Here is a 288358-nt window from a genome sequence, read left to right as displayed (position 1 = left end):
AACTTGGAGGCTCCTAAAAAAAGATTCAATTGAAGAGGGATCTGCAGGTGATTCAGATCTGTAGAATAAACTGTTTTAAATTGATCATTGATCTCTTGCTATTAATTTGTGGGATAAAATGTGACATAGCAGACAGATGCAGCTGATGTGCTAAAACTTTGCTTGCCTTGTCACCTTGTTCACACATTTCATGCCATGATCTAATCATTAATTATTCCCTGTTTAGTGGAGAGAAGGTCAAATTCAGTTGTAAAGTCAAATATTGTTTCAGAGTTGGAGAATTAGCATGTTCCTGATCTAGCTGTAAAATAAGGTCAGTTAATTTTGAGTGCCGTCCCAATTGGAAATCTGTTGATTTGTGTGCTGTAGATGATTATTTGTCCACATAAATATGCTTTTAGGCTTTCCTATAATGTGGCTGTTGATATTCCTGGAGTCGAGTTGGTGTCAAGAAAAAGGTCTATTTGGGAAGAAATAAACAGGATGAAGTTAAGCTCTGAGAGCAAGAGGGTGTTGCGAATCTAAGAACGGCAAGGTGCCGTCTGTCTGGGAAAAACAAGGTGCATGATCTGATATAACTATACTATGGTAAGCACAAGAGCAGACAATGGGAAGCAATTTTTTTTATCCAGAAAAAAATTATCAATACAAGAGTACGTTTGATAGACAGGTGAAAAAACTGCTGAGTGGTTGGAAAAAGTGCCATGGATCAGAAACCCCATATGTGTCAAGAAATTTTGAAGGAGGTGCTGGATTTGAGGAAGAGCGGTCCAGGTATGTGTGCATATCAGGTACGGAGGATAGAAAATTAGTGAAAACCTGAGTGTCGTCCCAATTAGAGGCATATGCATTGGTTAAAATTAATGGGGTGTTGAAAAGTGTGTCCTTGACAATATAATGGCCATTTGGGTCTGCAGTCATCTGGGAGGCAATGAACGAAGCCCCGAGTCACATGCAATTTGGAATGAAACACTTGCCCCGCCCACATCTTACATATGCGTCTGAGTTCTTTAGATGTGTTTCCTGGAGGAAAGCAATGCCCACCTTGAGCTGTTTAAGGTGAAACAACACTTTATTATGTTTCACCGGGTGATTAAGTCCCTTGACATGCCATCTTATATAATGAACATGGCACTCATTTATTTAGTGCCAGCAGCAGCTGCCATCAAGTTTTAAGGATTTAAGGGAAATATGGGCCGAGGAACAAAGGACCTCCCTAGTATATTCACCTCAGACCTCTTCCATTTGATCAATACAGAAAAACACAACAAAAGAGAAAGTAAAGAAAGTGAAAGAGAGAAAATAAAGCAATAGAAAAAGTTAACAACCCATCCCACATACCTCCTTCTAAGATGAGGTGGCAGCTACCCAAAGCATCATAGCATGCTTAGCTTTTCAACCAACCACTAAGCCTACTGTACACCTTACAGCACTAAACTAAACTATGAACATGTGAGTAATCTTTATAAAAATAGAGAACTACAATAAATTCACCCATTTTATGATCAACAACCCTCCCCCGACCAAGAAAATTATCAAATATCTCCAATTTTTTTTCACAAAAATGAAATGAATGAAGTTATAAATAAATAATGTTTAGATAACTATTGGCTTATGTTTATATAGCCATATTCACTGTAACACTGCAAAAACATTTCAGCTATTCAGTACATACAAGGAATCACATCATATGTCAGCACCCCATGCTGTTACAATATGAAAAGTAAAATTATGGGGGTGATGTAAGGATACATGCAAAGTGATTTGAGGATGCAAAACCCCCATAGTCCTGTCGTAAATTGTGTTTAGCAGCCGTAAAGTCAGATTTAAAAATGCAGCGTATGTCAAGAATGGTGTTCACCTGGCGTTCTGCACGTGCTATCAAATTTGCACTTTGCCATCATTAATCCATTACAATTACATTGAAATGCATATATTGAAAAGAGCATGGAAATGGGTGGGATCTGGTTACTAACACTGTAATGTGATGTAAGGATTTTGCCTTGCACTTAGGCAATTGCTGACCCTCCACAAACTTTACACCTCTTTTTATAAGGTGCAAAATAATTGCCTGGCTGCAATGCAATTTAAATTTTACATCCGCAATTATTTACACTGTGCCTATACTTACATCACCCCCTACATATACACATACATACATACATACACACACATACATATATATATATATATATATATATATATATATATATATATATATATATATATATATATATATATATATAAATATATACACACATTATCCATTATCATCCTCAAGTAAAAATAAAACACATTAAGTTAAGTTTAAGAATACTATGTTAAGTCTTCTGAGTGATAACTACAGTATAAGCTGCTCAGTAAAGTTACAAAACAAGCCACTTCGCTTGAATAAGCACATCCCTATCTAAAACCCCTGCGTCACAACTCAAGTCCTCACTATGCATCCCTGGAAATGTAATTCAGAAACTGCTATCAGCCATGCAAATCACATGACTCCCATTCGCCAGCACACGCCTGAAAAGCATGGAGAAATCAAATCAATGACATTAATAATAAGTCATGTCCCCACAGATCACATTAGTAACAGCTTAATTCTGCACTCAGAATTTCAGTAAAATTAAAATTAGTAATAATAATAATAAACACAAAAATAAATATGCATGAACAGCATTCATTTTCCAAACAAAAAGGATCTGATAAGTCCACATTTCAATACCCATATTTAGTCCATGCCAGGTAGCTTTGGGCTAATCTCTCTTGAATAAAAGTCTTTTGCTGCTTGTGGTGTGTCAAAGATCTTATCCACTCCATTGAAAGAAACACGGAGACAGGCTGGATGCAAAATGCCATATTTCACCTTTGCTTTACAAAGAAGAGCCTTTATTTCATTATATGCTTCCCTGCGGTTTACCAGACTAAAATTGTGGAAAATAAAGACTCTTGCCAAATGCAGAAGCTGCTCTTTAACCAGAAAATGGTGCACTCTCAAAATGAAAAGCCTGGGGCGCTCACCCTCTCTCGGTTTCAGAGCCGCCAAATGGTGTGCGCTGTCAAGCACAGGTGGGGAGTCCAGGCCATTCTGCCCAAACAATTTGTTAAAGAAGCTGGACATAAACTTGTGGGTCTGCCTTCCTCCATCCCCTCCAGAACACAGATAACATGCAGGTTGTTTCTCCTACTTCTGTTTTCCAGATTATCAATCTTTGCACGGAGCTTGTTATTTTCAGAGGAAAGCAAGCTGCAGGTTGATTCAATCCCGCACTTACTCGATGCATTCGGACAACACGACTAGAAAGGGAGTAATTGCTAGCTGAATTTCAGTCCGAAGAGTAGCAATCTCAACTTTTATCCTGCGAAAATCTTCAAGCACCACAGAGTTGCAGCCAGCCAGCACTCACTCCAGCATCAGCTTTCAGCCTGCCAGCGAGGGTAGCTGGATCAGCAGCCATTGACTTTTGCCTGACCGTTTCGGAGCCGTTGAAAAGTAAATTGAAGTGACAATCACCAACAATTAAATATAAATAGAATAATTTATGTTCACTTTTGTGTATTAGACAAGTATGATAAGGATTGTTTGCGATTATTTTTAATAATCAATTGCAGGAACTCTTGCTTTTCACCTCTACTACATAATCACCCTCCTAGCGGTCTCAATCTTTACCGATTATTTTTAAAAGATTTAAATGTCTTAGCACCTACTTTGTTCAATGATTATCCCTTTCTACTACATTTAGCATATTTAGAATAACAAGATACAGCAACTCGCATTAATACAAATCTCAAGGGACCAGCAACAAAATGTGTCATTGCTGTCTTTCCCCAAGGTGGATGACTTCTGGTGCCGTCTTACCATCAAGGCATACCTACCACCAACCTTACCCAGGGCCCTTCCTGATTCAGAGGTAAATTTGCATCTTGGACAGTAATATACATGTGCTGTAGGAGGACAACTTTAATTGTATAATTATGTCAAAAAAGTTAAAGTTAAAGCAATTATTCCTTTGTGTTTTGGATCAATAAGACTTCCTTTGTAAAAACGAATTTGAACTCATTGGACTGCAAACAAACTGGAAAAGATAATATAACAAACACAGAGGGGTTGTATATTAAATGGGAATAAGATACCCTTACCAACATCCATAATCTATAGAATAAAGCTAGTCATAAACCAGGAAGGCTTAAAGGCTCCAAAATATGAAACAAAATCCCCATGAATAGACTGGAGGTCTTGTAGCGGCTACTTGGACTCTAAAGGATGATCCCACAATGAGAACAAGACCTTTTCTTATTAATATACACTTTGCTGTTTTGTAATAAAAACTGAAAACAAACACAGGCCCTGGACTAGGACTCTGTGGGCAAACTGGTAATAAGTGACTTGTGACAAATTACTATATGCATGTGGCAACTTCACTATATCCAGATTTAGTCAGGTAATTTTGTGAGCAAACAACATTTAGTAATTCTAATTAAGTATGCTGATAAGTACCTGACAACTGTGGATCTTTGAATAGATTTCAAACCACAAAAGAACAAAAGGGATAGTCTTTTAAGACCCTGGGCTTTCTGTAAATGACTGATAAAATAATTTTTGATGAATGGATTTCTGCTCTGCTTGAACAGATATTTAATCGTTGTGTTGTCTATTATGTTATAGTTCATTCAGTTCATCCACTTTCTTTCATTCCCTATTCAGTCATGTAAATTAGGGCTCACATGAACTCCACGCCTGAAGAAAGCATGTTAATTTGTGTTTTTTTCTTTTATTTCATATTGAACAACTCATGTAAGCAAAGCATTAACATGCTTTGTGAGTCAGGTGAATTCATGAGGAAAATTTGCCAGAGGAAGTATTGAGTTGAAGGTGAAAGAACTGTCTAATATTACCCAAGCCAACACAAATAATGACTTCAAAAGATCTCTCCACAATCTACTTATCCGAAACAAGGTCAACCTTCCACAACATACAGCAAATCTGTTCAGTGGAACTGCTGATCTACCTGATTTAGTTCTGTAAAATGAACAAAAAAGCAGCTTGAGTCAGAACACAAAAACACCTTTGAGTTTTTTAAGAAACCACACTTTTTTTTTCAGACCGTACGAAGGTTCTTGTTTATCACCTAATGTTTTGTGGCACACAAATCTATATCTGATTCGCTGCTTGGGGATTTTGAAAGCTTCATAAATGTGAGACAAATGTTCTTATCTCTATGACTATTCTGCCATTATCGCAAGTAAATGTTTATTTCATATTAATTATAGCTTTAGCCAGGATGCATTTACTTATGAGGTCCATAAATAATGTATGAGGGTTATGATATTTTATCAACAGTATCACTAGTCCAGTCTGAAACAGAAGCATCATATAAATCAGAAACCTTATTCTGCTTATCTGATTTATGTACTGAGTAACATTAGACAGGGATACCATTATCTTTCCATTTACCAAGTTTGCTGGATTTGCCGATAAGTGTATGCTGCCAAACAATATCACATGGAATCCAGTATTAGAAAGATAAAAAAAAAAGTGATTTCTATCTCTTCTTGACCTATTTGTATTCACTTTACTATAACCTTTGTGATACCTCTCAATGAAGCAATGCAGGACAAATATAGAGATACTGATTACCAATTTCACTTGAGGAATAATTTATCTTCTGTCATTTTTTATAGCCCCTGAGAAACTTTGAACAAGCTAATATTGCTTTTAAAAAATAAATGCGAGAAATCTGAAAAATAGTGTTAGGCTCCCTTTCTTCAATGCCCCACAAACCATGCTTCATTATAATACATTCAATGGACATGATCAAGGGCTGAGTAGAGGGAGAGACCTCAGGAATTTATAATAGAAGATATGTGCCTGTAACAGAAAAGAATGAGGAGAATCCCCTTGGCTCGCGGAGAGCCACCCTCGCGGAGGTGAGACCGAACCGTTCGGTCTCCATGGCTGGGAAGCAAATGATACTCCACCCAAAGGGGATCTAGAGGAGAGAAATGGGAAGACGACAGTAATAGATAAATTTGGCCTGGGGTCCCCCTTGACTTGCGGAGAACCTTCCTCGTGGAGCACAAAGCCAGTGGCAAGGTCGTGAAGTGAGCTTCACTAACACTCAAGAGGGAGACCGTTGCAGAGGCGGAGCAGCAGTTGTAGAGGAGGTGCAGCTGACTGAACAGGAAGCTAGCAGGGAAGGAGGGGAGGAAGATGGAAACAGAAAATTCAACATGGAGACAAACTCAAAGTTTGGGGTTTCAACAGGGTTATTTAACAGATGTTATTGGTAGGAAGGAAGTAATGGGAGGAGCCCTCACTCATGCCCCCAGAATATCACAGAATTTTCTGACAAAATAATTTCATTTTATGAAGCCTATAAGTAGAATAACCTAAATAAGGTGTTGTGACGGAGAGCGAATGAATCCGAATCAAAAATCTCCCTCTCGACCGGTGAGGGCACTGTACAACAGGAGCTGCGGGCTTCCTACTGAATGGTTGGGCAGTTCATCCTGGGGACAGTCGGGAGCCGGCCATTCAGGAAGAGGGCGGCGTTACGGTACCTGGAGTCATCGCCCTAGTATGGTGAGCAAAGTTTCAGTCATGAATTGGAGGAGACATGATTGAACTAGCTATCGGAGGGGGCGGGGCTTAGGGTACTTTAGGGGGACGTGACGCCGTAATCGGCTCCTTTGTTGTGGTTAATGGGAGGAGACAAGGACGGAATCTTGAATGAAGTGTGGGTTCATTGAGGAGTATTGTGTTTGTTTTGCCAGACGGCTGATACGAAGCTGGAGCTGCAGCGAGAAGCCCGGACTTGAAGGCGCACGAGCACCAGCACTCAGAGCACTGCACCTGCACCAGAGCACCCAGTTTGGAGACGTGTTTTTGTGTTTGTTATTTTGGGACTGCAACCCCTTTGTTTTGTAGCTGGTAATACCCATTGCTGGGTACAACCAGCTTTATTATTTTGGGTCCAGTTTTCACTGGCAATACCCATTGCTGGGTAGAGCCAGCTTTATTATTTGAAACCCGGTTTAAAAAGGGCATTAAAAGAAACCTGACCGGTAGACTTTGTGTTTGTCCTTTGTTGGAGCACCTCAACTCACCTATACACCGGAGCACTATAAACCACTTTGCCACAGGTGTTTAATATCTCCATGTAACATTGCAACTACATACCCTGTACAGTCATTACTGAGATACCTGTCTGAGATTTTTACAAATTAAAAGGCTTGTTAAATGAGTGTCAGGTAATTGAAAGCACACACACAGTGCACTCTGCTGCTGTTTATTACGATGCGAGTCAGATATATAAACAGACATTTTAACATCGCTGTTTTTATCTGGAGTGATAATAGAATACATTTACCCCATTTTCCACATGTTAAATAGTTATGAATACACTATAAAGTAAAGCAGCTCAACTGGACTGAAAGTCTTGATAAAATTTAAGTCCTATAAATAAATTACCTTATAAGAAACTAAGACAAGTAGACAAATGCTTTGGCTAGAGCCTCAGTCTTACATAACATGTGCTATTTCAGAGCTGCAGTGAAGTAAATCCCAGGTTCTGTACACCTCAAGTTCATTACAATGAGTAAAATATATTTAAAAAAGAAAATCAAGTTAGATATGGTTCTTTGGAAATTAAACTTGTTTCAGTACAGTACTTCTGCCATTCTGAATTCCATAATAACCTTCTGTTCGTGAAGGTTTATTTTTTATTTATTTTTATGACTCATGTCTGAGGTCAGCAGGCCTGTTATAATGACCAGCTGTAAATTGTTCTTTATTACTCTTGGATTAGGTTTTGCAAGCTAACTGAGCGCCAGGACTGGGCCCCCACCGAGGTTCGCCTCCAAACTGGGCAAGTCACCCCCATGCTGGGACGGCAGCACCTTAAGTTCAGCTAGGAAGCCTCCCACCTGGCTGTTGGGACTGTGTTCATTGGCCAAGACTGCCTTTGGCTTTCTGTGGACCGGGAACTAGGGGAGGAAAACCGGCTGAGTGAGTTAACCACCGCGTCGGGGCTTGTCGGTCGCGAAAAGGCAGGACCCGGCCTCTCTCAGAAGAAGATGACAGCGCCCGCTCCAGGGCATATGATGCCTCCACTGCCAACCCGCAGAACTGTTTCTGTGGTGAAGGATACCCTAAAGCCCCTGGCTTCAGTAGCAGAAGATGCTATTGAGGCACTGTGACGGCAGAACCAAATGAGGGAGCTGTTGAGGGGGTACAGAGACATTTTTGTAGCCGCACCAACCTTGTGCAGCACCACATTGACACTGGCAGTGCAGCTCCTATCTGGGAGAGGCCGGGTTGCCTCCCCCTTGCTAAACAGGAGATGGAAGAGGCTGTCATACAGGAAATGGCCACTGCAGGAGTTTATCGAGCCATTGGCCAGTCCGTGGGCTGCACCTGCTGTGCCCGGGACTGTATTACGGGCTCTCTTTGGTTCAAATTCCTCGACCTGCGGAGTGGCTACTGGCAGGTCGAGCTAGCTCCTGAGGCATGCCCGAAGACCGCATTCTTCATCGGTTAGGGTCTGTGGCAGGTTGTTTTGGGAGATTTTTTTTTTTAAGTTGCGATAATTGCATTGCTTGATCCTTTCAGAACATCGTACTTTAATCACGGCCGCGTCAACATTGAATTGAAATGTGTCTGAGTGCAGTTATTGTTTAAATAGCAAGTTAGTCACTGAACTGCGTAATGGAGCAAAGCAAAAACGAATGGGAGGTGTATTTTTCTTTTTTTTAAAAACATTCTGATGGCTCAATAGACAAAAAGACGCTTACTTATATACTGTCAAAGTGAGTTCCAGTATCACACACAAGTACATCTAGTCTGCTGCGTGCTGAACACGCCTTCACTTTTCAAAAAACACTAGCAGCTCTTCTGCTAGACAACAATATAACAACAAATTAAACCCATCAGTTTCAACAGAAATTCAGGATCAGTGCAAACCCATGAATCAAGTATCAAGTATTATATGTATTTTTTTTTTTTAACGTGTAGGCCAGGGGCATGCCCAGTTAACACACAGGCCTACCCAGATCTGCACCTATGTGAATGCCAAGTTTAAGTACATTATTTATTTATTTATTTATTTTATTATTATTATTATTATTATTATTATTATTATTATTATTATTATTATTATTTATTTACTTTTTTTTTTTTTGCTCGTAGTTCGTAAAGCCTACCAATTTTCTTGTTAGTTTGCAGTTTTTGGATATGATGACAAGCGTTTTTATTTTAAGTTCTCTTTACAAATTAACAGTTAATTTCCTAGAAGCGCTTACTGTAGCTACATAGCTATAATTTTATTTAAAAAAAAAAAAATTATTTCAGTCCACAATCACATTTAAAAATAGATCTCCTATTTATTGTGTTTTTTGATCTCTGTGTGCTGCTGATCAAGCTTGAACTGCACGGTTTATAGTGTTGGCTGGATTTGTAATTTCGAAATTATTGCCCCAAGTAAATTTTGGTCATGGTCTCAGTGGATAAATGTCCTGGTTAAATAAATACATAAATAAATATATTTTAAACGATTTTATTTACAGTTAAGGATAATAATAATAGCATCAGTAATAAAGCAAATTTAAATTAGATGCATGTAGTAATTGTATCAATTTAATATGCAATTAAAACCGAGATTAACTAAGATTATTTTTTTTTAATTGCAAGAGTCATTGTGATGAATTTTAATTAACTGCTTGCCGGCCCTAATTTTTTTTAGATACTCACAAAAATAATTACAGGTTATGATCTTCAAGGGAGCAGTCCGCCATAGAGAGAAAATAGCATGATCAAATGTGAACAGTCATGTTCAAATTCAGCTGTTCTGCACAGGAACCCTGTATTGATATACTGTTCATCAGCATTACCTAAAAGGCCTATGTGTTTGGTTTGTGTACAATACAGGATACGTACACTTTTTCTTTGGAGCGACACTTGACATTTTTTTTACCACAGTATTTCTTCCCATTTGAAATGCAGAATATTGCCTAACCTCTGCATTGCAACCCACATTTCCTGAACTAATCACTAAGACAGTGAATCCTTTAGGCAAGAATCAGCCTGAGAAGTCTCTGCCTGGATTCGTTGGGTGCCCATGGAAGAATAAACATGAGACTTATCAGAGCTAATATAATTGGCTGTAGAGGGTCATACATCACGGATGCTGTCTATAGTGTACCTGGAAGCTCCTTGTATAATGTTCAACTCAGGCTTCCACTTGCCTGAACCCCAGTGTACTGCACCAATGTTTAACCTGCACATATTAATGTTACCGGGGTGATCATCACCAACCATTCATCCAAATTCTCAGGATAAATAGCTAATTGAAGTTATAAATCTAATCTTTGGCCACTCAATTGCAGTGTCCTCAGTCGTCAACAGAGGTCTCTGTTTCCATTTCAACTGATTAAAACTGAAAAGCTCTGAAGTTCTGCCCCACATGGACCCTGTCCTTACAATGCCAGTATTATGCAACTATGCTGCCCCCCCTCCCCACACACACTTTGTTACTTACCTCAGCTTCACTGTTCACTGATTCCCCCCTCTACCGTACTTACTCCTCCAAACTGGGGAAAACTGGTGCACTTTAATAAATTCTACATGAAATGGTTAAAACGATACTCTTAGCAAGTAGATTGAGATCTAAATATATGCGTCAGGGTGTGTGTGTGTGTGTGTGTGTGTGTGTGTGTGTGTGTGTGTGTGTGTGTGTGTGTGTGTGTGTGTGTTTACTGTCCCAGAGGATTTGAAGGAATGTAAATTGTGTTGGATTGAAGCCCAAATACTTTAGTGCAATTATACCTGGGTCACAGTGAAACATTCACACAATTAAACAGGAACATTCTTACTTTAAATGGGTATTAGAAGCAACTTTTTTTCCGACAAAACAATCTTTAAATTGTTTTGTGGTTGCCCTGTTTGAACAAATCAAAATGTGTAACTTTTTAAATAACACTAAAAAATAATATATGCAAGACATACAGACTACCAAAGCTTTCTGGGCTGTATTTTAAAAGAGAGCACAAGCGAGTGAGAGCTACACCCTTTCCCCCACTAAATCTTTAAAGTTTAACCCCTCTTATGCAAGCTGTTGTGGCCTTGCTACACACTTCTTATTTGGCACATACAGTACTTTGTTTGTGATGTTAGGTAATTTACTTTTGGTCTGGGCATGCTTAGTTATTGGTCTCAGTTACTTTCATTATGTCAGACCGGGCAGGTGACAATCTGGTTCTCTGTTAATTCTACTCTTCATTCTCTGTTATTTGAACAGGCCTGGAATAGAGTTTCCTGAGGTTAAACAAACAAATAAATCATTAAACTGCTTGTCTGCTATGAACCCACATCCAAGTAATTAACTCTGAAATAGAGAAGCACCCTGTGGAGAAGGTAATGAACATACATCCTGTCAGTCACAAGGGGGCAATTGTTAGAAACAGAAAAAACGAAATATCAGTCTGGATTGTTATTTCAACCTATTTTGATAATATTGGTTGATGTTGACCTAGCTTTACTGTCCCTGGTTCTGAAACATGCCTGTCTCTATGCTGCCTCAAAGTACGAGCGGGGATGCCAAAATTCTTGCTGACCCGTATAAGTGAGACCCCGTCCTCTATGCCTTTAATGCAGCAAGCAGTTGCTCAATTCGATAACTCCCCCTCAGTCTTTCTTTTGTATTTTGTAACCATTGCAGCCTATAAATAAAAAATGTGTATGTAGACTACTGAAAAAAAATCTGTTTTCTATGATGGGGCAAAATTCCCACAGTAGGCGTTTTGTCCCTTGTGCTATATTGCGTTTTGCCCCATTTGAGCTATAGAACAAACATTTCCCATAATGCATTAAGTAGTTATAGTATCACTGAACACTACCGCCACGTTAATCACAAATTACTTAATTATTAATAACAGTGGCATCGTCTGCTTAGCCTTTATTCGTTAACAATTACAGGAGAAAAAAAAGGATGTCGCAGAATTTGTAATTATGGGGCGAAAATAAATGAAGCTTTACTAAAAAGTTACAAAAACGCAAAAGATAAAAAAGGCAACTATGCTGACTGCCAATTTTTTACATTGAAGCGTAGCGTTTTGTTGCACTATACGTAACCCTTAAGCATACATTTGTAAAATTGTTTTGCAAATGTGTTGTTGTTGTTGTTGTTGTTATTATTGTTGTTGTTGTTGTTGTAGCGTGCATGAGGGTAGGGGTCAGGGTCAGTCGGCGTCGATAAACCCGATACCAGCTTCTGCAAGCGAGCCGGCTCTTTTGTACGGCTGTATCGGCGCTATGCTTCAGAGCTACATGTCCTGGGTTCACGTCCCGCCTCCAGAACAGAGGTTCATACAGACATTTCCTACTATGAATTCCGATCATGTTGATATTAGTTAAAAATAAGTAACGTGAATTATTTTAGTTCTATTTTTTTTCTTGTTGTTGTTTTGTTTATCTTTTCAACCTACTGTTGCTATAACCACCAAGATGAATTGTTGGATTGTTTTAACTTGATCAAATAAATAAATAACGTTTATATCTACAGATACAATTTTGGTGCAGGTAGCAGATTTTGACAAGGTAGCAAATTATGAAAAAGTAGCAAAAATTGAAGTTACACCGGTACATGAAAGCCAATTTTGTTTATTAATAACATAAATACCCAGATCTATGGACTTTAGCAGCACAGATTACATATTTTTTAAATTATAGTGTGAAAATGTTTTTTTTTTTTTTTAAATATAGGGGCTATAAATTGCTTTTTTTTTTTTTTTTTTTTTTTTACAGAATATACAATATATCCGTTGTGTTTAGATTTGCTCATTATTAAGGTTAGTAGGCAATTAATTTGTATAATTCCAAAACCAGCTTAGTTGTTAGTAAAGAGTTATAAAATTATTTTGGGGAGGTCACTACCATACTGGTGGAGGAAATTGGCTTCAAAGGAAATATTTCACCCGAGAAACAGTCGATTGTAGAAGATAAATTCTTGCAAACATTACATGTACTTGCACTTGAGTTTAACAAACACTGTGTTTGAGGTTTGAAAAAGAATACCATTAAGTATGTCAAAAAATACTTTTTTATATATGTCAAAAAAAATTTTTATTATATATAGGGGGGGGGGGGGGGGGGGGGGGGGGGGGGGGGGGGGGTATAACATGTCGTTCTGTTCCAGCAAGAGGATTTATGTTACTATACATGGTGACATTGTAAAAAAACATCCTACGGTATTTATTAATACGTTAAGAAACTATTGTTTCAAACATGTAATTTTAAATTTATAATGATAGAAAGAAGAAGAAAGAGAGAGAACTTCTTAGAACTGACCTGAAAATAGAAGAAAAGAGGCAGAGTGCCAATCAAGAGAAGAATCATGCAAATTTTATACTGCTAATATTGGTTTGTATACAAGCAGTGCCTGAAAACAAACAAACAAAAAAAGAAATCTACATTTTTCCATTGCTGATACAGAAGGACTCTCCGGTATGGAGCGTCATTTGTGCCAGAACTATTTATCTATCAATTAATTAATTAATTAACATGAATAGATTAATTCATCAATTCATCCATCAATTTATCCATCAATTCAGAAAAGAATTCAGAAATTAATTAATTTCTGCATAAATGTATTGATTAATTTGTCAATTTGTCCATCAATTCAGAAATTAATTTGGCAATTCATCAATGAATTAATCAATTCTTGCAGCAGGTAATCAATTAATTAGTCAACTCATTCATACGAAATGCTTACATCCAATGCTTCCCTATTTATTACCAGGTTTTTACTATGCTGTATTGCATTTTGCTGTGCTTTCACTATAGTAAACTTTACCTCAGAAAAAAAAAAAAAAATTTTATTTAAAAATAAAAATAAATATTTTTTTTATGTTTTTCATAAGTGGGTAGAGAATATGTAAGTGTGCAGTTTATTTCAAATTGCCAAACCTTAACATAACCAAATAGTGTCTAAGATCCTTCACTGTTTTATTTTTTCTCATGTGAGACTTTCACTTTTTCAGTCAGCAAAAATATGTGCTAAAAACAGAGTGTAGCCCTTTTAAAATGGCAAAAAGACAGCTATACTTGGAGTTTTTCTACAACAATAAAGCTAAACCACCAACGCCAGAGACATCAACAGAAATCGAATCTGACTCTTGTGTAGTTCAGAATGCTGTTAACAGGACTTCCCCTTTGAAGCATAACGCCAATAACACTGTACATTCAGAAGAGCCGCCTCCCTTGCAGGAGCTGGTATTGGGCTTATGTCTTCATATTTGATTGCGTCACCTACCAACCCTGACCCCTCCCCCCACATTTGTTGAGGTCTTTGTATCGCTGTGTTATATATGGTTGACCCATGGATACTGAGAGCTATATTGAAGTCTTGGCAATTAACAACTTTGTAGAGTCTTCTTCATAGTTTTTGTATCTGTGATTTAAAGGCCAGAATGGTATGTCAGATCGTAAATACATGACGCACAAAACATATTTGTGAACCCCACAATTTTTCGTAGCACGGTTGTGGTTGCGCTGTTTTTTTTTTTTTTTAATAAACACAAAATAAATAAACAGAAACAAAAACAAACACCTAGCTCCCTCTGAGCCCTAACTAAACAAAAGAACTGCCCTAACTAACACATGGCAGTTAATCTGTTTTCCCGTCAGAAACAAAACACAAATTATCACACACAAGGTTTCACACTACCTTCTTTTACGATTGCACACACAACTGGGCTCTTCACTCTGCAGCCTCCCCGAGCAGACTGACTGCACCCTTTTTAAACCCCCGCACCTGGCACTAATTTTCAATACTTACCAGGGACAGGTGATAATTAAACAACAAACAAACAATATAATTAAATTAAACAAAACATGCATATGCACATGTTTTTCAAGCAGGGAAAATCCGACCCACTTCCTGCGACCTTACAACACATATATATATATATATATATATATATATATATATATATATATATATATATATATATATATTTTCCTTTTCCTATATCAAAGATGCACACATTGGTGCCCTATAATTGCAATTAGTATGCACGTTAATGGTTTCCATATTTACTATTGAAATTTTATGCATTATTGCGTGCGATACTTGGCATATTATAGTGCGCGCTAAATTTAGTGCTTCACACTATGGTAATTAGAATAAAGATGTGATTTTTATTGTAATGTATGCTGGTGTATTTAAATCCAGCTCAGAATAATGAGATGAACTGTATTCACTAAAGGATGTTAATTTTAGTGCACGCATTAAAGTGATAATGTATTAGTGCTATGGGAACCAGACTTTAACCACTGACAGGCTTGCTATTTAAACCTATTATTCTAGCCTGAAAACAATGATTTGCAGTTCGATTATTTTGATTCATTCAGTTTAGCGAATCAATTCAACAGATTTGTTTGTTTGATTTAACTGATTCACTAACACAAAATAAAGATATCTTGCTGAATTACTTGGTTATGAAAAATTAGTTTAAATGGAAAAATCTGGCAGCGAGAGCATTTAAGTTAAGACTGTTCACTTGGTGGGCCGCACCGTAAAAAATAATAATAATTATATATATGTATCAATTCAGCAATCTGATATTCAATTAAATTCATCCTTTTGCAATCTCCTCGCATCTGCTCAGGATTACATGGCCGCTGTCCTCCCTCCAAAAGATAATCTACACGTCTCCATGGGACCTCTCAAAACCTACCTAGCTGGATATTCAATATCACTATTGCCTGTTTTAAATTTCTCCTCCTGTCTGAGGTTGGCAAAGAGTTCCCCTCCTCCTTCTACTTCCCGTCTCCCCATTACTGCTGATATTCTCTGTCACCTTATGTGGTTAACAGGTTGCAGGGGCAGCTGATCAATAAGACAGACAATTAGAATCCAGGTGCAATGTTGTTTAATGTTTGTATTTTGTAATGCAAATGCCTGATGGCTAACAGCAGTAAATAATAACAATGTAAATGAGAAGCAATACAGCAGCGTGTATTGTTTATCTGTAATTCGTGGGTTGGTCCAAAATAATAACAGTCCCATTTTAATTCCCCCACACATAACACATACACAAACACCGGGTCTTCACTCTCCCCCTCCCCCTCCCCACAATTCTATACTCACCACCCCCTTCCTTCTGTGTAGATTCAGCAACCTCAGCAGTAACAGTTAATGTTAATCAGCACTTAATAAAAATTGGGACCTAAGAGAGTAGTCCTAGTATGCCTGTAGTGGGAGTCATCTCTCTGCCGGGACCACCAGAGGCTTCCTCCCACAGTAGTGGAGTGGGGGTCCAGCCTCGTCCTACGTGAGGAAGATTCTACCGCGTTCTCTGCTCACTCTATCCTTTTTCACCCGTTCTCCCTCTCTGGAGAGAAAAGTTTGTTCCCAGCCTTGGAGTCCAGCCACGTGGTCTCGACTCATCAGAGGTGGTTTTCTGAGAGCTGGGGGAAGACCCCTGGTCCTCTTTCGTTTCCCTTTGGGGTAGTAATGGTTGCTTTCCAGTCTTGGAAGCCGATAGGTTTGGTCTCACCTCTGCAAGGAAACACTGTCCTCTTTCTAAAGTCACCAGCAATTATCTCTTTTTTAAAATTCCTAAAAATCTTCTTCCATGCAGCCCTTGCTCCTGTCCCATGAAGTTACAATTAAAGGGACCCAAAATGACTATTGTATAATATAGTAGATACTTGTGAAATTCATGCCAAAACTAAAATAATTAATATAAAAAAAGTTTGTAATGGGTATTATAATAACTTCTTAAAAAGTTTGCTAGCAATATTATATGCTTGCTTCTACGGAGTAAGCCAATGGAAAGTTAAGATAAAAGCTGTTATTGTCTCTCAGTTGTTTTTTTTTTCAGATGCAGTCCCAACCTTTTTCTGGGAAAGTGGTCTGGATTGATTTCCTGGACTCTATTTTTAGCAATTATATTATCTTTTCTTTTCTTTCCAGTATTGGTATAATAAGGAAAACTATTTCCCTTGGATGTTTATCACATCTTAACTATTGCCACCCACTTTATGCTTTGTTTCTGTTATTAAAAATAATAATAAAAAAAACAATTGATCGTAAAAAAACTATTGCCACCCATTAAAAGTCAATGATTAGCTCGGAATTAATAACACAGTATTAGTGTAACGTGTAGAATTTCCAACCTTGTTACACAAACAAAATGTTTCAGCACTAATGGAGTGATTTGTCCCATGATAAAAGAAACCAGGTATTTGGCAGCATCACAGTTTGTCAATGAGACATACAAAGTTGTATAACTACTTAAAGTAAGCTGCCAAGCTCAGAGACAAACACTCAGTGCAGAAAATATTCACGGACCCTCACGTATCGCATTTCCATTAAATACAATTTACTTAATTTGACCTTGCGATTCATTTTCAGGCTGTCAGACAATGCCCTGTTATATATTTTTTTTATTTGTGTAGTACAAAGCACCACTTCAAGCCTTCTTGACTTATTCAGCAAATACTGTTACTTATAATATATCATATATATATATATATTATATATATATATATATATATATATATATATATATATATATATATATATTTAATTTACTTTTTTTTTTTTTTTAAACCCCTAACATATTGCAGAGATTTACTGTGAGGAACACGTCAAATGTAACAAATATACACGTTAAACCAATGCTGGTGACATTAGCTCTAATATCATTATACCACATCTGGAACAAATATTTGCTATTTTGCAAGCATTGTTAAATAATGTACTGTACTATCCTCACAATATACTTTTTTTTTTTTAACAAATGTGCAGCTCCTCTGGTTGGTGATCACTAGACTCTCAAACCATTTTCTACAGTCTTAGAATTCTTTTTTAAACGATGCGGTCTGTTTGAATCTTCAAAACCCAGCCATTAAACTATATTTGGAACACAGTACATTTTCTGTCTCAGTGGTGTTAACTGTGGTGGCCTTGAATGCAAAACACAAAAGTGGCCACACTGGCAGCAGAAATGCTAATAGCGATGCAAGGCCCTCCTACAATGGCAACACTGGCAGCGGGAAGGCTCACAGCTGTGCGAGGCTCTCCTCCAATGGACCCTTGGGAGGTGACGGCAGGATCTGACCCTAGGGAGACAATGGCAGGAGCTGACCCTCGAGAGGCGATGGCAATTCTGGAGCCTGTGACCAAGGAGGTGGTGGCAGGAGTTCCCTGTCTTCCTCTGATGGTGTAGAAGTAGCTGTAGCCCCTCTTCCTCTGGTGGTGGAGGCAGCGCCAACTCCTCATGCGGTGGAGGCGGTAGCAGCAGGTAGTCTCCCTCTGGCGCTGTTGACTGGTGTGGTTTTCCCTCATGAGCTGGAGACAGAGAGGCTTCTCCCAGTGGTGCTGGCAACAATGGGGCTTCTCCCAGTGATGCTGGAGACAGCAGGGCTTCTCCCAGTGGCACTGGAGACAGAGGGGCTTCTCATAGTGGCACTAGATGCAGAGGGGCTTCTCATAGTGGCACTGGAGGCAGAGGGGCTTCTCATAGTGGCACTAGAGACAGGGGGGCTTCTCATAGTGGCACTGGAGGCTCACGTTCCCCCTTCTTGGATGCTGGATGCTTGGGCTTCCCCTCACTTTTTTTTACAATAGGCATTCTTAAAATTAAATTTGTCCTGCAAAGCTATAATTTAATTTCAATGTATGAAAATTAGCAGTGCTTAATTTGTATAGACAGAGGTGCAGGGACGCACACAGTGACAATATTACCATTCTTAAAAAACGCACATTCAAAATGAGTTTATTTGAAAGAGTAGTGTACTACTAGTGCTACAAGTTTACAATCACGTATTCCACATCACGTAGTAGTAGTACGCAAAGAAAAATTTATTAAAATCAACCCCAAGACAAAAAAAAAAAAAAAAAATAATAATGAAATATGCCAGTAATTAGAGACTTCATGTTTATTGTTTAGCCTCTGGATATATTTTCCAGCTACAAACCCATTCACCTTAGCCTGGGCTTGCTCTGTTATCTTTGCTGGTGTTATTTCAGCCCAGTTCACGAGCAGCCACAGAGCAACACTCCACCTCTGTTCCCACGTCAAACAGCTGCCAAGTACCAAAAACTAACGGGAATATCCGTGGCAATGGGCTATCTCTCTTAGTGCAGACTTTTAAGAAAAGATTGTTGCATTATATTATACACAACTGAAAAGGCTCCATTCGTAGACAACATACATTTGAGAGCAAAACATAGTATGACATTTTTTAATTTTCATAAGGTAAGAGGTGCAGGGGCTTTGCCTCTTCAAGTGCAGAGGTACCAGCAAGCCCCAGCACAAATTAAGCACTGAAAAATCACTGCAACATCACCCACGGATCTACACTTACACTTTGCTCACACTTGAGTTGCACTGGCTGGCAAGCTGATACCAGAAATAACCAGAATCTGAACAAGCAATATTATTCAGTGTTCAGTTTTGCATGTCATTTCCACTATATATCTTCATTTAGACAGTACATACTTACACTTTGCTGACACTTCTTTCGCATTATCAGGCAAGCTGATTTACTGCTGGGTTATCACAACTGAAGATGCTGAATAATTAAACAAGGTCATGGGGAGTTTGTGTAAGAGTAGGGGTTTAGCTGAAGCTATATACAAAGCATTCCAGACCGCAGGGTAGGATGGATTTAAATACTGTCTGAATCCGTGCCAGTAAAAGCATAATAGTCATTATCTCACAAGTATTACTCAGCAAGTTTGAAGTAAAGTCATAGGGAAAATTGACAAACACACAAAATAGTATTATTTTCTTTGTAAATGTAAGGCCAAGTTCACAAAGTTTTAAGTTATTTAAAGATGGTGTAGAGTGGCAGAGGGAGGTTTCAGATTTCTCCCTGCCTAAAAACATGTGCAAATGCATGTTTTGTTTAATTTAATTGCTTTTGTTTAATTTGATTGTTAATTGTTTTATTGTTAATTATCCCCTGCACCTGGAGGTAATTGTAAATTAGAACCAGGTGCAGGGTATTTAAAGAGTGCAGCCAGTTTTTTCTGGGTTGCTGCTGTGGAGTATAGAGCCTGACTGGAAGGCATAAAGGTCTCTGTAAAACCTTGATCTGGTTTTATAGAAGTTAGTATTAGTGTTTTGGTGTTATATGTCAGGTAAACAGTTTAGCTGTCCTGCACATTAGTCAGGGACCTGCATATGTTTAGTTAGTGCCCTGAGGGAGCTAGAGGTTTGTTTGTTTGTTTTGTGTTTTTTTGGTTGTGAATAAATGTGTGCATAAGTGCTGGAACTTAAAATATTTCTCTGAGTCATGTTTTTAAAGGGACACGAACCTAAACTATAGCCAAGCCTGTTCACAGTGGACTAAATAAAATGAGAAACTTTTAAGAACTTTCAACCAACAATCAGGAAATCAAAAGGTAAACCTCACAACATACATTTCATAATAAATGTAATAAATAAAACCAAAAAAAAAAAAAGCAAATCTGTAAATATATGTAAGGTTAGTTTATTGTCTTAAGTGGTACTTAGCCTGCATCTTAAAGATTTATTATTTATGGAAATTCACTCCAAACAGCATCCTATCAAGATTGCTCTCTGATGTTAACCCATTATTATTATTCAGTTAAAAACAATTAAAAATGCTTCGAAAAGCTTTAAACAAAGTGTGAAAAGGTTCCAACAAGATATCTTTACAAATAAACAAAGGTATGTACTGTATACAAAAAAAAAAAAAAATCTGCACATGAGAGAAATCCAAAAACCTAAACCTTAAATGTTTGGTTTGCATGTTTATAATAGCCTTGGGTACTCAGTCTCAACTAATGCTCTCTAATCAGTGTTTTATTATTTAACTTGATATTAAACTCTTCTGGACTTTCTAGACCACTGTTGGATTTTAACAAAAGCCTTTAACATCTTATGAATTAAGCTGCATGTCATTGAGTTAAAGCTTTAAAAATCCATGGAATCACAATGCCACAGGCTGTACTGTTAGAGGATGCACTTCTATTAGAGACAATGCTACTGCAGCGGACGAAGTGCTGGTAGATAAATCATACATGAGTGAATGGATCAGAACTATATTACAGTGGCTGAGACTCTTCCCATTGGGGAACTCTAGTTGGTGATTTTGGCCCCGTCTCAGTCAGTTACATTTGTCTCTAGGGGGAAAGATGTAATATGTTGTACTGTGTTGGTTATGTACTTCTGTTACACAGTTTAGACATGTTTTCTTACTAACCTAGCAGAGCATCAGTCATGATGCTTCACATAGATTTTACACAGTACAACAACGATTTCCTTTGGCATATCAGAATATATTTTAACAGACAATTTTAGAATTGGGTTGGTTTAATTATTTAAGGTGATGTGATTCCGCTTAAAAGCTTATTTATTGAAAAGAAAAAAGTGTTTAATACAAGAAATAAGCTGCAAATAATTTGATCCTCAGTTACAGGTACCCAAACCTCCAGCCCTCAAATACAGGTCTGTTTGGAGGGAGAGCCAATAAAAAAACTTCTGTTATTATCCTATTTTATGGGGTCCTCAAATCAGATTTCAGAGTATAAGAATTTGACACTATATATTTGACCATTTATTCATGTTAAGAGTGCCAATATTGCAAAAGTCATGTATGTCATCTGTTTCATAAGAATGTTTAAGGAAAACTACCTTCACTACTCAAATATGTATTTTGACCAATGAATTCCTACTTTAATGTACAAGATACTATGTAACACCCTATTAGGCATTTTGTAGTACTGAATACTTTTTAAATAGTATTTTGAATTTAGCAACATTTTTAGGGGTATGTGGGGGTGTGACCCTTTAATCTAGAAGATTGATTTCCTGCCAAAGAACACAAATAAAACAAATCACAAATCGGCAGGCCTGCAATGAACTGAAGTTTATACGAAAACAACTAACCAAATGTTACAATATATACATTACGGTACAGCGTGCTATTAAGAGGAAACAAGCAGGGCTTGCATAACTTGGCTTTTGCCTTATTAACAGTTTACAGTCCTGGACAGCCAGTTCCTGCAAGTGGATACAATGACAGTATAATCATTGTCCTTCAGTTTAAAAAAAAGACCACAGTTTGTCACAGACAGTAGTAGCAGCTGATGCATCAATTATGCTAGGCAATATGCTAACTGAATATAGCACTATAATCAGTTAATTCAACTATCCTATCTTAATCATTGTTTATTGCAAACTCTAATTACAGTATAGTATTACTCTGAAGGTTAAATCAACACAAAGTCACAAGAAATACGTTTTGGGTCATGGCAGTTCCGACAGAAACTCAAACACAAATCTGAGGCACAATTGTGTCTAAATGCAATACGATAAAAGACTTTGACTTGAGTAATATTACAAGGTGTTTACTGGAGAAGTAATATGCTGTCATCAGGAATAAGATGTATTATTCTGCTGTTCAGATTTAGGGTGTGATTTTGCAAAATGCTACTTTTGTTAAATATATTTTAGCATTACAAGGTGTTGTGTGGTGTGTTTTTCTTCAACAGTCATTGTACAGGTTGGCATTTGGGGCAGGTGTGTGGGGGGAATGTACCCAGAGTACAATATATGCACTTTACCATCATTTTAAAATAATCATGCTTATAGTTCTACATTTAATTATGCTGTACACAGATTATTTTTAGTATGTGATTTCCGTCTTAGTAACAAGTGCATGCACATACATTACAGAGGGTTCTCATAATCGCATGATAATCCCACAGTATCTGAAAAGTTACCACATTTGAGTAACATGGAGATTTTGTTAGGTTGTAGCCAAATGCAATCTGAAAAGCAATTATTGCATGATGGCGTGTACGATAAACGTTCAGTAATCTTCATGTGTAGAGAGTGAGTTATTATGGTCATCATGCAGAGTGTGACAGACGAACGAATTGACAAGATCTGGGCAGAAGGGTCCCTATTTCTCTACTTTAAAACTGAAAGTTGAGTGACTTTGAATTGTGAACACCAACATATTCAAAATTGTATGAACTATTGTCTTTTTTTTTAAATACCTGTGCAACTACTCACTGCAAACTTTGTTTTCTCAGCAAGGTCATTTGGCAAGCAGATCAAATCTGCAATTAAAGGTAACGATTATGCATTCTGGTAAAGAGTGTTTTTGAGTTTGAATCAATACTTTGAAGGACTTTAGTTTCTCTGCCTTCAAACACCAGGCATGCCACTTCCAAACCTAATTTTAAGCCTTCAATCCTCTTCATTCCTTTCTGTATTTGACAAAAGAGACGGCATTAATGTGCAGATATGATCACATTTCACTGATGGTAGCAGGGGTTTAATTATCACTTCCTAAGTGAAGGGAAGGTTAATTCCTTTTTAATTGATCAGTAAAACAGAGGTCATTGCATGATTAAAATGTTTGCCTGGATGATGGAGAATCAGAGTATAGCTGACTTTTGTTTGATGAGGGAGCCAGCTTCACATACAACCTACAAAGCAAGCTACCGCTGTAATTCTAATACTGTGTTTACATTTATAAAGTCTGACCTGAACCAAGTCCTTTATGTGAAAACATAGCAACTCAACAAGATGAGTCCGACAATGGGCTAAACAATTCTAGTGCCATAAACGGGTGCAGGAGCCAAGCCTAGAAGAGTTAACTGCTCCTACTGTGTGTCTACTACCATCAGGAGGATTTCCATACTACCAGAATGTAGTATAGGACATTGGCCCATGGTGTCCTCTAATCACTGTGGGGTAAGGTCTTTTAAAGACTGTATAGTGACTGCATAGTATGTGCACAGTGTGACTAACCAACTGTTTCTCCAATTGAAATGAAAAGGTCAATATCTACGAATTACTAATGGTATGATTAGTTTTCTCCTATTTTGGAGACAACGAAAGTCTAAGACTGGCTGGCCATGCCAGAAGATAAGTAGATAAGCTTTCTGCAGAAAGAGGTAGGTGTTTAGAAACAATTTTAGCTACTGTTGAGTTCTGTGAGTACATTGTAGACTGAATAAATTATTCTTTGATTTTAAAAGCTAGCTGTGACTGTACACAGTTTAAGTACTAAAATCCTGTCAAAATAGGAGGAGCACATGTACAGAACTGAAAAAAATGGAAGATAACTCCCTGCTGCCTTGAATCTCTATCACTCGCTTCTCTCCTACACTCACCTCTGTCAAATGCTCCTACTTCCACTATATCATTCAATCTTCTACTAACAATCCACATAAACTTTTATCTACCTCCACCCTTCTCCCACCTTCCCATCTCAACTGATGACTTTACCTTCTTCTCCTCTAAAATCACTGACATCTGCACTGAACTACCTCACCTCCTTCTCCACTCACCCCCTGTCTTCTGCTCATTCACTCCCCATCACACTCTGCAACCACTACTAATTTACCCTTCTCCACCTTTTAGCCCCTCTCGGACTCTGATCTTTGCTCCATGCTCCAGGGCCACAAACGCACCATGTGTGGTCTGGACCCATTCACCTTTTCCAGGCTGCTGCCTCTGCTCTACTCCCTTTCATTTCCTCTCTTCTCAACACCTCTACTCTCTGGATCCTTCCCCTCTGCTATCGAACAGGTTTGTGTCATCCCCCATCTTAAAAAAAAAACAGTAAAAAACAAAAAAAAACCCTGTTGATCCCTCATCTCTCCAGAACTACCATCCTCTCTCCCTTCTCCCTTTCCTCTCTTCACTAGCTCTGCTCGACCCCCTTCAATCCGTTTTTTGCCCTGCACACTCCACTGAACCTATTCTTCTCTCTGCCTCTGCCGCCTCCCTCTCCACTGTCCTAATTCATGACAATCTCTCTGCTGCTCTTGATATAGTTGACACTCTATTCTCCTTCGCTGACCTGGGACTTTCTGACACTGCTATTACCTGGTTCTCCTCCTACCTCTCTGATCGCATGTACCGGGTGTCCTGATGTTGCTCTCCCTCTGCCTTTTGCTCTCTTTCAACAGGTGTCCCCCAAGGCTCAGTCCTGTTTTCTCTTTACACTCGCTCCCTGGGTCCCCTCTTCTCCTCCAATGGCTTCTCATATCATTTATATGCTGATGATTCCCATATCTTTGTCTCCTTGTCTGCTCAAGCTCATCCAAAACTCTGCTGCTCACCTTTTCTCTTCCTCATTTTCTCCCATGCTGCTCCGCTCTCTTCACTGGCTCCCTATCACCGATCGCATCCAATTCAAAACTCTTGTATTTGCCTATCGTTGTCTCAACCTTTTTGCCCTCTCCTACCTCTAGACTATTATTTCTCCCTACACCCCTCTGCCACTGACAGATTAGCTGTACCCACCTTCCACTCCTCTGCCTCCAGAGCCTGATCCTTTTCCACCCTTGTCCCTCAGTGGTGGAATGGTCTACCCACAGATATCAGGACTGCTCAGTCCATGACCACCTTTCGGCACCTCCTCAAGACACACCTTTTCTGACAGCATCTGTAAACCTCACCCTTTGACTATACTGGACTATATGGCACCCAATTATATCAATATTTGAATCATCTTGTACTTGTACTTAACTGCTCCACACTTTGCTGTATTCTACTATTGTTCTCAATCGTAATTATATTTTCTGTATCTTGAACTTGATTTTACTATATTCACATTTTTTGTAATTGCTGTTATTTGAAATCTTATCCATTTATCATACGTACTACATACTCTCAATGAAATTTACTTTTATAACCAAATATTTAAGTTTAATTACTCTTAGTTGTAATTGCTCTCAAATGTAATTATTTACTGTATTTTTAAAATTTTCTCTTATTTGAATTTGCTCTTATTTACTGCTGATTTTATTGTATTTTATAACTGCTCTTATCTATAATGTGATTTTTTTTTTTGTAATTTGATATTTTGTAACAACTGTAAATCGCCCTGGATTAGCGCATCTGCTAGAAATAAATACATGCATAAATAACAAGAACATTTATAAATAAGAAGTACAAAACATTTATATGCTGAATCTTCATTGTGCACGGACAGTTATCCCACTCATGATCTGGATGTCTGTGATAGTTAAATGAAGTTTCGTAACATAACCTCGCTGTATGAAAATGATGAATACCTTAGAAATGATTTCCATCTCCATTCTCTTGAGATGCCATCATGTTTTTGGGAGCCCTGACACTAACCAAAAAGTCATATTCTGTATTTTAGGAAGCCCCTGGTGCTGATAGAATACATTGCCTCTAGTAGGTTTTCAATCCCCCCCGTTCGACGTTTTCATAGTTTGTTGTGTTACAACCTGAAATCCTTGATACATTTAAATGGGTTATTTTTACTTTGATTAACACAACCTACTCAATATTTTGAAGAATCAAGAGAATTTTTATTGTGAAACAAGTTATCGAAAAAAAAAAAAAGAAATGTCTTGGTTAGGTAACTGTTCACTCCCCTGAGTCAATACTTGGTAGAATCACCTTTGGCAGTAATTACAGCTATGAGTCTTTTGGGGTAAGTCATGCAATAGTCGCCCATTCTTCTTGGCAAAATTGTTCAAGCTCTGGGCCACTCTAGGACATTCACTTTGTTGTTTTTAAGCCACTCCAGTGTCGCTTTGGCTGTGTGTTTGGGGTCATTGTCTTGCTGAAAGGTGAATCTCCATCCCAGTCTTAGGTCTTTTCAAACTGAAGCAGGTTTTCCTCAAGGATTCAGCTCCATCCATTTTGCCCTCTACCTTGACAATCTTTCCAGTCCCTGCTGATAAAAAGCATCCCCATAGCATGCTGCTGCCACCACCATGCTTCACAGTAGGGATGGTGTTACCTGGGTGATGTGCTGTGTTGGGTTTGCACCAGATATAACACTTTGCATTTAGGCCAGATAGTTCAATTTTTGTTTCATTGGACCACAGAATCTTTTGCCATATCTTTTCAGTCTCCCACATGCCTTTTTGCAACTTCCAAGCAGGATTTTACATGGGCTTTTTTTCAGATGGCTTCCTTCTCACCACTCAGCTATTGTTGACCCATGGACAGTTTCTCCCATCTCAGCCATGGAACCTTGTAGGTCTTTTAGAGTTGTCATTGGCTTCTTGGTGGCTTCTCTGACCAGTGCCCTTCTTACCTGGCTGCTCAGTTTGGGAGGACAGCCTGCTCTAAGCAGATTCTGGGTGGTGCTGTATACCTTCCACTTCTTAATGATCGACTTGACTGTGCTCCAAGGGATATTCAATGCCTTTGAAAACTTTTTATACCTCTCCCCTGATCTGTGCCTTTCGACAATTTTATCCCGGAGTTGTTTTGAAAGCTCCTTGGTCTTCATGGTAGTATCTTTGCTTTGAATGCACTACCAAACTGTGGGACCTTACAGAGTGAACCACTTTTACTGCACACAGGTGGACTCCATTTAACCTAATGTGTGAATACTGAAGGCAGTTGATTGCACCTGAGCTTATTTAGGAGTGTCATAACAAAGGGGGTGAAATACTTATCTAATGAAGACTTTTCAGGTTTTATTTTTAGTTGATCCCCCCCCCCTCCCCATTTTTTCACACATTGAAAGTGTTGAGTAGGTTGTGTAAATCAAAGGGAAAAAACAATCCCATTTAAATGCATCAAGATTTCAGGTTGTAACACAACAAACTGAAAACATCCAAGGGGGGTGAATCAGGGGCAGCGCCACGTTTGGGACTGAGGGGCCTGGACCCACCCAGTTATGGAGCGATTGACAATTAAAAACATTTCATGCCAAACTGTATCAGACTGTAATCTACTGCGGCGAGTCTAGCTCATCCTTGTGGTTCAAAATATATATCCGTCCCACCCACCTCAGTACTGTTGTCATGGTTATGAAAAAAAGACTGGTGATTGGATGGCTAAGATATGAGATCTTGCATCTTCGATAGTATAGCATTGAAATTAAACACGTCGGCAGCAACCATACAGGCACTTTCATTGCAAGGCACTCAAGCAACCAGCTTGTGCAGCTGTTTGGTTATTTATACTGTATAAATGGGTAATTGTGTGTAAAAAAAAAATAATGTGATATCTTGTAACAATTGTAAGTTGCCCTGGATAAGGGTGTCTGCTAAGAAATATAATAATACAGAACGTTTAGCTAACATTGCAGTAAACCGGAGCTATATTTGTGTCATACGCATTAGCTATGTCCTGACATGTTTTGTAAAAAGAAAACGAACCAACAATCAACAAATGGGCAGTAATCTAAGTACATACATTTAATTTTATCAATTTTAATTCAGTTGGCTGATGCAGCTGGGATGTGTGTTCTGCTCAACGCATGCCTCTATTCCTGTTTTGTTTTGGTTCCCATATAACTGACACTTTTCTAAAGCTCAAAGGGAAGTATTAACCTTCTTTTAGTCACTGTATGAGAGCTTTTTAAATTTAAGATCACTTTGGGAAGTCAAATCCGCGTTTGAGAGCTTTTGTCAGAGACATCATTTTCTTTATGTGTGGTGGTGACTTGCAGCTCACTAACGTTACGGAAGTTGTGCTGCTATGCCTGTTGGTGGTAAATCGGATGTCCGACTGTCAAAATGTTGACGGTCTGAGAATATGGTACTATTTCTGACAGTATAGAGTGTCCTCAATATGCACATTGGTAATTATGTCATTACGTTTACATCATTAAGTCATAAACGGCCCGTCCATGAAAATTTGAGGCCCAGCCAGGAATTAAATCCTACTACCCCCCCCCCCCCCCCCCCCCCCCCAAGAAAGATATACTATCGTGTTAGCAAGAGCAAACAAAAAAATGTCAACCGTTAATAAATTCTGTTTTTAATTATTTTATTTTATTTTTTTTATTTTTTTTAAGCACTCATGAATATCCACTGTTGCAGATTTTGACTGTGAGATTAAACAACAGCTTTTAGGAACAAACTCTGAAGCATGGCATTCCGCAGCATGCAGCTTACAAAGATATGCGCAGTCAAGTTCAGGGGAATTAATTCCCTGTTGGACAATGAGACAGGTCGCAGGTTTGTTCAGTAAAGGTTGGAGAAGGGTAATAACACATAAGAAGTTTTTTGGAAAGTGGGGGGAGCTGATAAATAACGTTCACAATTTTCAAACATTAGGAATGGATTTTTGTTTCTAAAAGTAACCCTCCAAATAAAACAATCAAACAGGTTAGCAATTTTGTAGTAGGTTATTGGCATTTACTGACAGGGTGCCTACATATACCCCCAGATACTGATACTCGCAAGAATTAGAAGAATGCCTTTTTCAGATTTAATTCTAGCTAGATAAGAGAATATATACATATATGCAAATAGTGTTACATACATGCACTATAATCAGGCTGCATCCAGAACATCCCCAGCGCTGGTGACAGCATATGAGATTATGCTTTAACAATTGGAAAACAGGGACCACTGAAACTGATAATTAACTGCCACATAACCATAAAGATGACATATTGTACAGTACTTAAATGTGATCATTTAACATTTCACTATTAATGTGATGGCTGCTAGTGGAGGAGCAGCCCCTCAGTCTCACATTGCAGAAATAATGAGTGTCTATCTGTCTGTACCTTCACTGCTGTAGGTGAATAGTTGTCAGCATTGTCAAGTGGATATTGGTTTCTAATTTCAGCCTATTCATGTATGTATTGGAAGAGCAACACTGTATAACAACCTACCTCCCATAGAGTACCAGCACAACATGCACACCCCACTCAACCAGAATCTAGCATGCACTCATTGGCATTCTACAGTAATCTACATCACAAGTTAACAATTTCAATATGTTGTAGGTGATGATGGTACAGGGTTTCTTGTTTGTTGCCAGAGGTTATTTAATTTGTTAAAGCATGGGGACTGTTTCTGTACCACAACCAGTTTATTAGTTCTTGCACCTAATGTTTTAAGTATCAATACTATTAAACAATTGACCAAATGCATCTACTGAAAATGGTTGTCTACATTAATTAGAGTGGGGTGGTGGAGGTTCCTATCTTAACTAAGATACTTAATTGACCCCCGGCTGGTATAATCTTATTATACTCCAAGTACTAGATGGAATGAGATGGCAAACCAATCCATTTAAAACAGTATTGATCCAGTTTCCCGAACCCATTTAATGCAACATACTTATTGTTAATGAATCATTTTTGATGGTACCTGTAGTACAATATATTTGTCAGAAAGATGCAGCTGTTTCTTGGTGAGTTGGTGTGGTAAAGTTCTAGAATCTTCAGCCTTATTTTAAACTGGAATCAAATTTACTGAAACCCTTTTAATGTGAACATCAGTATTTTTGATGCTTTAATATTTCTGAGTTTTTAATGTTTTCTGACAGCTTGTATTTGTTCTCTCATTAACTGTTTTTCAATGTCATTCAGTAAATCACTACAGTCAACACAGGATGTTTGTAGCCACATTTCTTAGTACATGTTAGTGACTGAATAAACATGCTTCATTCATTATTATTATTAACACTGGTTTTGGGTACCATATTTTCCATTGAAACTACACAGGAGTAATTAAAGAGCATTGACTACAATTTTGAATGATAGAGAAACGCAGTGCCAAAGAAATACATAACTATCAGTGATAATTGGGCACAGAATTTGCAAAAGCAAGTATGTCTTACAAATGCAGATTTTTTCATGTGTGATAACAGGATAATATGTTCAAGCTATTGAGAAGGGAACAGCAAGATGACTTCCTGTCAGGTTTGCTTTCTACCAGATGATTACAAGAAACGACAAAAAATGGAGATTGAGGCTCGTAAATTTACGGGAACACTTTAATATCTAAACCTTTTATACAGTAGTTGTTCATTAAAGCTGAAAGATCCACACATTAAAAAGCAAGTCAAGTGCTAAATTATTCAAAGGGACTGGCAGATTTGGGGTTATACTGAGATTAACAAAAAAGACTCTGTTTCAATCTAGTATTATTCCTGGTTTATTAGGTAACATTTTTAAATACCCTGATGGAGATTTAACTGGTTCCGTTGATTAATGCAGACCAAAGAATTAAAACAAAAAGCTGAAATGCAATTGGATTAATAGATCTGTCACACCTTGAACATGTTCAAGTTATTTCCAAAGCAAATAATCATCTGTGCTGACACAATATGTGTGACCTCTGAACAAAAGTCTTTCATTTTTAGCAATACGAGAACTATCAAGGAAATCTGGCTTAAGGGTAGGTAATGGTTAAATAGTTTATCATTGTGAAATGTATGATATTGCACTGTTGTCCCACGTACCTTCACAGACACAGGTTCAATGTATTATATAAATATCAATCCTTGATTGTCATTATTGTTTAAAACTGATGTTTTGTAACATTTCAATGAAGTGACTAGCATTTATTGGCATCTGAAGCAACAGTACTATCATATCTGTCTGTCTCTGTCTGTCTGTCTGTAAAACAGTATTATTTCTATCACATTACTAAGAACTAACCACAAAGGGTCTAAGCTACTGCAGACTGTGGCAGTATTGATATTTTTCCCTCTTTATTGCCTCTTTTTTGTCACTCAGTTAAGTAAAATAGTTTTTTAAAGTTGTCTCTCTGTGTCCACATGTTTCAACTTTGGCATGGCAATACCCATTCAGTATGAAGGAGTCTTTGTGTTTAATTTTGTACCTTTTTTAAAACTACTCTCCCACACACAATCTTGGGAGGAGGTGGGGGTGTTAAATACATTTTCTAAATAGCCTTTCTGTCTCTAAATGGTTGTGTTTGGGCAAAGCAGCACCCATATCAAGGAGGCCAGTGTGCATTACAGCAGTCAACATTATTGAAAAGTTTTAATATATATATATATATATATATATATATATATATATATATATATATATATATATCTATGATTTTATATAGATGAAAAGTGATATTGGACGAAAGGGAGTAGAGTGTTGAGATGCTGTGGAGAAAAAAGACCTCCAATACCCAGCTCTATCATTTACATTTAAAGGAATTATTTATATGCGTGTGGATAAACAGCTGCCTCCCTTGAGAAAAAGCCAGCTATTACGGAGGACTGCCGATAAAGTGACAGTATTGCCTGTATACGAAGTACTGCCCTGTGACAAAGTGGTGAGTGAACACACCTCACAGGTTGGGAGGAAGATTCATCACCAGAACTCATATTTCTGTCACAGGCACCCACAAGTCAGTCCACCCTAACTTAATATCCAAGTTGGGTTGGCTTCTTCTTCTAAACATCTGGTAGTGTTTTAGAATCTTTACAAGAGTGAGACAGTTGAAATCCACACATGCTTTATCCTGCAGGGCTGCATAATCTGTGGTGGTGACTCGAGAATGATTCAACAAAGAGTTTCCTGTAACTGTTGGTCAGTCTCTCACATTGGTTTTGAGGAATTTTGGCCCATTCCTCCTTACAGAACTGCTTCAACTCGGTGACAGTTGAGGGCTTCCTTGCATGGCCGGATTGGAGGAAAAACGATTGAACTCGCTAACCAAGGGGGCGTGGCTGAAGGTACAAAAGAGGATGTGGCCGAGCAAACTGCTCCTTTGTTATGGTTATGAGAGAATCGCTGAAGTACTGTGATAGAACCATGAGTGTTTAATGTTTGTTTGTTTGTTTTGTCGTACTAACTGTAAACGTTTGTTCTTGTTAGACAGCTAACAAGTGCCGGGAGCTGTCGTTAAAGGTCAGCACCAACCTGGACGGCACTGCACTACTGTTCACTAATAAATTGTATTTCACCACTTGCACGTTAGGACTCACTCTGGACTTGTGATCATGTTTGTGATTTATACTGTGTTTTTTATTTCGGGACTGAACCACGAGGTTTCCCTGTGCAATACACATTGCTATATATTGCCCTGGTTTATTATGTACTGTTGCCAAACGACCTGGATTATAAAAATAAAGGATAGTTTGGGCCGTGAACGTTGTTGTCTGCACATTTACACCTACACACTGCAAACCACTTTGCCACAAGTACTCATTAAATAATTTGATTAAAGCATATTCTAGTCCAGTCACTCCAGTATATTACATTTCCTTGCCAGGATACAGAGACGAACAAATGAGAGAAAACATCTTTAAATAAATTGGCATCAGAAATCGAATGTGTATTACAAAATATAATGTCCAGCTTCTAACATCAAATGACACAAATTAGTTAAAAAAAACAAAAAAACAAACACCCCCTCCCCCGTTACCTTTCTATGGATGAGTTTCACCAAAATGGCATTGAAAAAGAGAGCTTCTTCCATTCACTCTTCAAGAGTTAGAATTATTCTCATATTCTACTTGAATTGTCTAATGTTTACAAGCAGAATCATTTATCTTGATTAGCCCATACCTTTACTGTTGTGATCTAGTATGTTGTGTCATTAATCACATTCGAATGATAAAAGGAATTTTTACAGAACATCTTGACAATGAATGCCTTGCAAATTTGATTAGGAAAAGAAAGCCAAAGCAATTGAGCTTTGCAAAGCTTCTCCAGAACTGTGAAACAGTAATATGAGCATATGAGATCAATAGTGATGCAAAGTATAACGTTTCAATGTTACATGTATGTTTTAATAAAGAAGTTGTTATCTCTGAGATGTTTTTTGTATTAATGTTGTATTTTGATAGCTATACTTTGTCACTAAGAATAATACAGTGATCTAATTGATTGCTTTACTATTTATTGTTTTATGTATTGATTGCATACTCATAGTCACAGTAGACTGCTTAGCTTATTGGGTTTACACTACTTCAATGCAGTATATTAATGTGCTTGTCTGTATGTTGGGGGAAGCAGGTATGTTTTGAACTTTAAATAAGGTCTACAATCAAGGAATTGAGTTTGATCTTATCTTACAGACAAATCTGAAGCTGCATTAGTTGCTGGTTGTCTTCTGAATACTGTACGCTAATTGCTGACAGAGGATTACTTAAAGGGACCATTGCAACGGTTGATTAATCTGCCAAAATCATCACGTAGTTGGAAGTCAGACAGTATGGCACAATGCGTTTGGAAGATCCACACAGCAGGAAAGTTATTTATGGTAGGACAGTGATTTGAAGGTAAAACTACACCAAAGAAGGCACTAGCTAGAAAGGTTGTGATTGGTTATAATTTAAACCCACAATAAATCAATTTATTGGTATATACTGTACTGTGAATGTAAGTGCAAGCCTTACTGAACACTGATTTTGTGTAAACGTACTGCTCACCTGCACTGTATATTGTGCTATGCATGATTCCTGCAATATCTTTATTAACATTTTCACTGTTGCTTTGATATTTGTTATTCACGCACCCTGGGTCAGCAATCAGTGGTGGAATGAAAGCAAACACAGTGCTCACACAGCAGATCCGCATACAGTTCAAAATGCCAATCTGTCTCATATGCAGTTTTCACCAATGCCATGGTGGATATTGTCTCAAATAAATGATACTCTCTTTGAATGTCGACACTGCCTTTTACAGAGCATCCTGCTTCTTTTCATCTACCGAACCTAAGCAATGACTGTTGCCAAGTTACAGAACCCAGGAGGTAAAACTACCCCCAGCCGATTTTCTTCCCTAACCCATTTGCTTGTCAGTGCAGTTCCACTTAAATAGATTGAAGTCAGGAAGCTCATGATCATATGACTCACCTTACTTTAAATGGGGGCACCACTGGTGGCCCTTGCTTTCATACACTTTTCTTAATACTCAAATGGAAGGTCATTGATTTTTTTTTTCTCATTAACCTCACAAATCTATGCAGCTGCATATCCATATAAAGTCAGCATTAAAAGATAATAATACAGCTCTGCAAGACACGCAGTTGTTGGATTATCACTTCATGACAGATGGAACTAATCTGTGTATTTTAAATGTGGAGTTGTGCCTATGATAATGTACTGCAATGTGGTAAGCAGAGGTTTTGGCCATAATACTGTAAGCTATAAAAATAACTGTGGTGTATTTTGGCTTGTGATGTTCCCTGCTTTATCTTTAAAAAAAAAAAAAAAAAAAATAAACAAACAGTATGGATATCTCAGAGAGCAGTATGTAACAGGATTAAGACTGCAATACTGTATGTAAAAAATATGTCCAAAAAGCATTCTCTAACATTTTTAACCCCTCTTCTGTTTTTGATATTAAGCAGCTGTCCTTGGTAAATAGTCGATTCTGAAGTTTTTGCAGATACAATAGATACAAGTGAATCATGCCCTGGTAACTTGTGTCATGAACCTTACAAAACAGAGTGCACATAAAATGATTAGTATTTTTTTCAAAGCTAAACTAATCTTTTTAGTCATGAACATGAACCTCCTGACTACTAGGTAGCTCAGTTGCATTAGAACATAAGAACATAAGAAAGTTTACAAACGAGAGGAGGCCATTCGGCCCATCTTGCTCGTTTGGTTGTTAGTAGCTTATTGATCCCAGAATCTCATCAAGCAGCTTCTTGAAGGATCCCAGGGTGTCAGCTTCAACAACATTACTGGGGAGTTGATTCCAGACCCTCACAATTGTAAAAAAGTGCCTCCTATTTTCTGTTCTGAATGCCCCTTTGTCTAATCTCCATTTGTGACCCCTGGTCCTTGTTTCTTTTTTCAGGCTGAAAAAGTCCCTTGGGTCAACACTGTCAATACCTTTTAGAATTTTGAATGCTTGAATTAGGTCGCCACGTAGTCTTCTTTGTTCAAGACTGAACGTATTCAATTCTTTTAGCCTGTCTGCATATGACATGCCTTTTAAGCCCGGAATAATTCTGGTCGCTCTTCTTTGCACTCTTTCTAGAGCAGCAATATCTTTTTTATAGCGAGGTGACCAGAACTGCACGCAATATTCAAGATGAGGTCTTACTAGTGCATTGTACAGTTTTAACATTACTTCCCTTGATTTAAATTCAACACTTTTCACAATGTATCCGAGCATCTTGTTAGCCTTTTTTATAGCTTCCCCACATTGTCTAGATGAAGACATTTTTGAGTCAACAAAAACTCCTAGGTCTTTTTCATAGATTCCGTCTCCAATTTCAGTATCTCCCATATGATATTTATAATGTACATTTTTATTTCCTGCATGCAGTACCTTACACTTTTCTCTATTAAATGTCATTTGCCATGTGTCTGCCCAGTTCTGAATCTTGTCTAGATCATTTTGAATGACTGTGATGAGTCAAAGGGATTTCGGTCTGTGATTCAGCCTCCCGACAGTAGATGGCATCAAACCAACTCGGGACTTCCCTTACCAAGATCTCGTGACCATGGCAAAAGTCATCTTTTTGAGGGGCGGCACCTTGGTGAGGGGCGGAAGTACGAGTATGTAAATTCCAGGCTCTGGAGTCAAGTGAAGGATAAGGACACTTGTCAGTTGGGGATTGGTGTTCCACTGACTACAGAGGCGGGACATTACATACTAAAGGGAACGTACTACTGTGTTCGGGGCTGGTCCGAAAGTAAAATAGGAGGAGTAACGGGTGGAGGGAGAGACTAGGTTGGTGCAGCGGGATTTTTAAAACAAAAACAAAAAAACACTAACATTTCTTTTGTCTTTTTTTGTTTATGTATGGTTCGCCACGAAGACGATTAAAGACGAGTCATCACGGTTTGTTTTGGATTTCACCCCTGCACTCCTTCCCTCACACCATTTTATTTTCTTTTGTTATTTAATTATTTTGTTGTGTATAGATAATAAAAAAAAAATATTTTATTTCTGTACACATAAATTACTGTCTGGACATTCCATTTAATACACTCTCGCCTCACAATGACCTTTGCTGCTACAACAGTGTTTGCCACTCCTCCTACTTTTGTGTCGTCTGCAAATTTAACAAGTTTGCTTACTATACCAGAATCTAAATCATGAATGTAGATTAGGAATAGCAGAGGACCTAATACTGATCCCTGTGGTACACCGCTGGTTACCACACTCCAAGTCACTGGAAACAAGAACCTGGCAACGTGGCATTGTTCTGTTGTATTGCACTTCAATCGTTTTACGGCTACATGCATCCAACTAAGTTTGTACTAACGTATTTCAGCCTCATCTCCTTCTCTCAAGAATCCGAAGAAGAAAAAAGCACAGTGTTACAGTGGTTGCACTTGTAAGCTACACACTCAATTTAGCTTTTACAATATTTTGTTTGTGATATTTTTGGACATATTTATTAATGTTTAATCCCACCCCCTCCACCCAACCTGACCACAGTGTCATCAGTTGAAAAGGCATTAAAAACATATGATATGATAAATACATGTGTTTACATGTATCTACATGTACGTTTACAATTTTAACATACACAGGCATGTAAACTTTTTTCATGAACTTTTTTTCAGTTTCTCTTCCCATATCTAGTCAGAATTAACAATTATTTATTTTCCATGAAGGTGATAGCAATTTGATTATTGATGATGTAAAGTGCCACAGTCTCTGTCCTTGAATAGACATGTTGGGCAGGAAGCATAATTTGCTGTTATGGAAACTATTAGCATATAGGGAGGCAGCTCTCCCACCAGCGAGCAGCAGCCAAATAGAAATAAAAAATAATGGGAACATCTATGTTGTGTATAATTTGTAAACTTCAATTAAAATTGTGAATTTTGTCATGCAGAATGTACATTTATTTAGAACACATACTGTATAAAATGCAGATTTTCGATTATCTGATGTGTGGGGATATTTTGCCACATTTTACTATGTACTCTTTTAATGTGCATTTTGCAATCTTTTTTGGTTAAAAAGAATAATATACCTTAAGTCATCTATGTATTTTGTTTCGAATTTATTTTCTTATGACGACATCTATTTTTTTATGTGTTTTAGTATGTACGATTGTAAGATATAAATACATATGTTTCAAGTGCCATTAGTATTTGTAGTTGTTATAGTTATTATATATGTATACCATGTATGTAACAGTTAATTATATATTAAGCTTTTAAAATTACGATAGAATTCCCAAACCCAATACACAATTTGCTCATAATTAATTGTTCGTTGAATTCCTCTAATCCGCCTTTTCTCTATTACTCTCTGCTCGCCTCCGTGATAAATAAACTCAACATGATTAGAAGTAGCCACCGAACAACAGTATTATAAAAACATTTTATAAGCATACAAACATGTGAAGGTGAAAGCGTACATTGTACATAAAGTGTGAGGAGAGTCTGACAGCATAACAAAATACATTTAGGCAAAATCCAAGTCAATGATCTCGATCACATTCCTAGTGCAACGCCGTGTCCTTGACGCGTGTTCTTTGTTCTTGTATGGATAAGACACAGATGTTAAAAGCTAAGGACACATTGCAAATCTGCAATCAGCTAAGGAAACTTTATTGTAATATCTAATATATCATTTTCTATACCAAGATTTCAGTTGTATAATTCAAATAAAATCTACAGTAGATGTCAGCTGTCATATAATGTATGTATGCAGAATTCAAATAGGCTACAGCTGCATTGAAAATTTCTTGGTAGTAACATTACACTGGGTGCAAATAACGGTATGGCATTTTAGCAATACAACAAACATTCTGTAAGGTTACAGATGGTTAAAACAAGTGAATAAATCTCATTCATAACCACAAGTGTAGAAAAGGGTAAAATATTTTCATAAGTACAAATATTGAATTATCGAGGTAGTCTGTAAGAAATTAACCCTGGTCCTGTACACTCTCTCTCTCTCTTGTTGGCGTCACAGACGCAGTCTATTAAATGTCTGTTTCAAGGTGAGTTACACAATCTTTCCTTAATTTAAAACCTTCTTTTTCCAAATGTAAATTAACTCCTGATAAATGATGACAATTAAAATTCCCACACAAACAAAAGAAATAGTTGCAAGAAGCACTGCTCATTAAGATATTAACATTATTTCAGAAATCACATAGGACAATTATTTAATATCCAAACAGGCACATTGGCCGTTTGAAAATGCCAAAATCAATGCTACATACCGGTTTCTTGATTAATTATATAGAATTTAATACCCGATGACAACAACGTTTAAGGGAATTACTCTGAAAATTTGAGAACTTCCACAGAAGTTAAATGGCAGTTAGTTAGTTATTGTTATTTATAAATCTTACACACACAGAAAAAACATATTTAATGTGGTAAAACATCAAATATATTGATGTTTATATACAGGATTTTAAATACCTGAATAATTCATTTTGTAAAATATGTATACACTGACAAACATTTTAACAAACCTAGTAATTTATGGCTTTCAGCAAAGTAATTATCCCTGCGTAGTTGTGTAATTTATATAAAAAACAATATATTCATTGCTTCTTGACCCAGAACAAATTGCCCAGATTATGTTGAGTTTCTCGAGCTGGTAATGAACTCTCTTTCCAGCCAGATGTGTTCTGTCACGGACCATTGGAAGAAAATTCTATTTAAAAACACTTCAGTGTTGTGCTTGGCTAATGAAAGGAGAAACTTTTGATAATTACCCAACTAAAGCAATGCTGATCTGAGGGAGTAATCCGCTTACCAAGATGTTGTGAAATAAGATTTCTCTCTGAGCTTGTTTCTTTCATATAAAGAACATGATAGGCTATTTTACGCATCAGTACTGGTATCCATCCAGTATAGCTTTCTATTGTATCTGGAGTACAATATCTGGAGTCATTGGTTACAATGGATGGACACAATATATGGCTGAATTGGGGAAGGATTAATTTGAACTCTTTTTTTAATGTTCTAAGAGTAGGGATCTATCTAAATCGCGATTTCGCAAATATCGCGGAAATCGGTAAATTGAGGGGTCACTGCGAAATTCACCTCTTTAAGGGTAATGCATACTGGACAAGTACTGAGATAAAAAAAAAAACAACAAAAAAAACATGTTTAAATGAACTACTGCACAACACAAGCAACGCAAACTACGTCTCGTCCTTCTGTAGATAGGCTTTTTTTAAAATTCCTTTTCTGTCTTGTGTGCATTTAGGCAAAAAAAAAGACAAATAACATTTAGAAAAAAATACTCCAAAGCAGTTATCGTTCTTGTTTACTGTTCAGATGACAGCAATATTTTAATCAGCCTATCAGTGCATCTGTACTGGCTTTTCTGCGACTTGTATTGTGCAGTAGGGGGTGGGACAAAGTCAGTGCTGCATTGTTTTGATTTAGGTTGCTAAAAATTTAGTTTTCAGCATTGGAGGTAAAATACCAGAAATGGACGACAAAGCAAAAAAAGCAAAGTATGTTTCGGCAAGATATTTCCCAAAGAAACTGTACATGCAGATAGAGGTAATTGTTTTACATATCTTGTAATTGGAGAAAATAAGATCGATCTCTGTTTAGCTTCAGAATCACACATTAAACAAAAGGCTTCTACAGGAGCTGCTGAACAGAATGTAAAATAAACAGCTTTCAGAAAACAAACTGGAAAGTCAGCGCAGACAAAAAGTATTCCTGTTGGTTGTATCCAAGTTAAATCAGTACTACAGGTACGATCCAGCACAGCCACCTCGCTTCAAACAACCTGCTGCTTACTTTTTAAACACAGTAAAATTTTAGACCCGAATAGGCATGCTTTCTTTGTTTTGACTCGATACTGATAAAATAAATTATTGCATGGGACAAATAACATGACAACAAACTTGCTGCATACATTGCATTTATTAAAGTATGCCAGATACCCTTGGGTAACCATGAGCTTTGGGACTGTTTCTAATCGATTTCCACCTCTGTACAACTTTTTAAAGCTTTGTCTTACACTTCCAACCAATTCAGTGGATGCAGACGTGCAGTCTCAATGCATGGGAAGGTCCACACCAGACAAAGAATGTCGGCAGCAAATGCTGGTGGATGTTGCCTTTAACAAATGACAGCACTCTGTTTTAGCAAAGAAGCAAGTACCATTATTTTTATGCTTCTATAGTGCTCTGAAATATTGTCTACTTCGGTTTAGTTAATGTTTAAACAGGTCAGCGAAAAGTCAGCGAAATCCTAATTTTATTCCATAACCTACTTCAGCAAATTAGTACCAATAAACAATTAGAGGCAATATACATCATTGAACATACATACAGTTTACTTTATATGTGCAGTAATGCTAACCAGGATATAGTATTGTAACAACCCAGGCGATGGCATCCTGTTGGACTCTGTGTTTGTCTTGTTTGTTTGTCATGTCTTGTTTTGTATTGCATGTATTATATGGGAACGGGGCATGGCGTTAGCATTAGATTGGTTTGTGTGTGTGTATGATGTATGTGCGTATGGTGGCCGGAACCATCCCCCGAGGCTATAAGTGTGTGTGTGTGTGTGTGTGGGGGGGAGTCGCAAGCGAGAAAAGGCGTGCAGACTTGAAAGCGAGTGGTTGTGTATGACTGTGAGGTACAGAACACAAGGCTGAAAGTGAGGGCCTGCTCTGTGAAGCAGTAAGAAGAACCCTCGAGAAAGTCTGGGTTGTGAAAGTGAAGAAGGAAGAGTGACAGTGAGTGAAGGGAGCAAGAAGAACAGAGAGAGAGCAAGTGAGGGAGTGTGAGACGACGACAAGGAGAGCGAGGGAGTTAATTGTTTTATTATTTTTGGTGTGAAACCGACCCAACAGGGATTCGCTGTGTTTATTTAGTTCAGTAATAAAAACTGCAAGTTTGGAATCCCATGTGGTCTCCCCGAGTCCTGTTTCACTCGTAGATGCAAAGAGAGCGTTACAGTATACAGTACCTAAACAAGTCTGTAAGCATTTTATTTTCCTGCTGCCAATTCTCATTGAAACTAATGCAGAATGTTATTTTAATCAGAGCTTGTATGTGCTGTGGGTCTCTGTGAAAATGCTGCATTCTGCTTTTCCTGTGGAGGTATCTGACACTATAAGGATGTTCATTTTGACATTTTGATTTTCCATTTCCAACAGATTTCTGGGCACTATTTATATAAATAATGCAATGTGATCAACTGGTATTATTATACCATTGCACATTTTATTTCTGCTATCCATTCCCCATCCCCCCCCTAGTTTGAACAAATACTTTTACCAAGGTGTGTTTTCAAAGAGGAAGAGGATTTGCCTTATGAGGATCATAGTGTATCTAGTGTAGAACATGCACCCTCTTGCAACAGGAGAATAATTTGACTTGGCGCGACAATAGAATTGAGCAAGCTGAGAATGGAGGATTGATATGTAGCATACTTGAATTGGAAAGCAAAGAAAGAAACGTTGGGCCCAGACAGGTTACTCGAAGGTACATTTATTAATTAAGTTTATTTGAACCGAAAGATACCTTTTTTTTTTTTACTCACTGCAGCCTTTTGAACGCTGTCCCCGACCTCACTTGCTAGCTCTGGTGGTGAAGGTAAAACAGACTCCAGCTAATTAGATAGTCTTTCACAAAATGGCTCATGATATATAAAATGTAAAGTAAACTCCAGAAACGTCCCCCCAAAAATCTGGATCTCCTATAGTCTTGGATCTTTTTCCAAAGTTCCAATTTATTGCAAATTCCTGATGTAAAATGATATGTAACTATTACCCACTGAAGAGATTCCATTGATTTTAAAAGGCTTTGTCTGAATCTGTTCCAAATGTTTGAATCATTTATGTACTGTGTTATAACACCATTTTTTTTACCAGAATGCTCTGGAATTTATTATATCTCCCACTACTGATTATATTTACCAGCAGGAGTGCATGCAGAGAGAGGCTGTTACTCTTAAACAAAGCTTTACACCGCATGCAGGCATCACTAATGAGGACAATCTGCTCTGTAATTGATCCCCAGCTACAGTTACAGTGCCGAGGTTTGCATAAAATGTATAAAGAGCACACGGTTTGTAATGTTGCTCTTGGCTTTTAATAAGGAAAAATAAGGAAATTTAGTACTAACCTCTTTTGTTATATATCATACTCATGGATCAATACAGCAAATAACTGGTGGATGTTAATTAACTATAAATTGAATACCACTGGACAACAGGGATCAAGATATTTCAGAGTGCAATTTATAGCCAGGTCATTAGGCTGAATGGTGGGGACCATAACTGGAAAAGACTACAAATCACCTCCATAACTCAGTTGTGCTTTCACTGGCAATCAAACCTTGAAAAAGGGTGGGCTTGCTGAGATTTTGCGAAAGTCATTTGCACAAGTATTCCTTGCTTTTCAAACAGAGACAGTGCACAAGTACACTGAGGGGGTCTCTTTAATATCTGCCAGTTTAATAACATTTTGGATAAACTGGAAAATTAATGAGTGAGATCCCTTTACTTTAAGACATACTCGTCGTGCAACATTTTTTATAAGATGTAATGGTTAAGGTGCTGCAGGGTCTCAAAATATCTATTGATGAAAAACCTCACAAATTAGCTCTTCCCGTATCCTGCTGGCAGCATAGCAATAACATCTTGTCTTTCAATTACACTTTCAAGCGCTTTCAGTTGAGATGGCTTGCAGTGTTGCCAAGTCCTCTTATAATAAGCAGGATTGGGCTTGTTTTTTTACAGTCACGGTTGGATTTTGAGAGTCGTGGGTTGAAATTTGCATAAATGCTCATACTCTAACATGGGTTGCGCTTGTTTTGGTCTTGTTTTGAAATCTGGCAACCCTGATGGATTGATGTAGGGCTGGCAGAAGGCCCTCATGTATGGCAAGCCAAATTGTTATTTCGAGATATTTCAAATTGCATTTTAATACTAGAATGACCACAATGGTGATTTTGACCCTTTTTGGAATTTAAATTGAATTGTGCTGTGCTTTCCTGATTTTTCAACTTGACAGATACATAGAAAACATAGTCGTCAGTCGGGTGTTGCAGCCATGTATTGAAGTTTGATTATATTGGTCTGCATTCCTCAAGTGAGCAGTCTGTTGACATTTCTATTGTTTCAATATGCCTTCTGATAGCCTATCAATCAGCCTTGACAGCTTACGTTGCCAGGCTGTCTGTTTGAACTCTGGTTACTAAAAGTTGTTAACTCGTTTTTCTAAGAAATTCATTGTTACCCCAATGCACATTGAAAATGGATCGCATGACAGCAAAGCAGTGTTTGGAAATACTGCAAATTTTACCAAATGATTCTGATGCAGCAGAGACGCACAGTGACAAATCTGTTTCTGAAGCAAACTATGCTTGCAAAGATGTATCTTCCAGCAGTGACACAAGGGTGCAGGAGATCATGTGGGAGAAGCAACCCTGTGGCAGCCCCTGCACTGCATATTTTAAAAAGCACAGGATCTGTGTGATTTGTCCCAGCACTTAGACTTTGTAAATTATTGTAAATGAAGCCCGTTCTGTTCAAATGTTTATTTATTCATGTAATTTTGATTGTAGTATTTGTGTATATAAACACATAGATATCTCAAATTGAATTATAGATATCTTTAAATAATATGGAAACCATGTGGATTTTGCTAGCATGGTACGTCAAACTGTCATTTAGAGATACTTAAAAATGAGAGTTTTAAAGATATCTCTTAACCATTTGAAGATATCTTGAAATGAACAGGAAGTTATTTCGAGATATCTTGAAATACTTTAGAACAGTGGTTCTCAAACTTTTTTGTTTACAGACCATCTGAATGTAGTTTTTTTTTTTTTTTTTTGGGGGGGGGGGGGGGGGCGGTATTTTTATCTTGGCGGACCACAAAATACACAGTACAGCTAACTGAAAAATAAGCACATAAAAAAAATCACTATAATACTAAGAATAACCATAGACTTACCTTTTTTTGTTTTAATACGATGGGTGGGCCTGTTTCTGTAAGCAAAGTTATTGTCAAATTTGAATTTTAAAGAACGGTTCTACTTTAGTTGTCATTAATATGAATTTACAAATCTAAAAAAAATGGTTGTTTTATTTTTAAATTGATAAGTACAACAGAAATTGATTTATGTAAATTAATAGTCTGTGAAGTTACAATGCATCCATGAGGTACCAGCACAGTCGAAGCTAAGAATCTACAGCTATACCATACATGCAAGACAACACACTCCTTGTTGTGTGTTACTTTACAAGCTGCTGTGTTGAGTGCATGTGAGCACAGAGCATGAAAACTCCCTAGTAACAAATACATTTCAGACACGTTGGAGGACCACGCAGTTCCAAATTGTGTACAGACCAGCCTGCAGGCACCCGGCCAGCCACAGGGCTCGCTGATGTCCAGTGAGCAGACCTAACCACTACCCCACCCAGGCTGCGCTTGGCCATTGTGCATCACCTCCTGGAAAGTCTAGTCCATGGTTGGCATTGGCATAGCTTGAATTTGAAGAGGCAATCTTCAAGTTATAGGGTGCATACTGCACTCCAGACTATGCCTTTACTGGATGGGGCACTCGGGAGCCCTATTTTGAGATATCTTTAAATGAACAGGAATAGAGATGTAGAGATATCTAAATGATTTAGAGATATCTAAAAATTATTTCAAATATATCTCAAAAACATCTTGATATATCTTAAAATGATGTTAAGATATCTGGAAATGCATTTTAGATATCTAATTTAAAGCTCCATTTAAAGATATCTGGAAATCATTTTGAGATATCTCAATGTATTTTAGATATTATAAAATGATTTAGAGATATCTTCAAATATTTAGAGATCTCTGGAAATGATTTAGATATATCTCTAAATGATAATTTGACTTGCCATACTTACGTGACATGTGCTCCTCTATCCAAGACTATGCAAATTACTGATTACTGACGTAAGTATATAGTAATCTATTTTACCATAAACAAATCTTTTGTATTTAGGGGATAATCATGTACCAATATAAACCTATATTAGTTTTGTAATTTATTACAATTGAATCCATATTCAGAAAGATCACTCCTTCACACTGCAGTAGGTCTTGGTTATTGTGAAGAATAAATTAGCTGATGGATTAGTGAATTCTGTGCACAGACAAATGTGGATGAGTTTAACGATTACACAGGCATAGAGCATATAAGGATCAACGACACAAAGCAATTTAGAACTCACCAGGTCAGCAGTGAAAAAACACATTTAAGAAATTGAAAAACACAATACCCCAATCACTTGACATACATATGTTTTCCAAGTTAATTTAATTAACTAATGGATGAAGGGTCACATTGATTCCAAACATAATAAGAGTCTGCCTTTACTATTTTCATATAAACATACATATTCTTTTTTTGTTTGTTTTGTTTTTTTTTTTTTTTTTTTTAATTGATATTATTGTAAATATGTGATGGAATGAATATTTACAAAAATTTTGTAAATTTGTCAATCCATCAGTTCTGTTTTGGTGTGGTATCCAGCATTGCTAAAATGCTATTTTATTGGGATGGGATGAAAAGCTGAGTGAACTGGCACAAACATTTCCACTGAATTGCACATGCTTGTTTTTGAGTGAATTTGAGTGATTTAACCAGCACACACTATATATATATTAATATATATATATATATATATATATATATATATATAATATATATATATACACACACACACACACACACACACACACACACACAGACACACACACACAAACACACTATATTTTCTTTGTTTTTGAGAAAGAGATTTCTAGAAGTCAATATGGGCAAAAGTAATGAGCTATCTAAAGACCTTAGACAGAAAATTATTTATTGTCATAAAGTTGGAGAAGGATACAAGAAGATTTCCAAGCATTTGAGTATCTCAATTTCAACTATTGTTTCTGTACAAGAACTACAAGACTCATGGTACTGTCACAACGCTCCCTCGGTCTGAAAGAAAGAAGGTTCTTTCATCAAGAACAAGCAGAAGAATTGTGAAGAAGGTTAATAACAATCCGAGATTGACTGCCAAAGATATTCAAAGTGAATTGGTGCAAGTGGGACTGGGGTTTCAATTTCGACCACTGATCGAGTATTGCATGGTGAAAGTCTCAAAGATCACAGGCCAAGGAAAAAGCCACTCTTAGGAAAACATCGCAAGGACAATCACTTAAAGTTTGCAAAACAACATTTGAATGATGGATGTGAGTTCTGGTCAAAGGTTTTGTGGGGAGTGATGAAACAAAAACTGAGCTATTTGATAGTTGTTACGTTTACAGAAAGTCTGGCATACAAAGAAAAGAACACCATACCTACTGTCAAGTATGGAGGTGGTAATATCCTTCTATGGGGCTGTTTTTCCTCTAATGACACAGGAAATTTAGTTCCTATACATGGTAAAATGGGTTCCATAGCATACCAAAAGATATTGGCTAATCATCTGTTTAAAGCGAAACTGGACGTTTCAACATGACAACAGTCCAAAGCAAAATCAGAATGGTTAAAGAAGAATAAAATCAAGGTTCTGGAATGGCCCAGTCAAAGTCCCGATCTAAATCTGATTGAGAATCCTTCATATCAGTTGAAGAAGGCTGTGCACAAGAGAAGCCCTCAGAATTTGAATGAACTGGAACAATTTTGCAATGAAAAAATGGTCAAAAATCAATAAAGAATCATGCCATAAACTCACTGACAAATATCCTAATCTTTTAAAAGAAGTTATTATTGACAAAGGTGCCTCAACTGACTTTTAATTTCATTTTTCTTGTCAGGGTGCGAATACTTTTGAATTATACTGAACACAACTATAAACGCAACATGCAACAATTTCAAAGATTTTACTGAGTTACAGTTCATGTAAGGAAATCAGTCAATTGAAATAAATTCATTAGACCCTAATCTATGGATTTCACATGACTGGGAATACAGATATGCATCTGTCGGTCAGAGATACCTTAAAAAAAAAAAAAAAAGGTAGGGGTGTGGATCAGAAAACCAGTCAGTATCTGGTGTGACCACCATTTGCCTCATGAAGCGCGACACATCTCCTTCGCATAGAGTAGATCAGGCTGTTGATTGTGGCCTGTGGTATGTTGTCCCATTCCTCTTCAATGGCTGTGCGAAGTTGTTGGATATTGTCGGGAACTGGAACACGCTGGATCATACACCAGCGCATCCCAAACATGCTCAATGGGTGACATGTCTGGTGAGTATGCAGGCCATGGAAGAACTGGGGATTTTCAACTTCCAGGAATTGTGTACAGATCCTTGCTACATGGGGCCGTGCATTATCATGCTGAAACATGAGGTGATGGCGGTGGATAAATGACGCGACAATGGGCCTTAGGATCTCGTCACGGTATCTCTGTGCATTCAAATTGCCATCGATAAAATGCAATTGTGTTCGTTGTCCGTAGCTTATGCCTGCCCATACCATAACCCCACCGCCACCATGGGGCACTCTGTTCACAACGTTGACATCAGCAAACCGCTCGCCCACACGACGTCATACATGCTGTCTGCCATCTGCCTGGTACAGTTGAAACCGGGATTCATCCGTGAAGAGCACACTTCTCCAGCGTGCCAGTGGCCATCGAAGGTGAGCATTTGCCCACTGAAGTCGGTTACGACGCTGAACTGCAGTCAGGTCAAGACCCTGGTGAGGACAACGAGCACGCAGATGAGCTTCCCTGAGACAGTTTCTTTCAGTTTGTGCGTAAATTCTTTGGTTGTGCAAACCCACAGTTTCATCAGCTGTGAAGAAGCCGGATGTGGAGGTCCTGGGCTGGGGTGGTCACACATGGTCTGTGGTTGTGAGGCCGGTTGGACGTACTGCAAAATTCTCTAAAACAATGTTTGAGGCGGCTTATGGTAGAGAAATGAACATTCAATTCGCTGGCAACAGCTCTGGTGGACATTCCTGCAGTCAGCATGCCAATTGCAAACTCCTTCAAAACTTGAGACATCTGTGGCATTGTGTTGTGTGACAAAACAAAACTCTAGAATAATTAGATTATTAGAATTATAAATTTCCATTGGGGTTTGTAAACTTTTGACTACAACTAATATATAATGAATTATTTTTCTTGTCTTTGCACTTGTGCATTCCAAAATAGGCCCCAGGTCATCTTTTTATTTCCTGTAAACTGCAGTCTTGGTTTACACATAAATATTTTTATTTCAAACCATTTCACACACCCTTACATAATATGACAATTAATGTCAGTCAATTTAAAAAACAGCTTTACAAGTCGGTCATTGTTCTTCCTTTCATGTTTTAAAATCCTCTATTACTTTATTGTAATGTTGTGGCTACAGTTGTTATGAAACTTTAAACAGAGCACAGGCCCTGCTGGTTGAAAGTCTAGCTCCCCTGCAGTATGATACATGTGGTTACCTGCAGACAGCTGTGCACCACATGTATGTTGGCCTAATTTACAAGAGAATATTTTTGTTTTCATGAACAAATGTTTCATTTATAGCTTTGAGGAGTTACAAAGTTTACATTAACACCAGATCTATACAATGCGATTTACGTCATCAGTTTTCAAATCTTTAAAAAAACATTTATTCACATATTCACAGATCTGTTGATAAAGAAATGTCTTCATTCATCCTGTATCTCCAGTTTCAAATAAATTAAGGTTTTTAAAGTATCTATCATTCTGGGGCACATTTCAGACAGCAAGGCTACTAAAAGCAAAGAAAATTACCTTTGGCACCAATTGTTTTCACTGAAACCCAACAAAACACAGATTTCACTGTTTTTCTTCTAAAGAATTTAATTATGTAAACAATAAAGCATGAGTAATCATGTTATAACTAGGAAACTATAATAAAAGACGACATTTTGCATTATTTGATGATAGATTTTAACCTGATTTTGAAGTGAAACAAAAGTACCGTGGGTTTGCGTTTTTGCCAATAAATCGAAGAGTATTTAAAAGACATGCTTGCTTTTGAAAACAAAAATGGAAGATTGTTACTAAAATACCTGTGGTTCCAGTGTGTATGGGAACATTCCTGTGGGTAAGGGCACTTGCTGTGTTTCAGACGCAATTTGGTTTTTACTTCTGAGGTAGAAACCCTTTCTTTTCCAGCTAAAACAGTGTTTGGCTAACCACAAAATGGTTGTTCCATTTCAATATTTCAACTGGGCATAAAGTGGACACTGTGTGTGTGTACTTTTTTTTAAATTGTATTCATAAAAAAGACATTTAGATAAGGACATTTCTACCACAACTCCCATTGCAAAACTAGTTTATATGTTAATAGCCAAAGGACATTTCAGTGTAGCGATTTTCAGTTTCAAGAATATATACAGATATAACCTTGACTACGCCATCTATCGTTTAAAGAGGAATAGAACCTCTAATATGAATTCAAAGAGGCATGGAATGTAAAACATGTGGTTTCCCAATACAAGCCCCTTCCAACTAAATGAAAGTCAGAGACAACATTATAGTTGTGACAACGTTACAGTTGTGCTCATTAGAGCAGAATAATTTAGTTTAACAGTAACAAAAATAGGTTTTCAAAGAACATCCGTTATACCCTTGTAACTAATGGGGGAAACTTGACATTAATGCAATTCAGTAAAACTTTAACACCTACAGAAATACTAATGAAATACTGGAATTAAACATACCATATTCCAAACTTTGAAAATCATCAATAACATAGACAGGATATCCAGAATGAGGTGACTGTTTTAATTTGCTGAACTGAACAATTTAAAGCACACAATATTCCATCTAAGGTTTTGGTGGTCTGAATAATTCTGTAAGTTTCATTTGCCTCAGTCTGCTGGTCCTTTTTTGGCAGATAAATTTAGTATCCGTTTTAGCAGCAGAAGCTGTGTGCGTAATACACCACACATAATTAATCGATTACAGGTGCGTTCGGTTGATTAGACAGTACGGTTGATCGAAGTAATTGTCTCTCTACTGTATTATGCTCTAACACAAGACTGTAGTAACATGAACTCAGAAAGTTTGATCCTATCTGTAGACAGTGTAAGGTTTTATATAAGTTGTAATAATTGTATGTGCCTGTAACAGGGGTGTTCTGTTACAGGGTGGGTATCTGCTGAGACAATGTGAAGGACACAGAGGATTTGTATTTAAAACGCCACTCAGGCATCCAGGTTTTATTAACTACAAGTATTGCAAGCAGTTGCAGTGGTTGGTGGTCACCACTAGGGTACTCGGATGGCAGCCCTAGTGCAGTGGGGGGATATTTACAATACAAGACACAAATAAAAAAAATGCTAAACAAAACACTGTGCAAAAACAACTAAGAAATAAAAGGTGGCCAAGTGCTACTCCCACTAAAAGGGAGGTCCCACTTCAGGAACCTTCTCCCTACAGAAACTAAGATAAACCTTGTAATAAATCCCCTAAATTAATCCATACCTCTGGTCTTAAAGATTAAAGTTAAACCTGCAGTCGTGAGGGGTCTCCTCCTCCCCCTCCCCATCTAGGTTTGCAAAGGACGGGCCCCAATTTCAAACAAACACAAACAGAAGAACAAAGAAACTGGCAGTCATTTTAATTAGGCAAACAAGGAGGTCTAACCTCCCAGCCCTGCCATCCAATTAAACACATTATTATTTACAAACCAAACCAAAACCATATTTTATTTAGAAACACAAAGCAAAATGTACTAGTTACAGAGGCAGGCCTCAGTCCTGTCTCAGTGCCCCTTTAAATGGTAAAGAAATCACTAAACATTGTGTGATTTTCCTGTGTTTAATGTAAGGTTTTGATACATCTACTACTTAGTGCTCTACAACAGTCAAGTTTTTTATTTTCAGCTTGTTTGTACAGTGGAGATGAAGCACGACACATACAGGCTTCTTGGTGTTTCAGTTGGTGGTGAAATGCTATCTGAAGCTTCTAAAGGAGGCTTGGACTCCAAAATACAATAAAATACAAGCTTAGTGAAGATTGGTGCTATCAAGCTATCATGTTCACGGATGGACACGATCCGAGTATAATGGTCCTTAGTTTTTTAACGAGGACCCAAAAAACATCTGCACAGTTATAGTGCCATGAAAAAGTATTTGTCCCCTGTCTGATTTTCTGCATTTCTGCACATTTTTCACATTGAATTTAGTCACATCTTTTTCTGGGTTGTAGTAGTATATAGAAGGAGTCTGAGAGAAAAAAAATGACACCAACGTTTGGTGCTTTTTTCATTTGTTTGGTGTGCAAGGTAATCAAACATGCAATCTTCAGGTGTGAAAAAGTTATTGCCCCCCTAGTTAACTCAACACAATTAAAGGGATAATTAGGGTCAGCTGTTTGAATACTTTGGTTAACAATCAGGCCTGATTTGGGCCAGCCCTGCACAATATACATCTGACTAACTTTGGCCCTTACTATCAGAGTGAAGTTGTCAGCACACGGGTTCTAGAGGCACATCATGCCACGATCAAAAGAAATTCCTGAAGACCTCTGGAAAAAAAGTTGCTGATGCCTATCAGTTGATTTTAGCCACTCTTCAGAACATTGCTTCTTCCTTGCCTTCTGTGAATTCAAGCACTTATGCTCACGATTCAGAAACTTTCTTCAGAGCAGTTTAGCTTCCACTTCGTTCCTCTGAACTCCAAGCCACTTCTAGTGGGTGGAGCTCACTTCTTTCTCTGCCTGGAGCACTGTTCTTTCTGTGGGGCACACTTCTAGTGTGGGGAGCTCATTGGAAGCTCTCTCATGGGGCAAACTCCCGCAAGGGCAAACTTCAATTCTCTCATGGCAAACTAAAGCGTTTCTGAAGTCTCGCGGCTGGTTTTGTTGTCCTGACTTCCACCCTGTGATTAGTTAGTTTGATTATTTTGGGCTGTGCCCAAGTCCACGTGGGGTGTTTCTCATTGGTTGTTCTCGTTCAGAGACAGCACATTTTTCTCAATTGGTTTGTGGCTTCGACCCCTGTCGGCTGTATTTACGAGTAGTACTGCTTTTTGTCCGAGGTATCAAAGCATACCCAAAACTGTCTGGCGTGCCTTCTGCAAGATGCTGCTGGCACCTAAATGATTCATTTAATGAGAAGAAAAGATAACACTTGTCCAGCTGTTAGTTTACAACTCTTTCTAAAAGCATTCTTTGTCAGTGGGAGAGTTTGTGACCAGAAACCAAGAAGACACAGAGAATGGTTTAAGATTCCCCTCTGCATATTTCAATTCTGTTACTTTCATACACAGAATGATATTATGATCCCCTCCGACGCTACAGCTTACATCTTCATTATATGAATTACATAAATCTTTATTTATTTATTTATTTTGGAATACCTTCGCCCTCTACATATTTTGCACACAGAAATCTGTTGCATTTGCAGTGAGGTCTTCATTCCACCTGTTTTTGCATCTGGGTGATAAAAGGCAAAAAAACAGAAGTAACCATGGTAACAGAGTAAAGAGAATAACATGCTAAAATTTTCTCCTGACTCCCATCTCTACACTACTTGAGTTATTTCAATACCCTTAGATCATATTCAGACCTAATAGATTCCTGGATAGCTTGTAAAACATAACTTATTTGGTTTTTAAGGCACTTCAATCACTTCATGAGAAGGTCAGTAAAGCAAATAAACTGAATTTATTTGGCATGTATACAAAATATGAGAGAGACATAGGCTTAAAATGACATAAAAGTGATATATCCAGGTAGGGTTACAATACATACGTTTTAATTCATGGTTGGCTGGGTGAGATCAGTGTTAGTTGTCTGTTGTGGGGCTTTCTATATTTATTTTTGTTCACACCTCAAAAATAGTCAGCTGGTAGACTTCAGACATTTCATGTTGTTTTTATCGCATCAGTGTGATCTTGTCATCGTTTAAAGAAAATGCACAAGTATGCCAAGGATAACTTCTGGATGTGTTTATTTTCTGTAGGTTTGGCTGAATTTCAGAATTAGTTTGGACCAAGCTTTTAAACATGATTTATTCACTAACATTGTAGAACAATTTGTATATAAATGATGTATAAATCAATTTTTTACAATATCCATTAGTTACATATGTAAATAACAGTCTGTCAAATCTCAATTTTTATTGATATTCTACAAATACATATTATGTAGCTCAACACCTTCTGTGGGCCATACAGCCAATGTATACAATCTTTTTCTAGCCCTGTGTCATTAATTCCATCCTAAGAATGCATATTTATAAGGGGCATCATTTTGCCCTGGCCTTTAAATATTTTGCATGGATCACATTTCATAATAGCAGGTCACATCATATTAGAGCTGAGGTGTCACTGTGAAGGTAAACTTTATTTGTGAGTATTTGTTCTCAGAGATGACTGTAATTAACATGACATTGCTGAAGTCAAAGCAAAGAGAGCGACTTATGGTTATTTGTTTCCTTATTTGGCACACACCTGTCAGTGTGATTCAAGGGCTGGTCTCTGTGTCATATAGATTTAGTCTGATGATGTTTCCTCTTCATGCAGTAGTATTTCAAGCCAGCGTTTAGTGAACAAATTTGACACCAGTGCTTAATTGTGGTAAACAGGAGTTTCTTTCTATTCTACAGTTTATACTGCAACAGAGGACAGCCTGTTCTGAGTATGTTATGTTCTGTTGTGGTTCTAAGATGCGTGGTGCAAAAAAAACATTTTCAGCAATATATTGCACACTGATGAGTATGGAATGTGACATGCAGAACAAACTCAGAAGACCAGATTTTAAAAAGTAAATAAATGAATCACAAATCTATGAAACAAACATTTGAAAAGCGAAACACATAAAGTTAAACAGCAACATTTGTTTATTCAGGACAAAAGCTATGGCCACTTCCAATAAACCCAGAGGGTTGTATTCCCAATGGAAAGAAAATGTAAGCAGCAGAGAAAGCAAATAATGATGTAATGTGTTCTACCCTGCAGATCAGTGGAGATTGTAACATAGGTCATAGGAAGAAGAGCATCTATCTATGAAGGAATATCGGCAAAATTAAAATTGAATGGCCAGAGACTGGTGTCATTATAACCTGAACAGTACACTGACAATTAGGTCCTGTAACTATTGTATACAGTGTAAATAAATATATTGCAAAATCCAATTGAAAGACTTCCTAACCATAACAAACCTTTATGAAGCCCACTGGCACTTTCATTGAAAGTGGGGTTGATGAAGGAAATCCCATTAACGGTGCGTTTACACTGGCCGTTTTTAGGATGGCTTAGGGCCGTCTCAGGTCTTTTTTCTGCAGTATAAACTCAAACGGCCGGCTAAAGACGGAGCTCAGCACCGGCTTCAGTTCGTGGGAAAGGCAGTGTAAACTCACTGGACGGCTCACACATGACGTCAGTGCCACTCGGCTCCTCCCCCACGGAATCTAAACAGGAAAAAGCTGCCGTGCCATTGCAGTGTCACAAAAAGACCTTGCATTGTCTGTGAGAGTTGTCTCTCAAGCACTGTAGAACAGAGATCTGTGCAACCCCCTCTCTGCACTTTTTTTTTGTTATAGTTGATCTGTTACACAATTGCGTTTTACATGTTCTAAGTTTTAAATAAATATTGTTTTAATTATTTGTGGCACCTGTCATTTTGTGTTTTAAAAAATGAACGAAATGTTTTGAATAATTACAATTTAGATAGTGTACTTATATAACATTATTATTATTTATTATTATTATTATTATTATTATTATTATTATTATTAATTAATTTGCAGTAGTAGTATTTGTAACAAGGCTAATTTGAAAAAATATAATTTGTTAACTGCAATTGTACACAGTAAATGTTTTTTTCTCCGGTATTCCTGTGGCTGCTTAGCCTATTTTAACTAAAAATAAAGGACTTGTGCACATACAATTATATATATACACACAAGGTGAGATAATATTGGTGAAGAAACAGAATAGAGGTCTTTTGAAAACAAAAGGGACTTAATTATTACAGTAATAAACAGCAAATGTACTTATTTTACTCAAGGTGAAATCCTACACATAACAAATGGGTCAGGAACTGTTATGTTGTATCAAACACTGTCTAACGAATAACCATTTTCCCCCCGCAATTTAAATATGACACTGTATTGTTTGTTTGTAATACCACTCTGCATCTTCCACCTTTGTGGTTTGGGGAGAGGAAAACTCGTCATCCCTTCAGTGGTCGTTGTGATGTCACCGAGCACGTATTGCAATTTAGATGGTATGCGCGCGCATTCGGGCCTAAGTCAGCTCAGGGCACAACCACAGTGTAAACGCTACATAACAAAATGATAAGAATCTCCACGATCAGTCAGACCTGAGTTGGCTTAGGTCCGAGGTGACAGTGTAAATGCAACATAAGTGGCTGAGGTACATACTCGATTGTCATGTGACTGTTTTTTTGTATTGAGTTTGAAAAGGTTTTATATATATATATATATATATATATATATATATATATATATATATATATATATATATATATATAGCAGGTGACATCAACTGCACCAATATTGAGAATAATACACGATAGACACACAGTATGGTACAGTTAATGTCATGAATGGGGTTTAAGTTAATTGTGACCCCCTCTTCAGTCTATAATATATTGTTGTAAGTAAAAGAAAGGACAAGGTCAATACACAACTCCAATGAGGACTGTAACTATCTCACCTACAACGTCCACTTGGGGTACTTACCTAAGGCCCACCTACACGCACCAGTTACTTAAAAAACAGAAACCTATCCTTGCATAGACAATCATCACATTTTCAAATACATGCAAATAAATATTCAAAACATTTACAAGAATACTATCTGATTAGTGATGGCACAATAACAAAATGTGGTATACATTTACCGTATCGTGGTATTTAAGAAAGGCTGATGAGGAAGGTTTCCCTGTGCCCCTCCCTAAAACTGTGTAACAAAAATGGTTCTTCGAGTGCTGATCCAAATGTGCAGATCAGCTGACTACTCCAGACAGTGCCAACCCAAACAGAGGCCTCAGCTTTCGCTTGAAAGCATCCCCAGCTGAGCAGCAAGGGGAGACAGTGTCCCTCACATAAGGCCCTTCGGCACTCAGCAGTGAGCCTCTGTAAAACAACACTCAAAGCCAGGCTGCAGAGTAGAGTGAAGTGTTATTCCAGCTAGGTAAATATAAAACCTCACTTTAGCAGTGATGAATGGCACATATTAAAGAGCACAAATTGAATTATGTTGATGAAATTCCATAACAGAAATCCTTTAGAGCTTTATAGGAGTCAAGTGATTGAAATGCCCTTTCTGGACAGAAGTGACTCGAGAGGCTATATCTCCTGCCATCATACATGGAATACGAAATATAGTCTGTTCATTTCAAATAAAGTTGAAATTTTGGCAGTATTCTCTGCCATATAAATCTAAAGGATTTCAAACATATTCAGGGTGTTTTGGGAGCATTTTTTTAAGGTGGTGGGAATCTGAATGTAATTAATAAAATTTTTTGCAACTTCATGTGTTAATGCTGATTACAGACATTTTTTCTGCATAAAACACACTCTTTTACTAATTTCAGGAACTTTTTTGCATATTATATACAGGTTGCATGTTATCGGTAGAGATAGTCCAAGTCCGTGGATAACAGAATTTGTTGGATATTACGGAATTTACAGGCTCCCACAGAATTTGCTGGCTCCATATTCTGCAGCTACATCGTCATGATAATTATCATTGCTGCAGTGACCTGAAATATATAAGTTAGTTAGTTAGTTAGTTATTGGGTTCAAGTTTTGTTAAATTAAAAGATACTTTGTCTCCATCAAAAAGTTCATTAATGACTGGAGTTAAAACTTTGAAAATGTAGTCAAATTAGAAGTCATGTGATCATCAATGCTTGATATACTAAATGGGAAATACTTAACCCATAAATTATTTGATATGATTATGTTAACTTGATTTACATTTTATATGCCACTATTAATACAAATACTAAACACCTACAGTAAGATGTTCCACAGAGCACTACTGTTTTTGCGAGGCCAGTACGCAGGAAATACATGTTACAGAAGAGCTGCATGTGCCCAGTCATGTGTACGGAACACTTTTATTATTTGTCATTCATTACACGTGCATAAAATATGTAATTATCTTGACAAAGATTTTTAACTCTTATTATATACTTCACTCTGAAAAACATTTTTTTTTTTTTAAATTATGTTAATATGTCAGTGAGAAAAAAGAAAAAAGAAAAAAAGAACTGCAACCTGTATTCCGCGACACCTCTTTACCAAACCTGCATACTCGTGTTGAACAGTAATTAAGCACAGTAAAACTTACATAACTGTATACTGAGTGACTTTCGAACAGATGGCTAATTTTATCATTTTTAATCACCAATTTGATGATTTATTGGGACCATAGTTAAACAACATTGAATTGAGCTGTTACATTAATGTTCAGATGTAATTGCAGCTCAGCGCTGCTGAAGTATAAGATAATGTGTTTTCATAGTCACCAAGAGGTCCTCCAGTCCCCCACCCCACCGGGTCTGGCATGAGTCAGGGTTCCAGTTGATCCAGTCATCCATTTCTGTCTCCTATTGGCTCTTGCTCCATGCTCTCGGGCTTGAACTCGATCCTACTTCGGACGCCAGTGTAGCATTTTGCAAGAGGCAGAAAACAGGAAAGACGCTTGGTTTCTGTTCAATCCTTTATTAACATGCTTAATGACCCAAAACATACCTTCAGGCTACATCAGAACTACCTTAGAAGAAAAGAACAAGACGGTAGGCTTCAAATCATGAAATGGCCAGTACAGTCTCCAGACTTAAACCCCATCAAGCTGGTTTGGGATGAACTGGACAGAAGGGTGAAAGCAAAGCAACCTAAAAGTGCCACACATTTTTGGGAACTTTTGCAACAGTGTTGGGAAGAACTTTCCAAACAGTATTTGATTTCCATTGTAGAAAGAATGCCAGGAGTGTGTTCGGCTGTTATATCTGCAAAAGGTGGTGTGGCAGGCTGGCGAGTGAATAGAGGCCCAGAGACAGTCTGCAGTTCAAAAAAAATACTAATTTTATTATAAATAACACAAAACAAAAGTGCACAATGGCAAAATAAAGGGATTTAAACACAAATAACCAAACAAAAAAAGCAAAACTTACAAAAATAAAGATTTCCAGGCTGGGCAATGCCTTCACTGGATTCAAACTCACCAACACCAACACCAACACCAACACCAACACCAACACCAACACCAACACCAACACCAACACCAACACCAACACCAACACCAACACCAACACCAACACCAACACCAACACCAACCTGCTTCCTCAACTCCCTCCTCCCAAATGAGAAGCAGAGGCCTCCTTTTATGTCAGGTGGCTGGGCGCTGATTGATAGTTAATTAACCTAATCAACTAATCAACCCCAGCCACCTGAACATAATAAACCCAGGCAGGTAGGGGAAATTAATCCCATCCCTGCCAATTTAAAAAGGGCAGAGCTTTGCTCTGCCACAGGTAGCTACTTTGATGAGTCAAAAATTTTGATTAAATTTTGTTAAACAAAACAATTCCATGATTTCTTTTTTATCTCCAATTGTTTATTTGTTCTATGCTTTAGTTTCAGAGTACATTGAGACATTAAACTGCGTAAATTTCAATAAAAACTGGAAAAATGGAGGTGTTATATATATATATATATATATATATATATATATATATAAAAAATGCAAGAAGGCACTCTAATAAGGAAGTCTCAGCTAGTAATTGTGTGTGATGCACTTATTCTTTAAATAAGTTACATAAAATAGACAATGCAAATATTTTTCTAAATAGCTTGTTTACACAGATAACCGTGAATAAACTAAAATAAAAAAGTGTAGATAGCATCTCGCTTTGTTTCAATTTGACAAATTTGTCAACACTACTCTGTTTTAAAGATCGCTCATCTCCGGTACAATTATTCACAGAAAGTTGATTTGTAACTAATTATAGTACGGTGTTTCCCTTGTCTGGTGAAATAGAAAATTCAATTCTAAACACTGAAATGTATTATTTTTCTCAGTAACAGTCAGCGAAATTCAGTGTTTACCCGACATATTAACACCCCGCCTGCTCACGAATGATTGGGCAGCTGTCAGATCTTTTACTTTCCATTTGGCTACCCACTCGCTTTCAATTTTCATGCACAATACCGTGAACAGGCCACTGCTTGCTTATGATTGGACAGCTGCGTAAAACGTGGCAGATATTTGACTCTCCTATTGGTTAAACTTACAGCTGGTACCTGCACCTGAAACAGACACAGTTTATGTCCCACCAAGCTAAGTTATAATTGGGCTACCGTAGAGAAAATGCAGATATTCAATTGGTTGTTCGTATCGCAAAGCCATTCAAGCAAAAAAAATGTCACGTACGTACAAGCACAGCATAAGCGAGCAGCACTGTCAACAGACTGCCGTGGCACTTTTGTTGGAAAACATGTTTAAAGCGTTCTTATTTTCCCACGCTACGACCCACCAGAAATGTGTTCACGACCTATCATTTAAGAACAGCTGCCGCGGCCACGATGGCCTGGCTTCGCGGGCACGACTTTGAGGACCACTGGTCTAGAACAATGTTAATTTAATTCATACAAAAAATCAATATTATTAAAAAAAAAAAAAAAAAAAGTGAGTTTAAACTTTGTTAACAGGGCTCGGTATGACAATGAAGAAGTTAATATATTAAAAGAGGAACCTTTCCTCAGCAGAATTGTTTGATTTATAAAAGGTTTCAACTTTGATCTAAAGTTTTTGTTTTGAAAGGGCAGACAAACATAGCACAGTGAACTGTTTGCACTTTTCAATTCTATGAACTGTTTGTACTTTTCAATTCTATGAAAACAATTAACTAGTTTTAATGTGTAGACCTTGATCTTGACAAATGGTTGCATACAAATTGCTTAACAATCTTGATTGACATGCAGTCTGGTCAATGCTTAATTAAAGAGAAGTCAACATTACATAGTAATGTAAAAGAATGCTAATTACGTCCTTGTTAAAAAACAAACTCTGTATTTTTAGTTTCTACACAAAAGTACACAAAGGATAACACATTGTATATTATATGAGTACACATAAAGGATAACTGTGACAAGGATCGAATGGCGCTTGGTGTTAGACCTCCTTCCTGACCCGTGAGGGCACTAGAAAAAAGGAACAGAGTAACCTTAAGCAAATGGTAAGACAATTTATTAGGGTAGGTGGAAGTCGGCCATTTAGGAAGGGGGCGGAACTACGGCACCCAAGCTCACTGACCCAGACGGTAGACGACTTGGCATCCGAGGATTGGAGGAGCGGATGCGCTCGTTAACCTAGGGGTCATGGGCGAGGGTATAAATAGGGGGGCGTAGGTTCAGTGATCTGTTCCTTTGCATATGGTTATACCAAACGACCTAGAAGGAGCCTGTATTATTGAAACCGAAAGCCGTGAGAGTTTTGTCAGTCTGTGTACAAACACTATGTGTCTTGTGTTGTTTGTCTTCTCACTAAAGAATACTAAACACGATCTGGAGCTGCAGCCGCAGGCCAGCGTTAACCTGGATATCACAAGTCACCTTTTCCACTGAAGGAACTGTCTTTGCACCACTAGCACTAAAATCATGCACTGTCGGAACTGTGTCTGTGTTTGTGTTTTGTGTGGGTGAGAAAAGTCAGGACATTTTGGTTGCGGGTCAAACCCATGGGATTCCAAACAGGAGTGATACACACCGCTGTACCACTTCCATCATTGTTATTGTTTGCAAGTTTTGCCATAAGGCTCTGGACATTATAATCATTAATAAACACCCTTGCACCTGTGAATCGTTTGTCTGTGTGATTAGTCCGCTCTGCAATGCACTCACCTGCACATATTCACCATTTTGCCACAATAACACATGGTTTATTATATGAGTACACATAAAGGCCTAGACTATGTCTGAATCCAACTTTTATGGAAGCAGGATCTCAGGTGACCAGGAAATACATTTACTGAACTTATTTTCAAGTTCCATTAAAAAGTTTACATTATTGGGAAACTGTATGAAATGAGGCATGCTGATTGGCGGTCTTCCCTCTACATTGACTTGGTTTAACATTTGAGATATGAGTTTTAGCGAACCCCGAAACAGGTGAAAGTTGTGTATAATGCAACTTTGAGCCATTCCATACAGCCAAGACTATGTGGTATTATAATCAGTAAATACAATAAATACTATGGAAGAACATCCGCAACATAACACGTTTGTGTGTTTTAAGATGGGGGTGTCTGCTGTAGTTCCACCAATGTTTAGATGACTAAAGGAGAACCCTATAACTTTTAGGATGAATTGAGTACAATTCTCTAAATGGAAATTGTTAGATATATAAAAAAAAAAAACATCAACATGTAAAAAATACATTTTTGTTTCTTCATTTAAAAATGTATTTGCCCTTCTGTAACGTTCTTTTGTACTGATTTAAACCCCAGATCAAAAAAAATTAGGCTTTCTCTATTAATACTTTTTTCACAGGAGTAGTCCATTGGTCGAATCTTTTCCAAAGTCTGTCAAGTCTTCTACAGTAAATTCTGTTGGCCCAGTAGTTTGAGCTGATTTCACTGTCACCCTGCTTAAATGATACAGTAACAGTCACTAGTACTGTATACTAACTTGCATTAGTCAATAATCTCGTTGTACATACTTTCAGACATACAGTATGAGTCAGGCTTGACACTTTGTTAAGCAATTTGGGACCCTATGAAAGGATGCTATGCTTGTGATGCAGTTCGCAAACCACACAAAATAGAATCAGGTTAAAGACTTGAATAACTCCTAAAGCACTTTCTGACACCACGTATATGCATTTAAAAAATCAGCTTTAAATATCAGAACCTGATACCTTCCTCACAGCTGCTACTCTCGGCAACCTTCAGTCGTCGAATTCCAAAAGTCTACATTGGGGTGTGTTTTGAAAGGAAACATATTGTCAATGACCTCAGAAATGAATGTGGCCACAAATACATTTCTTTATAGGCCATTGTGGCTCACATTGACTAACTAATGTAGCCATAGTCATAAAGTGTTATTTGTATTTGGTGCTGGCAACCGTGGCAGTTTGGTTTAGTGGTGGGCTGAGGAAGTAGAAAAGGAAGAATCACTGGAAGACAGTAGCACGAGTTTTCCATGTCTAGACTTTTTTTTCACATTTTCATTTGATAGAGAAAAAACTAAAATGCTTTTGTTCTGACTGTGTTTTTAATCTGATTATCATGGCTATTGCATTGTGCTTGAACAACATTTGTAATCACACAATGCAGATTTACTGTACCAGTACTGACCATGGTAAACAAATAAATTGTAATACAGTAAAATAAAAAACGAAAATAGTATAAATGCCTATGATTTCTCTGTAACCATTTGTATAAATTCACAGTGGAATATCCCTATTATAAACCCCCAAAAATCCTGTGAAAATGATATTACTAGAGACCTTCATATTGAGCAAAACCTGCAGAGCGTGGTCAGAATTGGGAGCTGCTATTAATAAGAATGTTTACTGTACAGTATGTAGCTTAATGATTATATCACATGATAATGATCTTAATGGCCTTTAATTTGAAAACAGGGGAATATATTCAATCCTAGCTGTCTTTGCATGTGGATAAACATACTTTGCTTTTGAATTCAAATAATGTACTGTATAAGAATCAATTTGTCCATCTGGCAAAATTACATTAATGAAAATGTTTATTTAATACATATAGATGATCATAACCGGCCACATAAACAGCTTCAACTTTCGCCATTTTACACAAATATTAGAAAATGGAAAAGAGAATTTCTGAAACTGCACTGCATAACAATATCATCTGAACATAACAGTACATTTTATAAACACTAGAAGGCAACTCTAACCTTCTACACTTCAAGGGATATTTTATCTCATCTACATGTTCTTAATATTTAACGCATTTATCACCAATGTATTATTACATATTGTGTGTTCTGCATGATTCTGTATTGTTGTTTCTGCTTGGATCATAATGTCCAATGTTTTAAACTACTCCAGCAAAAGTTTATTCTGAAAAGGCTTCTCGCCGCTGATTGTTTGGAAGTGAGGTGGAGAAGCATGTCTGTAGTGTTAGACAGGCTTCCATGCACCGCTCTGATATTCTCATATCCACTTCCCCTCCTCACTTTCTCACAGTCAACCTTCAGGAATCGTTTTAGAAGAAAAGAAAAGTCGGTGTCCTTTTGAATAGACATCAGACCAGCGAACTGACATTATATGACCAAAATAATGTACAGCCAGACAAAACGCCTGATTGCTGGAGCTGCAGTTGCTATGGATATTCCAAAAGCCTGTCTTTGGCCAGCTGTCTAGTGGGTATTCAAAGGCTGCTTTACCAGCACACACGGTAGTTGTTGAACTATTTGAATTAGTTGTTGCCTTTACAAATGCTGAATGAGTTGGTTAGTTGCAGGTTGTCAATTCGTTCTGGAGATTAACCTGTGCACACCACCGCTGTAAATTACAAGACCTGGACTGACGATCAACTGTAGCATGGATTGCATTGGATCCAGTAAGAACAGTGTGTTTCTGTCTGGGTCTTGCATACGTTGATCCAGGTCAGATTTATAGAAATACTCATACTGTGAAACATCACCATCATCATTTTCAGACCTCACTGCCCTCCAAATGTGAAGAGGATGCATGACTAACTCACAATGTAGGGAGGTGAATTTAAAGTTACAGATACTTGTCTCCAGCCTTATGCTAGAACCACATAAAAACACTCCTAAATATTATTGTTCCTAAATGAAAAACCTGTGTACTTTTTTCAAAGTGTTACCTCCAGTCTGAAGTTTGAGTATTGCTATTCTGCCAGTTTTAATATCGTTTTATAATTATAGTTTACTGGGTTTATTTCACATTGTTTATTTATTACACATTGACTTTTTTCTATTTGCTATGGTTAACTAACCTGCTTGATTTTTTCTGAAGATGCAACATCGACAATGGATAATTGCAAAACATATGACATGGTTTACTTAGATTTCCAGAAAGCTTCTGACAAAGTCCCACATAAAAGATGAATTCTCAAACTGAACGCAATAGGGATTCAAGGAAACACATGTACATGGATTAGGGAGTGGTTAACATGTAGAAAACAGAAAGTAGTGATTAGAGGAGAAACCTCAAAGTGGAACGAGGTAACCAGTGGAGTACCACAGGGTTCAATATTAGGTCCTCTGCTATTCCTAATCTACATTAATGATTTAGATTCTGAAATAGTAAGCAAACTTGTTACATTCACAGACGACACAAAACTAGGAGGAGTGGCAAACACTGTTGCAGCAGCAAAGGTCATTCAAATGATCTAGACAAGATTCAGAACTGGGCAGACACATGGCAAATGACATTTAATAGAGAAAAGTGTAAGGTACTGCATGCAGGAAATAAAAATGTGCATTATAGATATCATATGGGAGATACTGAAATTAAAGAAGGAATCTATGAAAAAGACCTAGGAGTTTTTGTTGACTCAGAAATGTCTTCATCTAGACAATGTGGGGAAGCTATAAAAAAGGCCAACAAGATGCGTGGATACATTATGAAAAGTGTTGAATTTAAGTCAAGGGAAGTAATGTTAAAACTGTACAATGCATTAGTAAGACCTCATCTTGAATATTGTGTTCAGTTCTGGTCACCTCGCTACAAAAAGGATATTGCTGCTCTAGAAATAGTGCAAAGAATAGTGACCAGAATTATTCTGGGTTTAAAAGGCATGTCATATGCAGACAGGCTAAAAGAATTGAATCTATTCAGTCTTGAACAAAGAAGACCACGTGGCTACCTAATTCAAGCATTCAAAATTCTGAAAGGTATGGACAATGTCGACCCAAGGGACTTTTTCAACCTGAAAAAAGAAACAAGGACCAGGGGTCACAAATGGAGATTATACAAAGGAGCATACAGAACAGAAAATAGGAGGCACTTTTTTACACAGAGAATCGTGAGGGTCTGGAATCAACTCCCCAGTAATGTTGTTGAAGCTGACAACCTGGGATCATGAGCTGCTTGATGAGATTCTGGGATTAATAAGCTACTAACAACCAAATGAGCAAGATGGGCCGAATGGCCTCCTCTCATTTGTAAACTTTCTTATGTTCTTATGTTATGTAGAACTTTTTTTGCAATGTCACTCGTATACATTAACAGCGGTTGGGTAACTGGATATGATGGGTATGATGATGCGGCATGTATTTGAAATGTTTACTTTGTGATTGGTATTATTGCACTTTACATACTGTGGAATAGGCCATTGCCCTTGTGGTGATTTGTAATGCGTAATTAAAGACTTTCTTTGGAGACCCCTTTTGTGAAAGTACAATTTTTATTATTACAAATACTGTCTGCTTTGGAAGGAATGAAAATATATTTTTAATATATTTTTTTCTGAATGGGAAACATGTTAAATATATGAACAATATATTTGTAATCTTACATTATATTTTCAACATATAAAATAAATACATGGCTCACAAATTAAATTATATTTAAAATATGTTCCAAATGCACCAAATATTTTAAATGTATTTTTTATACATTGCATTTTATTTAACTGAATAAAAATATATTTTACAATATATTGTTATCAATATATATTTGAAACCATACATTTAAAATATACAAAGGTTACAAATCAGAGGAGGCCATTCAGCCCATCTTGCTCGTTTTATAAATGTATATATCATATGTGGCTACTGCTGGAGCAGACTCATGTAAATTAGTTGCTTGCAAAGGATGCTGGGTGTTGGGAATTTTGTGTGGAAACTGCTATTAATTGTATTGTATTGTTCAGAAGGTGGTGAGGGGAGGTGCCTGTGTCCATGTATTAGTTAGTGAGTCATTGCTGTTGGCAGTCTGTGCCAACTGTTATAAAACGAGTTGTTGCTGCCTTTATTAATCCATAAAGGATATTTTAAGTGCCCTACTTGTCTATAATATTATTTGCTTTTTATTATGTGTCATACACAAGTACATACTATATATTAAATGTCATATTTCAAACCTATGCATATTTCTCATATGAATTATATATTTTTCAGTATATTTACTTTCTATTTTAAAAGCATTAATTCTTTATTTAACATATATACAATATATAATATATATATATATATATAATATAATATACATAAAATCAATATATAAACATATGTATATTTATATTTACATATATCTAATATATTTTTCATATCTAGAAAAGGGGCCAATTTTGGTGTATGAAAAATGTATAAAATAGCTTGATTATATATTTTTATTATATTCTATTTAATTAAAGAATAATGTTGGGAAAATATAAGTATCATACATTTCTTATTATATATTAAAAATATATTTATGTTCCTTATGGGAAAACTATGACTTCCACCTATTTCATGTTTAGCCTTAGATTGCACTTTCCCAGTATTAAAAGGTGGTGGCAGCAATTTCACACTGACTGTTAATCCAGCAAGGGGCTCATTGCTTCAATCAGAATGGTTGCATTACAAAGATTTAAGCTTCAACGGTGTTGAGCACATGAGATCAGATTACTATGTCAGTTCCTTCAGACATCCCACCTATCAATCCACCAGAATACCAGATGGAGGACTGTGCACCTAAGTGGAAAGAAGTAGAGCAAGCTGTGAAAAAAGCAAGGGCGTCATCATCTCCAGGACCTAATGGAGTTTCATATAGAGTGTACAAGAGTGCTTCAGGAGTTCAACAAATCCTGTGGAAATTGATGAAAGTGGCATGGGAAAAATAGGTTGTACCAAGAGCATGGCGCCAAGCAGGAGGAGTCTTTATACTGAAAGAAAAAGATTCTACAAGCGTCAGTCAGTTTCGTCCTATTTCCCTATTAAACGTAGAAGGCAAGATTTTCTTCAGCATTATTGCTCAGAGATTGTCAACCTACCTATTAAAGAACTGCTTCATTGACACTTCAGTACAAAAACAGGCATTCTAGGTTTCCCAGGATGCTTAGAACACATCAGCGTAATCTGGCAATAAATTCAATCAGCAAAAAAAGAGGAAGGAGCTCCATGTGACATTCCTGGATTTGGCTAATGCATATGGTTCAGTGCCACACGAACTTCTTTGGGCAGCATTTGATTTTTTCAGCATAGCGATGGCAATAACAAATTTAGTGAAAGCCTACTTTGGAGATTTGCAATTTAATTTTTCAACTTCAGAATTCAGCACTGCATGGCAATGCCTAGAACATAAGAACATAAGAAAATTTACAAAAGAGAGGAGGCCATTCGGCCCATCTTGCTCGTTTGGTTGTTAGTAGCTTATTGATCCCAAAATCTCATCAAGCAGCTTCTTGAAGGATCCCAGGGTGTCAGCTTCAACAACATTACTGGGGAGTTGATTCCAGACCCTCACAATTCTCTGTGTAAAAAAGTGCCTCCTATTTTCTGTTCTGAATGCCCCTTTGTCTAATCTCCATTTGTGACCTCTGCTCCTTGTTTCTTTTTTCAGGCTGAAAAAGTCCCTTGGGTCGACACTGTCAATACCTTTTAGAATTTTGAATGCTTGAATTAGGTCGCCACGTAGTCTTCTTTGTTCAAGACTAAACAGATTCAATTCTTTTAGCCTGTCTGCATATGACATGCCTTTTAAGCCTGGAATAATTCTGGTCGCTCTTCTTTGCACTCTTTCTAGAGCAGCAATATCTTTTTTATAGCGAGGTGACCAGAACTGCACACAATATTCAAGATGAGGTCTTACTAGTGCATTGTACAGTTTTAACATTACTTCCCTTGATTTAAATTCAACACTTTTCATAATGTATCCGAGCATCTTGTTAGCCTTTTTTATAGCTTCCCCACATTGTCTAGATGAAGACATTTCTGAGTCAACAAAAACTCCTAGGTCTTTTTCATAGATTCCTTCTCCAATTTCAGTATCTCCCTGTCACAAAGATGGCCAAGTGGGCGGTGTCAGAACCAGGAAGGAATGAAATATACAAAGACGATGATGTGAAATGAAATGATGAAGACGCCTGTTGGCGCCGGTTTATTACAAAATAAAAGGTTTAAACAAACACGAAAACACAGGACACGGCACTCTACGCCAAAATAAATAGACAAACAAAAACAGACTAAACTTAACAAAACGGTGCACGGACAGAGACTGACAAACATGGTGAGTTTTAAATAAACAAGTATCGTGCTGGTCCCACCAGCACGCAATAGCAATTGATATATTTAAGTTTCTCCTTCTCTCGCTCCCGTTCTCCACTCCCGAACACCCAACCGCGAGTATGTGACAACGTGCATCTATATATACTATTGTGCTGGGATTCAATTACCAATTAATTATTCACTTGAATCCCAGCACATGAATTAATAAAGTGCAATTCCCTGTGCTCACATATTACTACATTTTACTTGCAAGTGAAGTGCTGTGCAATCCCCGTGCCTAAATACACATATACATTTTTAAACACTCGTGTTACACAGACCCGTTTATATCCCGTGTACCAATGTCTATACACCAACATTTAAACACACCACACGCAACACATAACAGATAATATACACAGGGGTGGGAACTTTGTCACACTCCCATATGATATTTATAATGTACATTTTTATTTCCTGCGTGCAGTACCTTACACTTTTCTCTATTAAATGTCATTTGCCATGTGTCTGCCCAGTTCTGAATCTTGTCTAGATCATTTTGAATGACCTTTGCTGCTGCAACAGTGTTTGCCACTCCTCCTACTTTTGTGTCGTCTGCAAATTTAACAAGTTTGCTTACTATACCAGAATCTAAATCATTAATGTAGATTAGGAATAGCAGAGGACCTAATACTGATCCCTGTGGTACACAGTTGGAATAATGTCAGGATGTACCATTTCTCCACTGGCTTTTACCATGGCAATGGAAGTAATTATTAGGGCATCAAAATGGGTAGTGGGAGGAGAGTGCTTGGCTTTTGGAATGTGACTATCACCAATTCGAGCATACATGGATGACATGTCAACAATGACTACTACAGTAGCCTGCACTAATTGGTTATTGGGAAAATTAACCAATAACATTGAATGGGCATGAATGCAAGTCAAGCCCACTAAATCAAGGAGCATCTCTATAATTAAAGGTAAAGTAGTAGATAAAAGGTTCTACATTAATGATGAGGCAATACCAACAGTGTCCGAGAAGCCAGTGAAAAGTCTCGGGAGATGGTTCGACAGGGATCTAAAGGACACAGTTCATGTGGGAGAAGTTAGACAACAAGCAGTGGAAGGGTTGAAGAGCATAGACAGCAGTGCCTTATCGGGCAAACTGAAACTCTAGTGCTTTCAGTTTTGTCTACTGCCAAGACTGCTGTGGCCACTGACTGTGTACAAGGTTTCCTTGACAACAGTTGAGAAACTGGAAGCTTTAATCAGTTCATACGTCAGGAAAGCAGAGTGCCTCAGCAGAGTGGGAGTTTATGGTAAAGGAATACTGCAGCTACCAGTCTCTGCTCTAACCGAGGAGTTTAAGTGTGCCAAAGTCCGACTGGAAATGACATTAGTAGATTCGCGCAACAAATGCGTAAGGGAGGCAGCACCTGTGTTGAAAACTGGAAGAAAATGGGTGGCAAAGAAAGCTGTGGAGATATTATGGGGCAAGTTCAACATGGAAAAGGAGGTCTTGGTCTCAGTTTAGCTCCTCCTACATGGCACAAGGTAACCCCAGCTCAATGGAGGAAGCTAGTAGTCAATGAGGTGCAAAAGCAGGAGGAAAGGATCAGGTGTGTAAAGGCCGTTTCCCAAGCCAAGCAGGGAGAATGGATGAGATGGGAGAGTATGGATCGGCTGGCAAGACCTATGGACAATGGGAAACAGCAGGATCAGTTTCCTCATCAGATCAACATATGATGTTCTCCTGTCACCACAGAACCTAAACCTCTGGGTGGGTGAGGATCCCTCATGTCCTTTGTGTTCATCACCTGCAACATTAAGGCACATTTTCACAGGATGTAAGATGGGTCTTAGCCAAGGATGGTTTACTTGCCGCCATGACCAGGTGCTGCGGTGTTTGGCCTTAGCATTGGAAGACAAGCGTAACCTGACAATATTCCTCCATCCAGGAGAGCAACCACCAAGAAAATGTGTTAAAACCAAGTGTAAAACCAAGTGTGATGAGTCAAAGGGATTTCGGTCTGTGATTCAGCCTCCCGACAGTAGATGGCATCAAACTAACTCGGGACTTCCCTTACCAAGATCTCGTGACCATGGCAAAAGTCATCTTTTTGAGGGGCGGCACTTTGGTGAAGGGCGGAAGTACGAGTATGTACATTCCAGCCACTGGAGTCAAGTGAAGGATAAGGACACTTGTCAGTTGGGGATTGGTGTTCCACTGACTACAGAGGCGGGACATTACATGACCACATTTATTTTACTTTCGTTTTCTGTTTTTGTTAATAAATCCTACGTGCCTGTGCCAGCATTTTCAACAACACCACGTTTGTCTCTCTGTGTGCTTGAACAGCGGCGACCACACGCGTGACACGAGGAAGATCCTGTCACAGAGAGGAAGAAACTTTGGTACACTAAACTAGCTGCTGAAGCGGAACAGTGAGGATGGAGAGTCCGAGTTTACCCAGTGGAGGTGGGTTGTCGAGAATTTGTGGTACACTCTACAACCCAGTTTCTCAGAGATGTAGGGATTCAGTGGCCAAGAGTTGCGTCGCGCAATGAAGAACTTATCTGAAGCAGCAGAAAGGACCAGCAACTGGCTGTGGTTGAGATGGAAAGATTTTAGATGGGGATCTCAAGCACAATAAAAAGAAAGCAACGCTGATATACAAGTAAGTAAACTGGGCTGAACTGAGTGGGGGACGGAGGGTGGTGATGCTGGGACGCCAGAATCACTGTTGAGCCCTCTTGTGGTGTCGTGGGCTAGTTGATGAAACACCAAGGATGGAAGGTTCCCACTTGAAGACCCCAGAGATGTACCCTACTTAGCTCAATCCAGACGGTTGTCATGCTGATGCGCTAGGGAGAGCACACTGTGGTTGATCCCCAGAGCCAACATCGCAGCCGTTGTGTGTGCTGATGCACTGGGGAGGCAAAATAAGCTGATCCCTGGAGCCAGCATTACACTTCAGCAATCAACACTAGACAGCAGGATATCTACCTCATCAGATGGAAAGCAATGCAAATGGATGGAGATGCAGATGGATCACATTAGTTTTCTGTAAAGCTACATCTTAGTTGGTGCTTATCTTGGTGAGAGCCGAGATCAAATCAGCATGAAGTTTAACATCTACTCTCATGTAATGGAAATTATGTTGACTTTAATGCTATATGCTTATTCACAAGCATTGCTGAAGCCATTTTCAGATAATCTTATTTTTAAAGAGCATCATCTTTTCAGTGTTATGATATAAATCTCTCACATGTGTAAATCGTTTAAAAAGCCAGTCAATCATTTATTCCTGAACACTGATAATGTTTGAACACTGAACGTCTGAATGAATGTCTGAACGTCTTTGAATGTCTGAACTCAACTCTGAGCTTTGCTGGGCTTTTTTTTATCCCTACATGTAAAGTTGTCATGACAAAATCATGACAGAATCCTATATCTTTAAAAAGAAGTGGGACTTTTTTTTTTTTTTTTACAAAGACCTGACTATTTTCTTGTTGTTTAAAAATAACTCCCACATTAGGTTAAAAAGAGCCCTGCCTGGTCTTTCAAAAATACTGTACAAACATTTTTCATTATTTACCAGAGGCTTTAAATAACTTTTTTTCCCCCTGAACATTAACATTGCATCTTATGTGCAGTCATTCTGGCCTGTGTTGTTTGGAAATGGATCAGATTTTCTGAAGCATGTTCTCTTAATTAATTCTTCTGTCGCTTTTCCAATTATTTTTGTATTTATTTTTTTTTTTTTACTTAGTACTTTCTTAAAGAACGTTTCTGTTCAAGAACATTCAAGAAATGTTCAACCATCAAGTCTTTTAGTACATGTTCTCAGAATACTTGCTGTAGGAGAATGTGTCAGTAACTGTATTTTTAAGAACTGCAATACATACAGACACACAATACACATGATTATATTCATCCTCTGCTTATATGACTCAATGCATTACTGTAGTAAAGCTCCATATGTATAAACTGCAAAATCTCAGTTTATAATTGTGACCAAACAATACTTCTTTAAGGCCAACAAACTGACAATTTAGGTTTATTTATTTTTTATTTTTTCTAAAACATCTATTCCCAGGAATATGAAATGCACTATTAAGCCAAATGTTTTAAATTAAGTGTTGATCTGATGTTACCTTTATCTATAAAAGAAGAGCTGGCAAACTTGTTTTTAAAGCCATATGGATCTCTCTCTCTCTCTCTCTCTCTCTCTCTCTCTCTCTCTCTCTCTCTCTCTCTCTCTCTCTCTCTCTCACCCACCCCTCACCCTTAATTGTATCTTACAAGCAACTGGATTCCTCATTGGCTCAATTACGTGGCTATCTAGTTACTCAGCTCTTCTCATAATAGTAAAGCAGCATTTAACATAGTGTAGCATGGTTTGCCATGTTTTTCAATTGCTTTATCATACCTGTGCTTTATCATGCTTTCACTATGCATTGTTATACTTTACTATGCCTTGACTGTTGTAAACTTTTGTAAAGGTTAATGTATTAGTTATTCCTTGATACTGACAAACTATAATTTATATAGCAAGAAAAAAGAAACTGCATAGTAGATTGCTCAATTTAACAATGTTTACTTACTCTTACTCCTCTAAAGCATCTCTTCTTAAGAGTTATCCATTTGTACTTTAGCCCACTTTAATGAAGCTGACATTTTACTTACTTGCTACATATGCCATGGGCTTTATTACTTTAATTAACAGAAACAGCAAATCAGTCTCCATTTACAAAGACATTTCTTTGTCAGCAGCTGATTTAAGTTCAAATGGCAAAGGGCCTCTGTAATGTAAATAGTGTTCCATCTCAGATGTGGGGATCACAAGGCTGGAAACTCACTACCAAACACTTCCAAGTCCACAATCTTAACCACTGCACAGTAAAGCCAGGCTTGTAGTTACAGAACTGAGCATTGCATTTCATGTGCACTACCTCTACAACACAAGAGTCAGTCTTATACAGGTACAGGTAGTTGGTTAACCACAGCTCTAATTTCAGGTTTTAAATACTGTCTATTGCCTAGCTGTAAAATTGTATCCCTACATTCCAATTCCTTTTCCAAGGCTTGTACTTCACAGTACGTACACCACACTACATCACTTGTATTTATTTATTTATTTGTTTGTTTGGTTTGCTTGCTTACAGTGGTGGCCACATTTATTATTTCACCCCATTATCTTAACGATTTACTGCTTTATGATCACCATATAGTTAGTTTTTCTATGGACTTTTTTTGTTATTGTTGATTTGCTGTTCGTGGTTATATAGAATTCTATATAAATAATGTACCTGTAATTTTTATTTTCATTGTTAACATGTTGACAACGTTTTACACAAAACTTGAACATCGGTTTCAAAGCTCTTTTCAAAATGTCTGCTCTAATGCAGTGATAGTGTAAGGATTATTTCCCACATTGTCAAACTGGCAACACAGCAATAACGATCCATGATGTGGTACGGAACAGAAAAGCCAGAGCACTTGTTATGTTTTTCTGACTTGCTCTTCCAGCATTGATTTCGAGGACAGATGTCAAACCCCAGTGCACTAGAGCGGACATTTTGAAAATAGTTTTAAAACAGACTTTAAAGTTATAAAAAAATGTGTCAATATGTAAAATGACAGGCAAGTTATTTAAACAGTTGTAGCAACACAAGGGGATGTATAGCACTATATTTTTCAGAAAGTTATATTAACCTTTAAAGACATTATTTTAATTTAGAATATGCATAACATTGTGTAGTAGTGTAAAACGGGTGTGGAAACACCTTGATTGCAGTCAAAACCCCACACAGGTTTAATTTACATTATTTACACAGTGTTTAGGCATGACTAGGGCAATGGTAGTCGTAGTGCAGGGTTGGTCTATTAGCGCACACCAGACATTGAACAGAAAATGCAAAACAAAACATTGCTGTAAAACAGAGCTAAGAAAATAAAAGTCGCCCCGACATTATCTGAGCGTTATTCCCACTAAGGTCCCACTCCAGGAGCCTTTACAGAGATACACTGTCTACACTCCTTGTGGGATCAAAATCCCCTGAACTATTTCCCTGTTTCTTAAATACCAAGAATCCTTAGTTGTTGGTTTCTTTTAGTCTTGGTCCTGCCACACTCACAGCAGGGCATCATCTCCTGGCTTGTAGAGAGAACAAAAGAACTGGTTTTCCAGCTTCTTTATATAGCATGTGGCCAGGTCCAGTTGCTAATCAATAAATCAATTAGCAATGGCCACATATCACACATGTTGTAGCAGGGAGTTGATTCCATCCCCAGTCCTTCCATATTTAGCAAAAACTTTTTTCCCCATTTATAAATCACATATCAGAAATCAACCAATCAAAGTGCAGTATTTGCCAAAATGCCAGCACCTTATCCTATGTACAGATATCATCCCATCTTCTGATTGGATACAATCTGAGCTGGAGTTAAGATTTTTGACTGGATTTTCACAAAAAAAAGTCAGTTATGTGCTGCTTCCTCTGTGAGTGTGACTTTTGCAGTCATTCAGGTTTATGCTGTGAATGGGAGCTTTTGTGATGTTTATTTATCAAAACTACTGTGCCCAGCTATCACTGGATAACAGCATTTGGGGTTCCAATGAAAGTGAATGTCAAAGATGTTGTAACAGGGTATAAAGACACTTTGCCATCACTGCCTGAATATCCTTTTAAAAAGATCATGCATCAAAACATGGAAAATGCAAGCATCCACTTTGCTAGTGAAGTAAGTAAATATTTGAATGGAATGATATCAGTAGATTTCTTGTCATAGGCATATATTGTGGAGAAGGTTGTGGCTCCATGAAGTCGGGATGTAATCCAATCATTCTGAACTCAACACCATTAATAATATGCACCATCAGCACGCCATACTTTTTTGCTCCATTAACTGCTCATCAACAGAAGCTAGTCTCTTCACATACAAGCAAAGCTTTAAACTAAATCAAATTTAAATGTCTAAAAATGGATAGACATGAACTGTTGTGTTTTTCAGTAGAGTTAGGATCAGTGAGAAAATAGACTACAGTTTACATTTTATACACGTGCTATTGATAAAACTGTACTGGTTAATTTGAAAGGAGGTACTGTATTAAAAATATTTATATTTTTGATATAGGTCTGTAGCAATCATCCATATTATTAGCTCTGAACATCCTATGTGTGTTTTATCAGCTCCATCCTATGGGTTTAATACCCTTCCAATTAAATGTATGAATAGTTTAATACAGTATGTATAACACATAGGCTTACAGCACAGCTTCATTGTTAAATTAATGCATCCGTCATGCCTGTTTTATATCGAATTAAAGATTATGCAAAGCAAGGATTAAATAACAAAATAGGCATGAATTTGTTTAACTACACTTTTTTTATGTCTGTGCAGCTGTAAGCCACGTTAAATTACATTCCCAATTCACAGTGCTAACTAAGGTTGCATTTTCTTACCTCTTATGTGTACTAGCAATATTATCACTGGTATTCCTTTTCTACGGTTGAATATAGTTGGCTCTTTCGTTTTATATTTTTTGAATTTGTGCAGTTTGGAATAGACAGATATTTCAAAGACATCACTATGAATTCAACGTTGCTGCTGCTTTTTGGTTACAACTGTTTCACTGTAATGATCCAGCTAAAATCAGGCCAAGATACCTTTGGCACGCTGGACATAATTAAATACCAGAAAGGAATAGTTTGATTTGTTTTGATCTACAGTGTTGTTGAAGCAAGCAAAGAACCAGAAGATCTTCAACACAAGAAAGCAGACATAATGCAACTAGCAATATGGTTACCACTCCTTAACTTGTGAGATATAAACACTAGTATGTTTAAAATAATTGTAGTTAACAAAATAATTATAGAAATCTTAGACATTTTGCAATTCCATTAGTCTACAAAAACCAAATATATATTTGTAGCAGGGTTTCGGGCAGGTACAGACCATTGGGTGTGAACCCAGGACCAGGAGCCAGGGTCTCTTGTGAGGTCTGTTACAGGTATAGTCTCCTTTCCGTGCATTACCTCATCTACACCACAGGGGTCAGTCTTCTACTTGCGACTAATCCTCTGACACCACAGCAACATGTCTCGTTAAGATGTCCATCCTGGTATTGTGGAAAAGCGCATTTTGGAACGTTCCTTCACCTGCTTTGGTTTCAAACGTTCTCATAGGACAGCATGAGAGTAAGCTTTATTGGTGGACAAAGTTTCATCATTTTTTTTAATTGACTACAATGCGTTGAAGTTGCATCTTATATTATCTTGTATTTCCTCTTTGTTTTATAACTGTAATTCAAGAATCCATGGGCAAGGACATTGGTCACTACTGGTATTCAAATTTGTAGGACAAACAACATTTTAAAGAATATGTAGTTTCGAATCTAGATATTACCTGCTAGATGTGTACCCACAGAAACCCCGTTTTCTAATTCAGGTCTTACTTCTGATTTCTAGAGTATATTTACTGGAAAGAAACTATAATATCTCTGTTGATTTGGGTAATTTTGTTTTGCTTATTTAGAGAGCTACAGGGTGGATCCCAGATAGATAGAAGTGAAGCCATAATGCATAAACATGGGCAAAGAGGAATTCTCTCTGTGGATCTGCTATCCGAAGTTACAGACAGAACAACTACACGAGAATCATATAATGTTCCAAAGGGTCTCGGAGTACGACAAAGAGGTATGTACAGTAATAAAAAGATACACAAAAGCTGTTCATAAAGAACCATGTATTATACATGGATTTTTTTAGTACAAAAAAATAGAATCTGTCTGGGTTTACTGCTTTTCCACAAACAGTCCACATACAGTGTTAAACCTACTGGCATTTACTACACAGAAAGTCTACCCCCAGATTACGATACACCTGACAAAGAAGGTTCTAAGCAAGTTGTGTCTCAGCTGTACTCTAGATATAAGCAAAACCAAAAAATTGTATTGGACAATTGTACACTATACACCCTGCCGGGGAACTAGTTACTGAAAATAATGTTAAAGTAAATGTTATTGCATATATTAATAAAGATGAGAAAAGGGCTTCTCTTTTTTAATTGCTTTTATGTTACAGGAATGAGAGAAGAACTTTTAGAAAAATACTTATACCAGAAGATAAGGTAATTGTTGTTTTTCTAAATCTTTTTTTTTTTTTTTTTTTTTTTTTTTACAAGATTAGTGAAACTTACATGAATACATATTGGCAAATTTACAATTCAAAGCATTCATTTCTTGTCAGTGTATGTACTGTACATTGTCAGAAAAACAAAAGAGGCTTGAAATACAATTTTTCAACATGTGTAGTTTATTGTCAGTTGGGTTTTCAAGCAGTAGGTGCACACAGACTCATTCAAACTCTGGGCTTTCATCTCTTTGAAATAAGTAAGCTTTATACTGTCTGTGAAGCCGTCATTATTTCTTTTTTTAAATATATATATTTTTAGCCCTATGGTTGATTACAGCTATATCACACCAATTCAATCAGACATGACATATTTAATACTGTCTGGTTTCTGATTTGATTTAGATTGTTTTTGTCATTAAAATACTGTAATTGTAGCAGCTGACAGCATCTTTCGTCTGATCTAGGGTTTGCTTAGACATATGTAATGGTCTGAGTAGTCAGAGGATCCATAAATAATTAAAGCTATTTTTTAAAACAGTATCAGAATTGTTATATTTCTTATTTCTTCAAAAAGGGTTTAAGACGGGCTTTCTTGAGCAGTGGCTTCCTTCTTGCCACCCTACCATACAGGCCAGATTTGTGGAGTGCTTGGGATATTGTTGTCACATGCACACTTTGACCAGTCTTGGCCATAAAAGCCTGTAGCTCTTGTAAAGTTGCCATTGGCCTCTTGATAGCCTCTCTGATTAGTCTCCTCCTTGCTCGGTCATCCAGTTTGGAGGGACGGCACGATCTAGGCAGGGTCTTGGTGGTGCCTTACACCTTCCACTTCTTAATAATCGTCTTGACCATGCTCCAAGGGATATTCAAGGCCTTTGATATTTTTTTATACCCATCCCCTGATCTGTGTCTTTCAAAAACTTTGTCCCAGAGTTCCTTTGAAAGTGCCTTGGTGCTCATGGTTGAGTCTTTGCTTTGAAATGCATTACCCAGAAGAGGGAACCTACAGGAACTGTTGAATTTTCTACAAATTTCTAGAATATTTTTTTTCACTTGGATGTTGAGGGGGAGGATGTGTAGATAAATGAAAAAAAAAAACAAGTTACTGCTACTTTAAGTTGATGAATAACTCCTTTTAAGTTATCTGCTTTGGGGTAACATCTTTTTTATGCTTACTTTCTGCTGTAGGTATCATATGTGTACAATAAATATGAACGATCCAATATAAAAATAATAATAATAATAATAATAATAATAATAATAATAATAATAATAATAATAATAATGCCAACATATCTTGTAGATTTACATTTAGAAATAAGCCATTAAACACATAAAGACAGACCCTTTTTGGTGCAATCAAATCTCAGTGGTCTTATAATATGTAAGAAGTAAAATACAATAGTGCCACATACAAAGAAACAGTATGTGCCTCAAATTTCTTCTTGCCATAAACTCACCTCTGCACATCTGCTGCAGTTGGGCTCACTTTGATGTGCAGTTTTTTTTCTTAACACAAACCCCTGTTCTCTTCTCCTGAGGCATTTATGAGGCACATTTTTTTTATTTTTTTTTTATCCACTGATGTGGCAAGTGTATTTTATGGGAGAATCCTAGAGCACAATTAGATTCAGTAGCAGTCTATGAAGACCACATGTGAACCATCTGCTGCAGCCTATGAGGAAATTTGAGTAGTCTGTCTGGTTTTCTTGCTTGGGTTTCTTGTATTTTCTCTCTGTGATGGGGATAACAGATGCACTGTCATTGTAAACACTTGAAACAGCCTATTTGACTTCTAGTGCACGACAAACCTTTAGAGTATTCAGCAGAAAGCAAGTTTTGAGACCTGGTTTGGCACAGTACTACTTTAATCCAGGGTCTTTCTTTTTTCTATGTATTTGTTTATTGACTGTTGTAAATATTATTGTAGATGTGGGTGGCTTTCAAATGACATGAGCCAGCACAGAGGAAACTGTCTGTTTGGAATATGTTTAATATTTACTGTTGTATTAATGAAAATGGTTTCCAAGAGCATTTTTATTCAGAATCAAACCAGCCACTGTATCTCAGTAAACAACGACACATGCTGTTGGATGTGAATCCTGCTGGTTATAATAGATTCATGTCAATGCATACCTTAATATGTTTATTGTACTTTAATTATGTCCAGTATAAGAGTAGATCCAGTAAAAACATGTCTGTATTATCCCTTTCTCTATGGTGTCATTCAATCAAATTAAATTCCGCTGTAGTTAGTTTATTTGTTTTATCATTGAGGCTGGTGGGCTTTTAAAAAATATGTATTTATTTGCATTCATTTTCCTATGTCTGTTTTTACAGTGAATAGGTGTTAAATGAGTTTAACCTCCTCCATTAGAACAGCTGATCTCAGTAACGAGACGTAACTATAACATTTAGGGTTTTAAGTCAGTCCCACCACCCCCCACCAAGGTAGGAGCCTGTGCACACAGTCCTGGATTATTTACATTTGTGGTTCAGATACTGCTTAAAGTAAACGGAAAAGAAGGCCAGGTCATCTAAACATTGGCTAATAAAGGATGATAGAAAGTACTGAATGCAGCTTTAGATTGTTATAATGCAAAGCACCCTTACTGGTTAGCCAATTATTTCAAGTTTGAAGTGGAATTTAATTGTACTTGTAATAGTCCTTTCAACACACATATAAAGAAACTCCTTTTTTTATTTGAATTTAATAAAACTGGTAACATATATTCTAAAATATACAACTCTTAAGAAGACCAAATAAAATAATGCATCATATTGCACACTTCCTCTTGGTAGCTTACATGAAGGCCTTGGTTATGTTCATGGGTTTGAATAACTTGCTGTACTTCCTGGGTCATATTTTCAACTGTTGAAGAATGGCTAAATTGATGTTCATTTGGTTCATGTATCATGCAAGCTGTACATTCATATGAGCAATACATTTACTGTATGCCATCCTAAGGACTTACTTTAGTCATTATGTATTGTTGTTCTGAAGTCCATTTCTTACAAACTTTGATTAATTACAGCACATGCAAATACTGTATATGTATTAATGCAGTTAAGCATGCCTAATACCCCAAGTATAATAAAGTTTCATAAAAAATATGAAATCTTCTGTTGTATGTACGGTATGAAGTTCAAATACGATGTGAAGCACGTTGTCATTTGTTTAATTATTGTAGTTGTCCTTAAAGGAGCATGACTACAAAACAGAACAGCCAGTAACCTATTGGTCTGAGAATTATCATAAAATACAAGTTTTTTTTTTCTTCTTTATTTTTGCATATTTTGCAATGTATATGTACAGTATATAGGTTAAAAAGTATTCAGATGGAATTGAAAAGAATGTGTGATGTAATGAATGAGCAGTAATACATTTTTTAGTCCAGTGTGAGTAAAAGGCAGTAACACTAGTTATGTTTACAATTACTTTTGGCACCCATAATGGAGCATTATTTTTCTAGAACTGTAGTCATCATATTGTCATTGTACTGTAACTTTCTAGATTTTAGAATAGCGCGTTCCAAGCCTGGAGGCAGTAGCCAATTGCCAGTTTGATATGATTAACATCATTCTATGTGTCAAAATGCTTAAAATTCAAGGGACAAATTGCTGAATGATCATCTTACAGAAGTGCACTTCCTTATGACAGAAGCACTAGCATTGTAAACACCTAGTATATGGATATCAAAGCCCTGTGTTTCTTTTTCTTATCACATCAAATTAATTTAATCCAAGCATACACCACTTCAAACATGAACAACTATTTTAATTACTAGGGTCATTAATCTGTGCATATATTTATTTATTGAATGTTGTAAATGTTATTGTAGATGTGGATGACTTCCAAATGGTATAAGCCCACACAAACTGTCTGTTGAATGTTTCATAATTACTGTAGTATTAGTGAAAACATTTAAACATGTATCAATGTAAACATGCTATAGGATGTGCACAGACTTCTCTGAATAATCAATCTCTCAACTGGTTCATACTAGCTGCGTTAAGTAGCTGAGCCGCTCAGAGCATCTCAGTGAACTCAACGGCATGCTCAGTTCCATTTCTCCTGAGTCGCAGTTACTTAACGAACCCACTGTATATACTTAATATATACAAATACGGTATAAACTCCAGGTAAACACACTTCCAGAATGTTGCTGACGTTGTGTTGCTGTATATATGTTGCTGAAATCTGAGCAGCAAGCCAAATTCTCCATATAGCTCAGTCAAACCTTATCATGTAGTTCTTAAGATCATAGCATTGAATCTCTCACTGTCGGAAAGGAATTAATTACAAAAGTACATCTCTTATAATAATTAAAAGTAGTTAAAGCCTTTCTTCGAAAAATAATTGTTTTGGAGTTAAGAAGCTATTCTGATGGTCACATTACTGAGTAAGGGGGGGAGAGGGGTAACCATAAAACAATGCACCTTTTCTGAAATATCAACAAAGCCCCTCCTCAATGGACATAAAATGACACTCAAAGGCTACCATAGCATTCTACCTTTTTTTTTTTTTTTTTGTAAACATAGGCAGAGTCTACCAATAAATCAAAAACAACAACTGTGATTTCCCCTTCCTCTTAGTTTAGATTAGTTAAGGATGCTTGTGGCAGCAGATTTGGATTTAAGTCCTCAAGCTCTGTGCTGTGCTAAAATAAGACCTCCACCTTGCAAACTTTTTTTGACATTTTTTGAAAATAATATAGAAATAACATTAACAATAATAATAATAATAATAATAATAATAATAATAATAATAATAATAATAATACAGTAATTATCTGATTACCATTATGCCGTTATTATTATCATAATATGAGAATGCTTACAACTAAGATAGTGACATAATTATTCCATGTTTTATGAACATGAATCAACCAGTGTCTTGATATGCCAGACGTACACTAAAGCCCTGATTCATGTATACTATAACATTAATATGCCTGAAAATTACATTTAAAATTGGATTGTTTTCTTAGTATCTTCACTGGCTTATCGATGGGTGGTAAAGGGATGTGGACACCGTTCTTTTGCAGAATGCCTGTAGTTTAGTTATATATTTTTCAGATTTTATAAAAAACAATAATACATTTGTTTTTTAAAAACACATAATTACTAATGTAGTGATATCACACCAGCAAGCTCATGCTGTTTGATGTCAGATTTTAAGATTGGTTGGATTTTTTGCATTAAAGAAAGACAACAGGTTTGGTAGAATGGTTAAAAAAAATAAAAAAAAATAAAAAATACACGCTATCACATTTTATCTTTGACAAAAGTTAAACAACAGCACAACACTCCCTTTTTTGCTGTAAAAATATTGCTCTAATTCAAAGGAAATTAACATTTTTTAAAGAAGAAAAATGGTTATATACCACATTTGGTCACTTAACCTTTCTTAACGTATCCTGTCATGTGTAAATCAAAAGATTACATAAAACAAAGAATTTAATTTAAAACCGCACAGTTGAATTTAAATGTTTCTTTATCATACCATTGAATGGATAAATAATAACTCGGCTAACCTCTGAAAGCAGCTATGAAATATTTAGTATTTTCCATTTTCTTCTATGCTTAGAGATAAAAAAAATAAATAATAATAATTAAAAAAAAAAAAAAAAACACAGACTGGTATTCCAGGTTAATTTGTCAGTTAATTATGAACAAATTAACTTGATGATTACTTTTTGGGGTTTTATTTAATAAATTAGATATAATTAATCTATATGATATAGTATATAGATATAACTATATTTATTTTATATATATATATATATATATATATATACAGTAGATATATATATATATATATATATACTAAAGGGAACGTACTACTGTGTTCGTGGTTGGTCCGAAAGTAAAGTATGATGAAAAATATACAGCGGTTCAGAAGCTGATCCTGATTTATTAGCAGTTTTTAAACACAGGCATGGGGTAAAATATGTTAACACGTTAAACATTAATAATGTCCATTAATGTCCCGCTAGCCAGCTTAGTGAGGGGGCCAGCAAACTATTGCCAACAAATGAACTGTTAACCAATTAGACATTGAAAAACACAATTTATTGAAACATTTGTCTACTAAATGACTTTAATGTCTGACTCCGAGCCATGGCATGGATGGTAAACCATCTGAAGTCATTTTCATTTTACTCCTTGTTTTAAAGGAAACTACTAAGGTTAACATCACCAGAACAGTGTTATGACTGTTACCCAGGCGTTTAGGTTAGGTTGAGAACAAAGTGCTGTGTTCACTAATCATTATCATGCCAGTAAATGCTTGGAAAATTACTCTTCTGGGCCAAATATTTATTTAGTATCTTAGACTTTGAAAGTGTTCTTTATTTGAAAGTTGAACAGTTAAAGTGTACAAAAGGATTGTATGTACACTGCAAGTAATGATTTACTGAAACAAAAAACAAAAACAAATGTAAAGAAAAGGATTTACTATGATTTGCGTATATGTTTTTCAATTGTGGATATCAAACAAGAAAAACAAGCCTTTCATGTTAGTAATTTAAGTACAAGTAGATTAGTTTGTTTATGGTTGTACTGGTAAAACTATAATTTTTCAAAATTAATTAGGTGAATTAAGTGATTTGTAAATAACATTCAGGAGGTCTAATATTGGTTTAATACAGTATACAGTATGCATTAGAATAATAATGTTACCGTCTGTAGACTAACCCATTTCAAGTTGCCAGGTTTCCATAGTTACTCAGTAACAAGCACCAGAGTTGCAACAAGGTTTAAGCTGCCATATGTGTATACTGTAATTGGTATTCATTATAGCTATACAGTATCTATGTTTCTAGTCCTTTACTGATTATTTCAACAGCAGTAAGTGGTACTACTCAACAATAGTGAAGCTGATAGCACAGCTCCCAGTGTTTTATTAGTGCCTCCCTGTGGGTCACCGAATGCTTAAAAAAAAAATCACTTCCACTCCCCAACTAATATGCTGTTTTTGTTTAAGAGTTGCAGGAATATCAGTATTGAAGCTTTCTGATGTTCGGTTCATTTCTACTAGCAAACAATAAATGCTGTTGTAAAACCATACCCTTTTAGTGCAAAGTGACAATTCACTAGTGCAAAAACAACTTGAGCAACTGTGCTAGCTTGTGTTCCCAGGGCTTCCTAAAATAACATTATTTTGTCTTTAAGTCTCCCTTGAAATTTAAAACTTTATTGCTACAATACATCATTAAGATTTTTATGGTCCAGTCACGCACTAAATGTTTTGCTTGTAGATACAACAATAACAGTATGCAGCCACCCCCCTCTGAGGACGTTCTATTTGCAATTAAATATGTTTCAATGGTTTTATTTATGGACTACAAATGAATGCCAGATTCCTAATCTTTGCCAATACAAGTTTCCTTATTAACTGATCTACTTCAGTACCCTAATACAAAATACTAGTATAGTTTTCACATTTACATGATTCCAATTGCAAAATTAGTTTAACATGATGTTAGTAGCCTTCAGAAGTTATATTGTCACCACCTAAAAAATATATATATTTCTGTTACTTCAAATGAGCAAATATCTACAAACCCATGTTTCAAAGAGTATATATAATAATATATATCTCGCTATGGAGAATTGTAATATATATACATTTACATGATTCCAATTGCAAAATATGTGTTGAAATTATTGTTCCCTCATGTCCTTTATGTTCATCACATGCAACATTAAGGCATATTTTGACAGGATGTAAGGTGGGTCCTAGCCAAGGAAGGTTTACTTGGCGCCATGACCAGATGCTGGGACGCCACAATCACTATCGAGCCCTCTTGAGGTGTCGTGGGCTAGTCGACGAAACACAGAGGATGGAAGGGACCCACTTGAAGACCCCAGAGATGTACCCTACTTAGCTTAATCCAGACAGTTGTCATGCTGATGCGCTGGGGAGACCGCAAATGGATCACATTGGTTTACTGTAAAGCTGCATCTTAGTTGGTGCTTATATTGGCGAGAGCCGAGTTGAAATCAGCATGAAGTTTTAACATCTACTCTCATGTAATGGAAATCACAAGAAAATAGACAAACAAGGCCAGTTTGCAAAACTTATTAAGGATGTTTTTTTTTTTTTATTTGAACATTATTTTGAAAGAAGTACTTCTATAATTACCTTCTAAAGGTGTAATGTAGATAATGGACTAGAAAGAGCCATGCTCTGGCTTTGCTAGCTCCAGCTCTGGAGAGGCTCCAGTATCTCAGCTCCAGAACTGATGGAAACCCCCTGCTCCAGCTCCAGCTCCAGCAGCCCCTGCTCCAGCTCGGGAGCCGCTCCGGTGAAGCTTTACTGCTGCTCCAGCTCCAGCAGAGTAAAATACATTTCAATAAGGAAAATTATATACATTCGGCACCGCCTAATTGGGATCCTGATAATCAGGATTGCTGCTTAAATGGGATACAATTCTGGGAGACATTTTTTTTGCCAATTCTATTTATGTCGTTTAATTGGGATACAGTATTTTCAAATGATGAACAGAGATCGCTTTTCAGAGCAACACAGGTTCACATAGCACAGTGGGGTCTCCTGTGGTTTCTCAGGCTACTGTTTCAAGTTGGTGTGTCAACATTGCAGGTGCCTCGCCTTATGATTAGATGTGGTTTCATTATTTTTCATTTTATGTAGAAATAAAAAACAGCGACTAATTTTGTTTAGGAATAAAAAAAAAAAAAAAAAACATTGACTCGTATTTTAAATTACGTATTTAACATGTAATCATAGTGTGATGTGATTTCATTAACAAAAAAAGTTTGACTAAAGTTGTTTCAGCTGCCTCTCATTTAATTTGGACAGCCATTCATTCAGTATATGTTTCTTTCTCTTAAGGTGTCCCAATGAAGCCGCACTGACTGTATAATTATTGAGTGCTAGGACTAATATCCGAAATTTTAACATGCATTTGAAGGGGAAAAACATTCTGTCAGTTACAAATGACAGTTGACAGAAATCCCGAAGTCCTGTAGTACGGTAATGGTAAGTAACTACATATAACTAATGTTTTTTTTCTGTTTTTCAGGGTGTTACAGCTGTCTGATTCAGGGACACGGCATTCAAAAAGAACAGCTCCTTCAGCAAGTCTATCAGTGAATGCCTTGATGATCCTATGCCTTACACAGAGGAGAACTATCCTAATCTGTAGGAGTTACTGAGTTTTAAGTACACATTTCTGAACATAGATCGTATTACAGGAATCTTTCCCTGCTTTTTATATATATATATTCACAAGTAAAAAAAATATTGGGACTTAAGATTTAGGATTTCCAATTGTCAGGTTTCAACAGCTTGTAAACAAAATCAAGTGCTCAACATAATCTTTTCTCTCAAGTTAATAAGGAAGTTCTGGAGTTACAGTTATTACCTGTAGCAATTGCTTTTCGAGTATGTAGGTACATTTTTTAATTATTTGATGCTGTATCGAAATATTCAGTTGTATTTTTGTCCTTTTCATATCTGGTGAACACATAAAAACAATTTGTGTAATCTAAACAAAGAAGATTTAATAACTATACTTTGGAGAAGCTCATTCTTTCCTGATGCTGTAAAGTATATAGACATCTTCAGATTTTTACATGAGCTTTGATTCAGGGCTTGATTGACAAAGATGGTTATTGATTAATTTGTCTTTAGACAGCAATTTTGGAGCCAGCAATAGAATAAAGACTCATACATCTGCAGTTAATAAAAGTTAATTCAAGACAACATGTTAAATATAAGCATTTACTGAACATTAGCTGATATGACAAAGACCAAAGTACACAATTCAGCTAGTTTAACAAACCAATTTAATAAACATATATATATATATATATATATATATATATATATATATATATATATATATAAATTCGGCAATTTTTATAAGAACCATATTGGCACCTTTACGTTGAAAGACAAATAATGGCAACACTGCAAATGATGGTCAAGACAGATATATGGAAATATGAAACACCAAAATCCACAATCGGAGCAATGATCAAGAAGTATAACAGGACTGTCACAGAGACAGCTGAAGTGGGCGGTGTCAGAACCAGGAAAAGGAATACACACAGACAGGACAGATGAATTGAAATGATGATGGCGTTTGCTTGCGCCGGTTTATTGCAAAATAAAAGGGTTTAACAAACAAACAGAAACAGGACACGGCACTTTACGCCAAAATAAATAGACAAACAAAAACGGACTGTACTTAACAAAACACAGTGCATGGACAGACACACAAACACGGTGAGCAGATAAATACAAGTATCGTGCTGGTCCCACCAGCACGCAATAGCAATTGAAATTGAAATTATAACGCTCCTCCTCTCTCTCCCGTTCTCCACTCACTGAACACCCAACCGCGAGTGGGTGAAAACTTGTTGCTTTTATGCAGCTGTACCAAGACTCGATTGCTAATCAATCATTCAATTGAAGTCTCGGTACAACTGCACGTGAATTAATAAAGTGCAATTCCCCGTGCTCACATATTACTTTTTACTTGCACGTGAAGTGCTGTGCAGTCCTCGTGCCTAAATACAAATATACATTTTAAACACTTGTGTTACATAGACCCGTTTATATCCCGTGTACCAATGACTATACACCAACATTTAACACATCACACACAACATACAGAAAATACACACAGGGGCGGGCACTTCCTCACAAGGACAAATTCAGCTGAGATTCTTGAGTGGATGTCCAAAGAGAATTGTGGGTAGAGCAGGTGGGAGATTCGTCCAAGCAGCAAAGAAAATCCAAGATTAACAGCCAAAGACTTAAAGAAAGATTCAGAAGCATCAGACATAATACAATAGAGCATGAAATAACTGTAGGAAGGCACCTGAACACAGAAGAGTTGCATGCATGCAGACCTCACTGCAAACCACTTTGGTCCAGTGAAATTAAAATACAACTTTTCCCCCAAAACGGGTCACAGTATTTTTGTAGAAAAAAAGGAAAGCCTTCAATGAAGAAAACCTTGTACTTACAGATAAACATGGAGGTACAGTAGTCTATCATGATATGGGGAGGTTTTAACAGTTCAGGTACTGGACTGCTGAAGCTGCTAACTTTATTCTTCATAGCCTAATGCAGTTCTAAAATAATTAATTGTACTGTAGGTGTTCCAGTCTGAACAGCTTGGTCAATACCAACAAGGCCATTATTAATCTAATACAAATTTACATTTCAGAACAGATTATTCATTTGATCTGTCTTTTTACATTACCAATAATACTACAGTGAATGTGTTATTTGAATTGTGCTGGAATAACACCAAGAGAAAAAAAAATGCATTATACAGCATTATAACTGATCTATACATCTATATCCACTGCGTTATGATCAATGTAATTCACATGTTTTGCGATGTTATTTTAGCATGTTTTTTAGGGCATAGTAAAACTCATCCAAAACACATTCATGCATTAGAAAAAAAAAATCAGGCTTATATTCAATAATAGATATATAAAAATAAAAAAAAAACATCTTTGCTGTACTCCTATACTACTTGTCCTATTATATCAAGATGGAAACTCATTGAATGCAATGATGTAGTTTTTATTTATTTATTTTTTTTATCCCAGGGCAACCTTAGAAGATTCCATTCTAATCAAAATCACCCCAATGTTCATTTTCATTCCATAACAGGAGTCTACCCCACAGGTATGCAGCTGCTCAAAGAAGCCTCATCGCATAATTATATGTTTGTGCTTGCCTGACCTGGTGCTTAGGTCAGTGCCAAAGCTATAGCTGTAACAGGCTAGAAGTCTGTCTGCACATTCCAGTGACCTAAAGCTAAATCGTGGTTCTTAAATAATGGAGACATTCACTGGTCTGTAAGAATGCACGATTACATACAGAATGGTATTGTTGCTAGCAGCTGGTAATGTTTTCTTTAAATGCTTCTAGAATGTCAGAATGACCCTCTGCATGAGTCACTTATATCAGGAGTTGGACATCCCTTTGCATTCCAAACACTGAATGCTTGGGATCATGGGAATTTTTTTTCTCATTCTGTGCTGGAATGGAGGAGAAAGTTAAAATTTGTTACAGACGTGATGCTGAAACATACACATCTAAAAAATAAAATATCTATTCCAGGAAATAAAAAGCATGGCCATTTTCTCTCTGTTGAATCATATATAACACATTTCTAAGAAATAATAATATATTCACAGGAATTACAGCAAGCTTAGTTACTGTAGAGTAGATAGAGAAATCCCTGCTTACGTTTTTTCATCTTATGTTATCCTTTTCAGACCTCAAGGACTATTGGTAAATAAACTAGACAGTGCAGTAGCAAGAAAGTCGTCAGCTGTAACACGCATTGTAAGATTACTCTCAATCTCAGATTTTAATACATATATTTTCATCCTGGTACTTTTAGGTGCAGTGCAGTGCATGGTACAGTATGTGCAGTATGGGTGAATGCATGTATCAAATCTGTTGTCTGAATAGTTGAGGTGTATTTGAAAAGACCTTAAACTGAGTTTATAAGTCTTTGTTTTGCTGACTGCACATTGTTCTTACGTTTTAGTACATGTGACACAATTGGAATGAGCACAACATTTTAAAATATTGCTGATTTGCAAAAATGCCAGTGCATTTACACAGAATTTAAGTTTTCAAAATTGATGTCAGGATACAGATAGGCATTTTAGTGGTGTTAAATATAGGTATAGCAACATTTATAAGTTGGATGCGGGACAAAAACTAGAAATAGAGTAGTGACCAGGACCTGGTCAGAAGCTAAAGCTAATACAGCCATTTACTAGTCTTCAACTAACCATGCTGCTTCAAGAGAGAAAGGCTTAATGTATACCATCTCGATTTTCAGAAGATTACATTTCTTACATGTTTAGTGTCGTATTATGTGTGTTTCCCTTCCAATTGTTATAATTCTGTGGTTAGAATTATGACATTAATTTCCATGAAGACATTACTATTCCAAAATGCTTCATTCTAAAAGCTGAATTTCTAATGTAAAAGTGATTGGAGAAATAGCCACTAGGGGTGTGCTGCTGTCACTTCTTTTTTCCCTAGTGAAACTTTTGCTGCAGCAGGTAGCAGCAGAACACGATCAGAATTATTGTGACACTGCATCATTACCTCAAAATGTATTTATTTATTTAACCAGGATAGAACCCTTGAGATGCACATCTCATTTCCACAGGTGTGCCTGGCCTGGATTCAGCTGATTGAGTCCATGCTGTTATCTGCACTCTCAGGGAACATTAAATCTCTTTCTGTGAGACCCCTGCCTGTGCTAGAAATGGATTTCATTAAATGAGGGAAATCACACACAAACCATGGTCTGGTCCGAATTAATATGTTTAACAGTAGGCCAAGCAAACGATTCATGTTGTCTCCAACCTAAGTATAGTCCCTGAAGAGATGATGCCAGATCTGTAAATTATCCACACAATTTAAGCACATAGTTACTATACTCCCCCTTTTCCTTTTCAAATTGCGATTTGAAGCTGGTTCTGATTACTGTTACCGACATCTTGCCTGCAATACAATTACATCACATTCACAAACAGTTCTGACTGACAGCCCTTTTGCAATCTGAAAATGATTAACATGTAGTGTTCCTTTTGATTGTAAAAAGATGTATAAGAATTTGTTACTTAATATAATTCATATGTATGTATGCATTTTGGTGTGAAGAGATTGATCTCTGATTCTTTCCCTTTTTTTGAGCATCATTATAATAAGCGCAATGAACTCTTAACTCTTAAGTAAAGACTGACAGGACCAAATTATAATTATAATTTTACAAAAAGCATTATTTTACAGTAGTTGTATGGCAAAAAAAAAAAATTAATAAATATTACTAGTTCCAGAAGCTTCAGAAAAATTTAAAAAAATGTCACGTGTAAGATCTTCAAATGAACTGATGTAGCGTTCTTCAATTGATTTCCTCTGAGATTTGTTGGACAGTTTATTTAAAATCGTAGCTTGGGAGGACAGAATTTTGATGCAAGTGTCATTACCCTGCGCAGCACTTCAATCACTTTCAGATGTATTGTAGCCACATGTATAAGCTTATCTAATGTCATTTTATAACCAGGTGGACACATAGTACACAGTAATATTTAATATTTATTTTCTGAGCTGCCATCCCAGTCTATTAATAAAGTAATAGGTTACATAACTGCTATTCTCCAGTACAGCTCAACTGTGAAGTTTTATCACACATGAAGGTTGCTATGAAACCTACAGATGCCTGTTCAGTCAAACAGTGCAGCAGTATATTTTGCAGACTTTTTTTTTTTTTAAAGGTTTGGAGATCAGAAAATTGTAAAATTTAAACTATTTCAGCGCAGCATAGGCAGATTGGAAGGGTTATTTATGGTGTTTTAAAGCTGAGATCAAAGGACATTATCGAAACATGCTCACGTTTTAATCGTTTTATTTAAACCTTTTGTGTACATTAAAAAAATAACTTTTCATTTTGTACTCTGCAGTTGTACCCCCTTTTAAACAGTTTTTTTTTTTTATGTACAAAAATGGTTTAAATGATTAAAAAAAAAAATTCAGGACTGTTTGGACAAAAGCCCTTCTTCAGCAGTGTAGAAAGAAAAGTAAACACAATGCAGTAAACTTATAAAATTACTAGCTGTAAATTCATTAACATCCGAACAGAGATAAGAGACACTAAAACATCATCCAGCATCCCTTAACCTTTTACATGCACCTGTAAAGGAATAGTATACTGCATGATCTGCAAGAAATGCAACAAACTCTGTATTGGGGAAATTAAAATGCATTTAGCAGACCACTTCATGGAATATTTAAGAAGCATTTGAATCAACACCACCACATTTACAGTATCACAACATTTCAATTTTGATAATCACCATCTTGGGACCAGTCAGTGCTATGGAAAATATGCTGCTCGGAAACAAAGGGAAGGAGAACTCATCTTCAAACTAGGAACTTTGGAACATATTGGAATGAACATTTTATTCTGACAATCATGACACTGCACTGTGTTTACACACACATTATATATATATATATATATATATATATATATATATATATATATATATATATAGATATAGATATAGATATAGATATAGATATATATAGTAACGGAGCCTCACGGCTCAGGTTCATTTTCACCCTTGAAATCACAGACTCAGACACAAGATTTATGATTTTAGCGCTTGCACGCACTTTTAATAAAGCAAAATAAACAAAATGAAAATTAACAACTAGCTCTTTTCAAGCACTAACTAAACTTATGCAGGTCCCTGACTAGCTTGCAGGATGGCTAAGCCATTTACCTGGCATATAAACAAACCAGTATCACACAGTACCTTTAATACAGTTGAACATACCATCAATCAGGCTTCTTCACACAGCAACCTCGAAGAGACTTGCTGCTCTCCTTAAATACCCTGCACCTAGCTCTAATTTACAACAATAGCCAAGTGCAGGTGATAATTAACATTGAAATAATAATTAAATTAACAATAACACACATTTTTGGCAGGGAGGATATTAACCCCATCCCTATATATATATATATATATATATATATATATATATATATATATATATATATATATATATTTGCAAAAGTATTCAGACCCTCTCACGGTTTTCACATTTTGTTGCTTTAAAGCTTGCAGCCATGACACTTTGAAGTAGGAATTAACATGTGTTTGTGGCAAAGCGTAAGACTTGCACATGGAAATATGTAGTTTATTGTATGTTTTTGTGTTAATTGTTAATATTTAATTGTTTAGCTGCTGTGGCGCTCCGCTGGGGACAATTACCCGTCTGCGTGGAGCAGCAGCTGAAAGCAATAAGCTGTTCCAGCAAGCAGGTGGCCGTGTGTAAAATAGAGAAAACACCCACAGAAGGATGGTTGTTCTTCAAAAATGTAGTACTAGAGGCGCAAAACAATTATATCCCTAAAGTAGACAAATCTAAATGTAAAACTAAATTGCCAAAATGGTTTAATAGATCAATTAAAAAAAATATTCAGCGAAAAAAGGCACTTTACAGAGCATTAAAAAAGGACCAAAAATAAAGTACGCAGAAAGAGTACACAGAACTGCAAACGCAAGTCAAAAAGGAAGTTAGAAAGGCCAAGAGAGAAATAGAAATAAACATTGCTAAGGGAGCTAAAACCAATTCCAAAATGTTTTTCCAATATTACAACAGCAAGAGAACATTCAAAGAGGAGATTAAATGTTTAAGAGATACAAATGGCAAAATCGTAGAGGAAGAAAAAAAAATAGCAAATATGTTAAATGATTACTTTTCACAAGTTTTTACAAAGGAAGATACTGACAACATGCCCCGCATGTCATCCAGTTCCTATCCAGTTTTAAATAACTTTAGCATAACTGAGGCAGAAGTGTTAAAGGGACTAGGAGCTCTTAAAATAAACAAATCCCCTGGGCCGGATGAGATCCTCCCAGTAGTACTCAAAGAAATGAAAGAAGTAATTTACAAACCGCTAACCAAGATCATGCAGCAGTCTCTTGACACAGGGGTGGTACCGACAGACTGGAAAATTGCAAACGTAATACCGATCCACAAAAAGGGAAACAAAACTGAACCAGGTAACTACAGACCAGTAAGCCTGACTTCTATTATATGCAAACTTATGGAAACTATAATAAGACCCAAAATGGAAAATTACCTATATGGTAACAGGGTACTGGGAGACAGTCAACATGGTTTTAGGAAAGGGAGATCGTGCCTAACTAACTTGCTTGATTTTTTTGAGGATGCAACATCGATAATGGATAATTGCAAAGCATATGACATGGTTTATTTAGATTTCCAGAAAGCTTTTGACAAAGTCCCGCACAAAAGATTAATTCTCAAACTGAACGCAGTTGGGATTCAAGGAAACACATGTACATGGATTAGGGAGTGGTTAACATGTAGAAAACAGAAAGTACTGATTAGAGGAAAAACCTCAGAATGGAGTGTGGTAACCAGCGGTGTACCACAGGGATCAGTATTAGGTCCTCTGCTATTCCTAATCTACATTAATGATTTAGATTCTGGTATAGTAAGCAAACTTGTTAAATTTGCAGACAACACAAAAGTAGGAGGAGTGGCAAACACTGTTGCAGCAGCAAAGGTCATTCAAAATGATCTAGACAAGATTCAGAACTGGGCAGACACATGGCAAATGACATTTAATAGAGAAAAGTGTAAGGTACTGCACGCAGGAAATAAAAATGTACATTATAAATATCATATGGGAGATATTGAAATTGGAGAAGGAATCTATGAAAAAGACCTAGGAGTTTTTGTTGACTCAGAAATGTCTTCATCTAGACAATGTGGGGAAGCTATAAAAAAGGCTAACAAGATGCTCGGATACATTGTGAAAAGTGTTGAATTTAAATCAAGGGAAGTAATGTTAAAACTGTACAATGCACTAGTAAGACCTCATCTTGAATATTGTGTTCAGTTCTGGTCACCTCGCTATAAAAAAGATATTGGTGCTCTAGAAAGAGTGCAAAGAAGAGCGACCAGAATTATTCCGGGCTTAAAAGGCATGTCATATGCAGACAGGCTAAAAGAATTGAATCTGTTCAGTCTTGAACAAAGAAGACTACGTGGCGACCTAATTCAAGCATTCAAAATTCTAAAAGGTATTGACAGTGTCGACCCAAGGGACTTTTTCAGCCTGAAAAAAGAAACAAGGACCAGGGGTCACAAATGGAGTTTAGAAAAAGGGGCATTCAGAACAGAAAATAGGAGACACTTTTTTACACAGAGAATTGTGAGGGTCTGGAATCAACTCCCCAGTAATGTTGTTGAAGCTGACACCCTGGGATCCTTCAAGAAGCTGCTTGATGAGATTTTGGGATCAATAAGCTACTAACAACCAAACGAGCAAGATGGGCCGAATGGCCTCCTCTCGTTTGTAAACTTTCTTATGTTCTTATGTTCTTATGTTCTTATGTGTCTCAGCGGAGCGTCAGTATAAAACCATGGCAATCACAGTGGTCGGGGCTGCTGCAAGATCTGGCGTTTTCATGGCACCTTTGATTTATAGTTTGTTGCATTGTGTTTTATTTTGCACTTTTTGTTCAGCTTGATGTACTAGTCCTCTGTGTATTACCATCGCTGGTAACGTCACATGACCACCTTTATTTTACTTTCGTTTTCTGTTTGTTTGATAACAAATTTATTTTTATTTTTTTGGTTCCTGGGTAGTAAGTTTTATTTCCTAATTGCTTATGCCTCCAAAGTATAGAAAATGGCTATTATTCCCCACAAACTTTGCTTTTGTGACCAGGACAGTGATATTTTGAAATGTACCTATTTTCCAGAACATTCCAGATAGAGTCAGTGCTGAGTAAACTTAGAGTAACTTCTAGAACTTTCTAGAACTTTCCAGTAATATAAATAGTAGTATAAATACAGGGGCCTTAAGCCCACCAGTTCAGTTTAGTTCCAGCTGCCTAAGTGGATACATATCTGCATTTTTCTGAGATGGCATCAAGAGGTTGCAAGCATCCAGCAGACGCATTTTGCTATGTCTGCGGCCAATTTATCAAGACAAGAGCGAAAAAGTACTCTGTGGAAGTATCTGCAAATATATGGGGGGGTGAGGCCTACAAGGCATATTTCAGCATGCCTGTCGGGGATCAAGACAAACCCTGGGCACCGCATTTCGCCTGCGAGCACTGCAAAAAAACTCTGGAAGGTAAGATGGACAATTGTTGCTCGGAATTTTAAGTTATAAAGGAGGAACAACGTCAAGTGGGAGCCACTGGTGGACCCCCGGAAGGTGCTGATGCCACCACTGCACATCAAATTGGGCCATATGAAACAATTTGTCAGAGCTCTAGATAAGGAGTCGGCAGCCTTCAAGTACCTTCAAGACTTCTTCCCTAAGCTGTCTGAGGCAAAGTTCAAAGCCAGCGTCTTCGTCGGACCACAGATAAAGAAGATCCTGGAGTGCAATGAATTCCCCAAGAAGCTCACTAGTAAGGAGAAAGCGGCTTGGAACAGCTTTGTCGCAGTGGTTCGGGGCTTCCTGGGCAATCACAAGGCCAAAAACTATGTGGAGCTGGTTGAGACTCTGGTGAAGAACTATGGCACAATGGGCTGTAGGATGTCCCTCAAAGTTTATATCCTTGATGCTCATCTTGATAAATTCAAGCATAACATGGGAGTGTACTCGGAGGAGCAAGGCGAGCGTTTCCACCAGGATATACTGGACTTTGAACGCCGCTACCAAGGACAGTATAACGAGAACATGATGGGAGACTACATTTGGGGGCTGTTTCCTGAAAGTGATTTACAATATAATCGTAAATCTCGAGAAACTACTCACTTCTAAATCTTTTGTAGTCATTTTTGTATTACTTTAGTATAAATACATGCTAATTTGGATTCATATGTTGTTTTTTTCTGACTTTATGTGAACGAAAAGACACATATTCGCCCGTTTTCTCACTGGAAATAGGTAAATTTCAAAATACCGCTGTCCTGGTCACAAAAGCAAAGTTTGTGGGGAATAATAGCCAGTTTCTATACTTTTGAGGCATAAGCAATTAAGAAATAACACTTACTACCCAGGAACAAAAATTGTGTTACATAGTGTAATAAAACCTGCGCGTCTGTGCTGGCATTTTCAACATCAACACCACGTCTGTCTCTCTGTGTGCTTGAACAGCAAGGACCACACGCGTGACACGAGAAGGACCCTGTCACAGTGTTATATACACCACCTACTCCACTCATTCAAAGCAAAAACAAAAAGTAAATAGATAATTAATATGAAATAAAAATGGGTCATGATTGCATAAGTATTCAAATCCTTTGCTGTGGCAAACCTAAATGAATTCAGGTGCACAAAATGACCTTAACGCGCCACACAATTAGTTGGCCTCTGTTTGTGTGCAATATTAGTGGTTCTCATGATTTCAGAATAAAAACATCTGTCTCTGTGACTTTCCTTGGTCAGGTAGTGAATTTCAAGCAAAGACTCAACCATGAAGACCAAGGAGCTTTCAAAGCAAGTCAGGGATAAAGTCATTGAAAAGCACAGATCGGGAGAAGGGTACAAAGAAAATATAAAAGTCACTGAATATCCCTGTGAGCACAGTCTACTCAATCATCAAGAAATGGAAGTTGCATTGTACCACCCAGACTCTGCCTATATCAGGCTGTTCTTCCAACTGAGCAGCCGGGCAAGGAGGAAATTGATGAGGGATGCCACTGTGAGGCCAACGACAACTTTGAAAGAGCTACAGAGTTCAATGGCTGAGATGGGAGAAAATGTGCATCAGTCAACAATATCCAGAACACTCCACAAAAGTAGCCAGTATTGCAGGGTGGCAAGAAGGAAGCCATTACTAAAAATAAGCTATCTCAAAGCCTGCATGGTAGGTTCTAAAACTCAACTTAAGAATCTTAAAGTAGCTAACATCTCCTCTGTGGTCAAATCTTCCTTCTACCATCATATAAACATCTCCAAAGTCCATCCCTACCTTTTCCTCCCGAATGTGGAGATGCTTTGTCATCCGTTTGTCTCCTCTCGACTCGACTACTGCAACTCTCTATATGGTGGTCTCCCAGCACACACCATAAACCGACTACAGCTAGTTCAGAATGCTGCTGCCAGGATCCTTACCAGATGTAAACGTGATCACACCACCCCCTGTCTTGCTCAGCTGCACTGGCTACCTGTAAAGCTCAGGATTATGTTCAAAACTCTCCTGCTCACCTACAATGCCCTTCATCACACAGGCCAGGAGTACCTCCTCAACCTGTTTACTTGCTATGCCCCTACTCGCAAGCTGAGATCTTCTGACTCTGGCTTACTTGTTATCCCCAAAGCAAAAGCGCACCACAGTTGGACAATGCTCATTTAGCTTCATGGCTCTGACACTCTGGAACTCTCTCCCAGCTTTGGTTCGTGATGCTCCGACCGTAGCTCGTTTTAAATCAACTCCCAAAACCCACCTGTTCTCTCTTGCTTTCCATGCTCCTTGAGCCTGATGTCTGTTATTGGCTGCTGCTACTATTTCACGTATTGATACTATCATGTATTCTGCACTTTCCACTTAATTTATTGTACTATTTCATGTATTCTGCACTTTCCACTGTATTTATTGTACTATTTCATGTATTCTGTGCTTTCCATTGTATTGTACTGTTTCATGTATTATGCACTTTCCACTGTATTAAGTGTACTATTTCATGTATTGTGCTGCTGTCATGTGTTGTGCGCTTTCCACTGTATTCAGTGTACTATGTATTATGCTACTATTATGTATTGTGTACTTTCCACTGTATATCATGTATAATATATACGTTTCTCTATTTGAAGTATTATGGATTTTCTTGTATTTATTGCATCATGTAAAGTGCTTTGTGATGGTGTTGCACTATGAAAGGCGCTATATAAAATAAAAATTGATTGATTGAATGATGGAGTTTGCAACAAAACACCTGAGTGATCCTGCAAAAAAGGTGGCAAAAGGTGTTGTGGTCAGACGAGACCAATTTGGAAATTTTTGGTCTAAATGCCAAGCGTTACGTTTGGTGCAGACCCAAAACAGCACATCTCCCAGTCAACACCATCCGTACAGTCAAGCATGGTGGTGGCAGTATCATTCTATGGGGATGCTTCTCCTCAGCAGGGACTGGAAAGCACCTTGCTAAGTCCCCTTATATACGATCAATCATGACCCCTTGGTTAATGATTGCAACCGCTCCTCCAATCCGTGGCTGCCATATTGTTTCTTTCTCGGGTCGATGATTTTGTGTACCGTAGCCCAGTCCCTTTTCTAGATGTCTAACTAACCCTGGGAACGAATTATCTGGCCATCCAGTACAGGGAACTCTGTTCTCTTTACACAGTGCCCTTACAGGTCGGGGGGGGGGGGGGGGGGGGGGGGGGGGAGATTTATCACCAAGAATTATTCTGTCTCTGTCACACCCTTTATAATACTGTTGTTGATAGCCACACCTACAAAGCCTTGCTATTTGTGTTTAACCTTATACCACAATTCAAATACTTGTGGAGTGGCATTATAGAGCAAATAGGAGCCATAGCTGTATCACCATATAACCCGTTCTGTAATATAAAGGGCTCACTTATAATGAGGGAGCAGTGCAATACCTTTTAGTTATTTCTATTAAAAGAATACCTTTGTCATGCATTATAATCTTTTCAAACAGTACTGCCTCTAGTAACCAGGCAACAGTAGGAAACATAACACAGGGATATAAAAAATAAAAAAAACAGTGAAATTGCCAAATGGAAAGTAAAGTAGATAGTACTTTAGAAATGAATACTATATAGAGAGAATTTTAACATTTAACCATGCTTACTGAGTTTGGTTACTAAATGCAAACCAATTAGTATGTAACATTCAATACAATACAATACAGGTTGATTACATACACTACTGCAAGATGACATTTTCTCTATTTAAAAAATACAATATTTTAAACTTGAAATATTTTAGAAAAAATATCTTCACATAAGCACACAGCCATGAAGTTCAGTTGAGCTGACCCTGTCAGTCTGAGGTTGTCGGCAGGCACAGGATTGTCTATATTACATACAGATTGGCTACTTTTGAGACTGAGGCCTGGAGGATCCAGTAAAGGGAAAAATTATGGTTCAGTTGTGTCTTTTCTATCCAAAAGCTGCAAATTCTGCTTTTCTTTTTTTGATAAAAAAAAACAAAACAAAAACAAAAACAAACATTTCTTTGACTTGAGAAGCTGGGCAGTGAAAATGAAAAACCCGGCGCTTATAGAAATGGCTCTGATTGAAGCTATTCTGTAAGAGCTGGAGGCTGATTGTCTGATGCTACTGAATCATCTTCTATAATTAAATGGCAGCAATAACATATGGGTAAGGAATTACAATTTCATAGGGCTCTTATACCAATTCGAACAATACGCAATTCACTACAATACACTTAGATTTTTCCAATGCGCTGAACTGGCTTCAAACAGAGCCACTTTTTTTTTTTTTTTAACTGTTTAAGCAGGCTCTTTATTTTCAGGATTCACACCAGAATGAATAGCATGAGGCAGTTTGCTGAACAATTACTACTCCATCTATTTAATTTGCTTTTTTTGGAAAGAAACTGCGCTTTCTTTATATTGTTACCAGGAATAGCTAGAACAATAAAGACACTGTTCTTCAGGATCGATCTCTTCTGTTTTAAAAGTTCCAGTTACAGACTGTCAATGGTAGCAATCTATAATCAAGATTTTGGACTCTTGACAAGCCACAACTATGTGAATTCACATAAATACATCTGCTGACTCTTTGTAGAGAACACAACTAGAAAGCTCCTTTATTTCAGACGTAGGAGTGCGTAACAGTGGTTAAAAAGAAAAAGAAAAATAATAATAAATAATAATAATAATAATAATAATAATAATAATAATAATAATAATAATAATAATAATACTTTTGTAGTTCTTGACTGAAATGTTGTAGTTAAATCTGTATTCTGCTGTTATCATCGGCTTAATATATACAGCGGACGCATGGAACGTGTCCCCCTCACATTGCAGGAGTACTAAAACCTCAATTTCTCAATAGTGTATTTGTATAATCACTAGTCAGTACAGAAGTAACTGCTTGGATCCAGTGGAAATGGCAATCAACTGGGGCCAGTTGTACTAATGAACTCAGAAAATGGGACTGTACTATACAGATCTTGATCAGGCTCTACTGATCTGTAATGTTGGTCCAATCCAGCTGCATACAGTATACCGTAACTAGAGAAACTAACCAATGAGAAGTGAACATACATGGTGTGTAGTTTAAAAACCCTGGCTGACAAATTTGTATACAGCCTGAGATCACAATAATATTGGGGGAATGGCAAAGATAGAGGAGGATGTGCTATGTTGCTGTATCCAAAACATTTTATTTTATGTAAACAGGAAAATGGTTTAAGTTTGTAATTCTTCATAGCTGAGTGTTATTTACTAAAGTCATCACACAAGGTTTCTGTCTACTTACAGTTTAACTTTTATTTTAAATTGAAAAAGTAAACTTTATAAATGTTTCATCAAAATTACCTTTGAGCCTTGTGCAAATAAATATAGACATCAATAAAAACTAAATACTTTACCAAGCGCGTTTTACACAATTATTATACCAAATTGATTATGATATATGTCTTATTCATACATACTTTGGGTGTTTAAATATATTGCGCAGAATCTATTTGTATCTCATTGTTGAAAGTTGGGGGTCAAGAAGAGCTGCTTCCTTGTAGTGACCCCTGGGCAATGTCTCTGACGGCAAAAAGCTCTTCAAATCAAACTTACCTTCCAATGCTTAAGCAAAGAAATGTTGGGCCTGGTTAGTACTTGGATGGGAGACCACCTGGGAATACTGAGTGCTGGAGGCTGCATGTTAATCTCATACAAATATATATGTTGAAAGTTTATCACTGTTAAAAAAACTCACTCTAGATCATGTTTTACTAAACATTTTTTTAAATTAATAAATCAACAATTACCACAATGAATATTATCATATTCATAGTATAGTTGAGTTCTTATCTGTAAACAGGAATGGGCCGAGTGGACTTTTCTCATTCTCACTCTGATCTTATGTTTTAAAGTTTGGAACTCATTGTCTGTAGCTTTGTGCTGCTTACTGTCTATTCACTGAGGTTTAAGGTTCAAAGTGCATCAGCATCTTTTAAGTGGACGGAAGCTGAACCCTTTTCTTATACCTTTATGGTACTAGTATCACTCGCTCTAGAGTTCAACGTTGCCTCAGGGTCCAGTTGTACAAAAGGGATTCAATCCTGGTCCAGGCTCCAGTCTAAGAGGAACTTCAGTGCTCTTCAAAGACTAAAGTCAGGGCTTCTTAATTCCTTGAATTATAATGTCTTTGGATCTCTTGATTAGACATACTAGGGATGCAGCATTTTATTATACTTATGTGTGACTTTTTTTTTTCTTTTTACTTCAGCTAGAATAATCTTCATGCATCCCCAGCTACAGAAACCGCCCCCTCCCCCACATTTGAAACCAAAGTTATGCCACTGGTTGTTATGACAACAAAAAAGAAAGATGATTCAGTCAATTAAAGCGGTCAAAATACACACTGCAGAAAAAGCAAAGATACCTGCTTTATCAATGAATATAATCAAAATCGTGATTTAATGTTAGAACTGTTTTATATCAGGGTTTCCAAAAGCACTAATGATAGAACAAAATGTGTTAGCTTTGGAGATTCTTAGTTGGTGCAAAAGGGATCTATGAGACTGATCTGTAAAGTGTTGTTGGTGCCATGCTTTACGTTGTGTTTTACTTGTGTCATTTAATGTAAAAATATGTTTCATTATTTTAATTTAAAAAATAAAAACTATATATTATATTTTATGATAAATTATATAATTATACATCTTGCTGTTCTGGTTTGCTTCTTTAGGTTGTAGGTGAAAGTGGTAGTTTTACACTTGGCCCAAGCCAACCAATCCTACAGACATATTTCTTGAAAATTACAACATTGGGGAGATTAAAATGCAATGGCATAACATTATTATTCATGAGCTACCTTATATTAATCATCTTAAGTACCTTGTTCAACAGTAATTGTTTTTGCAGACTTAATAAAATGAAGTGACAGTCAAGTATGCATTTTATTCAGTTTATTTGAACAAAATATTTAACAATATCTTAGATACACATATATACAGCTTGTATAAGGAGAAAATATTATATTCATATATAATTAATTTCTAAAGACATTATGTAAATCTTAATGTCACAACAAATAAGAGCTTAGTACTCACTTTCATATGAAAAAAGTTTTCCATAAAAAAACAATTTCTTTACATATTTGCAGCTTTGAACAGGTATGAAATATACCCGGAAAATACCTTTTGGGTTAAAAGGTGTCTTTTTAAATTTGTTTTATTCTTTTCGCACTTTCAAAAATGAACATGTTTGGTATTTATTTTAAAACAAATAAAATACAGTAATAGTCTGCACCTATACTATCTGTAGTATTCTGTACAAATGTTCTACAGATGGTAGAGTTATCACATGACATCAGCATCTGTTCTTTCACCTAGTAGCCAGTATGTTCTCATTTTGCCCTTACCCTGCAAAGATGTACAAAATGTATTCAATCAAACAACTGGTATGACTTACTTTATCAAAAGACACTGGTATAACTTTCTTTATAAAAAGATGCATAGAAAGAGACACCAAGAGTCAACAGCATGAAAAGTAGAAGATAAAAGTCGACTTAAAATACAAAACAGACATTCAACAAGCTTATGTTTTGGGAAATTTTCTGACATACCAGTATCTTGTTTCCAATAACTTTATATGAGGGCTGGCACCAGTTCATTTTAAATACATTAAAAATAAATGCTTTTAAAAATAGCATTTTTTCTGCAACCAAACAGGACCTTTTGTAACAGTAGTGACTTTCACGTGTGGGGTTGAGGAAAATATGTACCGCTTCCATGCGAATGTACTGAGTAGCAATTCATATTAATTTAACAGCTGCCATGTGGATTCAGAAAAGTAATGTAAGAAGTCCACTGTTGTGGCTGGAAGAGGGTTGGAGGACTTACTTTTCAAACACTAACCAATGTGGCCCATAGGATTGTTACACAAAAAAATAAATAAATAAAAATACAAAACTGACAGACCAGTTTAATTTTTTCAGCAAAAATTGGATTTCAGCAATTATGGTAAATTAAGAGGAGTCATTTTATAGTAAAGGCAGTTTTGTCATTTTACTTTTCTTGATAACCTCATGTGATCCTAATTGGTAGAGTTGTCTGCTTACAGCACAAGCACGTCGATGTGAAGGTTACTCAAATGGCTGAAAATCCACAAATGGAGCCAAAGTGCAAAAAATAATTATTTTATGAAAAGCCAAAAGCAAACTAATTATAAACTGAGGAGCACACGGCAATCTTATCTAAGATGTTCTTACCTTCATTTCCACATCACCACGCAGCTGTAGGTCAAAATAACCAAACTCATCCAATACCTCTTTGGTTGCTAAGGAAACATGAACCTTCAAGGCTGAAAACATTTTTTAAAAAGTCACACTATTAGGCTGCCTTTTGCAAAAGAAAAAAAAAAGTAGTATAAAAATGAAGAGTCCCCAACTAAAGCACTCTCAAGTGTTTAAAACCCAAATGTTATACTTTTTAAAGTGAGTTCCCCTCATTAACCTGTTGGGCTATTCCTCTCTATAAGCTATTATATTATGGGCTGTTTGCCAGAATTGGTTGAATAATTACACATGATTGAATTTAAATAGAGAAAAATATGCAGGCTGCTATGAAATACAAGAAAATGTATTGTAATTAATTACAGTATATTAAGATGGAAAAGGAAAATGGTGTCTCACGTTCTCCACTTGACTCCATCCGAGATGCTGTGTTGACAGTATCACCAAATAAGCAGTATCTGGGCATTTTTAAACCAACAACACCTGCACACACCGTACCTAAACAAAGAAAGGAAAGGAATAATAACTTGCTTTTTATACCAATTTGGAAGTTCTTTATAAAGATCATGTTCTATGATAATAATCAACGCTGATACAATATTAATATATGGTTAAATCCTGTCCTAGTATATTAATTAATATAATCATGACACTCTTCAGACAAGAACATGTTAGTTTATTATTATTTTTATTCCAGCATGGAGGAAACAACATGTTAAATCAATCTGGCACATTTCTATCATGTAACACATCAAACATATAGGATGAAAAAACAACACTTCAGTTAGGCAAACAGGAAACCACATATACAGAGGAAGTGTTTCACCCCCATCCTGCCCATGTCAATGTTGAAGACTGCCTGCTGTACCAATGAAACGTTCATCATACAGCGCACTAAACAAAAGGTGTGAAACTGAACCATTTAATGAGTACCCTAGCTAGGTTCCTTTGAGAAAATATAGTAACATGCACATCGCATACACATTACTAAGAACAAGACCAATGATTATATTTACAAGGTCATGGCGGGGCTACAGGACTACCACATGAATAAATTAGGTTGTAGCCTTTCTGTAAGAAAACAATCCAGGTCGGATTTTAACCTTTCAGATTGTAGTTAATAATCCAGAGCTGCATTCACTTCTTTTTTTATAACTGAAGCATTAGATAAAAAAAAAAAAAAAAAAATTCTTCAGGACATCGAAGAATATGGAGACCATGTGAGACAAATGGCTCCCAAATTCACCAAACAATGTGCATCTGAGTGACAAAACAGCAGAGTTATCAGTGAAGTTAAAAAGAAAGCAACCTGTGTGAATTCCTATCCGTAGCAGCAGCTGGTCGTTGGGTCTGTGCTGTATTTTAAATGTCTTCACCTCTTCAAGTAATGCCAATGACATGCTGGCTATCTCCCGTGCATGCAGCGTGCCGTTTCTTACAGGAAGGCCAGACACCACCATGTACGCATCACCAATAGTTTCCACCTGAATACAAAGAGCACATACAAACAGAAATCAGGAAAGGCATTTCAGCGGTAAATTATCATTGGCAATTTTATTTGACCTACCTTGTAAACATCAAAGTTATCAATTATGGCATCAAAGCAGGTGTACAGATCATTGAGCAAGGTCACAACCTAAAAGAAACACACACAAAAACATATGAAGGATGATAAAGTGGAATGCAGAAAGCTGTTGGAATACAAACACCATAGTATCACTAAACACACTGTTCACGTCAACTGCTTTATAAAACAGCAAGAACAGAGGGAGCAATGTTCCTGGCTAACAACTGTTACAACCTCTGCCTAATTCACTTGACAACCAATTCACTGTGAGAGGGGTGGGGTGCTATTTTATAAGCACAATAACACACTCCATGGTGTTCAAATGTGTTGCTTAATCTGCAGGCCAAGTCTGTGTAAGTGTACTTGGCTTCACCTCCTTCTGAACAACACCCCGAGGCATGTGGATACAGGACCATATTTGAACACCCTGTCATGTTGCTTTTTTATAACTGATAGAGAAGGTATTGCTTTCTACTTACTGAAGTATAATAGGACAGTTTCACAGATCAGAGTTCATATACTCATTGTTGAATTTAATAAAATAATGTATCTTATATATATATATATATATATATATATATATATATATATATATATATATATATATATATATATATATATATATATATGGTGGTCCTAATGAGGACTATTGTGATGCGTTATAAAACAATACTCTGCTTATTCTCTGCTTATTTTTTCCTCAGTGGTCCACCATACTTTAATTTCAGTTATACAAAAACAAAACCTAGTTATACATTTAAAAAAAAAAACTAAAACTTTTAGATAAGAAGCTTTTGTCAATTTCTTTCAAATTCATGTTGAATTGTTTGTCTGGATACTACATAAAACAATATTTACTTTTAGTACATTCAGAAATGTCAAGGCAAATATATTATTTTTATTTGACACAAGGAATGCATAAGCCATATAAACTTTAATATGAAGCAGCTTTTTGACTTTCGGTTTTCAAAAACTGGATGAACAAATGAAAAGGCAAAGGAGCATTGAATGTATTCCACTCCATATGCTTCATGAAATGCAACCAAATGAGCCAACGTTTCACACTTATTTTGGATTCTTTACTATTTTAAGAAACACTGCTTAATAATGGGGTTTTAATCTTGGCAACACATTTTAGTAGACTATGGTTTCCAAGTTTCACTATTTTTGCCTTTAAAATTGAAGCAGATTAGGTTTTGCCTATCACCCTTATTTAAAACGATGTGGTTTTAAATTATGAGCCTCTCTTTTTTCATTTAAACAGTTGACTAGTGTTGCTTGCTTTTAATTATGAAATAATGTGTCAGGGTTGTGTTTAATGTGAAAACACTTGGCCCCACACCGTACCTGCAATGGCGTGCTTTCTGCTGACATAGACGTGAATCCCACAATGTCACTGAAGTAAATTGTCACACTGTCAAAAGCCTCGGCTTGAACTGCCTCACCTCGCTTCAGCTGTTCAGCCACAGGACTAGGAAGGGAAAACAGAATTACAATTTAGTAACTGGCATACTATGAGATATACAGTAGACTAGGTATCCTGGCATTTTAGTTCGGCCATTTGCAGATTTCTATAGCAAATTCTACTGTTGACCAGATTACATCACTATGTGTTGTATAAAGTTGATGTTTGATGGTAGTGTTTGTTCTGTACCATGTGCAGTAATATTAATTTGGCCCAAGGGAAGACACAGCGAGGATTTAAATAGAGTAAAGGAGTGGCAGTATTAGACTCTCCTACAGGTTAGATTTAAATAATCCGCTAACAATGGCTGGTGGAAATTTACCTTCTAATCAAAAGTATCATCAGCACATTTTCTTTCTGACAGCAGAAAACACCCACTGGTGTTAAAACTCGGAAATAACCCATTTAAGAGCTCTGTTAAGTTATTTATATCTAATTTTGTAAAATAAACTGGCGATTCTCATACTTACTGAATAATTGGCTCTAGTGACACTTTGGATTAAAATACCTGAATCGTGAATTAGCTTAAAGCAATAATAGAAATTCTCAAAGATTTTTACTCCAAATCGTTATTAACTAAATTCCAAAACAAATAAGAAACAACTATAGACTACTTACAAGCCCCTACATTAAATGCCTGGCCTGGGTATTAGTGCTGGTATAATTTGTATGTGGAAATGGATTTATTGTATGCCTTTTTGGATTTGATTTGTGTGATTAAATTATTGTTTACAGATGGGCGCTCGATTGAGACTTGCTGTCTGCTAGGCTTGGTTGAGGGGAAGGGCAGCAATTGATTGGCTGTGATGGTCCTCAATCAGCAGGTGGATGGGTCTTGACCGCGTCTTGGTGGAGATCGCTGTGAATGACTGCAACGCAATGCTATGGAGGGGAGCTGCGTATACTCAGGAGGATTGGGTCCGCTCTGCAGAACGACAGCTATGCAACCCTGAAGCTGCAAGTGGTGCTTGTGAAGGCAATGCCCAGCCAAGGCCATATGAAGCAGCAGGAGTCTTCATCTGAAAACCGGCTCATAAGTAGATTAGTTTAGGGGATGGTGATCTCATGTAATGTATAACAAGGAGATCTGATTTATGAGAAATACTTCTTGAAGGATGTCATCAGGAATACATCTGCAGGCATGGTTATACGTTTCAGGAAAGCCAAGTAGCTTTGGTACACAGAGAGACAAGGTGTTAACCATTATCCCTCTCTTTATATTTCTTTAAAATATGAAGCAGAATAAAGATGATTTTTTCTTACTGAGGCAAGATTTGGTAAAGTAGATTTTCTGCTTTTCTTTTTTCTTCCAAGTAGGCATGGGTTCTTTCCTCAACCAGTTTCTCCAGGTTGTTTGCATACTGCTCCATTCGAGACAGCAGGTTGTCCAAGATACTGGTACTGCCCTCTCTGAAACACAGAGCACAACTCTGAAATGAAGGCATCATTAAAAAAAAAATCTCAAAATAGTAATTAAGTATAAACACTGCTTGGTATTTATGACCATCTCTTCTAGAATATATATATATATATATATATATATATATATATATATATATATATATATATATATATATATGCCAGCTTCCTGTTTTATATATATATATATATATATATATATATATATATATATATATATATATATATATATATATATATAAACAGGAACTGCAGCAGTGTGACATGGCGTTGCAATTAAAATACCCCTTTTTATTCACTAAATAAAGCATGCATTAATCCTATATTTTTGGTTGCACACAATGGAAACTAGAGCCCCTGGTCTTGGTTCAAACTGTCCCACTACGAGGTAATTAAAGACTGAAGAAATGCTTGAAAAATATGGACCTTAGTTGCATATTATTAAGATAGACAGATGTATAGACAAACTATCAAACACAGTTCATTTCAAACTTAATCCTTCAAATTAACTTTTGTATAAAATATGCTCAGCTCAAAAAGCACTAGAGAAAATGTATGAAGATGGCTGTGCAAATGGATAAATCGTTGATGATCTTGCCCATCAAAATTACCCTTTTCTTTCCTCTGAAGACAAGATACGAAGCAGCATGTAACTCTCAAACCTCTCTGTCATGCTTGTCAGCTTGGATATAAGGTCTGCCGTGCCCTCCCTGAACTTTCTGATTCACAGGATGCATCAATCAATAAAATGTCTGGGCATTTCAAAAATATCTGAATTAGTATTCATGAGAGTGTTACAAACACGCTGATTGTTTACCACAAGCAATCCAATCAGCAGAGGTTGCCTTGAGGGGGATTTGTGCATCTTGATTCATGCTGATTTTTTTTTTTTTTTTTTTTTTTTGGAAAAGCCATAGAAGGATCTTAACAAGTGTAAAAGAGAACCTTATTCCAGGGTGCCTGATAATTCTTCATGCTTTTAACATGACAGATAAAAGTGCCCAAAACAGATAACAGGCTGTCATATACATTTTTGTAAACTGAAATTACAGCATGATATGCTTGTACAATTTCATGCTGGTAGAAGTGGTTGGATAAGATTTAGTGTTAATATTACTCATTAGTTTTATTGCAGCTTTCTTTAACTTCACCCTCAGGGATATGTGTTTTTGTAGAGCAAAAATAATCAGAGTCAGGTGCTGAGAAACAGGGATGTTCGTAGCTCTTTAAAGCTTGCAAAAGAAAATGCATTCTGTGCCACCTGCGGACAAACTCAGTCGGCATGCAATACATGGACTGCCATTTATTTTAAACTGCCATTCTCTCCAACCTTAATTTACCACAAACCTACAAATACAACCACAGGATAATTACCTAAAAACGAATTACATATACCATGTTTAAATATGTACAGTATGCTATTATGTGTGAGCCAGTACGTTCATAACAAAAGGAGGAAGCAGCTTACTATTGACTATCAGTATTAAAACATATAGAGTTCGGAACATAATTCCATTAAATATCGATATATCTTACCTTATTTGTTAATATAACAATTTTTAATTTCCTTTGTAAATACTCAAACTGCCCGAAGCCTCACACTTTGTCTCCTTCTCAGTAACCGATTTCTGCCTTTGCTATGACTCTTCGTTCTTTCAGGTGACACAGAACTGTAGTGATTGCACATTTACTTTGTTCTTGAAAAAAGTACCATTAAAAATCAAATACAAATATAAGTGAGACCTATGAAGTGATGGCAAAGTTGACTCTATTTACTTGGTGTGCTGTGTTATTGTGTTGGTTCAACTCATTTGAATAAATGAACAAATGACTGAAGTATTCCCTTATTATCTAAATGCATTTTAAGGTATTAATTTATTATCTTAATGCATTTTGACAATACTGTTCAATTCACAAAGGAGGTCCCACTGTCTCCCAGCGTGGAGCCGCATATCTCATGTATAGAAAGGATACTGATTTTGACGTTGGGAGGGACAGACTCACTTGTTAAATTTTCTAATGAATATTTTTATATGGCTGAATTCCGGCCGCTCTGTTTGGTCCTCAGACCAGCATCTTTCCATTAGGATGGCCAGCTCCTCACTGTGAAAATTAGTGTCAATTGAGGGTCGAAAGTAGGGCTTCTGTCCATTCCTTACTTTCTGCACAATCTCTGGAAAAAAGCAAAGGATAAAAAAACAACAATGCTGTTGGTATTTTTAGAGAAAGTGAGACTTTTTCTATCTTAAGGCACACATGCTATTAACATGATGGGATTTTTTCAGCATTGTTTCCCAGTCCTTGATTCATTAAAGTGACTGACATTCTGACAGAAAGAAGTTTAATATTATTCATACGTTTAATTGACTAAAACCTGATAATGTATCATGTGCATGTGTTGTGAACAGACGTGAATCATCACAATCTCAGACACATCAGACATTACAGATAATGTTCTTTGACCTGCAAAAAAAAAAAAAAAAAAAGGAAAAAATTTTAATTAGACAACAGGACACAGTAGTCTTGTGTTTAGGCAAAGACAAAGGGCTAGATTTGAAATGGTTCGCAGTACTGTAACGGCAGCAAAAGGCTTCATTTAATAACTAGATTTTTAAAGGTTTGTATCTTCTTGTCTTGTCAAGTGTGCTGTACCTTGAGATAATCGATTCTAAGGCAAAGTAAAATACATGTGCTGTGCTGTGTTGCAGTTTATGTTAATGAGTTCATCTATCGCATATGAGCGTGTGGAAGAGGTGTGGGTAATTCACTGATCAGGAGACAGACAGGTGTAATTGAAAACACCACACAGGTGCCCAGTTTTATTTCAGGGGCGCATTGGGTTTCTTTAGCCCGCAGAGGGAGCTGTTGGTCCGTGGTCTGCTTACCAACTATGGTAAACAGAACCACGGGAATACCAAGCAAGGGTAAACAGTTCAGGTGCACTCGCAGGTGCTTCAAAACAATACTACAAAAATCGAAGGCACAAAGAAACAGGAAAAATAAAACCGTAACAAAACTACAAAGAAAAGGTGCTGCACTCTGCAGCAATATCCCGGTCGCCGCTGCCCGTGCGACCCGGATCACCGTCCTACGCTGCCGGCTACCTAGCCTGCTCAGCTATCCTTATTCAGGGATCTGCCCAAGGGTTCCCCTCTCTCGCTGTCTCGCTCTGAACCTCTGTTCCGTTCCATTCGGTCGTGGACCAGCGTTTCCGCGCACTCTACGCGTTTAAAAGGGCAGATCTGAGGAAACAACAGAGCATTAATTTATAGGGCTAACAATCTCCCAAGACGCGCCTCTCAGCCATTCAGAGAGGGGGAAAGTCCACACACGCACTTTCCCACCTCCCCGTGTCACTGCCATGACTCACAGGCGGTTGTTGGACGACTGCCGCCCTCTTCCTGCAGCCCGTGAACACGCCAGCAGAGTCAGCACAGATCTCTCCCTGTTACATATCCTTCCCCTCAGAATGACACCACCGGTTCATTCGAAAATCTTACACCCCCATGCCTTCCCGAGAGAAAAAGTCTGCGTTTTGATGCAGCTTTCCTGCTCGGTGGACTACCCTGAAGGCATAGGGCTGCAAGGCCAAGTACCACCGTGTGATTCTGGCGTTGCTATCTTTCATCCGGTGAAGCCATGCTAAGGGGGCATGATCTGTAACCAGGGTGAAGTGTCGCCCCAGGAGGTAGTACCAGAGTGACTCGACTGCCCATTTTACCGCGAGACACTCCTTCTCGATGGTGCTATAATTTTTCTCGCGGGGAAGGAGCTTTCTGCTGATATACAGGACTGGGTGCAGGACTGCTGATATACAGGACAGCACTGCCCCGAGACCTGTCTCTGACGCATCCGTCTGCAGGGTGAACCTCTTACCAAAATCTGGGCTGCATAGCACTGGCTTACTACACAGCCTCCGCTTCAAGGCGAGAAAGGCCCTCTGGCACGACTCCGTCCACTGAACTGTGTTTGGGGCAGCCTTCCGGGTGAGGTCTGTCAAGGGAGCAGCGAGCGTAGCGAAACTCGGGATGAACTTTCTATAATAGCCCGCTAGTCCCAAGAAAGAGTGCACCTGGGTTTTGGTTATAGGAGCCGGCCAGTCAGCCAAGGCTTTCACCTTAGCAACTAGAGGTCTGATCTGGCTGCCTCCTACTCGATACCCGAAATACTCCGACTCACTCTTCCCAATGGCACACTTCTTTGGGTTAGCAGTGAGCCCCGCCTCCCGCAAGGATTGCAGCACCGCCACTACCTTACACAGATGACTCGGCCAATCCTCACTGTGGATAACCACGTCATCTATGTAAGCAGCGGTGTACTGCTGATGGGGCCGCAAGATGCGATCCATCATCCGCTGGAAAGTGGCGGGGGCTCCGTGCAACCCAAAGGGCATGGTCCTGAATTGGTACAACCCGAAGGGAGTCGAAAACGCCGTCCTCTCTCTAGATTCCGGGGTCAGGGGTATCTGCCAGTACCCCTTCGTTAAATCCAGTGTCGTCATAAAATGAGCCGTGCCTAGACGCTCCAGCAACTCATCTATTCGGGGCATTGGATAAGCGTCAAATTTCGATTTCTCATTGATTCGTCTGAAATCAATGCAAAATCGAGTTGACCCATCTGGCTTATCGACTAAAACGATCGGACTGTTCCAGTCACTTTGGGACTCTTCTATTACCCCCAGTCTCAGCATTTTGTCAATTTCCGCTTTTATTACCTGTCTTTTATGCTCAGGTATATGGTACAGCCTCTGGCAAACTAGCGCCCCTGGCTCAATATCAGTGTGATGATGGGCTACTCGAGTCTGCCCCGGGACGGAAGAGAACACATCAGGAAACTCCGCCACCAGACCGTGAGCCTGACATTTCTGCGTTGGTGTCAGATTCTCAGCAATCTGTACCGATCCTTTTCTTGCCAACACAGAAAGATCAGGTCCCAGGTCCGTGACGTCATCTGCATGCGCCACTAACAACGCCTCTGGTTGTAACCAAGGCTTTAAGAGATTGATATGGTAAATGTGTTTCTCTGTCCATCGCTCTGGCTGGCAGATCTCATAGTCCACCTTCCCAACCTGGCGTGTAACCTCAAAGGGTCCTTGCCACTTAGCCAAGAGTTTCGAGTCAGAACTGGGTAATAACAGAAGTACCTTATCCCCTGGCTGAAATGTGCGCAACCGGGCTCCTCGGTTATATTGTGTCTCCTGTCTGTGCTGCGCCTGCTGCAAATTGTCATGCGCCCATTTCCCCACAGACTCAAGACGTTTGCGCAGGTCCAACACATACCGGACGGTATTGGTCGAATTGTTCTGCTGCTCCTCCCACATCTCTCTGACCAGATCGAGCACGCCCCGTGGTCTCCGCCCATACAACAACTCGAATGGTGAAAACCCCGTAGAAGCCTGGGGAACCTCTCTGATCGCAAAGAGAAGGGGAGGAATCAGCTGGTCCCAGTAACGCACATCCCTACGAATAAACCTGCGCAACATGTTCTTAAGGGTCTTATTAAAGCGTTCCACCAAACCGTCGGTCTGAGGATGAAACACCGAGGTCCTAATGGTCTTAATTCCCAAAAGCTTACGTGTTCCGCGGATTAGCCGGGACATAAAATTGGTGCCTTGATCGGTTAGCATCTCCTTGGGAATCCCCACCCGGGAGAAAACCTTCACAAGCTCGTTGGCAACAGACTTAGCGGACATAGATCGGAGGGGAATTGCCTCTGGATAACCCGTAGCGTAATCCTGAATGACAAGTAGGTGGGTGTATCCTGCCGCACTCCTTTCTAATGGCCCAACTATGTCCATCCCAATACGCTCAAACGGAGCTTCCACTAGGGGCAAAGGCACCAGTGGGGCTCGTGGAACAGCTCTAGGGCTGGCCTTCTGACATTCCCCACAACGCTCACAAAACCGCTTAACATCGCCATCCAGCCCCAGCCAGAAGAACCGTGACACAAGCCTTGCTTTAGTTTTATCCCTTCCCAAATGACCAGACAGGGGAATAGCGTGAGCCAGCTGCAACAAATCCTCCTTAAAGGGCTGAGGAATGAACAACTGATGACGCACTTCACCGGTCTGGGGTAATTTATCAACACGGTACAGTAGGGCTCGACCACCCGACCACTAACCACCGCTGCTTAGTCAAAGAGCCTGCCCAGCACGTCGTCACACCCTTGCTCGAGTCGGAAGTCACGGGAGCGAGCTAAGAAATCAGCTTCCATGGCTTCCAACTCGGGGTCAGGTCGGTCCTGAGCAGAGGCAGCCGAGCCAGACCCCTGTGCTGGCTCCGCGACCTCCCCCCCAGACTCTTCACCAACCACCCCCACCTGAAACTTCTCCAACTCCCTCCATTGCCAGCCCTCATTCTTAGCAATCCGGCGCTCCCGTTTAGTTTTACGGGGTTTAAATCTATGGCAAAACCACTCTGGATCGCGAAAGGGAAAAATCTCTCCAATTACTTCCTCTTTCTTAGCCAATAAAGAAGACGGGGCTGTCAGAGCAGCCAACCAATCTTTAAACTGCTCACAGTCCCGTCCCAGAACTACTGGTACCGGCAATCGAGGACATAATCCTACCCGCACCTGCGTCACCTGCTGGCCAATAGTCATACACACATTGATCTTGGGATAAGAGCGGACATCCCCATGAATACATTTAATATGCACCCGTCCCAATATGCGTTTATGCCCCGGTGAGATTAGGCTCTCCTGTACCAGAGACTGACTACACCCTGAGTCCAGAAGAGCCTGTGTTTTTGTACCATCCACTGTCACAGGAATAACAAAACCCGGGTGCTGAAGTGACTGAGGTAATTGAACGCGCCTACCTGGTCGGCTGAGGTCACACTCCATCACGGGGCAGTCCCGGGCGAGGTGGCCCACCTCCCTGCACGTCCAACACCTCGGTGGGCTGGTTTCTCTCCCCGAAGTTTTGGAAGGAGGGGGAAACACTGGAGCCATAAAAGGAGCTCGCCGATAAGGCGTCTGCGTGAGACCCTGGTCCGACACTGCAGCAGCCCGTGAGTATCCCCACCCTGCCTCAGTTCCCAGGCCGGGAGCTCCCGCTGACACCCCCCAACCAAATCCTGGACTACCCCTTCCCCCCAGTCCCTTCGGGGCCAGTTGAGGGGACGATCCAGTAGCCGCACTCCTCCGGGGCAGTTTCGCAGGCGTTGGTTCCGCTGCCTGGTACCGCTCGACAAGTTCGACCGCCCGGTCCAGCGTGTCTGGTGCCTGCCTCTGGACCCACAGCCGAGGTTCCGGGGCTAGACGCTCCAGGAAGCGCTCCACCACGATCATCTCCACCCCCCTGGCTTTGGTGTTCAGTTCCGGGTTCAACCAACCCAGGGCTTAATCCTTCAGACGGTGGGCGATGGCTTGTGGGTGCTTCCCTACCACAAACTGCTCCTCTCGGAATTTCTTCCGATACCCCTCCGGTGTGGCCCCCACGCAATTAAGGATGACGGTTTTCAGCGTGGGTAATCCATCATCTGATCCGGGGACAGCGTTCTCGCTGCTGCTTGCGCCTCCCCCGTGAGCTGAGGAAGCAGGTAGCTAGCCCACTGGGCTGGATCCCACCCGGCTGAGGTTGCCATGGCCTCAAACACCTCTAAATAGGCGTCAGGTCGATCCTTGGCTGTCATTTTTGTGGGGCGTTGTAACTGGGGGTCTGGAGCTGTGGGTCTAGCCGCCCCCTGCACTGCTGCGGTGAGTGTCTGGCGCAGGAGGTCCATCATCGCAGCAAACTGTGTAGCATCCATGGCTCGTCTGCTCCTTCTGTGGATGCACTGCTTGGGGCAATGCCAGTGAATCCCACTTCTGACATCACGTGTGGAAGGGGTGTGGGTAATTCACTGACCAGGAGACAGACAGGTGTAATTGAAAACACCACACAGGTGCCTAGTTTTATTTCAGGGGCGCGTTGGGTTTCTTTAGCCCGCAGAGGGCGCTGTTGGTCTGTGGTCTGCTTACCAACTATGGTAAACAGAACCACGGGAATACCAAGCAAGAGTAAACAGTTCAGGCGCACTTGCAGGTGCTTCAAAACAATACTACAAAAATCGAAGGCACAAAGAAACAGGAAAAATAAAACAGTAGCAAAACTACAAAGAAAAGGTGCTGCACTCTGCAGCAATATCCCGGTCACCGCTGCCTGTGCGACCCGGATCACCGTCCTACGCTGCCGGCTACCTAGCCTGCTCAGCTATCCTTATTCAGGGATCTGCCCAAGGGTTCCCCTCCCTCACTGTCTCGCTCTGAACCTCCGTTCCGTTCCGTTCGGTTGTGGACCAGCGTTTCTGTGCACGCTACGTGTTTAAAAGGGCAGATCTGAGGAAACAACAGAGCGTTAATTTATAGGGCTAACAATCTCCCAAGATGCGTCTCTCAGCCATTCAGAGAGGGGGAAAGTCCACACATCCACTTTCCCACCTCCCCGTGTCACTGCCATGACTCACAGGCGGTTGTTTGACGACTGCCGCCCTCTTCCTGCAGCCCGTGAAGTCAGCACAGATCTCTCCCTGTTACAGAGCATGACAACAATATTGTAATTATTCGCTATTCCTGCGGTTCCTGTTTAAGCTTGTGGTTGGTCTGTAGGTGATGCAATTGCTATTGCTATTCCCATATCGGCACTGCAACCATAAACCACCTGCAGCATTGCAAAAACTTTATTCTTAATAGATTCACACGTTACCTAATACGTTTTGTTTTTACCAATAGTTTAGTAACATGTTGTATGAAACAGTACCGTATCCCACACAGATACAAATTTCATCTGAGATTGGGGATCTACAAAGGGTTCAATGCTTTGCCTATGTGTTGTAAATTTGAAATGCAACTTCACTATATGTAACATTAAACCATACATTTAGTATATTACTTAAATACCACCTACAAGTGTATTGAATTTGACAGCCATGATGAATTGCCATGAAATTGCTAGCAATTTTGCCTGCAATACATTGACAAGTGTAGATTAGAAAAAATTGCTAGCAATTATTGCTAGCTGTAATTGTTAGCAATAATTGCCTAGTGTAATCTCACCCTGTGAGTCAGAAAAAAAGCACACCGTGCCAGTAACAACTCTTTCCACCTTAGAGAACTGTACAGTGCGTTTTAAGCATTACCCCCTGGATATTCCTTTTTATACACCACACATCAATTCCACTGAAAACAAATACCCTGTTTTGTGACTAATTTGGTTGGTCCCTTTTTAAACTGTGCCAGTGCTACACTCCATATTTCACAAATTCCTTTTTTTTTTCTTTTGCATATGTACCAGCTACTTTAAAAAACAGATCTATCATCTCTAGGTGTTGGATTTATTTGAAAACATGTTCTCCCTAAACACAGAAAACGCCTACCCACTGGGCTACAGTATTAACAGACATACAGTGTGAGCATAATCATTTAAAAAGGGCACACTGGTGTCATTAGCTGTGTTAGGCAACCTCCCTGTTAGCAGTGCAGTGTGACTGATTTCCTGTGTTAGGTAACCTCCCTGTTAGCACTGCAGTGTGACTGATTTCCTGTATTAGGTAACCTCCCTGTTAGCAGTGCAGTGTGACTGATTTCCTGTGTTAGGTAACCTGCCTGTTAGCACTGCAGTGTGACTGATTTCTTGCAATTGTATTGCATGTTCCCTAGTCACATACAGCTTTCAAATGCATTCAGAGTAAAGTTCTGTAATTAACTTTTTTCTTACCTTTCGGACTAAGGTCCATCCCTTCAATATAAAATGGCCCATTTCTCAGTGCGATTTCCTGTAGGATTATCCCAAAGCTGTATACATCGCCTTTCTGGGTCCCTTGTGGGTGGGGTCTTCCATACCTCAATAATTCTGGGGCTGTCCAAATCCTTTCTGAAAGGAAACAGAATATATTGTAATCATTACTAAAATGCTCATAACAAGTTACCGGTAACAAGTGGTACGCTTGTATTATATAAACGGAAAGACAAACAAACATTCTAGATTAGTTCCTGTTCATGCTCTACAAGGCTAATACTGCTTTTTAAAAGATGGTAGCAATACATAAAATCCAGTCTAGATATATAATGGATATAATACTAAGCTAATAAGCTATACTGTACTTTCCCTGTTAGAAGGAGTGGTATAAGGATTGGTACCATTAACCAGAACTACATATGCATACTTACTTGCATAGAGTGTGTATGAGTCTTCACTGTCATTTGAAGATCTAAAACTAGCCAGTCCATAATCCGTTATTTTCAATACAAATCGACTATCCACGACACAGTTCGATGATTTCAGACTTCCATGTGACCCAATGTAACTGTTGTGTAAAAATGCCATTCCCTAGTGAATGAAAAATAAAAAACAAAATTGGGAACAAATAAAGTAATAATAATAAAAATAATAATAATAATAATAATAAACAACACTTGTACAGCTTTCTCCACCCTTCACTGCTTCTTGGCACCCTGTAATAAAAACAAGTACTTTTTATGATTGGATATGTGGTTCTTTGGATACACTGGATGTAAAAATGTATGTGTGACCTACTGTACATACATACATAAATATAGATGAGAATGCACTCCTTTATCCACAGATTCTGCTACACTTAATAATTTATGCTAAGTCGTTTACAAGCTAATATTTTCACATATGCATACCCAACGGGAAGTAAACATTACTTCAGTTAGTAAGAACACTGAAGAAATAACACTCCTCGTCAGTCCAAATCTTCACATTTACTGGTGGTTTGGGATTTAATGAAGGAATCAATAAAATTATGGTAACAAAACCAAAAAAAACCTTTGAACATTATGATTTTTTTTTTTTAATCAGACCCTGCACCCCTGCTTATTCAATAAAAACATTGAACAGCACCTAACAGTCTTAAAGCAACAAGAATTTGAGTAGGCTTAAACTGCATTTAAACTGGAAATTCACCAATAGAATACACAGAAGACTAAAGTTTCCATTGATGTGGTGTTTGTGATTCATACTGTTGGCCTAAGGTAAACTATTTATTCAGTTTTAAATAAAACTGGCTTGACTCATGTAACTTCTGTTCTAGTTCTAGGCATCAAGTCCCAAAGACTTGCCAGGAACCTCATCAATCAATCAATGGATTATTAAGAACAAATGAAGCAAGGGACTGGATATAGGTTTTTTTTTTTTTTTTTTTTTTTTTTTTTTAATAGATACAACGGTGTAACACGTAAAGCAAGATAAAAGATACATTCAAGTGTAATGTTAATGTCCTGCTTTTTTCAGAAGCCGTTTTTAAATGACCATATTGCCTTTCTAAATCGTATGGTGCTATTTACACAAAACTTTAGTCTGTGTCTTTTGTATATTACTGTTATCCCTTTAAATCAGGGGTTGGCGGTTCTGGTCCTGGAGGGCTGGTGTCCCACCTGGCTTTTGTTCCAACTTTATGCTAAAATTCATTAATTGGACCAATTATTACCAATTATTAGTCTAATTAAGTAATTTAGAGCACAGTTGGAACAAAAACCAGAAGGGACACCAGCCCTCCAGGACCGGAATTGCCCACCCAAGCTTTAAGTAACCTTGGGGACTCCAAAGGATATTTGGTGGGTAATGGGCCTGTGCCAGTGAAAATAGGCCTGACTCTGAAGCTGTAAGCATGGTAGCACCTTTGCCTTGCATATAAAAGGATTCATTTGAAACTGCACTCGTGTGTCAAAACCTGTTATTTGAGCTAGCAGAACAAATTAGACTTACATATACAGTGCTTTTCCCATCACTCTTACCTTTACTATGTCATTAATGAGGGAATAGCGGAACATCCAGTCAAGGTTAATGCTCTCGTTTTCTAGTATGTCCTGATAAAAGAAAGAATAACAGTGGCGCTGACATTCGGGAAACATTTTTAAGTAAATGTCACAGTCACTGACAATAAGGGACAGTCATTTTCAATCAATGGCTCCTTCATACAGGATTCATTTCAATGCTCAAAGGGGTTTACGCCATATGAAATGACAACATACAGTGTATACACAAACAACAGCCGCAATTGGTTGACAGAATCCTAAAAAAACAATTATGCAATTTGTGTACAGTAGCTCATAAGCAAAATATGAACTGTATTCTTGAAAACTACACCCACTCCCTTTTGTTAAATTTAGTTTGATTATTCAGGCTCCTTCCTTAGATCTAGGAGTATTTTCTGTTTTAATATAGCTCTCGTAAGTATTATACAATACAATACAATACAATAGGTACATATATTTTCGTCATTTGCCATGATTAAATGTAATGTCATGACCATTGCACTGTTTTTGCATTGTGAAACGAAATTTGGTCTCAATTCAAGATCAAATGCCTGATATTTCACCCCCTCAATATATACAGTACATCAGGGCTAAATATTCCCTAGAGTTGAGGTAAATACAATACAAATGCCAGGATATCAATTTATGTAAAAATTGTGTGCTGCACCAAAACAAAAAACAAAAAATGTAGAAAAGGCGATTCATGTTCAGTTTCCTTACATATGTAAAGTGACTTCTTAGTTCTTGTGAATTGCAAGGTTGCTTTCCACTATAGACGTGTATTGCAATATAATGAGTTAATTATTTAGTTGGTGATCCAACAGTTATACTTATGAAACTAATTAAAAATGGCAGATTTGCCTGTGTACTTCTAATGTCACAATTACGGTATGATACCATACATTTAATACACTTCTAAAATCCACATGTTAAGGGAGTAATTATTATGAAGCTTCTCAAATATCTCAAGTGTGTTGCACTTTGGAAGTACTTAGAAATGAGTGAATTTCCCCATGATATAATGCTACTGAATAGGGGCCTATGACAGGGCAAGAGGTCCTGCACATTAAAATATATGAGTTTCTGTGGTTTGGTGTCTTTCTGTGGAGATCGATTGTTTGATTGATCAGCCTGAAGATGCAGTTCCTGGTTGGCTGATCAATCAGTCAATTAACCACCTGGAGAAAACACCACACCATTTAAAAAGAACCAAAAAGTTTTTGTTGGAGGTGGGAGAAAATGAGTTTAGAGGGGCTGAGATCAGCAGGTTGCGCTTCCAGCCCTGCACAGGTAGACGTTGCATGGGTGATGTTTTGTTTTTGATTTGTTTGTTTGTGTAAATCTTTTGCTTGTTTGGTGAAGAAATAACAGTGTGCAAAAGTGCTGAACTGCAGTCTTCACTTCTGGATTTGCAATTTCTGCCGCTGGCCAGCCTTGACTGTGACACCACTATACCACAGCACTGCTTTTTATAATGTAGATACATTCTTCAGTTGAACTACTACATACAAAAAAAGGTTTTCACTAATAAAATAAGCTCAACGTTTACAGAGCAACATCAAATGTATAGTGGTATTCATAGCAGAAACTGGACATAACTGTACAGCTTGTAAACGCTGCAGTTCCTCTAGATGAATTTTTAACAGCTTTTACTCTTTTTGCCCAAGGCAACTCTTGAGCTGTTTATGCTCTAAAACATTCCTGGAAATGGAGTGTAGCCAGAAGAAGTGATAGTCCCCTTGTTGTTAAACGTGGTGTAATCAAGGCTGCTTGACGTTTTCTCAAATACCTCTTGCCATATCTCACATACTGCACCTAATTCTTATAAAAAGCATTGTGAGCACTATCGTTTCATATAGAACCAACACTAAAATTAAAGCAAATAATTGCAATGCTTTCTTTACATGATCACACTCAAAGCTTTAAATGTCTGCAAAACAGAATGCTGTTTTTTACATCAGAAAGCCAGGTTCTTCATGTGATGATCTAAACAGCAGCTCACCCTAATACCAATGCTATTCAAATCAGAAAGGTACACTAAAATAAAAAATACAGTTAAATGTGGTCCATGAAAAATCAGGCTTATAAATTTACGGGCAGCAGTATTTAGTTCTGATATTGTTCAGATAATCAAAAGTCTCAAATGAGTGGGTCCCCGTGTGGCTCATCCAGTTAAAGCGCTGCCGCTGGGAGCGCAGGATGAGTCACACAGCTTGGACGCTGCCAACTCATGTCCAGGTGTACGAAGAGGCTGAACTTTATTGGGGACTCCGAAGGGGGCATCACTGCTACACATTCTCCTGTTGAGATATATATATATATATATATATATATATATATATATATATATATATATATATATATATATATATATATAAAACACTCCATCAGCCTATATACAGATTTTATATCATGATAACCATGCAGGCAAAATCCGTGACATAAAGCGGGTCATGATATAAACCAGGTTTCACGTTTGCCTATGACAGCACATTGCAAGTGGGAGAAAAAAGAAAGAAAACTAACAGTGAATTAAAGAGCAGTGTTTTAATACTGTACACATTTAGTCGTTCTTTACATTTAAACAAATACACATGCTCACACGTCTTCAGAACATCTGTGCTGTGCAATACATTGGTTACAAGATTATACATTGATGGTATGTGTTTTACACTTAGTAATTTATCACATTTTAAAAAACCACTGAATTCAAGTGTAATTGTTAGTAAAAATAAATAAATAGATAAATTGTGATCTAAGCAGAGGTAATATATATCAACGCGATGTTAAAAATGCTCCCAGGTGATTTTGTTTTTTTGTTACTGTTCCTCCATTTTATAATTTGTTCCAGGTATTCAATGAACCTTCTCTAACTCCCTACTTCTAATTCCTTATGATTCTGCAGTAAAATTGTTTACATGCCAGAGAATAGTTTCCTATGGTGTAGCCATGGAAACTGAACAACATTTTAGAAAAATGGAACAAAAAACACCACATTAAAAAAAAAGCTAATGATGCTGTAGAACACCAGAATTTTAAATCTGTGCTACTATGACATTTTCATTCCACCTGTTGCAAAACGGGGACATCACACATTTGGCGGTCTGCTGTTAATATTTAGGATGAGTACATTAAAACCCATTTATCTTGACTACTGTTTAATACTTCCATTTCAGCCTTGCTAATTGCATGACTTGGATGGATTATAAAGTAAGTGGTAACAAGGGCTATATGGAACTTTTGGCCTCAATTATATACCAGTCATATTTAAATGTATTCTTAAAGCTTCAGTTCTGTTCATTTTAAACATACTTAAATGTATGCGGCATTATTTTATGATGTATAAATGGCTAATAGACAACACATAATTTAGTTGATCTCTTGATATCCAGGGTTATTCTCGTTGGGCCATACTCACAAGCATTTTTATTAAAATAAAACAAACAGTAAAAAACAACTCCTGTGCACGTCGGGGCTCATAAATAGTTATTTATTTGAAGCCTTCAGAGTTATTTGAATCAAAGTTGTTAACTTAGCATGGTGATAATTCTTTTTTTTTACGTTTGGATTTTTTGCTTGTAACTATGAGTGCTTTCATTAAATATTAAAATAAACATCATGAATGGCAGGAAATCATTGGTTAATTGTATCTTAACTTTTCTTTACAGACAAATTAAACACTCCATCAAACTACTAGTAATTTCATTACCACGTGGCGGGCTGCCCGCCCCTGTGTGTAGTTCTTGTGTTTTATGTTGGTGCATGGGGTACAATGTGGGCTATGTTACGCAGCACGAATGATTTAAAATGTATAGTTGTATTTAGGCACAGGGATTGCACAATCACTCCACCTGCAGATACACTGTGTATTAGTATACAGGCATGGGGATTGCACAAATTAGTTCACATGCTGGGACTCAAGTGAATGATTAATTAGTAACTGAATCCTGGCACCGCTGTATATATAGATGCACGAATCACTCACTCAGGGTTTGGTGTTTAGGGAGAAAGAACAGGAGAGAGAAGGAGAGTAAATTAAAACTAAAGCGCTACTCATGCTGATATAGAACTGTTTTATTTGTTTATTTATAAAAAAGCCCAATCAGCGAATTCACATCACTCGCAGTGCTGTGTTTCATCCAGGTCTGATGTCACTGCACAAGCCAGCTTGCCACATAGCAGCATTCATTTCTGTCTATGGGAAATACGTATCAGGTATAGCAGATCCTTCCACAGCGCTCCTTACCTGCAGACTTCCTCGTGGGCAGTACTCTGTCACAATGCAGATATTTGGTGGGTCAATGCAAGCACCAATGAACCTGGTTAAATGATTGAACTGGACGTCCCGCATCTGAAAACATGACATACATCCATATTCACATTTTCTCTTCACATACTAATTTGTTTTCCCCTCATAACTGAATATTGTCCTGAAACAAAGCTGGGAGAAAATATTTTGAGCTGTATGTCTTTCGAAAAGTCAAACCAAAGCTTCAAGTAAAAGTAATATATATATATATATATATATATATATATATATATATATATATATATATATATATATATATATATATATATATATATGATAATGGAGTCTGATCAAAGCAGCCTTCTAAGAATAAATCCATGTAAATTACTTATTTCTGGAGTGATGATATTGTGGCTTTTTTTTTTTCATTTATTACAGAGGTACAGTAGTCTGTATAACAACAACCAGTAATATAAAATATATAATTATACAACTTTTTCCCGTATGAATATAAATTCTGTACTGGATTTATATAAATGTAAGTTCAGGGTAATAGAGGGGCAGCACTGGTATACAGTCATCATAGCAGTACATTATTGTTCTGTATATAAGCAAGCATAAGCTGTTTGGTTGTTTGGTATGAATACGCTTTTCTGTGAGGGTGTTTTTAAGTTCAAACTTACATGCTTTAGTTCAAATAGCACTTGTCTGGTCAGTTCAATCCTCTTCTTACTCACATGCTTGATTGCCACCAAATTACCCTGAATTAAAAAATAAATAAATAAAAAAAATTACAAAATGATGACTAGAGGAATGGATATTATGTCTCATTGACCTTCCAAACACTTCAAGCGGTAATCTGTCTGAATACAGTATATGAACCAAGAAATGACTCAGAAATGTCTTCATCTAGACAATGTGGGGAAGCTATAAAAAAGGCTAACAAGATGCTTGGATACATTGTGAAAAGTGTTGAATTTAAATCAAGGGAAGTCATGTTAAAACTGTACAATGCACTAGTAAGACCTCATCTTGAATATTGTGTTCAGTTCTGGTCACCTCGCTATAAAAAAGATATTGCTGCTCTAGAAAGAGTGCAAAGAAGAGCGACCAGAATTATTCCGTGCTTAAAAGGCATGTCATATGCAGACAGGCTAAAAGAATTGAATCTGTTCAGTCTTGAACAAAGAAGACTACGTGGCGACCTAATTCAAGCATTCAAAATTCTAAAAGGTATTGACAGTGTCGACCCAAGGGACTTTTTCAGCCTGAAAAAAGAAACAAGGATCAGGGGTCACAAATGGAGTTTAGAAAAAGGGGCATTCAGAACAGAAAATAGGAGACACTTTTTTACACAGAGAATTGTGAGGGTCTGGAATCAACTCCCCAGTAATGTTGTTGAAGCTGACACCCTGGGATCCTTCAAGAAGCTGCTTGATGAGATTTTGGGATCAATAAGCTACTAACAACCAAACGAGCAAGATGGGCCGAATGGCCTCCTCTCGTTTGTAAACTTTCTTATGTTCTTATGTTCTTAACCGAATATTAAAATTACAGCTCTGCACTGTAGATAAAATGTTACAAAGCACATAAAATGAAGCCATTTTAAATATGTTAGGAATATGGGGCAATAGACTTGTTTTCCTTGTGAATCATTCTTATGTAATTGCTTATGGACTCATGTATTCATGCAGCGACTACAATGAATTAAAATGATCCAGGTTTTTGTTGAGTGATTTTGGATTTGACAAACTGCGTAACGCAAGACGTATTCTTCACTTGATGAAAGGCTGTTATATAACAAAAATGTAAGTTACTTGTGGGGTGTTAGTAGGTTTACTGTATATGTGTGTGACAACATGTTCAAACTCTAAAAACAAACTTACCTTAAAATAGCCAGTTTTTGCAAAAAGTTGATATTTTCCATGTGCTGTTATTATGGAGCCATAGCTGGAGCCTCGCTACAATAAAACAGGAAGAGCAGTTAATTAAACACAGCACTGTAAATCAGATGAGACTGGGACTAACACGCACAGCAACTCTCAATTACTCTGTACAATACATGCTGCTCCTATGTCAACATTTTGATGCTGTTAAAAATTTGTTGATATGACTTCTGCTTATTATTTGTGAAAATGTCAAAAACGGTAAAAAAAAACCCCAAAAAACGTGAAATGCACAAACCATGTAAATACAGTCAGGTGGTTTCCTTTTTTGAATTTCTCGTTGCTAGAAAAGCCAGACAATCAATTCATCCCTAGCATAAATTATCATCTCTTCAGTTAATGAAACGCGATGCATTCCACTGTAATGACATTTCAGTTATTGTGTCAGCGACCAAGTGTCAAGTTTTTCAAATAAAAAAGCAAGGCTGCTGCTGTTTTTGTCTTGTTGTCAGTATGACATTCCACATGAATTAAAAATCCTGTTCAAAATAAATGTGGGCAATTTATTTATTAATTATAAAATAAATCTTTCATCTAAACGAAAACAAAAATGGTTGCTCATAAATTGGCCATGTACAATAAAAATAAACATAAAAATAGTAGTGTTTATGTTTAGTACTACCTGCGTTGGAGCTGAGAGGTAGCCCTATTCAGTATCCTTTACCACTGTGGCAATCACGCCAATGCAATAATCCTATCGTATTATATAAAGTATTATGCTTGCTGGATAATTAAACCATTGTATCAGTCCTGCTAAGTATTCCAAGTGACCTGATCCCTTTCCTATTTATGTATCACTTCTTAAAAATATAAATACAAATACTGTTGTTCCAAGTCAATAATAGCTGAAACCAATCTAAAATCTCTGCACTTCGTTTTCAGTTTGAATGCATTTTCTTTTTTTTACTATTCTCTCTCTCTCTCTCTCTCTCTCTCTCTCTCTCTCTTTCAAATGGTACAATATTTTGATCAAAGAGGCTAGATGTAGAAATCCAAAATCCACTTCTCTCACAAATGTATCTTCATGGATAATGTCAAGGATAAGATGCATCACTATTCTAAAGGCAATAGGAACCCAGGTCGGAATTGTTTAAAAAAAAAAAAAAAACTTTCGGTTTTGTATTCAAAATAGAAAACACAATTATTCTTATAGCAGGACAGGGAATCAACAGAATCAACAATTATGGGGAATCAAGGCAGATTAATTCATTCAGCGATTGAAGAAACACTGTCTCTGTCGCGGAAGTGCATTTGTTTGTGGGAATGTTAAAATGTATTCCTCAGGAACTCGCCTCCTGGGCTATCAGGAGCTGCCCTCAGCTATGGTTTGACCTTTGACAGCTGCCTGAAGTGAACCAGGACCATGTGATGTAACATATACTTCAGCAAATGAAGGAAGCTGGATATTTTGTGAAAGAAGAGCAGTGTATTTAAAGAATTACAGCACAGTTTATAATGATAATAATAATAATAATAATAATAATAATAATAATAATAATAATAATAATAATAATAATAATAATAAATATTTTTAGCAAGAATACCACAAGAGCACAAGTTAGAGTATGACAGCTTTTAAACCCATTGGAGATTTCAAGTTAAGGATACAATTTTATAAGTAACTTGATATCGGCAACTTTTTAGGAGGTGAGAACAATTAAAAAGGTTTAAATAAGCACATTACTAGTTCAATTAAGGGTTTGATTAAGTAATTGAGAACTCAGTTGGAATGAAAGCCAGCAGACACAGGGGTCCCTCAGGACTAGGACTGGGACTGGGAAACCCTGCGTGTAGAAGACACAAAAAATGCACACATTGTCAATTGCCTACTTATTACCTCATAGATCATATCAACCAATAGGGTAGAATTTACTGACCATTACTCTTCCACCAGGTTACCATGCAGTAGAATCTTGGACCAGTCACTAGGTTAGTTCCAAGCACTTTCACGTGATTTATAATATGGTACTAAACCTTTTAAGTGTGCAATACCTGGTCGAGAATCAGCCTTGTTTTCCTTCTTTGTCTCAAGACGCCAAAGAATCACTGGAGTTAATTATCTAGCAATTCAATCCAGATGTCTTTTGTATAATATTAGCCAGTAACAAAAACACACAGCCTAAAAATAACATAGTGCTGCAGCAGACAGGATTCACAGTGAGCAGAGCCTTTATTAATCTTAGTTTCAATAGCTGTCAACATGTTTGGAATAAGGGTTGTATTTTAAACTGTCCTCTAGCTCAGGGCTAGGCAACCCTGGTCCTGGAGTGCCACAATCCTGCAGGTTTTGTAGGTATCTCTTAATCATCAATTGCTAAATACCTGGAACACATTGTAATTCTGATCAATTAAGCCTATCATTTAATCAATTAGGGCTCAGGTAAAACAAAAACCACAAGTGTCTGTGGCACTCCAGGACCAGGGTTGCCTACCTCTGCACTAGCTGACAACATAATTACTAGACCAGGGTGCAGTGTGTTCAGTTCTTTGTATTTTCCCTTTTAGAAATTTAAAAAAGCCATATTTTCTGTCACTGATTATTATTATTAAGAAGAAGAAGAAGAAGAAGAAGAAGAAGAAGAAGAAAGAAGAAGAATATCTTTATGTAGCACCTTTCATGGTGGACCACCATCACAAAGTGTTTAGAGAGGTAGGCTGTGAACTGTGAGTTAATGCAGAGTCACTTACAATAGGACATTGATTTAACATCTCATCCGCAGGATGGAGCAAAAGGAGGCAAAGTGACTTGCTCAGGGTCACACAGTGAGTCAGTCAGTCGCAGAGATGAGATTTGAACCGATGACCTTCTGGTTACTAGAAATTGACTTTAACCACTGGACCACACTGCCTCCTACATACAATGTATGTATCCCTCTTTATCAGTTCAAATGTCTATTTATATCCTCAAACTAAATACACTCACCGCTGTTCATACAGAATTGTGTATATTTGAGTTTCAATGGTGTGTTAAAATAACTTGCTGTGATATCCTTTATTCCCAGTTGACCTTGAAAAATGTTTGCAAGATGAAAAAAAAACTGATTTTACACAATTTAAACGAAAGGATCACTGTAACAAAACAAAAAAACAAAAAAGTTAATTTGAAAAAACAATCTCTTGAAGTTTTTTTGCATAGCAAACCAGTAACCAATTCCATTACTGGTGTGAAACTTTGTTCCAGGAGACTTAGTTTGAGGCAATGTTGCTAATTATGGTCATGCAGGTTTACAATAGATGTAACTGGAGCATTCTACATGGTTAGATGTAGTTATTTAGTCCATCTTTCGTCTATTATCCTCTCATAGCCCAAAGGGATTTGTTCATTTGCTATTGCGTGTCGAGTCAATAGACTACAGCTTCTACTAATTCACTGAAGTTTATGTTTTAACTAGGTTCTGTTATGCATCAACTTAAAAAAAGTGGCAGACAGTAGAGTAGAAACATTGTTTTAAATTAGATTTATTTTAAATAAATTCTATAATTGTACTTTATTCGGACTGATGTCTTAAGAGTACATTCGTGTGATGAGACGACTAACCTACCCCTTTTAGAATGTCTCTAGCAAATTAGAGTGGTCACTCAAATCTGTTACCCGTATTTTAAGAATTCAGTTTTATATTGTTATTATTAATATTATCTTTTTTTGTGTGTATATATATACTTTACATTATAAAAAAACATCACACAAAATGAAAGAATCACATATTGAACTTTATTGAAAGTTAAAAAATATATATTTATATACATATCTTAGATTGTGTTTTATAACAACATCATTATTATGACATAATAAAACTTAACAATTTGAATCATTCTTAAAATGACAAATATCTTTAAAAAATCAGGCTCTAAACTAAACCAACATTCATTCATTCTAATCAAAAAGTGCACTTTTATAGTTTTTTTATACTATACTCTAAACTAGTAAAATATTATTATTATATTATTAATATTATTAAATAATAATAATAATAATAATAATAATAATAATCTTTATTTTTATATAGCACCTTTCATAGTGGACCACCATCACAAAGCGCTTTACAAGATACGAGACTAGGGTGTGTGAACTATGCATCAGCTGCAGAGTCACTTACAACAATGTCTCACCCAAAAGACGGAGCTGGGATATAATTAAATAAAGTTAAACAAAAATGAGGTAAACAGTATGGCAGTATAACATCACTGAGTATTTTGCTGATTGTGTAATGTACAACATGTCTTTATTGTACAACCCCAATAGATTTAATTAAAAGTTTTAGAAGTTATAAGCTGATATTAATATGCATTGATCTCCATTTAGAATGTTTACTAGGTGAAAATTAGGTACGGAGACTTAAAATGTGCCATCTGGAAGAGCATAAAATAACTTACATTGCCAGACAGGTATTAAAATAAATCATAAACCTCTAGGTAGGATGGTTTAATTACCTCCATGATGTGAAAAAAGGATTTGCAGGAACAGTTACATCCAGTCCCTGTTGGTGTAGTGGATATCTAATAAGTGATATATTGTATACATTTGTTCATACAAGGTCCTATATGACAGAACAACATTTAATCCTTAAAGACAGAATAGGATCTGATCCTTTCTGATTCTACCTGACGAATATATGAACAGTGCTTGACAGGATAGCAGCTGAATGTGTATGCAGCTTAGACTGTCAACATTCATCTCTAGAGTTTATGAAACAAATGAAAAACACAAAGAACAAAGAAAATGGTGTTATATTTCAATGTGCATTACTTGGGACATTGAAGTATGACTATTTCAAAGGGGGGGTCTACCTCGACAGTGCTTTGTATCTGTATTGTTTGTGGGGGAAGGGGATTTATAAGGTATTGGGGATGGGGTGGTGATGAAGGGAAAGGGGGCGGGGGGCCAAAAAACTTGATGATGTAATGCATTAATGTCCACATATCAATGGTCAGCACCAACCATTACCAAGAATAATTGGGTCACCATCCCAATATTGCTTAAATAGGATTTTATCCTGAAGGATTCACTGGATTGCCCCTATAGGATCCAATGACAGAGCTCTGTTAATATGGAAGAATCCTGGAGGACTATACAGGATTTCACTCTATAGGATCACCATTCACTCAGGTAAGTTCCAGCCCTGTTGGGTTAAAAGATATATGGTCCACTATGGTCAAGTAAGACTATATTTTTCTGTTTCATTATTATAAACCAAGGTCCTAAATATTGGCATTTTTAAAGATTCCTCTGTTACACTGTTGAGCCTGCAGAATTGAGGTTATTCTAACAATCTGATTAGTATCTAACAATGACTGCACATGCATCTCCCACTGACTGCCAACAATAATACTGGATGAAATAAAATGAAATGCAACTGAATGGAAAACTCTGTTTTAATATGTGGCACAATGAAAATAATGATCAGAAATGATCAGCCATTATGGGGACAAATGTTCACCCCACAAACAACAAACACTGCTGCCATAATTCACTAGGGGGTCAACCTTATTCCCCAGATTGAACCATTATTTACTGAAATGAAATTTATCCAACAAAACTGTTTTTTTGTTTTTTTTTTACACTGAAATAAGATTTTATCCAAAAATACACTGTTCTTAACTGCCAAAGATACCCCCACATTCAGTTGAGTTTGACACTTTAAGGTCTTGATGGATGATAATGTTTTAACGAACTAAACAGAACATTATTCTAAAGGATAATGCTTCATTAGGACTCATCAGTCCTATATGACTTGGTTTATTACAATCATGCAGGATTTTATAGCAAACCACCTCCTTCTAGCAGATAGATTTATACCACAGTTTTCATTGTACCAGTAAAGTTATCCTAGAATTGCGTCAATGAAATACAATCTACCACAATTACCGCTTTATGTCGTTAACTGTGTATTCTAAAGGGGTTTCACATTTGTTGGGGGGGGCTATATACTGTGCTGTATAATATAACTCTTCATATTCTTATCTCAACATTCTAGATGACTCATATAGATTCATGTTAAAGGTATTATTCAATACTCGCCTGAGATAAAGTGAGTCTGCTGCCTGCACTTTTGTGGTTTTTTTCCGGGTTTCCAAACTGAAGTTCCTCCCAGCGAATCCTCCACAACATGCCAGCCAGCTCCTTCTCCAGTTTCAGCTTTCTGTTTTAATAAATAATTCAGATGTTAATGGGAGATGGTTCTTGGCAGGGAATAGCATAGAAAAGAGCATCACTAATTAATTAAGAGGTTTTTTTTTCAAGTGTAGCACTTTCATAGGCAGTTGTTAATTGCCTAGGTGGCTAATTATGACAAAAAATGTTTAGAATGAACCAGTTGACTTTGGGGATCTATCAAAGAGTTCATATTTAGTTATCCCGTAAGAAGAATTCCCATCAAGCTCCAAGCTTTGGTCAGGATCCTGTTTAAAATAAATAAATAAATCGAACTTCACACAAAGAAGCAAATCCAAGGCAGTCAAGAGATACTGAAAAATAACTCACTCACAACCAGCAGCAACTACACTCTTTACCTATAGCAGATTATCAAGTTTACTTCGAGTGGCATATTATTACAACTGCTTCTACTAGTTTCCTGGTTAGATGCGCTGCAAACAAGTGTTTCTCTGTGTCAAAAATAGAGGAAATGGTACGGTTTCAATATTATGAAAGAAAAAAGTCAACTGATAATATGAATACGCTATTTACTGTACTGAAATTTTTACAAATATAGCTATACAAATTTAAACAATGTTTTGTCAAGCACATATTGATTAAAGCATTCAATTTTGCAGTTCATAAAACTATCAGTGGTTTTAGAGTTTATTCTCACTGTTAACCAAAAAAAAGAATTATAACAGTCTTTCGTGTTTTGTGAACAGGAACCACAATTGGCAAAGCCTGTATCACAAGAACCCCATTTTGTGTAGTTTCACCTTTCGACACAAAGATGTAACTCAATGTACAAGAGGTGAAAAGCAAGCATTGCCAGTGCCAAGTCAAAGGAATCAGGTTGTATAGCGGTGTACTGTTCTACCATAAACAATTTCATGGGAAAGCACTTTCCAATCCCAGCTTCTATCATCTATCCCTTAAATGATACTGTAGGTAGCAATGAAGAGTCCAGCCAATATCATCATTTGTGTGCTTTGCTTTCTTAGAGAGCAAGCCAGAGTCGCAATGCAACCAGATTGTATTGTATGTCATGCTATGCATGATCGATTGCCTGATTTGTGAGCTGAGCTTCTGATCTTAGACCCAGCTGGCAATAATGGAATATAAGCTTTCTTATGTAAAGCATCATCCCACTAGAGTAATAATGTGCTCGCCATTCCAGAAGCCAGCTGTAACAGTTCTTTAGAAAACATAAAAATACAAAACCATGCTTTGGAAGTAAGAAGGTAATTAAATATTAAAAATTAGGCCATGTCTGCAATAATCTGAGGCTAAATTGGTATTTGGATCATGTTTTATGCACAGTTTCCCAGAATTTCCTCCCAAATTTAGGAATTCCTAAGAGATAATGTGGCTAATGTGACTTTCTTTCAAAAATGATTTTACTAAATTCAGTTTTTTATTGTTGACTTCAACACAGACTCTTCTGAGCATTTTAATGGTAACCACAACATCGAAGCATATGTGAGAAACAACTTTCTGTGACTTAAGCGCATGTCAGTATTTAACTGGCCTGTTCATTCATCAGATACTGGGTATAAGCATTTTAATTTGAGTTTACCATGACCATAGGCAGGAACAGCACATCAGCACAAATACAACTTGATTTATAAACCAGTAAGATGATATGAGTCATCCCAGGCATCAGATTCAAGGCACAATGGAAACACAGTGTGGAAATAAAATAGACTCCTAATCAAGGAAATGAAAGCTCTTTTATAGAATATATGGTAGGAATCTCCAGCTGTGGTCTTGGAGAGCCCCAGTCCTGCAGGCTTTTTATCTGTCTTTACATCATCAATAGCTAAAGAGCTGGAATTTAATCTTCACTAATTAAGCCAATAATTGGTGCAATTAAGCAACTGAGAGCTTGGTTGAAACAAAAACCAGAAGATCTCATAGCTCTCCAGGACCATGACTGGAGACACCTGATATATGGGAACCATTTTTTGTTTTGTTTTGTTATTAACTTAAATGGAATATCTTGTTTCGAGTATACTAAATATACAATAACTAAAGCCAACCTGTACCGGTATGTGTCAGAGCCACACATACATTCAGTTTCTGTCATGCAAAAGACTGAATGCCTGGTAGCTCTGTTAAGCATTTGCATGTCGATGCTTAAACAGGGACCAAAAGTGCTAAGTTTAGTTTTCCTTCTCTACGCTTTGAGTCCTGTATAAAACTGCATATACTTAAGTTATAATACACTGCTTATGACCTACAGTGCCATTTTAGTGCCAGATTCACTTGGCAATATGTGTTCAAAATCCACTGCACAGCTTTGCTAGTAATGCTGTGGTGGGTCTAACTGGTTTGCCTAGGCTGGCTTGTTACTGCTGACTTTTCAAGGGTTAACAACTCAATTATGACATCACCAGTTTGGCCAATATGCGCAGATGTTGCTTTTTTGTCTGCCCTCTCAAATCACTTCCTGTCTTCAATCAAGCCTGCTATACTGGCAGCACTGTCGTGGCCACAAATCACTGACGCATTTTGCTTGCTGTTTTAGTATTTAATTAATCAATTAGCTAATATCACTTTATATTACACTGTACAGTAAAATCTTTTTTTTATTATTTTTTAATCAAACTCCACCAAAGTTCCCTTTTTATTCTAAAAGCGTGGCGTTTTTTTTTTTTTGTTTTTATTTTTCTTAAATCTAATTTTCTTAATTGAGATAAATTCACAGGGAGGAAATGTGGGTATTCTAAAAGGTGTCTTTGTTCTCTGTATTGTGCCAGAAATGTATGAAAACTCAATAGAGGACTACTGTCTCTAACTAAAAAAAAAAGACATTGGCACACTGCATCAGTACTTTAACCCAAATCACAATGAATAATAATAAACAAACCCTACACACCGAGTCTGTCCTTGTTACATTGCATCCATTATGTTGCTGTCCTTTTTAATGTATGTAACGCATCTCCTCCTCCTACCATGTTATTCTCAGTGCAACTGCTAACACACATCTGAGGTAAAGCTACAGTATAACAATTCAAACAGAAACAATATTCATATGGTTTGTCTAATCTGTGTAAACCACAGATTTCTGATGGAGCTTTTATCAGTCTAATTAAGCACGTGATCTGTCGTTCTGACTATCATAATTGCCTCGCAAGGTATGGAAACATGGTTTAAAATACCTGCTGGTGCTGTGCTGTTTTGAATATCAATGTCCATTGGTTGTTGCCGCTTTCAAATAATAAAGTTGAGCTTTTGAATATTTTAAGGTACGGACCAAGTCTGTTTGTGTTAAAGTTTCTTTATATGCAGCTGTCACAAAATACCAGAAGCTTTTGTTTTTCGTCTAGAACCTATACTTGACATTCAGCTTCAGCCAGTAAGGCATCAGTGATACAACATGTTACAGCACCTGGGGAACAAGATGTTAAAACATGAGTTTCATTACATAGAAATATAGATAGAGAAAGAGATGTGATTCCTTTTAATGGACTAACGAAACAAAAAATAATCACAAGCTTTCAAGACCTCAAAGGTCTCTTTAGGTGAAAGTAGGAAAAAGAGATTGATGTTTACACTATCATCTCTGCACTAATACGGCTACCATTTCATCTATCCATTACATACCAATGAAACACAACTGTTTTCTGTCTTGCATGTACAGCTATAGCCAAAAGTTTTGCGTCACATAGAATTTTAGGATTGACAAAAACTAAAGGCATTTATAGCTTGTATTTAACATCATGTAATAATAAAAAACTACAAAATGATACACCAAAAGTCTACCAGAAGCCATAATAGTAGAAAAGTATTGCATTTAAGATTTCAAAATGTTACATTTTTAAATGTTTGTAATATTGTCATTAAGTATACGGAAAACTGCAGTGTTGGGCACATTACTGAAAAAAAGGAGCTTATTACTCATGACTCGTCTCTTCAGAAAAAAAAAACTGTCCTCACTTCATTAAAAAAGTAGAGTGCGATATTACTTGTTACATATTACTTGTTATATTTCTTTCTCTTGTCTTGTCCTCTAAAACAGTTGTGAATATTGTTTACTATTTAACTATACGTCTGGTAATTCTAAATGTGTCAAACAGTTTTTAAAATGTTTGTAGTATACATACATTTCATTTTTGGCACATAAACATAATGTGCTGTGTGTTTCCTGACTTAATAATTTTGTATTATTAAGAGACAATCATACATGTTAAAATTCAATAAAACCACAACTAGCCAATGAACAAACAACTATATGGTGATAAAGCAGTAAACATACTAATAATGGGGTGATGCAATAAATGGGGCTACCACTAAGCTAACTAGCAAACAAACAAATAAATTAAAGTGGTGTGTACAGTCAAGAACAAGACTGCACTCGATCTTGTCCTGATAAACAAAATATGCGGTGATAAACGTGTTTCCTGTGTACGAAGTTTTGGAAGTGTATCATCAAAATTGTCATGTAGGGATGCATATTATTTTTTTTCCAGGTGCCTAGACTTATTCAATGAAAAGGTTCAGAAAGACTGATTTGTTTGACCAACGGCTTATTATTGCCATTCAGCACCAAAATTAGAGCAATCTGGTGCGTCATGGTTAAAAATGAAAAGCCCACTAATGTAAGTGTACAAGAGAGAAGAGGGAACAAGACAAACTTGCTGGAAGTAGCTGTAATATTATCACTCCCATTAAAAATCTAATGCGTTACCACGTTATTTACAAAAAGTAATAATATTACAGTAACACGTATATTGTTTTTATCTTACAATCTTTAAATTGAAGAAAATCAGAAAAGCCAGGATAAGTAAAAGTGAAAAGCACCATTGCTGTGGTTAACTTGACAGAGGTTTGTATTGGAAACTCTGTTAAACTGATTCATAACAAAGCACAGATTTTTCTATTTAAAGGCACTTGTTTCAAAGGTATTGTCAGCACCTGAACACAGGCTTTGCGCGCACACTGCAAAATACTGTACCCTACACTGGGGCTTTTGTTTCATAGATCCCATATGTGAATACCTTTACAGACCAACCCCCCATTTAATTGCAAACCTCTGTTTCTCTTTAAACATCAACCAATATCAAGTGCGGGCCAGGTTTCAAAGTTATTATTAATAAACCATTCAAAGAACGGAAAACTCTTTATAGTGGGGTTAAAGGAAAACAGGAAATAAATCATAAAGAGGAGATTATAAAACCGGGGAGGTAAAATCTATATAAAGGAGTAATACATTTTGGGATTATCTCAAAATCATAAAACAAACTTGTTATTAAAACTGATGTTTCCCACAAACATGGTCAATTTTGCACTAACATTAACGGGCTGTGGTGAAGCATTGCTGTCAAGGCTGGATAGCAGCAGGAATAGCAGACGGAGGTGGTGGAAGACTGCAATTCAGAGCTTCTCGTGTACTTTTATTAACAGAAAAACAAAAACAAACACAAATCAAAATACTAATTAAAAACGCACCCAAGCTATGATATCACAGCACAGCGACAGGGAGCACTCCCTGCTGCCCCTAGTCATTTCCCTGAACTAACCAACCCAGAACAAAACATCTGTCTCCTCTTTTAGACCATGTGACTGGGCTTAATTGACCCTCAGTTAATCAATCAGCCTCATTTTGCACATGGATTTGGCAGGAGTGGGAGTTTAACCCCACCCCTGTCAAACACACATTCAAAATATATCAAACTTTATTTACAACAAATTACATACACAATATTTACACATGGAGAGCCTCAGCCCTGACAGAGAGGTTAATATTCAAGTGTTTTGCGATGAGCTAATTTTGCACTGCATAGTTTTTCAGTAATATTTTGAAAATAACTTTAACACAGAGCAGTCACTTGTTCACCTGGCTCCATTGCTCCCATACATAGGGTTGCCACCTGGCCCCATAATTCTGGAACAATGCAAGACAGAACAGGATTTTGAAGTTGAATTGAGCCCTAAACCTTTGCTAAATTGATTCTTTTTATTTAATTACCTCGAGGAGGCATGACAATACAATAATAGCTTTTAACGAACTAAATAAATAAATAAGTACCATCATCAATATTTATTTATTTTATTAATAGTTTTAAATATATAAAGTTTATTTAGTTTTTAATAGTATATCACCTTCTCCTGCTCAAATCATTAATACTGACCAGCTGTTCACTATTCCTGACACCAGACAACGTGAACACCTGATCAGTGTTATTATTTAATTGGGCGATTCAGTCTAAATTAGGGCTATATATTACTAATTAACAGGATATAAATAACAACTTTTAAATATTGAGAACTGAAATACTAATTTTACAAAACAGAAAAGTATCTTGAATAAACCTACACACATGTTTTTCAAGATGCTTTTTATATTTTTTAAGATTTGTATTATCACAACAATTCGGATAATTAAGATGCAGTATAAATTAAGCAAGTGCTTAGTGCTCAATTCATGTATTTATTTATTTCAGTTTAAGGGCAACTTAAAAAACATTTCCCGTCCCAAAGTGTTCCAGAATTACGGGGCCAGGTGGCAACGCTATCCATACACCTCATTACTGTTTCTCAGTGGACGTGTTGCTAAGGTTGAACTTTCAATCCGAAAACAGGAGCATAAGTCCATTTAGCGCTATTGTTTTACACCTAGTTCCAATGAAGAGCAAGCTATAAAACAGAGTGTTACCAATGTCAATCATTTTGGACTCTCCATGATGGTTTTCTATTCAATTGATAATTTCACCATTTCCAAAATAAGCTACTAAAGCAGGATAGAGGGAGCTGGGATGTTTTGTTAAATCTTGGAAATTTAAAAATAGCCTGATAAACACTGCTGTGCAAAAGTCTTAGACATGTTGCATTTTTCTACTCTGATACATTATGAGCATGAACAATTTACTCAAAGCATCCACTAGTGTTTTCTGCTATTATAACACCCTTGACTTATAAAGAAGGAAAAACATTGAGTGAAATAGCTCACATCACTCGATTCTCAAGGTGTGGTATCTGAAGCATAATCAACAAGTACAGAGAAACATCATCTTTAATTGACAAACCCTGGATAATCAATGTGAAAGGTCAGGCATTATTAAGGTGACAAGTGATGCCTGTGATAAACCTCAGAAAACATCCTAAATGAGAGATACAGTCATTGCAATTATATGATATGCATTGACAGCTCCCCAGCAATGTTCATGCTTAACTGCGTAGGGCTGAGAAACTTTTACTTTAAAATAGTTTGTGAAATTGTGAAGAGAGTTGATAAACTGATTTGGAACTTGACACTGCCTCTTAGAATAATCTTTGAAGATCAGTGCTCAGGGGGTCTGCCAGGCACAGTTGAGTGTGATGCTCCCACACAATGTATATGCTAACAAGTCTGCAAGCAGCTTGCAACTCTCACACAAACAGATTGTCTTCCACGCATAATACATGTGCAGCATTCTGCTATGAGTGGTTTGTTTATTCATGTGCATATAAAGGAGTAGTTATACATTCCACTGAGGAAACCTTAATGCCCATTTCATTCTGAACCATGAGTCAACTTGAATACCCTGAAATTACTTATTTTTTTTCCTTTTATTACCCATTTATTCCCTTCATTTCTTGCCCAACTACTGAACTCTAACAATAAAAAAAAATGCAAATTGTATTAATACAGAAGGGTAATCTCTGCTAAAATGTACTTCGTTGTGATCTCCAAAACAGAACTCCACTGCCAGTAACCTGATACTCATAAATGATAAAGCTTATAATTTTAGCTAAAATTTACCATATATACACCACCTAATTATAGAGTATTTAATAAAATATCTTCAAATACAAAAACACCCAAGCAACAATACTCTCAGCAATAATACACACAGCAGTTCCACATTGCTATGAACATACATTATAAGACCATGGTGTTAATTCCCATGATTTACAGTCTGCACAATACATTTGTAGTTATTCCCCCCCCCCCCCCCCCCCCCCCCCCCTCTCTCTCTCTCATACCTGTATATCAAAAAGCTGGATATTCCAAAAACTGTTAAGGCAAGGCCAGCTCCCAAAGCCACAATTTGAAAGACTGACATATTATCTGGAGGAAAAGAAAATAAGTTTTAAATATTGTCAACTGACATACAAACTTGCATCACAACCCTGGAGCTAAGCATAGAGATACCTATTCTGAAGCATGTGGAAAGGCTAATTTATATAATTGTATAAAGCAAGAAACTACTTAGGGGTGTATTTTTATTTTTCAAACCACAAAAGTGGGAACGATTCCTTTCAAAATGTATCTCAACACCAAACCTAATGATTTAACTATTTAAATATTAATCAATGTAAACCAAAAAATGTAATGAGTACTGACAATGCAGGTAATACAAGAAGCAATTGCATTATTGTTCTGTGTGGTGCCTTTGTCTCTGTCTTTGCACTTACAAATAAAGCCTGTGTCTTTCTGTTCTTGTAAACGAGTTGTTAGATCTCAGTTTGTCATATCCTGTAAAAATATTTAGTATCTCAGCAGTTAAATAATCAGTGTTCTTACTGTCCTTTCATTCTTTGGTGTTTACACAGTCAGGTTAAAAAGGTATTACTCGCACGCTTACTGTGTAGGAGTTGTTCTGGTGCTCAAATTGCTACACTACATTTCTAATGAAAAGAAAAACAAAGTGCCATACAAACCTTCTTTGCAGGAGGGGTCATCTGTATCAAATACGCAAGGAGGGTTATCCAGTGGGGGGTACCCTTTTGGCCACTGGATTTTTTCGTTCAATGCCCAGATAATTTGTTTATTTGTACCATTAAAATGAGCAACTATCTGCAATAAAATAAATAAAAAGGAACTGCTGTCGAATACTCTCTTTAATCAATGAAAGAATCCATTTCATACAATTCAAATCGATAGAACACTGGTACTGGTACTATTCCATACAATGTGCACAGTCATCAAGTGTGAGGGGAGCACACTACCATAATATTCCAAATATAACACACAATGGTTTTATTTATTTATTTATTTTCTCTTCAAGCTGAGTGAACATTATATATGAACTGCACATTCTATAGGGTTATAATAGGGTTATATACAAGCTGTGCAGATTATACATGGTGTGGCTATTATACACAAGGTGCATGTTATACCAAACACTTTTTTGAAAGATATATTGCATATCAAGTAACCCTTGTAAACATTTATTAAAACAAACCCTTTAATATGTTATCATGTGAGGCACAATGACCTATAGTATAATGTTGGTAATAATAACCCTTAAATAAAACTCACCCTGTACTCTCCGGTCTTGTGATCTGCCATTGCCCACAGATTGAAATCGGTCTCTCTGTCATTGTTGTTGTCTGTGCTCACTAGACCTGTGACACCTGTAAGGTACAAAATAATCAGACGCGTGTCTATTTGTGAGGCATGTTTTTCATTAAGAATGACAGACACAGACAGACAACACATGTAACTTATTTTTCAAATGATTCTGTAGTCAGATAGATAGACAGATTATACTTACAATTAACACTTACACTTGGGCTACAGTACAGTACCTTAACTAAGGTACAATTAGTTAGTCCAAGATCCACCAGGCATACCCTGTATCTGTAAATCACAATCCTGTAGGAATGGGGCTCATAAATAACTTATATTTTATGATTCTCCCATAATTGTATAGAACTAATATATCTACAACAATCTGTGTTTTATTTTTTTTATTTTTAACAAACATAACCCTTTTTTTTTTCCTTAAAAACATAAGTGGTCCATTTTCAAATCAAAGCTGCATTTAATTCAGCCCAAGAATCACAACAAAGGTTCTTTCACTGGGATCTTTGGCCTGGCACTTTCCCCATATATTTCTATGTTGCTGATCGCAGCAGAAGTGTAAACACACAGTGTTTGAAATTGATGTCAGTCATTGCAGGCTGTAAAAAAACCCAGGAGACACAGCTGCAGGAAACACATACTCGGAAAGCTGATGTGGAGGCCCAGCTCACAGACCGCTGCAATCATACTTTATGTTTTAGGTGCTGAGTTCTGGCATATTAGAAACACATTTCTGTGAGAAATATTGCTGGGAGTTACTTTTTGTTAAGGGGTGGTGACCCCTACTCATGCCTGCCAAGGACTTGCTGGTTTAGTAATTTCATTTTTGGCAAGGGATGTCAAACAAGAGTATCGTCCAGCCGTTGTAGTTTTGGCTGCAAAGCAGGTTGGACTGGGACATTTACAGACTCAAGAAAGGTACTAATGAAAACCTACTGTTTTTTTGCTATCCTACAGGCTTTACAATACAGTAACTTCAGTTTACTCATTTAGAACATCTGTACATATTACATATCAACATACATGTAACATGCACAGTGTTATGCATATGGCTGACATATCAGGTTAAAATCATTGTAAAACTAGAACTTACCCCAGAACTGCTGGTTTCGCATTCTCTGCGTAATCTGTATGCCATCCTTCTGGGAACCCCCTTCTGCTAAAGTCTCGTTAAGAGCCTTAGCATACAGCATGACTCCATCATAGAAACAGCCTGCTATAAAATCCACCTGCAATGAAACACAAGAATTTCTCTCTTTAGCTTCTAATAATGAACTACTTTCTTACATGAAAGGAATAGTATGCACTGTGCGGGAACGGATGGATGGACGGACGGACGACAACAATACTGTCATTACTGTCCTTTTTCAAAGGAAGGCCCTCCACCTCCACTCCAACAACAAGATAAAATGGCTAAATGACAAAACTGCTGAATGGCGATTCTGTGACTTAACAGAATTACAAAAATACTGTATACTACAAAGGAAAGAAAAAAACTTGCAGTCTGAACTTCAAAAAGTTTGAGTTTGGTTGCGCATATGGAGGAGTGAGACTTTTTGACTTTTAACTTTTTGGGAGAGTGCTAATAAAAACAGTGTTATTAACCACTATTAAAACCAGCCCTGGTGTTCTGCCTTTTCTGCACCGAATCTGGAAACCCAGCACAGTCGCTACACTGTTGTCAGAAGTGGAGGCAAGGCAGGTACCCCGACACGCACTTGGAAGCTGGCAGGGGAGAGTGTAGAAATGCAAAACTAGACTCGCCAAATAACTGGCACAGGCAAAACTAGATTGACCCAGCATCGACTTTGAAGCTTTGGACGAAACTAGACTTGTCCAAATTAATGGCATGGAAGAACCAGATTCTTAAGCGTTGGGCGAAACTAGACTGGCCCAGGCTAACCCCAAAATTCAGTGAAAACTGTTGAAAAAAAACTGTTGTTTTCAAGTTCTGGGCTAATCTAGTTTCCCCTGATTGGACGCGGCGAGTGCCGAAAAAAAAGTGGTAACTTCGGGATTCGCCCAGAAGCCCTTGGCGAAACTATATACACTATACACTATTAACACATACACTATTAACACATACACTATTCACAACATCTAACGATTGTGAATGAAGAGAATGGCAATCATGTGGTTTCAACAACAGCTGACTGTTTATTATTTAGTGGTGTAAATAGGGTATTAGGGCTATTAGAATTTAGAATTGTATCCCAATATCCATGCCCATTCTTTCACAATCTACCTTTTGTAGGAGGTGGTGGGTAGTTGCAGGACAGTAATTTAGCTCTTGTTGCAAAGGGACTGGATGAGTTATGCTATATTAGTTTTTAGAGCATCTTTTGCAGATTTTCTAGGTTGTCCTGCTCTTCAACAGTGAAGTTATTTTGCATACTGATGTGCTTCTATTGTTAGATATACTTCAGCTGCATACTGGAACTAATATTTATAATTATAATCAGCTGCTCTAGATTAATTCCCTCATGCAGAGATGTTAACATATCGGTGAAACAGCTGTAGTCCACTCTTAAAGAAACAGCACGTTTAAAAAAGAGATACCTTTATTATCCCAAGTGTAAGTGCTGCACTAATTCAATTTGGCACTGCAGCGTTTATTTTAAATTGATCAAAATGACTGCAGCCCTTAAACGAGGTCAGCAATTATACAAGGATGGCCTTTATTAATAATACTATGCTTTTCAAACGTTATAATATTTTATTAGGGGGTCAAGAAGAGCTACTTCCTTGTAGTGACCCCCGGACAACATCTCTGACGGCAAAAAGCTCTTCAAATCGAACTTCCCATGCAATGCTTAAGCAAAGCAATGTTGGGCTTGGTTAGTACTTGGATGGGAGACCACCTGGGAATACTGAGTGCTGTAGGCTGCATGTTAAGCTCATACGAATATATGTATATATATATATTTTATTACATGATTTAAGCCATTTTAGAAGCGGTGCCACGAGACGCTCAGATCTGCAGCACTAGAATCTTTTGTGTTTTGGGGATTTGAATACAGTACAGTACTGACAGTTAACGAGAGCCTATTAGGTGGGAGTTGGAATGTCAGTGGAGTATGTACCAGCGAATCAGGAGTGTGTGTTGGTTGCTATGGGGCAGGACAAGAAGAGGAGCGAGAACGGTAGTTGACCGTGATGCAGTTGTTTATCTTAATAAAAAATGTTACCTCTGAATATGTTTGATTTCTGTTCAAACTAAAATATACCCTATTCGTTTTTTGGGTTTTTTTTTTCTCACTGTAATTTACTGTTTGTTTGTAAATTCTCTGTAAGAGAAACCAAAACTAAATCTACTCATATATAGTAAGCAAATTTTCTTTTATATAATTGCACAGGACTGAGTTCAATTCCAATTGAATAAAAAACAAAACAACTAAACCCCCTACAAGAAGGTATCTTGGGCCAGCTTTTAGATAGCTCTTAGAGTGAACAGCAAAGCTCTAAGTTCCTCTGAGTTTAAGTTTTCACCATCCAAGCTGAGGATGAGGAAAATAGACAGGTCTTGTTTTATCCCCTGTGTTGGTACTGAACTCTGCTGGGAAAAAAAGGTAGGTGAAGGACTTCTGTGCTGTAAGTAGTTTATCTTGGGTTGTATTTTCAGGACTACCATAAAATAACATTTGCTTAATAAGCTGTGTGTACATTAGTTTGTATTACATATGGATTGACACTGCAGTCTCTTTGGGGGCGTCACATGTACATAGCCAGAGTTGCGAGTTTCTTTTTTTAATTTGTAGTATTTCAATTTAATACATATATTTGTTTTAAAAGCAGCTTTAGGTAAAACTAGGAGGCAGGTGTTTTTATTATATGTGGATTTACTCTCTCATGTTCTGTCAGAAGTACTTATCACAGAGCATTGTCACTGTGGTTTTGAATTCAAAATTTCAGCCCTCCCCACTGAAGTATCAGATGAACAGCAGATGCAAAAGACAACATTTACACTCCTGTAGTGAAGCTGCTGAATCCCGCTGCACAATTAACAATAACTACAAGCATTCATTAAAAATCTTAGATAATTACATTTTCAAGTACAGCTAACACTCTTTTTGCAATATTTCAGGAAGACAACAAAGAAAGGATCCCAAAAGAGAAAATCAAATCAAATAATATCAACAAATTGTCCTAAAATCAATATATGGTGCTCTATTTGGCATGTCTAGCATTTTAAGTCACATGGAAACATTATAGGAATAATCCCCAGTGTTATCTCAAAGCTCAGATAAAAAGTTTGTATGCTGCTGTATTTATATTTAAAGCTGTGGTGCATTTACTGTAAACTGGTGTCGAGTTTTAAGCCACTAAGCTTATTTACGATAAATCAATGTGCAAGAATTAGATGCCCAAGGTTCCCGGAGTAGGATTTTATTATTTTTTTTATCATTTATTTATTTATTTCTTACCAGAGAGTATTCCAGGCTCACATTGTAATCTTGTTTTGCTCTGGTATGAAGTTTCTTCTGAAAGTCTAAGTATTCCTGGTTGTTTGGTTCCCTGTATGTTATCACAAATACTGTCTAAAAGAAAAGAGAAAAAAAAGAAATCAGATAGACTGTTTTAACATACATTAACTATACCATAGCTTCACTGTATTAACATTTACATTATTGAATACATTATATAAGATCATATGCTCACAAAAATAACTATTATGTATGTCACAGAATTGTGTGCTAAATATAGAACATGTAAATACTAGTAAACAGTAACTGTGGTGTAACTTCTGTACGTAGTTCATGTACTGTGTATTGCTCTTTAGGGGTTTCTGGAACAATTATAACATGATATAGTAAAAATTGAAAGAGAGGATTCTTTCAGCACCCATGTATTAAATAACAACCTACTGAAATACATAGAAAAACATTTTGAAACCATTAATACAAACGAGTTGTGGCTTGAAGAGTATATTACTTTCAGAATATTTAGTTTCTTACTAGTTTAATGTCCTATTATGTGTGTTTTATATAATTATCAATTAATGTTTCTGTTTAGATCATTATAAGCCAGGCTTACTCCCAGAAGCTTGGTAAATGATGGAAACAGCAATAAACGTACACAAGTAACATCTTTCAGAGAAATCCTGAACTGCAACAGACAACTAGGAGTGAGAAAGTGTTATTTAAGCACAGGAATTGCACAGCACTTCACGAGCAGGTAAAATGTAATAAGTAAGTATGTGAGCACAGGGAATTGCACTTAATTCACGTGCAGTTGTACCTAGACTCCAATTGAATGATTGAGTAGCAATCGAGTCTCGGTACTGCTGCATAAAAGTAGCATGTTTAGAACAAATACATGTAGCTGTGACATTGAAATTAAAATAGCCTGTTGTGGCAGGGTGGTAGTGTGAAAGTCCTGCCTGTGCATGAGTGTGTGTGTGTTGGTGTGGGGAATAGTGGGTTGGCAGGGAGAGGGTTAAATTTCATCCTATCAAAACATGTGGGAATGTTGCTGGAGCTGACAAGTGAATAAATAATTAAGCAATTAATTAGGCTTAAAAATAGGTATTCACGGGCGGTAATTAGAAAGGATTAGGATTGAAGTTGGTGATAGAGGTGAAGGGCTGTGTGGTGTATTTTGTGTTTGTGCTGTGCTGTCTGCTTTGTTTACATTTTCGTGAGTCCTTATCAAGCCTTTTATTTTGACCAGTGTGTTTTTGTTAGTATTTATACCGTTTTGTTTTTGTTTATTTAATTGAATAAATAGTGCATTAGCTTATTTAAATATGCTGCTTTCTGTGTCCGAGTCTCTGCCCCTGCCGTTACCATCTAGACTAGGAGGCTACCATGCCACACCTGTATATCTACCTGTAAAATCTTCAACAAGAATATAAAATCAATATTTGACATTGTTTTTACATTTTTGTAGATTTTACCAAGAATTAAAGTTTGTTTTCTTTTTTTATTAGGCCGCCTTGCAAGAGACAATAACAAGGAATAAAAGCAGGCAGAACACAAACTTTTTTTTTTTTTTTTTTTGTAACAGTAATACATTTTCTTGATAATGGTTGTTTTTATGACGGTAACTATAAACACTTAAAATTACTTCTTGATGGTCATTGTGTTTATTTGAACTAACAGCTCTTCTAGAATGAGCTGACAAGTCACTTCCAGCTGTCACTGCAGAATAACTGTTTTACATGTTAATTTCAATGTTACAGCTAGGTTTTCCCAGACAAGTTTGTGCAATCACATGTAGTGTATGGCTTGACTGTTCTGGCAAGGTTTGTCAGATGTCAAGGTTGTACAGTATTAATTATTTATTTTATATACAGTAGTTTCATGCATGCTCTGTATAGGGTGTTGTGGCAAAGTGCCCGCCCCTGTGCTATTTATTTGTGTTTTATGTTGTACGTAGTGTGTTAATGTTGGTGTATAGTCATTGGTACACGGGAAATAATATGGGTTACGAGCACGAATGTGTAAAATGTATATTTGCATTTAGGAACAAGGATTGCACAGCACTTCACATGCAGGTAAAATGTAATAATATGTGAGCACGGGGAACTGCACTTAATTTATTCACGTGCAGTTGTACCGCGACTCCAATTGAATGATTGATTAGCAATCGAGTCTCGGTACAGCTGCATAAAAGCAGCATGTTTTCACTCACTTGTGGTTGTGTGTTCAGGAAGTGGAGAATGGGTGAAAGAGAGAAGAGAGTTCATTTAAAATATTAACAATCCTACAGCATGCTGGAAGTGCCAGCACAGTACTTGTTTAGTATTCATCCACTCGTTTGTTTGTCTGTTTAGTGTTAGTAAGTTTTGTTTGTCTATTTATTTTGGCTCAAGTGGCGTGTCCTGTTCAACTGTTTTATTTTCTGGTAATAATAAACCGCGCAGCAGCGCATTCATTCATTATTTTACTTGCAGTGCTGTTTATTGATTTCTGGTCTGACGTCACCCGATACAGCTGTCTTTGTGACAGGTGTATAAAAATAGTTTCAGTTTTCAATTAAAAAATGCAATTCTAGAAGGCATGTTGTACAAAATCGAAGCAAAACACTAACTGTATTACAAATTACTCATGAGAGCTTCTGTACCTTAAACACCTCCAATGGGTTGTGCCACTGGTCCTCTGTGTTCTGCCAAGGCTTGTTGGGCCCATCACCTTTGAGACTTTCTGCAAAGACATCCACATAGAAAATGGCATAGTCTTCTGTAGACAACCCTTCTGTGTGAAACTGGTACATTATCTTCAGGAAGGTATCCAAAGGCCCACAGATATAAATAACTTGGGGAGAGAGAGAGAGAGAGAGAGAGAGAGAGAGAGAGTACATAATGTTAAACATTACCATCTGTATACAAAAACTAACTTCTATACCATTAAATTGTCTTATTTAAAAATGCATAAAGCAAATTAATAATGGATTTTTTTTTATCAGAATATGGGATGCTAATATTTGAATCTAGATAAGTACAGAAATGTAATGCAAAGCTATTCAGCGTAATGTGGGAGACCACACAGCAATTTAATTTGTGCATCATATTTCACTCTTTCCTGCTGTGACTTTATTATAATCACAACTATAAACTCCTGTATATGTGCTGAATTGCAGGGGCTATAAAAGCATCACTTCTGCATATTTTGGTTCAACAGCTCGACCAAATGGTAAATGGTACTGGTTAACAAATAGTCTCATGTTTGTTTCTTTTTAACTGGGTTAAAATGCAATAATTAATAACAGACAAGACAACAAATGTATTTTCCTGGGCATTTAAGGTCAATGCATCACCTAAAATATGCCATAAATGTAATAATCAGATAAAAAAAAAAAAAAAGATTTATCAGTGATTTATCATCCGTTGTCTGCGATGTTGTGTGTCAAGTTCATTGCACACCAGCATTTAAATTTTTTCATTTTCTGTAATATGCATCATATCTACATTTTACCAGGATAGATTACTTTTATGGGCATGTTGCAGTAAATAAATAAAAGTATATGAAAGCAATATTTGATGATATAGGGATGCACATGAATATAACATGATTGTAATGATGCAAGTACTTTTCTTTTTTTAATGCTTTACTTTTTAGTTTTTTGCAGTTTACTGTTCCATAGTGCATTTTACAAAATGACAGTCTGCAAGGAAAAAGATGGGGAAACTCCATAATACATGGAGTGCAAATCTTAAGACAAAATGCATTCTTAATTATAAAAAAGCATTTAAACATAAAAATAAAAATAAATTAATAATTCTCAATAATTTGACTAATGTTCAGGTTTTCTTGTTCCAATAGATCTGTTTTCAATCTAACTTGCCATACAAACACAACGTTTTGCAGAAAACGAGATCCTTCTTGGCACATATAAATACATGGAAACATCCAACAATTTAAGGTTTAACTAAAATGAACCTAATTAAAAAAAAAAAAAATCACCAGACAGATATATTGTAACTACTGCACCATGATTGTGCAGTCCAAGAACACTGCATTACTGGGTAATCGTTTTCTTTTTTCAAGGGCAGGCCTTAGACTAAATTGCCTCCTATTAAAACTGTAATGGTTCTCTAAAAATGTTTTGGCCTTTTGTTAGAGAAAAAACTTTTCTAGTCAGACATGGTTGTGATTTATGTCCAAAAATACAAGTATTCCTTTTAAGGCATTTTTATCTCTGCTTTATGGCCACTATATATTTGTAGTGCTCGTAATAGGTATTAACTCAGGGGTTTACTTGTGCCGGGTCTCACTGGATTCCAGATCCGATACCTTTTTGTCTGACAGACGAGAATTAAACTGTTTCCAAATGATGAACCTATGAAAAAAAGTTATTTTTGTTGCAAAACAGAACTCTATGTGCATAAAACGTACAATAAAAAAAGGTTTCCTGTTCCATTAATTAAATGACAAAAGTGTTCTGGAACCATATATTCTAGGATGCAACATTGATGAGTAAGAAGATGTCTTGCTTTTTCCACAACCCAAACAGCAAAATGCCAAAATAAATAGAGCTTGCCGGTTGTGTTCATCAGATTAGAAGGTCCGCCACTGGTATTGTTCAAACATGAAGATATGTTAAAACATGGCAAGCCAAAGGTCGGCATGCAGCTACCGACACCAACAATAAGGAAGGAAACCAACAAGCAGATGAGGACTTGACGCACATATGAGAGCTGCTGTAAATCAGGGTCACTACATTATGCCTAGAGATAAAAATGCTATCCTTCTTCCTTAATTATGAGATCTGTTACCTTTCTGTTTACAAATTAACCCCTGAAGACACTTGTACTGTAACTACCCTTGCCATTCTGTCCTAGGTCTTTCATATGAAATAACACATTTCCACTGCTTTGCATGGTGTCTGGTGAACTAAGACCTGAAACTAATTTCAGTGATATAAGAATTTATTTATTTAGCAGACGCCTTTATCCAAGGCGACTTACAGAGACTAGGGTGTGTGAACTGTGCATCAGAGTCACATACAATGTCTCACCAGAAAGACGGAGCACAAGGAGGTTACGTGACTTGCTCAGGGTCACACAGTGAGAGTGGCTGAGCTGGGATTTGAACTGGGGGCCTCCTGGTTACAAGCCCTTTTCTTTTATCCCACTGGACCACACAGCCTCCTAATTGTGTTGGTTTTAAACCCAAAAAGCCTCCAGACGTGAAGGCGTTGAAGGCAAGCGACCTTGCCCCGGAAAACCTACGGTAAATAAAGTTATTGTTTTTGTTGGGGTCAGTGGGGAAGGCATATTATTTAGTATAGTTTGGGAAACAGGTCTGGTTTATTACAAACATGTATTTGTTACAATAAGAAGTGAGCATTAGTTGCCTTACAAAATGAGAGCAGGTTGATACTAATATAAGAACATCTATATGGAAAGTTACAGTAGTTAATTGCTGACAGTACAGACTATTATTGATTAAGTGTCAGATAGATCAACATGGGAAGCATGTCAAGGTCTTGCCAAAAAAACAAAGAGCTCCATTAGACAGAATTCTGCTAATCAAAGCTGGACTGAATGCCATCTGACACTGACTCATATCCATTAATGAATATCCCTGAATACAGAGGAGGCACTTTAAACTATATATAATATACATTAGTATATACAATATATCATAACTGCACACAAAATTCTGATGTAACTTGGTATAGACATACCTTAAAATAATTTTAATAGTATCAGATCACACACAGTGACCTCTGAATTAGTTAGTTAGATGTCTTTCCACATTTCATGGTGACCTATTTTCTTTTTTATATATCTTACTAAGGCCAAACTTGGGAACCATTTGTCTGTTTGTGCTGATGAAACTGAATTAACATGTTATGAAAAGCAGTTCCACATGCTCTGTCACCTCACATTTCATGGTACTGACGCCTGCAATGCATTACTTCTATCTCTGAAAAGGGGTATTCTGTTCATGACATGCCATGCTCAGATTGCAACTGCAGAGTCAGATTTATAAAATGACAGCTTTCGGTATTCATACATGAGATGCACAGTACTTAAAGAATAAGTAGCGGGTTCTGAAAAATATAGCCTTACATGTCCCCAGGTGTTCCTACAATTCTTTAAATAACACACCTGCAATTTTTCTTTTCACTGTTAACATCCTGACAACTTTTTACACTTAGAACTTTAAAGTCTGTTTCAAAGCCCTTTTCAAAATGTCTGCTCTGTAATACAGTATTTGGCCATTTACAAAACAGTTTTTACCATGCTTTCTCAGTCTATGACAAAGTAATCCGACAATTAAAAAAGAAATAACCTGAGACCGGAACAAAACAAGAAAGTGCACACACAAACACACATTTGCTTTGGAGGTCAGTGAAACAGTCTTGCTTGAATCATATGAATCCTTTGTTTTCTTTTCTTTAATATAATAATAATAATAATAATAAAAGCTTTGAGACTAGGGTGTATGAACTATGCAACAGCTGCTGAGTCACTTACAACAACGTCTCATCTGAAAGACAGAGGAGTTAAGTGACTTGCTCAGGGTCACACAATGAGTCAGTTGACTGAGCTGGGATTTGAACCAGGAGCTTCCTGGTTACAAGCTCTGTTTCTTTAACCACTGGACCATACAGCCTCTTATTAGGATGTTTAAAATATGGTTAAACCGGGCAGTTACTGTAGGTGAAATGACAAAATGTACAAAAGTGAAGCTGAATTCCCAAATGTACTGTCTTACCTGCAGCTGAACCCATTCTGCCCTACTATGAGCTAAATGTACTGTTTTAGACCCCTAATAAAATGTAATTAGTTTCCCTCAGTTCAGGTGATAGCAGCGCCAGAGTAACACGTGCCCGGGGTCCATCAGTTAATACAGGGTATCGCATCTTACAAGATCAGATATGAAAGGCTCTACTGTAATCAAATGTGTTGCAAGACTCATTATGCATTAAACTCAAACCTCTCTTACCAAAGCAGATTTCGTAATTACTATGGGCACATGGTCAGCACTATAATTTACTGCTACAGATTTTTTTATCATTAAAACACTGAAATATACAGTTAGCATAGAGTTCAAATATGTTGTTTCAGTACAAATACAATTAATTAAAAGCAGAAGCTGATGGGTTTTTATGGGACATTTTATTCGCATTTTTGCGCTATTCGCATTCCCTTATAGACAAAGTCAAGTAAATCTGAAAGAATGAACCTGCCAGCAGCCTAAAAGCTGTAGTACATGTGAAAATACCTTGACCTTTGGGAACATCCTGAATAGATGAGGATGTTAAGCAAACACAGAAATGTTATTTGAATAAGCCTTCTTATTAATGCCATCACACAAATAATCAGTATGTTGGTACTGTAGCTTATACAATGCTCTCAAATATTCCAGTGATTCGTGGCAATTACGCATTTCAAAAGGTTTGCAGCTTTCAGATTTCACGTGTCACAACATTGGTTAACATTTTTGACAGATTACTACATTACTTTGTCCTTTTGAAAAAAAAAAAAAAAACACTCTAAATGTGGTACAGCTGCCAGAATAGAAGAATTTGAAAAATTTCTGGTTGTGCTCTTACTATTATCACTGAAAGATCTGATTGCCTCTGAAACGCCAGACATGTCAATGCTGACTATTTAATATAGCATTCCTGAACAATGGCTGTTAATTCTAATTGAGTTGTTGTTCACATTTATGTAAAAGTACCCTCATTGCAGTAACTTATATAGACGATTCTGCTGAGTAAACACTTGGGAATACATGCATTTAAAAAAAAAAAAATCAAAGTTGGCTCATTAAAGTGTCTGTAGCTAACTAAAGTAATTCCATATATGCACTTTGATTCTCTACATCTCAATCACATACAGTTTAAAAAATAAATAAAACACAAGTACTCCACTTGATAAAAGAGATCTCTATTTACAAACCTTGCTGCCAGGTAGTGCTTCACTTGGAGAATGAAATAATCCCCACCCCTTCAAATCTGTCTTCCCTGTCATTAACCAATCAGTGCTTCCCCCCTACTGAATGACATGCACTACTGCCAGGAACTTTGAAGTAAAACAGATTTTCTTCAAATAAGGAAACCAAACTGAGAACATTCCTTAACCTAGTGTAGTAGCACATATCACATTTTAAAATGAAAATATCTGTTTTATATAAAATGTGTTTCTGCACATTTGAGATCTTCCAATATCAAAAATATATATATATATATATATATATATATATATATATAGGGATATATATATAGGGATAATTCCCTATTATTTTCGTGTTCAGGGTAGGGTTCCTCATCTGCACAAGTCCCATCCCAAGGGAGCAGACTACGTCACAGTCGTGATGCAGGTCACACGCGTATTAAGAATACATTTCGATGTCATGTGATGGTCAACACGTCACGTGTTGTGTTGTCTTATTTTATAGCAACAACATTATATATATATATATATATTATATATATTAATAGATTATATATATATGGATATATATATATATATACAGTGTACACATATATGACACATATATATAGAGATATATAGAGAGAGAGAGAGAGAGAGAGAGAGAGAGAGAGAAAGAGAGCGCGAGAGAGAAATTTCAATAGTCATGTTGAGATCACAAGATAAACTAGACCATATTTATAAAGCATTTACCACCGTGCTAAGTTTGCACCATTAGTAAAACAAAAAATGAATGACCAATTCCCGACTAAAATGCACGTATGAACGCTTGAATTAAAATCCTGAGTCATTTGTTTTAAGACTTTTAACAACAACAAGCTAAATACTTTGTGAACCTGTCCCATTATTTATGGATTTTTATATTTCATATCATTATGTCAAGATCATAACATAATTTATCGACATAACACATTGTTATTTTAATTTTTTCTATGTAATCATGAGCCACCTTATGAATGACATAGCGGATACTCAGTCATGGGTAGTTTAGGGTTTATTTTATTACTAAAATAATAATTATATTGCAGTCTATTTATATTTAATGAAGGCATTCAATGAATCAATGCTGGGACATTAGTTATAGTAATAGACGTCAGATTCAATTTATCTAACAATCAGTTGACAGTTATATTTTGTTTTGTTAAAGGACAGTTGATAATGTGAGCTGAATATTAGCATTTTTAAATGTTAAATGTTTAATATATGACCGAGTGGAGCAAAATGAATATGCTTTCCCCCACCTCTTTTCCTCACAATAAGTCTTCGTCTGTCGTTTTAGAAGCAATTGCTGCAGGAATAGTTTGTTCTCGTTTTCATTCACGAAAGCGACTGAAGCAGCTTGTGAAATGATCCTGCGATTATAGGTGCAAATCTCTAACTATTGAACTAAGGAAGTGGCTATTTACTCTGTGGCTGGGGAAAAACACCAAACGCTTTGTTGTATTTCCACATTTGAAGTTTTTTTCATCAAAATGTGTGCTTTCTGCAGAATTTGAAAATCAAAGTTCAGACTGAGGACTTATTTAAAAAAAAAAAAAGTTTACATAAAAATTATGTATACAACAAATGAGAAGCTCAGAGTGGTATTTGACCTGCAGCTGTGAAAACAAGTTGTTGTTGTTGTTTTTTTGTTTGTTTTGTTTTTAATAGTTAAATTATATGCATGCGGTTCATTACAGTCTCAAACTATGCTATTATCTTATACCACGTGACAAAGAAAATGTTGATTTTTTTAATGTTACACAGTATATTACAATATAGCAAAATAAGTAAAATGCAAAGTGTTGTATATGCCCTTGTAGCAACATACTTTATATTTAGTTCCATTACATAAATTACACCAAGATAGTGCTGGTCTTTAAGGGAATTCTCTACATTGGATTCATTGCATTAGTAAACATAAAAACCCATTTGTACCGATTCAGTTATCCACGATTAAAAGAGATTTTCAAATCAGATTGAAGTAAATTGTCGCCTGAGTTTTATTATTTTACTAGTTTTTACTTGTAGTAGTACTAGTATCTATATAATGTTTATTATTTAGTTTTAGTTTGCTTTGTCGATATAGCTATATTTGCAAAAATAATGTTGTTGTTTTTTTTTTTTTTTTTTTTTTTTTTTTTTTCAATATTTCAATAACTAATACTGGATTAAAACATTGCAAAAATCCTCCGCTTAATCCCTACAATTTGTTTGTTCAGATTTGCCTTACAGTGTTCCAAATTATTTAGCCTTTCCGTTTGTCATCGATATTTCCCAAACATGGCAGCATTCTAAAAAAAAAAAAAAAAAAGTACTAAAACCAATACAATTAACATAACAGAAATAAAACGTGGTATGTAGGAGTCAACAAATTGATATATAGAAGTCAGTGATAAAAAATCCAAAACATTTTATCTAATGGGGTAAAGATTACATTAGCTACGTAATAAACCCTACTATTAATGTGTCAGCGATCATGAGGAGAAAAAGGTTACTCCCATATAATAACACTCTTAATTGAAAATTACAAAGACTGTTTAAACAGCATACATTTCGCTTTGACGTGTTAGAATCCGACTTCCATTCTAGCTACAAGGTGCTATACGGGATGGAAAGATATCTGAAACAAAGCTACAGAAAGTCAGCAAATGGTCAAAATCAATATAGTACCACTATAGCAGCCAATTATTTTAATCGCACACCATTTGGCTATTCCCATCACTTGGTATCTAATATCCAGGGTAACATATATCCATACACGCAGTCTACAACAGTAAGGTTCCCAACAACTGCACACAAACTTTCAACAAATTGGTACCTATATATATATATATATATATATATATATATATATATATATATATATATATATATATATATATAGACACACACACACGCGTGAGCGTTAGTGGTGGTGTTATTTTAACGTGTACATTTGTGGATATATAAACAGCACACTGACTCAAAAACACGAATTACATTCAATTTGTTCACAGAAGGTAAGGCCAAATTATACCTGACAAGGTATCTAAATGAACAAATATATGGTATGGGATAGTAAAATTCATGGATGTTTGGCGATTTGTAAGCATGTGTGAATGGCTATATATGTGTATGTATATGGGGCTGTGTATAGTAAAATATATGGATACATATATTTAAGCATATATTATGGCTCATATATATATTTATATATATATAGAATACTATCTGTATATATAGTATATGTATATTCATATTCAAAAATTACTTCTAGCCCCGTAGGTTGTTTTAATGAAAGCATGCAAATATGCCCAGACTCACTTCTTCCACTGTTTTTTATGTGCTGGACAATTTCTTTGTAATCAATCTTCTGTGGCTCGGGGTAAAGATAGGCACTGACAGTCATGTTTTCCAACTCCAAGATGCTGTAGATACCCTCAATGAGAAAGTAATAGGGGCGGTCATCCGTTTTGATATCATGGCAGATTATAACAGCCCGGGAAGTCCAGTTAAAATAAGAGTGGACATAATTGGCAAACTCTCCGAGTTTTGTAGTGGAGGGCCCCGTCCTTACAATAGTCTTGTACTCATCTTTTTTGGCGAACCCAAAAGCTGGAGCCCAAGCTGTGATCAGAGGGAGTTTCCAGTGGGTGGCAAACCTGCCAACCGAAGCAGCAGAGTAGACGCACCCAGGTCCAATAAAAACGTCAGGGTTCGTGTACAGCTTTAAATCCACAGCGATTATTTGGGCCCGTGTCTGAGAGCATCCTCCTTCGTCCTCGGTGCTTTCGGTCACCACGTTGATGCTGTAACCCTTCAACAGTCTGTCGTCCTTCTGAATGGCTTCGTTTGCCATGTGGATGGCTGGGGTGACCCTTGGCAGAGCCCAGGGATATTTGCTGTAGTTGTTGGGCAGCATCACAGCCATTGTGATGTTCTTTTTTAGATCTGATTGACCAGTTGTCAAAAGAGAAGAAATGAACATTAAAAGTAAGCCATACCCAAGCTGCATTTCGTATCCAAAACCCATTTTGACAGAGTAGGTACAAGATGTCACATTAGGTTTAGATTAGAAAAGAAAAAAAAACAAAAAACACTTGGTGACACAAACGTTGACTTAAAAATAAAGTGCAACTGAGAATCCAAAAGCAGACCTTATTACTATTTTGTCTTAATTAAATACACAACATATATTATTCAGAATTATCCTATTTTCCCTGCAGGTTTTATATATTCCTCGGGGTTCTGTTTAACTCTTTGCAGGAGTTTTTGCAGGCCGTAACTGACATGTGTCCCATTGCTAGCTCAGACGCTTCTCTCGCTACTCTTCAGCGAGTCCCCTCTTGAGTGTGTGTTAGCCATCCATCCAGAGGACTCCAATTTAAAACATCAGCAAATCCCTATGCTCTGCCCGCCTCAAAACGTCATACAAAGGCAGGTACGGTAGTCCAAATAAAACAGACTAACGTCGCCACCTGCTGGACATCCCTAAAACAAAATTATTAAACTGTAGTTTCAGAAATACGGCCGTCACCAGATATTACTATCGCCACTGCTGAAGCATCTCTGTTACAAATAATAATACACATTTAAAAACCAGGACATTACCCCTTGAAATTAGAAAGTCTCTTTTAAATTGTCAGTTAAAACTTAAACAATTTGGCACAAAACAAGAGAATTTTCTGGAAAGGTATGACATATGTACATATAATAATAATAATAATAATAATAATAATAATAATAATATAATAAATAAATAATAATAATAATAATAATAATAATAATTTGTCCAAATGCAAGAAAAAACAGTGAAACAATTCCATAAATCTACATGTTGTGAATTTCCATTCACTACAATATGCCTCAGATGTGCAGTTTTGAAAGAAACATATTACAGAGAACATGCTCAAATATATGGCACTACTGTTTGCAAGCCTTTTTTTAAGTACTGTAGATCTGGAGAGATGCCCTTATCCCCAAAAAATCTCTTAATTTGTTTGCCTTACATTCAGGAGGCCTGTTATTATTATCACTGTGCCCCATACACCAGGCCAAGTTGAGCAAAGCTGTTTTACTTGATTCCAACCCTGTTCTATAATGTTTAACAATTTAAACTAATTACACTGAACACACATGCACACACACACACACACACACACACACACACACACACACACACACACACACACACATCCTACAGATCCTATTTCAGTTTGTTATCTCTTAACCCTTTAGTGAACCTCAGGGACCAGAAATGGGCACCCTTGAGTTAAGTCTAGTGTAGGCCTATCCCAGAGATCCTTCCCGGTCTGGGCTGTGTCACAGTTCATGATTCACTTTGATTGAGTGCATAACAAGTGGCTTTCCCCACCCTTGTATTGGACGGCAGGGACAGGCAACCTTCCCGTCCAGGTATGTGTTACAAGCGTGTCCTTAATTGGTAAAATCATCCAATTCCACTCCTAACCAGCTCATAGAGCGCTTTATAAATGATTCCTATTAAACACGTAATGGATTCCAAGGTATGGGGTAGGCAGTGTTACAACTAACCCCAATACATTCCTACATTGGAGAAACGAGATTTATCATCCCGTTTATGTTTAAGTTTAAAAAAAAAAAAGGTTGAATAAAGATTATTTTAAAACCAATAAAAAGAGTACGAGTAAGATCTAAACACCTACAAAATGGTATTCTTATATTTAACATTTATTTGGTTATTTCACAGTTGTTGTGCTTTGGACATTCATGGGGAGTAGTGTGCCATCTGCTGGTCAAATTGGTGCATAGCTGCCCTTCTTATTGTTCCATTCTTTAATCTTCATCTATAAACTGCAGCATTATTATTTATATATATAACATTACTGAGCTGTTTATATCTTGCTTATATGAATTACCTGTCAACTTCAATTAACTATTTCCCCAATCTGTCACTTTATCAATTCTAACTTCAAATTTGTCACCTAATTGATTTCACTTTTATACCTGTGAGGGCGTAAAACAGTTAGATCTGCAAAAGTGGAGAGGAAATAAATTATCATATATTTTTTAGCATTCCAGAAGCGATAAAGAGGTCATATTGGTGGTAACGTCTATAAATGTTTGTCATCTTTAAGGCACTTTGTTTATTATTATTATTATTATTATTTATTATTATTATTATTATTATTATTATTATATTATTATTATTATGTGTTTAGAAGAAAATAGATTTGCTGAACAGGCCTTGGAAGACTTCTGAACTAAAAAGAGATGGGCCATTCATGAAAATGTAATGTTTGTTAAATTCGATATGGCATTGATATCAAACTAGTAATGTAGCAAGCCAAAGACTTGATCAAACAGGTACTGTATTACATAATGTTGTATTTGAATTATTTAGACAATAAAGGTGGGACCAGTAATATTGTTGATAATATTAAATAAGAGGTAATAAAACAGATTGCAAAATCACTCCACATTGCCGTAAGCATTGGAACAGTTTGTGTTTCAGTGGGTTGGGGGCACACAATCAGATCAGCACAAAAAAGCACAATATATATATATATATATATATATATATATATATATATATATATATATATATATATAGCCGGAAAGCCTATTTTACAAGAAGACAAATCATTTTGGACAAACAATGCAGCTTGGATATGGTTTATTTTACATAAAATTCTTTCCCCCACTTCTAACAAATCTTGAAATGAGAATCGTCTTAAAAGCTGAATATGTTGTGAAGAGTTATATGGGGTGCTCTCTCACCACTGGGCAGTCCCTCAGGTATTTACAGTTTGTTCAGGTTTCAATTAAGGTTTTGGATACCAAAAGTAATGAATGTGAATGGTCCCTCTCAAAGGGAATCAGAGAATACCACATTAGTAACCATGTTCCTCTAAACAGACTATTACCATTTGCGTCCTGTGTTCGGTGGCCTTTTACTTTAGATGTTAGCTTGTGCAGTTTGGGGGATGTGGAGCTGGGGGTCTCTAATTCCCTGTCAATTAGTACCTATTTTTTTTTTATTTAAGCCCTGATCACTTGCACCTTTGCTGTCTAGTGTTTCATTTTCCTCCACCTCCTTTCATACATGCCTTTGCACTGGTCTTCTCTGGGGGGCAAGTGAGTCTCACTTCCCCGACCTCAGGGCTAGGTATCTGTCTCCCTTACCTTCAGGGGGGTTCTCACCATGTGAGTCAGAGCAGACTCCCAGCCACACTCCTTTCTCCTCCTGTGCTCATTTTAACCTCACCTCGAGGCTCTGTTATATATCCTGCCTTTCTCTCAGGATGTGGCTGCTTTCAGTGCTTGAGTCCCATACTAACCTCCATGCTTTGTGCATATTTCGGGTTCCAGGCAGCATGAAGTCTCAGCCAATCAAGCCCCTTTACAGAAGTCTCAGATGCTGGGTACCTTGTCTCCTTCATACCTCCTTTCGTGTCCTGGAATTTGCCCCACCCTGAAGGTGGTGGCCACATTGATAAATTTCGACAAAGAGGTTTGGGAAGGTGTTCTTTGTAATTATTTACATCTTTGTCCATGTGGTGCCACCAGGTGCCATGTGGTACACAAACTAGCATGACATATAGAAAAGGGTATAAAAGGGTGGTATTCGGTGGTCACTACATTGAGATCTTCATGCTCCCTTTTGTCCCGGACCAGGGGCACAGTAGTGCAATTGTGCCAATAAGCACACAGTTACCGCTGCAGTAAGCATTTTACAGAAATGTCAAAATAATGTTTTAATGGCGTATACATATACAAAAATAAAACATTTCTAAAACTGATAGGCCATTGAGTTCATTCATCAATTGTATCCCAGCTGACATCTATTGCCAGCAAGAGTTTGTACTGTAATTGGTATCATCGGGAGACATGTTCACAGTATACACAGCTGCATGTGCTACAAGCCCAGCTGCAGCTGCAGCTACTGTTTGTAAAAGTTAGCTTGGGGTAACTCTCAGGTGAGAATAATGAATAGGCGCATTCAAAGACTTTTATATGGGTGGATCGTGCTGCTACCTGGCCATAAAGAATGAAGACACTAATTCTGTAACTGCAGCCAAAGACATACATAGTGCCACGAAGCAACCAGACACTCTGGAACCGCCTGAAGCAGTTCATAATTCTGAAAAACTACTGAAAGTTAGTTCAAGTAATCCAAAAGACAGGAAACAGCACATCAAATGTTATAGGATGATACATCTTATAAGTACTGTTATAACTTATATGGACATAATGCTGGCTCTATACAGCTGAAGTCCTTCACTTGTAGATTGAGTTACTGTCTATGTCGCTAGTGGCCATAGGGGTGAATTGAAAAAGACAAACTGTTCCTGTAAAAAGAAAATATTTGGAATGTCAGTGAAGGCAATACCCAAGTTTTGCAATTTTGCAATATAGAGTTACAGTAGTTTTTTATTTTAGACACCTTTATTCCAACAGGACAATTGTAGTTTAATGATTTACCAGTTGATGGCAGTAAATATGCATTAAATGAAACATCAGGTATTAAAGAAAAACTATCAATTTAAACCTTTTGAAAAAATTCTCAAAGTTTACAAACATTTAAATCAGCTGTAAAACAAATTGAGTATTTATTGGCCTCTTTTTGTAAAGCAGGGGTTCTCAAACTATGAGGCATGCAATTGTTCCAGGGGAGGCACAGTGCCTGTCCCTGCTACCTTGTTTCTTTAGTTAAAGATGCAGCTCTCTGTTGCTGTAACGTACAGACTTTTAGTTTAGAGTAATTCAGATAATAAGCAGACGCCAGATGCTAATACGCTCTCTTTTAATGCCAAGCGGTACAGAAACATAAGCACTAGCCCTCTAAAAACTCTCTACACAGACAACTAGTCTGAAACAAACATGAGGCTCATCTCCCTAGGGGGCCCACACCCCAGAGAGACAACCGCTGCTGGCGCTGCGGCCAGCCTGCCCACCATCGCATCCCATGCTGTTGTCCAACAAGAGTTACCAATGACCCCGGCGGGAAACTGCAGCAGGACGGTGTAGAGGGGGAACCGCCGATCTGAGCTCCTACCACCCCCAAGGCAAAAATCACCAGGCAGCATCTGTGGGTCGGATTGGTTGGGGCAGCAACCTGAGCCTCCCCTTACAGCTCAACTGAGTGGTGTATCACGCCCTGGTCGATACTGGCAGCCTGGTTTGACCCGGCACCCCACCCCCATGAAGATGAAAATGATGACTGGAGAACTGATGCTGACGCTGGGCTGACAAATAATGTCTTTTCGGATTGGGCTCCATGCCATACAGCATGAATTTTGGCTGGTGCCAATCCGGGATGACTACATTATCGGCATGGAGCTGCTTACTAAGCTATAAAAATGCCTGGATGTGAGTGGAGGGGCTGTGGATCAGCTCCACACAGGGGACGTCCACCTCTTGCATGTTGAGGCATCAATGGAGGACCCCTTCAGAAGCAGCAATGGAGACAGAGCGACAGGCTATCCAGGTGGACACCGTACCCCGATTGCCAGAAAGCCACTACACATGCATCTTTCACCAAATAGCCAGCAGCTCTCCCAATCAAACCACCCTAATCCTGTGAAACAGCTGGAGCTATCCTATCCGCTCCCCCAGATTGATGATGTTTTGGACTGTGTTGCGGGATCGCAGTGTTAGCTCACTGGTCTTGAAGTGGATACTGGCAAGTTGTGCTAGCTCCAGAAGTTCACCCTAAAACTGCTTTTACCTGGGTCCCCGAGTGGCTTATCTCATAAAAGCACAGCTGCGTGGTGTGCAGGGTGTCATACAGCACAGGTTTGCATCCTGGCTGTGCGAAGAAGACAGTCTTCACTGGGGATTTCTAAAGGGAGTGTTACATTGGCTCTGGAGCGCCGGTGGGTTAGGGAGGCAAAAGCATCAGGGACTGTTTCTCCTCATTGCACTATAGTGAACCCTGCTGGCCAGGTGCCCAGCGAGTTCAAAAGTGGACACCTGCAGCGCTGGCTTTTGTCTTCCAGAGGTTGGCAGCTTGCTGACATCTGCTCTCAAGTTCCTGGGTGTAAAAGAGGAAGCTGACTCAGTCATGAGATGGGAGGACTCCCAATGAACCTTCAGTTCTTTTGAGCTGTGGGGGGAATTGCAACATCGAGGGGAAAAATGACCGGATATTTCAAATTGTGGAGAAAATCTGGGTAAAATAATTGGGAACACTAAATAATCAATAAATAAATAAATAAATAAATAATGCTTTTACATTGGCCATGGACTGCGGCAGTTCAAAGTTATGCCAAGCAAATGCTTACCTCTGTTCCCTGCAAAGAGAGCGTGGTGACCGGAACGATCTGCTGGTACACGTAACCACTTTTGCAGGGGCTCTAGCAACCTTAGAACTGTGTTTGCACGGATCCGCCAAGAGGGAAAATGTGAAAGCCTGGCCCATGCCCGTCGTAGTTTTTCCCTATCCCCAAGGGACCTTCATATTGGACAAGGACGCTAGCGGTGTGGGTATCGTGGGAGTGCTGTATCAAGAGAGAGCGAGAGAGCGAGAGAGAGAGAGAGAGATAGCCTATTTCAATCAGTCCCACAGTAAACCTGAGCGGGACCATTGTGTTACCCACAGGGAGCTGCTGGTCATTGTACAAGCATGTTCCCTACAGATTGAGTCATGCCTTTACTCTAAACCCTGTATTGAATAGAATTAGACAGATGCTTAAGCACCCTTCAGATTTGTGCACTTTGTGGTGGTGAGTTGTGGAGTCCCATTTCTCTCTTCAACTTGATCATTTGATCTTGGGTGTGAGACATGACACAGATCAGTGATTACTGAGATATGACACACACAGCACTGGGCTACAATAAGAAAGATTTTGCTCTTGTAAAAAGTCTGCACCACTTTTTTTTTTTTCCTAAATTAAATTAAATAATGGTTTGAAGGTTTAAATGAAGTATGTTGGTGACATACAGTATATCAACATGCACTGGCTGTATATAAAATGTAACTGTGACTTACAAACACATGGATCGATACACTCCCTGATTCTGCTATCCCCAATAAATGTTATGCACAGGTTTCACCACAACTTAGTATGTGCTTCTTAAGCTATATGTAGATGTAAAGACAGGGCAGGTGGGTTCTGATACGCTCAATAACTTGTTATGATAAAGTCCTAAGAAGACTTAATTAGCTTGAAGCTATTTGTATTTTTCCCTTTGTGCAAGAAACGGAACAAAGTGCTGTGGCTGAACATAATGGGCTTCACCAATAGTAAATGTAAATTGAAATCGAAATATCAACAGAAAAAACAAGGAACTTGTGACACATTTTCCACTATAAGAAGTAGGCACCTCATGCCTCTGGGGAAGACTTGCCTGAAATATTGTGGCAGTCTTATTAACTTTCCTACCTAACCACTTACTGGTCACAACCTGCTGTTCCATCGACTCGCCGTATCCAGGACCGGCGGGGTTCTGCCTGTTTCTATGTCGAACTTAGTATTGTGTAGTACTTCACCGGCCTATGCCGTGAACGTCATTAGCCTTTGGAGAGAAGGCGAGCAGTTCCAAAGCGGAAACTCCTCCCGAATCCTGACTGCGGGACTCACAGACACAGAAAAAAAAAAGGATACCAACCAAATTAACACAAACCGCCCGGAAACACACGTACATTCTACTATAAAACAAGAAAACTACAGCAAATAAAACGCATAAGGAAAAAGTAGCATTGACATAAAACTGTCTCGGATTTTTTTTTTTCTTGTAGTAGTTAGCAGTGCTTTTATGTTTTGAATCGAGCGTCCATCGATGCTCCGACATTACAAGAGAACTGGACCGACCGGGCAATGATTCCCAATACCTGAATTTTAAGGAGCCTGAGAGGTAGGCAGCAGTACTAATATCGGAGTTCTTGTTCGCTAATAATGTGGTAAACACAAGTTGATGGTATTTGTGTCGTGTGTGTGTGTGTGTGTGTTTGAAAGAGTAAGCTAGTTGTAGGGGTAGCAACTTTGCACAGAGCTCGTCCACTCAGTACAATCGATAAAATAAGATAAGAAACAAAGAAAATCTTTACCGCAACGCTAGACTTGCTCTTTATGTCCTGTGAAGCACCATATAGAAAATGTAACATTGGTCAAATCTTTTAATTATAGATTTCTTTATGTAAATAGCCGAATTAAAAAAAAAAAAAAAAAAAAAAAAAACAAACAAAAAAAACAAACAAACAAAAACGTATCGTATAAAGTTCAAACTAGAAAACTATTTTTGGGGATGATGAGGGGGTGGTATTGTGCTGTATATAATAATTGGTTATTTGTATTATAGTGTAAACCCTACTTTTCGTGAAGGAAAAAAAAATAATTTATTCGTGTCCGTGTGCTGTTTTTCGTGTTTCGCATAATAATAGAACACTGACAACGCCGAGGGCGTTACAGTGTCGCTGATGTTTAAGTTTGTGTTATTGTTTTTATTTATTTGTTTATTTTGCCACAGCAGTGTTATATTGATGTATCCGTCCCGTGCATCGCTAGAGCTTCGATTGTTTTTGTAGTCGCCATGTTAAGATGGGGCTGCTTGAGAGGCGGCACAGAAATCGCTGGTACTGTACAGAGCTAGCCTGGACTTCTCGCCAGGTCAATTAAGTGTGGGTTCCACCCACACACACACACACACACACATGCATACATACGTACAGTACAGCATTCCCATGTCAGAGTGACAGAAAACCAAGCGGTTGCTTTTTTAAAATGTTTACATTGACTGTACGGAAGATAGTTTTAAATGCATCAGTTTCTTTTACCGAACACATTTCGAAGTTCATCAAGGTTTGTTATGGTACTCCGGTAGCATATTTGTGGAACTAACTCACGGGATAACCTATTTCTGTATTATATTAAATAGTGTGAAGAAAGTACTTCTGTAAGCAAAACCTGTCAAACATATTTCGTTTTCCCTTAACCACTAATGTTTTCATATCAATATATCAACAGTATCTTGTTGCCTGTTCAGGTGTGGTGCTACAGGTGTATGTTTTCAAAGAGTAAAGCAGTATTTTGTACATACAATATGTAATGCACATGTAACATTATTTTTTTTATGTTGCTTACAATTTGCACAAGGCTTACCATACCTACTTCTGTACTAGTTACACTGAAAAAAAGAGAGGGAGAGGCTGACCTGTGCTTGCCAGTAAATGTCTGTAAACACAATAGACAGTACATTTCTTTGAGAACCATTGCACGTGTTTGTTTGTAACACAAGGAAACTCTGAGTATATAATATGTACATAGTATGTGTACCTACCTATGTTATGATTGAATTCAGTACATGGAACATAATGTAAAAATGCTTCAGCCTTTTAACTTTAGACACTAACGTCTTTGACACAAATAATCCTTTGCCTTCAGTTCAGCACAAACCAGGTATTCATTAAACCTCTGGCATTGGTTGCAGGGGGTTGTAATGTGTTTGTAAATTGCAAGGGGTTGTGTAATTAAACATCTGTAGCAGTATAGTCCGCTTAGAAGTTGATGCAGAAATGCACCTAACACTAACATGACAATATGTGAAATCGAACTCTGAGCAGCACCGTAATGGTAAAAAAAGGGTTAGTTAGCTAAATTGTTTAGAGACCTGAAGGTTAAACTACTATAGCTGTTTTAATAATGAACATTCCATTGAAATTCCACTTGTATTACAGTATTCATATTGATATACCCCTACACGTTGGTTTTACAGTTCACAGCAAATCCTTGTTTAGCTGAACTCCCACTGTAAGAACTTAATTGTATGACAGTCGTTTACGCCTCAGTTAGAGCAATAAGACAAAAACTAGAAGAGTAAACAGGTAGAACAGTTGTAAAGAAGTTATAGAGGATAAGCGATGGTTCCATGGACCCTATTCATTTAACAAGCTAATATAAATGAGTGCAAGAAATACACTAAGCAGTATCAAGCAGTTTGACATAACATATTATTGACGATGAATTTTGAAATGCTCCTTATTTTCTTTTTTATTTGTATTTGAATTTTGATTCTCTAAGTGCTCCCCAGCCCTAACCCCCTCCCAAGTTAAAAGCTTATTGGACTTTTAATGGATATTACTTCTGTAACTAAATAGAAATATATTCTTACAGGCCTTGTCTTGTTATATTTCTTGCTACTTACTCTACCTTCATGCTTAGTGTTACTTTAGGGAACTTGGAGAAGGCAGGCAGCTAGGGGCTCAGTGGCACAGAAGGTTCATTTACTAACACATCATGTGTTTCAACTCTGGGTTTAAAACTAACAGGTCACAGGTTGAAATGATTTAGTTGGTCTCAACCTAGCTCCAGTACATTAGTCCACAATACAAATTCACTACATAATTCAGCACAGTTGTGAGTCTGTGTTTAATAGCAGATGGTTTTCAGGTCAGAATTGAGATATGTCTCTAGAGCTGTGAGCTTAACTCTCCTGCAACCTTCCAGGCAGACTGCAACCAGTGCCATCGTGCCTAGTGTTTGAGTAGCACTAAATTACACAGTGAAATTAATGAGCACAAAAAATGGTTGGTAATCTTAGTAATACATTAAAATGTGTAAGAAAACTTAGACTTGCAGAGGCACTTAATCTGACAGTGGAGCTTTAGTTAATTTCATCCAATGTCATTAAAAAAAAAAACAAACAGAAAAAAACTGTTGGTTTAACTTTCAGCTTTTTTTATGATTAGCTGAGTTTCTTGTTATCATGATTTGGTTTCACTGTTTTCATTTTAGTGATAATTAGAGAGAATAGAGACAGTAGAATCCCTAATTGGTAGACAAGTGTTTGCCTTAGAAATCCTGTCAGACATTCTGTTACATATCCACTGTAAAAGAGGTCAGTCACTGAGTGCAGCATGCTCAAGGCACAGTTCTGCATACTTCCCTTGAAGGAACAACATTTATGGGAACCAGAACCACATTTATTTTCTTTTTTCATATATATGTACAGTACATGTCAGAGAGCAAAGTGAGATTATGAAATCTGCCATTTTCATTGGGCACTCAACTGTTGTATAGAAAATATCTCTGACACCAGACTTTAGTTCTGCCTCAGTCCGCTATGTATCAGACCATAAAACATGTGGTTTGGATAAGGAGCTTTATTAAAAAAAACAAAAAAAACACTTGCTTTACAAACTCTTTGGGAAAACTAATATGTCTGAAATTGTTCTATAGTAAATGTGATCATCTGGTTATGATTTAAAAAGTTCCCCAGTGTCACCTGGTAAAAACGGGAAAGGGGAGCCATGCAAGCATGGTTTGAACCCTGTTTGCGGCATTGATTTTAGGTGAGGGAGGAAAATCGGCTGAGGATTTTAGTTCTAGGGTTAAAATTATAATGTTTTAGTATTTCACCTTATCCAATGCAACCCTCCAAAAAACACCTCAATGGACAAGTGGACATGTTTAATCTGTAACTATAGTTATGTGTTAATGTCTTCATCTGATTTGTTCAGTGACTTCTGAATCACTGTGTATAAGTACTAGTAAGTGGATTTCTTGCAACAGTTGTGGTGGTGACCAAATGTGTGCAAGTATTGTTGTGCAAAAGTATAGCTTAAAATGAATAGTTGCATTTAACAAATGTAGAACAAGAATAGCAAAAAATAAAAATACAGAAGGTTTGTGTATTGCACATGTGCCATTAACATTGCACTGGAAACTTTAAATAAAGAAACTAATTAATGAAGGGCTATAAAACAAAAACCAAAAACTTCTCCCAGTGGTCAGTCTAACCACACATTATGAAGTCAGGGCAATGTAGGCAGGACTCGGCATGAAAATTTATAATAGGTCAGTGTCGATTAAAAAAGTAAGCTAACTTTTCTACAGTTGTGTATCGAATGTGCCATCAAAACAGAAGTCGGTTGTTCATAGCGAAAAGAGCAGAAAGTACAGATAGAAATTTCCCAAAAAACAGCAGAAAATGCTTAAAAAAAAGTGTACAGTAAATGGTTTAAAAGTGGGAGGATAACAGCAGATGGAAGTATAGTCCTGCAGCGGAATTGTCAACCTCGTCGCACGAAAAATACAGTTGAGCCAGCAGCAAATGCAAGGTACTGAATCATGGACTGTAACCCTGGTACCCAGTCAGGCACCTTTATGTGATTTTTATGATCCAGCTACTTGGCCTGACCTTTATACCAAAGAGCTAAGAGTTGAAATCATGAAACATAAACCTGTGCAGCTAAAGAAACTGATGTTGAATTCAACAATTATATTTAATTATTATTTTTTTTTTTTTTTTTTGGGGGGGGGGGGGGGGGGCGACTTCACACTCTTGCACCAGGGCCCAGTAAATCCTAGCGCCAGCCCTAGGGCTATACTAAGATCACAACAATAACTCTGAGCAGTATTTTTGTTTGTTTTTTATTCCCATCGCTTGCAGCCCGGTGTTAGTTAGTTAATAAATGCCTTGCATGCCATTTTCATGACTGTTCTACCTATCGCCCCTGCATGTCTTGGATGGTATCAACAAAGGTGTTTATTTTTGTTATTTATTTATTTTACTTATTATACTGAAAAATAACTGCATTTTACAAATGCAATGTGATCTGAGTGTATTGAACCAAATGTTGTTTAACGAAAGTAAAATCTTGGGGGGGGGGGGATAAAAATCTGCCAAAATAATACTATTTGTGTATTTATTTTAAACAATGGAAGTTGCCTTTTATCTATTCGTGGCATGCTGTTTTAGTCAGATGAGGAAACTCTTTAAGCCTATTTTCTGCAAATTGACGTAGTAACAGTTCACATTTGTTTGTTTGTTTGTTTGTTTTACATAGGGATGCAGTAAACTGTAGTTGTGCAAACATTTTATATTCTGTATGTTTTACCTGTGTTATGTACAATATGCATCAATATTAGCACTATACTGTTGAATAAATAACAGTAATTCTCAAGTGATTCTTTCTCATAATGAATGTGTGTAATGGAAATATTGTATAGGTGTGTGACAGGCTGGCGAGTGGATAGAGGCCCAGAGACAGACGGCAGTTCAAAAAAAATAATACTTTTATTCACAAATAAATACAAAATAAAAGGGCACCAGGGCCAAAACAAATGTATTTATATACAAATAACAAAACAAAGCAAAATAAAGGTTTCCAGGCTGCGCGATGCCTTCATTGGATCAGAAAATACAAAAACCAAAAAATAGCAAGCACAAACACCAGCTTGCTTCCTCAACTCCCTCCTCTTCCTAATGGGAAGCTGAGGCCTCCTTTTATTTCAGGTGGCTGGGTGTTGATTGATCTTTAATTACTCCAATCAACCCCAGCCACCTGAACACAATAAACCCAGGAAGGTAGGGGAATTTATCCCTGCCAATCTATACAGGGCAGAGCTCTACTCTGCCACAGGGTGTTTTCGTAGTTTTTGGTATTTTGGACTGCTGTGAAGTTCAACATATGGTACATGTTGATTAGGCTTCATAAAGTGAAGGATCCTGAGAAGGTCAAGAAGGAGGCTAATTTGATTTGGTGTCAAATTTCAGTGACTCGCCTCAGTCACGTTTATGACATAATCTCATGTGAGGGGAGTCAGGAAATACACCCACTGGATTTCCCTGATGAAAAACGAATGACCATTTCAAAAAAATGTGAAACCAGAACTCACAGAAATACTTGGGACTGTAATTAGGAGGTGTACTATTTACTGCAGCTTACTTGATTGCAGTAAAAACAAGCAAAACAACTCCATTCACTAAATGTAGCTCTCATATGGTGCTAATAAAAATATATGACAATGTGCTTTTTGTGATGTATTTAATTTTGTAAATATAACATAAAATCCAGTCGGGATAAACAGAATGCCATTCTAACCAACAATGGTTTTAGACATGAATTAAAAGTAGGCTATTCACTGACACAGCATCCCTAATCGACACGGGAAGGGATTTCCATAATTTCGGAGCATTGGGGATAGTATTTGGCAAACTGAAAAGTCAATTGGGCAGATATGTTACTCCGACAGAGCTATTGTGTTTTGCACAAATATTTCATGATTACCTCGGACCACTCGTGAACTCAAATAGAAGTTCAAGAGCTACTGGATATGATGCTGTTCGGGGAACACTGCATTTCCTAAACGTAGATCTTACGATGGTCTTTCAATGCTGGTTTGGTTAATGTAGCTTTTTGGAAATGATCTCCTGGTTGTAATGGGCTAGTTCTCATTATTACAGCAGCCCTTTAAGATTGCACATCGTTACTGGTACACCTGGTGGTCCCTGCTGGAAACGCTGGTACTTGAGATGAAAAGGTTGAAAACCACTGCTCTATAAGGTGAACAGTCATGTAAAGTATGTGACAGAATTAATCAGGAGCATACCAGCTTTCTTTGGGACAGTACTGCAGATTCACAACTATGTGTTTGTATGAACACATCTGCACATTCACATTTTGTATCAGTCTAATTTGCGGATTACACTTTAAATTATCGTGATTATTGTGTGCCTTGCTATCTTATAGTCCTTGTAGTGCAGTGTTAAATCCTTGCATGTACCTCAGCTTCACTAATGCTGTCTGAGTAGTTCATTCATTAATGTAAACAATGCTTGCCAGTTTGTTTTGGCCAAGTCTGAATCATTTCTACTGCCACTTGCTGTACTTAAATAATTATCTGTTACAGTCATGTTTATAACATACAGTGTGTGGGTGGTTAAGCACCTCTTGTAAAATCCCTGTTGTAGCATATGGAGTGTCATGTCAGTAGGCTGTAAAATGAACAACTCCAGCTGTTCGATTACCACAAATGGATTATCGGCTTCCCTTTTTTAATGGTAAAACAAAAAATGCCTAGATTGTAGAACAGCACTGTGGTACTGCACTTATACATGGACAGCAGCCTTTATAAGGAAATGGAAAGCTGTACCAGTTTTTTGCTATTATTTTCCATCACATTTAGCACAGCACTCTACACCAGCCAGACTAGTCTTCAAGCAATGAAACACAGCATTATCATATATATAATTTATATATAAATTAGAAAAAAAGAAATGCTTAACTGTGCACTGCAATGCTTAACCACAATGAGGTGCCGACCATATAAGACAATTGTACAATTGACAATTGTATATTAAAACAAAAGAAAGTCTGTTTGGGCTTACGCTCACTTCTCAGATAGATACACCAACCTTAGTTTGTAGATTGAAGTCACAGAGACTAATTGGTCACACACTCAAAAATAGGACAGGATTTACTGTAGTCTTCTAAAACTGCAGTCTTCTTCATGTTATTAGTTAAAAGATGTTTTTCTAAAATGAGCAAACAAACAAAAGAATGGTAGAACTATGCGTTTCAACACAACAGGTCTTCATCAGATTAACAGTGATTTCAGTTATAGCGCTAGTTACTTATATATGTTATGGACCGATGCCGAAATGCCAGGGCAGTTTGTGAAGTACCCACAGCCTCCCGGGCCGATGGCAAAGAAAGATTTCTAACAGATACAGTATACTACTAATAGAGAGTGAGAGAGTAAATTATCTCTCTTGCCTTTTAAGCAAAAGGTGCACTAGAGCCACCCATTGCCATGTGTATTTAAATTGATATAGAGGTTAGAGTAAAGTTTAAAAGCATGATGTGGTAGATTTGAACTCCTTTTTACATGGCTGAGCTTCCGTATCTTTGCCTGTTTTATGAGCTCTCATTCAAACGAAGCAACTCTGCACTGAGATCTGTATGCATTACTGCAATAAGAATACAATAAAACATTGCTGTATTTTATTCTGACCCCCAACCCCATATCTAATCCATGGTATAACCTATGGGTTGGTATTTTGTTGAGTTCCATTGCTCAAAATAACATAAACTTTGATGCTAATTCGGCATCTGTCCACCACAGCTGGGCACTTCGCAAACTACCCAATTTCTGCATCGGTCCATAACGCATACACATACCAATTCAATTATAATCAAGTCATTTAGCAATTTACAAACATCTCTAAATTGTACAATTTACATTAGTTCTCAACAATTGAGACATTCAGCTACTATTCTTTTTTTTGTTTGCTTGTGTTAGTAAAAACATGCTTTAATAAAATGAATAATTTTTATTTTTAAAAGACTACAGTAAATTCTGTTCTATTTTTAAGTGTGTGACCTTAACCAGGGTCTTTGGGATTATATATATATATATATATATATATATCTATATATATATCTATATATATATATATATATATATATATATATATATATATATATATATATATATATATATATATATATTAATTAACAAGTGTTTTCCTGAACAATATGTGTTCTCAAATGTTTAAATTAACCCAACCAATCTAAATTTGGTTTACCTGGGGATGTGGCAATAACAAACAAGAATTCAGATGAGTAGACATACTGTCTTCAGACTTGAGCAAAATTTGATGGATTAGTTAGTTAGTCTTGCCTCAGTGCACACTCAGAACCACAGTAAGGTGCAGGGTGAAAGCAGTGTTAGTAGTTTGCATGAAGATATTGTAAAGTGCTCAGGCAAAAGTATAGAAACCCACTTCCTGTGTCCAGTGCATATTGTTTGCTCATATTGCAATTTATAAAACCCTTTCTTCCTGTATCAATTAGTTCAAGGTTCATGGAACTGCAAGCGTGTAATATATTGTTAAGGTAAGTCGTGAAAAAAGATAGCAGTAAATATTAAGTGTATTATTATGCACTTTAAACAGCTGTTAAATAATTGTAATAATATTCATTGTAATTACTGTATTACAATTGTTTTACTGTATAGCAATAACCATGGAGAAACTTCATAATGTAAACCTTGTTTGACCGAATATCAGGAAATATATCAATAATTACTCAATTTATTTTCAAGTTGTTGAATCCAACTGTTAAATAGAAACATTGTATTCGACATACCTACCAACATTGAGTTTTCAAAATAAGAGAGCTTCTGTACAATCCCTCATATAGTGACATAAAAAAACCACAATCGTCTAATTTGATAATACCAGTGTTTTCTACTGTTTCAAGTATGGATTTTCTTTTCTGCTGTATATGTTTTACACTCTTGACTTCTGATCAGAGGAAAGCAGATTTCAGAAGCAGTGCACCATACAAAATAAAGCCCTTTAAGCACCAGCCTTTTTGTGCCAGAATCTAGTAACTGCTGAAAAAGTGTACACTTGACTCTTTCACACTAATTATAGACAGTTGTATTCATTTTTTAAAAATGTTATAATCTTTTTTGATTTATGTATAATTTTCTTAAATTTGTCAGTGTTGCATATCATTTGATGACAGCAAACTGGTAGACCTCCAACTCTATGGCTGTTTTGTACTGTGTGTTGTTTTAAGAGTTCCTTTTATTGGGGGGGGGGGGGGGGGGGGGGGGGGGGGGGGGGCACTGCTGGGTTTATTTTATGGAAACTTCTTTGTTTTGTATCCCAAGTCTGATGTAATTAATCTGCTGTAAGTTTATTATTCAGGCTTAGTTTTCAACAGGAGCCTGTACTTAAGTAGTAGACAGGGATAAGCTCTGAATCCAATCACACCATTGTCTGTTTGTATTCTTTATTTCTTTTTTTGTCTTGGTTAAATTGCATTGTGCTTTATTACAGACTGTATACAGCTGAGTGAGAACCTGCAGTGTATTTGCAGGAGGACTTCAGTTTCTTCACAGGAAGAGGGAACTTTATTCTAAACTTCCAGGTCCAAAGGACAGTTGCAGTCTAATGTGATGTTCTTTTATTGTCTTAAACAGATTAATCTGTCCTAGAATGTAGTGATTTATAGAAAAGATGAACTCCCAATAGAGGAGCAGCAGCAACTACATCAGAGAAAGCAGAGGTCAGAAGTGTGGGAGATTATGAAGAGCAGATTGTCCTCACAGTGGATTTCAGGGCTAGTGAGGAAGAAATTAAGATTAAAAAGAAGATATACAAACTTAAGATTTAAATGTGATGAAACATGGTTAACTCCAAAATATTATCATAGAGAAAATTCCTTATGGATGAATTCAGTTAGCCTTCTGTGTTAAGGTGTGACTGTTGTATTTTTTTGTTTGGTTTTGCTTGTTTTTCTTCATGCATAATAGTGCATGGTGTCAGACAAAAACTGGACAGTTTATACATTAATTTAGCTGCTGCCCCATGTCTTGTCACTTCACTTTTTTTTTTCTTTTTTTTTTTTTTTTTTTTTTTTTTTTACATTAGTCAAATGTTTACTGACGATATTAAATGAAATGTATGAATTGTTAACTTATCTGCTGCTCAGTTTGTAATGTGTGCGATCTGTCAGTAGGCTGTGTGCATCATTTGTATCAGAGTCTTAGACGGTATTAGTTTGTGTGGATGTGCTAGGAGTGGTTTGTGAGTCTACTTTTATTAAGTTGAATGTGGCGTATTCTGTGAGGAAGATTCTGTGCCAGATTTAAATATTAAAAACACTGTACAGTAGTTTTTTCCTTTTTTTTTTTTTTTTGTGCAGCACTACTGAGCTTAGCGCCTAATTAAATTTCCACAGTGGTTATAAACCTGCAGCTAATTCACTGGTGCACTTGCCGTTCATTAACAGCTGGTGAGACTGTAAATACAGTAGAGCTTTAAGCTGCTCAATTGTAGCTTGCTAGAAGACCAAAAGTAAAACCCTTGTTTTAATACTGAAGCACACTCGGAAAGCAAGCAATCGCCTTGCAGTGTTTACTGTTTATTGTGTCTCTGTACCTAAGCACTGTGGAATGTTTAATAATCAGAATTAAATATTACAATTTATAATATGTCATACTAAGGAGTAATATGTGCACTGATTGTATTGTTGCTTGTACCCAGCACTCCAGATAAACTGCTCACTGGTTGTTTTACACATTAAAAAAAAAAAAAAATGCTGCACAGTTGGGTTTGCATGTTATCAAGCTTCTTGTACTTTGTTGGTTCCTGGCATCTCAATTGTCAACTGTGAATTTATTGGAACTGGTAGCTAGTGAATGCGGGGACAGCTAATTGTAACCTGCCTGGGAATTTTCAGGTATGTGACCACTCACTTGCACTGCATGCTTGTGACTATTGAGTAAGTAACTGGATTATCGATCTTCTTGCTGATGTCTTAACCCATGTGTTGAACAGCTAACCTTATCTTATTGCTGGTGCCCTAAGCCACCCAGCCTCGTTTTCAGAATGTGTCTAATTGTTCCTACTAAAGAGAAGTGACACCTGCCAGAGAAGAAGTGATCCAAGTTTACATTATATAGTAAAGGTTTTTTTGAGCTACTGGCAGTTATAAATAATGTTAAAACATCCTTCTTTTTGTTCCCCAAAGAATAGGATATGCAGACTTGAAGGACCTCTCTGTACCTTGTGGAGATTTGTGCCTTAAAGAAAATGGGATTTGGAAGAGATCTTCAGCATTCCCACGATGCACTTTTGAAGCTGCAGGACTGGGAGTTAAAACTGCTGGAGACAGTAAAGAAGTTTATGACTTTGCGGGTTAAAAGTGACAAGGAATATTCATCTCTCCTTCAGAATATAAGTCAACAAGTAGACAAGCATGATAACTCCTCGCAAGTGGATTATGTCAGCAACGTTTCCAAGGTAATTATAACTTACACAGGATGGAAATAAGACTCTGATTGCATAGCAGTTTCACCATTTCCAGGTTTTAATAAGAGCTGAGTTTGCCGCAGTGTATAGGTAACACGCTCATGTGTGTCTTATTAAACTCATGGTAAAACCGCTATTTCCACCGCTGTTCTACAGTGGGAATAATGTGATTTCATAGGTTAGGGTCATTTTATATTTCAAAGTACTGAAGCTGCAGAACTAGAGCTGCAAAAACTATGTACTGACTCACTTATTTAAACTTCTGAGTAAGGTAATAGCTGTGACAAAATACTAGTCCAGGTTCCTGTTTTCAGTTTGACGGAAACCAACGAAAATCTTCCTGTGTTACATGATTTTTTTTTTAACTAGAACCACTGGCGGTCATTGTGGTGGTTACATAGTAAACAACCTCAATATTAAAATGAAAGAGAAACCTTTTTATTCAAGAACTTCATATCCAGCATCTGCACATCCAAAACACCTTTAAATGAACAATTAAATATAAGAGTTTATTTTCAAACTTACCACATATAAAGCACTAATTCAAAAAATGAAAAACTATAATAAAATAAATATTTCAGAGGAAACTAGTGTGTAAACAGGTATATGTACATACAAAACTGTACAAACGATAAAGAATGTAACACAAAAAAAGAAAATAGCTCAATTCCCATGATGTCACGTGAATGTGCTTTCAGGGAAACAGACTTCAAAGAAGCACCTAAGTAGCACAATCCACACAGATGTAACACTTCTCAACTTTTCTTGTGCATTTCCCACATCCTGCTCTTTCACATTGGTCACAGATATCAGAAGTTTTATTTTTTATTGCATTTAGCTACCGGCATTGTTTTCTCTTTCGTGTGTCATTTGATCCAGATTGAGCTGCATCTGACTGCTGCTTTGCAGTTTTCTGATGAAATCTGCCTGTGACAGCCGGCTCACCAAACAGACCCGCTTGGGTTCTTTTCCCTTCTCAAATCACAGACAACACACAAGATTGAAAGAAAAGGAGCGCTGATGCACAACTTCAATAACAAAAAAAAGCATAAAAACAAAAGACACCTATCTCCTTCGGAGCACTGGCTAAACATTCGTTGCAGGTTCCTGACTAGCTCGCAGGACGGATACGCTGTTTACCTGCCAAAAAAAAAACACACAAATAACAACACAAGTTTCACACGATACTTTTTCAAAACGACTGCTCACACACACAGTCGGGCTCCTCACTCAGCAGCAGCCCAGAACAGACTGGCTGCCTCTTTTAAATACCCTGCACCTGGCTCCAATTTACAATTAGCACCAGGTGCAGGGGATTATCTGAACAATAAAACAATTACAAACCCTTAGCCCATTCACCCAAAAGTGCATTTTCACATGGTTTTTTAAGCAGGGAGGATTTTAACCCCCTCCCTGCTATCTCACATACCCCCCCCCCCCCCCCCCCCCCCCCCCCCAAAGCACTGGCTTTTTCACCGATGGCTAATGACGTGCACGGGTCGACCAAATGTCCACTTCTTACTTTGTGTCTTTGTAGAAATCAACAGTCAACTGAGAAAGCTCTGTCTTTTTCTTGTCAACAGTCCTGATGGCAACTGACATATGAAGGGAGCTGAGAATAATTACATAATTTCTCAGCTTGCACTTGTAAACAGTTAGCGTAGCACAGTCAAATTGTACTGGGGTACAGCTGTAGTTGCAGGTTTTGCGCAGATGGTGGAAGCTCTTTTCTTGCTTTGTCCACTGCTTTGACCAGGCTCTTTTGCCAATTAGTGAAGTAAAAAAAAGTCAGTGGTAACCCTCCTCCCTTTTTCCTAAGTACAGTTCCACCAGCCTAAGTAGCACATGGTCACCCAATGTCTGACCAGCTGGGTGAGTTTCATCTTTGCCCAAGTAGGGGTAGGCATTCACCACGTATTTGGACTCAACATCTGCTGCCAGCCAAAACTTTCCAGATTTGTCAGTTCTGTTTGACGCATATTGTGTCCAGCGACACCGTGCTTTTGTTGGAAACAGCTGCTTGTCCACTGTAAGGTTCTCTCCCGGCTTGTAGCAGGCAATGCTGTTTTCAGTGAAGCCATTCTGAATTTCTGATGCCAGGGCAAATTTATCTGTCTGAAGGCAGATGCTGCTCGTTGCTCTCAAATGAAAATGCAAAAATCTCAAGATTTCTCAAATGATTCTGTGACATTGTCTCTGTATAAAAAAGGCGTTCCCATTGTGTAGACCAAAAACTCACCAGGTAAAGACTTTTGCCACCATATGCCCCGCGAACATATAGGGTTGCAATAAACGCTTCTAATTCCTCCAGTAACATTGCCTAGGAATTATCCTTTTGTATCCTATGTACCTCTGCTACAATACAGCGTTGAATGTGAGCATTCGCATGTCGATCAATAAACGAAAAGCACTGAGTGCTATCGATGTTGCATTTTGTGTATGGCGTGGGACCTGAGGTTACTGTCAAAACATTTTGTGCAGCCCGTCTTCCCACAGCGTCAGCACATGGGATTTATAATTTCCCAAATAGCGCCATCCTTCCCAGTCTCCTGAATGCCTGTTCGTGCTGGCGATGCAGCTGGAGTCGCTGTCCTTGGGACTGCTGTGGTTGAAGTGGTTGGCATGGCTGGAAGGCCGGCAGCTGCTGCAGGAGACGATACCGGCAAAGCGGCTAGCACTGGAGAGGATTCCCCAGGACTACTGCTAATGCCACAGCCTCTTCTATGCCTGGGAGCCATCTTTGTGGTCGTGGCACTTCAGTGGCACCTTCCTCGCTTTCACTGGTGGAACTGCCTGTTCCAGGATTAATCGCTATCGTGATCTCCTCACATTTCTTGCATCGGAATCATTTTCGGACAAAGCGGTAAGCATATCAATCGCTTCTTGAGTGGTCAAGCTTCGTCTTTGAGCCATTTTGAGTTTCAGCCTAGTCTCTGTCAGTGTACCTGTGAGAGTAAACTAGTAATACTATACAACAGCAGACTATATATGCTCACGTAGACAGCCAGACGCCAGCTCTCCAAGGAATTGATAGGATTACAATAAATCTTTGGATAACACATGTTTAGACTTCAAGAGCCATATTCTATTCAAACATGTACTGCTGTAAGCTCAGTGAGGGTAGAGATAACAGTATATATAAAAAAGTATAGTATATATAAAAAAAATAGAATATTGTAGGTTATATAATAAAAATATGTATTGTAAAAGGCGGTTCAAGGTGCTTATTTCCTTGATACTGCCTTTCAAAAGCCATTAGGGTATTTAATATATGTATTTAGGAAAAGTCATAAATGGACAACTGCATAACTTTCACACGTGCAGAGTAACTGAAATTTGAAAACCTCAAACTGTCAAAATGACTGCCGTGGCGGTTCTAGTGTTAAGAAGTACCAAATATCAAAGCAAGCAATAACTGTCATAAAGTTAATTAATTTTTTTGTCTTTAATTATCTTTGGATGGGAATACTGCACAGTATGCACACTTCTGTCATTTCACACTGACATTGTGAGGGGGATTCAATATAGTTTCTCAATTTGCTAATTTCAATTTATTTGTCAACTTTTTGAGAGAGCACTGATGTTCAGAAATGTCCTCTTATGTACGTTTGATTAAAGAGCACCACACCACCTTCACAGATCATTAAGTGGAAATGTACTGACTTACTAAACCAACCCACCCTGCTTCAGCACGGTACAGTAAAGTGTAAACTGTTTTTTCTTTGTTTATTTAGTCTTGGGCATATATGGTACACCAGACAGAACAACTAAGCAAGATAATGAAGTCACACGCTGAGGACCTTAACTCAGGACCTCTCCACAGGCTCACCATGATGATAAAGGACAAGCAGCAGGTGAAAAAGAGTTATCATAGCTTACATCAGCAAATCGAATCAGAGATGTGCAAGGTAAGCCATGTTACATAATACAAAAAAAGATATAGATGCAGTCCATTTTTATTAGCACGTCTGTGCCATCACATACATTAATTATTTTAAATATGTTACAATTGACAATGAATAGGTGTGGCAAAGTGCCCGCCCCTGTGTGTATTTTGTGTTGTATGTTGTGTGTTAATTTTGGTGTATAGTCATTGGTGCAGGGGATATAAACGGGTCTATGTAACACGAGTGTTTAAAATGTATATTTGTATTTAGGCACGAGGATTGCACAGCACTTCACGTGCAAGTAAAACGTAATAATATGTGAGCACAGGGAATTGCACTTTATTAATTCACGTGCAGTTGTACTGCGACTCCAATTGAATGATTGATTAGCAATCAAGTCTCAGTACAGCATAAAAGCTGCATGTTTTCACCCACTCGGGGTTGGGAGTTCGGTGATTGGAGACGGAGGTAATAAAAATAATAATAAGAAGAAGAAGAAGTAGCAGTAAAATATCTGCTCATCGTTTGTTTTAGTGTTAGTCCGTTTTTGTTTCAACTCTTGTTTTGGCAAATGTGCCGTGTCCTGTGTTTTTGTTTGTTACAACCTTTTTATTTACTGTTCTGTTCACTTATTAAACACTGAGCAAAACCATTCGCTCAGCTCCACCAAACTCTACCTCTCTCTGTTGTTTATTTCCTGGTTCCTGTTTCTGGTCTGACGTCCCCCACTCCAGCCGTCTTTGTGACAATAGAGTATAGGAATTGTTGAAGAATCTGATAGAACTACAAGGACCAGATCTTTTTTACTTCCCTGCTGGGGTTATAGTGGAGGCGTGTGTACCAATATGACAAAACTTATGATAATTAATTAGTTAGACTTGTTTGTTAATCAGGAAAAACTTTAGTGAAATATCATAGAGCATACATTAGTACCAACAATATAAATGAATAAAGAACCACTAACAGCAGCAAGCACTTTTGTTTATGTATCTGTAGGAAAATTCTAGCTTTGGAGGAATAATCATTGTGCATCATACAGTAATTTTAATTTTGAAAAAAATAGCCTATTTTAATTTTAACCTTTTTTTTTTTTTTTTTTTTTTTTTAGGTAACAAAAAACGAGCTGGAAAAATTAAAAGGCACTTACAGACAATTAACAAAAGATGCCAATTGTGCCAAAGAGAAGTATAAAGAAGCTATTATGAAAGGTAATGTATCACCATTTTTTTAATATATATATATATTATAATATATAGATATATATATATATTATATATATATATATATGTAAGAATTACACACACAAACCCCTGTGTGTTTGGGTGGAGTGTGCAGGAGAATATGACATGTTACTCTTATACGTACAGTTTTATATACAGTTTGTGGGGAAGCACAAATAAAGTTTTGGGGTGGGGGGGTGGGGAAAAATGTAAAACTCACGAATGAAGGCTCGTCTGTTTCAATACAGCACAAATCAGTAATTGACCAGACCATTAACTTTGCTTAAAAACCACCATTGGTAAACAATGTTGTTAATGCCAGGCACTGGATAAGGTCAGGTCTGTACAATTCATCTGGAACTTTTCCAAGGCAAATTGTAATTGTCCTCATTCCAAGTGCTATAGTTTTCAGACGGAAGCTTCTTTCAAAATGTTTGAATGTGTCGACCAAAAGCTTAATTTACAAAACTGCCAACTACAGCTCTGCTGCACATTTTTTAAACAAAATATTCATTTCAAATGTAGTAATATTTTGGCTTGTTTTTACCAGCTGTGGCTTTGGTTTGAAGGCTAGGTCTAGGTTCCAAGCTTCCTGTAACACTGTCAGGAGATTTTGCTTTTAGGAGGTATGTTCTTTATGCAGAATAGTAGTTGATTACAGGCTAACCCTTTGTGTTGCCTTTTGGTAACACTTTCTCTCAGTTCTGACATTCTGATTGGCTGAGGCCATTTTTAGAAGCATTCTTTAGAACCACAGAACCCAGTAGCTAGAAAGTTTTATGGTATGCAACCATATTACTAAGAACTAACTGTATTAAAAGCACCATTGACTTTTTCATTTCTGTTTGCTTCCAGAGCTATAGTACATTTGATTTAGTTTTTTTTTTTACCCCCCCCCCAAGTACAGTAGAAGCTGAAGCATGCCTATTTAGCTAGCTGAATGATGTCGAGTAAAGAGATGTTTTTCGTTGCGGGGGAGCTTGTGTCTTTAAAGCTAGCACTTCCTTTGGTCAATGTAAACAAGGTGAAGTGGACAGTTAGATCTGTTTATTATAGGTGGCTAAAAATATGATAAATGTAGACAAATTAATTATGATTCAGTGTAAATTTGAACATGACACAGTGGAGCACTGCAGCTATAGTATGACCTGCATTCCTTCATAATCCAGAGGTTTTACAGGTTCTGTTTTGATTTTTTTGGGGATTTTTTTAAAAAGGCATTTTACTGGAAATCTCCTGTCATTGAACTATATCAGGATATCATTTCACATACCTAACAAACAAAATGACGTCAGCACTAGACATTGCCAGTAATTAGCCTGCCGACTTATTAGTTTGAAAATGGGAGAACAGAGGGAATAGTTTTAAATGGCATAGAAATATACAGTTGACACATTACAAACAAACTGCTAAAGGGGATGACAATGACATACCAAGGGCAGGGGGGAATAGCCGAGAGAACAGGGAATATAGTTTTGTTTTTAACCAATAAAGAACAGCATATTCTGTTGTGCCTTCATTTAACACAGTGGTTGTATCACAGTCAGTGTCTGTGATTTGGTGTGATCTAGAGAGCACTGTCATGCTTGCTGTAAAGCTCCAGGAGGTGATGGAAATCAAGGCCATCCAACCATGGCCACAGACTGAGTTGAGCAGATGGCACAAGGCATACGAATGGGTGGTTTTCTTGATTTTGTAACTTGGAAAAGTTCCATATTTGATGTAGCAGATGAGAGAATTGTGGTCTAAGATCTTCAGGATGCCTTTTGGTATAAACATAATGTCCTTGGGAAGGGCTTCTTGGTTACATACAGTTAGATTATGTCTGTCAGATTCACATTATGATCTCCACGTAGTGTAATATTCTCTCACATTATAAAACACTGAAGGTTTTTTTTTTCCAAGTTATTAGTAGTATTTATTACTAGTACATGGTTAAATTATGCTGGAAAAAGTTTGACAATTATGGTCCTATAATTTAGACATAGAGAGTTCTATCAAAATGAAATCGTCTCAGTCAAATTTAAGTTATGCTAAAAAAAACACCACTCCTAAAGCTATCACTTTGCTAGGTAGGTATGTACATTGTACCCCTATGTACCCCTGTTGTTACTTGTCACGAACACTAACCAACACAGCAAAGTTTCAGTTACTATTTTCAGGTTGCTGTATTTAAGGTAACATTTTCAGTTTAAAAAAAATAAATAAATTGTTTTTAATATAGAATAAACAAAACATAATGGTTCTGCGTGGGTAACACAAAAATCTAATTATTTCCTCATTAGAACCATCACATGTCCTTAATCCCCCCCCAAATAAGTAACATCATGTGTCTGTTACTCTTAATTAAGCAGATGAACTTCTAAACACTCAAGGTAAGTTTAATTTGCTTGATTGTGACCAGCTAATGTTGTTTTTAAAAGGGGGGGGGTGGGGGGAAGAGTCATACAGTGCCTATAGAAAGTCTACACCCCCTTGAACTTTTTTTCACATTTTGTTGGGTCAGTGCCTCAGCGTTTCATGCATTTTTTTTCCACTTATCTACACACCATACTCCACACTGTTAAGGGGAAAAAAGTTTATATTGAGAAAGATTATATACTAAAAATACAAAACTGAAAGATCATAATTGGATAAGTCTCCACCCCCTGAGTTAATAAGCACCTTTGACAGCAGTGAGTCTGTTTGGAAAGGTCTCTACCAACTTTGTACACCTAGATTTGGCAATATTTGACCATTCTTCTTTACAAAACTGTTCAAGCTCTGTCAAGTTCCTTGGGGAGCGTTGATGGACAGCAATCTTCAAGTCATGCCTCAAATTTTTGATTGGATTTAGGTCGGGGCTCTGACTGGGCCACTCAAGGACATTTACCTTTTTGTTCCTTAGTCACTCCAGTGTAGCTTTGGCTGTGTGCTTTGGGTCATTGTCATGCTGAAAGACGAACTTCCATCCCAATTTCAGCTTTCTTGCAGAGGGCAGCAGGTTTTCCTCAAGGACTTCTCTGTACTTTGCTCCATTTATTTTCCCTTCTGTTCTGACAAATGCCCCAGTCCCTGCTGATGAGAAACATCCCCATAACATGATGCTGCCACCACCATGCTTCACAGTAGGGATGGTGTTCTTTGGGTGATGCGTTGTGTTGGGTTTGCGCCAAACATAACTCTTTGCATTTAGGCCAAAAAGTTCAATTTTAGTTTCGTCAGACCACAAAACTTTTTGCCACATGGCTACAGAATCTCCTGAGTTGTTGTGTGTTTTTTTTTTTTTTTTTTTTTTTTTTTTTTTTTTTTTGCATACTTCAAATGGGATTTCAAGGTGGGCTTTCTTGAATAATGGATTTCCTTCTTGCCACCGTACCATACAGGCCAGATTTGTGGAGTGCTTGGTATACTGTTGTCACATGCACACTATGTCCAGTCTTGGCCATAAAAGCCTGTAGCTCTTGTAAAGTTGCCATTGGCCTCTTGGTAGCCTCTCTGATCAGTCTCTTTCTTGCTTGGTCTTCCAATTTGGAGGGAAGGCCTGATCTAGGCAGGGTCTTGGTGGTGCCGTACACCTTCCACTTCTTAATAATCGTCTTGACCGTACTCCAAGGGATATTCAAGGCCTTAGATATTTTTTTTATACCCATCCCCTGATCTGTGCCTTTCAACAATGTTGTCCCGGAGTTCTTTTGAAAGCGTATTGGTGCTCGTGGTTGAGTCTTTGCTTTGAAGTGCACTAACCGGCAGAGGGAACCTACAATAACTGCTGAAACCCTAACCATAATCCTGAAATCATGTGAATCACTACAATTTAACACAGGTGGAGGCCATTTAACTTGGTGTGTGATTTTGAAGGCGATTGGTTATACCTGAGCTTAGGATTGCTGTTACAAGGGGGTGGACTCTTATCCAACCAAGCTAATTCACTTTTTTTATTTTTAATTTAATTTTCTACAAATTTCTAGAATTTTTTTTTTTTCACTTGGAAGTTCTGGGGTAGGCTGTGTAGATAAATGAAAAAAAAAAATGCATTTTAATTCCAGGCTATAAGGCAACAAAAGGTGAAAATTTTGAAAGGGGTGTAGACTTTCTATAGGCACTGTATATGATTGTTGCATGTCTGTTACATATATAAATAGCCTTTTAGTTAGTAGTAGTACAAACATTGTAAATTGTCTTTCTGCATGCAGAACCTTTACTGTGAGGGATGTAAAATGTTGTTTAAGACCAAGTCTTATTCTGGCATGTGTCATGCTTGTTTAAGTAAAGGCCTATCACTAAAAATGATTGAACTTCAGCAGAGTAACAATAATTAAAAACCGTACTATACAGTGCAATCAATTTTTGACAAATGATGTTGCATAGTAAAAAACAAACAATCTGCAATACCATAAATGCACGCTTTGGTTCATATAAAAACATTTCATTGTGCAGCAGTGTTAGTTTATTAAATGTTTTATGTTAACTTAAATGCACAAAACCAAATTTCAATAAGGTATTCATTGATTTGTGTTGTAGTTGTTGCTCTTTATCTTTACCATGGCTGGATTTACTAATTCAATTTCTGGCTGATGTTCATGCATCACTACGGCTAAAACAGGATTGAAATGTTTGTTGAAAGTGGACATCCTGTTTATACGCTTAATAAGGACAATTGGAGCCTTGAGTGCAAGTATGTGTTATCTACAACTTTCAAAGTCTCGTGAGTTATTGTAGGCATAGAACACAAGTTTAATGTGTTGGTATTATTTACAGTACACATTGCTGAGTCACAGCAAGAATCTGCTATTGTATATCCTGTCGGAAACTAACTTTATTTTTCAAGAAATGAGACTTTTTGCCAATGGCTTTAATTGTGATTATTGCATGGCTTGCTTGTGTATAATTGATGCTTTTCTCCCAAGTTGAAAAACTTTGTAAGAAGCCTTTGGGTCATTCCATGGAAATATAACATTTGTTCCATTACTATAGCTATTCTGTCTATTGTGATTTAACGCACGCTTGTCTTTTGAAATACTAACTGGATGAACACATCAGTTTATATGTATGAATGTATTTTATCAATTAAAGCTTAGATATTTTATAAATGATGACTAGATAATGCTGAAAGAAACCCCATTTAGAGTCTGGGCTAGAGAAGGAAGGTTTTGTTTAATATGAAACATGTACTATGTACCTACATGTAGTCATGGGGATCTCTCAAGCAGAGACAGACACATTTGGAGTTGGTTGTGATGTGGACTGATGCCCACTGGGGACCACTAAACACATTTCTCTGGAGACATAAGCAGGATTTGTACGCTGCAGCACCACCTAGCTTCAGTCAGATTATTTTATGAAGAATGGATAGTCCCATCACAGTGATTCTCATTCAAGTGCAGTAATAAACAGATGGCATTGTCTGATTAACCATAGTACACATTCTTAAATCCTGGGAAAAGTAGGTCATGCCAACTCAATCATATGACCAAATAAGCTGACTGTTGTTTTGGCAAGGACTGTGTAAACATCAGGGTTATGGAAGACTGTATCCTGAAAAAATACTTTATGCTGCAGAAGATCTGTACTACTGCCAGCAAAAGAAAACAACTCTTACAGCCAAGCAAAAGTAATCATAGTGAACTAACATGTGAGTCAGTGGAATTTAGTAACCCCAGTGGCCTTAAGACACAAGAGCAAGACATGTCAGAAAAGTCTCACGTGCCTTCTCATGCTCCAGCAGCCTGGGAAATTTAAATGTTAGAACTTTTAAATGCTTTTCATTTTGCAACTATTCATATCCTTTTTTTATTTATTTTCCCCAAAACAAAGCTAATGGTTTCCATTCTAGTTGCAATAACTTCTAGAGAACTCTGAAAAAAGAGCAGTGTTATGATGAGATGGGAATCGGAAAAGATTATAGTCTTTGGGGAATTTAATATGCAGTGCACTGAGCCCATGTCCATGCTGTATTATGTGTAGTGTGGAAAGCATACATATAACAACTAAGTTTAGGAAATGTAAGGAAGAAATTCAGTTGGGCAAATATAGGTGTCCAGTATTACTGCATTAAAAACAAAAAAACACAATGATTTTCTTTTTTTTTTTTTTTTTTTTTTTTTTTTTTTTAGCATTATTCAAATAAGTCTTGTTGATTCATATCCTTTTAAACTCTTTACTTTCACAGGCAAGGAATCTGAAAAGGCTAGAGACCGGTATGACAAAGCAACAATGAAACTCCACAATCTCCATAACCAATATGTGCTAGCAGTGAAGGGGGCCCAGCTGCACCAGGAGCATTATTACGACACTATTCTTCCTCAGCTACTGGACTCCTTGCAGAAGATGCAGGAAGAAATGATTAGAGCACTGTAAGATCAAAATGTCTCTCTTGTTTTATATGTAAGATATACACAATTGCATGTCTGTGTCTGTTTACAGTAAGTATGCATGGGTTTGCCATCCACTGCCGTACAAAATGTTCGGTTTATTTTCACACATTGCATAGGTGTCTCATGTCTTTGTTTGTGTTTTGAAGATTCCACTGTTACCAAAGTATATTAATTAAATTACTATAAACAAATAACGAAATGAATAGTGAGGATAACAGCTTCAGGGCAGAAGTGCAGACTTATTCCTGTTCCATTTTTGCAGGAACATAAGAAATCTGTAGTTTACAGTGTGTTTTTAGTAGCGTTAATGTCATATATATATATAATTTTTTTGCATGTTTACACTATTTTACAATACATGCAAATAAAAGCAAACTTGGTGTAAATCACCATTCAGTCTTCCCACTTTCTATTTGTGTAATCTTTGTCACTCAACAATTTGTATCAATACTCCCAAAGAGGCTTTATATTCTGTTCCCCAAGGTATATAGTGGATAAGTCATTACTGTAGCCAGAGAACTGCTTATCAAATTACAAGGCTTGCTTAGTATATATTTTTTGCATGTTTGAGGGACTGGAGACATTGTTTTACATATCCTGATGTTGGGTGTAGATGGCAATCTGTTTTTTCTGATCCTGATGGCTCTAATTTCTTAGAAAATGCATGGCAGGGGATGTATGCCAGTAACACAATCGTATCTGAAAGCTTTCGCTACCATCTTAAACTGCATTATAGAGACCACTTTGCAGAATTTGTATAACTTCAGTACGCAAGCATGAGTTTGTCTCTCTGTTTAGTAAAACTCTTCAGGTCATATTTTCAAAGTGTTCTCCGGTCTTTAATTAACTTGTATTGTTTTTGTAAAGATGAAAAATCAACAGTAATGTATAAGACTGAGAAACAGACAACCAGAAAGTGCTTTAAATACCTCCAGTTATGTTACTTTGATGTTTTATACTTGTTTCGTAAAGCCAATAGGTTTTTGTCTCTTCAAAAAATAGAAGTTGATTAAAGAGGAAATGCTCTGAAAATATCCCTTCTTAGCTTAATAAACAGTATTGTTATTTGTTTATGAACAAAATGTTTTATAGTGAAAGTGAAGGAGCCAATATAAGTCAAATTGTACGACTGTCACACTGCATTTAAGTCATAAAAGCAGACTTTTAAAAGGGCATGCGTTAAAGCTTTGTCAGTGTGGCCTGTATTCTGTCATCTTGTTTACATATCAAGGACATCAGTGTTTTATAGGACTACACAGGTAACTCATAGCTACAGTATTTCTGATTTAAGGTAACATTAATAGACCCCTTGAGTCTGTTTTAAAATATTGATGGGTTTCAGCAGGCCCAGGTCACCTGCTCATCCCCTCATGAGTTTTTGAAAATGAAACAATTCAACTTATAAACTGTTCTTATACTAGGTTTCGCTTATAATCCAATTACTAATTGATGTATTTCCTTATTGTATCAGTCACTGACTATTACAAAGTTCCTTGTCACAGAGAGGGACAGTTCTGCTTTTGTATTGGGAGGTTTAATTTAATGGCCCTGTCTTGTCTCACCACAGGAATGGAAAATGAAACAATAAATCACTAACATGCATTGTAATATTCTTTTTACATCAGATCCTTTTATATTTTCAAATAACCAGGGGAGAGCAGCAGCACAATTAAAGCATACATGCAGCTACATATTCAGACTGCTGCCAGTCATTTTATTAGCATATATTTTGTTTTCAGTTTGAAAATGTCACTGTTCCCCTTTTTTAACATGCAACAAATGTCTAGTAGCAGTCAGATATGTTCACACAAGTTTCTTATAAAAAAAAAAAAAAAAGGGGGGTTTAGGAATTGCTGCTGGATCTTAAGAATGTGACTTAAGAATTCTTATCATTATATGAATATGTTGTAAAATTTAAATTATTTACAGTACACAATTATGTATACTGGTCATAATTAAGAATTTAGACCATTGAAATACACATTACTTTGTGATTAAGGACTGAGTATGGTGTTGTCCAGTGGTTAAAGTCCAGGGCTTGTAACCAGAAGGTCACTGGTTCAAATCCTACTGCTGACACTGACTGACTCACCTTGTGACCCTGAGCAAGTCATTTATCCTCCTTGTGCTCCATCCTGCAGAAGAGATGTTAAGTCAATGTCTTATTACAAAGATGCGCAACCAAACTTTTATCATGGGCCGCATATCCAGAAAACAGTTTTAACCTCATGTGTATAGAGGCTGCACATCACTAAAAAAATCTGAGTTTAATCCTTAGCTGCAATATATATATAAAGCATTAATATCATACTGTTATACCATATGCTCACGCATTGCGCAATAATACAAAGCATATTTAATATCTGCTTGCTGAAGCGTTTTTTATTTAACAGACAAGTTCTTCAGTTGTAGCAGCCAGCAATGTAGCGAAAGTGACAGGGCAGTGACATCACTTCCCTAGCAACAAGCCTGCTATGTTGGGAATAGATTATTTCAATGCAGCAGGTTTGTGCATTGAAGAAAGGAGAGGAAGACTCATAAAATTAGTTGGAGACGAACTGATGAGAAGCAATTACCCTCCACAGTATGAATTAAAATGGTGTGCTGCTTTTTATGCGAACAATTAGAAAAAGCAAGTAAAAGTTTTAAAAAAAAATAGATATATTCATAAGCAAAATGGAATTAATACATTGTCGGACAGCAGTCAGACAATAAACTTTCCGCATGCGACCCACGGGCCTCAGGTTTCGTGTCCCTGTCCGATTGTAAGTTAATCTGCGCATAATGCACAGTTCACAGCCTACCTCTGTAAAATGCTTTGTGATGATGGGCCGCTATGAAAGGCGCTATATAAAAAGAGACATTTTTTATTATTATTATACAGTGTGTAAATGTACAGCAGAGGGCAGTCAAGAGGTTTGTAAAAGCAGAAATTATGGTTCTAGTGCTAATTCCTATTATTGGACTATACCTTTTATTTTATTTTATTTCTTTCAGGAAAGGAATTTTGGAAGAATACAGCCAGATCACCAGTTTTGTAACAGATGAAATAGTTAAGCTTCATGCAGACATACACACCTCTCTAGAGCAGATTGACCCCTCTTCAGAGTATGACAGTTTTATTGAAGTTCACAGGTGAGTTACTTCACTTAAATAATGAAATATTATTAACAGCCACAAAGGATTTGTATTACTATAACACTATAATGGATTGAAACATATACACCTGTAGGAGACTTGGTTGTGTACCATAAATTATGTGATTATTGAGTGTGTAGCACTGATGAGAGCAGCACTTTCCATTGCCAGTGAGTTAAGATTTAATAAATGGCTTTCTGCTCTTTTTAACTTGTTCTGATAGTTTTGATCATTTTTGGCAGGCAGAGTATGCATTTGCACAGTTTTACTAATGCTTCTTGCCTCTTGCGCTTTACATACCTTTTGTCAAACTGCTTTAAGAGACTATGTTGATAAGCACAGCCGTGCAACTTAGTTGAGAATGACATGCCTAAAGATGTACAAATACTAATATGTATGTTCTAAAATAAAATAACTAAGAAGTTTATTTACAGTCAGTATTTTTGGTCCGATTCAAGAAAAAAAGCCTATAGTTTGTATACATAGCAAACACTTAATTTTTTTTTTTTTTTTTTTTTTTATAAACAGATCACCCAAAGTTAAGGAACCAAGAGTAGAATTTGATGTTTCTCTGTTGGAAGAGGCCGAAAACCTTCAAGCAAATGAGATCTTGTGGAACAATTTAACAGCGGATAGTTTACAAGCAATGTAAGTTTGCAATATTAAGTTAACATTACATATCAACTGCAAACGCTTCTACTAGTTTTCAGAACCATTGTGCTGTACTTCATTTTTCCAAGTAGCCCGTAGGTATTGGCAGACCTGTGTCTTGGGGTGTGTCCTGCTTAGCTGTCTGTTATCTAAGTCTGCAATTGTGTGCCCAGTGATGCATGTTGGTAATGCATACTGTACTGTCATTATTCTGTACAAGCTTTTCAAATCTGAGGTTGTCAGAAATAGTTGTAGATACAGCAATTTTTTTAAAATCCAAAACACAGTTTTATAGCAAGTGTGTGAGAATAATGGCAAATCAACAAATGCAGAACAAATTAAATGTCATAGCAGTGATTATTTAAAATGTACACATTTTTTTAGTTTGTAGTTTGTTCTTGACACTTAAACTAAAACTAAGAAGATTTCATAAACTGTGATAATCGTGGAGGAACAGGTGTTTGACAAAATAAATGAAAATACCTGTGAGACTTTGTTTTATTCAAATTGGACCCCGTGATGTACATTTTATATCTCTCTGTTTCAAGTCATGATGGGGATTACAACAGGTCTATCGGAGCTGAGTTGGCAGGTAAAAGAGAGAAAAAAAAATCCCTGTACAAATTGGAGGTGGTAGCCATCAGAACAATTTAAAAATCATAGTCATGTTGAATCATGCTTCCCATGGTGGCGCCTAATATCTGTGTACCAGAGGCATGCACAGGAATTCAATTTTAGCTTTTTGTGCATAGGAATTCGATGTTCATGAATTAAAAACAGCATCTTATAGTATGTAGAGAATGCTGCATTTAAAAAAGGCACTACGTTGTCTTTTTGGGGAAGCTCAGTCCAGGCTGATGCAGTTGTTTCCTTATGCAAAACATCAAATTTGTTATTGTTCTTCAAAATAATACAAAAAAAAGCTGTAATACTAGCAGCATTTTGAAAACATTTGCTCCGTGGTCCTGAACACAGTTAAGGGTATATACAGTGTAGGCAAAATAAAATCTAAAAGGTAATACCTAGTCTACACATACACTAGTCAAAGCAACAGTTATTATAATTGGTAAATATTTTAATAATTGAAATGTGTTTGTAGGGTTTTTTTTTCTATTATGGAATACGTAGCCTATGCAAAATGCTTGAATGACCAGGTTTCTGGATAGGAACATGGAGAGAGATGATAACCGAACACTGTGCTTCTGATCTCAAGTCACAACCAGAGTGGTCTTGGTATTTTGATGTACTACATACAGTTACTGTTGCAGTAGGTATTTTGCAGAATTAAAAAATGACTTTTTAATGGTGCCTAAAAATAAAACCTGTCAAACTAATAAGCCATTGAGTTCATTCATTATTTGCATCCCGGATTTCACCTATTGCGAGCAAGAGCTTGTGTTGCAATGGTTGTCATTGGGATTCACGTCCACAGCACACACTGCTGCATGTGAAACCAGGCAGAATGTAGCCGCAGCTACTATTTGTAAAAATTAGCTTGGGGGAACTCTTGAGTGCTGTTGCCTGACCAGAGAGAACGAAGAAACTAATTCTGGGACTGCAGCCAAAGATGTAAACCGTGCCACCAAGCCAGGATAGCTCGGAGCTGCCCAAAGCAGATCATAATTCCGATAAAGTACTGAATGTTATTTCAGATAATCTGGGAACATATGATAATCTGGGAAGACATGATACTGGATCTTTAAGGTATGTCATCTGGGACACACTTACAAATCTGTCAGCTAGAGTGGTGAGCATTGCATGTAAAACTGCTATTGGAACTTCCGCAAAGTTCAAGCACTGCGATTACTGACCCCCAGTTTGCCTCTGCTATAGTATGGCATGTATTTCTGATTACTCTCCATTGGCATTACATGAGAAAGGGGAAAATAAAAAGATTAAAAAAAATCTTGTGTAGATGGTTTGGTAATGCTGAAATGTTCTGTTTTTAATTTATTTTTTTGGTAGGTTGAAAACAGCAACAGATGACCTAGCCCAAACTCAGCAGACACTCCTTAACAAAGAAGAACTGATGCAGGACTTAGAAAGGAAAATTGAAGAATCTGCCAAATCATGTGAAAATAAATCAGAGTATGTATCATGCAAAATGAGTTTGTGGCTCATTTCACTTCAGTGGCTCAGAAAATTAAGCAGCCTGGGGTTTTATGTTTTTAAACTTAATTTAATACATTTTGTTTTGCTATCTAGTGGTGGCCTGCTGTTACTGCGATAAAGTTAAACAGAGTTTTTTTTTATGTTTGAGATTTAGCTTGTTTTAAAAAAAGAAGTACAGAGGAATGATAAAACTGACAATATGACCATTTTAAATTCCAAAGAAATTCTCGGGTTTAGTGGCCTACACTGTTTTACAAACAGCTTTGTTCCTGCACCTTTGTGTCCATTGTGGAGTATTTCAAATGAAACAGTATTAGTGTGGACCACAGTAACTCAATTCTGGACAAGACTTTATCCCCCAAAATAGGAAACCCTCAATGGTCTGTTAACTAAGTATGTGTATATAGTCTCATTTATTTATTTTTTCTTTTTTCTGTCTGCCAGTGTTGTCTTGCTGCTTAGCCAGAAGCAGACACTGGAAGAGTTAAAGCAGACATTACAATTGCTGAGGTGCACAGAGGCTAAGCTGGCCGCTCAGAAAGAGTTACTGGATCAGAAGATGCAAGAGAATGATGGCAAAGAGCCCCCTCCTGTCGTAAATTACGAAGAGGATGATGTCAGATCCGTTGCTTCCGTGGTACGTGCATCTCTTAAAACATTTAGCAAACACCATGCGACACACATCAAGCAGTGAGACATTGTGGTAAATGCATGTGCCTCCGCCTGTTTCGCCCATAGTTTGTGCATGCCTGTCTTTTTATACCAACCGACAATATAAACAAACTGCAGTCATCAGGGTTGTTTATCTTTTGAATGGATTGACTGTTGAAGAATGTTGTAATCAGACACCAATGCATTTTATTTCAGCGTTAAATTAAGCAATATTGTGACACAAATACACAAAATGACCCTTGTCAGTTTCAGTTTCTAAAGTTGCAAATGTTGCTTCCATGAATTTGAAATCATTTCATGTGTTGTTTTTATTATTATTATTGTTATTATTATTATTTATTACTTAGCAGACGCCCTTACCCAGGATGACTTATATTTGTATACAAAAATACATATCAAGAATTACAGTACAGTACAGTCCTAATAAGAGCAAATACAAAACACAGTATGATTTGAAATCGGTGCAGTTCAAGAGCAGATAAGTGTTGATAGTTACATCAGGGTTAGATACAAGTGCAAGTGAAATACAAAGTACTACAGATTAGGTTAAGTGCAGGATTAAATACAGTAAAGTAGTAAGCAGATAAGTGCAAGTTAAAGTGCATTAAAGGCAGAGTGCTAGATTGTCCAGAAGGGAAGAGTTGAGTTTTACAGGTGTTGTCTGAAGAGGTATGTCTTGAGGAGGCACTGGAAGGTGGTCAAGGACTGGGCAGTCCTGACATCCATAGGAAGGACGTTCTACCACTGTGCGACAAGGGTGGAGAAGGAGCAGGCTCTGGAGGTGGGGGAGTGTAGAGGCGGTACAGCAAGTCTTCTAGTGCAGGCGGAGCGGAGAGGTTGGGTAGGGGTGTAGGGAGAGATAAGGGTTTGGAGGTAGTCCAGTCTGGTCAAGGCATCGGTAGGCGAGTACAAGAGACTTGACCTGGGTGCGAGCAGTGATCAGGAGCTAGTGAAGTGAGCAGAGCCGTGGAGTAGCTTGGGAGAAATGAGGCAGAGAGAACACCAAGCGAGCAGTGTTGTGGATTATCTGGACAGGACAAGTGATGAATGCAGGGAGGCCAGCCAGGAGGGAGTTGTAGTAGTCTAGGTCGGAGAGTACCAGGGCCTAGACGAGGAGTTGCGTGGAGTAGTTGGCAAGGAAGGTTCGGATTCTTTGTGTGTTGCTCAGGAAGAATCGGCAGGTGCGTTCTAGAGTGGAGATGTGCTGGGAGTAGGAGAGGCAGGGGTCCAGGGTTACTCCGAGGTTCTTGGCTGAGGGAGAGGGTGTGGTAGATTCCAGAGGAATGGAGATAGAGAGATCAGAGCAGGGGGAAGATGAATTAAATTCACGCAAGCTCTGACCAATCAATAAAATACCATCTTGTACTGTAACCTAGCCAAGGAGTCTCTCTCCTGGCCTGACATTTAATCCATTGCTGTAAATCTCTTTTGGAGACATCTTATTCATTAATTCTAAAACAGTTTACTTTATGGTGCTGAGCTGCATTCAGGTCATCTTTGAATCTCTGCAATTTCTGTCAATTTCTGTTGACAAACAAGCACCTTCATTAGTGGCAAGTCATTTTGATCAGTTTGCATTGTCATCTGGCATTTGTCAAATTTCTTAAACTGTAAAACCAAAGTCATCAATGTAGTCGTGCATGCTCTGTTTAATAAGTTTTAATTAAGGGGCAAGGACATACAAAACACAACATAATTGACTAGATTGATTTGACTAAAGGCCTTTTTTATGCAGAAAAGTGCCAAGGAACAAAAGGTTCTGAATTTTGTTTTATTTGAAATAGATTTGTATTCTATGTCCCTATCAAAGATATCTGCACTTATATTGTAATACAATTAAAATGTAACTGAATTGGTCCTTGCTATTAGTGGTGACCACAAGGGTTGTTTTTTTTTTTTTTTTTTTTTTTTCAATCCTATTGTTTACCTGTTATTTATGGTGAAACCTTGATTATCCAACTGTGAAAGCTGTTCTCATTACCCAATCAAGAAGCCTCTTAAAAGGAGTCTTAAAAAAAAAAAAAGCTATTATGCACGCACTTTTCAAAAATGTAACGTGCCATACAGCACTGTACTGAAAACAACAGGCTGGTTTGCATGAGGCAACAAAGCAGAAAAGCACATCACACAAGAAGACAGGTTAACAGTTTATATGTGTATGTGTATATATATATATATATATATATATATATATATATATATATATATATATATATATATATATATATATATATATATATAATATATAGCGGTATGCTTATTATGTATTTTTTTCACTCTAAGCAGTAGTTAACAAAAAGACCCTTAACTTGACGAGGTTACTATTTAACTAACCTCGTTAAGTTAAGTTACTAAATGCAACACCATCGTTACTTCCAAAAATACTTCTACTTAACTAAAATCTATAAAAATAAATGTAATAAATAAAAAAAAAAAATTGCAATTCAAAAGAGGGGACAGCAGGGGGCAGTGTTAGACAGCCGATGGGTGTTTCAGAGCCGGTAATCCACTGCTCATATAAGCTGTAAGGAGTTAAACATGAGTTCATTGATGTCATCAGATCTGGTAAATGAAAAATAATTAACAAGAAAATGAAGTGTTTAGATTGTGATTGTAAAGCATGCTATCCAGGATGCTATTTATTGTACATAACAAAATCCAGTTGCCATTTGTGAATACAGTGTCTACTTACTTAAAGAACCCAGCAAACTGTGTTGCTGCTGTTAATACCTGAAGTACTGTACCTGTGATTCACTCATTGTCGTTATTATGGATTTAGTGAAGATATGATGTCTGTTCTTTTTCAAATTGAATTTTTTTTTTAGCTGTAAAGCACTGCAGCTAATTATAACCTAAACATTTCAATAACCAGCAGGAACATGAACACTGGTATTGTTCCTGGGAATTGCATTGCTGTTCAGCTGACAATGAGAAATGTTCACTTCCAGTAGATATTTTGTGGCGTCCTGGTGTGGACGTTTTTAATAGAGTTGTCTTTTCAATTGTATACAGCAAAAAAAAGTGAAGCATTATTAAAGGAGTAATGTAGTTTTCTAATTGAAATATTAATTGCACCTAACTAAAAGCATGATTTTAAATGAGGATTTTTTTTTCCACTTATCTACACACCATACTCCACACTGTTAAGGGGAAAAAAGTTTTTATTGAGAAAAAAAATATATATATATATATATATATATATATATATATATATATATATATATATATATATATATATATAAAAATACAAAACTGAAAGATCATAATTGGATAAGTCTCCACCCCCTGAGTTAATACTTTGGCAGCAATTACAGCTGTGAGTCTGTTGGGATAGGTCTCTGCAAACTTTGCACTCCTAGACTTGGCAATATTTGACCATTCTTCTTTACACAACTGTTCAAGCTCTGTCAAGTTTCTTGGGGAGCGTTGATGGACAGCAATCTATCTTCAAGTCATGCCACAAATTTGATTGGTTTTAGGTCTGGGCTATGACTGGGCCACTCAAGGACATTTATGTTTTTGTTCCTTAGCCACTCCAGTGTAGCTTTGGCTTTGTGTTTTGGGTTGTTGTCATTCTGGATGGTGAACTTCCATCTGTTTCAACAGGTTTTCCTCAAGGACTTCTCTGTACTTTGCTCCATTTATTTTCCCTTCTATCCTGACAAGTGCCCCAGTCCCTGCCGATGAGAAATATCCCCATAACATGATGCTGCCACCACCATGCTTCACAGTAGGGATGGTGTTCTTTGGGTGATGTGCTGTGTTTGCGCCAAACATAACGCTTTGCGTTTAGGCCTAAAAGTTCCATTATAGTTTTGTCAGACCACAAAACTTTTTGCCACATGGATACAGAATCCTGAGTGTTTTTTCCATACTTGAAACGGGATTCATGGTGGGCTTTCTTGAGTAATGGCTTCCTTCTTGCCACCCTACCATACAGGCCAGATTTGTGGAGTGCTTGGGATATTGTTGTCACATACACACTATGACCAGTCTTGGCCATAAAAGCCTGTAGCTCATGCAAAGTTGCCATTGACCTCTTGGTAGCCTCTCTGATCAGTCTCCTTCAGACAAAACAGACAAAAACAAATGAGAGAAAAAAAAAAAAACACACTACCAATAAAAAATAGCTAAATGATAATAAAAGTAATAACTACATCTAAATAATTGTCCATTATTTTACACACACGGAAAAAAGTACACTAATAATAATTAAAATATTATAGTTACAACTAAGTTACTTCAGGCATCACATTCATGCAACTTGTTTACATTAGTTCTGCCTCTGTCTGGGAAACATTTTTAAAACAGGACATAAAATAAAAACAAAGTTTTTTTGCCTTAGTCGCCATCTCCTGCCCTGCATGCAATGAAACACGCACACACAGCATTCCGGATGTTGTTGTTGTTTTTTTTTTGTTTTTTTTTTAAAGTGTATATAAAGTTTTGTTTTAAATAAAGCCAAAAAAAATAAAGCGAGTAATTATTCCCAGTCCTTAGCTTTCTGATGAGTTAAAGATCAGCAATTTAGGGTGTGTAGAAGGGGAGATACAGACATTTCAAATGTGAGTACCCCATTGAACTCGGCTGTAATGGCAGATGCAAGTTAATCATCTGTGTAGTTAAAAACAAAAAATAAATTATATATATAATATATACACACACACACACACACACACACACACACATACACAGTGCCCATAGAAAGTCTACACCCCCTTTCAAAAATTTCACCTTTTTTTTGCCTTATTGCCTGGAATTAAAATGCTTTTTTTCTTTCATTTATCTACACATCCTACACCACAACTTCCAAGTGAAAAAAAATATTCTAGAAATGTGTAGAAAATTAATTAAAAATAAAAACTGAAATAGCTTGGTTGGATAAGTGTTCACCCCCCCTTGTAATAGCAATCCTAAATTAGCTCAGGTGTAACCAATTGCCTTCAAAATCACACACCAAGTTAAATGGCCTCCACCTGTTTTAAATTGTAGTGATTCACATGATTTCAGGATAAATTCACCAGTTTCTGTAGGTTCTCTCTGCTGGGTAGTGCACTTCAAAGCAAAAACTCAACCATGATCACCAAGGCACTTTCAAAAGAACTCTGGGACAAAGTTGTTGAAAGGCACATATCAGGGGATAGGTATAAGAAAATATCAAAGGCCTTGAATATCCTTTGGAGCATAGTCAAGACTATTATTAAGTGGAAGGTGTATGGCATCACCAAGATCCTGCCTAGATCAGGCCGTCCTTCCAAACTGGATGACTGAGCAAGAAGGAGACTGATCAGAGAGGCTACCAAGACGTCAATGGCAACTTTGCAAGAGTTACAGGCTTTTATGGCCAAGACCGGTCAGAGTGTACATATGACAACAATATCCCAAGCATTACACAAATCTGGCCTGTATGGTAGGGTGGCAAGAAGGAAGCCATTACTCAAGAAAGCCCACCTTGAATCCCATTTTGAAGTATGCAAAAAAACACTTGGGAGATTATGTAGCCATGTGGCAAAAAGTTTTAAGGTCTGCCAAAAATAAAATTTGAACTTTTTGGCCTAAATGCAAAGCATTATGTTTGGCGCAAACCCAACACAACGCATCACCCAACAACATCGCTACTGTGAAGCTTGGTGGTGGCAGCATCATGATATGGGGATGTTTCTCTTCAGGAGGGACTGGGGCACTTGTCAAGATAGAATGGAAAATGAACAGAGCAAAGTACAGTGAAGTCCTAGAGGAAAACCTGCTGCCCTGGGTAAGAGAGCTGACAGCTAGAACTACACTGGAGTGGATAAGGAACAAAAAGGTAAATATTCCTTGAGTGGCCTAGTCAGAGCCCCGCCCTAAATCCAGTCAAATGTGTGGCATGACTTGAGGATTGCTGTCCAACGTTCCCCAATGAACTTGACAGAGCTTGAACAGTTTTGTAAAGAAGAATGATCAAATATTGCCAAATCTAGGTGTGCAAAGTTCGTAGAGACCTATCCCAACAGACTCACAGCAGTAATTGCTGCCAAAGCTGCTTCCGCCAAGTATTATCCGAGGGTGGTGGAGACTTATCCAAATATGATCTTTCATTTTTGTATTTTTATGTGTCAATTTTTTTCTCAATATAAACTTTTTTTCCCCTTAACAGTGTGGAGTATGGTGTGTAGATAAGGGGAAGAAAATATCCTCATTTAAATGCATGAAACTCTGAGGCACTGATATAACACAATGTGAAAAAAGTTCAAGAGGGTGTAGACTTTCTATATACAGTATATATGTCCCATCCTAGACCAATTACATGGAGGCATTCATCTGGGTGGTCGGTTAAGATATGATGGGTTTTTTTTATGGACATCATAGTATTTGAATTAGAGCATGTCGGCAGCAAAGGGTTAAACTGCTAGAAACTGTTCAGTTTTTTCAGTAAATTTAAGTGCAATGGTTTATATAATATATATATATATATATATATATATATATATATATATATATATATATATATATATATATATATATATATATATATATATACATATATATATATATATATATGTGTGTGTGTGTATGTGTATATATATATATATATATATATATATATATAATCAGTGCCTTGCAAAAGTATTCGGACCCCTGACAAATTCTCTCATATTACTGAATTACAAATGGTACATTGAAATATCGTTCTGTTTTATATTTTATTTTTAAACCCTGAAACTCAGAATCAATTATTGTAAGGTGACATTGGTTTTATGTTGGGAAATATTTTTAAGAAAAATAAAAAACTGAAATATCTTGCTTGCATAAGTATTCAACCCCTGTGCTGTGGAAGCTCCCAGTTTGCACCGATGAAAGAAATTGCCCTAATGAGGACACAATTACCTTACCATTGGCCTCCACCTGTGAACCATTAAAGTTGCTGTCACATTTTCTAGATAAAAACCCCACTGTTGAAGGATCATTGGTAAGGCAGTGAATCTGAAGGAAAATGAAGACCAAAGAAGTTACAGAAGTTAGAGATAAAGTAATACAAATGCATAGATTAGGGAAATGGTACAAAATAATATCCAAGTGACCCAGCTGCGATGTGGGAAAAGGTTTTGTGGTCAGATGAGACCACGAGAGAGTTTTTGGCCAAAACTAAAAACGCTATGTGTGGCACAAACCTAACGCTGCCCATGCCTCAAGATACACCATCCCTACAGTGAAGTATGGTGGTGGCAGCATCATGCTGTGGTGATGCTTCTCATCAGCAGGGACTGGGCATCTTGTTACAATTGAATGAAGGAAGAATGGATGGAGCAGAATACAGGAAAATACTGCAAGAGAATCTGCTTCAGTCCGTTAAAAAACTGAAGCTTGGGAAGAAATTCACCTTTCAGCAGGACAGTGATCCCAAGCACAAGGCCAAAGCAACATTGGAGTGGCTCAAGAACAAAAAGGTAAATGTCCTATAGTGGCCCAGTCAAAGTCCTGATCTCAATCCCATTGAGAATCTGTGGCACTATTTGAAAATTGTGGTCCACAAGCATCGTCCAACCAACCTGAACAACCTTAAGCAAATCTGCCAAGAAGAATGGGCCAAAATCACTCCGACACTGTGTGCAAAGCTGGTATATACTTACCCCAAAAGACTTAAAGCTGTTATTGCAGTGAAAGGTGGCTGTACGAAATATTAATGTGTGGGGGTTGAATACTTATGCAAGCAAGATATTTCAGTTTTTTTATTTTTCTTGCAAATATTTCCCAACATAAAAGCAATGTCACCTTACAATAATTGATTCTGAGTTTCAGTGTTTTAAAATAAAATATCGAATGGTTTGAAATTTCAATGTACCATTTGTAATTCAGTAATATGAGAGAATTGGTCAGGGGTCTGAATACTTTTGCAAGCCACTGTACAGTACATTACTGAATTACAAAAGGTACATTGAAATTTCATTCTGTTCGATATTTTATTTTAAAACACTTAAACTTAAAATCAATTATTGTAAGGTGACATTGCTTTTATGTTGGGAAATATTTGCAAGAAAAATAAAAAACTGAAATCTCTTGCTTGCATAAGTATTCAACCCCCACACATTAATATTTGGTAGAGCCACCTTTCACTGCAATAACAGCTTTAAGTCTTTCTATCTATCTATCTATCTATCTATCTATCTATCTATCTATCTATCTATATATATATATATATATATATATATATATATATATATATATATATATATATATATATATATAATATAATGTATGAATTACTACTACTGCAGTAGTGTAAATTCCAGTAGTAACAGTGTAAACCACTGACAAATGGTCCTTGAGTGGATTTAATAATTAAGAGTGTAAAATCAAGTTGTTCATCCCACATCGCATCTCTGTTAACTCATTTTATTTTAGCTTAGCAAGTACTGAAACACTTCAAGGACATATCGTCTTTGCTTTACTGAACCATTTTTTTCAAAAACCATGCTTAGACAATAGTTCCAACTGCATTGGCTTTTTCAAATGTGTTCTATTAATTATATTAATTCTTTTTTAAATCAATTGGCATAGATTTAAAGAAGAAAAAAAAAAAAAAAGCAAACTAAACAGTGCACCCATCTAATAACCAGTAAACAAAACATCTTAGTGTTGCATACGGTGCAGTACAACTGCATTCAACTTCTAGCTGTACAAGTACTTTTGTTGTTTAATCAGAACCAAAACCATACACATACTTTACAAGTGTACCACTGTGTTGCACTGACACGAATAACAAGTTACAGTATATATTAAAGTTCTTAAAAGTACTCCATTCAAACAAAAATGTTTTCTACTGTACATCGGGCCATTCACACTTTCCTCCTATCAGCTCGTTTTTCTTTCGCCATTTTAAGTTTGTCTTTGTTTCATTTCCGGTTACGTGCTGTTTTTCAGCATTGCGATTGCCATGCATTTCGGCAATTTCAGCAACACACAATTTCAAACCTGTTGTGTGGCATTTTTGTGTTTTGTCCTACTTTATCCAGTCTCAAAGTCACCTGCATTATATAATATTGCATTACAGTTGCAACGACTGGAAGACTTGATACATTTACTTGGCTTTTAACCAATAGCTGCTTGTTATGGATCCCAGGGGTGGACTCATTCTGAATATTGACAAACCAATGGCTCAGGAGGGTGGGAATAAGGAGATTCATAGAGATGGACAGCTATTCTCTAAACAGTAAAGCAGTATATGTGTGACATTTTCATATTCTGAAGATTGATAACTTTAACCACCATTTTTATTTTCTCCACATATGTGCATCTGGATCGAGATGAGGTCAGTCAGGCGTCTGAAAGTCTATATTTAACATTCAAAATGACTGACAGTAACTACTTAAAACTTTTAATTAGAACAGCAGTTTTGTGTTTCTACCTAGCAACATGACCTGAATGCCTAGATCCTGAAAAAAATAATCAGGTTGTTGACAGTTAAGTTTGTGTGAGCCATAACCGTGGATGTGTGTAGTAATCTCATTGTGGCACTGGTACAGCAGTTTAATATTAGGCACACCGGCACGTATTGTACATCTCCACTTAGGATAATTGGTTTTCAGATACTGGCTTAATTTGCACACCACAGTGAACACAATCCATACATTTGTGGTCTGTGGTCCTGATTGGCATTGTGTTGACTTTATAAGGTCTGCCTGCAACCTTTAAAATCAAATAGTAATAATATGTCATCTTACAGTATACAGTACACAACGGCAATAGAAATTGTCATTATACATTTTCAATTTGCATGCAATATTTATTGTTGCATTTTAAAAGGAGGAATTTCCAAAAACTGTGCTTCAGCAATAAAGCAAATTCTAAAGTTATACAGCATTCCCTTGCTAAACAGACAGACTTTGTGTTTGAAATAACAAGGTGTCCAGTTAAAAATAAAAAAAATCACGCACATTTATAGTGCTCAGTTTAAGTCACTGCGTTGAAATAACATTGTGTTCTCTGTACACATTACATTATGTAAAAATACAAATATGTACAATAGGCCAGTACGGTAGGTATACAGTACAGTAGTACAATCAAATGAATACCTAGCACACTTTCTTTTTACTTTAGCCTGTGGACTACCAGTAACAAAAAATATATCGGGCTGCTGCATTACTGGGCAATGCAAAAAATAATACAATGTTTTTTTAAATTGAAACTAAATGATTTTAGTTCATTTTATTTTTTAACATATCCTACATAGCAAACAATGAACACAAAGTTCCGCATTGACATGTTATGAGAGGATACAGTACCTTACATATACCGCACACACATTACAGAAATAACAAATGTTTAAATTCACTTTGAAAAGTGTACAGGTTTGTGGCAGGGATGGGCTTAAGTCCTGTCCCTGCCAACAATCACAGGTGTGGTCATCCCCTAATGAGGTCATTGGTGTTAGTCGGGGAATGGCCACATGTATAAAAAAGGAGGAAAAAAACCTTTGTTTGGGGTGGTGTCTGGAGAAGGAAATCCAGCCAGACAGGCTTGTATATGTTTTGTGTTTTGATTCTTTATTTTGGCCCTCCATGCTGTATTGGTTTGTTTGTTGTTGTTTTGTCCCTCTGTGGGATTAATAAACGTGCGCTCTAGTGCTTAAACTGCAGCTTTCCAGCTTCTGTGACGCTGTCCTGTCACAAGGTGGCTGCAAGTAAAACACATACAGTGGCTTGCGAAAGTATTGACCCCCCTTGGCATTTTTCCTATTTTGTTGCCTTACGACCTGGAATTAAAATTGATTTTTATTTGGATTTCATGTAATGGGCATACACAAAATAGTCCAAATTGGTGAAGTGAAATGAAAAAAAAATATAAAAAATAAATAACGGAAAAGTGGTGCGTGCATATGTATTCACCCCCTTTGCTATTAAGCCTCTAAATAAGATCTGGTGTAACCAGTTACCTTCAGAAGTCACATAATTAGTTAACTAAAGTCCACCTGTGTGCATATGATCTGTCACATGATCTCAGTATACACACCTGTTCTGAAAGGCCCCAGAGTCTGCAACACCACTAAGCAAGGGGCACCATGAAGACCAAGGAGCTCTCCAGACAGGTCAGGGACAAAGTTGTGGAGAAGTACAGATCAGGGTTGGGTTATAAAAAAATCTCTGAAACTTTGAACATCCCACGGAGCACTATTAAAGCCATTATTAAAAAATGGAAAGAATATGGCACCACAACAAACCTGGCAAGAGAGGGCCGCCCACCAAAACTCACGGACCAGGCAAGGAGGGCATTAATCAGAGAGGCAACAAAGAGACCAAAGATAACCCTGAAGGAGCTGCAAAGCTCCACAGCGGAGATTGCAGTATCTGTCCATAGGACCACTTTAAGCCGTACACTCCACAGAGCTTGGTTTTACGGAAGAGGGGCCAGAAAAAAGCCATTGCTTAAAGAAAAAAATTAGCAAACACTTTTGGTGTTTGCCAAAAGGCATGTGGGAGACTCCCCAAACATATGGAAGGTGGTACTGTGGTCAGATGAGACTAAAATTGAGCTTTTTGGCCATCAAGGAAAACGCTATGTCTGGCGCAAACCCAACACCTCTCATCACCCCGAGAACACCATCCCCACAGTGAAGCATGGTGGTGGCAGCATCATGCTGTGGGGATGTTTTTCATCGGCAGGGACTGGGAAACTGGTCAGAATTGAAGGAATGATGGATGGCGCTAAATACAGGGAAATTCTTGAGGGAAACCTGTTTGTCTTCCAGAGATTTGAGACTGGGATGGAGGTTCACCTTCCAGCAGGACAATGACCCTAAGCATACTGCTAAAGCAACACTCGAGCGGTTTAAGGGGAAACATTTAAATGTCTTGGAATGGCCTAGTCAAAGCCCAGACCTCAATCCAATTGAGAATCTGTGGTATGACTTAAAGATTGCTGTACACCAGCGGAACCCATCCAACTTGAAGGAGCTGGAGCAGTTTTGCCTTGAAGAATGGGCAAAAATCCCAGTGGCTAGATGTGCCAAGCTTACAGATACATACCCCAAGAGACTTGCAGCTGTAATTGCTGCAAAAGGTGGCTCTACAAAGTATTGACTTTGGGGGGGTGAATACTTATGCACGCTCAAGTTTTCTGTTTTTTTGTCTTATTTCTTGTTTGTTTCACAATAAAAAATATTTTGCATCTTCAAAGTGGTAGGCATGTTGTGTAAGTCAAATGATACAAACCCCCAAAAAATCCATTTTAATTCCAGGTTGTAAGGCAACAAAATAGGAAAAATGCCAAGGGGGGGGTCAATACTTTCGCAAGCCACTGTAGTCTACCTGCTACTTCGGTTTTCTGTTTGTATGAGTCAGACTTTCTTTTCTTTGCAAAAAGCAATTCAGAATCATTCAGTACCAACCGTTGGATTTGTAGTTAGTTTAAGCTCTGTAGCGCATGAGTTATTATGCCCTCTTCTAATCATGTTCTTAATTTTAGTGATTTAGCAAGCGACTTGTAACTGTTCCATTTTATTTTCATCCTGTCTTTGCTGTAAATAGAACAGCTGTCATACTTAATTGGTTATTACTGGGGGACATTCGTTGTGTCTGGCATATCTGCATGTACAGCAAAATGCTGTCTATATTAGCGAGGGACTACTGTACTTGAGAGTTTTTAGAAAGACAGGTTTGCAAGACATTTTTAATTGGTATGTGGTTTAAAATGTTTTTCTCTTTTTTTTTTTTTTTCTTTTTTTTTTAATATTCAGATAAAAAGGACCAATACCGTTTTATGTTGATTGTTCACCTACAGATTTCACCATGTGCTATTCTTTTTTATAAGAATAACACCCAGGACTCCACTGAAAACGGCATGTGTTGCCGGATTTGTAACCCTGTTAATCAAGATGACGGCTCAAAACCCAAAAGCCAAACTAACCTGTTGTTGAGCTGAGGCGATGTGAGAGTTAAACCCCGTTTCAAACGTGTGCTGGTGGGAAGCTCATCAGAATGCACACAATGTTCCAGTTGTAAATTCTAGAAGCAGTCATTTAGCCGCTGTTAATCCCCACAACTCATTTATCTGAAGAAGACCCTTTTATCTTGTCATTACCTGAGCTGCGTGAAATGAGTCCTAGCAGGCCCGCAAGTGAAAAGAGGCCTCTGTATCCATGGTGACGCCATGAGCAGTTTTTAACGAGCCATTTAATCCCTGGATGTAAAACTCGACCTGTCAACAGACAAGAGGGAGGCCCGGTTTGTTATCTTGCAAGGCTTGTAATTCTGAGCCAACGTGTCCAGTTTTGAACTGCAATGAAGCTAAAAGGAGGACTGTAATGTTTAATACCAAGATTTGTTTTTTATTATTTCATTTTAGTTATTTAGTAATATATTACATTTAAACATTTGTTCAACTGATGGTTATTTAGAATGTGGGGAAAAAAAAACAATCAATGTTTTGCTAAAAGGTGTTTTACAACAGCCATTGCAGTGCATTTTCTGTGATGTACTTTAGCATCTATTTACAACAGTGGTCAGCAAACGGCGGCCCATGGGCCAAATCTGTGGGCCAAGGGCTAAGCGAGAGTGGAACTTCATTTTAATATTACCGCAAGGGGGCTGTCATGGGGGATTCTCCGTATGACCTTCATATATTTCTTGCGAGTAAGCAGAAAATTAAGTGTTGTAATATCGATTCCAAAGTACAATACTTGCTGATCTGTGATGATACATTTATGCCTCGTTATGGTACTGGATATGATAGTCCTCATATGATAGACAGAAACGCAGAATAACATAAAACGCAGTTCAGATTAATTTTTTTAATGCTTCATTGCGTTACGACAAATTCAATGGGAAATGGCACTCTCCTATATAGACAGTAACGCAGAATATCAAACAAAATTCAAAAGTAGCATACATTTTTATTTTAAGTGCTTCATTGGTTATGACAAATTTAATGAGAAAAATGGCACTGTTCTGCGATCAGCTTTAGAACACCAGGTGTGATAGATGTGACGGCAATACATAGGCAATCCTCAAAAGATTCATTGTGGAATAAGCTGCTTCCTATGTGTAAGTAGATCCAAACATGGAGAGCACAAACAGAGTCAGCACTAGTTGTCTGGACATCTATAGGAGGACCAGAATGATTCCAGATTTGCTTTGTTAATTCAGTTTTCAGCAATGATGATGCCTGCAACTGTATTACTATTTCTAGTTGTTGCTTCGGCGATTGCGGAAACCACTTGCTTTGCATGGGAGTGCTATTGCAAGTGGCTACGCTCTATGGCTGGCCCACCGTCAAATTTAATTGCCAATTACTAATTTACAGTGTCCAGCACTTATGCTTGCAGGGTTATTTCGGGCAGCCTTTTATATCGGACAAAAAGCATTTGTCATTCCCATTGATTTCTATAACAAAGGCATTGTTTATACCATGTTAAGCACATCGTATATTTCGGGCAAACTCAGCTGTTTATACTGTTATACTGTAGTAATGCTTATACTGTAGTATGCTGTATATAACTGCTGTATATAACTGTGTATACTGTATATAACTGCTTATACTGTAGTAATCGCTCTTACTAATCCACCAATCCATCTGTTTTCATCTTGTTATCTTGCCACTTGCATAGTTTTCAATACAAACGGCAGCACTTTGCTGTAGTAAAAGCTTAACGGATCAGTCAGCTGTTTGCACCTTGTTACTGAGCGATTACCATGTGTACGCAGTGTCGGGTTTACTGTTTGACTACAACAGCAAGCATGGCTGGAAAGAGAAAAATGATGCGCATCAGCATGAAAATTCAGGGTAAACAAAATGTTTGTTAGACACTGTGCGCTTGCTAAAGCATGCTTGGAACTCTGTCAGTCAGCAAAGTTGCTTAAAAAAAAAAAAAAAAAAAGCTGAGGTTTCTGTAGTTGAGGAGAGTGCTGACGAAAATACTACCAAAACTGAAACTCTGACAACACCAGAGGGGATGTCAGAGGAAGAATTCTCAGCTGTGTCACCTTAGTGACCAGAATACTCTGCGTGAAACAAACACCGATGACTTGTAACACTGCTAATATGGAGCAACATCCTGATCTAGAGCCGATTTGGGATTTTTTAGAAAACGCTGACAAGGTTTGCCGTCCGTACTTGCAAAAAAAGATCGTCCAGATTCGTATCTCAGAGTTCTTCACTGGAAAAAATGTGCAGTAATGTAGCCTACCTGCACTGTACGTTTCTGCACTTGCATTACTTTTTGGCACTTTTTATTACATTCATAGGTTTTGTTAGGGGTGGGCACCAATATAGATATTTTGATATGATATCATTCAATATCAATAATAATTTCCATATCGCAATAATTTCCATATCGTGGAATTAAAAAAATAATAATGCACGCTCGCAAAGGCATAGCTTTTTATTGCTAATACTGCTAAAAATACAAGTGTAGTATAATCAAGTTTCAACAAAACCAATACAAACCAATCGTTATTTGTCTCTTAGGCAAACACCACACTGTAGCAGGGCGGTAGACTGCCCTGCACATTATTAAAAAGTGGGCAGGGCAAAGCCCTGCTATAAAATGTTTTTATATGTGGAGGACGAGCAAAATGCCGTCTGCCACGTTATTGTTTTGATTTAGTATTTATTTTTAGAAAGGAAGTCTCCCCCTCCGCCCCTATGCAATTTATTGTTTTGTATTTGTTTGTATTATGATTTATATATGTATAGATATGATGGCAAGAGCCGTATTGTTTTGTTATTGTTTTGACCGCGTAGCCAAATGTTTTTGTTTTGTACTGTTTGGTAGTGTGGATGGGAAGCCCTATTCACTATTAAAAAAAACTTGTGCAGAAAGTGGCCATCTCCCAAATTAATTAGGTAATTAATTAGTTGCTTGTCGGGAGATGGTCACCTGTATATAAACTTGCAGCTCTCGGCACTCAAGGTGGGTGTTCGAGAGGAGGAACGAAAGCAAGCAAGGAGTGAGAGAAAAATTGAAAAACGAAACAGGAAGTAATCTAGGAACAGTGAGGGTGATTTGCCCAGCCTGACCTGGATCATATCTATTGTTTATGTTCGTGATTTGTTTTTGTTTGAAACTTATTTCGTTCTGTAAACAAGTGTTTTGTTGTTCAGATATTTTTATTTTTGTATTTAAATGGCGTCGCAACACTTTTTCACTGCAGTACTGTCTCTGTGTGTTTGGTTCCTGCATCTGGCCTGATGTCACCACTTAGCCATTCCTGTCACACACACGTTAAAGTAATCATTTTATTCCATTGTTTTTTTCTAAGAACCTGATTTAACACATGTATTTAAAACATTCAATAACTATAAATCAAGAAAAACAAAAATCCACAACCTGTGTACCCTCTCTCGTATTCTGTACTCCTGTTTCCTCTCACCGGCCATTCCCTTACAGGAAACTATATCCTGTTTTCAACAAGTGAGCACATCAACTAAAAAAAGGATTGTCTTTTTTAAAGGGTTGCACACCTAAAAATAAACTTAACACAAACATAATAAACAGGAAACTCTGCTTAAATAACTGTTGAAGGATCATTGGTAAGGCTGTGAATCTGAAGGAAAATGAAGACCAAAGAGCATTCTACAGAAGTTAAAGATAAAGTAATACAAATGCATAGATTAGGGAAAGGGTACAAAATAATATCCAAGTGTTTGGATGTCCCAGTGAGCGCAGTTTGATCAATAATCAGGAAGTGGAAGCTGCATCACACCACCCAGGCACTGCCAAGAAAAGGCTGTCCATCAAAACTCAGCATGCAAACAAGAAGACTTGTGAGAGAAGCCACAGAGAGGCCAACAATCACTTTGAAGGAGCTACAGAGTTCAGTGGCTGGGAGTGGAGTAATGGTGCACCAGTCAACCATATCAAGAGCTCCACATAACACTGGCCTGTATGGGAGGGTGGCAAGACAGAAGCTGTTACTCAAAAAGTAGCATCTGAAAGCACGTCTGGAGTTTGCCAGAAAGCATGAGAGTGACACAGCTGCAATGTGGGAAAAGGTTTTGTGGTCAGATGAGACCAAGATAGAGTTTTTGGCCAAAACTCAAAGCGCTATGTGTGGCACAAACCTAACACTGCCCATGCGTCAGGACACTCCATCCCTACAGTGAAGTATGGTGGTGGCAGCATCATGCTGTGGGGATGCTTCTCATCAGCAGGGACTGGGCATCTTGTTACAACTGAAGGAAGAATGGATGGAGCAAAATACAGGAAAATACTGCAAGAGAGTCTGCTTCAGTCCGCTAAAAAACTGAAGCTTGGGAGGAAATTCACCTTTCAGCAGGACAGTGATCCCAAGCACAAGGCCAAAGCAACATTGGAGTGGCTCAAGAACAAAAAGGTAAATGTCCTATAGTGGCCAAGTCAAAGTCCTGATCTCAATCTCACTGAGAATCTGTGGCACTATTTGAAAATTGCGGTCCACAAGCATCGTCCAACCAACCTGAACATCCTAGAGCAAATCTGCCAAGAAGAATGGGCCAAAATCACTCCGACACTGTGTGCAAAGCTGGTACATACTTACCCCAAAAGACTTAAAGCTGTTATTGCAGTGAAAGGTGGCTCTACCAAATATTAATGTGTGAGGGTTGAATACTTATGCAAGCAAGATATTTCAGTTTTTTATTTTTTTTTACACAAATATTTCCCAACATAAAACCAATGTCACCTTACAATAATTGATTTTAAGTTTAAGTTTTTAAAATAAAATATTGAACGGAAAAATTTCAATGTACCATTTGTAATTCAGTAATATGAGAGAATTGGTCAGGGGTCTGAATGCTTTTGCAAGCCACACTGTGTGTGTGTGTGTGTGTGTGTGTCTCTCTCTCTCTCTCTCTCTCTCTCTCTCTCTCTCTCTCTCTCTCTCTCTCTCTCTCTCTCTCTCTCTCTCTCTCTCTCTCTCTCTATATATATATATATATATATATATATATATAAAAAATACTCTATCCTGATTGGTCAAAACAGGTCACATGGGGGTCTTGCTATTACAGCATATCACCATGGGTCGGCACTTTTTTTCAAACAAACGGGCAAATCACTGGCAGATATCCATACCACTAGAATTTAAAAACAAAAATGGCAGAAATATTGTAATTTATCGCAATAAACATGACTGACGAGATTTATGTAAATGTTGAACTTTTGGGAAACCGAAGTGTACATGAGACATTGAATCTGAATCGGACACCAATGATTAAAGTAGTGAAAAAAAAGCAAAATTAAGTATTCAAATAAATTCAAAACTCACCATTCTGATTGCTCTGTTCCTTCTCCCCGAACTATGACGTTTCTCCATCCCATTTTGAAAATAAATAGTTTAAAAAAGATCTCTTAAACTTTCAGCATTTCACAAAAGATTTGGTTACCTCTTAAAAGAGACTTTGGGGTTAAAAGATGTTTTGTTGCCGTTGCTCCCGCTGTCCGTTCTTTGGTCTGCCTGCCTGCTGCCACTGGACCCACCCCCTTCGCAGCTGTGTGATCTGATGCTGAACATTTATAAATTCATCTCGACAATTCCTGCCACACCTTTTAAATGTGTCCAAGTACGAGGGTATCATGTTTTCTGCTGTGCCCTGCACTGTTTTAAATTGTTTCTTAACACTGGTCCAGTAGTTCTCCACGTTACCAAGCTGTAAATTGCAGTCAGTTTGATAAGTAACCGGGTATTCCATGCAAATAACGCCTTTCTCGCCACTGTGAAGCTGTAGCACAAATCTGGTATGGATACCTCCTGTTACTACCCCAGATAACAAAGGATGATTTTCTAAAAAAAAAATGCATTCTCACCTGATACTATTGCAGGTCTTGTGAGGAAGGGTCTGCGTGATTTAGAGGCAGTCTTATCTGTGCTGTGTGATTTAAAGGCAGGCTCGTTTGTGCTGTGTCATGATGAAAATGGGCTGTAATATTTTACTTTAAAGGTCAGACAGAGGTGGAAGGATATTTAATAAAAATTACTTTTTTGTTAATTAAAACATGTTTATACTTTTTTTTTTTAATTAATTAATTTTTGTAATGTTGGTTGATACATTTTATAAGCACAATAAGGCACTTCAGGGTGTGGGATATACTCTAATATCCACACGCCCCGGGGCAGTTAAAGCCCATCGGCTTTGCCTCATGATTTATAACGCACCTGCGGCGTATGGATTTTAAAGTACATCCCACACCTTGTCATGCTTTATTGCTTTATCTGTCTCTCTCTCTCTCTCTCTCTCTCTCTCTCTCTCTCTCTCTCTCTCTCTCTCTCTCTCTCTCTCTCTCTCTCTCTCTCTCTATATATATATATATATATATATATATATATATATATATATATATATATATATATATATATATATATATATATAATATATAATATTATTTTTTTCTTCCATTCAGAACATGCTCACAAGGTACGAAACTCTATTTGCATGCTGCATTAAGCACTATTGGGATTATTTTCAGATATGCTTATGCATCATTGCGATTCATTGCATTTTTTCCATGTGATTACTTACAATATTATTAATGTATTTTTAAAATGTGAGCTTTTGGTATTGTAAATGAGATGTACTTTTTAAAATATCAAAACTACATCTAAAAATAATGCAACATTCAGCATGACACCGTACTTAATACTTTCAGATGTGTCATGCATTAGAGAAAATTAAATTACTTTCCGATTGGCTAGTCTGCACAGTGAAGTACAGTATATAAATATTTTAGTTTTGAGGTAGCTGATGATGGCATGCAATAGTAAAACAATATAACAAGACCTTGTTTTTCTCCATGGATGTTAAGATACTAAGTTAAAGTAAGTTATTGCTTTTCTTATGCAAATACCTGTTAACGTCTATATGTATATGTTTCATATTACAGTTGTGGTGTTATAGTTTTCTGTGTTTTGGAGGACTTCGATATTATCGTGCACAATATCGATATAATTTTCATATTGTTGCCCACCTGTGGTTTTAATACATCTTGGTTTTGTTACTGTAATGAGTGTCTTAATAAGGATTTTTAACTGCATACACACTTGTTTGCTTTGATTACTGTACTGATCACTTTATGGTGTGGGAGTTTATTCCGTCCATCACTTGCTGCGGGTGAATCACATTAACACAAACACGCCCGTTTATGGTGACTGTATTTGTTTGAACACAAATTGAATGCGTTTTGAATTGCCATGCTTGTAAAAATTATTGTGGCACATCTATCTTTGTGGAAAAATCGAACTTATTTTTATTAAACGCTGCTTTATCCAACAATCCTGTTCAATTTTCCACTAAAATAATATACCTTGGTGAATATGCTTTAGCAGAAATCAGACATTGTTGTCTTGCTGTTTAAATTTCCTCCGGTAGGTCTAGCTTCAGATACACTAGCTTCATCCTTCCCCTTTTCAAGCGCCTGGCCTCCTGCTACTATATGGATCAATAGAGAGTTACAGATGCATGATATAGGGTCTGTGTTTACATTTAAAATCAGGTCATATAAAAAAAACAACCTCATGACATCATTATTGGTTTGTTTTTTCTCTCCAGGATAAAGGAAAAGACAAGGTCTCGAAGTTGGACACCTTACGGCATTCTATTGCTGGGATTATTCGGTCTCCAAAATCAGTCTTGAGCTCATCTTCAGTAAGTACTTGACCATTTCTTTGAAGTAACATTGTGTTTTAAAAATTCCAGTGGCTTCCATTCACAGCTGAACAAATCAGTGATTGACCAAAGTGACTGGAACATTTCAGCTTGATGAGCTATTTTGGTTTCCCTGATTTTGTAAAGCGAAAAGGGCATCATTTTGAAGGAACATCTTTTACTGTTTCTAATTACAAGTAATGTAGCTTGCACAGTTACCACAGTATTCTCAGTTAGAAACTCATGAGTGCACATGTTATAGTAATGACATTATTTTGCATATTGCTGTAGTGCTATGCAGAAGGTGGTTCTATGTTGTTGGCCATTTAATATTTGGACTACAGTTGCAGCGGTTAGGAAATACACCGCCATATAAATAAGAAACACATCCATAGAATCTCCTCTGAAGAAGACATATGGCTGAAACGTTGGTCAGTTGGTGTTAGACTTAGGGTTGAATAATTACAGAAGGCTCTGTAGTGTTGACAAGAAGCACACTGCCTTTGCTGTGCCCCATCTTTTATGTATTGCAGTAATTTCTTGATATATTTGTCCACACATCTGGCTTATAAATCAGCTGGGAAATAAAACATTTCTGAAAGTAATCAAGGGGTACAGTAAAGGTAAAGTAATGTGTGTCTTGTACACGCTACAGGAGGTTAACCTCTTAACCCTAATATCAGTAGAGCTGCATCCGCTTGTATTCTTTCCTGCCAAATACTTTGTTCAAATGTTATTTTCCTCCCGCTGCATATGCTAAGTCAGCCAGTTAAGCTAGTTTGAGACCCTGCTTCCCAAGTTAGAAATATTTGTTAGCAGTGATGTGAGACAAATTGGGATCCAGATCCATGCCTTTGTTAATTATAAAGTGTTCCAGGACACAAACACACTTTCTATTACATGTATCAAAAGGATTGCACTGTTTTTCTATATACCTATATTCTGTAAACACCTTGTGTGTTTGTGCAGGACCCTGAAACTGAGTTATTGTCCAAATTAACCTATTTATACTGTACTTACGTGTATTGCTTCAGGTAGTATGAATTTTTTGCCACAAGGTGTATGTCTTTCCATTCCCTATCAAGTTTGAAATATAACCATTACCATATAGGTTAATGGTTACATTTCTATTTCAGGGAACCAGGGTTATGATAATAACCAAATGTTTTCCCGACTTCCTGTATCATTTATTACTTAGGAGGAAAAATGGCCTATTTAGCCTACTTATTGTGAATTTTTGGGAATGTTTGCTTTGACATTTTTAAGTGGTTGGAATGAGGGAAGTAAGAGGCTGGGTCAATTTTGAATTCAGCCGTGCACAAGTCAGGGTCCTCTCCCCCATCCTGACTGCCTTTTAGTCTGACTGTTTGTTGCTTATCAACAGCTTGGTGGTGTCTGTGTGTGGGGGGGTGGGGGGGGGTTCAAAAGAAAGGCACAATTTGACAGGCAATTGAATCGTTAGTGTCGTTCTGAGTGATAGACATGTTTTAAAGTGAAAAAATAAATAAAAATGAGTAGCACAGTGTATATGTTACTGTATAGCACTTCACACATGCATCTGTCCAGAATGTATTGCCTGTCCAAATGGTTTTTTTAATATATTTTTTAAGTGTATAGACTCTCATTTCTGTACACTTGGGCAGCACTGAATTGAACATGCATGCTTTCAGCAGACAATATGTAAGCAAACACAATCTGCAGCCAGAGCTACTTCACAGTCTGGTTTTCAATACATTTTCTTGCTTTGCTTGTGTTGGTTTTGAAGACTAGATGTAGCATGAATATTGCTAATGGTTGTATTCGACCAGCTAGTTTGGTTAACTGTAACCAAGACATGCTAATAATGAATGTTCTTGTTTGCTTTTTTCACCCATTATAGAGAGACTTTTTTTTTTTTTTTTTTTTTCCAGCTGATCTGTGCAAGACAAGTGCTTGTTACAGACTGTGTTGCATTTAATGATGCGCTGCAAGAGGCTTCTAATTAGTTGTGTATCATTTAGATCAGGGTTTGTAATGAGATTTAGCATAACAGTTAGCATCCTGTAATAAATCAAATCCTGTGTGGATTGAGCATGACAAGTTAGGGCGTGCTGTTACATGCAGTTATTCACTTAGCTGTTTATTCCATTAGCTATACACACAGTACTGGTATCTTTTCCATGCCACTGACATCGCACAAGTAACAGTTTTCATTTACCAGAGATGGTACATAATACAGCAGCTTGCGTTTTAACCGACATTGTGAAGCATACTGTATTACACAATAAACAAAGTGGCAAAAGACACATTTTCATAAAGTAATAGCATTACTGAAGTTTACTTATGCATTTTCTAGCTGAACAAGCAAGTTAAAACCATTAAATAAAATTCAAATAAAATAAATGTGAAAAAAGGGAAAGTTGTACAAAAAAAAAAGGAAACTCAGAGTTTGGTTTCTTCTTTATTACATTCCCATAACAGAAAATAAGAACAAAACATTGATTACTATACATAACATTTCCATTGTAAACTGGGCCAGTGTTGGGTGCTTTGGAGTGACCAGTCTGCATCTGTAGCCCTTGACTCCGACTCCCTTCCCAAATCTGAAGCAACACCTTGTGACTTTAGATAGAGATCTCTATTTGGCAGCTTAGTTTGTGTCCACTCCTTAATCTGGGCTATTTACTTCTTGGTGTTAAAAACTGTTTAAAAAGGAGGTTAAGGGCTGCTATGTTAATCTTCTGTTGTTCAAGGCAAAACATGATACATATTTCCTATTTCTGTCAGTTAATTTCTGTCAGACAGCACTTGTAACAGTTTTGGTAGAGCTCTGTTATTAATATGCCTTTGTTTTCCTTTTGAGGTCCAGACTCTGGCAGTGGTATACAGGCAAACCCTTATTTTGCTGTACACTAATATGTTACAACTAAAATATAATTGGCATGGCAGTCCTCTTATCTACAGTCATCTGCTCCAAAATATCTGTTGTTTTCTAAGGATGGATCTCATTTAGCTTTGAATCGTGTAGAATACAAGATCTCAAACAATGGTTAAAGTTACTGTTGTGTGTAGTTTTCTTTTGTTGTGTGTTTTTTGTTTTGTTTTATGTAAGTGGAACTGCTTTCGATATTCAGTCAATTTCTGTGTGTCAAGAGAGGAGCCTTGTAAGAAGACACAAGTCATAATATACTGTGCAAATGCGGTGTTGGCTTTTCCCCACAGTTCTTTGATGTGATACCAACCAGCGAGAAGCCATTAGGAGAGCAGGATTGGTACCATGGTGCAATCCCAAGAATAGAAGCTCAGGAGCTGTTGAAGCAACAGGGAGACTTTTTGGTCCGGGAAAGCCATGGCAAACCGGGTGAATATGTCCTCTCTGTTTTTTCAGAGGGACAGCGAAGACACTTTATCATACAGTACGCAGATGTAAGTAATGGACAAGATACAAGGGGGTGCATAATCAAAATAATAATGTTTTCTGTATTCGTATTATTGTGTTTTATGGAAATAATTGGAATGGTATCATTGTCAACCATGATGTGTTAAAGTGGGTGATGTGCCTAATTTCACAGTAAATGGTCAATTAGCTGAACTGAACTGGAACATTTTGTAGCGCTGGGGAATCACCCTGGATTACATCAACCTCTGCTCCTTAAAACAAGGTGGTTGATGGAATCCAGAGGCTTTCCAAACAAAGGTAAATTAGTCCTAAATATACTTTTACTAAAGTACAGAAATATCAAAGCTTTGTTAGTCTTTTATTATAAAAAAAAAAAAAAACTTCTGCCAAATAAACATGTATCTGAATAACACATTAGGCCTCTGTTGATGTCATAAGAACACCCGTACAGCTGCATTACACTATCATTATTATTATTATAATATCCTATCCATTGTTTTTGCAGAGGTTCTGGCCTGGAGGTATTGTACAACCATAAAACTGTTCAATAGTTAATATCAATCAAAAACTGCTCTGAAAATCATACATAATGTAAAGAGTTTGTACACAAACACATTCACAAAAAGAAATTAAGCAAACATACATTTTCTATTTTGATCACAAAAGTAAATACAATTCAGAAAAAGTTGCATATAAAATTAGGAAGGTGTTAAAACGGTATTATTTACAGGTGTTTGCTAAATACAGATGAACCATAATACAATTGTTTCTTACCATTGATAACTTTTCTGAATCAGGCCCTTAGACTTTGATCACTTGACTTTTACAATTACTGAAATGCTGCCATCACTAAAGTCACTGAGGTCCAAAGCACTGTGGGAAACGGCAGTGCCTAGCTGTCACCTACAGAGTATGACCTCATTCCATTAGTCACTTGTATGCATTGGCAGTAGAGAATAGGTCTGTATTGCTACAGAATGTGCCTTATAGGCTGTGAGAAGAGAATTAGCACTTCAGTTCTAAACGTCACTGCTGGCCAGTAAATACAGGCTTTACCCACAACAGCAAAAGGCTGTAACAGAAATACTGTGTTGATAGTAAAGCTTGTAATATTAAAAAAAAAAAAAAAAAAACTTGAGTGTTCTTCAGATATATGAAATACTTAACCCATTATAAATGTTTGATAACTCTGATCTTGATAGTTTCTCACAGAGGCAGTTTACAATGTCCCATTAATTGGAATTCGTTCTTTGTTCTACAATGAAACCCCACACATGTTACTTATGGCTGATCTGTTATTGTTTTGCAACTGAAAATGTCTGTGTTTTTTCTTATCAATGTTAAACAGTTATTCCCACTTGCTTTGTCATGTTTTTTTTTCTGTACTCAAATTCCTCAGAATCAGTATCGATTTGAAGGCACTGGCTTTCCAACGATTCCTCAGCTAATAGAACACCATTACACAACAAAGCAAGTTATTACAAAGAAGTCGGGCGTGGTGCTACTGAATCCTGTTGTCAAGGTATGGCAGTAGATTATTTGATCTTAAGAGAATGTTATGTAAATCTGTATTGAATTAACTTTAATACGTGAGCTGCGTACTATTAGCATATATGGTTCAAGAACTGTAGATGAGCCCTCAAATGCAATTAAAAATATACTACCCTCCAACAAGTGAATTAATGTAGAAGCACTGCATGTTTTATTCCGCTTTCATACTTCTTGCATATTAAATACCTTGATACAGTTTACCTTAAGCTTAAGCTTAGTATAGGCCGTTTGCATCAATGCCCCTCGGCCCACTGATAAACTTCCCAGCAATTGTGGTTGATATGGCTTTTTTTTTTGGTTTTTATTTTAATGAGCACTGATGTGATTAGCTGTAGGTGTTTGCAGGAGACCGAATGTCTAAAGCAGTGTTTCTCAACCTTCTTAACAACGCCCCCTAAGAATCAGCTGAGCTTAGTCATCGCCCCCTTGCCACAGAAAATTAACAATGCCGTTTTAATTAATATCAATTATTAATTACATTTAATTCCACTAGTTCCGAGAATTACAGAGAAATGATTCATAAAACAAAAATAATGAAACCCCAGTCATTTGGCATAATCAACATGTAGATACATACATAAAATGTTTACTGTTATGGAATATTGCCGATATATCATCTTTGCTTGCGCCATGGTGTGGAGAGGCAGTCCTTACAAAGTTAACAAATTCTCATGTCAGGACACTGCCCTCTGATTGGCCATCATGTTATTGTTAATAAAACAATGAATAATCCTCTCCCAACACCGAAACCATAACCTTAAGGTCAGTATCCTATACAGCAGTCATTACACCTCTAAAGTAGATAGATGTTTGGCAGTGAATAAGCGTTTTTGTTACTTAAAAAAAAAAAAAAAAAAAAAAAAAGTGACCAGAGGTTCTGACTTCCTTAGCTGTCCTCACAGGAACATTTCATTGTACCTTTGTAAACACTGCTGTGGATAGCAATACAGATATGTGAATCTATTCCTGCTTTGGAACCAACGAACCAGATGCAAATATCAGGGATCCTGTTGCACTGAGTGCTATTATGTTTTTAGGAAAACTGGTTATTAATACATTCATTTCTGTCAAAAATACATTTGATAACTATAATTAACGTGTCCAAAAAAGAAAAAGGTCTGCAAAATATTTATGACGGCAATAACGGGTGTTTTAATTTATATTTTTTAATTATATGTATTTCCAGGGCGAATAATTTTGTCCCACTTTCACATGAAATGATGAAAACGATTTGGTTAACGTGAATCTTCTACACCTCGATGGGATCATTCGCAAGACAACCCCAAGCCGAACACGACACGATTTCAGCTATTTAAAAAAGTAATTTAACACCAAGCCGATGGGGTCGTATTTCAGCTTGGGATCCTAACATCCACTGACCTGTTTGCACATACCATGTGGTTAAAGATTTTTTTAATTGTAAGCTTTGTGAAATTTGCAGTTTTTAACAAGGTTCATACACAAGCACACAATGGCTTTCACTGTTGTAATAAAACTTTTACTATGCAAATTGGAATTTATTGATTATTTTGTTAACTTTAGTTATACAGGGTGATCTCATAGATTGCACAATGTTGTCGGAGCATCGCAAAAGATGCATCGTTTATGGATTATATATTAAATGTAGTGTCAAATATTTTTCTTCGCAAAAGATATTTTATGCATCTCCAGTTTTACGCCCACACGTTGACATGCAGACATGTTTTTATAAATAGTTTTGGAACAGGAATCGAAATACTAGTTTTGGAACTGATTCCAAAAATCTCCTCAAATGCACGTCACTAGATAACAATAAGAATAAACTGTGAAATTCAGACTTGTATCGTAACATGGCAACAGGCATAAATGGAACAGCTGCTTTGTTCAGAGAGATAAACCAAAATTCCTAATTCAGTATGGGTTTGTAGTGAACCTTGGGTCTGTGGCAGCGGATCAAAAGTCTTGATCAATATTTTTTTAGCATAGTGGCCTCCTCATACTGTAGCCACTTTGCATGGAAGTGATTGTGCTTCTAGACCGTGTTCTAATTCTCCAGTAACTGATAGTCCAATTATCTTGGGGATCTGACATCATGGTTTCAACAATCTGTTGTGTCATATTGGATGTATTAAAGCCAAATCTCCCAGTACAATTCCAGTTGCTGCCATAATACGGAGGCTGTTTTAGTGGTTTGGGAATTGTCAGAAGTTGAGGATATTCCAATTTGGAGTCCTGAGAAGCCTGCTGAAAGCACTGTAAGGATTTATGGGGTCCATCCAGATTTGAGTGCTGGACAAAGTAGGTTTTTGCAGATAACTGTTTGTTTCTTGGTCAGTGTTTTCTGACAAGTCTTCAGGGCAGGAACTGTACTTCCAAGTGGCACCAGATTTCTATGTCTCTAGCCCAGAAATGTTCAGTGTTAGCGCCAGCCGCTCTGTTTACCATCGGTGTTTGGCAAACTGCAAGCAAATTATATGAGGAGCTTGACTCAACTCCTCACATCCTTGCAAAAATAATTATGACAGAGCTTCACTTTTTGCTAAATGCATGATGGCTACTATCCACACTACGCAATGGCCTCCAGACACATTGGCCCAGAATCATCCAGGACCCTGACAGTTTACTGACATCAGTACCATCACTGGCACCAGAGCTTTTACTGCCTTTTTTCCATTTCACATGTCAGTCCATCGCTGTGGACAAATGAGTCCTCACAAGAGATTGTGCCCATTGGTTCTTCACAAAGTATTGCTAGAGTCTCGCTGCAGGCTATGATGATTCTCATCTATTTCTTCACATTGTAGGTACTGATACAGTTTTACTCCTAAAGTGGGTTTCAGAATCAGAAGTATAGTTTCCACTGCATTTGCAGACTTCATAGCTAAAGCATTGGTCTTTTATAATGTATTTTAACATATGCCTGTAACCTATCAGCTGTTGACAACATGAAGGTCTATTACACTTCCCTGATTCATAAAATGTCTGTATCACATTTGTTACATTTCTAGTACAACATGCTTGACTTTTGAGGCACACAATTTAAATTACTACTTGAAAAGTTCCAAGAAACTAATGATGACTAAAGAGATTATATACTTATGTTAGTCCTTTTTTTCACGATTTCAGCCAATTATTTTTAGGCTCAGGCAGCACCCAGCCAGACTACAGGGTTCGCTGGTGTGTGGTGAGCCGTGGGTTCCCTAGCCAGTTGTGTGCTGCCCCCTGGGAACTCCCATCCACAGTTGGCAGTGGAATAGCCTGGACTTGAACTGGTGACCTCCAGGCTATAGGGCGCATCCTGCACTCCACGCGGAGCGCTTTACCAGATGCACCACTCATGAGCCCATCTGTTGATTTATTTTAATAGATGATCAGCTCTGACGTTAGAATTGGATTGTAGTCTTGTGTGTCATACAGTAGTGTATCCAGATCCCACTGCTGCTTGCTGATGCCCTGATTTGAAATGAATAGCTACGGTGGGAAAAGAAAATGAGCATTGTTGCAGGAAGAAGCATAAGCTGGATACACTATGAAGCACTTTCTTCTGGCAACTGAACCCTGAAAAAATGTTTATTCCATAACTACTGCTGCGTGAATAAATATAACAGAACAGTTACCGTGTATTAAATACATATAACTGGACGATACCGACAACACAGGATACAGTAAAGGTGTGTTTCTTCTAAAAACTGCTGGTGTTCTGTAACCTTTTAAACAAGCAGAGCAATCAACCTGTCGGAATAGGATCCAGACTACCAGCACCATTTTAATGTTACTCCAAGGATGAGACGCTTGCAAAAATGGCTGGTTTTCTACAGTGGAAAGCAAGGTGAACAGATTCGTTTATAGCCACCTGGTATTTTTGCCTTTCCTCAGTTTCTAAATGTTTACGTGTCGTTTTGATGCAGTTTAAGGAGCGTTGCAATGCTGTAACACAGAATGCAGAGAGCACTGCGATTTTGTGTTTAATATAAACATGATTTGCTTTGACTTTTGAGCCTTTTGAAGTTTTCTGTCAGTTTCCTGAGAGAAAGTTATGTTCTGTCTGAAATAGCAATAAGCGATGTGTTGTACTTGTACGTCATTCATTTTTATTCACAATCTCAAAGAGGAGAAACTACACTGCTTTCCACAGGTAATTACTGTTGTATGTGTAAAAGGCATTGCTTCTCTTTTCCATGTCATCCTGGAGATGAGAGTAGTGCTCTGATATACAAACAGAAAGCAATTTCATACATATTGGAAGCATTTTTCTCGTCTGTAATGGCACACTTAAATGAGACTGAATGGGGAAAAAAAAAATTAATGTGGTCTACTGTAGTTAAAGATTCAGGCCCTTAAAATGAGGTCCTGCTTGTGTATTTCCTATCGATGACCATATTAGGAGATAGCCTTGAATGTGATTGTTTTGGAATGTTGCTGCTGGGCTGAAGACAGACCTACCTTGGTACAGTAAACAAACATTTTCACACAAAATCTTTACAAAATAAGAAAAATGGCGACATCAAAGGCACAAGGTCCTACAGTATTTTCTGATAAATTTGTTTTTCGTGTTTGTGGATCAGATGCGTGAGACCAGAGCTGTTTAGGGTTATGTTGCCCTGGTCTCAACCTTGCTGGCTATTCAAGCCACAGTGAACAGCTCCATCTTGTGCCACATGATCAGGGTGCCTGGGACGAATAATATGATTTTTTTTTTTTTTTTTTTTTTTCTTTTGCATATTTTTAATTAATCAGTTTTTTTTTTTTTTTTGGTTGCTTTTGGTCCCTTATATGGCCATATTTGTTCATTTTTTTCCATATTCCCTATATGTTAAAGTTTCATTGTGCACTGTCAATGGACAGGCTAAAATAATGTTTCAGACTATTTCACTTTTTTATGGAAGCCTAGTTTCTGACATTCATTTCATATATGACATGTACTTGTAATCTTTATAGTTAAATAGTTATAGCCACAAATCTAACAGTAAAAAAACAGGCGAATATAGCTTGGTCCCTAAACCTGTAATTTTACAGCAGGTCTAATTCAGCCCCTGCTTTTCTTCATGCTTTGAATAAAGAGAAACAGCTATTTCATTACCTCTACAAGTAGGAGGCTTGCTAAGGCTGTTACAGAAATTTCCTACGAACCCACTGAGATGAAAATCACTATTGGAAGGCGCAAGGAGATAAAGATCTTGAAGCAGTTTCATATAGAAAATGTTAGAAAATGTAATGTGTTTTATGGCTAAATTCCTATTGTAGCTGGTGATTTTAAAATAAAGCGGATAAACATATTGATCCAGAACAGAATCCATTGGCAGTATTTATGTGAGCAGAAACTGTTCTAAATGACCTTTCTTGGCCAAAATGTTAATATAACACGTGTGTGTGTGTGTGTGTATATATATATATATATATATATATATATATATATATATATATATATATATATATATATATAACAGCTTAGACAACTTTGGATAGGGGGCAAGATTGTAGCTTCATTTGAAAGGCAGTTTTTCATAAAATATATTTTGTATGTTACTAATGTTTCCTTTTTTAAGCTTTTTTTTTGTGTATCCAGTTTTCAATAAAGACATTTTATTACAGTCTTTGTCATGTGTTACAATCATAGGACCCCATTTCCCTCCTTGTCAGGAATAGTGAGTGGTCTTATTGCTGTAAAAAAAAAAGATCAAACTTATGTAGAAATGTGATTGCAAGGCTAGAGATCATTTCTAGTTTCATAAAGGAAAACTCAATTTTATAAGTACGATACAGAAAATGAGAAGCCTTAGCTGTCATTATGAACTATCTCATTGCTTTCTGTGTAATAGACCTGCTGAGCTATCTGTTGGAACTTAGCTGTCTCCGAATTGACAACAGAACTGAGGCATCGAGCGAGACGCTGAAAGATGCCTAAAGATAGAATGCCTGGGGAAAGTAAAAGATACCGCTCCCAATCCTGTATATTGAGTAATAGTACATTGAGGCTCTGTTTAACTGTAACAGATGGTTATCACATTTACATTATTACCAAGAAGAAGCTTGCTTATAATGAGAAGTCTTTCTAGTTCTGATAACAGGCAGTTATACAACAGTAAACATAGGCCTAATAATTTGATCTAAATTGTCACTTACCCTGTAATACATACACTGACACAAAAAGAAAAGACGTACTGTGCATAGGCAAATGAGGCTGTTGGGTAGCTAATCTAGATTTCTTAAACAATTAAAAGGACATTCCTGTGTTCCCTGACACCTTGGAGAGCTGCAGTTTTCTTGTTGGCAATTCTGGAACAAACTTCAAATGCAGTGATTTTGATGTGACTTTCAGTAGGTTTGATAACATTGTTAACAATATAACAATTCCTGAGAACTGTTCATCCCAGTGTTCTCTTTTACAATCTTTTGAAAAACCTGGACACAAGGTTTAAGGGGACCTACTTATGCAGGAGTTCCAGTTTGTGGTTTGGTTGTGAACCGCTTGTTTGAGTTTGATGAAGCTTTCATGAACATTTGTTTCAAGATCCATATGTAGTCATTGTTTTTGGTCTCCGTCCCTTTTTAACTGCTATTAAAAATAAAAACATGATTGGGAAAGCAACCCTCAGTTACATGTCTGCTAAACAAGGACCAACCATGTATCAGCAGGCTGATCCCCACTATCCCGTCCTTTTGAGTTTCATAGTCATGCTGTACAGAAAGTTGGGTGGCTGATAAAAGTATAGGCCTAGGCCTTTGTTTCCCATTTAACCTGCTTAGTTTGAAAGTGCAGTTGAGGCCTCCATTGATTAGCAGTTGAGTAGCAGTGGCATAGTAACTTGTACAGCATGTGTCTGCTCTGTTGAAGCTTATCCTATCTCCTGAAGGATTCTGTCCTAGATGTATTTCAATCCAAGAGAGATTCTGTAAAGCCTCCATCAAAAAGAACATTTAGAGAAAATAGCTGTCGGGCACCAGAACCTTGTCCTCACTGGACATTTTAAAACCCAATATGTGTAGTGTCCAGTACAGTCCAGTATGCGGTTTATTTTTTTCAGAATAGCCTTTTTTAAATGTTCTGTATTTTGGTATTGCAGTACATCTCGGTAAGACTAAATGTGTGAGTATTTTCTTCAAGGTCTTTTTTATTTTGGGGGGGGGTGCCCCATGTCAAAATTTTCCAGTTGTCATTAAGCTGCTTCTATGAGTGGTGCGTACAGTAGATGGATCAGTAGAATGGTTTGTTGTACTAAAATAAGTGAATAGATGTATTTATGTTTGAAACAGTAAATGGAACTATGTTGACTACTCCAGTGTTGAATGTTATTTGACCATGCAAGTGCTTGTTGTTTTCCCCTTCCCAGAGGTGGTTTACTTTCACCAATCGATAAATGTGTTAACTGCACTTCTTGATTCTTTAGTGTGACTGTGTGCTGTGCTCTACCTTTTGAATTTTAAGCATGGCTAATTGTAAACATAATCTATCTACCTTATGTTAGTAATGCCTGTAATTTCGCCCCTGGCTGAGTCGACAGAATAAGCTGTCTATTACTATATTATAATATATATATATATATATATAGTATTATATATAGATATATTACTATATATATATATATATATAAATTTAAATTTATAAATGTAAGTGTATTTGTTTTCCTTGTTACAGGATAAGAAATGGGTTCTCAATCATGAAGATGTAACACTTGCAGAGTTACTGGGCAAAGTATGTATTCAAGTCTTTAGTGAAAAGTCTTTAGTGTAATTTCCAATTATTCTATTGCCATAGTTGTGAAATTAGCAAAGTATTTCAAGGAGCGATTGAAATGTTTTTCTTCCCTTTCATTAGCATATCAGCAATCTCTTAAGAAAGCAAACCATACTATAAAAGCATAGAAAGTATGTAGGACTCTGAAACACAGAGCAAGCGTCCTGAAATAAATAAAATAGTAATTTAGTTGAATCAAAGCAAATGTAACGTGAATGACTTTTCATACTGAGGAGAGCAGTCATTAATGAGAGGTAAGAAAATGTCTTTTAAATAGTTGGTTATCTCCTTTAGCAAACTCCTGCAGAACACCTCAGACAAAATGCATTGATATTACACTGTTGTACATAGTTATATTAAGAAATAAATAGAAATATACCTGTAGCAATAGCAAGTGCACTTTTTTTGCCAACTTGTTTTGTGTTCAGTAAAGGATAGCTTGCAATTATGCACAATGTGTTAACAAACTTTGCAGACATGTAGTGCCAAGTGTACTATGAAAGAAAATAATGTGTGCTACCTCACCACGTAACCCAGCCCAAGGTGCTTAGGACGAGCTTAGCAATTCTTTGTTGTACAGTATGCAGTTCCAATTTGTAACAAACCTGTTAATGTGTTTGTTTTTATTTTTGTGCTTATAAAGGATTTAAAGGAAAGTCTTAACAATGTGAACAATGTGTGTGCTATGGCATCACCTAGAATTTTTAGGATTAAGACATAATAATACAAAATTTAAAAAAAAAAACAAATAAACATAATTTGGATTTTTTAATCACAGAAACTGCAAAATTATATTGCAAAAGTCTACCGGAAGCTGTAATATTAGTGTTAAATTTTTACATTTTTTACAGTTTTTAGTAAGTATAAGTGCAACTATAAAGCGGTATGTAATTCAGTATTTTAACGTGACATCAAGTTTCATTCGACTTTGTGATGCAACTTTTTTTAATTCTATAATGTGATGCAAAACTTTTTTTTATAGCTGTATGCTATTCCACAGTGCAAAAATGAATTGGTTGATATGCAAGCAGTTATGCAATACTTACAGGTATGTGTTTGTTTTTAAGGGTAATTTTGGAGAAGTATTCAAAGGAACACTGAGAGACAAAACTCAAGTTGCTGTAAAAACATGTAAAGAAGATCTACCACAGGAGCTGAAAATAAAATTTTTATCAGAAGCAAGGTGAGTGTATATTATATGTGGGTGAACGCTGCATGCAAACTGTACGTACACAAATAATGACTTCACAATCATTTCATTTTTATAATAGTCATTGGAACATATTTTCATTATGAAAACCTAGCCCCATTCATGAAACACAACTGTGTTTTTTAAGGAATATGTATGTCTAATTTGCAGTTGAGAGAGAGGGCTGCCTGTAACTCCTTTGTATGGTTTTTGTTGTTGTTTTTATAAACATGTTTTTCGTTTTTGTAACACATAACAAAGCTATCTACTAGCTAAGAAAACTTGTCAAATTCACTGAGATAACAAAATCAAAGTAAAAATATTTTTAGGGTAATTCTAGACCACCTACTATTTTCAGATGCATCATAAATCATTCTAGCTCTAATACGACAAATCACTTACAAAACTACACTTCCAATGTTCTCTCTTTAAATTGTATTACATGTCACACAGTTACTGTCCCTTGACATTGGTGGCTTATTATGTTTCTTATGTGTTATGAGTTAATGATAATTCAGATAGGAAGTGGGATTTCTTTTTTGAAAAATAATCATATGCTTCTTGTCGTTAAACAGGATACTTAAGCAATACGATCACCCAAATATTGTGAAGTTAATAGGAGTCTGCACACAAAGACAGCCTATTTACATTGTAATGGAACTTGTTCCAGGTAAGGATCTAAACTATGTTTACTGTGTGTGCTTAGAAAGATAGTGTGGTCTAAAACAAACAAAGAGTCATTCAGCACAGCCGATACGATAAAAACAAAGAATCAATTATCACAGCCCATACGATAAAAACAAAATCATTCAGCACAGCCCATACGATAAAAACAAAGAATCATTCAGCACAGCCCATACGATAAAAACAAAGAATCATTCAGCACAGCCCATACGATAAAAACAAAGAATCATTCAGCACAGCCCATACGATAAAAACAAAGAATCATTCAGCACAGCCCATACGATAAAAACAAAGAATCATTCAGCACAGCCCATACGATAAAAACAAAGAATCATTCAGCACAGCCCATACGATAAAAACAAAGAATCATTCAGCACAGCCCATACGATAAAAACAAAGAATCATTCAGCACAGCCCATACGATAAAAACAAAGAATCATTCAGCACAGCCCATACGATAAAAACAAAGAATCATTCAGCACAGCCCATACGATAAAAACAAAGAATCATTCAGCACAGCCCATACGATAAAAACAAAAAATCATTCAGCACAGCCCATACGATAAAAACAAAAAATCATTCAGCACAGCCCATACGATAAAAACAAAGAATCATTCAGCACAGCCCATACGATAAAAACAAAGAATCATTCAGCACAGCCCATACGATAAAAACAAAATCATTCAGCACAGCCCATACGATAAAAACAAAGAATCATTCAGCACAGCCCATACGATAAAAACAAAGAATCATTCAGCACAGCCCATACGATAAAAACAAAGAATCATTCAGCACAGCCCATACGATAAAAACAAAGAATCATTCAGCACAGCCCATACGATAAAAACAAAGAATCATTCAGCACAGCCCATACGATAAAAACAAAGAATCATTCAGCACAGCCCATACGATAAAAACAAAGAATCATTCAGCACAGCCCATACGATAAAAACAAAGAATCATTCAGCACAGCCCATACGATAAAAACAAAGAATCATTCAGCACAGCCCATACGATAAAAACAAAGAATCATTCAGCACAGCCCATACGATAAAAACAAAGAATCATTCAGCACAGCCCATACGATAAAAACAAAGAATCATTCAGCACAGCCCATACGATAAAAACAAAGAATCATTCAGCACAGCCCATACGATAAAAACAAAGAATCATTCAGCACAGCCCATACGATAAAAACAAAGAATCATTCAGCACAGCCCATACGATAAAAACAAAGAATCATTCAGCACAGACCATACGATAAAAACAAAGAATCATTCAGCACAGCCCATACGATAAAAACAAAGAATCATTCAGCACAGCCCATACGATAAAAACAAAGAATCATTCAGCACAGCCCATATGATAAAAACAAAGAATCATTCAGCACAGCCCATACGATAAAAACAAAGAATCATTCAGCACAGCCCATACGATAAAAACAAAGAATCATTCAGCACAGCCCATACGATAAAAACAAAGAATCATTCAGCACAGCCCATACGATAAAAACAAAGAATCATTCAGCACAGCCCATACGATAAAAACAAAGAATCATTCAGCACAGCCCATACGATAAAAACAAAGAATCATTCAGCACAGCCCATACGATAAAAACAAAGAATCATTCAGCACAGCCCATACGATAAAAACAAAGAATCATTCAGCACAGCCCATACGATAAAAACAAAGAATCATTCAGCACAGCCCATACGATAAAAACAAAGAATCATTCAGCACAGACCATACGATAAAAACAAAGAATCATTCAGCACAGCCCATACGATAAAAACAAAGAATCATTCAGCACAGAGCATACGATAAAAACAAAGAATCATTCATACGATAAAAACAAAGAATCATTCAGCACAGCCCATACGATAAAAACAAAGAATCATTCAGCACAGCCCATACGATAAAAACAAAGAATCAATTATCACAGACCATACGATAAAAACAAAGAATCATTCAGCACAGCCCATACGATAAACAAAGAATCATTCAGCACAGCCCATACGATAAAAACAAAGAATCAATTATCACAGACCATACGATAAAAACAAAGAATCATTCAGTACAGCCCATACGATAAAAACAAAGAGTCATTCAGCACAGCGCATACAATAAAAACTAGAATAAGAACTAGATTTTTTTATGTGCTGTTGTATGACTTTTAAAGCTCTAAATCATCTTTTTTTATTATTTGTGACCATACCAAACACAGTTCAGACAGGACTGTTTATTTTATTTTACCATATTAACTGAAGACTACAGGAATATTAATCTGTCAAACGTGTGGAGTTATTTTCTTACATTCTTTCAAGTCCATAGTTTTTATAGGTTGTTGGTCCATGGTGCAGGGTCAGTATTGATGTATATATGGCAGCGAATGAGGCACGCAGTTGCACTTCAGTAAGATGCACAGCTCCCAGGAGGCTGCTAAAACCTTAACCATCTGCCTTGATGCTGGAGGTCAAACATAAAGCTCCCGCTACAATACCTGAGCTGCCCCGTCTTTTAATGGTGTCTGCTCTTCGCTAGGAAACACAGTTGCCTAATGCAAAGTTCAGATTGCCAGTACTGTACCATTCTTATTTTTATTTTTTTGTATCACATGCTGTATTTAGGTACATGGAGTAAAGTCATAAATACATCAAACTAAATAAAATACAATTACATTGAAAATTAATAAATTGGTTAGATTGGAATATGATTAGTTTATTGAACTATTGGACCATAGCAGGACTGCCTACCAGGCCTGGAGTCAATCATAATTATAATTGCAATTACAGCACAATTGTTTGCTGAAATTGCAATTGCATTGCTGTTTTGTTCAATTACAATTAGTTACAATTATGCTGTAATGTTTGTTCATTCTAAATAAGCAAGCATAGTCACTGGTACAAATACAGAAACATGCAATATAACTTTCATAAAAAAAAAAATAAAATAAATGGGGTCACCAAAAATGGTTGAAAGTGCAATTCAACATGACTGAATGACAAACTAAATGTGTAACTGAACTGTAATTGATCAATTATATGGTATAATTACAATTCCACAGGTGTGCTAATGTTCAATTACAATTAACAATTACATTGACCCCAGGTCTGCTGTCTAGATTACCATAAAGCAAAATAAAATCATTCTTGCTTTAATATTTAATGTGAACTGCTGTACCTGGGTGAAAGCTCATTGGCTTAAATTTGGGAAGCATGCCACTGTGCCATGCAGGGATATATTTTCTGTACGATGTACAGTGAAATAAATGTACAAATCGTGTTCAGGGCTAGTAGGTATTCATTTTTATTTGTGGTGGTGTTGTTTTTTTAATGAGACTTGCACAAGACTTCATTGAATGTACCACCCATCGTTTCAGTAAAAAGCACAGCAAGTACCCTTGGGGAGAAGAGACTGTTAGTTCTGAATTTCTTCAGCAAATGTAGTCTATTAAGCCCAGACATGGTGAATTAATTAGTGTGATAAAATAAATAATTAGCATTTTTCTTTCAAGGACAAAGGAAAGCTGTTCTACATGAAGCTGGTGTTAAGCAGGTGTTTACTCATTAAGAGCAGTCATAATTGACATTCCAGTAGGATTTTAACACAGTGACACGCAGTGCTACCTGGGTGGATAAAACTTGCAGAGGATTCAAGCAATCAATCAGTATTATTTGTATATAGTGCCTCTCCTATAAAACATCTCAAAGCACTGTACACAGCATAAAATGAATCCGCAATTGTTAATACATTTACATGAGATACATTGAAAAGATACATTAGAAACAGCATTTAAAGTACAGACACCATTACAATATATAAATACATTAGAAGCATCTATTATAAGTTAAAAAACAAACAAACAAAAAAAAAAAAACTGTTAATTACCAAACTATGAAGCTTTTGATTCAGTGTTTTACCCGACTTTTCTACATATATCAATTGTAAAAGTGTGTCTAGCATAAAATACTGTATTTTTCATTATAGCTTTAATAAAGATTATTCGCTTATCTTGTTTGTATGTTCTGCTTGTAAATAAAAAATGAAGGCTTGGCCAATTTAGAAGCCCGGATAGTTGTTTCACAGAAAGAAAAAAAAAGTAAATTAAGTCAATTTTACTATTAACGCGTTTCTTAAAGGCGAGTGTAAAATTTGAGGTAAAACACAAAAAATCATAAGCCCTTGGTATATCCAGGTTGGTACCATTTAAGCATGTCAGTTATCAGCACCCATATTAAACCCATATTAAACATAAACATTCATCAACTAATTCCATTAACCCAGAGGTTACAGTATGTACTGTAATGAAAATGTCATCCATAATGTTATATTTATACCCAAAAGCAAATTACTTTTTGAATTTAGCTCGTGGTGGGGAACGTGCGGCACTATTCATGACACCTCCCCCAAATTTGAGGGAAAAGCACTTGAACAACTCGCAAACCCATTTTTTCCAACGCAGCAAAAAAAAAAAATCTCTACAACTCTCCTTGCAACACACGTAAGGCTTTTGAATATTTGGCCCATAATGTTTACTTGTAAACATTTACTTTTTTTGTGTGCCTGATCTGTATCGGTGTCAATTTTAATTTAATACATGTTTTTTTTGCACTTCTTGGTCATAACCTAGTGAGTAAAATGCAACATTACCAGTCATGAGTACTTTCAATAAATGTATACAGCCATACATTTTAACCGTAATGTTGCATTGAACTACTGTACAAAACATTATAATAAAAACAAAAACAACAATTATTCTTATTTGCTTTATTGATCACAAACAACATGTCTGTGAAGCAAATAAACACAGAAACAGAAGTTCTTTCAATGCTGAACTAATGCAAACAAAGAAACTGTAATATTGCATTCCTTATTAAACACCTTGCTGTAGCTATATAAAGCACCCAGACTCCAGAATATTGTGGGGTGTAGGTCTTATAACACACACACACATATATAATATATATATATATATATATATATATATATATATACTCTATATATATTATAATATATATATATTCAATTCGTTTGGCAGGTGGGTAAATTGGTAGGTGAGGTTAAGGGGTCTAAGAGGGTGCAGAGAAATCCAAAGGATCAAGAACCCAGTTGCTTATTCACCACACACATTGCAAGTATGTTAAAAATAAAATGAATGAATTAATTTTGGGTTTACATAATTAACTAATTATTGGTCATGTGTTTCTGGTAATTCCCAGGCAGGCTAAAATTATCTGTCCCGGCATTTCTATGATTCATTCTCCATCTACCACATGCAGTATAGTCACAATAACCACTGAGATGCCGGAAAACAATGGTACAAGAACCTTGATAACATGCAAACTCAAGCTGTGCTGCAAAATTGCTGTGCATATAGTTTAAGCATTCAGTTGAAGTATCATGCATAATTCAAAATTTTCATTGCGTAAAACACTCAATCTGCAGCTTATGTGGACCGCTGATTCCAGGAATAGTTGGGGATACACCTGGTCTTGAAGGACATTTTGGTCAGCGCAGCCATTGCACCGACAACCACTCATTCAACGAATCCTTCCGCTTTCCCAGATTGTTATTGAATGTTTTACACACAACTTATCTAGGTCTAGTAGATCACATGTCACATCATGTGACCACATGCATTGCATCCTAGAGTATTTTCTAACTACTTACTTTCTTGCCAACATATTCTACGTTTGTGACCGATCTTTTGTGTTGTTTTGAATAGGATAACCTTCAATGTGCGCTTTCAACAGACTGTCTGCTTTTATTTCTGTGTTGCTTAACTATACAATTTGCATGAAGTGAAACATTTTCCTTAGTCCAAGACTCCATATGTATTAACATTATGTTGGAGACCAGCATTCCTGGCAGAGATCCACGGTTGTTTTATTTTATGCCTATATTTTTAGGTGGAGATTTCCTTTCCTTTTTGAGGAAGAAAAAAGAAGACCTAAAAACGAAACAGCTGGTGAAGTTTGCTTTAGATGCTGCTTTAGGAATGGCTTACCTTGAATTAAAAAACTGTATCCACAGGTAGGAACATCTCTAACTCAAAAACATGTTTTGCTTTCTTAAAATGTCGTTGCTTTCTATATGTGTATATATAGTACTTTGCTCCATTCATTTTCCCTTCCATCCTGACAAATGCCCCAGTCCCTGCCAATGAGAAACGTCCCCATAACATAATGCTGCCACCACCGTGATTCACAGTAGGGATGGTGGTCTTTGGGAGATGCGCTGTGTTGTGTTTGCGCCAAACATAACGCTTTGCATTTAGGCCAAAAAGTTACATTTTAGTTTCATCAGACCACAAAACTTTTTGCCACATGGCTACAGAATCTATTTTTTTTAAGGTGGGCTTACTTGAGTAATGACTTCCTTATTGCCACCCTACCGTACAGGCCAGTTTTGTGGAGTGCTCGGGATATTGTTGTCACATGCACACTTTGACCAGTCTTGGCAATAAAAGCCTGTAGCTCCTGCAAAGTTGCCATTAGCCTCTTGATAGCCTCTCTGATCAGTCTCCTTCTTGGACGGCCTGATCTAGGCAGGGTCTTGGTGGTGCCATACAACTTCAACTTCTTAATAATTGTCTTGACCATGCTTCGAGGGATATTCAAGGCCTTTGATTTTTTTTTTATACCCATCACCTGATCTGTGCCTTTCAAAAACTTTGTCCAGGAGTTCTTTTGAAAGCGTATTGGTGCTCATGGTTGAGTCTTTGCTACACAGCAGAGGGAACCTACAAGACCTGCTGAAACAACTAACCCTAATCCTGAAATCATGTGAATCACTACAATTTAACACAGATGAAGGCCACTTAACTTGTTGTGTGATTTTGAAGGCGATTGGTTACACCTGAGCTAATTTAGCATTGCTATTACAAGGGGGGTGAACACTTATCCAACCAAGCTATTTCAGTTTTTATTTTTAATTATTTTTCTACAAATTTCTAGGATATTTTTTTCACTTGGAAGTTGTGGGGTATGATGTGTAGATAAATGAAAAAAAAAAAAAAAAAAAAATTAATGCATTTTAATTCCAGGCTATAAGGCAACAAAAGTTGAAAATTTTGAAAGGGGGTATAGACTTTCTATAGGCACTATATATATATATATATATATATATATATATATATATATATATATATATATATATATATATATATTACAGTCATACAGTCAGTCAACACAGCAATGACAGAGGCACTGCACCAACTGAGAAATGAGGCAAAATTAAATGATAACCAAAAACCTCACAGATCATCTCAGCTAGAAAAGTTATAGTGACTAGAACAAACTGTGCAGAACAGTAGTTGCTCTGCATTGATTGAATAAATTGTAAGGACTTTTCGTTTTGGATTCAACAGTACAGACTCTAGAGTCCAATTGATTTTTTTGCTTTGTATTTCACCATTTAACACTAGAAGTGCCACGGTTATACCACAGCTAAAACCACTGCTGCCAGTCATTGTCATCATATCAGACATCTGCACAGCTGAAACACCATATTTAAATGAACAGTTTAACATAAAATGGTTTATTTTCTGACTTACCACATATAAAGCACTAGTTTAAAAAATGAAAAACTACAATACAATAAACATTTCAAAAGAAGCTGGTGTAAACAGGTATATATACATACAAAACTATAAAAACAGTCATTTTTAATTTAAAATGAAAGTGTGTGTGTGTGTGTATATGTGTGTCATGTGTGTCACAGAATCCAGGTTGAGCTGCTGCAGCCTGCTGCTTTGTAGTTTTCTGATCAAAATGTTTCTGCAAAGCGCTGTGGCTAGCTTCAAGATGAAATCTCTCCTACTGATATTTTCTCTGGTGCATTCCTTGTACAAAACGAAGGAACTGATGGCTGCCAGGTCCAGTAGAGAGAACAACAGGCTTGAATATAAAAATAAAATAGAATGTTGTAGGTTATATTCAAAATAAAACCATGTATTGTAAAAGGCAGTCAAAGGTAGAGTGGAGTGTAACTTTTTATTTTAATTTTTGCGATCCTGCCTTTCAAACGCCATTAGTGTATTTAATACGTGTATTTAGGAAAAGGCAAGAATGGACAACCACATATCTTTCACACAAGCAGAGTAATTTACATTTTAAAAGTGAACATATTTTACTGTAAAAATGACTGCTGTGGTGGTTCTAGTGTTAAGAAATGTTAAAATAACACTTCCTGATTCTTTGGCGCACCTGTGTGCTGTGCTTTACCTTCTGAGTTTGAAACATGCCTAATTGTAAACATAGGATGACATTACAGTAGACTTACGCACCACCCTTTTTTCCAGGCAAACAGTTTACTTTGTTTTTCACCATTTAATAAATGTTAACTGCATTTCTTGATTCTTTAACTTAACTGTGTGTGCTGACTTTTGAATTTTAAACATGCCTAATTCTAAATGTAATCTCTCTAGCTCATGTTAAAAATGTTACACTAATGTTAGCTTGTTATTTCGCCCCTGTCTTGAGTCATCACTCCTCCACTTTTGCCTTTACATCAATGCTACGCCCCCGGATCATTGACTCAGCAGATTATATATATATATAAACCTGTACCAGTGTTTTTGAAATATAATGTTATCTTACCTGTATTCACTGTGACATTATAAACAAGATTACATTAAGAATTTCATAGTATTACCAACTACTTCAGGTTCAGTTTCGGTTATTGAAGTAGTAACAACTTCAGTTTTCCAGCTTTACCTGTTAGCTATACTGCACAGAAACACACCTCAACACATGCAGGGCATGTTAGGTAATTTTTTTTTGAAGAACAGAATATGCCTAAATAGTCAATTGTTTTGTATAATGTGAATGTATCAATTGGTGCACTATAAGTTTGAAAAGTTTTAGATCAATTAGTATGCCTGATTATGCAGAGAGACTACTGCTTCTCATTTCACACTCATCAACATTTCTATCTGCCAGTTACTATTAACATTATCCATTTCTTGGGGGACAAAATTCAGCACAGCCTATCAATTATTGAAGTAAAAGGAATTCCATTTGTCTAACTGTATTGGTGCACTTCTGTGTGCTTTAGCACATCCTGTCATGCTGTGTTAGAGTTATCTCTTTTTCTGAAAACTTTGTGGCAAACAAACATGAAAACCTACCTCACAAATCCAGACTGATAATTACGGAAATAAACGATGCATGTATGCAGCTATCTCCTCTGGTATTTGTTTGCGCTGGAGAATCCTTCTAAACTAATTTGATCTCCTACTCTTGGCATAACACAGGAGAGTTGCAATATATTATATCTAAATGTGTATGGTTTCTTTCCAATGCTTTTTTTTAATTTTTTTTTTTTATTTATTCTTACTAGTTTGTCCAGCAGGCAAAGAGTGTAACTTTAAAGCAGAATAATATGAGCTGCTTGTATCTCATTGTTAACAGCAAAGCTATTAACAAAAGTCATTCCCATGTCAAGTCATGTAAAACCAGTTTTCCAAAAACATATCGGAGAATATTCCCGAAAACACCACCTAGAATATTCCAATAGCATTCTGAAAATGAACATCATTTATTTCATGTAAACACACTTTTCAGAGAATGTATTCTGATAGTGTACTGCACATGTGCAAACTTTGACATCATTCCCACGCATGTGATTATTAAATAAACTATATGCATGTCTACTAAACATTGTCTAGCAGGAAAAAAAACAAAAAAACAGTGGCAATAATGAGTACACTTTTTGGACACACAGAGATGAGACTTAGTACCTAAACGATGGGAGTTGGGAGAACGACTTTTGTTTTGACATTCCTTTTTCAATGTCCATTGATCAAAATGTTGGTGACAGTAGTACTTGTTGTAACTATTACAGCCCAACAACTTTATTTTCTGATTGTAAAAAGATCAATAAAACAAGGTCAAGACAAGGAGAAAAGAAAGCTTGAGAACCATTTTATAGAACAGCGTTTTATGTAAGGGTGGGAATAAAAAGCAGGTTATAGTGGCACATAATGGGAAGTGCTTAATGATTTTCGATTATATAATATGTAGTCCAAATGAAGCTTTTCTATTTTGTGTTTTATTTATCTGAAACAAAAAAAATCAATAAAAATAATTCTAAATGGATGTCAGATTTGAGTCACCAATCAGTTCACAGTGATCCATTTGTTTAGTTATAGATACAGTTGTATTATTCATTTAAGTAATGTAATAGTATTTGATCAAAAGAAAACTGCATTATTACAACCAAAGTTCACACAGAAATTGCCTGTACTATGTGCTCAGTGAATTCATTCTAGCAAGGTAAAATACATTGAGAATTTATAGTACCGTATGTAAGGTACAGCAGCTTGTATGAAGAAACAGATGAGCTGTTGCAAGGAGTTGACAGTTTGCACATGCTGGGAAATTAGACCAAGAGAGATGTACAGGTGTATGTAATCTGTTGGATACAGCGCTAGAATTTGCAAGAATATGCTAAAATACTTGATAATTCATGCCACAGTCTTACTGCAGACTGAACCGAGCCATGTCTGTTCCCATCCGTCGCTACTCAGTATACGCAAATGCTCTACATTTTCTAAAAAATGTAATCCATGTACACAGTTGAATTTATCAGAAGTGTAATTGGATTGTCTGTTCTAAGTCATGTAAACACAGAAAGATGTAGTTTTCAGAAAACCAATTTTCCGATTTTCAGTTTTTCGAATACATTCTTTTTCTGAAAATTTGATCTCATGTAAACATGCTGTTTGACTGTCTAGGCTTTTGGTCATTCCAGTTTAAATTGGCCGTAGTAGGTTGCTTGACCTCTTATGTTTTTAGTTGGAAATCCCTTGAAAAATAATGTCAAAGGTCATCAAATGTGCGTTGAGACCTCTTTCTCAATACTATGCGGTCAATGTATAATCAATCAAAATAGTGGAAACTCCAGAATCTGGTCATCTGAAATGTCCTCTTTGCTACAGTTTCCTTTATTGGTTGAACCTTGGCGGTTCCCAATCAACTGGTAAATAGTTAATCTTAAACAATGTATTAACAGAGCCAATGAAAATGGAAAGATGTCTGCATGGTACCATGCTTCTAAACTACAAATTGGTTAACCGAATAAATGAAGTGATTGTCGGGACTGTCGCATAACCGTCCTTTGATCCCAATCAATCTTGCCATTTTATTTTGACCAAAGCTGATTGTCTTGTGGTGCAGTGAAGTATGGTGGTCGAGCTTTAGGGATTTGATGCATTTGTTCAGCAAATTCTGCCTTTTAATCCTGTCTGAGATTGTGGGGCTTGCTTTCTGGAACAAGATCTTTTGAGATAAGGCCAGACTCAAGATGAATAGGCTATATGTTATGCCCTCTCATTTCTGGGTTCCATAACAAAGTGCAAATAGATGTACTCGAAGATACTGGAACTCAGAGCACTCCTCTAATCCATTTGTCTGTTCAGATAAGTATTGCCATTTTATCTTGATGGTTTTACCAAAAGTAATCATGGAAAGGTTGTTGCGCTAAATAAACAACAGTCTTTATTTACCTGAAGTTAAAGTGATAAAATGGCTGAAACACAGTTTGGATTCTGGTATTTTATACAACCCTTTATGTTAATTATACTGATGTTATACTTCATTCAATACATACAGCATTGTTTTCTAACTTGGATTTTACTGTTTATTGCAAACTAACCATTGTTCTGACCCTCAGAAAATACTATTTGACTGCGTGTCGCACTTCATTTAAATTTCAGCTGTGATCAGTCATGAATTTGCTCTAAATACTGCAAGGTATTCTGTTCTGCAATGCTTTAATGTAAATGTAGATCTCATAATATAAAATAACAGCATTAGAAAAAAATGGTAGTAACATGTAGTGCTTGGACCTTCAGACTCCTGTGGGTTTGTGTCTCAGGCATTGCAAACAAAGCTCAGCGACAGTCTGTGTAAACATACTGTGACATTAATTCATCTCATCATCACATGTAAATGACTCCCCTGGTAACATGCTGTTATGGGAGGCATGGAAACTGTCACGTCACTACTATATATATAGAAATCCTTTGCTCACAGCACCCATGTTATTGTCCTGTTCTTTGGCGGCATCCAAAGAATCTTCCAGTATATTGCGTCATGCTCCAATGAACAAGTCATGCAATAGCAGTTAGGCTAAATGTATATAGCATACTATACTGTGCAGATTAAAAAACTGAAATGTGAAGGTATACAAAATAATAGTATTTATCACTTACAGGTGATACTGTACAAAAATACTATCTCTTTTTGCAGATTTATTTGTAAAACTTTGTGTGTGTGTGAAGCGCTGTTAAATGTTAACTATAAACCGTGATACCAAAAAACGTGTAAGGAGTAAGGCTGAAGATGAATGCAAAATCATTCAGGCATGGCACTGCAGTTCCTGGAATGAAAGCAGTTATGCTTTTCTTCTGACATTTTTCTCATTAGTTACAGTCTTCTATACAGATGCAGTGAGACTGTGAATAAGTGTGAAGTTGCTGGTTTTAAAATAGCTGTAGACTTGCCTTCCAAAATACAAAGCAATATTCTTCGGGGGGTGGGGGACAGGTATTTAAGTTTGCCAATTTTTCCTTTGTTATTGTTAGATTAGACAATTAGAATTGTGTATTTGTGTGCATGTATAAGTATATTTTATTAATTTCCCTAATAACTGCAGTTTTGCTCCTATGTATCTATGCATGCATGTATGTATTTATTTTTACTATTAGCTCAAAGGCCTTTTCATGGCAACAGTTGACCACTTTGCAGGAGTTTCTAAATTGCAGTCTGAAAAAAATCAAATTATGTTCAGTCAGGCAAATTTAATTTAAAGATGAACCACTGATCATTAGCTTTTCAAGAGAAGATTATAGTCTTCCCAGCGACAGCGAGTGGAAGCGACAGCGAGTGGGAGAAGTACAGGCGTGGAAAAGTACAGAGCAGTTTCGAAGCAGAAAGGAGAAATTGCATCTTGAATTGCTTTAATCAGAAAACAGGGACATTGGGGAAACACAGCAGTTTGCGGGGAGGGAAAGGAGGGAAATGCATCTTGGAATTGCTTAATCAGAGGGCATCGGGGAAACATAGCAGCAGCTCAAAGTCAAACAGCCGCGTGTGTTTTTCTGATAACAAACAAGCTGAAACTCGGAGCAGCTGATTCAAATTCAGCGCCGTTTTGAGACACGGGCGAGGGGAGGAGCCGACAGCACAGCAGAACAACGCAGTTAAACGAGGCAGTCTTCCCAGCGACAGCGAGTGGAAGCGACAGCGAGTGGGAGAAGTACAGGCGTGGAAAAGTACAGAGCAGTTTCGAAGCAGAAAGGAGAAATTGCATCTTGAATTGCTTTAATTAGAAAACAGAGGACATTGGGGAAACACAGCCGCGTGTGTTTTTCTGATAACAAACAAGCTGAAACTCGGAGCAGCTGATTCAAATTCAGCGCCGTTTTGAGACACGGGCGAGGGGAGGAGCCGACAGCACAGCAGAACAACGCAGTTAAACGAGGCAGTCTTCCCAGCGACAGCGAGTGGGAGAAGTACAGCGTGGAAAAGTACAGAGCAGTTTCGAAGCAGTTTGAAAGCAGGTTGACAGCTGCAGAAGAAACTAAACTTCAAAAAAAAAAAAAAACCCTCAACATGGTCTTCAAGCCAGTAATCTGTGACACCTGCTTGATGTGGGAAATCCGAGAAAACCCAGCGGAGCTAAACCAAGTGTGCGTAAAGTGCCGCGCGATCCAGGATTTGCATAAACTAGTAAGCATGCTAGAAATGGAGCTGGAAGAAGTGAGACAGCAACAGGATCTTGAGGAACTGGCACACCCACAATTCATGGAAGTCTGCATCACCCCTAACAGACTGAAAGCCACCAGGGAGATAGAAGGTCAGAACAGCTGGGTTCAGGTAGGCAGAAGCAGGGAAAAAAAGAAACTTCGTCAAACACAACCACCAGAAATCAAAACAACCAACAGATTTGAGTCACTTCAGAATTTTGATGAGCAGAACCAACAACAAGAGAATGAAAGGAACAACATCCAGGACCCTATTGACAGTGGTGACAAGACAGTAAAAAGAAGGGAGGTCATGATTGTTGGGGACTCCATATTGAGAAACACAGCAAGTTCAGTTCGCAGTTTGGACCCCCTTACTACAACAGTGTGCTGCCTTCCGGGAGCCTCGGTCAAGCACATCACTGAAAACGTGGACAGGCTCCTAGAACGAACAGGAGACGACCCGGTAGTAGTCGTCCACATCGGTACAAACAACATTGGAAGAGACAGACCAAAATCCCTGCAAAACAAATTCAGAGAGCTAGGAAGGAAATTAAAAGAGAAAACCAAAACTGTGGTATTTTCTGGTATACTACCCGCACCTTGCAAAGGACCATATGGACAGCTGGAAATAATTAATCAAAACGCATGGCTGAAGACGTGGTGCACAAGGGAAGGCTTCACCTATCTTGATCATTGGACCACATTCTACAACGAGGACTATCTGTATAGACGGGATGGACTGCATTTAAATAACAAGGGAACTAGTCTACTTGGAGAAAAGATCCTCGAGCAGGTTCGGAAGCATTTAAACTAGAAAGGAAGGGGGGAGAAATCAACAAAAAAACAGAAGGGAGACCGCATCAAAACAAGAACAACAACTCAGGTAAGACAACCATTAAATGTATTTATCTAAATGCTAGAAGTATCAGAAACAAAATTCTAGAACTTGAAGCTACTGCACTAACAAGTAACTATGATGTGATAGGTGTTACAGAAACGTGGTTGTCTGAGAGTGATGGGGACGAATATAATATTTGTGGGTATACACTGTATAGGAAAGACAGGCAGGACAGAAGAGGAGGAGGGGTAGCGCTATACATAAGAAACAGTCTTGAAGCCCAGGTGTTAAACCTGGACAAAGAAAATAAAACCGAATCAATATGGGTCAGAATAACAGACAAAAATTCAAAGGGCATAATAATAGGAGCATGCTATAGACCGCCAGATTCAGACGGTGAGCACAATAATCTGTTATACAATGACATTAGAAATGTGTGTAGCAAAGGAGAAGCCATACTAATGGGGGATTTCAACTTCCCCCAAATAAAATGGGAAAACCCGGTGGGTAGCGCGAAGGATGAAATAGAAATGGTGGAAATGACAAATGACTGCTTCCTAACACAATTTGTGAAGGCACCCACTAGAGGGGAGGCATGCCTTGATTTAGTCTTTTCAAATAACGAAGATAGAATAACTAAAACAGAGGTCAGAGAACCACTGGCAAACTCAGACCACAACATGGTCTCATTTGAAGTGTTTTTTAAATCCTCAAAAGTAAAGACTAAAGCTAAGGTTTACAATTTTAGAAAAGCAAACTATGAAGGCATGAAACAGAGACTAACAGAAGTAGATTGGAGTAAAATAGAGAAAACACCCACAGAAGAAGGATGGTTGTTCTTCAAAAATGTAGTACTAGAGGCGCAAAACAATTACATCCCTAAAGTAGACAAATCTAAATGTAAAACTAAATTGCCAAAATGGTTTAATAGATCAATTAAAAAAAATATTCAGCGAAAAAAGGCACTTTACAGAGCATTAAAAAAGGACCAAAAAGAAAGTACACAGAAAGAGTACACAGAACTGCAAATGCAAGTCAAAAAGGAAGTTAGAAAGGCCAAGAGAGAAATAGAAATGAACATTGCTAAGGGAGCTAAAACCAATTCCAAAATGTTTTTCCAATATTACAACAGCAAGAGAACATTCAAAGAGGAGATTAAATGTTTAAGAGATACAAATGGCAAAATCATAGAGGAAGAAAAAAAAATAGCAAATATGTTAAATGATTACTTTTCACAAGTTTTTACAAAGGAAGATACTGACAACATGCCCCACATGTCATCCAGTTCCTATCCAGTTTTAAATAACTTTAGCATAACTGAGGCAGAAGTGTTAAAGGGACTAGGAGCTCTTAAAATAAACAAATCCCCTGGGCCGGATGAGATCCTCCCAGTAGTACTCAAAGAAATGAAAGAAGTAATTTACAAACCGCTAACCAAGATCATGCAGCAGTCTCTTGACACAGGGGTGGTACCGACAGACTGGAAAATTGCAAACGTAATACCGATCCACAAAAAGGGAAACAAAACTGAACCAGGTAACTACAGACCAGTAAGCCTGACTTCTATTATATGCAAACTTATGGAAACTATAATAAGATCCAAAATGGAAAATTACCTATATGGTAACAGGGTACTGGGAGACAGTCAACATGGTTTTAGGAAAGGGAGATCGTGCCTAACTAACTTGCTTGATTTTTTTGAGGATGCAACATCGATAATGGATAATTGCAAAGCATATGACATGGTTTATTTAGATTTCCAGAAAGCTTTTGACAAAGTCCCGCACAAAAGATTAATTCTCAAACTGAACGCAGTTGGGATTCAAGGAAACGCATGTACATGGATTAGGGAGTGGTTAACATGTAGAAAACAGAAAGTACTGATTAGAGGAAAAACCTCAGAATGGAGTGTGGTAACCAGCGGTGTACCACAGGGATCAGTATTAGGTCCTCTGCTATTCCTAATCTACATTAATGATTTAGATTCTGGTATAGTAAGCAAACTTGTTAAATTTGCAGACGACACAAAAGTAGGAGGAGTGGCAAACACTGTTGCAGCAGCAAAGGTCATTCAAAATGATCTAGACAAGATTCAGAACTGGGCAGACACATGGCAAATGACATTTAATAGAGAAAAGTGTAAGGTACTGCACGCAGGAAATAAAAATGTACATTATAAATATCATATGGGAGATATTGAAATTGGAGAAGGAATCTATGAAAAAGACCTAGGAGTTTTTGTTGACTCAGAAATGTCTTCATCTAGGCAATGTGGGGAAGCTATAAAAAAGGCTAACAAGATACTCGGATACATTGTGAAAAGTGTTGAATTTAAATCAAGGGAAGTAATGTTAAAACTGTACAATGCACTTGTAAGACCTCATCTTGAATATTGTGTGCAGTTCTGGTCACCTCGCTATAAAAAAGATATTGCTGCTCTAGAAAGAGTGCAAAGAAGAGCGACCAGAATTATTCCGGGCTTAAAAGGCATGTCATATGCAGACAGGCTAAAAGAATTGAATCTGTTCAGTCTTGAACAAAGAAGACTACGTGGCGACCTAATTCAAGCATTCAAAATTCTAAAAGGTATTGACAGTGTCGACCCAAGGGACTTTTTCAGCCTGAAAAAAGAAACAAGGACCAGGGGTCACAAATGGAGTTTAGAAAAAGGGGCATTCAGAACAGAAAATAGGAGACACTTTTTTACACAGAGAATTGTGAGGGTCTGGAATCAACTCCCCAGTAATGTTGTTGAAGCTGACACCCTGGGATCCTTCAAGAAGCTGCTTGATGAGATTTTGGGATCAATAAGCTACTAACAACCAAACGAGCAAGATGGGCCGAATGGCCTCCTCTCGTTTGTAAACTTTCTTATGTTCTTATGTTCTTATGTCACATACATTATAATTTGTATTATTGTTCTATTTGTTCAGCATTTTTGCAGTATCTATAGTGGACAGCTAAGGAAGCTAAATGATGAGCGCAAAATAAAAGTAGATTGAAAACAATAGATTATTTTTACTGATTTGTATTATCTCAAATTTTAAATCTTAAAGGACTGTTTTTTTGTTGTTGTTTTACTTCAGTTCATGGCACTAATAACTATACTTGTGGTCACATTTAAAATGAGCTGGTATTGTGTACAGTAACAGCAAAAACGCTTAATTGGTGACAGGCACTGGGGCTGTCTAGTGTGATATTGACTCTAAAAATAGATTTGTGTTGTCTGGTCAAACATATGATGGTTATACTTTTTTTCATTCCCTTTTCAGATAATTAAGGTTATTTGTCATATTAGGCTTGGGACATGTCACACACCTTTTCTTAGCCTGGAATAACAGCTTTAGTTGTGAAAGATGATTAACTTCAAAGCGTGCTTAAATAAAACTGTAAAGTAAAACTAATGGCATTACTGCCAGCAAATTAATCATCAAGCAAGATTACTGTATGTTTAGTAGGACTGTGCCTCGACAGTTCATCACGATACAATACTTATCACGAAACAATAAATGCGTGTGTTTACTGTGGCAAGAGTTTTGGTCATCTAAAATTCACAACCTGTTTTGTTTTTGTATTTAAAATTACAAATTATGTAACTAGTATTACAAAAACAAAGGTTTTGGAAACATTTTTATCGGGTTTTTCTAAATCAGATTTTTTATCCTTTTTTTTTTTTTAAAAACAGTTCATAAATGCAGATTAATTTTAAACCAAACAGTTGAACGCTGGCCTTTCTGCCTGGGAAAGCTCATCCACAACCTCTTATTTTAAATGTTGTTTTAATTTAGGAACAGCTGTATCAGTAAAAATACAAGGTGCGGGGAGAGGCGTGTACCTTGGCTCCAAAATATGTATCATTTATCCAAGCCCTTTATTTTCCACAGTAGGGATGTTTGTCTTTATGAATTGCACCTAGTGCTTTCAGTGTAGGTTGTGCTGTGCATTGTAGGCATTCTAATACATGTTTGTGATCTTGCTGTCTATTAATGGAGATGATGATGAAGATGATCCTAACCTAATGTACTGTCTATCTGATGGTGTCGTTTAAAATGAGAACTCGGAGTTGTTGTATTTCGTCATTAATTCAGCAGAGCACCTTGGTTTTTAGTCTTTCAGTTGACTTAAATTAAAATAATCTTCTCATACACCTGTTATGTTTCACAGTGTGACCCCAATTTGAACACCCCTAATGTTTAGAGCCTATGTAGTGACATGCACATTTGAAATATTGGATTTTTTTTTTTTTTTTTTTTTTTTTTTTTTTTTTTTTTTTAAAGGAGAAGGAGAAAAATAGGGAAGAGGAAACCTGAAGGATATATAAAAATGAGGTGTATACTAGTGAGAAAGCTTTAACTTTCCAATCTTACTCTTGCCTGACTAAAGAAACCCATCCTAAGAGAAATGTAGTTTTTATGCTTATGTACAGCATTTTCTACTCTTATATTTATTTGCTTTACAATTCCTTATCCTACGGCACAGATCTGTGGTAAATGATGGCACAGCTGCTCTGTAATAATTTGTTAACCTAATGCTGTCTGGAATGACTTTAAAAAAAAAAAAAAAAAAAAGTTCCTGTCATTTGTTTCTGTGTGCTGCTGTAAACTGTCTCTGCCCTTTTGAAAATGAAATGTCCATCTCAGAGAGAAGCAAAAAACAAGCAGGCAGTGAAATTCAATCCCTCCCATATCCAAGACTATGTGTTAACAAGCTGTACTGCAAAGTATGGTGGCTCAGTAAGACAAAGTAATGAAATGTGTTTTTTATTGTGTCTACCTGATCACGGGCCCAGAATGACACTTCAGTATGATTGCATTTACACGATCATGGCCCCTTAAAGGGTTAACAAAGAGTACCACATTTTGCTGATTACCAGCTGCTCTTTGGACAATGCACTGATAAATAGTTGAACTGATTGTCGGAGAATATTACTTTTAGTATTTCCTCAAGATGGAAACTCACTTGGTGAAACAATACTATGTAAAATACAAAAATTGAAAAGCTTGATTCCATCATTGTTGCAAATCTGCTACATGTATTGATGTTTAAGATATGAAGTGGCAGCCTCTCCTGTGCACCTGACAAAGGAATTTTGATTTCCTCCTGCTGTAAAAACTATAATACCAATGTGTCCCCATAAGTGGAATAAATGTGTTTATCATTTATATATGGGATGGGTCACAGTTCTTTAACATGATTTGATTTAACCTTCCTTATGGCATTATTACTGTAAAATGTTTATAATTTCATGCCCCAGTTAATCTGTCATTTAACATATTGAGGTTTCAAAGATTTTAATAAAAGTATGTAAATTAGCAGTTACATCTGCAAATATATCATTAAGGAGGCTGTTTCTCCATCCTGAAATGGAGACCCTGAACAAAAGCCAAGTCATAATTGTTTACCAGCCCAGGAAAGGTCTTTGCTGTTGGAGAATTCGGAGAGAAAGGCATTCAGCATGGCATGATGAGGCAGCCGAGAAGCACATACAAGAACCTACATCAGGCAATCTACATAAAAAGATGTAAAGATATATTCATCATTAAGCATGTTCTCCATACAGTTCAAGAGACTGGATTTAAGACAAGGGATCAAGGACATTTATAAAGGATAGCCCAGTATCTGTTAACAGTAAAGCTGTGGCATTAAACATTTTAAAGGCAAGCCAAGTGCTGTGATTGGTTGAAAAGTATTTCAACCCATGCAATCGTCTCAGTAAAATCGTGCACTTTCATACTGTCACTTGCATGTACACGTGATGTCCTTTGTTTAACGCACCAGAGATTTTTTTTTTATTGGTCTTAGTTAAATGACTCAAAAACATTCTGCAATTTATACCTCCATTTGGTGGAGTTTCCCCTGATGGTTTAACCTAACAGATGATGAAGCTTCCCTGTAAAATGGGTTTTATACTGTGCTGAAAAGAACAGACGCTTAATCTGATAAATTATGAAGAGGTTCTAGTGATACTTTCTGAAAGATGTAGTGGGTTGTATAGGTGACATAATCATGCTGTAGCTATAAATGAGAATATCAAGGAGCTTAAAGAGCTTTGGTCTGGCGTTTTGTTTCTTAGAGGAAATCTGTTCATTTAGAAATAATTATGTATTTATTTATTAGGTTACTGGTTATATTAACGCTACGATGGATATTATCTGTCACCCTGGTGTCAGAGTTGAAGGTGTGTTCAACAGAGTAGATCGGGTAACAAACGGGGCAGGTACAGAATCAACAGTGATTGTCCAGGTTCAGAAGAGGGAGGTCATGATTAGTTAACCTACTTGACTTTTTTGAGGATGCTGCAGTTAATATTTTGACAGACTGGTCATTTGACTTACACGCAATGTTCAAAGTGAACTAGAACTCCTACCCCATCCCCTTTTTTTTGGGGGGGGGGGGGGGGGTGGAATTTCAAGCTTATACTTTTCCTCGCTGTCACAATGTCAGAGCTTAAAAAAGACACTTCAACCCCTGCTGGGAAGTGTTTCAGACAATCTTCACAAAGTCCTTCAGAGGCCTGCATCGCTGACACCATTTCCCAAGCGTTGACCAAGCAACATAAATCCCTCGAAGCAGTGGTCTCTAAGGCCGTAAATGGTTCGATGGAAGGAATGAAAGTTTCTCTTCAGGAGACCAGAGAAACGGTACCAGTGTGAATTTAAATTCCCCCCTACAGTGAAAAAATCAGCACGCTGGTAATTTAATGTAACTTTTTTTCTACAAAACCGAGTTTGTTGCCCAGTTTAAAATTAAGCAAATGGAATTGTTAGAAATTAAGAGGAGCTCAGTGTGAACGACCCAGCTGTGCTGTGGGAGACTACAAAAGGATTCATAAGAGACGATACTTCTTCTTTTGCTTCTCATGTAAAGGCAGGCAGCAGAGTTTTGGATGACCTGAAGCAGATGGATAGCAGAGGCAGGGAGGCCAGCCAGGAGGGAGTTGCAGTAATCAAAACAGGACAAAATTGTTGAAGCATACACAAAAGACACCCGAGCTGATGAAGAAAAACTGCGCCGCCAGGGCAGAGCTTAATGATTTATTGCGATGACAGGTGAATTTATTATGCATAGAATTAGATAAAAATATTACTTTAACAGCAGTAAAGCCAGTTGATTACTTGCACTGCAATTAAAGCAAAGTGAATCTCGGGCTAGTGCTACTTTCTGTTTTTTCTGGGGTGGGGGGTTTCTGTTAGATGAGGTGGCATGTGCTTATTTCTTGCAAAACCTGACCCTTCCAAAACTGTCTGAGGTAGTTAGCAGAATTAGGCAAAGCCATCTCTCTGGATGAGTTAAAAACGGCACTGAGAGTGCTAAAAAAGGCAAAACCCCAGAACTTGATGGCATCCCCCTGGAACTGTTGTTGTTTTGGGACAATCTGGCAATATCGAGAAAGGTGCATTTCATCATGATCTCAATACTGCTGTAATTTCTCTGATTGCTAAAAAAAGGAAATTATGTGCAAATTATTGTCCAGTCTCTTTGATTTGATGAAGCTGTATTCGAGAGTTTTAGTTTAGAAAAGTATATGGGGAAACTTATTCACCCTGATCAGTCTGGCTTTATGAAGGGAAGCCTTTGCTGCAGACAACGTTCGTCGCCTACTGTATATAGTACATGAAGCCAAAGATTGGAACACTCCTTGTGCGGTCCTATCATTAGATGAAGAGAAGGCATTTGACAGACTTGAGTGGAGCTTTCTATGAATGGTATTAGAGATTCAGTTTAGGTGACAATTTTATTAATTTCGTGTGTACAATGTATGCCAATCCATCTGCTATAGCCTTGACTGGTGGTTTACACTCTGAACCCTTTAATATTCTAAGGGGAAGCTGACAAAGCTGCCCTTTATTGCCCATGTTATCTGCTCTTTCTCTTGAACCTCTACCGCAGAAAATTTGGCAAAATGTAGTAGTGCCTCCCATTAAATTTAAATCCTCAAACTACGGCATGTCTGTATGCAGATGATATTCTATTGTATATTGTGGATATTCAAAATTCTATCCCTAATGTTATCGGCTTTCAGTGAGTTGAGTGACTTATCGGGCTATAAAAATAACTGGACAAAATCTGCCCTGATGCCTCTCAATGCAGCCGCGAGAAGGGTCAGCCTGCCTCTCATCATTCCAGTCAGAAAACAGTTGACCTATCTGGGCACTGATGTACAACCCTCCCTTCAATCCACTATCAAAAATAACTATCTTCAAGTAATAAAAGAGGTGGAGGGAAACATGGAGAGGTGGACAGTGATGCCCACCTCTCTACAAACCTGAATCACTACTAATACTGGACTAAGAACTGATTCTTTAATTCGGAAATTTTGGTGGAATTGTAAGCTCCCACAAATCAAACTGAATACTCTACAGTTCACCAAAATGGATAGTGGCTTAACAGTCCTACACTTTAAACTGTGTACCATTGTTTTTTTTTTCATTATGTTCACTACAAATATGGATATATCCACTGTCTGCAGTTCCTTGGAGAGAAATAGAGGAAGCATTAGTTTCTCCCATTAGATTAAAAGATATTTTATTTGTAGGTCTCCTATTGTTGCAAATAAATAGAAAACTGGTGGGCGATAGAAAAGCATATGGGACAAAAATCTGGCATAATAACAGGTAAATTAACCCTTTGTTTTCGAACCATGGACTAAAAAAGGCATTAACACGCTTAGCGACAGGCTTATTAGTTTCCAGGATTTGACCACGCATTTCAATTTACTAGGATGTTAGACTGTGCTCTGCTTTGCATGCTTATGGGGTTCCCTGGGGGTCAGAACTTAGTGTGTCATGTAATAGACTGGGTCTCAGGAACTGCCTGGTCTCTGCGATATACTCACATCTGCTAAAAGCTTCATATAAGCCGCTGGCTATTACCAAAGTATGGGAAATAAATCTAATCTCAGAGGATGAGCCAATTGATTGGAATACGAGTCGGCATAATATATTGAGTGCATCAAAAAAAAGAAACCTAATCATCAGCTAATTCATTTCAAAATGTGCCACAGGACATACTGGACGCCTCTTAAGAGATACCTTGTGGGAATCACCTCAGACCCACTTAGTAACCTCTGTTCTTTTAAAACACCTGGCACCTTAGTGCACATGCTCTTGGAATGACCAGAGGTCAGTTCGTTTTGGGGCCAAGTGACATCTATTCTGTCCTGCATAATTGGGAGAGACTTGATGATGATGATTCAAGATTTCAAATGCTTGACCGCCAGTGGAACATGTAGCTCGCTGGACTGACAGCGGCAAAGAAACTGATAGTACAGCGCTGGCACCCACCCTATGGGGTCCGGGGAGGCATGAGGGGGGGCCCCCGGGGGAGGGAGGGACGAGGTAGGGGGCTTCCCCAGGGCTCACCACCCCCACAGGGGTGGGGGGAATATGTTCATCAATATATGTATATGTGCTGTTTTTGGTTTATATAAAAAACACAAACTTGATTACAAAAAATGCCTTTTGACAAAGTCTTACAGGAAGGGCTTTTACGTAATAAAACACTGGGAACATTTTTAAAAACAGCAGATTCTGTACTTTTCAGTCGGGGAAAATGGTGTACTAACAAGAGACGAGCCTTGATGGACTGAATGAATGGCCTTTTCTCATTCCCAAACTTTTCTTATCTTCTTAGTCTGAATTATACTATAATTTTTTCTACTCGGAGATAAAGCTGAAAATGTAGCTCAGGCTCCTTTTATATGTGGACACTTCCAACCGTAAACCACAGCAGTGCCTTATAGCACATCTTTTTATATCATTATTTTATCCAATGAAAATAGATTTTGATCAAATCTCACCACTGAGATGTTTCTGGAGGCAAATTAAATTCTTCTCTGTAATGTTGTTTTCTGCATCTTTTCAGATGCTTAAGAGGAGAAATGATGCCTCTCTTAGTCTGCAGGACCCAAGTCTGCACAACAGTGAGATTTTCATCTAGGTGCAGTTACATTTTAAATAAAGGTCAGGACAACCCTGACAGACTGAATCCTGCAATCTTTGGGATATACAGGATATGTGTCATTATAAATGTCAAGGCCTGGAATATTAAACTGGATTGAATTTAGCGCAGTACTTGTACTCTAAACATAAAATGTTAAAATATTGCGTGAACTATAACTTTAGAGCTAGTTTGGTGTGTGATCAAACCTTGGTCTAGTGAGGAAAACTTCTTTACAGACAGCACTCAAATTCTAGCAATTATGTGGGAAGAGTTTTCAACATACCCTTTGAAAAGTCTTTTTTTTTTCTTTTTTTTTTTTTACACAGGATAGAATTTGAGTACATATCGGCACCAGTGAACAGTAAATCACTAACTGAGCTGGAATAATACGGTCACTGCTGTATTGTGAGTTTTGAGGCCAGTGGTGTGAATGTGTACTGTTATTTATACACAGTACAGTTAAACTTAGATTTTCTAACCACAAACAAATCAATTTCTAATTGTTCTATTTATGTTTTCTATTTAAAGATATAAATTAAAGTAGAGATTCAGCTTTATAATAAAACAACACATTACACTATGTAACAATTATTTATTTATTTTTTTTGTTCCTGGGTAGTAAATGTTATTTCCTAATTGCTTATGCCTCAAAAGTATAGAAAATGGCTATTATTCCCCACAAACTTTGCTTTTGTGACCAGGACAGTGATATTTCAAAATATCACTATTTCCAATGGGAAAACGGGCAAATGTGTGTCTTTTTGTTCACATAAAGTCAGAAAAAAACAACAAATGAATCCAAATTAACATGTATTTATACTAAAGTAATACAAAAATGACTACAAAAGATTTAGAAGCAAGTAGTTTTTCGAAATTTACGATTATACTGTATTTACTTTATAATCGTAAATCTTGAAAAACTACTCACTTCTAAATCTTTTGTAGTCGTTTTTGTAAATGGACTGCAAAGGGTTAAGCGATACCGTAACAAGATGAATGTCCATGGGCGAAAACCAAGATGCAAACCTCTGTTAAAAACGATACACAAAAGAAAGCAATTGGGGTTTTCCATTGAATACTTGAAGAAGCCTATTGATTTCTTCAACCAAATTTTATGGTCAGATGAATTCAAAATATAACTTTTTTCCCACCAAGAAAGCAATAATATGTTTGGAGGAAAAGAGGAGAATAATTTAAAGAAAAGTTAATCATACCTAGTGTTAAACATGGTGGAGGTTGTGTGATGGTATGGGTTTGTTTTTCTTCCTCAGGCACTGGCGGCCTTTGTATTGTAGAAGGATCAATGAATGCTGCAAAATGTCAAGAAGTTTTGCACTCTCATTTGTTACCCAATACTAAAAGGCTTATTGGACAGACGTTTGTATTCAGCAGGCTAATGACCCTAAGCATTCTGCAAGGTCTACAAAGGAATTTTGTAGACCTTGCAGAATGCTTAGGGTTTAAGGTCTTAAAGGTACTAATCTGCAGTTTTGGATCTAGAAAATGTATTTAGCTATTGTAGTAAATACTTGCTGATTTATGGAACATAAATACAGAATGTGTTTCATTCCCCAGTACCGCCACCAGGACTAGTGTGATATTTCCTTATCCCACAAGAATTATTTGATTGTGTGCCACAGAGCTAATTATATTATCTTACTCCAGAGCATATCCTTTAATTATGCTAACTTCAACTGGGAATGTGAATCAAAAGCTGGCACAACAATTGCAAATATACCTGCACCACTTTATCCCCAGTAACTAGAGTAACCACATTGATTGTATATTGGCAGTCCAATAAAAAGTAATTCAACATCACAGAATAATGATCTGAATTCTGGTTTTCCCCAACTTAAATCTCCAGTTCTACACAACAGCTGTTTATCAGTTTATTTGTAAGTGATCTTGTAGGGCAACCTGGTCTTCAGGAAATCTGTGTACACGCAGAATTCTCAATTTCAATTGGATTTCTTTTGTGCCCTGGCGCGTGTTGCATATTCAGATCATACAGATTTCCAGAGTTGGAGCTTTACTACAAAGAATTGTTGCTAATGACTGGGGGAGTCTTTTGCATCTAAAAACTTGAGCAAGGTGTACCTTTGGACATTTTAGTCAGTTTTGTTCCTCATCCACATCTGCAGTGTTGATTGAGGGGTCTGCAGAAGAACCATTACTTGTACTAGTATTCAGAGATACGTTGACAAAGATAAAACTGTGAGTGCCTTAAAGACACAATGATCATTAGAAAGTTCTAATGTATTTTTGCCACCGGACGTGAACAGGGTTAAAACAGGTAGTGCCCTACAAAATAACTGTATTGCTCATACTCAGTAAAATCGTCATACTCATTATGGAAAGTAGTTTAGTTTATACTTGTTGTTCAGCATACCTCCAGGACCTTAATTGTTGGTCTAACATACCAAAGACAGGGTTTGATTCTGTAACTCCTGGCTTAGAGGTAAGAGTACTGTTTATTGAAGCACCTGCTCACAACTTTATAAAATAGTTGACTTGTTTCAAATGCATAGCTTTCCTTTCCTGTCAATGCACCTCACAGTTTCCAAAGGTAATGTAAATGGTGATGTATCCCTCTTTGTGTGCTGTGATTGAAGTATGGAGGCGGGGGTCTTGTTCACTCCCCTTCGTGCAGAATCCAACCCCAAGGAGTTCATGAGCTGAATTGCACCACCCGACAAAACATCTCCAGTAATCCACAGTAGAGGTTTTTATGGCACTGTAAGTAAAAGGCTTGTAAATGTAAGTAGGCATGTATTGCTGCTTCTTGTGTGGTAATAAAACAAACAGATGGATCTGATTTTAGAGATCCTTTGGTAAATATCATTATGTAAGGTATTTATTCCAAAGTACGGTAGTTCAAAGGTGGTCTAATAATTAAAATGGTGGTATTTCCTTTATGTAGTGTAAGCAGCTGTCCGTGGTTTGCAGGTTATAGGGCGCTGATGGAAAACAACCCAAAGTGGGTAAAGTGTAGGTTAATTGGCAGCAATGGAAAGGCTTAGCAAGCAAAACGCTGTGGCTTATCCTGAAATCTGCTGAAGTGCATTCTCGCTTATCCTGAAATCTGCTGAAGTGCATTCTCGCTTATCCTGAAATCTGCTGAAGTGCATTCTCGCTTATCCTGAAATCTGCTGAAGTGCATTCTCGCTTATCCTGAAATCTGCTGAAGTGCATTCTCGCTTATCCTGAAATCTGCTGAAGTGCATTCTCGCTTATCCTGAAATCTGCTGAAGTGCATTCTCGCTTATCCTGAAATCTGCTGAAGTGCATTCTCATGGGACATTGTTGCAGTGTTGCAGTTGGTGGCTTTGTCTTGGAGACTTGTTAATGGTGACTTATTAAAAACGGTCACAGCAGAAAACATTGGATAAGATTTGCTACACTAGAGGTAGTTTTGCTGTTTAATACAATGTACAGTCAATTTCATAAACAAAGTTTGACAACAGCATTGTAAACCCATGTATAACATGTCTATATTTAGACACTTATAATTATAAATTACCTTAAAATAATTGTTTAAAAAATGTGTTTCTGTAAATTGTTTTATCAATTCTCTGGTTTGGGTCTTGGTAGTAACACTGTTCAATAATAATAGTAATTCAAAACCCTGCTCTTGAAATCCCTGACACTGTACCAGCTATAATGTGATTACTTTGTCAGACAAGTATGTCAATTTACAGAAGACAGGTTTACACTTGCTACTTTGTAACAAGTGCAATCTTACTTTTCCCAGAGTGTGTTATTCTTATTAGATAATTAAAAGTCCAGAATGATCTGCACACTGCTGTTTGAAGAGTGGCAATAAAAAACTACTACAAAATCTAAATTATGCGAATCTTTTATTAGAACAGGCAAAAATGTGATATGGTGCAAAAAGTGCTCTGTGCCAGCGTTTCAGTCGCATGACCATCCTCAGTGCTAGCGAATTGAGAACACCTGAGTATTTAAGGTCTTAGTTCAATTAAAGATAAATATCAGAGGACAGGTGTTCACTTGAAGACAGAACAACATGTACACAGTAATTCATACTATGTAATATATTATTAAATACTATTATAAAATGTAATTATAGGACGATTTACAGAAAAATAGCAAATACAACAAAATCAGTTAAATACATCATATTACTGATTTATTGAATTAAGGTCTATTGAGTAGACTATATCAATTAATGTAGACCTACTAGAGCCAAAATAATAAAGATGAACACTGGTGTTAACATTAAAAAAACAAAATGTAAATACTATATAGACAAACATTAGCAGTCATACCAACAAGTCTGCAAGTCAACAAGTATAATATAATAAATGAATTATCAAAAAAAAAAAAAAAGTTCAGTTCAGTATTTATTTGATAACGGGGTTTCCCCCTCCGCCCCTGTCTTATTTTGTGTTTTTATTATGATTTGGTTGTTGTAAATATGAGGGGAAAGCCGTGCGTTTTGTTTTGTTGTTTTGCAGCGTGGATGGGAAGCCCCATCCACATAAAAAACCCGTGCAGAAGGTGGCCATCTCCCAAATTAAGCGATTAATGTGTTGCTAATCGGGAGATGGTCACCTGTAAAAACCCTGCAGTTTTCCCTGCTCCTGGTGGGTGTTCGGAAGTGGAGAACGGGAGAGCGAGAGGAGAGAGAAAAAATTAAAAGCAAAACTGAAACTTAAAGAATCCGTGAAGCCCAGTGCCCAGTCGACCTGAAGTGTTATGTTAGTGGTCGTGATTTTTGTTTAAATCTTTTTATTTTTCAGCTCTGAGCAGTGTTTATTTTTGTTTAAATATTTCAATTATTTTTGGTGTATTTAATAAACGGCGCACGCCGCGCCTTTGAACTGCAGTTACCTTTTGTTGTTCGTCCTTCTTCTGGTCTGACGTCCCCGCCTAGCCATTTCCTGCCACAATGATGTAAAAAATGCGGAAGCAATAAAACAAGAAAAATATTAATTATGTATTATAGGTAACATGATCATCCTTCATTAATGCTTTCTGGCTATACTGTCTTGAGATAGAAGATCCATTTTGCTTCACATTGAAGTAGTTTTTTATTTAAGTCACCACCTCTACGAGACTGAAATAATCTTTGTATACCACAAAATTAAGTCCGAAATGGAATGATTTACCTCCGCAAAATGTATGGCCAGTGACGCTTATGTTCATACGCACCCGTAGTTGTTTTTTGTTTTACCAATATATTGTAAGTTACAAGGGCAGGAAATTAAATAAACTACAAAATCAGATGTGCAGGTAATAACTTGTGCAATCTTTTTTAGTTACGTGACTTGTCAAGGTTTTAGTTTTAATAGCATTGTCACAAGCTGCACGTTTCCAACATGGAAAGAATCCATTTATGACTGTACCCCAGTTTTTTTTTTTTTTTTTTTTTTGCTGCATCTTTAAAATAATCGGCTAACAAGAATGCCCCGCATATTTCTACCTCCTTTATGTGTAAAAATGGGCATAGATTGAAATATTTTGCCAATACTGCCTGTCTGCTCTTCTAGGCACGGCTGCTTTGTACAAGCTTTATTTGCTGGTAGTTCTACTAATTGCATGTTTGTATACTTAGTTGAACTGCATTATTTCAGTAGGTTTATGTTCAGGTTAATACTGGTATTGGTGACTTTTTTTTTTTTTTTTTTTTTAAGACTTAGTGACTGGCTGTTCATTTCATCTTTAGACTGAGAATAAAATTTAAAAAAGAAAATACTGTACAATGGGAAATGTTGGCGGGGAATTTATTTTGGCTTTATTGGCGTTTTTGATTGGATCACCAATAATTCCTCCACCAATCAGAGTGTGGCATACAGTGAGTGATCCCAGCCTCTGACAGCGCAGGTTCAAGAAGCGCTGTGTAAGCTAAAGAATGTGTCAGATGTCAAAGTGAATATAAGAATATGAGAATGGCAGTGTGATGAAGCCAGTTTGCTTGAAAAAATTAAAAACAGACCGGACATTTACATCAATGGATTTAGAAAGTCTGGAATTTATGATGTGATCAGGAACTCCGACGCATTGTAAACTGCGCCTGCTACTGTGGTACCTGTAGTACGAGTGTTTTATTATTATTATTATTATTATTATTATTATTATTATTATTATTATTATTTATGTTAAGCAGTTTTGTGTTATTTTTTTTTTTACAAGGGCTTAATTAAGTACTGTGACAGCCAAAATAGTTTAGTTTATTCCAGACTTGTTAGAAAGTGAATGTAACAAAAGCAAATTTGCTTTGGGTTGTTATTCTCGATTTGTTGTAGATACTACTATTAAGACACCAACCGTGCAGGTATCGCAATGTCCCTAAACAGTATGTTAAAATAAATTAGTTCTGCACCGTATAAAAATGAGTTGATTTAAAGCGTTTTTGTTTCAGCTTTATTTTCACACGTGGCAATACTGTCCTACAATTACTAAATGATTCTGTGAACACTCCACAGTGTTATATGTTAGTGAACCAGAGCTGCGTTTTAAAACTGAGAGTTCGCAAATGGCCATCATTAAAGTGCACTGCAGCTACTAATTATTTCCAATTACTGATATCTTAAAATTAAGGTCTATATAAGGGTAATGCTGTAACGCATTTTTAGAATTCCTTATTTGTTCTTATCCAAGTTGCTGCAGTGACATTGTAGATATTATAACGAGTTCCTGTAATTGAGATCATGTTTTAGAAGAAATACAAAACTGTGGCATTTTTCTTTGTGAACGTGCTAGAGTGAAAAACGGTAATTTATAAACCGTCAAAATCTACCAAGGTAGCAAATCCGCCGAATTTAATACCAGCCAAAATTTCCCGTTATAGGGTATATTAGCGAGATGCAGAATTTCATTGCTTTACTTGCATGACAGCACATGAAAACCGTAATGTTATCAGGGAATAATTGCACTCTGACCCAGACAGAACTCAGTTTACATGTCTCAGGCACTTTAAAAACCTGATGAACATTAAAAAAAAAAAAAAAAAAAAAATATGAAAACAAATTTGAGAGACCTTTCAAGCAGTTCTTGGTTGTTTGCTGATTGTTCTTGAAGAACAGCAACAATAACAGTTTTTATGCTTCAATCACACACAGGGATCTGGCTGCAAGGAACTGCCTGGTTGGCGAGAATAACTTGCTGAAGATCAGCGACTTTGGAATGTCTCGGCAAGAGGATGATGGGATTTATTCATCATCCGGCTTGAAACAGATTCCCATCAAATGGACTGCGCCAGAGGCCCTAAATTACGGTAAAGGAAGGTCTTTGTTTCATTTGAGAGAGCTGTTATAGGTTATACAAACAATAGCTCTTACCCTTTCTTGAAGTCATCTGTTTTTTGTCAGTTGCAAATCCTGTAGAGTTTCTCATAATATTATGAGAATAATCTGTATTACTCTGCAAAAAGCTGGTAGTGGTATTCCTAGCCTCAATCCATGTGTATTTGTTTGTTGCTGAAATGTTATGTTTTGGGATGGTAGACAGAGCCAGGAATGAGAGACTCGGAAATAAGGAGCTGCACTTTAAGCGTGTATGCGCACGTTTATTACACACAAATGAAAGAAAAAGGCTCAAGGGCCAAAATAAAAGGTTTAAACAAAACACCAAACAAACATGTACCCTGAGGCTGGGCAGTAGCCTTCACTTAAGGTTACAAACAGTTACACTCACCAAAGTCCCGCCAACACACAAAGGATTTCTCCTCCTTTTATACAGGTGGCCTTTCTCCAATTAGCACTCAGTTACCTAATTGGAGAATGACCAGACCAGTGATTGCTAGCTGGGACAGATTTAACCCATCCCTGCCAACCTTACATTCCCCCTTCCTCCACACACCGTTCACAGCAGCAGCTTCTGCCCTTTTCAAATACCTATTTTATTCCTCAGGCTCACAAGTTTTCTTTTTTTATTTTATTTATTTTTTATAAAACTGCAGTAGGCTCAGGCAGCCAAAAAGACAACACAAGTGTGCTCTGCATCACGATGGAAATGTCATCCTGCAAATCCTCCTGTCAGCACCTGCTTTGTTGTATGTGAACTGCGGCAAAAAACTGAAATTATCGTGCCTGGTGGAAGCGCTGGTGTAGCAGGCTCTTTTTAGGAGCTGCAGGCAGTAGCATTCCGAAAACCTCTTTGGGAGTGTGTCAAATAGATTAATGCAACCTACTTTTTACTGTGAGGCAATAAATGTTCTAGCAGATATTAACAATATCTATCTGTGACATCTTCATGTACAGCTAGCTGGAAATACCAGACATACACATTTATTTAAAACAATTTAACAACAAAATATATTGTACCATTTAATTAAATAAATACTTAAACTCAGAGTAAGTAGGCACATGACAGTTGCTGTTACGTCCATAGGATTTATTTTCTTATGCAGAAATAAATGGGGAATCACTATAATATGGATTCAGTTTAGCAATCTTCAGAGTAACAGAATTGGGGAGGGCAATGATACTAAGGTGAATGAGAGGTAAGAAAGTATAATTTGAAAGTCTTAAATATCACTCATTTAAGCTCATTCCGTTGTAACCCTTACCCTTTCATTCCTCTTTTTTGTATGTGTCTTGCTAAAGCAATAGTGAAGAAGATTATCCGAGCTCCAGACACGAACAATGAGCAAATAACATTGAAGCACCTGGGGGGTTTTCTACTGTGTTCAGTGTTTTTCTTCCCTAAGACAAACCATTGAAAGAAAAAGAAAGCTGTTTTTGAAAAGCCTTCAGTTTCTTTTGTTATAAAAAGCTAAGGTGTTTTTAAGGTCTGTAGACAACCAAGGCCATTTGAGACTGGCAGAATTGTAGAAGTTACATAATAAAAAAGCAATGCATTTCATTGCTTCCTGCAGTTAGTGTCGCAATGACTTGTACTGTGTGTATTTATATATATATATATATATATATATATATATATATATATATATATATATATATATATATATATATATATATAGATAGATAGATAGATAGATAGATAGATATAGATAGATATATAGATAGATAGATAGATAGATAGATAGATAGATAGATATAAACTTTCTCTGAGAACATTGTCAGTGATGATCTTGGTTATCCTGAAAGCTAATTGAATACAGCTGTTGGAGCCTGCTTCCATTCACAGTTTGCCAAGCAAAATGACGTGGGTGCTGTTTAAATTCATCCCCTGCCAGCATGCTTGTTTCCTTGAAGCAGGGCAAATTTTCAAAGACGGCACTTAAGGGCAACACAAATATCTTTCCCCTGGTTATGTAACTTTGAAACAGGATCAGCTGTATTGCATAATTTAAATTAATGGCTGCTGTGTTTTCACACTTTGCCACATTACAATGTTATGGTCTAACTGTTTGAGAGTAGGCATGCCAGTGTTTATAATGCATTAAATATTTAAATCACCCCACAGAAATGCGGTATCCTGTAGGATTGTGCCTGTTTTAAGATGTGAATACCTATAATATAGAAAGTGATTTAGAATATTTTAATACAGTGCTCCCTCGATATTTCAGAAGTCAATCATACACAAATTTTGCTTAGGCCATGTTGACAGTACTGTATACGTGCCCTTCATAAGATACAACTCTGAACCTGTGCAGTTCCCTTGTTTATTTAGTTTTTTGTCTCTTAGGGAGATACAGTTCAGAAAGTGACGTGTGGAGTTATGGCATTCTTCTCTGGGAGACGTTCAGTTTAGGAGTTTGTCCCTACCCCGGAATGACAAACCAGCAAGCCAGGGAGCAAGTTGAAAAAGGTACTGTGCACTTGACTGGGTCTGATTTTTATGCCCTTTCTCTTTCTTTGAGATGTTCATACCAAGTTTCTTTGTTTGTTTGTTTACTACATATTGTGGGAAATTGTCAGATTCACCAGCCCCCTGGAGAATGTTTCCGAAATTCGCAAAACAGACTTGATCTTAGATGCGAGATTACAGCAATAGCCACTGGTGTGCTGCTGCTGCAGTGGAGGATGTGTTTGCAACTGACAGGTTGTTTGTACCTTTTGTTGAAACTGGAGCACTGTAGCAAGGAGGGAAGCCAAACAGAGCTGCCAAGTTCAAGCAACTATGGGACAGGATCTTGGCCTTTTTGATAAAAACAAAACCATATTATCTAACTTTTCTACTTCAAATGTTTCAACAATCCTGAAGTTTTCTTTCTTTTCTGTTTAGGTTACAGAATGACTTGTCCACAGAAGTGTCCAGAGGAGGTCTACAAAACAATGCAGAAATGCTGGGAATACAAGCCTGAAAACCGTCCCAAGTTTGTTGACATACAAAAGGAACTTGCATCATTAAAAAAGAAATAACATTATAGATAGAGGAAGGAACATACAGACTTTTTCTTATTTTATATATAAATCTATAACTTGGCAAACAGAGATACACTGATTGTTTGCCTCATCATCAATACCATCATACTGCATTAACACCTTTAAAATAATTTGTAATGTTAGTATCCAGTTGCTAGTGTCATAGTGCCTTTTGCCTATAACTATTTGAGGACATAAAAAGCAAACAAACACAAAAAAAAAAACCTGCCTAAACACAGCTGCCAAATATTCTGCCATCGCTAAAGTCAGAGGTGCCATTTGTGTTCTGTTTATTTGGTGGGGTGTATTTCATGCATGGGGAATTAAAACTGAGGTAATCCTTTGATAATTGTTATTTTATTGTCTAATTTATTTATAACGTTGGCCCAGATGTTTATGGGAAGTGATAAGCGAGTCCTTATGGAATTCAGTCCTAGTTAGCACCTTTTACAGGCTAGGTAATTTCTTGATCACAGAACCAATGCCAGGAAATACCACCCTCATACAAGGGCACAAAATATATCCTGTTGTCTGTAACTGTGATTAACTAGCTTTTTGTTACTGTAGTTATCAAGTGTTTGTTGAATCATCTTGTTTTTTTTAAATGTATATTATCGCCAGTATTTACCAAAGCCCAGCATCTGCATATCATTTCATACAAATGAACTACCTGTACAGTATGTGAAACACATTTTTTTTAATACTTTATTTTTAAAAACATGGTCTTTTACAAGGTGCATTTTTAGGTTTTGAAATACATGTTCATACATTTTCTACAAAACAAAATAAAAATCATTTGACAGGCAGACATTTTTTTTTTGGTTTTTATATTACCGTATATAGTCATGTGTCATGTAGTAGCCTTAGCTCTTCTTTACCATAACACCAAACATCCAACACACATTTCAGCAGTATTATAGAAACAGTAGACTTTGTTAAAGTGTTGATGCAAGGCATTTGATGTTGTAAGGCGTGCGTTTACGGAGAGCTGTTTTATTGAACACCGTTGTCACTGGTAATTCACAGCAGTGGTCTGTTCTACAGTTTAAATATAATTAAACATGTGGAATACATTAGCCTCGTGCATTTTAGATATAAAGAGGATAAGCAATAACACTGTGTTATGTAATTATTAACATTATGCTGTTATTTTATAAGCAAAATATTAACTATAGTTAGCAATAGCTGTGTCAAGCATTTGGCTGTGCAACAGTTTAGTCATTTTTTGTTTTTGTCTCTTAGTTAAAATCCTGCCACTTCAAAAAGTAGAAAGCAGTTTTAGAAATAAATTGATGTCAGGGACCAAAGCTGCTGCTGTATGTTCATGTAAAAGAGTTTGTTTTTATATAACACGTTGCAAGTACCTTTGAGCCAGTTACCTGCAATATCTGGATGTGGATAGCTGGGCTAGGATATATTTCCAAATATGTAAATACTTCTTAGAAAACAAAGTTGAAACCTTTACAATCAAAAACTTTAACTGGTGTTGAGATTGAGAAGTGTCTGTGACTTTGTTTAGCAGCAAAATGCCGGACAGGACTGACCTGGGTGATTCACCCCACACAAGGTGAAGTAAAGAACAATAAAACATCATTTTAAAGTCCTGTATTCAATGCTGCACTGCATGTACTTGCAGCATGCTGTGTTTTTTGGTTTTAGTATTTTGTACATTTAGTTGTGTAAATAACATTAGATGTGTGATATTTAACTTTTTGTTTTGCACACTAGGTTTTTTTTTTTTAAAGGCATTGAGATATAGTTATATTAATACATTTTAAAAGGAATTTCTGTGCACATGTAATGTCCTGATTGTTGCGACGCTGCAGTTGTAGGAAATCAATAGAAGCCAATCCGTGTTTTATAGAACTATATATAAGTCTAAACTACATTAATTTGGTGAATTGTAGTTTAAGTCAATTATCAAAAAAAAAAAAAAAATGAACACAAGTGATTAATATGCTCCTGCTGATGATTGATTATTGCACTAAGATCATGATTTTGATATAGCTTAGTGTAGGGTGTAACGATTCATTGTGTATCAATGCATCATGAGGCTCTCTTTACATGATATATCATATCGTAATAGAAGTATGTATCATTTGTATCATGATCCAAGACCAAAAGCACAACACCGCTCATTCTAGATCATCAAATGGCTCTTGAATGAAGAATATGTGTGTTTTATAGTTGGTATGGATACATACTCTCCCTGTCCCATTTAATTTGTATCTTTTAACTAAGTATTCCATCATTAAATTACCATTTGATCTTCTTACGCATCGTACAAGTAGCCAATCAGGACAACCATATATATTGTGATACATGTCGTACCACAGCCTGCATATCACGATATGCTTAAAAAGCGTTGACTTAGAACGTCTAACCTGACCAGTAAGGAAAAGAAAAAATCATCACGTAACATTTGCCAACTATTTTAACAGTACTGAGCTTATTGTTCATTTCATTTGTTTACACAAAAGTTTAGCTGGTTTGTAGCTGTTTGTTTGTTTGTTTGTTTCTCACTGGCACGTAACTTGTGAAGAATTATGTCTTTTCCAGTCCTCATCTGTATTAGTGAAATAACAATAGATGGATGTATACATGCCTGGTGCTTTTTAAAATGTTTATTCTGTGGACATGATGACTTTAAAGATAAGTGGGACACTTGGTATCTGCATTAAAATAAAAAAAAATGTCATTAGGCACATTATACAGTATTTTCAAAGTGTTCAAATTATAATAATTAAAAAAAAAAAACAGCTGTAAGAAAACAGAATTGAGGGGGGGTGGGGGGGGAAGCTATGTGCATCACTCCAGTAAAATGGACAAGGCGAGAAGGATGATTCCTTGCTAAAAGCAATGTAAGCACATAATGCTTTTGTGCCCCGAGGAGTAGCCTATAATTTGTGGCATTGTTGAAGCTTCGATCTGTTACGTATGCCTGTACCAGCTAGTAGGTTTTGAGCACATTTTGACTCAAGTTATTTGTAACACTGGAAACATGGATCTCCCCACTCCCTTATGGTGTATACAAGGTAAATAGTGTGAGCCTTTTAGTGCTTTGCCCCTAAATACTTTAGGTAGAATTGTCCATTACTTGTAAATTGTTTAACGTAATTCTTTTTTATTATTATTATTTATTTGTACTGATATTTTAAAACTAGTAATTTTACACACAAAACCCCAAGCTACAATTTTCTGTGTATAATTGTATATTTTTCATGTTTGCTCATAATGATGCCTATAATTGACCAATCACAGTTAACATGTCTTTTAAGGTTCATGTTTGTACTGTATTCTTGCAATAAAAACACATTTGTAGTCTTTCTGTGGTCTGTATTTGATTATTTAGTATTGCATTTTGTGCTAAGAAAAAAAAGTTTTTTGCACATGCACGCAATAAATTAACAATATTAGTACATTTTTTAAATCTATATAATGTTATTTATCTAATTTGAAAAAAAAAATAGACTAAATGTGGTTGCATTTACACTGTAGAAATTTGACTTAGTTTTGTTTTGAGAATACAAGCTGGAATAGTGAAGTTAAATATATTATCTTTAGTGGTTTTGGTATCTGTGGCAAAGTGGTTAACTGTGTGCAGGTGATTAATAATCGGACCAACAACGATAATCCAGGTACAATTATGATTAAATTTTTTATATCCAAAGGCCTGATGGCAAACAACAGTAATTAATAACAATGTTAATGAAGCAATACATTGACCTGTATTGCTTATTTGTATTCCGTGGGTTTGCACTGAAATAATAAGTCCCATTTCAGTTCACCCACAGGTAACACATACACAAACACCAGTCCACAGTGCATGCTGTAGTGCTCGTGGTGAATACCGTTCTTTAGTGAAAACAAAGTGCAGTGATGTTGATTCGAGTTTAGTGCTGGCCTTTGGCGACAGCTCTGGATCGTGTTAGCTGTCTAAATAAAAACATTCACGTTTTCACAACACAGGTTCTCCTTTTGGTCATGCAATTTTAACCATTCAGAAAGGAACAGATCACATTAATATGACCCTGTAAATACCGTCAACCATGACCCCTTGGTTAATGACTGCACCCGCTCCTTCTAGGTCAGTGATTTAGTGTGCCCCCTTTCTAGATGGCCGACTTCCACCTAACCCTGGGACTGAACTGTCGGGCCATCCAGTCTATGGTACTCTGTTCCCTTTACACAGCAACCTCGCAGGGAGGGAGGGAGATCTAACACCAAGAGTCATTCAATCTCTGTCACAGTATCATATCTTTTTATGGTTCTGGGACACATAGCTGATATTTTTCAATTTGAACATGTGAGTACATCAACTAGTATTTGTAGAACAAGTTGGCATTCACTCAAATGAGAACCAATGTTGGCAAACATTGATTCATGAACATTTTATTTTTGTTTTCTTCCTAATTGAATTTTATATTGAAAGAGAAATGCATTTTTAAAGGTATCTTTCAATTTTGCAGCAGGACCCCTAAAGAGCCAGTATCATAGTTTAAATTTCATAGTGTACATGCATTCTTTTTCAGTTTTCATGTTGTGTTTTGCCATTCTCTAATTTTTCCATTTCAGAGACCCACCTCCTTCAGGGTTCAGAAACAAATCTTTTGTTTATCTTCAATTAAAAATACAATAATGAAATTACAGCCATAAAAAGAAGCGATCATAGGTGTAATATACTGATTTTTTTTACTAGAAAAAGAAAAGTGAAAGTAAAATACACGCTTTCATTGGTGGGAGACGCAATAACAAGGGCGCTGTGTTTACATGTGTTTCTCATTACTGATTTAGAAATAAAAAGAATGACTGTTTCAACACACACTTTGGGTTTAATTATTTCAATAAGCATCTGCCGCCACATTTAAGGTCCTTTCACACTGGCACTTCTACCTGGGTCACAATCCTGCGTAGTGTGAAACCAAGTACCTGGGTTGTACCCAGGTTCACCCGGGTCGCAGCGACCCACCTCAGGATGTGGGTCGACACCCTTTGACCCGGTGTTATGTCAAATCTCATTTGTAGTCCGTGCACATGCAAATTAATTTGTGCATGCCTAGTTTATGTTTTGCGCCATCTTGTAATCTTGTCTGCTAATTTCAATGGTTTTGCAGTGGAATTTAAGGATGGAATATAATTTGCAATGGGACTCAGTTGTGCTGGAGATAGTATTTGGCACCTAAATTGCCAAATACTGTCACTGCCAAATAGTCTCCATTGAAAAGTAAAGAGTCACCATTCTGCCCCACTACAGTAGTAAATGCACGAATTATCAGTACAGTGTTCTCCAATCTTCCAAAGCAAAGAATATAAAACAAATTGCAAATCCAGTTACTACAGTTATACAATATATTGCACATTGTTACTTTATTATTAAAATTGTGCTGGACTGACAAAATACCTTCCGCAAGGAACATTTCTGTTTGTTCTGTTTAGCCATATTTTGTTGATTGAGACACACCATTAGCCAGATTGCAGCAGGGATGAAGAAACATTTGCTCTATCAACACTTGGGCCGACGGTTCAATCCAGAGAAGCTTGGGTGGTAGTGTCCGTAACAGGCTGCTTCCAGGGCATTGATTCGTGCATTGTATATTTGCTTCTGTCACTCAAATCGACCCTGCTTTATCAAAAGCAGTGTAAAATCGAATAGCCGACCTGCATGACACCAGCCTCAGCCTGGATAGGTTCCGACCCAAGTAGATGCAAACTGCTCAGTAAAACATCAAACAGGTAGCAAGCTGATGTAAAAATATAAGTTTGACTTGCCAACCAACAGTTAAAATAAAGAGACTAGTGTACCAAACTTACTAACACAAGAACTTTTATTAGCTGTCAACTGACATCTGGTAGGATGTAGGCAAGTAGCATGCTACAACAATTTGTGGGGCTGGGAAGGAGGTGAAAAATTGACTCAAGTGCTATAGCCTGCAACTGTCTCGCTATACTCCACAAATTGTCTCTAATTTTTGGCTGACGTGAAATAATGTGACTGACATTGCATAAGCAATTTAAATGTATGGTTGTTAGCAGCAGTGCAATATGAAACCTTGAGATGAATTCTGTGCAAACAGGAAACATCTATCAAACCAACATGGCTAAAATGTGATTCCTAATAGGGACAGAAACCAGCACGTGCAGGTATAGAGGCTCCTCATGATATTTGTGAAAAATCAAGAGTTTATCAGATTATGGTCTAATGCAATATGAAGCTTCTACAGCAGGCTATGAGTGTCCGTCCACACTAATATAATTATTACATATACTGGACCATAAAGCAGACATAGTGATCTTTTTATGATACTGATATTTTTATGCACTTTTATGCACAACAGTGAATCTGTCTAGAACAGGCCGTCCTCATAAACTCAGTATCCGGGTGAGAAGGGCACTAGTCAGGGAGGCCACCAAGAGGCCTATGGCAACTCTAAAGGAGTTACAGTCTTCCACGGCTGAGCTGGGAGACACTGTGCATACGGCAACAATAGCCTGGGTGCTTCACAAAACTGGCCTTTATGGGTGAGTGGCAAAAAGAAAGCCATTGTTGAAAAAACTCACATCAAATCTCGGCTAGAGTTTGCCAGAAGGCTCTGAGACCAAGTGGAAAAAGATTCTATGATCTGATGAGACCAAAATAGAGCTTTTTGGCCTCAACGCTAAGCGCTAACATCGCACATAGTCCTGAGAACACCATCCCTACCGTGAAGCATGGTGGTGGCAGCATCATGCTATGGGGATGGTTCTCTGCATCAGGGCCTGGAGAGCTCGTGAAGATGGATGCAGCAAAGTACAGAGAAATCCTGGAGGAAAACCTGCTGACGTCTGCAAGAGACCTGGGACCTGGGAGAATATTCATTTTCCAGCTCGACAATGACCCCAAACATACAGCCAAAGCCACACTGGAGTGGATTAAAAACAAAAAGGTCAATGTCCTGGAGTGGTCCAGTCAAAGCCCGGACCTCAATCCAATTGAGAATATGTGGAAAGAGTTGAAAATTGTTGTTCACCAAAGGTCCCCATCCAACTTAATGGAGCTTAAGCAATTTTGCCAAGAAGAATGGGCAAAAATTGCAGTGTCCAGATGTGCAAAGCTGGTGCCTTTATCAAATATTGACTCAAGAGGGTGAATACTTATTCAATCAATTATTTTCTGTTTTGTATTTGTAATTAATTTAGAACAATTTGTAGAACTCATTTTTCGTTTTGACATTTGACACAAAAACTCCTAAATTTAAATCTATTTTGATTCCATGTTGTAACACAATAAAATGTGGAAAAGTCCAAAGGGGGTGAATACTTTTGAGAGCCACTGTAGATATCTCATTAAATTGTATGTCACCTTTTCATGTGTTTGCCAGGAACAAATTCAGTCCGAACACTTGAGACTATGGGCGGCAGGTGAGGCAAATCCTAGCAGTTGACCTCTGTCCATCTGTCATTGGCTCAGAAATGAGGGGCAATGCCTTTAAGTTTCTATTTGTATGCCAGACACTTGCCCTTCCACTCTTAAAAATTACCAAATACTCATTTTAGAATTGGCACAATGGTGAAAAATCTGCCCTCTGGTATGTAAACATTTTTTTTTTAATTCACATTAGGTAGTATTCACCATGATAACTAGATTTAATGGTTTTATGTTATTTCTGACCAGAGGTTAATTTGTAAACAAAAAGGTACCAGATCTTATAATGAAGAGGGATAGAATTTCTGTTTCTAGACCTGATGTACTGACCTTGATTTTCAGTAGCTCCCATATATGCATCATGCTCTCATCTGTTTGTGGATCAGAGTTTCGGGTCTTAAAGTTGGTGTCAGTAGCTGCATGTCAATCTTAACCTGGCCGTGTTTTAACATAATCTTTAGGTTTGAAAAATACTAGTGGCGGACGGACTACTCTGACGAACAGAAGCAACAACATTGTTTTTAAGAACGCTAGTTTTTTTTACTTTTTTGCCTTTTGGGGGGTGTAAAAAAAACAAATGATTTTCTTACTCATAGATGTCGCATCTTAAAATATATTGTTAAAGTCAGTGTCATATCCAGAGCTGGCATTCTACCGAGGGCAAACTCAGGTTTCATGCTGTAGCTGGCAGTATTTATATGATTGCTTGGTATCGACTATTCAACCTCCAAATCTATGTTACACAGCAAACCAACAGAGAAAATGAAGGCATATTTTGTACTTTACTAGAATTTTTACAGGAACATCAGCATTGATTGTGCAAAAAAAACAACTGAAGACATTACCTCGGTGTCCTCATAGCTAGTCTAATTATGGCCATGGTTGTAGCACACTTTTGTCATTCAATTCATAGAACATGCTATGTATATAGAGTTTTTTGTTTTGTTTTTGTTTTTAGTTTTTTTGCCATACGGTTCATTATTTATGTACTGTATAATTCTTGTCAGACAAAAAGGTACCAGATCTGGGATCAGGGAGAAATGAACCTGTTTCTGTCTGTAGAGTAAGACACACAGCCTCGTCAACATGTCTGTGTGTCCTCTGTGAGCATTTTACTCTTCTTCAGTTATACAAAAATAAATTAAGTAAGGTTAACATCTTCTTTCTTTTCATAAACATATACTGTTCGAATTCCATACCACCCAGTTTCACTTCTTGCATCTCTTATATTTTAATGTATTATAAGGGTGTTCATATACTCTTATATATCTTTCAAGTAATTACCTTTAAGAAGTTTTAAGTTGTTTGGTATTAATTACATCAGAATACATTTCATCGAGGAAATAAAGCAGTATCAGACATCTGGAAGGTAAGGTGAGAAAAAAGAACTTTCTTTAACCTAGTGTAGTACTTTTCATATATTCTTTTAGATTAAATGTACAACTCAGCAGCCATTTCCTTCTTGACAAGCAAATGGATATTAATGTATGTACAAGCTGTGTATTAAAAAGACGAAATTGAAAACGGAAATTAAGGGGATGCTGTATTGGTTTTTACTGAATGATGACAATAAGTACCCAGAGCTCACACAAATGATCTCAATGTTTCAAATAATTACAAATGAGCATGACTGCTCATCAGGTGTTTTAACTACAGACTCAATTATTTCTAATGAGTAATCTCCACAGTGAATATTACAAGGGCAAATACAGCAAATAGGTCTAACAAATATTGTCATCTAACATGGATAAATAGACATTGATTAAGATGTAGTGTTCTGTGATCATTCTAATATTCAAATGTAGACTACAGACATGAAGACATGAAGATGCAAGACTTTCAAACCGAGCACAGCACCGGTGCACTTTGCAGCTTAATTGAGACCAGTTGACTAACATATTTTAATGTAGAGATGGGTTATTTGTTTAACCATTTTGTCATAAATGACATTTCAAGGTGGCAAGACTGACATTAGACATAATTGAAGAGAGCCTCCTGTATGTTGCATGACCAGCAGCTGTGTGACTAGATTATTAAAGTCATTTTTTCACAATTGCTAGAATGAGCCGTGCTGCTGCTACGAGGATAGGGGATTGCTTTCACTGAGTGGCAAGAACATCTCTAATATGTGCTCACAATCAAGACGTCAAGTGTGTTGCCACAGAGAGACACGGGCAACAGACCCTTCAATGGGCACAAGCACAACTTTAACAGCAGCAAACTGTTGTTTTGGGATCAAACCTGGTTCCATCTGAACTGTACAGATGAGATTGAATGTTTTGCAACCAACATGGCGAGCCTCCTTCTGGTCTTTGTTTTTTACAGGCCAGTCGGTATAATGTGCATAATAAACAACATCAAATTGGGTAATTGCATCCATTCTACTGCCACCTGCTTGAGGTATTCACCCAAAGTAATTACCCCTACTCTGCTGTAATACGGTGTGAATATCCTACCAGTGGTATCACTTTATTTTAATCCAACAGTATGCAATCATATAGCCAAATTAAGGTTTTTGGTTGTTGTGTTAATTTTTTTTACCAATTCTGCCTGAGTGTACTAGGAAGGTATTTCAGCACTCTGAAGTGAAAGGGGTGTTTGTAAATACATGGAAAGAAGAAACATGACACTCTCTGCAGACATTTAGATTACTCAAATGATTATTTCTTTACCAATCTTCCAACCTCTTTTTTTACAGCTGCCCCAGTGATTACAAATAATTCATTGTTAGGTGGAGACACTGGTGCTTCCTGCATGACAGGCAGTTAAGAGATTCCTACCTCCCAGCATTAATCTCCTGGGAAATAGTTAAGCTCATAGACAATACTTGAGTATAAAAATACAATGTCTGAAACAGCTTGTCAGGTAGATACTGTAAGGAAGATATCAGACAACATTCTGAGTAAAAACAGTTTAATATCTTCTAGTACAGATAAAAAGTACATTGGTTCCCCTAATTACAAATAAATATGATTACTATAGTTTTGGGGTATAATTATTCATAAGGACTTTCCTCAGACATTACAAATGCACGATAAACCAGCAGCTGGTTTGTTTCAACATGTTTAATGAACTGTGCATAAAAAAAATAAAAAAAGATTTCTGGGGTGAAAATAATATGTTTAAATTAGAGTCAGAGAAACTTAACAATTTTCAAATGTGAGAATTGGAAACATGCCTATTCACAGTAAAAATGGTAACTGACCTTTTGCAGAAAGCAGTATAAGCAAGCACATGGTATATATAGGTTGATCTAATCAAACCCTTACATTCTTGTAAAACAATGGAAACATGCATATTTTTTTTTCCATTTACCTGCCATGTGGAATGTTTTTGTTTGCTTAGCTACCAACTAGAGATAGAGATGTGAGCTTGAGTCTATACCTTCCACAATCCTGAATATCGAAATATATAAAAAATGTGAATTTTAGAAGCTCATCAACAATTGATCCACTAAACGCAATGCAAGGGCATTTACATCTGTAGGATTATTCATTAATCATTATTCATCATTATAATTCATTAAGTGCCGTAACTGACAAAATTATCACATTTTGTGTCTTTGTGGTTTCTTAATATCATAGTTAATATCAAGTGGCTGAAAGAGGAAATAGTGTCAAAATCTGAGTCTTAATACTGTGACAGACAGTTGTGTCTGGTAGACATCTGAAACACAACCTACATGAGAAACAGAGCAAACCAACTGGTTTCTCACACAAGTAAAATATTATAATATGAATTAATACACTGTTGTTCAATCAGTAAATCCCTGTTAAAAGAGGCACACCCATCACAGAACCAGGCAGCCCAAGCAAAGAGAACAAATAGACACTGATAGCAAGCAACATCAGACACCCCACTTCCTTGCAACAGCCATCTGTGCATCTCCAATAACAAGGAATAGCAGGAGCATCCCACCCCCCGTGCCCTGCCAGTCGGGAGCAGGTGTCTGAAACTTCTATTCCTCCAGCTGCAGAAAGCTGGGTTCCACATGCTGCACAGAAACACAGGCACAGCAGAGCATCAGTCTGCAGAAAGTCTGGATGATGAATGGATGCGAGTGGCTTCCTCCTGAACTGCTGTTTGAGAGCCATTGAGAGCTGTCCCACCACAGTTCCTAGAGCCCATTTGCGGGATGTACAGCACTCTGCATGCTTGAGAGGTCGTACCTGCTACAGGCAATAGGGGAGGATATAACTGTTTTTGTGTTGTGATGTGCAATCATCCGAGCCATTTCTGTTTGTTTCTTGTCTCAACCACCTGTAGTGAAATGGCTGACCGCAGCATTTTGAAACTTTATTTTATGCTTTATCTTCTGTAGTGCCTGTTTCTGTGTTGATTTTTATTTTATTCTTATTTTTTGTTACTTTCCAAACTAACTCCAACTGTCTGATGTATGTGTCAATAAAAGGATTACCTTAAAAAAACATTTTTAAAAAGTTCAATATTAAATATTTGTTATAATATATCATTAAATAAGAATAATGAAAGCCTATACTGCAGCTCTGGGCACATGTTATCTGAACAATGCGTCCACCGCCATGGAAAATGTGAGATTAATAGTTACGACAAGTAACATATCTGTCTGTACTGCCTAACAGAATTAGGTTAGTATTCCTCACAATTTGTTACATAGTATATAACTGGTTGAGCTCCGCTGGAGATATCTGATGAATTTATCAGGTCTTGCCAATGGTAGTTAGGTATTGTGTAATTATTTCTCAGTCTTCAGTTGACCATGATGTCAAAATCTTTGGTCAGTTTTTCTATTATGGTCATTTTGTTTACTGTTATTTTCATTTTTTTTTTTTTTTTAATTCTTGTAAAAATTACATAAAATCATGACTTACTACTACCAAAATAAGTATTCAGTTGATCTTTGCTTGACTGCAGAAAGCTGAGCCCCCTCTTCCCTAAAAGCCTGTCATCTTTCTTCTGGAAGGTCAATATTACATCCAGTACTTAATACAATAGTGTGCAGCACAACATGCTAGGAATATATATGGCTGACCTTTAGCAGAGTGTACTGTGAGGTCCCACCAGAGAGCATCTGAAATGCATTTTGAAAATCCCTAATGTCCACTCAGTGACACTCAATGGCATGGTTATACTTCTACTCGGCAGGCGCAGTTACTACTTCAGTCAGCTGTCAGCAATCAGCAACCTTTCAGACCTGTCAACCTGCACAAGCACAGCTGCCACCTCTGAATTAGCAAGGCTGCAAACCTATCTTTAATAGGATTTTCACATTCTCACATAAGGCCTAAATAAGGTTTACCCAGACCTCACAAAAAAGCAATGCTTTTGTATCTTGATCCAGTTTCAAAGGATTTGAAAAAAATGTATTAATTCCCTTACACCCTTTATTAAATCGCCAGTGACTTCATATTCTGTGCAGCTTAAGATATAGCCCCCTGGTTAATGCCTGCAGTGTTATCTACAGTTCTTTGAAATGAACCAGTGGCATAAATGTTAGTGCAACTGACACGTTCACTGCTATGGGTAACAAATGACACTTTCCAGCTCAATCTCCAGAGGAGCCTGCAGGAAATATAGATGCCACTGATTGCTTGGTTTAAAGGCTTGCCTTGGTTCTAAAAGACACAGAAACAACCACGCCCCCAGTTTTTGGGGAGTTCTTACTTTGACAACTGGTATTTCCATCCTAAATCCAGTACAGCTGTTTAAATAGCTTTGGGTGTTGTTGTTACTATAAATGAGAAGCTCTTCCAAAGCCAGACTGTACATATATCCAATAAAATAGCAGGCAAGGCTACAATTAAAGGTAAGTGGACCAATTAGTGTATTGATTTTGGAGAGTCTTGTTAATTAAGTTCCACTTTCACTCAATCAATATCTTGCTAGCCTCTAATCCTTACGCATAAAAGCGTATCCAATTTACCTGCACTTCAATCTCAATCAAACGCTTTCTGGATAGTCTAACTTTTTAAACAAGTGCCATTAGTTCATCATTTGCAGCATAAAAAATAGAGAGAATTTAAAGCAGAAACTTCTACATGTTTAATTTATTCTCAACACCCAGCACATTAAAGTGGTTTGTACTATGCTAGTAGGGTTAATGAAGATAGCCAGTGCATATTTAAGTATGCATCTTTTCATGATCCACCCTACTTCTCCAGCCATTTGCTCTTCAGCTGGGTTGGTTTGCTTGAAAGTCTTATACGATTGCAACTAAAGCTGATATTGTTATTTCCAGCTGGGGATGCAGATATCCAATAACGGGTATAGTGGAGACATCTGTCTGTCTGGCTGAATGCCAAACATGCTTAATTACATTTTGTTATATACTTTTAATACTGAAGTACCATAATGAGTGTCAGCCATTTCTTAGTTCAAAAAATCTAATAAACATTACACATGTCACATAATGTACAGTGTTATTATCTTGTTTTTGATGGAGGAGACATGTCTCATGCCTCTTAATCTTGGAACAATATGCTTTAAAACACAGGAAACTCACACAATGAAAATGCAAGATTCCAGTATTAATCCTCACAACATGCAGGGCATTGTCTTGCAAAGCAATTGAATGTCTTTATATTATTTATTGAGTTTTAAGGATTCTTTATAGAAATCAGACCATTGTTCTGCCATAAACTCATAAGTTCATAAGTGAACATAGAACAATTATAACAAGAAAACTATTCAGTACTTTGACAGGTGCCCACCCCTTGTGAATATTTATTTATATATGTATTTTCATTTGGATTATCATTGTTGTTATTATTATTATATTATTGGCGTTTCTGTGCGGGCGGACAGGAACCGTCTGTCATCATTATTAGCTGGTCTTATAAAGTGTAGTTGGCGTGGATGGGGTTGAATACCCATCCCGATAAATCACATAGGAATGTGGATGGAACCTTATTAAGGTAATTGTTTGATTAATATGTAATTAAGTCTCCAGCAACAGAATATAAGACCCACTCCGGGCTCATTAGATGAAGAATGTTGGAGGAAAGACAAAGATGTGAGTCTGTGAATAATCTATATCACAATTGCTATAGTAACATATACTTGTTTATAGTTTTGTTCCATGTTTATCTATTTTGTTTTGGTCCTTGTGCTGTTTGTTTTGTGCTGTGTTTGTTTGTATACAGACCTTATTATTTAAACAAATGCTGGGCGCCGGCATCGCGCTCAGCTTCCCCCGTAATCCAGTCTCACTGTGTTCGCTACTTCCTGGTTCTGATGTCCCCACTCTAGCCAAACTGCCACAAGTATCATCAGCTAGTCAGCTTCCAACTCTAGGAGGCTTCTATCTTGCCGTATATGAAAGCTCAGTTCACATCTATTGGACAGCAAATACTAAACAAAAACACAATTTAATTTAATAGATAGCTAGATAGATTATATATATATATATATATATATATACGAGTATGAATTTGCTGCCGTCTTTCTGGATAATGACCTTGTGTTGTGTAATATATAAAAATAATTCCAAGCAAAACAATACTTAGGATGAAACTCGCCAGGGCATGGCTTTATTTGAAAACAAAACTGCACTGTTGGTGCAAACAAAAACAAAAGCTTAAACCCATTTTGGGGTCTAATTAAACAGTAAAGCTATCCCTCTCTAAATGGGGCAGGTAGTCCTGTTTACCTTGAATTACACAGGTAACTTTTTTTTTTTTCTTTTCTTACTTTCATTTCTTTGTGCACAACCAACTCCACTCAGATTCTCAGCAAGTCCTCCTCACGTTTCCCTTCCCCCTACCTTCTCAATCTTACCACTTTTAGCACCCAGACAATTACAAACAGTTAAGCTACACTGGCGATAATCCTGACATCAGTATCTTCCCCAGGGTCTTAATGTCTCCAATACCCTTTCTGATATAATACTTGTTTTCAACCAAACAAAACACTGATTCTTTTTAAAACTAAAGTTTGTGGTTCAACCATACTTAAATCAACCTGTGACAAACATCTTAAAGTTCATTTGTTAAGTCTCTAATTTTACTTTTAAACATATTACTTTACCTCTACACTTTGTTTACCACCCAGTTGGTTTATGTTGTCTTTTCACACTTTATTACGTTTGTTTTATTTTAAACATCTTGTCAAAGATTCACGCAACCTTTACCCAGATGGAATTGCTGCCAAAGGTGCTTCCACCAAATATTAAGTTGACAGGTCTGAATACATTTCAGTTTTTTTTTTTTCCTGTTTAGTTTTTGCTGACATTTACTGTAACTTCTTACCCTTAGTCTTCAGTTTGGGCATCCACATTTTGAATAAAATATTAAGTTTAAAAAAAGTGTACATATCATTTTGTAATTTCACAAAACGGGACACCATAGGAAGGATCTGAATACTATTGCAAGGCACTATGTATGTGTGTGTATATGTATATACATACACACACTGTATATAATCTAATTGTATGTGATCCTTTATGGACATTTTCTGGACTATTTTCCTAAAACTTTTCTAGATTGACAAGTATATGACAAATCATTACAAGTTCAAGGTAAATCTAGGCTTTAAAGTTTTTTTTTTTTTTTTTTTTTTTGTATTTTATAAAATAATGAAAACAGTGGTTTTCTAGTGGAGATAGTGCCCTCTGGATGAAGGCTCGACCATGTGGTAGTTGACCTTGGCTTTCGTTAGCACACTCGCCTTCGGCTTGGGATGCATAACTCAGTCGCAGTCAACTCCCACGTGGTAGAGCTTTTATAAATGGGCACTATCGTTTAATTGTAGGACATACTTAAAGCAGGACATTGTTTGTTGAGTAGGGAGCGTGTCACACTACTTAGGACACTCAGGATCCCCAAAATATAGTCACCGACTACGCCACTTGATGGTAAGCACCAGGACTAACTAAAAATAAATTTACAACTATAGTTAACAAAAATCAATAACCCACAATAAAAACATAAGTAAGTTCGTTAGTGATAGTTGGGACATGGACCAGTAGCAACACCAGAGAGACAGACAAGGCTTAATTCAGTTAAAACAATATTTATTAAATATTTTAAGAAAATGTTGCATAAAAAGTTTAATTAAAACAAGAAAAAGCAAACCCACTGGATGGCTAGGGTGTAAAAGAATCAACACAATAGGCACCCACCAATTAGCTAGGGTGTAAGTATCAAAAAAACAAAAAGAAAAAAATTCCCCAGCAATGTTGCCAGCACCAACAACCTCTTCAAGGAGAGGGAGGGAAGGGCGGGCAGAGGAGAAGCACACCATGGTCAATAGCAGCAACCCAATCACCATGCAAGTAGGGCAGGGATTCTAAATAAATATAAAAACAAAAAGAAAAACAGCAGCAAAACCCCAAAACATAAGAACCTTGCCTTCTTCACGGTAACCAATATACAATAATTAAAACAAAATAAAATACTGGATTATTCTCTCTAGAATAACCTGTAACACACCTACAGAAACACCAGAGAACTCTAACCACAATCCAGCAGCAATAATAAAGTAAAACAAACAGCAGCTATATCACTACAGCACAGCATTTCCTTTTCTCTTTCTTCCCCACCAGTCACTGTTTCACAAGTTTCAAGCAGGCTCCTATAATATCACAATGCGTTTATAGCACAGCCTACTAACAAAACAAGCAAAACTCCTTGCCACTATACCTGAAGCCAAATGAAGAGCAAGAGCAATACCGGCTGAAAGCGAAACCAACCCCAGTAAACACCGTCAGCTTCGCAACAAAATATCTCCGATCGAGGTAAAACATCCAACCCCGCGTTTACCAAACATCCTTGCCTCAGCTACCCCAAGCAAAACTGAGCTGCGCTGCCGATCTCCCGATACACTTGCCTTTTATAGTACGTGGTCCTTCCTTTTTCTGCTTCCAACTCAATAAACCGCCACTTAAACAAAGAGGTTAATTGCCCTACGCTAAACTACAATACATTTAAATTATTAGTCGCAGGTTAACAACATCACTGCACCTTCAGCATCACAGCTACAACAGCGATGTGAAAAAAAATAAAACAAACAAATATAAATATATAATGTGATTGTGTATACTACAACTCAAAAATATAAAAGTGAACAAAAAGGATTCTATAAACAACGTGCACATTTACTTTACCATCCCTCAGCCGACTCGGCTGTTGGCTCGCAGCACGTAAAGAAGATAAAACACAGGTATGTCTTTCTTTTGTTACCAAATTACGGTATAGTAGTGGGGTTAGTAGATAAATATAAACTACAAAGACAGAGTCGAAACATTATTTTCTTTAACTAATATATGGCAGCTGACAGGGGTACTTATTCCTTTGTATTCCTGCCTTGTGTAACAAGCGACCAGGTCCTGTATCTGCTGTAAACTGGGGTTCTGCCTGGTTACAGCTGGATAGTAAATGTAGAATTCAGTGTTTCTAGTCATTTATTTTTTCTTTTTAATGGGTCTGCCCTTGAATGGACATCCACACAGATTCACATGTTGACTTCCAAATTGCCTCTTTTGCTTCATTTGGCAGCAGGTGGTCTATAAATGTGGTGACCAAGTAATTTTGAGGTCCTGGCATAGCTATCCCTCCTGTAATGAGAAAAAAAAAATGAAAGCAGAAAAATTAAATGAGTCTACCTTGGACCTTACATATAAAATGGTATTTTATGGAGTTTCTACATAGATGAAATTCTCTTAATTAAAAAGAACACTACCACCTACTGTCACACTAATCACTTATCAGGCACCCAGGGATTGAATAAACAGTGCCTTAATTATATGGAAATCTCTAGAAGGTTGCCTCAACAGTAATTAAAATCACACCAGAGAAAAAGAAGGAAATTATTTTTCTAATGAAAAATCAAGTGATTCAGTACAGAAAGTGCTTCACTTGTAATCAGTCAGTGATGAACAATGTGGCACTATGATATTCCCCTGAGATCTCAAACCTTTTTCTGCAGATTGATTTATAGGGTCCACGCATGATGAGCTTTGGATAGGTATGATTTTTTTCCATCATTCCAGTCAAGCTAATCTTTATTAGCAACCATGTATTTAGTAGGCACTTTCTTGTGACTCAGACCAACAAAGCAACTGTATCATAGAAATCATTTTTTCATAACAGTTTTTTTTAAATAATTCACTGCTGCAAGTTGTTCTTTTGAACCTTGATAAAGTCCATTACATTGTTTCAGTGAGGCAAAATATGTTTGCTGGGCTTCACTAAGTAACTGTCTCAGAACAAATTTTACAAAATCCTTCTGTTCATATTAAGACATGAATCCTGGCATCTGCAGAACTGCTGTCTTGGTGTCAATTCCACAGGTTAGACTGACTCATGCAGGCATTGAGTCTACATTGGCAATAACGTACTGTATTTCAGAGATAAAACTTGTCAGATAGCCACAGATAATTGAAGTTGCGGATGAATGTGTAAACAATAAGGCACGAGAGAGCGTGTGATAAACTCTATTAGAAAATGATTGAGTGCAAACAGCCAATCAGCTTCCAGATCTAGCAGGCTTCTATTTTGCACAGATGCCCGCTGGAACGTTGAACATGCTTAACTGTGAATTAAATTTTAATCAATCCACGCATAAATACCGGCTTTTCCCCTTAACATTCTAATCTACAACTAATCTGATAACATAAAAAGCTACTTAAACATACTTTCTGATGCTGGTCTAGAGACAAGCGAAATCATGTTTGTAACAGGAAACCGTAATAAAGGCACAATTCGCAGCTACTGGACAGCAAATGAACAGGGAAGACAGGACTGGTCCAAAATTCTGTCATCAGCTGGATCCAAACAACACCCTCCTCAAAACCAGCAAGTCAAACTGCCAACGCTGTTTCAATTCTTTCCGCCCCAGCAAATCCACTCCCTGCCTGCCTGCTTGAATGATGCCCCGGCTCACACAATAAGTTTCGAGTCTGACGCTATACTACACAGACTATTTAACAATCCTACAGTTAATGTATCTGGTAACGGCATAATAATAACAAAAACTGTTTTCTCTAAGACTGTATTGTTTTTCTAATTATGCTAGGGCCAATTTTCCTCAGCGGAAGGTTACCCGGCAAAATATGAGAAGTTCAAGGTAAATAAAGGTTTTAACTAAAATAAATAAATAAATCGTTTTCTAATCGCGATAGAGCCCTCTCGATGCAGGCTGTACCATGTGGTAGATGAGCTTGACTTTCGTTAGCACCCTCGCCCGGTCACACAGCAGAGCCTGCATCGACAGGCTGTATCACTTAAATATCACCACGCCCTGGGTGCGTTGCAAAGCTTCTAAATTATAGAAAGCTCTAACTTCTCCTGTCATGGAAGCTGGGACTCTTACTGTTTTTAAAACAAGATTGAAAACATATTTTTACAAAATAGCTTTTAAATCTTACTTTTAATTTATGTTTTTTTTTTTTTTAATTGTTCAATTTCTACAAACTAGCCTTTTTTATTCATAGTTTTTCAAAGATCTTTTATTAGATTTTGAAGGTTTTATTAGATTTTGACATGAATGAGGTGAACGTATTAGAGAATATTAGATTCTGGGGATATATGGGGATGTTTGTATGTCCATACATTTGTCCATCTGTAAGTCACCTTTACATTGTTGCATAAAGCTGGAAAACCTCCTAATAAATTGTGATGAAACTTGGTAATATCCTTATTTAGCATAACTTATTGGGAGTTTGAGATTCTGTATATAGTGGGGGGTGTCAATCGGTTTGTACATCCGTCCGCCTGTGTGTTAATCTTTCAAAATCTGCAGCTGTTTAGATTAAAATGAAGCACACTTTGTAGGCCTTGTGACATGCTCTTTGGGATCCATCCTGGATACTCCTGGGCACTAGAAGATAAATGCTAAACATGTTTTTATTCTGGTAAACTGATAACCAACTAGATTTGACTATATATATTATATATATATATATAATATATATCATATATATATATATATATATCGTATCTTGCAAAAAATCTTTTAATATGTTCATGACACGTTTTCAAAATCGTCCACACTTTTTTACGACATTTTATTCTTAGGAAAGTTTTTATCTGCAATTATCAAATTATAATAGTAATAATTTTTTTAAATATATATATATATCTATATATATATATATATATATATATATATATATATATATGTCACACTTGCACGTTTTCATAAATATTTAGAGGGCACCACACAGGTCACATTTAATGTGAAATTACAAAATGATGTGTACACATTTTTTAAAACTTTATATTTTATTCAAAAATTGAATGCTGAAACTGAAGACTTGTGAGACTTTCTAAGGGACAGTAAATGTCAGCAAAAACTAAAGAGAAAAATCTGAAATATGTTGATTGCATAAGTATTCAGACCCGTCAACGCAATATTTGGTAACTGCAACTGCAACTTTGGCAGCAATTACAGCTGCAAGTCTTTTATGGGTTACAGCTGCAAGTCTTTTATGGGTAAGTATCTACCAACTTTGCACACCAGCTTGGTGCAATTTGTGCCCATTCTTCTTGGCAGATTTACTCAAGCTCTCTCAAGCTGCTTGGGGATCGCTTATGGACAGCAGTTTTCAAGTCTTTCCACAGATTCTCAATAGAATTCAAGTCAGGACTTCGACTGGCCCACTCAAGGACATTCACTTTCTTATTCTTATGCCACTCAAGTGTAGCTTTGGCCTTGTGCTTTGGATCATTGTCCTGCTGAAAGGTGAATTTTCAACCGAGTTTTAAGTCTTTAGTAGACTGAAACAGGTTTTCCTCTAGTTTTTGCCTGTACTTTGCTCTATCCATTTTTCCTTCAATCTTAACAAAAAAAATCCTCATTTAAATGCATAAAACTCTGGCATTGACACAACAAAATGTGAAAAAATTCAAGGGGCATTGTGTGTGTGTGTGTGTGTGTGTGTGTGTGTATATATATACACACACACACACACACACACACACACACACATATTATATATATATATATATATATATATATATATATATATATATATATATATATATCCCCCTCATTGTAAACAAACAGCATAACTAGAACTTTTAAAATCAGAACCTATTGTTATATCAAAACCGACATCCAAACATGTTTTCAGACAATATTCCACCTGTATTCTCAGTTGTGTGTACATGCTTCAATGCATACCAGATTTAATAACTGACAGCACAAGCAGATGCAACAAAAAAAAAAAAAAACACAATCTCCTAAACCATCACAGATCTGTCGTATTGAAAGCTGTTTCATCGTGCAATGGCATTCTTTATAGTTTTACATCAACTTTATTTTTGTACGCTCCCAGGATTTACAGACAATCAAACGAGAAGCCTTGCAAATGCCAATAACCAATCATTTGCTTTTAAATGCAAGAGGGGACTAGACAGGATATTTCCAAAAGTACAAGAAAGAGAAAAGCTGTTTCCAGATATATC

At 37.1% G+C, this 288358-nt stretch overlaps 2 protein-coding genes across 4 annotated transcripts; one reads left to right on the top strand and one right to left on the bottom strand.

The window, feature by feature from the left end:
* Positions 1-103593: 103593 nt before the first annotated feature.
* On the bottom strand, positions 103594-159407 carry LOC121315978 (atrial natriuretic peptide receptor 2-like). The gene is made up of 22 exons (XM_041250636.1): positions 158389-159407; positions 149778-149968; positions 147137-147250; positions 143806-143941; positions 142668-142762; positions 142067-142202; positions 141389-141473; positions 133304-133424; positions 127225-127299; positions 126022-126099; positions 125336-125440; positions 121069-121140; positions 119479-119638; positions 119027-119182; positions 111334-111502; positions 109174-109320; positions 107793-107916; positions 106446-106514; positions 106188-106362; positions 105278-105376; positions 104855-104946; positions 103594-104006 (listed from the first exon to the last, which is right to left on the bottom strand). Exons 1-22 carry the CDS (start codon positions 159095-159097, stop codon positions 103944-103946), a joined length of 3171 nt encoding a protein of 1056 aa, XP_041106570.1. The 5' UTR covers positions 159098-159407; the 3' UTR covers positions 103594-103943.
* Positions 159408-166549: 7142 nt separating this feature from the next.
* Positions 166550-269896, top strand: LOC121315963 (tyrosine-protein kinase Fer-like). 3 transcript variants are annotated; one of them, XM_041250614.1, is made up of 20 exons: positions 166550-166902; positions 178321-178587; positions 182331-182504; positions 183592-183691; positions 186058-186078; positions 189855-190038; positions 193057-193194; positions 193726-193845; positions 195814-195936; positions 196405-196597; positions 217132-217227; positions 220429-220632; positions 222006-222128; positions 229773-229829; positions 230939-231054; positions 231636-231730; positions 237654-237777; positions 263363-263517; positions 265893-266015; positions 266433-269896. In XM_041250614.1, the coding sequence occupies exons 2-20, from the start codon at positions 178378-178380 to the stop codon at positions 266567-266569; spliced, it is 2493 nt and encodes an 830-aa protein (XP_041106548.1). In that variant the 5' UTR covers positions 166550-166902; positions 178321-178377; the 3' UTR covers positions 266570-269896. The 3 variants fall into 3 exon arrangements, with proteins under 3 accessions (XP_041106548.1, XP_041106540.1, XP_041106558.1); XM_041250606.1 differs by having other exon boundaries at positions 178316-178587; XM_041250624.1 differs by lacking the exon at positions 186058-186078 and having other exon boundaries at positions 166551-166902; positions 178316-178587.
* The last annotated feature ends 18462 nt before the right edge of the window (positions 269897-288358 follow it).

Source organism: Polyodon spathula, chromosome 1 (assembly GCF_017654505.1).
Source record: "Polyodon spathula isolate WHYD16114869_AA chromosome 1, ASM1765450v1, whole genome shotgun sequence".
Taxonomy (NCBI): domain Eukaryota; kingdom Metazoa; phylum Chordata; class Actinopteri; order Acipenseriformes; family Polyodontidae; genus Polyodon; species Polyodon spathula.
Note: the sequence above shows the minus strand (reverse complement) of the source record. Positions and strands in the feature narration are given on the sequence as shown.

Bases quoted from the DNA above. Each gene is read 5' to 3' on its own strand.
- LOC121315978 (XM_041250636.1), bottom strand. From the start codon at position 159,097: ATGGGTTTTGGATACGAAATGCAGCTTGGGTATGGCTTACTTTTAATG. The intron at 121,141-125,335 runs GTAAGGAGCGCT...TTCTTTTATCAG, and splicing joins GCCCACGAGGAAGTCTGCAG to GACATACTAGAAAACGAGAG. The intron at 104,947-105,277 runs GTGAGACACCAT...AAATGTTTTCAG, and splicing joins GATGGAGTCAAGTGGAGAAC to CCTTGAAGGTTCATGTTTCC.
- LOC121315963 (XM_041250614.1), top strand. From the start codon at position 178,378: ATGGGATTTGGAAGAGATCTTCAGCATTCCCACGATGCACTTTTGAAG. The intron at 222,129-229,772 runs GTATGGCAGTAG...TCCTTGTTACAG, and splicing joins TACTGAATCCTGTTGTCAAG to GATAAGAAATGGGTTCTCAA. The intron at 231,731-237,653 runs GTAAGGATCTAA...CTATATTTTTAG, and splicing joins TGTAATGGAACTTGTTCCAG to GTGGAGATTTCCTTTCCTTT.